The 254,282-nt window shown below is 39.9% G+C and overlaps 1 protein-coding gene, 2 long non-coding RNA genes, 1 other non-coding gene and 1 pseudogene across 13 annotated transcripts; 2 read left to right on the top strand and 3 right to left on the bottom strand.

Annotated features, from left to right (window-relative positions):
• Window positions 1–26,180: 26,180 nt before the first annotated feature.
• On the bottom strand, window positions 26,181–35,625 carry LOC111097591 (annotated as a pseudogene).
• A 4,357-nt stretch (window positions 35,626–39,982) lies between these two features.
• Window positions 39,983–203,529, bottom strand: LOC102152432. 5 transcript variants are annotated; one of them, XR_005365381.1, is made up of 16 exons: window positions 203,330–203,529; window positions 202,853–203,063; window positions 198,696–198,748; window positions 74,250–75,149; window positions 65,996–66,128; window positions 64,178–64,248; window positions 63,733–63,781; window positions 60,192–60,290; window positions 59,654–59,730; window positions 56,395–56,473; window positions 53,014–53,198; window positions 51,709–51,810; window positions 50,312–50,446; window positions 42,997–43,210; window positions 41,976–42,062; window positions 39,983–40,163 (listed from the first exon to the last, which is right to left on the bottom strand). It is a non-coding gene; the product is annotated as an uncharacterized LOC102152432 (long non-coding RNA). The 5 variants fall into 5 exon arrangements; XR_005365377.1 differs by lacking the exons at window positions 39,983–40,163; window positions 41,976–42,062; window positions 42,997–43,210; ... (8 more) ...; window positions 65,996–66,128; window positions 74,250–75,149 and adding exons at window positions 101,861–102,548; window positions 118,403–118,541; window positions 166,726–166,820; window positions 166,993–167,203 and having other exon boundaries at window positions 203,330–203,449; XR_005365379.1 differs by lacking the exons at window positions 39,983–40,163; window positions 41,976–42,062; window positions 42,997–43,210; ... (8 more) ...; window positions 65,996–66,128; window positions 74,250–75,149 and adding exons at window positions 101,861–102,548; window positions 118,403–118,541; window positions 166,785–166,820; window positions 166,993–167,203 and having other exon boundaries at window positions 203,330–203,449.
• On the top strand, window positions 59,984–203,071 carry LOC111097592. 4 transcript variants are annotated; one of them, XR_005365382.1, is made up of 4 exons: window positions 59,984–60,319; window positions 140,776–140,993; window positions 198,339–198,550; window positions 202,104–203,071. It is a non-coding gene; the product is annotated as an uncharacterized LOC111097592 (long non-coding RNA). The 4 variants fall into 4 exon arrangements; XR_005365383.1 differs by lacking the exon at window positions 140,776–140,993; XR_005365384.1 differs by lacking the exons at window positions 59,984–60,319; window positions 140,776–140,993 and adding an exon at window positions 78,446–78,858.
• Window positions 203,530–203,654: 125 nt separating the features above from the next.
• Window positions 203,655–232,828, top strand: MDM1 (Mdm1 nuclear protein). Of its 3 annotated transcripts, none has more exons than XM_038549964.1 (15): window positions 203,655–203,823; window positions 204,791–204,905; window positions 208,522–208,868; window positions 209,997–210,131; window positions 214,332–214,499; window positions 215,351–215,454; window positions 215,536–215,635; window positions 220,602–220,631; window positions 220,965–221,140; window positions 222,159–222,467; window positions 223,248–223,360; window positions 223,450–223,559; window positions 228,734–228,847; window positions 230,688–230,747; window positions 232,009–232,828. In XM_038549964.1, the coding sequence occupies exons 1-14, from the start codon at window positions 203,806–203,808 to the stop codon at window positions 230,703–230,705; spliced, it is 1,857 nt and encodes a 618-aa protein (XP_038405892.1). In that variant the 5' UTR covers window positions 203,655–203,805; the 3' UTR covers window positions 230,706–230,747; window positions 232,009–232,828. The 3 variants fall into 3 exon arrangements, with proteins under 3 accessions (XP_038405892.1, XP_038405890.1, XP_038405891.1); XM_038549962.1 differs by having other exon boundaries at window positions 203,656–203,823; window positions 228,734–228,989; XM_038549963.1 differs by lacking the exon at window positions 220,602–220,631 and having other exon boundaries at window positions 203,656–203,823; window positions 228,734–228,989.
• A 10,019-nt stretch (window positions 232,829–242,847) lies between these two features.
• LOC119873809 lies at window positions 242,848–242,954 on the bottom strand. The gene has a single exon (XR_005366310.1). It is a non-coding gene; the product is annotated as a U6 spliceosomal RNA (small nuclear RNA).
• Between the last annotated feature and the right edge of the window lie 11,328 nt (window positions 242,955–254,282).

Below are 254,282 nucleotides of genomic sequence, written 5' to 3'. Positions count from 1 at the left end.
AAGCCTGGGTTTCAATTCTGACTCATTACCTTATTAGCTGTGAGAATCTATGCTATTTCCACACCCTAAGTTTGCAGCTTCTTCACCTAAAAATTGGAATAAGAATAGTACATACCTTACACACTTGTGAGGATTAAATGCAACAATCTGTCTAAAATCCTTTGCCCATCGCCTTGTGCATAGCCAGTACTCAAGAAATGTTAGCCACCAGGAATTTATTATCATTTATTCACATCTGGACTCACTTTTAAAGGTTAAATTGGCAGATTCTCTGACGGGTTGTTAAGAATTTTCTCCAGATTTAGATATCTTAATTATGTGATTCGGGGGCTGATACTGATGGAAGGGATGAAGCTCCAATATGAAGTCTGATGGAAAGAACAATGGTATCGGAATAATTATAAAAGTGCCCCTTCATGTTTGGAGAGTGCAGTTTTCAGCCACTTTCTCTCAATGGCTTGAAAATAAGTAGCAAGGAAAATAATATTGATTTTGACTATTCTGAAATTTGAGCTAGTCTTTAAAATTGTTTGGTAACATCTGTGGCATAATCCAAGAGGTAGTCTCCAAGTTGCAACTCAACTACAGGAAAATTTTGTCTGGCCTAGATCATGTCTTTCTAGAAAGCTGGCACCGCGGGTGCATCTACTGACTCGCCTAATTACAAAATGATAATTGTGAAATGTCTCCATTCCATTTTACACTCAGAATTATGATCCTTTCATGAATTATTCTGAGTCTGTGTGGGTGTGTGGGTGTGTGAGAGAGAAACAATAGGAAGAGCCGTGGTGTTGCTGCTTTTGTAAAGGGTAAACCTGAATAATACGGGGGAGACAATGTGCCAGGCTTTTTATAAATCAATCCTCAACCTTCCAACATTGTCACTGTCATCAATTGTATTTTAAAGATGAGGAAACAGGCTCAGAACTTGCCTCTGTGTGTGTGTTTGTGTGTGCTCACGTGCGTGCAATGAGCTATAATTTGAATACAGGTTTTTTGACTCCAATATCCACACTCTTTATGTCAAACCACATGCCCCAAACCACAGCACCTCGCCACTTGTTACTGTCCCCAGGGCTAGTGTCACTTTTGGAGCTGCTGCAGCCTCTGAAGTCACACTCTGGAACTCCTGCTGCCACTGGTGGAATGTAGTGGTGGCGCTTTGCTCGCCAGCTTGCCCTCTGCTAAGAAGGACAAAGCTGCGGCCCAGGGAAAGCTGATGGAGGGGGCACAATAAAGCCCCCTATTGCCCAGAAATATTCCTTCTCCTCTTTCCTGACCTGAAGTGGCTTCTATTAAAGCCACCTGGTTTGGAAAACAAAAGGGCCCTTGTCTGCAGAAATCCCCTGTGACAGTAGCCATAGGCTACCTGGGAGTAGGAGGGAGCACTGAGTTTCCTTCAGCTCTCTCTCTCTCTCTCTCTCTCCCTTTCATTAGCACTCTTTGGCTTATCACATTAGTTAGTTGTCTCCTGGAAAGCCTGGAAAGACGACCACAACCTCAGTGAAGCCACATCTGGTAAGTGTCCCTGGGGCCCAGTGAGGATTGGTGAGGCCAGCAGGCATGGGCAGGGTTCTTGAGACCCACAGAGTGGTGGGGCAGACACGGCTGCCCATCCTGGTGACGGCTTGCTGGTTACAGGTAACAGGGACAACCCGAGCTATCTCATGCAGAAAGGGCACGCAGAGGAATGTGAGCTTATCTCAGGGCACCAGGGAACGGTACCACGCCAGGCCTCACCAAGGGAGGAGCCAAGGCAATCCTAGGACTGCGGGGGCAGTGGGTGGAGGTCCCCGCCTGTAGTCCCCCAGTGACTCGACGTGGCTCTCAGTTCCAGTATTTCTTAAGCCTCAAGTGAGAGTGACACTGGGATATGCTTGGCTTAAGTTATCCTTGGCAGCGGCTGAATCAGCAATGGCAGAGCACGGGGAGGGGAAGGATTGGTGCAGAGAGAAGTTCAGGCCGCAGAAACAGGAACCCTCCCTGTGGCAGGGACAAGGGTGGGCGGTGACACCAGGCCTGCCACATACTCCCACGGAGATTTTACATGGGGAGTCATTCTTTTTATTTTTCTTATTTTATTTTTTTAGGATTTTTAAATTTATTCATGAGAGACACACACAGAGAGAGGCAGAGACACAGGCAGAGGGAGAAGCAGGCTCCATGCAGGGAGCCCGATGAGGGACTCAATCCCAGGACCCCGAGGTCATGACCTGAGCCAAAGGCAGACGCTCAACCGCTGAGCCCCCCAGGTGCCCTTTGGGGAGTCATTCTATAGGGGAAGTTAGAGCACAGCAGTTGGGAGCTCAGACTTTGGGGCTAGATGGTCTGAGCTCCAATCCCAGCTCTGCCACTTTCTGGGCAATCTAAGTAAGTACTCTCTGGATCTGTTTGCTCCCCTCCAGAGCAGTGATAATAACAGTACTTGCCACATGAGACCATCGGGAATCAATGAGTTAATACCAGCAAAGGGCTTACAACAGTGCCTGGCACACAGTAAGCCCTTGATAAATTACTATTATTATCTGGCTTTTGAGGTATCATAATATTTATTGAGATTGTCAAACGGGTCCACCTTACTTTAAAAAATACCCAGTGGGGGCTCTTTTTAACATGTAATTTAATGAAATAAAGAGGAGCACCATCAGATGAACACTTTGTTATGAAATACTGATTTAGTTTAACTTAGGCGTAAACGCAGATGCAACGAATTAAAAAATATATGGATAGAAAAACATTAAGAGGTAAAACAAAACCCAAAAAGTATGGCTGCACTACCAAAAGCACAGTCCATAAAAGAAAAAAATTGATAAATTAGACTTCATCAAAATTTAAATAATTCGCTCTTCAAAAGATGTCATTAAGAGAATGAACGGATAAGTCACACACTAGGAAAAAATATTTGTAAGTCATATATCTGATGTAGGACTTGTGTCCAGAAAAAAAACCCCACTTACAACTCAATAATAATAATAAGACAAACTATCTAATTAAAAAATGGGCAGAAGGTTTGAAAGACATTTCACCAAGAAGCTATCTGAATGGCTTAGTAAACACAGGAGAAGATGCTCAACATCCTTGGTTTGGGAAGTGAAGATGAAAAATCACGATGGGGTTCCACTGTAACTCCACTAGAATGACTGATCTAAGACACTGACTTATCAAGGATGGGAGCTCTGGGGAAATTGGAGCGCCTGCGCACTGCTGGTGAGGATGTAAAATGGCACATCCACTTTGGCCAAATGTTTGGCAACATCTTAAAAACTAAAACATAACTGTAGCGTATGACCCAGTAACTCTTTTCCTAGGTATCTACCCAAGAGAAATAAATATGTTCATGGAAAGACTCGTATAAAAATGTTCATAGAACCATTATTTATCATAGCTAAAAATGGAAAAAATCCAATGCCCATTAAACAAAATGTGGTCTCATACGATGAAATACTAACCAGCAATAGACCCCCACCCCTTGATTATCGATATATGGATGACATTTGAGGCAAACCTCAAAACATCGTGCAAAGTGGAGGAAGACAGGCACAAAAGACTATATCTTGCATGATCCTGTTTACATGAAATTTCTGAAAATGGCAAATTGACAAAGACAGAGGAGCAGATAGTAATTACGTGGGCTAGGCGTGGGACTGGCCGTTGACTGCAAGCGGCAATGACAGAAATTTTGAGGGTGATAGAAACGTTCTAAAACCAGACTGTAGCAATGTTCATACAACTGTATGAACTTCTTGAAATCATTGGAATGTGTCCTTGTTAACAGATGAATTTTCTGGTATGTAAATTACACCTTAATAAAGCTGTTTCTGTCCTAAACTCAGTCAAGATGAAACTATAGCTAAAAATAATTAGGAAAGAAGAAATCTCTTAGTCCAGCACTATTTACTGAGCTCTTTTTGGTTCATAATGTTGTATGGCCAGGCCCATCCTAGCCCCACACCGGTCGACTGTAGAGTGGTGACTTTCTATCATCAGGGTTGATAGATCACAGATAGACAATGGGGTTTAAGCGCTCTGCACTGAGCCTTTAGGTAGGGAACCCTGACGCACTGTGTGGACACAGCCCTAGCTATTCCCGTTCCTACTCGCCTGGAGTGTGAGAGACCATTCTCCGAAGAAAATTCTCCAGTGGTGACTTCTACGGCTGTCTGCTATGACCCAGGAATTTCTTTTTTTTTTTTCTCTTCTATGTGTCATACTGCCCTAACCTTGACAGGAAGAAAACAACTTTCAGGTTGAGTGCTGCCTCAAAAAGGCTTCTGTTACTAAAAAAAAATTCATTTGCTTGATAGTTATTTCCTGTGTCAAACTATCAACTGTTTCCCTTGACTGCAGCCATCTGCAGCCATTTGCTTGTTTTACATCAACATGTTAACTTGAGGCACCTGGAGGGAACAGCATCTGTCCATCCATCCCTCCGTCCGTCCATCTATCCTTCCACACATCATCTACACATTCAACAATGATTTCTTGAGTACCAGTTAGGCAGCACACACTGCTAGATATTAGGGATGGGTAAAGGAGTAAGAAAGTCATAGTCTCTACCCTGTCAGAGCTTAGAGTCTTTCTTGGATGACAGTGAAAGACTAGCACTGAAGACACATTTTTCCACTTTCTAGGTTTTCTTGGGCTGGCCATAGCTCTGCCAGAGGCTGCCCTGGCGGCATCTCAGATCACCTGGGGTCTATGTGGTAGCTGTGATTGTGGAGGCAAGGAGCTCCTGGCTGCTGGTAATGGCTTTGATCCACTGGCAATGGTCCCTTTGGTAGGCTCCAGGGGAACAAGCTTTGAAGTAGCCTCCTCTTTTTTTTTAATACTAATTTTAAAAAAATATTTATTTATTCATGAGAGACACAGAGAGAGAGAGGCAGAGACACAGGCAGAGGGAGAAGCAGGCTCCATGCAGGGAGCCCGATGTGGGACTCGATCCTGGGACTCCAGAATCACGCCTTGGGCCGAAGGCAGTTGCTCAACCACTGAGCCACCCAGGTGTCCCTAATACTAATTTTTTTTAATACTAATTTTACTATAAAGTAATCTCTACACCCAACATGGGGCGCAAACCAAGGATCAAGAGTCACATCCTCTACCAGTTGAACCAGACAGGCACCCCTCAAGTAGCCCCCTCTTCAACGTAAGTGCATAAGTCTTAGGGGTGGCCATAGGAACTTCAGTGGTGGTGGTGGTAGCTGCATGTCTGCCATCGTCAGAGGTGACTCCAAGCCCCTCTGCAAATTAAATAGAAGTCAAGTGCAAGTAATGAGTGCTGTACTTTCTTAGAAGCACATCAGACCTGAAAGGTAGAGGTGAGGATTCATTTGTGTCTCAAGTATTTCCTATGTCTGTGAATACATGGTAAATCAAGGTTGCTTTTCAACTATCGGAGTATTTTCAATTCAGTGGTATGTGGAGCAAGGCAATAACATTAGATAACATTGTTTATAGAAAGGGACATTAAAAATAATGGGTCTTGGGCAGCCCTGGCGATTTAGCTCCGCCTTCAGCCCAGGGCGTGATCCTGGAGACCCGGGATCGAGTCCCGTGTCAGGCTCCCTGCATGGAGCCTGCTTCTCCCTCTGACTGTGTCTCTGCCTGTCTCTCTCTTTCTCTCTCTCTCTCATGAATAAATAAATAAATAAAATCTTAAAAAAAAATGGGTCCACTTGGGACTCCACAGAGAAAAAAAGACAGTAAGTAATCAGTCCATTTATAACTAGAACCTAGAGGTAGAGTTTCACACTTTACTTTTGAACAAAACAATAGGGAGCCTGGGTGGTTCAGAGGCTAAGTATCCGCCTTTGGCTCAGGGTCTGATCCTGAGGTCCTGGGATTGAGTCCTGCATCAGGCTCCCTGCTTCATGGGGAGCCTGCTTCTCCCTCTGCCTGTGTCTCTCCGTCTCTCATGAATAAATAGATAAAATCTTAAAAGAAACCAAAACAATAAAAAATATATACAAATGGAATAATACTTTCGATAATAAATGAGTTGAAAACTCGTAAGAACATTGTATTTGCTGGATGGTGTTTCTGGCTTAAACTGACCGTGCACACAATAAACTCTGAAGCTTCTTAAGTCAGATAATTTGCAGAATGCCCTAGAGTCTGATCTACTTAACTGTACCAGTCACATGTGTCAGCTGTGGTAATTCCTTTCCTCCTGCCTCTCTGGAGGTTCCTACCTTTGAAAGCACTTCCTGTGAGGCCAGGGATGACAAATACATGGCAGACATGCCAGGCCCACCTTCTCTCTATTAGAGCTGTCGTCACCACTGATCCCAGGAACGGCTTCGGCATCCCAGGCTCTACCACCAATAGGCTGCATTTAACACATGAGATGAAACGCACTCGCCATCCTTGGATTAGGGAATGAAAGCAAGGGCGTTAACTTCAACAAGCTGCAGCAAAATGAAAACATATTTCTTGGCAAGGGAGAGATTGCCTTGACCAAGAGTAAGAACTCTTTGTCTGAGATTCACACCCAGTCCTGAAGAATCAGGAGAGAGAATCTGAATAAGGGGAAGACAAGAAGGGGTAGTGACCAGGCCTGGCACCCAGAGAGGCAGATAGGGTCAGGGAGTACAGGGAAGAGTAGGAGATGAGAGAAAAACCAAAAGTGGCTTATTTCACAATTCCCTGGGGTTGGGATGCTCCAGCTTGGTCTTTTGCTTCTCACTATCCTGAAGAATTTGGTGGAGAATGACTCAGAATGCTGGCCGCTAGAAGTGAGTCACCTGCCACTTCCTGCATTACCTGGCCCTTTTTGGGAAGCCAGCCACCAAATACTGGTCGGAGCAGCCCAGCCCCATCCACACTGTGATGACTGACAACAACATGTTTTGAGGCAAATCTGAATAAACAGACTTGAACATCCCTGTGGTGATCACTCCAGTGAAAATGGAGATAAAGCTTTTAGTGACCTCAAAGGCTATGAGGTTTGTAGCTTTTTACAGTGAATGGCCTGAAGTCACGTGAGTATAGCCGGGCAAATCTGGGAACCTCCACTTCAAGTTCTCTGATACAATAACTTAGTGATGGGGATAATTTTATCGGTCCATTTAATAGAATGGTAAAGACTGCAAGGCCAACTCTGAGACTTTGGGCAAGTCTTGCTGTTTCTCCATTTCCTCATCTAAATAGTAGGGTAATTCCTTCTGTAAGAAGAAAAAATGATAGCAAAATATGTTGAGTTTATATTGTCTGTGAGGTATTGAGGTTGGTCCTGGGGAGTATGTAAGGATGGAATAAGCATAGACGGTGGTCTCAAGAAATTCAAGACTTAACAGAGGAGAATAAAGACAACTAGAACAATAACAACACAAGGCAAACAAGGAGATCAGTCTTAAGAGAAATGCAAGCATCGAAGTCTCAGAGAATATACCACCGACCACTTCTCAGCTGTCTGACTTATTCTGGATGGGAAGGTGATCAGTAAAGAATGGTATAGGTGTTTTCCATTTTTATTTTTGTTTTTGCTGGTGGAGAAATAAAAGGCCGATTCCATATGTTGTCTTCTCTTATGCATTATTCATGGAAGAAAAAAACAGTGAGCCATAAATAGTTCAAGATTAATATATATGAGGCTGTGGTTTATGTTTTAAGATTATAAAGAGCTCAACTGCAATATATTAACACTGGGGAAGATAAAACTTCCATAAAGGCCAGAGGCTTGGGAGCGAGTCATGGTGCAGAAGGAGGAACAGGACATGGGTCTAATGTCTTTACATCAAACTCCCAGGTCCTGAGAAGGCCGCTGCCACTGGGAAAGAAACTTGACCTTTTTTGCTACCTTAAAATACATTTACTCTTCTTTTGACTCCAAACTGGAAGAAGCACTGGAGAATTTTGTAGCATCAAGCTAAAAATAAACAAATCTATGGTCCTCCTCCTTCTTTCAGCAGGAGGATTCTAACCCAATTAACAAACTGATTTAAATGAAAATAAAATTGTGATCAGTTTGGTTGCTTTCTCCTCCTCCCCGCTGTTGAATCTCACTGTAATTAGCATTTCAATTTTTTCATATCTAGTGTCAGTCAAGGAAACAAACTTGAGGATGCGGGTTGTGTCATTTGCTAGAACTTTTATTCATTATTTTCTAGAACATGGAGGATGACCCATTAGCAAAACTGTTCTATCTACATCTCTTCTTATTCACCTTAAACATGAAGCAAACTACCATTTCTGAAATATGCATGTTTAGCCTCAACTCACCTTAAATGCATTGAAAACAGAGTCAAAGGGAAATGGGAAATCATGTTACTGATACTTCATTCAAGCTGCATTTTTAAATTAAGAGTTTCAAATGTACTATGTAGCCTAATTGTGGTTGTAGCATCATTTTTTTTTGTAGCATCATTTTTAATGCATTAAAAGAGTTTATATAATTTACTGTAAACCGTATAGGAACTTACCCAGCAGGGCTGAAACAAAGCCCAGAACTGGTGATTTCTCTCACTCTCTCTCTTTTTTAATTTAAATTCAGTTAGCCAACATATAGTAAATACTTAGTTTCCAATGCAGTAGAAGTGATGATTTCTAACCAGAAAGGGCATATGGCATCATGTCATGTTGCTTGTCTGTTGTCCCCATCCCAATGCCCACAGACTCTCTTCCCAATGATTACTTCTTCCTCAGTAATATATTTTATTTCTAATGAAACCACTTACTTCTTTTCTCATTTTCAAGACTAGATTGGTTCTCTCATCATCAGAGCTGCAGAATACATATCTGAATTTTTGTGTATATACTAAATGTGTTCTTATCTCCATAGGGTGTTTCATTTATTGTTATCTTTGAAGCACTTGTTGGATATTTTATTTATCTTTTTAATTTATTTTTGAAATATACTCCTATTGACTTGAATGTTTGTGGCTATATCCTTTTGCCTTGGCTTGAGGTTATCTTCCTTCCTTATTTCCTTCCTTCCTTCTTTCTTTTTTTCTTTGTGGGATTTGTATTATTTGATAAAAATCAAGTAACAAAAAATTAGAAATCTCCTAAGAGTCCCAAATCTCTAAATATTTTTCTCTAAAGTGTGACTAATCTTGATTCATATTGTGTTCAAGCTCAAGAGTCAAGTTCAGATGAAATTATTCAGTATTAAAAACAAAGGCAATAGCAGATGTCTGTTTACCAAATCTCAGAAGAATAAATTAATGGGTGAGATGCTCTTCCTCTCTTATTCTCTCTCAATCTCTTCCCCCCCCACACACACACAGGTGGCTCACTTGATAAATTGTTGGCAATTTTTGTGGTGAATACTCTAGGGCATGCTATTTAAAACAGACCTTATTTAAAGCTGCTTTGCCTGAAGTAGGTCACTCTATATTTTCCAACAGTCAGATACACTATTCTCTACAAAATCTAGGACTTTTAAGGCTAGAAATTAAATTCACTCCATCAAACTATGTGTTGACCAATTTCTTATTATAAATCTCTTTAAACATTTACAGGGGTGAAAGAAACATATCTTTACGGAGTTTCTCTCCTTTTCCAGGCACCTTACTTTGAGTCTAGGTCTTGAAGACAGACTTCTTAGATTGAAATCGGGGCCTTGTCATTCTCCACTTGCACAACTCAGGCAAATTCTTTAATCTTGCTTTCTCGGTTTTGTCATCTCTAAAATGAAGATGACAGGATGCAGTTCATATATAGTTGTGAGGATTAATTAGATAGTACAAAAAATATTTAGCATGGTGCCTGGTCCTTAATCAGTAATTCATTCTTACTTGTTGTAACTACCTTCACTTACATTAGCAACTTCAGTCCATACTGTTACTCTGGGAGGCAGGTATTACTGCATCTATTTAACAGATGAGTAAACTCATAACCAGGGAAGTTTAGTAATCAACTTCAAGTTACAGGGCCTTTCCTCAGCAGAGCTAGTATCTGAACTTCGTCTAGTTAGTTCCAAAGCCTATGCACCTCACTGCACCGATTTCTTTCTCTGCCTATAGATTATAAATCATTATAGGACATTTTCTGTACGATTTTTGACTTTTAATTCTTATTTTATGAGAAAGAAACAGATAAAAAAAACCAATTTATAGGGAAATGTAGCTGAAGAAGGAGGAGAAGTTAACAAGGGGAGGAGCGGGGAAGAGAAAAAATACATACACACAAATTCTTTTTTTTTTTTCTTTAGTTTTTTTTTTTTATTTATTTATGATAGTCACAGAGAGAGAGAGAGAGGCAGAGACATAGGCAGAGGGAGAAGCAGGCTCCATGCACCGGGAGCCTGATGTGGGATTCGATCTTGGGTCTCCAGGATCACGCCCTGAGCCAAAGGCAGGCGCCAAACCGCTGCGCCACCCAGGGATCCCTATACACACAAATTCTAAGGTGTATTTCAAATTCGGGACCAATTCAAACTAATCTCTTACCCAGTTTACATTATGCAAAATTATTTGGGAGGCATCATGATATGCCTTGGACAGCACAGACTGTGGAATCTTACAGAGCTCAGTTATGTGAATTTCAGCTCTACAGAGCTGAGAGGCTGAGCCTCAGGTTTCTTACCTATAAAATCAGGGCAATAGTATATACCTTACAGGTTTGTTATGAAGATGAAATGAGCCCCTGTGGGGGAAATGCCTGGGATAGTGCCTAGGACAGATATGATGCTCAGTGAATGGCCGGATATCATAAGTACTTTCTATGAAAAATATTTGAGGTTGTATAAGGTTCTAAAAAGTCTCTTTAATAATGTTAAAGGAAGTTCAATATTAGTATAATCACAACATTGTGGACTTTTTAGAGATGGATAGTAAATCAGAGAGCTTTCTAGCTCAATTACCTCACTTGATGTTTGAGGAAATTGAGACCCAAAGAGACTAAGGGAATTGCCCCAAATCACGCAGCTAATTATAGTCAGAGTTGGGACTAAAACCTGGCCTCTTAATTAATGGTTCTCCTAATATTTTTAAAGTTGTGAGTGAATGATCATACCACTTGAGCAATAAAGTATGAAGGATGAGTATCTGTGAACAGATTTTAAGATTCCCATCAAATAACACCTATAATGAACCTAGACATATATTTAATGACAGCCATAATTGTTGTGTTGCATGATAACAAGGCATAAATGGTAAGTAGTTCATTTTAATGTGTCATTGTAATTATTTTGTATAGCCAAGTGGAGAAAGGGAAAAATAAAATGATGAGCAAGGAATTGCTCTGAGGGTCTCTTTGAAGGCTCTTGACTCTGTTACTCAAGGGCCTTCATAGCTGTGTTTTTCTGATGGAAGGTAGGGGACTGAGAAGTAGTTTTGAAAGTAGGAGGGACAAGAGGTACCCTTGAATTCTTCTCTTGGGAGAAGGGACAAGGGCTTACCTCCTTCCCTACTGATGGAGGAATCAGCTTATTCTCCTTTTCTCTCTCTATCAGCCTCTTGCTTGGATCTGGACATTTCTGCTACCCCAGAACCCAATTCTGAGTAAATTGTGCCAGAGTCAACACCCAGAGCAGAGTGTTGGAATAGCTTTGCTTTTAGCAAAACTATGGCCTGTTTTCTGTTACCACTGTGTTCTGATTCCCAGCACTTCGTAGTCATTGCACTGATATGCTTGAGGGCCTCAATGAACACCTGGGTCATGGAGCACTCCACACTCCAGCCAAGTCTGACTGCATAATTACCCTGTGGTCATTGGAGCAAACCCAAGGTTTTCTAATTTCCTTCCTACTCCCAAGAGGAGCAGTAACACCTCTATCAAGACTTTCTATCAAGACTTGCTCAAAGATGTGCTTGAGGGGGTGCCTGGGTGGCTCAGTCAGTTGAGCCTCCACCTCTTGGTTTTGGCTGGGATTGTGCTCTTATGGGTCATGATCTCATGGGTCGTGGAACTGAGCCAAGCATCTGGCTCCCTGCTTGGTGGGGAGTCTGCTTGGGATTCTCTCCCTCAGCTCCTCCCCGCACATGTGCACGCTCTCTCTCTCTCTCTCTCTCTCTCTCTCTCAAATCAATCAATCTTAAAAAAAAAAAAAAAAAAGATGTGCTTGAGGAAAAGACTCTCAGCTACAAGGTATTTTCTCCACAGTGTTCACATAGTTCCTATCAGACATTCATCTAGAGGGGTCCCTGAAGTAGGATACCTTTCATTTACACTTGGAATTGATGAGTTTAATCAGATTGCTTCTCCAATACTTCAACTGAGGGAAGGGGAGGGAAGAGAGGAAAAATGTGTTACATTTTGAGTGGTGGAAGTTTTAGGGGATAAGAAACCTTTACTAGGGGCCCTTGAAGGGGGAATATTCATCAGCCAGGTAGCAGGGATGAAAGAGAAAATATGCCAAGACATTGGGGAGGTGCAAATGGAAAGAAGAAAATGAGGTTTAGAGACAAACTTCATGTGCACCAGGACCTCCTTTTCCCTCACTGCTGTCTCTCTTCCTGCTCTACCTCAAAAAACAAACAAACAAACAAACAAACAAATAAATAGCTGATATTTAAATCTGATCAATTCCCTGATGCACCTTTTTCCTGGGGCCTGGTGGGGTAGGTTAGGGAATTGCTTACTCAGGGATGATTTGTACAAATATCTTTGCAGAGACAGGCTCAGGACAACCTTTGGGCAATGGGTAAGTATCTCTCTCTCTTTCTTTTTTTAAAAAGATTTTAATTAATTAATTTATTTATAGTGAAAGTGGAGGAGAGGGGCAGAGGGAGAGGGAGAGAGAATCTCAAGCAGACTCCTCACTGAGCACAGAACCCTATGTGGCGCTCAATCCCATGACCCTGAGGTCATGACTTGAGCTGAAACCAAGAGTTGTACGCTTAATCAACTGTTCCACCCAGGTGCCCCTGGGTAAGTGTATTTCTTAAAAAGTGTAAGGAGGTATTCTCTGTCTGCATCTGGGTGCGGCTTGTTTGGCGCTGTCACCTGGTGACATTTCCCTTGCACCTTGCTCCTTGAGTCTAATTGGTGCTACTGCTCACTGATAGGTCTGCGGTCTTTATTCAGGTCATGCAGTTAGTGTGTGTATCTAAGTGGGGTGTGGGGAGGGCTGAGGCTGTCATTCAGTACAACTCTACACTCTGGGCCTTCTCTGAGCTGCATTCCTTGAGCCTGGTGACATCTGTGGCTTTCCCACAGCTACTGTTACTGTCCTGGTTACCTTGTCACCCAGGCTGACATTTTAACTGTTCTTGTTTTATTGCCCTTTTTCTCTGCTGTCAGCCCTAATATGCTCGCTCAGCTTTGTTGCTCTTGCTCAGCTGACCCTGGAGTTCGAAGAGAGATTTGCCCCTGGATGGTGATGGTTCTTCCTATCAACCTTGGCTAGTCTAGCAACACTTTTTGCATGGCGCTGTTGCCTGAACCCAAAGATAATGGCACTGAGTCTCTGGCCATCATCGTATGTAGCCACGGAATTGTTGGTTTGGAATCCATTTCTAGGATATGCTCATAGAAAGATGGCCCAGTTCTAATATTTTTTGAGACAAGGCAGAAAGGGGGCTCCTCAGTGCAACAGCATCTTGAGGAGGGGCTCCTCATCCTGGCATGAATTCCAGGATTACACCATACTATATACTGATCCAATATTGATATCCCAACCAATACCAGTTGTAACACTAATAGCAATACTCTATTAATTGAATGTCGATACTAATTCCAATATTATTAAATGCCAATACTAAAACTTTTACTTCTATTTCCGATACAAACTACCATCTGTTGAGTGTTAAGTATGTATCAGACCAAGAACCATGTAGGTAATACCACATTTAATCCTCACAAGAATTTTTTTTTGACAGTAAAATATATACTGCTTAACATATACTAGGCACTGTTCTAGGTGTTTTACAGTTATTTACTTACTTAATTCTTACTACTGCCCAGAGAGGTACAGTTATTTCTCCCATGGATGAGGAAATTGAAGATTAGAGAGGCTAAATAACTTGCCCAAGCTCAAATTCTAAAATATATGGCAGAGCAAAGATATAAAATATCTTTCTCTGACTCTAAATCGGGTAGTATATGATGCATTTGTGTGTTTAGAATTGCCAAGACGCATTTATAAATTTTCTGTATGCTCTCTGCATCTATTAAGAAATTTCTGATAAAAAATTGTCCCAACAGAAGCATCATTTTGTTAAAAGGTAATTTTACCCTCAAATTTTGCTCCACTTAAAAGTACCTTTTAAATGAGAGGCACCTGGGTGCGTCAGTTGGTTAAGCATCTCTTGATTTCAGGTCAGGTCATGATTTCAGGGTCATGAGATTAAATCCTGAGATGCCTTCCATGTGAGGCATGGAGCCCCCTTAAGATTCTCTGTCTCCCTCTCTCTCTGCCCCTCCACAGAGCTCATCAACACATATGCGTGCTCTCTCTCTCTCTCAAAAAGTATCATTTAAATTAGAAATAATTTCTCTTGATTTTCCTTAATTCCACTGAACTGATTTGAATATAGTTTTCAGAAATTACTTCAAGGCTGGGTTATAGTCCGTTTTTATGAACAGTGAGGCTGTCTTTTAAAATCTCCTATGGTTTTGAAAAAATTGCAAAACATATTGTTTGTGATGATCATGTCATCATATTTTACTTGTGTATGTCTCTTTAATAGTAGACAAAGACACCAGAACTATTTCTCTAAATTGTTCTTGTCAAGCACCACTTTATTGTAGAAATTTCTTTCACTAAATTGGATTTTGGGGAGAGCTTAGAGCTTAATGCTTATGGTGAATTTTTAGGGGAATTTGATTTTTATTATTTTTCTTAGTTTCATATTTGATTTTAGCGTTCAGAAGGCTGTCCCAAGTAAGGCCCCTGAGACTGAGGTCTTTTATCTGCAGATTGGCCAAAACATGATCTGTACATAATAAACGCATGGCCAATTTCCTAGGTCTCAATCCTCTAATAAGAGATCCTCAAGGGGCTAGCTGGTAGTTCATTTTTCCTGTAATCCATGCATTGGCCTATAACTGCAATCCGATGTCATTTGTCATTGGCAGTGGAATTAGCATTTTACAACACAGGCCTTTCTGGATGACAGTGACTAGAATCAGATATCCATGCATTATGGCTTTCACAAGGTTCTTGAACTGTGAAAGGTGCTAAAATCCAGGGCTGATCCTGTCAGGCATTAATCGTATCACAAAACAGACCTCTCATGTGGTCTCTAATGGAATGCAGAAATCACAAGGATTCTTTCATGATTTAAAGTAGGGTTCTTAACTTGGAATTCATAGACTCCAAAGGCATCTGTGCTTACAATTGAGGGGTCTATATACCTGATGGGAAAAAAATCCACAAACTTATTTTCACTAATCCCCAGCTGAAATGCACTATTTCCTTCCCTTATGAATGTAGGCCACAAATCCCAATAGTATCACCTATTGATGATACCTGTGATTCTGTCTTTCATAGAAATCACAGCTATTTTCCTTTTATATTTACATTATATTATATTTCCTTTTTATATTTGCTACTGACATCACAAAATACCATTTATTGTTTCTCCACTTTAAGGTCGTGATGATTAGACACTGTGATATCTTAAAATGTAATGCTTTAAAGAAGCACATATATTATGACACCAAATTCAAGAAATAGGTTAATTGTAAGGAGTGCATTTGTCACGGTGAGCACTGGGTGATTTATGGAATTGTTGATTCACTGTTTTGTACACTATATTATAACACTGTATGTTAACTATACCAGAATTAAAAACAATACCACAAATCCCAAAACCACACTGATAACTGTATTTCAATGTAATTGGCTTGCAATCTTATCAGTTTAATTTCAAATGCTTTCATTTAAAAACATTTCTGAAAGGGATCCACCAGTCGGTCAAATGGGTGCCTAGCATGACAGGTTAAGAATCCCTGAAAGGGGTTTCCTGGGTGGCACAGTCAGTTAAGCTCCAACTCTTGATTTCAGATCAGGTCATGATCTCAGGGTCGTGAGGTTGAGCCCTGTCAGGTTCCACACTCAGCATGGAGTATGCTTGAGATTCTCTCTCCCTCTCCCTCAGTCCCTCCTCCCACTTGTGCTTTCTCTCAAATAAATAAATCTTTTTTTTTTTTTTTTTTTTTTTTAAAGAACCCCTGTAAGGTTGGTATGAAGGTATGTGGAATGAGGGCATGCTGGTCAAAGGTAGCCTCTAAACCAAACTCTGTATGTGGTGTCTAGGGAATCTTATGAAAAAGGAAGAGAACCTCATTTGCTTTTCTAGCTTTCAGAAGGATGACTGATCCTCAATATAAGAGATCCGAGTCAGAAATCTTGAATATAAAGACCAGTCACCCTGTCGCTGGAGATGTAAGCAGCCCCAGGGGTCAAGCAAAGGGTGCTGCTACACATTATATCAGACATGAATCCAGGCAGACTGAGGTATTTCTATGGACTGTGCTAAGTAACTATCCACACAATTTCTACACAAGTTAACCTATGTTGCTAAGTACTCCTATACCCAGATTGAGGGGTGCATACTATGTAAAACACACTGATTCGACTTAAGCCTTCATTCTTAAAGATGCGTTCAGAAGACTCTAGCTTTTATTCTTCAAAATATAACATAGATCTAACAGTATATCCAGATGTTGACTCTGTAACTTGGGACAGCTATTATCTTGCGATAATCACTCCATTCTCAGATTGCTCATTGGTGAAAGCATTTATTTAAAAGAACATAACCTTAAAATAGAAATAATTTGGGAAAATTATGTGTATCAGTTAGGATTGCGATCTGCTGCATATAATTGGAAACCCCAAATCACAGTAGCTTAAACAAGATAGATATTTATCTTCTCTCATCTAAAATAAAGTCCAGAGGTAAGAAGTCCATGAGTAGCATATCCCCGTAAAGTCATTGACCCAAGGTCCATTTTTTTTTCTACTTCAACCTTAGCAAGTGACACCTAGTCTTACGATTCAGTATGGCTAATTGAGTTCTTACGTAGCAGGAAGTATTGGAGGAGAAAGATGTTGAGCTTGGGACACCTGAATTTGAGGTGCCTGAAGATACTGAAGGGAAGGTGCCAGGGCAATGTTTAGAAATGCCGGCTCAGGGGTGCCTGGGTGGCTCAGTCAGTTAAGCGTCTGCCTTCAGCTCAGGTCATGATCTCAGGGTTCTGGGATTGAGCCCCACATCGGACTTCTTGCTCAGCGAGAAGCCTAAATCTCCCTCTCCCTTTGCCCCTCTCCCCCTACTTGTGTTCTTGCTCTCTGCTCTCTCTCTCTCAAATAAATAAATAACAAATTTTGAAAGAAAATAAATAAATAAATGAATGAATGAATGAATAAATAAATAAATAAATAAATAAATAAATAAATAAATGCTGGTTCAGAGCTCAGAAGAATTGCCTGGTGGGAGGTCCCAGACCAGGAGTCAGCTATGTACAGAATGAAAGGCAAGGATATGCATGAGACGAGATGGCTCAGAGGAAATGAATACCATTAGAAGAGGACCAAGGAGAGGATCTTGGAGACATTAACAAAATTAAATGTTTTGTTTTTTAAATGCGGAAGGATAAAAGAGTCCTCCCAGCTGAGTTAGCTTCTTCTTAGCAACCTTCTCAATAAGCAAGCCATTTGACCCTTTTGCTTATATTTCATTGACCATAACTTAGTCACATGGCCCCAGCTAGGGAGCATGGGAAATGTAATCTCATAATTAAGTATACTGTTGCCTCCAACTAAACTGGGGTTCTATTTCTTATTTATTTGTTCATTTATTTATAGCACAGAGTGAGGGAGGGGCAGAGGCAGAGAGGGAGAGACAGACTCCCAAGCAGGCTCTACACTGAGCAGGGAGCCCAACACAGGGCTTGATCTCATGACCCTGAAATCATGACCTGAGCCAAAACCAAGAGTCTGATGTTTAACAGACTGCGCCACCGAGGCACCCTTGGGGTTCTATTTCTAAAGAAGAAAAGAGAATGGATATCAGGTGGCAGCTATGGTCCCTGCAATGGTCTATATACAGGGACTTAAGAATTACAGCCTTCAGAGAAGAACTCAAGAAAGAGCACTGAACCAGCAGACAGATGCCCTGGGTCCTAATCCTGCCTCTACGTTTTACCTACCATACCTTAAGCAAATTTCTTGGCTTCCTTGAAGCTTTACTTCTTTCATTGTTAATGAAGATGTGACCTTTTCTTTTCTTTCTGCTTTCCAAGTGTTGTTAACCTTCACTGAGGCAATATATGTGAAAGCACACCTACAACTATGAAAGCATCCCATAGGTACAAGGTATGTTGTGACTTCAGGGTGCCTGGCGGTTGTAATCAGAGAAGGGTCCTTGTAGCAGATCTCCCAGTAAGCCAATCACACCTAAAAACCCTAAGCCAAGAAACAATCCCATCTTGACTGCTTAGCTCCTGATAATTGCATTTTCTAAGTTTAGGTGGAAATTAAACTATTGTATCATCAGACCATTAAACAGTGCCAGCTACATGTACTGTAATTGTGATATGGGCAAAGAAGGTAATTTTCACTGATAGTATCATGTCTGATGAGTAATGTCTTAAATGGAAGTCTTGGTTGCTGTTGAGCATAGAATCAACTCTAGCTATTAGAGGCAGAATGGAATGATTGCAGGATTAAGATGGCTTACAGAATCATGGGGGACAGGGAGCTGAAGAAATAGGCTGAGCTTCCACAGACAACCCCAAAGCGCCCACAGAATTGTTCAGCTTCTCCTGCCATGACTGAAAAACCATCTGTTAAATCAGTTGTGCTTGAGGTCTGGGGTCCAGAGTTGCACTGCTGCAGCCTCAATCAGATCCAACCAGATCCACACCAAAATGGTGCTTCACTCTATTTCTTACCCCATTTAACTCCATTCCAAAAACAGTTCTCACATGATTGTACCTGATTGGTGGATCTTTGATCAACCCAGAACCCTAGCTTCAAAAGAGTCTAAGAATGGTAACTTTCTCCTATAAAACCTCTGCTAGAAGTGTATTGGAATATGTTATACGTGTCAATCGTCAATCCATGGTATTTGTCAGAATGAATTTTATGTGTACCTGTGAAATAGCAATGGTTATTTGAGGTCCTAAAACACTGGCTACAGGTCTAAGAAATGAAATGATTTCAATGTAATATAATATAATTTGGGTGGAAGGAATTCATTTAACTCAAGTGTGTATTCAATGAAAAGGCAGAAAGCATAGGCAACATTCATGTACATATCTCTCTAGCATGTTATTCTTGAGTTAAAACATTTGCACCAGCATTAAACCTACGTTAGACATGTGGATGTTTCATTAAGAATATTCTCTGCTCATAAATATAAATTTCTGTTTACTTCCATTGATTAGGATTGGAATAACTTACTCATTTTAACGTATTTACACATCATGATGAAACCACAATAATTAAAGTTCAAGATGTGCATAGAGATGATCTAATGAAATTTTATTGACTAAAAGAGTTCCCAATAATTATCTTTCTGCTTGAACAGCTTAGCTAATAAAACATAAGGCATTCAAAATAAGAATGGACTAGACTCATAGAAAAATGACCACAGTTTTTAATGAATCTAAAAATATTGGGGGGGGGGAAGGATTCATTAGACTGAGAAGATAGTTTTGTTATGGTAGGTCAGACTGGCTTCTGAGAAGGGCAGATTCTCAATTTGATAATGCAAAACATCTGCAACAAAACCATGACCTGTCACTGAATGGTAAATCGGAAAAGTAGACAAAGGTGGTCAATGGATGGAAGAATTTGACTGACCTCTCAAAAGACTGCTTAGGTTGGGCTTGGGAGAAGGTAGGAGAGCAGGCTAGAGGGCAACACAGCAGTGAGAATAGGCTTTTTTCTAAACCTGTTTTGTTTTTCCCTGAGAAAATAGTTTACAAACTTTTTGGTCTCGAAGTTCTTTTAAATTCTTAAAAATTGGGGCACGTGGGTGGTGCAGTCTGTTAAGCATCTGACTCTTGGTTTGGGGCTTGGGTCATGATCTCAGGGTCGTGAGATCCAGCCTGGTGTTGTAATCCTTGCTCAGCGCAGAATCTGCTTAGAGATTCTCTCTCCCCGCTCCTTCCTTTCCCTAGTTGCATACATGCTCTCTCAAATAAACACATTTAAAAAAAATTCTTAAAAAATATTGAGGCCTCCAAAGAGCTTTTGTTTATGTGGGTTATATCGGATCAATATTTATCGTACTCAAAACTAAAGCAGAGATTTAAAACTATTTAAAATAGCAATAATAACCCTATTATCTGTTAATACAATGGTTAGTTGTGATGTAAACCCCTATCAATGAACTTTTTGTACTCAGTTACATTAAAATCTATTGGTCTATCTTGTCCTTTGAATGAATCTTTTACATGTTTTGATTTTATAACATTATTCATCGGTCATTTGGAGAGTATTAGTTCACTTAAAGATGCAAATGTAACAAAATTGACACATTTTATCATACATATTTTAAAAATTACATTTGTTAATGTCACCATTGACATCATCAGAAAAGTCTTTAAGCATTGGGAAACTGTCAAACTGAATGCGATGAATATAAATTTTCCATAGCTCTAATTTTCGCTTTAACCTTGAATTCCATCACTGGCAGTGAATACTGTGAGGTATTTTCCTTGAAGTGACAGGTTCACTTTCATTTTTTTGAGAAAATGTCTTCTTACTACCCAGGTCCTAGTCATCATAAATTTTCTGCCAGTTGCTCTTTTATTGTTATTATTACTATTATTATTACTATTATTTTTAATGAGCTCTATACCCACTGTGGGGCTTGAACTCATGACCCTGAGATTAAGAGTCACATGCTCCACCAACTGAGCCAGCTAGGTACCCCTGTTAGTTGCTCGCTTATTTATTATTTATTTATTTATTTATTTATTTATTTATTTATTTATTTATTTATTTTTATTTTTATTTTTTTAGTTGCTCTTTTAAATAAAAATGGTGGCCCATGAAAAACGAAGTGGCTTGTTCAGGCCCAAAACTTAATTTTTCTAGTGACACTCATTATACTTTGGTGTACAAAAGCTCTTCACGTGTACTTCCCGATTTAACACACAAACTGTAATCAGGAGTCGAGACATCAGAAACGAATACTTTTTACTGCTTCAGGAAAGAGATTCTTAGGTGAAGCAGCATTAATTTTCTGATGTGAATGCATGTTGGTGGAGAAATATCCTGTGGTACGATTGCTGCCATGTGGTTGATTTGAGCTAAAGTGTCAGAAGTTTTGTTTAGTGTCATTGGAAATATCAAAAGAGCGAAAAAGACAAATAATGGCCTTAGTTTTGTCATGAAAATAAATTTGATTTCATGGATTCCCTGAAATACTTCTGTGGTGGTGTTTGAGTTGATGGTTTCTAGGTAGGTCCCATAAGGGATCTGTGGTGATTGTCATCACAGGGCCCTTTGGTTTTGTGCAGGGGAAGCCATGATCTTATGTTAGCCCAAATGCATGAGATAGTGAAAAAAAAATCTTATAGCCTGTAAATCATTAATATTAATCATGAGTTACCCCGGGAGCAGTGCTCCAAACAAAACTCATTAGCTTGGAAAAGTTCTGTTAGTGTTTCCAAGGTTCTTCCCTGGTCTTCTAATGGTACATACTCTTTCTGGGCCATCAGATCCGCACCCCTGGCTTTCCTTCTGTACACAGCTGACTCCTAGTTCTGTACCTCCCACCAGCCCGTTCCTCTGAGCTCTGAGTGAGCATTTCCAACCATTTCTCTGGCACCTTCCCTTAGGCACCTGCAGGTACTTCAAATCCAAAGTGTCCTGAAGTGAACCTCTTTCTTCTCAAATCTATTGCCCCTTTTCTAGCTCCTCTCTTAGGTGCCCAAGCCAGAAACTTAGAAGTAAATCCTAGACTCTTCTTTTTCCCAGTTCCATGACTGACTGATCCTTTGATCTTGTTGACTCTATTTTATGTCTTTTGAATTATTCTGCTAACCTGCAGCTCCATTGTGAGTCCCTGGATAATTGCTTTGGATGTCCTAACTAATCTCTCTACCCTACTACAATCCATCTCTTCTTACAGATACTATTTTCCCTCCTAAAGCCAAAAATGGCTGTGTCACTCTTCTGCTGAAAATCCTTCATTGGCACCTTCAGAAAGCAAGGGAAACTCAGCATGGCATTCAGGACGCTTTAGTACCGAATCTGGTCTCCTCTCAGCCTTATTTTCCAATCAAGCCCTCTGTGCTCCCAGTCACAACCTTTGGCTTACATACCTTCAAATACTATATACTCTTTCCTACCTTGGTAATTTTGCTTATGCAGTTCTGTCCTTTCTTTTGCCTGGCTGTATCACACTTTTTCAGTATCCAGCGGAAGTACTCAGCAGACACATGCTGACCATTCAATCTATGCCCTCCACAATATTCCCGCAACTCTGCAAACACATCTCTAGGATAGTGCTTGCTACACTATATAGTTATCATCGATCTTCTTTCCTGTCTTCTGGCACACATCTTTTAGTACAGAATTTGTCATGTAATGTTCATCTCTTCCCAGGGCCTTTCATGGTGTTGGGCACACAGAGAGATTGAAAAAACAAACAAATAAACAAACACTAACTTAATTAATTATATTGGGTAAAATAATTTTTAAAAAAAGGATAGAAATTTTTATGTCATATTTTCTTAGAGGGGAGTTATCTACATGATTCTGTATCAGTATAGTTAAAGAATTATGGCAAAATAATGCTAAATTTTATGGTAGTATAATTTCACAGTCTTTTTCTCTAGATCTGATTGGGTTTCAGTTGCTTTCATCTACCTACTTCCTTTGTAGAAGTAACATTGTGCAATGGATAATAAAGTGTTCTTGAGTTGGGATGGGGTCAGTAAGAAAATCACTTACCTTTGTACCAATTTCCTTTTTTTTTTTTTTTTTTTGTGGGGACATTACTTCCCTTCCTTCCTTTCTTTCTTTTCTTTCTTTCTTCCTTCCCTCCCTTCCTTCCCTTCCTTCTTTCCTTTCCTTTCCTTCCTTCCTTCCTTCCTTCCTTCCTTTTCTTCTTTCTTTCTTCTTTTTCTTATAGGAGTTCAATTTGCCAACATATAGCACAACACCCAGGGCTCATCCTGCCAAGTGCCCCCCCCCCCAATGTTCCCTTTTTTATGGGGATGCTTCAAAGTACTAGAGTGCAGTGATTTACAGCTGCTTCATGTAGGCTGGATATGGTAGGGCTTAGGTTGGGCAAATCTTACCATTAAGCTGAATCCTACAGAGAGAGGAGAATCTAAAAGTTGAATTCTTTTCTTTTGCATACCCAAGAAAGTCTGTTAAATGGCATTTTCCTGATGATTGAGGAACTCATGATTGCCATGAACCCAGCCTTGGGTTGATTTTCATTTAGATTTTCTTAATTGTGGCTAAACTGTAGATGTCAAGAGGCAGACTTAAGAATTCCACTGGAAATGGATTGATGTTGTGGTAATATTTAGGAGTAGGTGTATGTCCTGAAAGAGTATCATTAGAAAAATCTCCTAATCTTGTGTTTTCTACTGTGAATTCTTAGAAACACACAGAAATTATTTCTCGAATGTGAAAAGTCCTCAAAATTTCACAGCTCAATGGTTAGAATTTACTTTAGCAAGTTAGATTTATCTACTGTGGACTCCGATTCGAAATTAAAGGCCTCTCAATGTGAAGCAGAGAAGTTGGTCTTCACATACGATGTTTCTGACTTACCTCCAGGAGGGCCTTGGTTGTGTTGACTATGGAAATCTTTTGATATTTCAGAAAAGTTCTTATCAAAATCTTTTCTTTGTCCTATTCTCCTTCCTTCCTCTTCTTTAAAAAAATAAAAAAGTTGGGGATCCCTGGGTGGCTCAGCGGTTTAGCACCTGCCTTTGGCCCAGGGCGTGGTCCTGGAGTCCCAGGGATTGAGTCCCAGGGATCGAGTCCCACATCGGGCTCCTGGCATGGAGCCTGCTTCTCTCTCTGCCTCTCTCTCTCTATCTCTCTATGTCTATCATGAATAAATAAATAAAATCTTAAAAAAAAGTCTTGTTCTTGTTGTTCCTTCCTTTCTTTATACTTAGGATCACAAGATGACTGAAATATGTTTTGCCCACACCTTTTTTAATGGACTATGCTATCTTACTCAAAGCTGTATCTTTTCCATAGTAAATATTTAATTTTATTCCAGTATTTTTAAAGCAATGTTTCTCTCATTTTCAAGGATTAATAAAATTCACTCTTTAACGTTATGGCAACGCTACTTGTTTTTTTCTGTTTAGGTCTGGATGCAGTTATACATACATTCTTTTACTCCTCTTTTTTTAGAGAATCTCTAATGTATATTCACTTTATCACATGTGTTTCTTATGGGTAGGATCACTAAATGCAGAATGATGCTTCATCTGCCAGTACCTCTGTCAAATCATGTTTCAACACCATTTTTGGAATTTTACCAAAATATTTTTCGCCTTAATGCCTAAATATAGATTTTGATTTCCTAATTCATTTTGTTTTGTATGTTTATGAATCTCAATTTGTATAATATCTGTATATTGTGTGGTTTATATAGCTATTTGAAACAGTGTGATCATAGAGTGTGATTGAACAACGTGTCAAATAATGTCATGAGAGGGATATGCGTAGAACTAGAGTCTCCCTGCATTTCATTGTGTTATTGATTTAGCAGTAATCTCATTAACTGTGCTACTTTCCACAGTGACCACAAATGTTACTTCATATTGCTAAGCAAAGAAACTGTCCTTTGGAAATGAGTACAGATAATTTACAGAAAGAATACGGTCATTGTAAAGTATGTTTTAGCTAGAAGCTAAAGCAAATAAAAGCTACAAATGAACCAATGAAAGAGAAAAGCATTTGCAAAATAAGTCTTATGATGCACTTAGGGAAGAGCTGTATGACATTTCCTTTGCTGTTATAATGGTATATTATTTGGTTGGCCAGCTGGCCAGCCAGCCTCTAATGACTTCATATCCTGTTTTCTAATTACAGGACTACAAATTAATACATCTCCAGTGTTGGGCAATGACATTTCGAATCATTTAACTAACTCCTTCGCACAGGTTACCTTCCTTTATCAGCACTATAAAAAGGAGACTGATGCAGCATTTCTAGTCACTGGGAAGAGTGGCCTAATAAGCTGATGAGTCATGAACTCAATTCTTTCCTGTTGCCCAGCATTTCCAGCAAAGCTGAAAGGTTGAAAAAAATAAAGCATCCATTTTGTAAACAGACAAAGAAATATGGGGATAGGTTAACTGTGACACTATTAAAGCCAGGATGAGAAATCACTTGTTCACCATATTTTAAAATTAAGGAAACCACAATAATGAGGGTCAAATTTATGTAATCAGGTAGGTTCGTGATATGCATTAGCTGGCAAATATACTGAAAATCATCTGGAGCCACAAAAATAGGTAGAATTTTTTCCTCTTAGAAAATTTCCTCATCAGCCGTTTATTTTAAACCATTCTTCAGTAATATTTTAATAATTTAAGAAAGATGATGTTAGGTTATTAAACTAAATTTTTTTGTGGTGCTACTATTGTAACATTTGATGATTGAATAATATGAATATGCTTCTGCGCTCTGTCGCTGATAGGACTGGTGCAGTCAAGGCTTCCTCTTCTATTGGGCTTCAATCATTAGGTTGGGCAGTATGGGAGAAATAACTACATTATTTACTAAATTCTCCTTGATGGGATGATGCTTTCAAAGGAACTCAGACTTAAATTCCCTTTTTCTGAGATTTGAAGGATCAAAGAGGCAATCCAAAATCAAATCTACCCTTTCCTTCCTGGTTCTAGAAGAAAGCACATTGTCAAACATTTTCCCTCCTATGGAGTAAGGTCTTATTATGACTGGTAGCAGCCATATTCACAAATGACATTAAATTTGGCTCTTTGATGTGTTGTCTCCAACCATGGTAACATGTAGAGTCTCAGTGACATAATGCATCCTGCCACTTTAAATGTGCATCTTCTTACTGGATTATATCACCATGAATTAATATTTTGCAATAAATCCTGCTATTATCCTGTGAATATGACATTGTTTTGTGGAGGTCAGGGAGGGAAGAGTGTTAATAGCATTACTTTGCCAAATATTAACATTAATTTTTATAATCCCATTCAGGAAAAACTTTTCTTTCTTTTTTTTAATAATAAATTTATTTTTCATTGGTGTTCAATTTACCAACATACAGAATAACACCCAGTGCTCATCCCATCAAGTGCCCCCCTCAGTGCCCGTCACCCATTCACCCCCACCCCACGCCCTCCTCCCCCTCCATCACCCCTAGTTCGTTTCCCAGAGTTAGGAGTCTTTATGTTCTGTCTCCCTTTCTGATATTCAGGAAAAACTTTTCAATGACAAGAGGCTGAAAAAAGAAAGAAAGAAAGAAAAAAGTAAAATGGCTCTTTCTTGATCTCTGAGAGGCTTTGAGAATTAAAACAAAGAAAAGATTGATGACCTAAATGATTTTTTTTTCTAGAAATAACTGATTTTTAGAGGAGTAGAGTAAGATTCAAGGGAAGAGTCTTACACAGCAATTAGGGAGGAGAAGTTGGAACTAAAAACATATATAAAGGAAAGGAAAGAAGAGAAAGGCCTAAAGATATCAAAATATAAATATTAACTAGCCATGATTTCAAGAAGAGTTGTTTACCTTTTGATTATCCAAGTATTGACTAGGACACACCTATGTATTTTACTCTCCTTATTTAACTTGGGACGGCCCTCTTCCAGCAAAACACGACGACATTGAGTGCTTAGACCCCAGTGTTAGTATTCTCAAGGGTAACACCAGGGAAACTATTTTCCTTCCTGTAAATGGCTTCATCAAACAACCAAACTGTTAATTGTAAGTGGTTATAGTCACCCTACAGGTGATCCCAATGCATGATAAAAAGTGAATGTTTACGTTTGAATAGGGTGCAATATCTTTACCCAGAGAAACGCATTTTGGGAAAGTGGTATTCAGATTATCAAGGACAAAGGGAAGTTGCTCCATTATCCTAATTACAGCACAAAGTAACTCTACCTATGCATAAAAAGGATGTTACTTTGGATCCAAATGTTAAAATAAATCATTTAAAGCTGCAATGAATTGGATGGTAGGCAAGTAAGTGTGGCTATAGTTGCCTAGAACTAGGCTGGAGAGGCTTGGTTTCATCTTGTTGAAATAGGGGAAAAGATTGAAAGGAAATTTGCCACTTTTTTTTTTTTTTTTTTTTGCAAACATAGACAAGCTTTGTTCTTTTTTGCTCCTTTTGCATTTGACCTTGGATGATTACAAGAATGGCTACAAAGCCTCTAAAAATTAAAGCTCATTTTACTACAAAGGAATTTTTATGCAGTAGCTTTAATGTTGAACTGAAATTGAACTAGATTCCAGCCTGCATACTGGTTATTAACTTTCTTGGTGGTTAATATGTATGTGAATTAATGTTGTACCTCAATTTCTCTTCCAATTTTAGATTTTTTTCTGCCCAATTGTAGATATTTTCAATCTGAGGGTTATGGTATGGGAATAGAGACCACCAATAAAAACTATTGCAAAAAGTTTTCATAAAACTTCACTCTTTATGATAGGAAAATTAATATCATCGTGCATGTTATACTGACATAGCTGAAGCATGTTTTCTCTTTTGTGTTTTTACACAACAACCATTTGTTGACTGAAGTTGGATTATTTAGATTACATAGGCAACCCTAAGGGATTATGTGAATTATGTATTGGTGGAATCATCACTAAGGTGGTGAGTGTAGGCACTGTTTTCAGTCCTGGTGATGTGTCAACAGATATGCAGCTGAAAAATTTGTAAATGTACTGCCCTGTCAAGAACAAAATGTATAGGTAACAGCAATGGCTGCTTGCTCTTGGAAACCGATCCTCTCTTCCTCTTTTTGTGGGAAGATGTGGCTGGCACACTTAGTAGGCTTACGAATTGAATAATTGGCTATTAAAATGAAAGCATATTAAACAGAAAGGATTTTGTTCATCTTTATTTAAGAACATGAGTGACATTCAGCTCTGGGAAGATATGTTGCAGGAAGCAGAACAAATTGATCCCTTAAGTGATCAAGTATATGAGGATGTAGGAGGGTTTCACAGAGACCCTGCAAAGCCCAGTTTGGTAGTTATTTGATTGAATTTTTACCTATTTCTGGAAGGGTCTTCAGAATTAAAGAGCAGTTTGACCAGTAAGAGAATGAGAATACCAAGTGCTCAGTTCCCAGGGCCTTATGCTGCTATCGATGTGATAACATCCACGGCTTGTGATCACAGAAAGAGCCTGACTTTCCAGTCAGAGAGGTCTGGGTCTGCATCCCAGACCAGTCTCTTAACTAATGTTATTGCTTAACCAGTTTCTTCATCTGTAAAATAGGCACGGTGATGCTAGCTGGTAGTACACGTTACAATTCTGTGTGCAAAATGTCTGGTGCTCAGCAAGCTCTCAACCCTCAAGAAAAGTTATAATAGTTCTTTTACCTTCAATTTTATCTTTTCCATCACTTCAAGAGAAAATGCCCACAAATTCTGGCCTGGGGCAGTTGCCGTTTTCAGTAGAATTTTTCAGCTGTGTATACACGTAGTCCTAAGTTGAGTTTTTTAAAACCCCGATGACAAGGCCGCACAATGAAAGAAACTGTCATTTTACCTGGGATGTATCTGCTCATCTGTGGTGGGGCTCCTCGCCAGATCTTTTGGGCAAGATTTCTCCAAAGGTCCTGAAAGAAAGAATTCATTTAATATTTTTCACTTGATCACTTACCTTTTATTTATTTTAGGAGTAAGCAACGACTGGCATGGACATCTATTTATACAGTTTATTATTTTTTGAAAAACCAACCGATGGCTCCTGCTAGCTCTCTTCTGATGTGCCTTGGCCCAGCCTGCTGGGTGACAGCCCCGGCGGCCACTGCTGTCCCAGCCTTCCCTGGGCAGCGGCCCCCTGCCCTCTGCGGGCTCCCCGGGGTCAGGCCTCTCCTGCGCTCTCTGGGCTGTCCCCTCTGCTGTCCCCTCCGCTGTCTCCGCCGCTGGCCCACCCCAGCTGCTTCCCACTCAGTTCCTGGCTTCGTGGCTTGCAGAGGCCTGGGGAGTCCTTCCCAAGGGGGGCAGTGACCAGCATTCCTCCCGGACAAGTGGGAGCCTCCCTCCAGCCCCCTCCACACCTGGCTGCAGCAGGGGCTTCTGGAAGTGTCCTTGGCAGCGGGGGCTCAGAGCTCTGTACAAGGGCGGATCTCTGGCCTGGGCTGCGGGGAGTCCCCCCCACCCCGCCCCGACCGACCCTTCACTGGGGGGGGTTCCTCCCCCCTGGGCTGTGGGGAGGCCCCCCCTGACTGCACCCTTCACTCTGGGGTGGTGGAACTCCTCTCCCTGGGCTGCGGGGGGCTCCCCCCCACCCTTCACTCTGGGGGTGGGGTGGGACTCCTCGCCCCCCTGGGCTGCAGGGATACCCTGACTGCACCCTTCACTCTGGGGGTTGGGGTGGGACTCCTCTCCCCCCGGAATGCGGGGAGCCCCCCCCACTTCACCCTTCATTCTTGGGGTGGGGTGGGACTCCCCCATCCCCGGGCTGCGGGTAGCCCCCCCCCCCCGACTGCACCCTTCACTCTGGGGGGGTGGGACTCCTACCCCCTGGGCTGCGGGGAGCCCCCCCTGACTGCACCCTTCATTCTTGGGGTGGGAGTGGGACTCCCCTCCCTGGGCTGCGGGGAGTCCCCCCCGCCCCCGCCGACTGCACCCATCACTCGGGGAGCCCCAGCTGAACGCCCCCCACTGCTCCGATTTCCCCAAGTACCAGCACGAAGGCAGGCAGCAGGGCTTGGAACCCACTGGCCCAGGGCAAATGACGGAACAGCCCGGAGGGTCAGGCAGGAACTAGGCGCCAAGGGTAGTTTCAGGGTTGACAAGGCCCAGGCCTGGCTGGCCGCGCCCGGCGGACCTCGGGGCCTCTCTAGGTGTCCTGTGTCCTCCCCGCCTGCACACAGTGCCTGAGGTTCTAGTTCCTAGCCCCGCTTCCTCTTTCCAGTAAAAGCAGGGTGTGGTGCAGCATTTTCCAGAGTGTTCTGTGGAACAATAATCCCTTGAGATGCTCCTTGAGGAAAGGTTTCCATGGTTGAATAACATTGTGCAACGCCGTGCACTGTAGCTTGCTCGAGAAGATTCACCGACTGCTTTGGTGTTTTAGAGGCTCTCAGAATTTCTGCTTTACCCAGAGGCTCGGAAAGTTACTGGACTACAAAGTGCTTCTTTCAAGTCACACCTAATAACAACCAATAAAACCAGTGTTCAGTGGACATGCTGTTCCTTAATCCCTCCAAGACGCGCTCACCTCAGGATTCTTGTCCTTGCTGTTCCCTCTGCCTGCAATGCTGTGCCTGTGGATGCTCACCCAGCCCACCCCCCACCTTCTTCAGCTCTCTGCTGAAGGGATGTCTTTCGGGACTACCCTACCTAAAAGAGCCTCCTCTTTCACCCCCACTCACCTTTCTATGTATCCCCTATCCGGCTTCAGTGTTTTTTTCTGAGCACTGAGCACTTACAACTCTCCGACATTACAAGTCATTTATGTTATTATATAAGAATTTATTTCCAGTAAGTCCCTTGTAACTAAAATGGAAGCTCCACGTTGGCAGAGACTTTGCTTTGCTCTCTGATGTATTTCCAGTTCTGGAATGGCAGAGCTGGCACTCAACAGATAGATGTAGAGTGAACAAAACATTGGAAAAGAACAAGGGATCTCAAGGCAGAAGACCACCTGGCACCAATCCCTGACTCTACCTCTTTCTCTCTCCATTTTGAGAAAATCCCTTCATTGCTTAGACCCTTGATTTTTTTTTAATATATATAAAATGAAGAGCAATAATACCCATCCTGCCTCTGTTGTAGGAACATGAGGAGGAACAAATGAGGGCTTGGCTATGATGGTGCTTTGTGAACTGTTAGGGGCTGCTTACTCCCTTCAGGCTGCTATAACAAAAATACCACTGCCCGGATGGATGGCTTATGTAAGCAACAGAAAGTTATCTCTCATAGTTCCAGAGGCTGGGAAACCCAAGGTCAGGGTGCCGACAAATCCTGGGTGCGAGGAGAGCCTGCTTCCTGGCTCAAGATGGCTTTTTGCCATGTCCTCACATAGCAGAAGTACAGAGGGCCCTTTCTGAGGTCCCTGCTGTAAGGGCACTGATCCAGCCTCATGACCTAATCATCTCCCCAATTACCCACCTCCAAACACCATCACCTTGGCGGTAGGTTTCAGCATATGAGTTTTGGAGGGACACACATGTTGAGACCATAGCAGAGGCTGGGCGGACGCAGGTTGTTTTTAATCAAAGACCAAATGCAGAAAAGGAACGGGAAATAACCCCCATGGGTGGAGATCACATTCTCTGGGAGTGTGAGGGTAGGTCATGTTGGCCGAAGGGAGGGACGGAGTAGGAAAAACCCAGAAGAGGTAGTGTGATTTAGGGAGCAAAGATCCCTCGATATAGTCCACAGTCTCGGGGACCTGGGAGGCGTCCATAGGAAGGAGGAAGAAAGATGTATGAATAGAGGCCGGGGAGCATTGCCATGCATCTGATACTTAGCTTTTTAAACAAAGTTTATTTAAATCACATGAAAACTATGGGGTAAGCATTGTCTAGGTTTTATTTGTGAGGACACGGAGGCGGAGGGGGCAGTTTTAATGTTACACCCAAGGCTACAGAGGGAGTGAGAGTCCAGATCTCCGGGCTGCTCTGAGGCGGGGTGACCACGCAGTCTGTGCTCCTACAGAACCTAATAGGGTCTGTCCCTCCTCCTGCTGGGATGTGGCCCTGTAAAAGCAAGGGCATGGTTATCCAGGGAACACCTGTTGGTTGGCCTCTTCCTCGGCTCTGCGCAGGAAAAGAGTTTGAGCTGAGGAAGAGCTTGTGCTGAGACAGAGGGCCACCCACAGGGGTTGCTCTGGTAGGGGGGCGAGGGAAGGAAAGAGGAAGGCAGGAAGTTGTGAAGAGGTAGCACCAGTTGACTTTGTTGTTGGCGGAAATGTGTATCTGTGCCATAAAGGAAATTGTTGAGGCCGGTGAGCATGGAGACTACTGCTTGCCTTGTTTACTTGTGTTATTTTCTGTTGCTAGGGCTGATTTCTTCTCATATCTTGTTTCTCTTTATTTTTTTAAATCATATGTTGATATTACTGTGTGCATTAACTAGCTATCTGTGTGTCTCTGAGTTAAACCAAAAAATCATGAATGACTTCAGTAACAAATCTGGGAATCGAATCAATTGAAAGAGATCTAATTTTCTTCTCTGTGTTACCAGTGTTTACCTAATGGGGATTTTTTTTAATTCAGAATTTTAATTATGTACATAAATAGCAACATGAGAACCAGGAGTTCTACTGCCGGACATTATCTCTAGGTGAAAGGAATTCCGATTAGTCCACTGGTAGTATGGCATCACCCAAGATAACAAAGAAGCCTGGTATAGTTTTTCCTGAAGAAGAAAGCCAACTTACTACATTCAGCACTGACTTCTCTGTCATTTTTCTGTAGAAAATGCATGGAGTTTCCAACATTTATCTATAACTGATTAAAATGGGCAGAGTATGGAGCATTCTACTTATTTCCAGGTGAATTCTTCACATTTCCTGGCTTTTGAAAGTTCTCCTTCCACAAATCTTCCACGACTATGTATCCTCGTAAACCCCAGTCATATCATTTCTCCCCACGGACCTGGACAAATACAATGGCTTGTTGTGGATAATAAAGAGAGGCAGCTAGTCCCATGAACCCAGGTGGATACACCAGCTTCTTTATTTTTGACCCTCTGGCCAAAAGAAGTCTAACAATACCAGCAAAACCAGTACCACCAAGTCCTGGAAAAAATCCAGGAGGTTCATTTTGGAGATATTCATAGCTGTCTAATCCCATGGAACCAAGCTCTGAATCTTGGGCTTCGTTTGTGAGTATATTTCCTGACACCAACTTGTATTGGCGGAGATGTGAAATGCTTTCTTCAAGCTGGGTCCTTGGCTCCTCCACATATTTAGATTGACCCTCAGGAACCGAGTAGAGTGAAAGCTCATTAACCTTCACAGAAAGTTTTGTGAGGTGAGTCCCTTTTAGGTGATGCATAGACTTTAAGGGGGAGCAGACTCAGGCTGGCTGGCCCCACAGACCTCTGAATTACCTTGAACATGTTGCTGGTAGAGGTGGCTCCAGTGGGGGTCCCTAATGGGGATTTAAATCAACTTTGAGAAACCTTAATTTATTTGGGTATTAAATTCAATAAAGGCAGCCCACCAATCCAGCTGTTAGTCCTAATGTGTGAGAGTCACCTATGCTGAAGACACTGGGAACGTTGCCCTTAAAATAGGAGACCATGGTTAGAAATCAAATATCAACAATTCTAGAATATCGGATAGTTGAAGTCTCTAGGATAAAATAAGCACGTTTAATATGATTTCTATTTCATAGAGTCCATTTTCCTTATAAAAGTTGTCAGAATGAGAGTCTGGAGGGAAGCTTTGGCTCCATGTATAAAGTGATAAACCTAAGCGATGATCAGGGAAATTCAGTCCTAAAACCCTTTTGTTAAAATAAATCGACAAATGATATTTAGAGGTGAGAATGGAATGGGGACATGTTTTCCCTTTCATTTTTTCTTTGAATAATGCTTTCAGTTTTCTTAGTTCAAATGAAAGGACATTTTGTGTGTGTGTGTGTGTGTGTGTGTGTGTGTGTGTGTGTGTTAGAGAGAGAGATATGAGAGCATTGCAAGGTTTTCAACGTTTCCCTCCTTGCTCTCTCTGCTCATGTGCTCCTGACTCTGTCCCTACATGATGATCATGGGCACAGTATAGTGCATGACGTGGGGATGGAAATGCTGACAGCAGATGCAGCATTTGAATCTTGGCTTCACACTCTCTTCTGGCCTTGGCACATATATATATTTTTTACCCCTCTGTCTCTGTCTTCTCATCTGCAAACAAAGATAATAACAGTTTTTATATCTTAAGGTTGGGTTGAAATAAATTTCTAGGCCCGAGGTGGAGCCACTCCTGGCCAAGGTGTCACATCAGCAAAACCAAAATTAAGTTCACTTTTGTGTACCTGTAAGTGGTTCTGCTTGACCACAGCCAGCATATTCAGTCAGCTGGCCCCAAACTCTGGGCCAAGCCAACTCTGAGCCTTCTTACCCCAAACAAGGTTGACCATGCAGCCCCAGACAATCAGATATTTTCTACTTTTCTCTTTCTAGACCTTTGTGCTTAATCTTATAAAAGATTCTTGCCTTCTACCCCTTTTTGCAGGCCTTGGAAAAGAGACCATCTACTTCATGAAGTAATGGTTAAATTGTTTGTTTCACCTGCATTGTCCTCTTCAATCATTTTTCTAGACAGTTGCCATGAAGATTCCATGAGGTAATGCATGTGGAGCATCTGGCACATGGTAAATACTCAGCAAATATTTGTCAGGGTTATTTTTACAACTGATATCCTTTCCATTCTCTATGAGGATATGCCTTTCTTGAGGACAAGAATTATTTTACTTATGTTGTGATCCTCATGATACCTGTATACAGTAGGTGTTTAGTAACTGTCTATGTAAGGGAACAGAATCCGCATTTTAACAATACTCAGTGTGTTGCAACTGGTCTTCAGTCTTCTCGAAATTCACCTGTTATAGTCAGCATATTCTCCTTGCAGGTATTGTCAGGAGGCAGGTTGAGTGTTTGAATGCTCCGCTGCCCTAAAGATAAATTCACGGTGTATTTCTGATATTCTAGACATCTAAATGTCACCTTATATTTTAAACATGCACTAGTTAGGTTGGATCCTACTGTGCTGGGGTCTTCCCTGGGTGCCTGATTTTTATGGAGCTGGGAGGGGCCCTGGGAGCATGAAAACATGCACAGTTGTGGAAATCAGACATCTTAAGTTCTGAGCAGTGTGGCTGGGAAAATGGTCATTTCTGTTTCCTCTGGGTTGCATTCTTGCACTTGCTTTTCCATGAGGTGGTTAAACAGAGGTAGAAAGAGTCATTTCTATTATTATTAATACCTTTGATAGTCCTTTTGGGCATTTGCTAAGGAGAACTGTTTCAGAAATAGTATAATCAGTCACTATCCACGTGAGACAAACAAATCTGCGCAGAGATCATTTAGGTCCACAGATCAAACTACACGAACAGCATTTCATGGCAGAGAGATGGCAAGATTGGACTCTTATTAAGAAGCACTGTGAGGATAAAACATGATTAAAATGAGTCAGAAGAAATTACCAAGCAGGGGTCAAGAAAGGATAGAGGGGACTTGATCATAGAAATACAAGCCCAGCTGAATTAATTCTATGGGCGTTTGTTTATCATAATTGTGCATAAACGTTTGAGTAATAATCACACCTCCAAATTATGTGAAAATTATGTTCCTTTCAATTGCATAAAACAGTTTACATGCCTATTATCAACTTAGCCAAGGAGCATGTAATGATGTAAAAGCTAAGATCACAATGAAATGTTTCCATAAAAAAAAAAATGGGTCAGTTTTTCCTTAACTTATATGTACTTGTCAATTTCAAAGGAATCAAATTTCATTATATCATACAAATACAGTATCCTAAAGGCACTAACTCCTGCTGTTTCAGGAAGCTACCCTGTATTTAGAAATTTTCTGTGGCTTTCAGATAAATGTATTTCCTTTAGAAAAGCCATTCTCGGGACCCCTGGGTGGCGCAGCGGTTTAGCGCCTGCCTTTGGCCCAGGGCGCGATCCTGGAGACCCGGGATCGAATCCCACATCGGGCTCCCGGTGCATGGAGCCTGCTTCTCCCTCTGCCTATGTCTCTGCCTCTCTCTCTCTCTCTCTCTGTGACTATCATAAATAAATAAAAAAAAAAATAAAAAAAAAAAGCCATTCTCACAATCTAAGTAGATAGAGGCTGTTTCTAAGAAACTCAGGAATTCCTGATGTCATCTGTGTGTGGCAATCCCTCAATTAAGTGAGGAAGATCTGAAAACAGCAAAACCCTACGATTATACCAAGCAACTTAAAAGAAATGTGTCAAAAGCTCATTACGCGGGGTCACAGTTTGCAGCAAAATATGATCCTGTAGAAAGTGAAAAGGCCTGCTCTTTTATGTTCGTATGCATGTGTGTGATTGTCTTTGGAAGCAGCAGTGACAAACCTCACAGATCAACAGCCTCCCCTTTGAGCAAATGTGGAAAACCACTTGTTAGTTCCTCCCCTCTAAGCACCCCTCCCTGTGGCACCACTTTGTCTTTAAAATACTTTATATTTGGTATAAGTTAGGCTCAGCAAGCTCTCAAATACACGAAACCTCCTGAAGTTTCTTCCAACACTAAGTGGCCCCAATATGACAACAGGTGCATCAAGTGGCATGAGGCAGAGGAATGTTTATCCTATTAGCAGTTTGCACCAAAATTTCTCTCAGAAAGGGGGATGTACTTACTTTGAAAAATACCCTGATAAGAGAGGGGAGAGAAGAGAGCCCCAGAGGGCCTACGGTGTGGGCGGAATGTTCCTGAGACAAAGGGACCAATTTGGCAGGGACTTCCCAGCTCAGTGAAAGGAGAGACAAGGGGGCCTGAGACTTCCTCTCCTCCCTCCCGCGCAAATCTTAGCTGAAATGAAGGAACTGGTTTCCTATTTGGTGGAAAGTTGGTTTTTTGTCTTTTAAAAAAACTTGCGTCAGGGCTGGTCTTGTGTCCAGATCAACTGAGTAGGACAGAGTTACCTATGTGGACCCAAGCAGAGAAAAACTGAGAATTATAATTTAAGAATTTTAGAAAGATTGTGGGGAGGCCTCTCGGAGACACAGATCTAGATGGGTTTACTGAACTCTTTGAGGGGTTAAGAGGGGTAAGAGAGCCTTTTCTGGCATGTTGGTCAACCTGCGACTTTACGGGAAACCACTACTTTGCGATAGTGTCTTCATTGGTGGGAGCTACCATTTGTCTTAAGCTACCTCATAGACAGGTGCTTGGAAACATGATTCTATAAACACTTGGCATGACAGTTGATTCTGCAGTCTTTGAACTGGCTAGACCTCAAAATGATGTTAATTTAAGAGGCTGGCTGATGGAAAATAATGATTCTTTCATAAAATAACAAAGAGCTTTAAGATCCTAGTCTTACAACTTATAAACATCCAACACTACCAATTTTTCCAACATTGATTCAGAATCCTTGAGAATGAGGGATAAATTGGATACCAGAAAAATTGGATACCTAATATTCCTAAAGGATTCTTCATTAGTCAAGCTTGCTAAGGTTTAGGGGAAGATGGGTCAATATATTTGACCCTTTGTACATGATCATCATATCTGTGCTAGGATCAAAGCTTGAGCACCACTAGGTAAACCAAGAAACAAAAATATATTTGACAATGTTTCACAGTGTGTCTTAGAATTTTAGGGGTATAAAAATTAGTGAATCATAAAAGTGATTCAATGTCATCAGATACTTCCTCCAACTGAATGGTCTGATCCGGAGTTTCAGATTGCATCACCTCCTGAGAGACGCCTTTTCTGACTACTCGTTACAAAGTTTTCCCCTGAACATCAGGGGATTTTCTTCACAATGCTTATTATCATCTGAAACAATCCATTCTTCTTCTTTCTTCTTCTTCTTCTTTTAAATCTGTTTTTGGTCTGTCTGCCAACCATTGAAATATGAAGACCATGAAAGCAAGGAACTGATGTTCCTTGTTCATTGCTTCTCAAGCTCTAGGATGATGCCAAGCACCCAATCAGAGCTCAGTAAACATCTGTGGAATCATGTAATGAATTTCACTCGCCTTTAATCTACACAGTATCAAAATTCTCATAGGCCACTACAATTAAAGCATGGTTATCATTATAAAGGAAATATATAATGAAGGATTCTTTAGCTGGTGTTTTGATCTAATTCCTTTTTATTATCATACTAATCTTGGATCATGTAAATGATGATCATATTATACTCATCAGGATACTCTGCATGAAAGAAATGCAGAATTATAGGAACAATTTGGCAGTAACTTCCCAGTGCAGTTGGGAAGTGATGCACTAAAGGTGAATCTAAAGATTTAATTAAATGATAGTACAGTTCAGTTTTCATATGGAGGAATGTTTTGATGTTCAATTTTAGCTTTGGGTTAATAGCATTATAAGATTACATTCTTGGGTCATTAGAAAGGTGACTTTACTTTTTTGAAATATAAGAAAAAAATGCAGTGGTAGAAGCTAGATAGCAATTCCTATTTACAAGATTTAGCAAGATTAAGTATCACTTTTGATTTCAAATTTATTTGAAAATATAATTATGACGAGGGGATGTATAAATGTCTTCAAAATGAGAACAAATAAAAAATGTTTTTTATTTCCATGTTCTGGATAATTAAAAGAAGATATATTTCAGGATATAAACACACTGTTTTGAGAAAGTAGAAACTGTTTCTCCTTTATACCTTATTGCTTTGATTTTTTTTTTTTTTGAGGAGCTTCTTTTTGATGTGTTGTTGTAGGAGTCTTGTTTAATAATGTAATTAGACTTGTTAAACGCAAAATATTAATTTTATTCTTTGTATATTATTTTCTCCATCCTCATATGAGAACAATAACAGAAGCACTGCTGAATTAAGCTGAGTGCAGAAAAGAAAGTTCCAGAAGATTTTCCAAAATTTCCTTTCTAGAGTTGGTGTGTACATATTTACTGCTGGCAGAGTAAAGGTGTTTATGTATGCATAAACTGTTTTGGTTTTGTTTCCAAAATAGCATTTTGATTATCTATTTTTCCATGACAAATTATCAGAAAGTTTAGTGGCTTAAAACAATAATAAATATTTATCTTTCACAGTTTCTGTGAGGAATTAGGGACCAGCTAATGTTCTGCTGGGAAGTCTTTCATGAAGTTGCAGTCAAGATGTTGACCAGGGTTGTGGTGATCTGGAGGCTTGACTGGGGCTAGAGTCTGCTTCCAAGATGGCATGCTCACCTGTCTGGGATATATGTGCTGCTTGTTTACAGGAGACCTTGTTTCCTTATTATGTGTACTTCTCCATAGGGCTGCTCAAGTGTCTCCACAACATGATGGTTGACTTTTCCCAGAGCAAATGATTCAAGTAAGCAATGTGGAAGTTGTTCTTTATGATCTTACCTCAGAAGTCACACTGTCACCTCCATCATGTTGTACTGGTCACACAAAACAACACTTAGACAATGTGGGAAGCAACTATGTGAGGGCATAAATACCAGGAGATAAGAACCATTGGGGGATCATCTTCGATGCAACTATCACCATGAGAAATAGCAAGGTTATCTTAAAATCTACCACTGTTATGAATTTGCAATTGATTACCCACATTCACTAAAACCTATTTTGCAAATTATGGAGTGGTGACAGAAAAATGGAAATAGCATTTAACAAAAAGGGTTGATAAGCATATAAATAACATTTCCCCCTAAATATTATGAATAATGTATATTGTCACATTTAATAAAGCAAATAAGTAAATATTACTTAGTCTGTTTCATAAGACTATAAACATTTTGCTGAGAAATGAGATCAGATCATTGAAAAGAAAAAAATGGAGGGAGGGAGAGATTGGAAAACAAAATAATAGGATCCATAGAAAGGAAAAAGTAGTAGCACAAGAGAAGGGAAAGGAAAAGGGAAAATATGGATGAGAAAAGACAGAGATAATAACAGAAAATATAGGAAGCAAATATATGGAAATAAGTAGCAAAAGAAGTAGAGGAAAAAGAGATGATTTGCACAAAAGAGAGAAGAAAGAAAGGGAGAAAAGATCATGAGAGAGGGAGAGAGAGTTTATTTTATTTTAAAGATTTATTTTTTATTTTAGAGAGAGAGAGGCAAAAGGAGAGGGAGAGAGTCTTAAGCAGCATCCCCACTGAGTATGGAGCCTGACGCAGTGCTCAACCTCACATCTCTGAGACCATGACCTGAGCTGAAATCAAGAGTCTGACACTCAACCAACTGAGCCACCCAGGTGCCCCAAAGGAGTGAGAGTTTAAAAAGGAAAAAAACAAAGAAAAGTAGATACCAGCCTTCTCACTCCTTTCCTCTGCTGGTGTTTCGATTCTTCATCACCTCAGATCAGGGCCAGGGACTCGCAGCCTATGTTGGTTTTCTCCCCATGTTTCCCAGCTTCTCTAGAGTTTCCTCTAAAGCCCAGTTTTCAGAACCCTGGTTTTCAGCTTGTTGTCCAGACTGGGTTGGCCAAGTGTTTCTGGAGAGAAGAATGGAATGACCATTTTATTTAATATCCAACTTGTTCTTCTTAAGGACATACTACCTTGCTGGATAGTATTTTTCTAAAAGTATTGAAAAATTATGATTTATCTGAAAAAAAAAAAAAAACCTCAGACATAAGCAAATAATTTTCTGAGAGATTTTGGTTCTGTAAAAAGTTATTACCATACTTGTGCTTGGTTCCCTTTGTGTTTCTGCAGATTAATATAGTTCTTTTTTTTTTTCTTTTTGGGTTTTTTATTTAGGGTTTAGATTAGTTCAGTTTCCTGATTATATTCATGTTTCTGTGATTAAAGGAAAATTCTGGTTAAAAAAGTACTCAGATGGCTGGTTTCCTTAGCCAAGACTTTTTTAAAAAACAAGAACATTACATAATTTGTCTTTTCAATTATGTTTAACTTATAGATTTAAGGAAAATTTGGATAAGCAATTTTCATATATTGAAATATTAAATGAGCAAACTGATTTTTTTCATATATTCTCCATGTTCATAAAAAAAGATTATTTATTTGAGAGAGAGAGAGCAAGTGAGCAGGGGGCCTGCTGAGGGGAGAGGCCGAGTGAGAGAGAATCTTAAGCAGGCTTCCCCCTCAGCTGAGCCTGACTCGGGTCTCGATCCTAGGACCCTGAGATCATGACCTGAGCCAAAATCAAAAGTCAGACGCTCAACCAATAGAGCCACCCAGCATCTCTCCTGAATGTACTTTCTGATATACAAGTTAACTCATGAAAGTAAAGGCTTCTATGCTAATTCAAAGTGGGGTTCCTCTCCTCTTCCTTTTCCATTTGATTCATTTTTTGTTTGTTTGAGTCTGTTTTTGTAGGTGAATATAAGTAAGCTGAGGACAGTTAATTAACAAGCATTTATTGGATATCCATTACATACGTAATGAATAAAAATGTACATAACATTTAACAAATCATCTGGGGTGAAATAAGAGAGAAAAAAAGGTACAGTCATGGTTCCTGGGAGGCTTAGATGTAAATAGGTAGAAGCAAAGTGAATGAGAACAAACACGAGAGGATATATGAAGTGTGAAATTATTTAGAGCATATTAAACATATCACTAGTAGAAGAATATGGAGTGAATGATCAAAGCAGAACTGGGTCAGTCTTAGAAAACTGTCTTCAGTTGGAGAATGTTGAACCAAAATTTGACGTTGGATTTAGTCCAGCATTAATGGAGATGAATGAGATCGATTTCTTTGACATGGTGGGAAGTTTGAGGGCCACAGGTGGTTTGGTGAGTATAAGAGGATTGCCAGTAAAGGTAAACACATATCTCTAGTGACTTGGGAAATGATTTAAAGAAGTGAATCTGGAAAGATAAATTTAAATGCACAATCTGTGACCCAAATTTTTTTAAACGAATCCTTTCAAAATGTTACAGAAGGCTTGTTGTGTGAGAAGAACTGTATTTGTTCTGTATGAAAGTTTGAAATGATGATAATGGATAGCAGAGCTTAAATAAATGACAAGTAGCAAAAAAATATATATCTATTATCATATACCTAACATGAGTGCACAATATGAATATCTTATTTCTCTAAGCTGACAAGTAATAAAATAACATGGACACTTTTGGACTATCCGTATCTCTCAGATGTGCAGATGTACATACAGAAGGCTGTTGTGATGAAGTCTTGACTTGGAGTCTGTAGACTGGACTACAAATCTCAGCTCTAATTATTAATATGTCTATAACTTTGGATAAGTTGCTTAAATACATTCAAACTCAATGTCACAGGGTTCTGTGAGGGTCAAATAAGACAACGTATGTGAAATTACCTGGCATATGGTAGGCACTCAACGTGTTTTTATTTCTTCATTGTTTTGCCTAAGAAGCAATGGATCTTCATGGAGAAAGTGGTCAGGCTGGGATGGGAACATAAATAAATTCGGAATACTCTTTGATTCATATTTTAAGTAAAGGGTGAAGCATGTCTTTTTTATTCTCTTTAATGGAAGGATTCAGTAAGCCCCATACCTTTAAACATCACCCAGTTTTATGGAATGGGTCTGGGTGAAAATAGGCTTACTCATAGCCAATCACAAGGATTGGCCTGATACTGCACAGAGCAAACATTTACAAAAATAGCTTTTTTCCCTCCTCATAGAACTTAGTTTATTGTAGAAAGTTTGGAAAATCCACAATGTGAAGAGCATTGGTAATCTCACTAGCCACAGAAAACCATCTGGGTGAATTTTCTTCAATCTCTTTTATGCAACATAAACCTAAGTTGGAATTAACTGTACATATCTTTTGTAACCTAATGTTTTTCATCTTACACTGTTTAGAAAGCATATTCTTTTGCCATTATCCAGAAGAATTTTTTGAAAACACAGTTTTGAATAATTACATAGTATATCCTATAGTATGGCTCTACCAATAATTTATCTAATTATTTCCTTATTTTTAAGGCTGTTTAGAATATTTGGCATAATATCACTGCAATGATTATCAGTACACATAAATTTCTGATGATTTATTTGAAATAGATTTCAAGAAATGGGGGATCCCTGGGTGGCGAAGCGGTTTGGCGCCTGCCTTTGGCCTGGGGCGCGATCCTGGAGACCCGGGATCGAATCCCACATCGGGCTCCTTGCATGGAGCCTGCTTCTCCCTCTGCCTGTGTCTCTGCCTCTCTGTCTCTCTCTGTGTGACTATCATGAATAAATAAATAAAATCTTAAAAAAAAAGATTTCAAGAAATGGAATTATTATATCACAAAGTATAAACACCTTTAAGCCTCTTAACTCACATTGAGAATTATCCTATGGAAAGTTATCAATTTTATGCTCCTCTTACCAGTGTATGACACTCAGCATTTCCCAGAACCCTTGCAGCAAAGCATTTCTATGAAGGCTTCCTTCACAAGTGGTTGCCATGCCCATCTGTGCTGATTAATTTCTGGAAACCTTTGTTAATGTTTATTTATTAACAGCTACTGCCATTGTACCTGAGGCTTTTCATTTCTTCTTTATCTTCATTATAATTTACATGTTTCCCTTTAAAGTGTTTTCTGAAAAACAGCAAAGCAGTAAATGTGCTAATAAAACTAAAATTGAGATTTAATTTCTTAGATAAAATTGAGGCAGGCTGACAAACTCAGACTTGTGGGAAGACTGGATGGATGGTTGCCTGGCAAATACTTCATGAGTCATTGTTTTTAAAACCTCCAGAGTCAGGAAGAAAGGGCTGATTAGCTGGAATGAGTTATCATATTCCCATTTCATATATTTCTTTTTTTTTTAAAGATTTTATTTATTTATTTGAGACAGAGAGAAAGAGAGAGAGCAAGAGAGCGCATGTGCACAAGCATGAGCAGTGGGGCGGGGGGCGGGGCAGAGGGAGAGGGAGAAGCAGACTCCCTGTGGAACAGGGAGCCTGTTGAGACAGGGTTCCATCCCAGGACCTTGATATCATGACCTGTGCTGAAGGCAGATGCTTAACCAACTGAGCCAGCCAGGTGCCCTCCCATTTCATATATTTCTAGAAACAGTATATATAGTTTTGTGAATGTGTTAAATGGTCCCAAATTAATAAATGATGATAAAAGCAGAAGATGAGCTGCTGTAGGCAAATTTGGCCCCATGACCCAGTCATGAACTTCTCACAAGTAGGGTGAACGGTCCTTCTATAGCAGTCTCTTATGCATTTGTATTTATACGTGTACATGTCTGCTCCCCCACTGAGATGGAGAATGAGTGTTTTCATCTTATTTTACTGCTCAGACTAAAGAACAATACCTATAATAGAATCATGTAGATGAACAATTCCCTGATGACTGGCTAGAAAAGGAATTTTTGAACATAGTAGCAATAAAAGAAATCCTAAAGGAAATTATTGAAAGATTTGAATATATAAAAATTTAAAATGTCTCTATACTACCCGCCTTCCATAAATGTCGAAGCTCATAAATAAACTTAAATGTCAAAATAGGGGAAAATATTTTCCATAAATTTGACAGCAAGAGATTTAATGCCTATAATATATAAAGAACTCATAAAAATCAATAAGAAAAAATATTAAGAGCACAGTAGTTAAATGGATAAAGGACACAAATAAATATTTCATCAAAAATAAACAGATGAATAAATATTAAAAATGCCCAACTTCACTTTTTTTTTCAAAAAATTTTTATTGTGGTAAAGTACACTTAAAATTTACCACCTTAACCATTTTTAAGCGTATGGTTCAATAGCCAACTTCTTTTTTTTTTCCAACTTCTTTTTTAATTGAAGAAATGCAGAACAAAACAGTCAAATACCATTTTTGATAACTAGATGAAAAAATTGGTTTTCTACTTTAAAAAATGGTGATAAAGGGGCAGCCCGGGTGGCTCAGTCCTGGGATTGAGTCCCACGTCAGGCTCCCTGCATGGAGCCTGCTTCTCCCTCTGCCTGTGTCTCTGCCTCTCTCTCTCTCTCTCTCTCTCTGTCTCTTATGAATAAATAAATAAAATTTAAAAAAATGGTGATAAACCTGGAAAGGCAGAGTGAATAGGAATGTAATTTGGTACAACCTTTCTGGAAAGCATTTGGGAATATGCATCAAAAACTTTAAAGATGTTCCTACTCTATGGCATAAGAATCCCACTTTGAGAAATTTATTCTAAGAAAACAATGTGAAATGTGAGTAAAGGTTTATTTTAATTAATTAATTAATTTTATTTTATTTATCTATTTGTTTATTTTTTATTTTAAAATATTTTATTTATTCATGAAAGACACAGAGAGAGGCAGAGACATAGGCAGAGGGAAAAGCAGGCTTCCTGCAGGTAAGCCTGATGCTGGACTCAATCCTAGGACCCTGGGGTCATGACCTGAGCCAAAGGCAGACACTCAGGGGACCCAGTGAGTAAAGGTTTATAGTACACATTGTTATTTACCTTGATAAAATAGTAGAAAAATTTAAAAATTCAATAGTAAGAGTTAATCAAATAAATTTTGGATGGCCAGACAATAGATTATTAACACATCTTTTAAAATGCCAGTGAAGGGGATCCCTGGGTGGCTCAGCGGTTGGGCATCTGCCTCCAGCCCAGGGCGTGACCCTGGAGACCCAGGATCGAGACCCACGTCAGGCTCCCTGTATGGAGCCTGCTTCTCCCTCTGCCTGCATCTCTGCCTCTCTCTCTCTGTGACTCTCATGAATAAATAAATAAAAACATTAAAAATAAAATGCCAGTGAAAAATTTTTTAATGACATACCAAAACACTTATAATTTGAAGTGAAAAGTATAAAATAGTCATTTATACATACATGTATATCTGCATAGAAAAATTACTAGAAAGAAATATACCAGCCTATTAGCAAGAACTATTTCTGGATAGTGGAATCACATGTAACTTCTCCTTCATACCTCTAAGTGTTTTTGAGCTTTTTTACAACAAAAATGTACTGCAAATATTACTTGAAGTTAGCAATGGTTTTTATCTGACAGAAAGTTGGTTGTTAAAGAAAAGCAAGGAATAAGCAACATGTGGAAGGAGGTTCTTTTTAATATGGGAGACAGCTGTGTGCTGTGGAGAAGAGTGGAGAGGGACAGGTTAAAGATATGAGAAGAGGCTTCACTAGGGCTGAGGTCATGAGGCACAGCGTTGGGTGAGATCCAAGGAGGCACCTCCTCTACCAAGGCTTGAAGGACAATAAGGAAGTAGAGAGATTCTTGTCTAATGACTATAATTTTTCCTGAAAGAGAAGCAAGTAAGATTCTCTGCTGGGCATCTTTGGTGAAGCTTGAAAAAAGTGAACAGCTTTGAAATTGCCACTGAGCACAAAGGAAGGATCTCATGTGTTATTTGTTCTCAAATAACCTGTTCCTTATTCTTATCCTCTGATCAGTGACTGGCTGCAATGATTCAACACAGAAATCTGGAAATCATCCTCCGCATTCCTATTGATCAATAAAGTTCTCAGAGTCTAGCCTCCTAAATATCTTTCGAACCAATCTTCTCTCCATCTCCTCTCCATATTCTTGCCTGAATTGCAGCAATAGATTCTAAACTGGTCTCTCTAGGCTCCTCTGTATCCCCATATTACAAACACTCAATAGAGATTTTGTCATACTTCCATTTATAATTCTTCATGGCCTTCAATTGCCTTTAGGATAAAAATCTCAAGTCTGTAACAGGATATACAAGGCACTTCTTGACTTGGTTCTTATGCCTTTTCAACTTTATTTTTTTTCCTATCATTTATTTGTCTGTCCATCCGCCCACCTATCTGTCCATCTATTCCATCCTAGTCCATCCAACCTTCTACTCACAAGGGCCAAGAAGATGTTGAAAACTGTGTAGTCTAAGTGCTAGGGAAATAATCAAAGAAGTCTAGACATGGTGTCCGTGCAAGAGCAACTCATAGTCTAGGGAGGTAAATAGACATAAATACGTGTGATACGTGCTATAGTTATCAATGTGTTAAGGAGGCAGTGAATGCACAAAGGAATGAGTGTTAGGTCCCTGAGGCAGGGGTTGAGTAGGGAGATGGAATCAGAAAAAGTTTCATAGAAGATATGACCCTTGAACTGAATCTTGAAGGTAAGTAGATTTTTTTGTTCTTCTCCTTCTTCTTTTGTGAAGATGGAGAAAGGTGTTTCAGGTAGAGGCATTAATGTGAGTAAAGGCATGGAGGTGTGACACAGCTAGCCGTGCTTGTGGACCTGCATGTCGTTTGGTATACCCGTAGCACAGAGTGTAAGACTGTGTGTGTGCACACGTGCGTGGTGGGGCAGTGGAGGATGATGTTTAGTGAGAAAAGACTGGAAAAGGAGGCAGAGGTCAGATGGAGGAGTTCTAGGCTCTGTCCTGAAGGCAATGGGAAATAACTGACAGAGTTTCGATGGAAGAGAATGTAATTAGGTTTGGGATTTACAAAGATCTGGTTGGCTATAATGTGGAGAATGGATTGGAGGGATGCAAGATAAGGGAGGTTGTGAGGCCATTTTGAGGTTGTTATTTGGAAGAGAGATGATGAAGGCCTTAAGGCTGAACTAAGGAAGGAAAGCTTAGAAATGCTAAGGATGTATTGTGTTCTGTAGCAACACTTTTCCAAGTAGGGTTCCTGAACCGGTGACTGTCTGTGAACTGATGGTTACTAGTCTGCTATGAGATAAATACAGAAATCGACAGAAAGAATTTAGAAACTTTTGTGGCAAGTTAAAGGATTTAACAGTTACCTGTTAAATCTAATAATGAAAAACTTGGATTATATTTTGTAGATCTTTGCTTTTTATTTCATTTACCCAGTAATTAATTTTTACTGTATTTTATCCAAGTATTGGACCATATGGGCAAGCAATACAAAGTGGACCTCATTACAGTTGGTTGAGAGGCACTCCTCTGCAGGACTTAGTGATTGAGTGGATGTAGGAGTGGGTGGAAGAAGGAGTGCAAGATGGATCTCGGGTCTGACAACTGGGAGTGATAGTTACAGAAAGTTAAAGAAGTGGCTATTTGAGGGCACCTGGGTGGCTCAGTGGTTGAGCATCTGTCTCCCTTTGGCTCAGGTCGTGATCCTGGGGTCCTGGGATCGAGGCCCACATTGGGTTCCCTGCATGGAGCCTGTTTCTCCCTCTGCCTATGTCTCTGCCTCTCTCTCTGTTTCTCTCATGAATAAATAAATAAAATCTTAAAAAAAAAAAAAAAGAAGTGGCTATTTTTTTGGCAAGAGGGTAAATTCCCACTTCCCTATTATTTTGGGCTACAGTCATATTTTTAAAAATGCAGTTGGAGAAACGCATTATAATCTTTTATGCATCTAGGATTTGCATGCACCATTTTCTCTATCAATAATATTCCTTATTCCCTTTTTCACTTGGGTGCTTAATATAAAGACGAATGTTGCAAAAAATCGGGCTAAATGCCTTGCATTCCTTATTTCATTCAATCCTCAAAATAACTCTGTGAGGGAGGGATCTCATTCTGTAGATGAGAAAACTGAGGTTCAGAGAGGCTAAGTAACTTCCTCAAGGTCACCTTTCCACAAAGCACATGCACACATCTGCCTCTGTCACAGCACTTATGCCCTATGTGAAGCATTCTTTGTTGTTTCCCTTTCTTTCTATGAACTACTTGGGGGAGGAAGGATTTCTTACATCTCTGATTCCTCAATCCAGAGCACAGTGCCAAGTATTAAGTAGGAGCTTGGTAAATGTCATGTTGAATAAACGGAGGTGTGAGAAAACATGGTATATTATCGGGGAGATTCTTGAGGGGGGCAGAGAATAGGGGGTATGGGTTAAATCTAGACAGGTAAATTGGGATCACATCATGAAGACTGTTATATTTTGGGTTGGGTATACCTCCATTGGTATGACACTTTTCAGTGTTGTAACTCTGTACTGGAGACACTAACCAGTGACTTGCCAGTACAAGTTTAACAGTTACCTCCTTCTTCCAGGTCCCCACAGAAAGCCCTGATCTGTTGTGCTTTTCGATTTCCATGGTGTACATGCTCCTGTAATGGCCAATCTCAAGCCACCAATGTGACATTTACTGAACATGAAAGTGGGAAGAGATTCACTAAGTATCATGCCAGTTTAAAATATTTCCACCACACAGTTACAGCAGACATAAAGAACTTCAAAACCACAGCTAATAGTAAAACATGGTGAAGTAATTAGGAAGGGATGAGCTTTGAGTGTTTATTACCTTTGTGTTTAATATGTCTTTAGTTATATGTTTATATAATTTAATTTTTAATAATGGTTGTGTTTAACATCTGGCTTACAAAATTCCATACACACACACACACACACACACACACACATTTTATTTACTTATTCATGAAAGACACAGAGAGAGAAAGAGGCAGAGACACAGGCAGAGGGAGAAGCAGGCTCCCTGCAGGGAGCCCGACATGGGACTCGTGGGACTCTATCCTGGGTCTCTAGGATCAGCCCTGGGCTGAAGGTGGCGCTGAACTGCTGAGCCACCCGGGCTGCCCAAAATTCCTTGTATGTTAACAATTGGCTCTCTTGAGCTGATGTGAGCTGACACCACTGTCACTAATCTCTTTATCTATAAATTCATTCAAGCCCAGTTCGTGGGCCTAATCTTATTCCTAAGCAGGTCACTATAAGAAGTTCTGGGTCAGTAGCTTTTTGAGGTAGCTTTAACTCCCTTGTAATCTGCTCTAATCTTTGTGATCCAGTTCCTGAGTACTTAAGTTTTGACCTTGTTTTGCAATAACCAACATGTCCTACAGATACCACCATCCTTGTAGAGATTGCTATTTGTCCTGAGTACTAATTTCCCTCTAATGCCTTCTCGAGTCATGGTTGATCAGGTTGTAAAGGTTCTACACTGTACAATGTGGCACCATTTACACATGGACTGCTTGCTTGGTTCTTCTAATCTGCTTATCCTCATAGTTTTGGGTCTACTTTTGGACTCAAGATTGTATATTTCTTTGGCTTCAATAACTGACACCTGGCCCTATTCCATGATCTGATTACAGGGCTGTCTGGCTTCCTGACTTTGGCCTAGCCAACCACAGCTCAAATTCAAATGCTGATAAATAGCAACGTTAGAAAATGAGCTAATTTAAGCAAGTATTACTATATTTTTGTTATTAATATCTGTCAATACTTGCAAAAACTAGGGTTGCCTTACTTGCAGACAATTCCTGGAGATTCAAGACTTCTGGGAATTTTGAAGGGTGTTTAAGTTAAAATAACGGAGCAAATGAATTAAACAAATGGCAACTCTTCACTAGCTATCAGTTCAAGGAAGTTTCAGAGGAGATTGAGTGAACATCTGGGTCTTTTACAGATTGAGTTTCTCCTTGCTATATAGTCCATAGGAAGGACATATGGGATAAATCCAGGCTAAGCACTAGGTGTTTCTGAAATAAAAGACACTATACTTATGTGTAGTCTTATCCTTCTTTGCTATTTGAACCTAATAAAATCAAGGCTCTTCATTAAGAAGGGGGCTTGGTGTTTCTCTTAATGTTCAATAGGGATTAACACTGGTAACCTAATATTGATATAGAACTACTGTTAATAAATTTCAGTCTTGAATACCATTGAATGATATCTAGGGATCAACTTGAGAAAAACCACAAGGGGAAAAGCATATTAAAAACTTGAGTTGGCTCTCCCAATGGGAATAATAACCTTTAGGTGGTAGTTTAGGACTCATGCTGTGGGTCAGAGGTGAAGAATTGCCCCGGTGCCTCAGGCTTCATTGACGCTTTGCCCCTGTGTAGAGATGAGTAGGGCAGTTCTCAGTCCAGGAAAAAGTCTCTGAGCCTATCACCGAACAGAACGAATCCTTATTAATTCCAAGATTGATTTTTCCATGCTCCAGGAGATTAGTTGTGTTTAACAACCTAGTAAAAATCTGCCCTGGAATGGGAAGTTGGTTTTCTGAAGAATATTTTCATTCTCAGACTATATCTATAGAAAGAGAATTATCTTAAATCTCTTCTTGGAAAGGTAGGGTTAGAAAAAAATATTCTAAGAAATAAATGAACAACCTGAGTGAATCTGGAGAGCTTGGCATCTTATTTTTTCATCAAAGAAAGTGGTGCCAAGGAAGGCAGGCTTCATGGGCATGTGACCCATGCAGTTACAGAGTCCTGTGCTGAGAAAGTTTCCACACTTGGCTTAACACTGTTGCCATTTTGGATTTCTTAATTTTTGAACAAGGAGACCCACATTTTCATTTTTTATCACTGGGTCCTATAAATGATGTAGCTGGTCCTAACAACAGAAGAGGCGGAATTAGACTTTCAAAGAGGATTTTTTTCCTGCAAGAATAACCCAGGATAACACTGAAAACATGCTTTGTAAAAAAAAAGTTATAATTTGTATTTGTCCAGTTGGGCAAGAATAAACTGAGAGCGCCACCAATGGTGTTATAAACATCCAAGCGTGTATGACAACTAACATTTAGCTACCACACGCCAGGGTTGCACACATCACCTCATCCTTCATTCTCTATTTTGCAGTTGAGGATACAAGGCATAGAAAGGATAAGAAAATCATCAAAGGTCACACAGGTAAGTAAGTAAATAGCAGAGCTTAGATTTAAATCAAGGCAGTATGGCTCCAAATGTTTTTCATGTAATGTTTTTTCTTTTTACTAAATGGAGTAATGACATTGGTGCTAAAAGATGCTTTGCAGTATCTCTGGTTATGTTAGTTATTACTTTTTAAATTCAGAGAAAACTAATGAGCTAGGGCCCTTTAAAGGCCCAAGCCAATGTGCATTTGGAAGCTAATAGCGAATTGCACCACAGAACAAAATACATTCTTTCCTTTGGAACATCAACTACTGTCTATTTTATTAAGGGGAAAGTACTAAACACATCACAGTTTAGTGTCTCATAACTGGCGTTCAATTTTGACTCAAACATTTTTAACTACTAAGCTTATGTGCTAGAGGCAACATTTTCATCCTTAGAAATTTACCCTATACTTTATTCCTTCCAGGGAATTGAGGATTTGGCTTATACTTGCTGGATATGTTACATGATCCTATAAAGCATTTTCAAATTAAAGAGTCTTACCTCGACTTTATTTTTAAAAATCTTTGTAGGTAATCAGACCATATTGATTTGAGGATGGCTTCTAGGATCTGGTGGCTAATTTTCTGGTCCTTAGATTTGCATCTGTAATAAAGATAATAGAAAGAGACACCTCACACAGTTGCCACAAGACTAGCAAGCACCCAGCACTTGTTAGAACATAATTAACACTCTGTATATATGAATAACAGTTTCACTTATGAAAACTCATAAGTACTGTAGGTGGATCTCTGGGATATAATATCTTTAAGCTTAAGTTTCTTCAGCATATAATAATGCTAATAACCCATCTCATAGGGTATTATAAGGATTAGATAGGATAATGTGTAAGATCTGTTTAACACAGGGCCTGGCATATACTAAGTTCTTACTAAATAGTATCTTCTGTTATTCAGTTTGGATTTTCCCCCTGTAATGTAGGTCGAGGAAATTTCCCAGTGAAATTTGGGACTTGGTATATAAAACTATTTTATTTTTAATAATATTTTTCATCTTTTCCTTCTCCGTAGGTCATATTCTATTAGGAGAATGAGATAAATGTTGGTTTTTACTGTATAGTAATGCTTTTCTGTATTAATTATGCATCTTAAAAATAAACTTTGGAAAGATATGTTGGTCTTTTTCCAGTGATCCTTTTATAAAGGGCTATTAAAATAACACATAAAAGAAATAACGTTCATTCATTATTAATACCTCGTAGCAGTGATTACATCAGCTCAGTCTGGCCATCGATCGGCTCTCAGAGCCCTCAAGTCAACTGGAGCTCAAGGAGCAGAAAACAGAGGGAAGGCAAACAGTACATCCTCTGCTGGGTCCTCCAGAACTTATACCATCAGAGAGGCCCTCTTTCTCCTGTTCCTTCAGCTTTCCTCCTCCACTGGTCCCTTTCTCTCTGCTCACCAGTATGGTTGGGTCTTTCAAACAAGAACGAAAATAATTTTTCTCTCAAACTTGTTCTTCCCTTCCAGTACTTTTTCATCTTTCCCTTTTCTTTGAATGCTAAGCTTCTGATAAAAATGGTCTTTACTTCCTTAACATCTCTCACTTTTTACTCCCTCCGTTCACCCTAGCTTTCATCCCTAAGGACTTTCTGGCAATGGTTGTCTTGAAGGCATAAAGAACCTCCCAGTCATCAAGATGTTTGACCTTTTCTTAGTCTTCCTTCTTCTTGACCTGTCTGAAACATGTGCTGAAATTCTGACAATCTCGTAGAGTCTGGGACATTGTTCATACTTTTCTTGACATTTGTGTCTTGGTTTGTTCACAGAAAATGGCAATGATGCCCACCTTGCAGAATGTTGTGTGGATAAAATGAGATGTTATTGTTAACATGTGTAGCAATCAGTAAGATTCACTTGACAATCTCATTTATCCCCAAGACTCTAAGTCTTACATTCCATAGATGATTCCTGTATCTGTATTTTTGATCTTTCTCTAGATGTTCATTCTTCCTTTTTGACCTGTATTTTTACCTGTAATAATAAAATCATAGGTGGTTAGAGATGCAAGAGTTCTTGGAGAGACCACTGTCAATTTACATAGGAAGAAATGGTAGTGTACAGAGTAAACTGGTTTGGGCCACAGCCGCTGGGTCAGTAAGGATGGCTTTAGCTTCAAAAAAAAAAAAAAATCCCAATGAAATTGGTGTAAATGTGTAATCTTCCAAAGCTGTTCAAAGACAGCATCGGGGCCCATTTTCTCTCTCTCCTGGCTCTGCCATCCTACAGCATGTTGGTCTGTTTACAGGCCAGTTCCTGGTGGTTAGATGGTTGTAAGTGGTTCCTAGTGTCTCACTCATATCTGACAATGTCCACTGAAAGGACAGACCATCTCTTGTGGTATAGCTCTTCTTAAGAGTGAGAGTTTGCTACCCTGAAGCACACAGATGACTTTCCTTCATGCTTCATTGGTCAGACTTGTGACATGCCCTGGGGATACTTAGACCAATCAGAATTTACCCCCTGAGGCTGAGTCCAGCCTCCTCTGGAGCACATGGTCTACCAAGTTGGGTCAAACTAAATCTGGTTTCTTTGAGACTAAAAAGGAAGAAGGTGCAGTGGAAAATGAATGTTGGGCCAGCTCCCACAGTGTCTGTCACTGTCTCCCAGTGAGTCAGTGGCAGTGCCACAACTAGAACTCAGGTTTTCTGATCCCTACTCTCTTTCAATTCTTACTGCCTCTCAACATTGGAGCCAGACTCAACATGCCCACCATCTAACTGATCACCTTTCCATTCAGACTTGCCCCTTATCATATTTTCCTATGTATTGACCATTCTCTTCTGCAAGTGGTCTACCATTTTCTCTACTAGTTAGCCATCTTTGATTTCTTTCTCTCCCTTTTCTCCATAGTCCATTTTCTAAATCTTATTTAATCTCTCTATTAAAAGATCTCATACATTCACTGTTTTCTTTCCATTATTACTATTAGTTCTGGGTGACATCCTTATTATATATGACTTGGGCTATTAAAATAGTCTGGTAACTGATCTTCCTGACTCACCTTTCTTTCCAATTGTCATTTACTTCTCAAATCACTGTTATATTCATCTTTCTAAAATATTCTTCTTAGTTTTGAAAAAAATTTCTTTGGAGGGGTGCCCACTGAGACTAAGCTCTAATAGTTTTTTTTTTTAAGTTGTAATAGTTTTAAAAATTAGAATAAATTGTTATTTGAAAGTTGGCAGTAGCTTCTATTTTTTAGTGTTAGAATTTAAAAATTTCCTTGGGGCAGATATCCTTTTACCTGAGAACAATCTCTAGAATAGTCTCTTTTAAATATATGTAAGACCAACAGATACCATTGTTTAGAGAAAAGTGTGTAACAGAGCTTTTGTTTTACGTTGACCAAAAAAAAAAAAAAAAAAAAAAAAAAAGGATGGGTATATCTGCATAAGGTGCAAGGAGCCTTCTGAGAAGTAGTGGATAAAACTTTCCTTTTTGAGGTTTAATATTATTAGAAAAGTATCAGATGAATTAAAATGGACTCAACCTAGGTCATTTGGCAAAGACATCAACTGTCTTTGATGTTACTTTGAGGAGTAACTCATCATAATAGAAAGGAGAATCCAGAATCATGACCAAAGCCTTATGCAAAAGTTTAGAATGGATTTGGGGAGGTCTAGTTCTAGAATGGGCTAGTTAAGCTTAGTGTGGAAGCTTTAAAAAGATGCTGAATGCATATATAAGTGTAAATATATACATGCTGGAAGCCAAAGTCATGGAAGAGCAAACTTAAGTCTAGTACTGACGTGACTTGGGGTATCTACAGCTGGTCATTGCTGATGAGAGCCATCTTCTCTTGCGCTTGAGAATTCTTACAAAGTGCTAGCACCAATGAGTTAGTACCTCGTGTTCTTTGGGAGGACTGTAGGATTTTGGAGTCACAGTTTTTTTGCAATCAGGCACTAAAAAGATGAAAGCTATCTGGATTGGAAAAAAAGGAGTAAAACTCTCTTTATTCAGAGATGACATGATCATTTGCATAGAAAATCCTATGTAATCTATAAAAGAACTCCCAGAATTAATAAATGACCTAAGCTAGACTGTAGGATACTAGATCATATACGAAAATCCTTTGGATTTCAATATATAGTACTAGCAATGAATAATCAGACACTGAAACAAGAATGATTTGAAATAATAAAAAATATGAAATATTTGGGGATTTATTTGAAAAAAGATGTGAAAGATAGGTACATGGACAACTATATAACATTGCTGAGAGAAATGAAAGAAAACCAACATAGAGAGACATATTGTCTCTAAATTAATATATAGATTCAATGCAATCCCAATCAAAATCCCAGTGTGGTTTTTTTTGTTTTTTGTTTTTTTGTTTTGTTTTGTTTTGTAGAGACTAATAAGCTGATTCTAAAGTTTATATGGAAATGCAAAGGATTCAGAATAGTTTACATAATTTGAAATAAGAGAACAAATTTGGAGGACTTACACTTCCTGACTTCAAGGGTTTTATAATACTTTAGTAATTAAGACAATGTGGTATTGGCATCTAGGTAAACAAATAAATCAATGGAACAGAATAGAACCCAGAAATAGACCTAACGTACATGGTCAATTGATTTTTGACAAGGATATTTGGATAAAAATGATAACTTTTTCAACAAATGATGTTAAAACAATTAAATATATAATATGAAAAAAAACACCCAGTTTCTTCCCAAAACTCTTCAATTCATACCATATGAATTTTGCACCACATACAAAAAAATTAACTCACAATGGATCATAGACTGAAATGTAAAACTATAAAACAGGAAGAGAGCACAGAAAATCTTTGTGACTTTGAGTTAGGCAAAAATTTCTTAAAATGCAATGTCAAAAGCACAGTCCATTAAAAAATTTGACATATTAGTCTTCATCAAAATTAAGAACTTCTACTCTTAAAAAAAAAAGAACTTCTATTCTTTGAAGCCCTTTTCAAGAGTGGGGAAAATATTTGTAAGTCATAAACCTGATAAAGAGCTTATATGCAGAATGTATAAAGAACTCTGGAATCTCAAGAATAATAATAATAATTTAAAAATGGGCAAAAGATTTGACCAGACACTTCATCAAAAAAGCTATAAAAGTGGCAAATAAAAACATGAAAACTTATTAGTCATTGGGGAAATGCAAATGAAAACCATAATAAGATATCACTACATACCTATTCAACTGTCCAAAATTAAAAAGCAGCGACCATGCCAAACGTTCTGTTGTGGAACAACTGAAATTCTCATACAATACTGGTGGGAATGCAAAGTGATAAACCATTTTGGCAAATAGCCTGACAGTTATTTAAAAAGCACAACATAAACCTACTGTGTGACTCAGTCACTTCATGGCTAGATACTAACACAAGAGAAATGAAGGCATATGTCCATATGGAGACTTGTATATGGATACTGAAAATAGCTTTATTTGTAATAGCCCCAAACTAAAAGCAACATAAATGTCCATCAAAATGGTGAGTGAGTAAACAAATTATGGCATACCCATACAATGGAATATCACTAGTAAAAAGGAATCTTACTTTATAGCACTTATCACATTCGTCTTTATATTATAGATTGTAAGCACATTTCTTACCTCTCCTTTAAGATTGAAAGATTCTTGAAGTTAGTGACACATGCATTTATTATTTGTCCAGTAACCTAATGGCATCTTAGAGAATGTCTTATATAATGTACATATATGCACAATAAATATATTTAACCAAGGATTTTTAAAATACTGGCCTAAAGACTAAAAATATTTTATTATGTTTAAAAAATATGAAACTTTTCCTAATTGTGATGTATGTAATCTTTATTCACATAAGATTGGGGAATGTTTCCCTTATATTTAGGTTGTTTCATTTCTCAATCTATTGTAAATACCTTGTGTTTCTCATCTTTAAGATGTTTCTCTGGGCGCCTGGGTGGCTCAGAGGTTGAGTGTCTGCCTTTGGCTTAGGGTGTGATCCTGGAGTTCCGGGATGGAGTCCTGCATTGGGCTCCCTGCATGGAGCCTGCTTCTCCCTCTGCCTCTCACTCTCTCTGTACCTCTCATGAATAAATAAATAAAATCTTAAAAAAAAGATGTTTCTTATTACCTGAGTACCAGAAACTATTGTTGTAGCAGATTTGTAATTGTTTAAGGATCTCCCATATAATGTACAAGGTTGAACACAATGGTGTAAAGATGCAATGATTATGTTATAGAGAAAATAACAAACTTCTGTTTCTGGAACATTTTTTTTTTTCTATTTTTGACCCCAAGTTGAAATAATGAAACCCAAATCCTATCTAAGAAATAGGGCAGTGATAAAACCTAAGAATAATTTTGTTGCGGAGTTAAAGTGAACAAGAAAATGGGCTAAGAGGAAAGCTTTATTTCAGTTTCAAATATCTGAAAAATTGGGAAATTGGATAAAAGGAGTTCAGGAAATTGTACTGGATGAAAATGATGTTTTATATTTGTTCTAACGTAAAAGCATCTATTTCCCTCATACAGAGATGGAGACGTAATGGTCTCAAATTTAATGGAAGTGCTCATTGCCAGGGGTATTGTAGTTTCGAAATGGGTTTGTTTGAGGATTCTAGGTCTAATTTCATATCATTAAACTCTGAAATTACAGAAGGCTTTCCAAAGTAATCCTTGGGCCTCAAAATGGCCCCATGGTGCTCCACGAGCCTGTTGTGTACAAAGTCTGAAGGGCTTGTAATACAGCTCTCCTTTCTGTAACAACCAGCACTGTATCTCAGTTCTTGCCTTTCCCATAGCCTGTGTTCTTTGCGGCGCCCAGTGTCAGAGCTCAGATTGAGTACTCAAGTAGCAGCCACTACAGGTTCCTAAGGGTGACTACGTCAGGGTTTGGATGAGACCTGGGTTTGAATACTAATTCCACCACATATGAGCTCTGTGGCCCAGATCCAGTCCACTAGCTTCCTGAGCCAAAATCTCCCCATCTGCCAAAAGGGTACCATGAATGTCAAAACTTAGCATGGTGCTTGGCACAGAGAATACACACTCAACATGTGTGCAGTTAGTATTATTAGCAACCAGAAATAATCTTAATTTTACTTCAAGAAAATAGTCTTAGCCTTGTGCTGAGGATAATTTTTTTTCAAGATTTTATTTTAAAGTAATCTCTACCCCCAATGTGGAGTTTGAACCCACAACCCTGAGATCAAGCGTTGCATGCTCCACCAACTGAGCCAGCCAGGCATGCCTGGCTAAGGCTAATTTTAAAAAATGATATTGTGGATGTGGGGCATTTTTCTTAGAAACATTTCTAGAGGAAATCTGGTGGCTGTGTATCTAGTGCTAAAAGGCCTACCCAATCTTGTTCAAAAGATACACAATGTCCATGCCTTCAAATAGATATACAAATGGTGTTGTGGAACCCCAGATATTGTCCACTCAATTCACTGTGGGCAGGAAGAGGGTTTATTTTTAAGGGGAGGGAAGAAGACCATAAATGGTTAAAATATAAAGAATTCTCCTCTCTCTGTCTGCCACTTTCACCCTTCAGGTTTCTGTCCACCCCTATGGTTCCTAAAGTCCTCTTATCTCTGTTCACTTTCCCCACCTCTTTCTCTACTTTAGAAATGGTACATATTATGAAAGAGAAAATTCTTGACACCATCACCAGAAAGTCAGTGGTGGGGGTAATGCATTTTTAATCCCGAACACCTGGCCTCCTTTTATTTAGCTGCCAGAATGAGAGGGTTTTTTGATTATTCAAAAAAGTTCTCTTGCTGGTGCTCACAAATGACTAAAAAGGTTAATAAATTTCAGAATCTGCCTGGTAATCCAAGGAGATAGAACTTTGCAAACACAGACTTTTCTTTTTAGATTGAATCTGACATTATGAAAAGCTACCCCTCTCTTCCCACACTCAAAGTATTTATCCAGGCTTTAAACACTGAGTAGCAAAAGCGTGGCAAGGGAGCTAACATTAATTGTGGGTACACTTTGCAGAGGGACTCTTGCACACATTATCTCATGTAGTCTTTGTGACAGTCCCATGGGAAATGCATCACCGTTTCCATATTTCATAGGTGAGGGCCTGAGGGGGCTTCACCATGGATTTAGCCATTGTCTCCAGTTGATCCCCCATCCCAGTTGTGTAAAACTTTGATGCAAATGCCTCTTTGCCCACCGTGCAGTTCCAATTATGGCAAGGTATGGCTCCTGATTTCAACTACCCTGTATGCCCAGTCAATTCTTGGGATGTCAAGTGCAGGGTCCATCTTTCTAGGAAAGAGGGCTTTGAAATTGATATCCCCTCCCTCAGCAGTGTGGGCACAGCACCTGTCTCCCTTAGCGTCTTTCATCCGCTTTGCTTACATGGGCAGGAAGCAGTTCTGTAAGTCCCTGTATGTTGACTGGGGTGGTGAGGTAGCGTGTGTGGGATGATAGTGGGTGGTAACTCTAGTTACCTCTCAGAGATGCCTCTCACTACAGCCTGCAGAGCAGTGGCAGGAGTGCTTGGTGGTTTTGGTCTTCAGTTATGATTCTGAGAAAACAAGAACATCATTTATACAGATGATCAAATTTAGTCCTTACAACAAGTCTGTGGGGAAGGTTCAGTTATGATCCCAGGGTAGTGTAGTGATTACAAACAAATACGGGCGTGAGTTTGAGTCACTGCTCTTATACTGTCCACATTAAGTTCAAGCTACTTAGGTGTGATTTTCACCTTCCTGCGCCCCAGCCTCCTCTTTGTATGATTTACCTACTCAACACTATTGTGAGAAGCAAATGAGATAACCTCGTGGTAGTAAGTGCTCTCTCAGTGTTCACTGTTGCTATCTCCATTTTCCAGTTGAGCAGACTAACACTGGATGAGTTAGATAACTGCCCAAAGTCACTGAGCTAATAAGTGCTTTTGAAACCCATGCTCTTAGCCGTGACTCCATGGCAGTGCTTCTTAGCCTTTTACGCATCCTGGCATACATGGAAAATATTATTACTCACACAGCATTGGGGGGAATGAATGGGACAACTCTAGGCTTGAGGCGATGCGTCTGATGGGCTCTGGCCATCCCAAGCTCCTTCAGGCCAGCTGGTACTCTGCTGTACTGGAACAGATGCCGAAGATGGAGGTGAGTCTTCTTGGAGGAAATGCTGTTTTCAGTGTAGTTTGAACAGTTGGTAAAGTTTAGTAGTGAAGAGGGCAGTGCGGTGAGGTTGGGGGTGAGGGACTGCTTAATTTTCTCTTCTGGAAAATGGAGATCAAAATACTTTCTATTTTATAGGAATGAAGGAATGCATATGGAAAGGCTTTGTAAAATGTGATATCAATTCTAGCTGGTACTATTTCTAAGGAAAATGTACAAAATATTTGAAATAATGAGACTGATTTAGGTATTGTGGTTACAGAGATGGAGCATTTCTACCAAACATTCACTTCGGGAAAGGTACGGCTTTGACAGGACCTTCCTCCCTCCCTATGTTCGTCCCTCCTTCTCTCCCTTCGCCCTTCCTTCCTTCCTTTCTTTATTTACCTTTTACCAAATAAAAATGCACATTAGCTTCCTCCAAGGTTTGTTATGGGGCTTAACCTCCTCTTATCAAGTAACTAAAGCAAGTAAGAATAAGTTCAAGAATCCTATAATACCAAACTAAGTGATCTCTGAAGGACTAATTTGGCTTTATCTGAGGAAATGGCATCTCTATGACACAGTCTCAGGGTGTCTTTGGAGAGGACTAGTTCTGACAGGTAAGGCTGCCAGGCATAAGCTAGACCCAGAAACAAAGCTTTAATCATTACAGAGGAGAGAAATTTGGGTTGTCAGTCAGCTTGTCTCCTGCCCAGGGCCTGATGTCTGAGTCCTATGGAAAGAGGTATGGGAAGGTTGTGAGTAAAGCTTGAAAGGGCCACTGTACTGATAATGGTGTCCATCTCTGGGGCCCATGGATGTCTGCCTCAGTCCTGTCTCTCTGAGAGAGTAAGTCAAGAAAGGAAGAGAGACATTCTTTCCAATTGTTCCATGTAACACTAAAATCGCCTTGTCATCCTGACATCAGTTTCATGGCATCAGCTGTAGTAGGAGATGGTAATGCCTGTTGGACATGGTGAACAGTGAAAGGATGAAGGCAATAGGAAGAGAGTAGCAGGGGCCATGTGACTGGCTACTAGACTTATTTGTCAGCACACAGGAAATGTTCATATGCTGACACATGGAAGAACAATTAGAGGCAAAAAGTAGGAAAACATGGGTTACACATAGAACAAAAACAAGTCTGGGAGCATTTCTGCAAGCCTTCATTGCTATTTCAATCCTATTATTTTGTACCCTTGAGCTACTTATACTTTGAGATCCAAGATGAGATGTGTGGACTAATTCATCCCAAAATATTACCCATTTTAAGATGTATTTTTTAAAAGAGTGCATTTAAAATTTGTTCAACTTTGACATTTTCCTTTCTGAGTTTACTGTAAAATTCAAGTCAAGTAACTTGCACAAATGCATCAATATTTTAAAAGCTACCAATCTTAACACATTAAAAAGAAGGCTCACAATCTTCAATAATCTTTAATGTAACATGCATTCATTATATATGAGCCCTCAAAGGAAAAACTCACGTTGCTCAGAATCCTAAGTGCTACAGAATGGTGGCTTTGGGATAGTTAAATACCACACATTCGCTTTGTAAAACCACCATCAAATGACTTAGCTGATTAACCCTGAAAGTCATCATGATTCTTTTGTCTTTAATAATGAGGACCAAGCAAAAGAAGAGTATTTTCTCTGGTGTGGCATTCTTGTGTCATAGTTTTAACAAGATACCCTCCTTGAAATTTGACTCTGATGCTGTTCCTCAGGCCTTGGAGCAGGTGACTCATTCTTTGGGGCTGAACTCAAATGTCACCTCCACTGTGAACTAGTCACAAACACCTTGAAAAGAATTAATTGCTCCCATGGAACTTGGTACATGCCTCTGTTATGGCACCATTATCACACAGTGTCCTAGTTATGCTTCTGTTTGTTTACTCAAACTATGAGCTCCTTGGGCGTGGGGGTGGTTTTTGGCACAGGAGGCACTTAATAGATAATTGTAGAACTAAAGAGAGTAGCTATCATCATTGATACTATTTTCAAGATATAGCACTTGTATAAACAAACAAAGAAAAATGTTCAAGGGGCTTTTGCCATCCATATATAGAATGTAAAAAAAAAAGAATTTTAGGAAGCTGTCATCTTAAAATCTTAACTGGAGAGATTCAAGAAAGGTCAACAATATTCTGAGGTGAATGGCTGAGTTAATGAACGAAAGATTTTTCTGTTATCTGATGTGTGGTTGATTTACACCTATATTTAAAGCTAGAACCCAGGGGAAGGGAGGGTGTTGGGCTTGATATTTATTGAGTGACTTCTGTCTAGAGGGTTCCACAATTGGAGGTTTCTGATACGTGATTTCACTTTAGGTGCAACCACTCTATTCATCTGGTCTTATCAGCTCCTTTTATGAAATGGGGAAAACTGAGTTTTGGAGGTTCAGCCACGTGAACACAGTCTTTCCATTTGCTAAGTGGTTGAATCAGAATGTGAACCCAAATCTGAGGAGAATTCTTAGTATATGTCTAAATGTTTTTAAAAAGGGTAAGATTCAATAGTTATTAAAATAATTCAGGGCACCTGTTACCTTGTAACCTATACTTTTCTCTCTTAAATAAATATCTAAGGAAAAAGTTTGGGGGAGGGGCTTGAAGTGGGTAATAGCTGTGGTATGTAAGCAAGTGGACTCAAGAATCAGAAATCTGGGGGCACCTGGGTGACTCAGTGGTTGAGCATCTGCCTTCAGCTCAGGGTGTGATCCTGGGTCCTGGAATTGAGTCCTGCATTGGGCTCCCCGCAGGGAGCCTGCTTCTCCCTCTGCCCGTGTCTCTGCCTTTCTTTCTGTGTGTGTGTCTATCATGAATAAAATAAAATCTTTAAAAAAAGTCAGAAATCCGGGTAGAGAGCCTGCTCTGTCATTTTCCAGGGGTGTCACCTTGGGCCAGTCATTTACCTCCTTGAGCCTCAGTTTCTTCAACTGCAAAGTGTGGAAGTGGACGAAGGGGGATAATCATTGTATCTGACAGGAGGTTTTAAGAATAAGATGGGAGAACCCACTAAGCAGCTAGCCAAGTGCTTGGCACTTGGCACTAGTGCTCAATACGTTCTTAGCATTATTACCCAAATGATCTATGCTTATTGCCCAAAGTCAACAGATAGTTGCTCATCTCTCTATTTAATGTTTAATAGATTCAGTCTTAGAGTAAGTGGAAGAGAGGCCCACAGGTTGACCTTTCCCCTGTGACCTGCAGCCAAAGTGTGGGGTTTGGAATCATTTGGTAGGAGTTTGGTTCCTGGTTCTGCTTGATGATCTTGGTAAGACAGGTCACTTAGTTTCTCTGAACACAGTTTTCTTATCTGTAGCATGACAATCAAAACTCCATATATCTTACAGAACTCTTGCCAGGCTTACTTGACAAATGCTAAGATAAGGAGCACATGCAAGGGCACCTAACCTGGTCTACGAGCCAGGAGAGTCTTCTGGAAGGAAGTCCAAGTGGACACCTAAAAAAAAGGAAAGAGACTTGTAAACCGTGATACACATTCTGCCAATTATAATTATGTTATCATTTTAATAATGTCCGTATATACAGATCTTCCCCGACTTACAACAGGCTTACATCCCAATAAGCCCCTCATTAGTTGAAAATGTCTTAAGCCAAAAAGCACTTAATACATCTCACTACTGAACACCACAGCTTAATCTAGCCTTCCTTAAATGTGCTCAGAACACTTACATTAGCCTATGGTTGGACAAAGTCATCTCACGTGAAGGCTATTTTATAACCAAGTGTTGAATGTTTCATGTAATATATTAAATACCATACGGAAAAACAGAATGGTCATATGGATACAGAAGGGTTGCAGGTGTGCCAGTTGCTGATCCTCGTGATCACGTACCTGGTTGGGAGCTGCCACTCACTGCTACTGCCCACCACAGTCACGAGAGAGTGTTGCACCACATAACTTGCCTAGGAAAATATCAAAATTCAAATTTTAAAATACAGTTTCTGCTAAACGCATATTGCTTTCACACCATTACAAAGTCAAAAAAATCATAAGTTGAACAATCATAAGTTGGGGGAATGCCTGTATAACTGATATTTAAACTTATTTAAGACTACATTTTTCATTCTACTGGTTTCACTTTTTGACATAACCTTTGAATTTTATTAAGTTTTTCAGAGGAGGAATGCTGTGATTTTTTTCCCCAGCTGATTGCATATCTCCAAAATTTGGTCTGTCATTTTCCTAAAGGCACTTCTGATAGAACTTTATTATTTTGCAACGTCCTCAATCATCGGCTATGTAATGTGAAAACCAAAAGAAATATAGACTGTGTAGTTAATTTTTTCTGGCTTTCATCATGAATGGGATAAGTCCATGAACTGTGTTGTGTATGTGTGTATAAAAACGTGTATACATCTTGGATTTGATCCTGAGTTATTTCTTTGGTATAAATAAGACACTGAAAGGCATATTAACTTTTCCAGGTCACTAGGGTTTTCATTAGAATGCTGGACTATTAATAGTTACCTAGTTGTGGAGAGGAAATGATGTTCCATTCCTTCTCCTCCCTAGAGGGCTTAGCATACCAGAGAAAAACAGTGAATTGCAAGTGTCTGGTTCATAGTGTGCCGGTATTGTTTATAAGGTCAAATTTTGGATTAACCCTTTTCAAAAAAAAAAAAAAATCAACAAGGATGTCTTCGTGAACATTCTGTTTCTTAAGGAAAATTATCTTAGATGGAATTTACCTAGTGTACCGCATAAGAATTCTTAGCACAGAATATCCAGCACAGTGTAAAAATTTATTTCCCTCGAGTTGCTTAAATGTCATCGTGTTTGGTACAAATAAGGAAATACCTCCTTGTGCAAATAATCTTGCCAAAGCTTCTCTGCTATGGTCTCATTAATAATGGTGCCATCTACATTGAAAAGGATAATTGAGTTATTACCTGGTGAACACAAACAACAGAGCCAGCCACAGGATAATTTGGGAAACTTTATTTTGTTTTGTTATTCTGAAAAAAAAGATTATCTGTCCAAAGATTCTACAATATTACCTATACTGTTTCCAACTGATTTTGTCTGAACTCTTTTCTGTGAGACCCACTGAACAGGCCACAGTTGCGATGAAGTGGATTTGTTAGAATAATAAGATCTGTCATGTGGCTGATAGTATCAGGTTTTTACTAGATTGTAAGCTGCTTTAGGGCACAGCCTATATCATATTTATCTTTGGATCTCTCCTGTGTCTTGAATGTGGTAGGCATCATCTAGCTAGTTATTGAATTGATTTAAATTCATTTTACTATGAAAATCATTTCTGAGCCTCCCAAGAATCAGACAGTATTTGAAAAATGCTCTTTTCTTATTAACATCTGGTTTTGTTTCCCATTGGGACCTATGTATATATGGAATCATAGGTGTATATTTATGGAAATTATGGATTGTGATGAGGAAAGCAGCATCAAAAATTGGGTAACATTTGGCAAATATGGGTAAAATTAACAGCTGTTCAGAGCTGTTTAGTAACTTGCTCGAGCTCATACAGTAAGTGGCAGAGATGAGATTCAAACCTGAAACCGTCTTGACTAGTAAATTGGTCTTCTTCCCACGTATTGTACTTGACATAGAAGGCACCTACACATGGTGATTCTTAACAGTGTCAAAACATCTTTTTCTTTTGGAACAACCCTTGTCTGTAATTATTACCTGTAGAGTCTTTCTTTGAGCCTTACAGCTAGATTAAGGCTTTGTTTGTATAGAGCAATCAAATAGTCCAATCTCAGCGTCTAGTACTGGCAACATTTCCTGGGAAGTCAGTAACTGGACAAAAGTGAGTCACCTGGAATAAAAGAAAAAAAAATGTGAAGTGAGAGGGCGTTTAATGCTTTGTCTCTTTTTAATACAACAAATTAAACAATTTGAATTCTGAGTAGAAAGAAACAAGTGAAATGTTATTTCACTTTTCAAACCATGTTGAATTAATATCCTAGAATTTTTACCTTCAGATGGTAATGAACGAGCAGCATAGGAGAGCTGCAGGTGGAAGAGGTTGAGAAAGAGCCTGTGTTTCATCGACTGGTAAGGGAGCCAAGGTGATATTTTGACTGGAGAGGAGAATGGTGATATTAGAGAAGCATTACCTCGTTTGTAGTCAATCTCCTCTCCTAGGCACATAGGACAATGATAAAGTTAAAATGTTAAAACTGAAAACCAATTCATCTGACTTTTTTGTTCACATGCTGTGATGCTCGGCCACCGGGAAGCCAGATCTACCGAGATGGGCATCTAAACACCTAAATTTCCTTGTTGTGCCATGTGTTGGGTATAGTGGTGAACCAAAGCAGTGTGGTTCTTGCCATCACGGAATTTATAGGCTAATAGACATAAGAAGACATAATAATTTCGTATAACAGCATGTGAGGACTTTAAAGATATTGCAAAGAAAATTCAGCAACTCGAAGAGAGAAATTTTGCCTCCAAAAGGCCCATGGAACTAGCCCAAGGTTGGGAGTATTCAGGGGGCACTGTGGGAAGAGAAGACAATGGAAAGAAAAAACTAGGGCCCCAGTGCAGTTTTCAGCTAGGTAAAGGTAGCGACTTACATAGGAGACACACCACTCTCACTGGGGCTACTGGTGGTGTGAAATAGGAGAGAATGCCTGGGCATTAATGCTCTGGAAGGGGTACCACTGTGGTTTAACGCAAACTACCTTTTGTTCGCTACTGGTGACTTGAGGCAAGGGTCTATGAACTCGAGCAGCCAGTCACAATCACTTTCTGTGAAGAGGCTTTCATAATAATTAGAAATTATATTTTTCATTTATTTATGTAATTGAAGTAAAATGAACATGAAATTAACCATTACTATATCCACCATGTTGTGCAACTGTCATCTCTATTTAGTTCCATAACATTTTCATCACCCCAAAAGGGAACCCCATACCTATTAAGTAATTTTCCCTCATTCTCCCTCCTCCCTGTCTCTGACAACTACCAATCTTTGCTCTGTCCCTACTGTGAATTTACCTGTTCTAGTTACTTATTATAAGAGGAATCATATAATATATAATCTTCTGTGTTTGGCTTTTTTCATGTAGCATGTTTTTCATGTTGTCGTATATATCAGTATTTTATTTCCTTTTGTGGCTGAGTAATATTCTATTATATGTGTATACAACATTTTGTTTATAATTATCCATTAATAGATATTGGGCTGTTTCAACCTTTTAGATCTTGTAAATAGGGCTTCTATGAACCTGTGTTGTCATAGTCCATTTGAACTGCTAAATAAAATACCGATCGGGTGGCTTATAAATACAGAAATCTATTGCTTTCAGCTGTGGAGCCTGCAAATCTGGGATCAGGGTGTCAGCATGATTGGGTGAAGGCCCTTTTTTGGCTCTTAGACTTCTTGTATCCTCATATGGTGTAAGAGGCTAGGGAACTCTGTGGCTCTCTTTTATGACACTAATCCCATTCCTGAGGGCCCTACCCTCATAACTTAATCACTTTCTAAAGGCCCCACCTTCTAACATTATAACATTACGCCTTAGGATCCCAATATGTGATTTTGGGGAGACACAAACATTCAGACCACACCATGTGTGTAACCTGTGCTTGTTTGAACACCTGTTTTCAATACTGTTGAGTGTATATCTAGGAGTAGAATTAACTGGGTCATATGGTAATTCTGTTTAACTTTTTTGAGGAACTACCAAACTATTTTTTACACTGGCTAAACGATTTGACATACCCACCAGCAATGAAAACAGTTTCAATTTCTCCACATCTTTGCTAACATTTGTTATTTTTCTTTAAAAAAAACTACAGTCATCCTAATGGTTACAAAGTGGTACCTCATTGTGGTTTGATTTATATTTCCCTAATGATAAGCATCTTTTCCTATGCTTGTAGGCTATCTGCATATGTCCTTTGGAGAAATGTCTACTCAAGCCCTTTGCCCATGTTTTATAATAGCTGAGTAATATTCCATTGTATACATAAACCACATCTTCTTTATCCATTCATCTTTCGTTGGACACCGAGGCTCCTTCCACAGTTTGGCTATCGTGTTTGCCCATGTTTTAATTGGGTTGTTTTATTGTTGTTGAGTTAGCACACTAGTTTTTGAACCATGTAGTTCAGTTGTGTCATGATGCAAATCTAATCCTCACAGCAGTCTTAAAGGTGGGATGTAGGCAGGGAGAAGAGAAAGCAAAGAGCACAAGAGGGGTTGAACTTAGGTTGTGGCTGAAAGGGGATAACACACAGCTTTATCTTCCTCTATAACTTAGATGTCACAATTTATCTTCCTTGATAACTCAGAAGAGGAAGTGATAGCTTCGGCATGGCACTTTAATGGATACCATTTTCTGAATCTGTGACCTCAACTTTGCTCTCATGGCCATTGTGTAGCTTCACCATAAAGAGCTACCATTTTTTTAGTGCATGTCCTCCATATAACTGACTGGGTATTTTTTTTTTTTAATGTAAGTCTTTTCATGTCACATCCCTGCTGGTCTTTTAATGGCTTGTCATCCTACAAGATCTTCTGTCTTTCCTTTCAAGTTAGCATCTTTTGCTGTCCTCATTTGCACCCCACCAAATAGTCACGTCACACTACTCTTAATTTCTGGAATTGGCCAACCTCTTTCATAACCTCGTGCTCAAAACAGAGTTCCTGCTGCCTGGAATGCATTAAAGGACTCCCCTCCACCACAGGATTACATTGTGAACTTTTCCCTGTGTCATAAAAATACCCCAAACTTGGCAAATAATGTAGTCAGGGGAAAGAAAGAGAGGAAGCTGTCATTATTTACATACCTCATCTTACAGCCTGGAATATCCAAGAGAATCAACTGGAAAAACTAAGACCACTTAGTAGTCAGATAAAAGATTAAAAAAAAATCAATCTCCCAATCACCAACAGTAACCATGTAGAAAATACAAGGGAAAGAAGGCAATTATTCACAGTAGCATCAAAAACTATAACACACTGTTGGTGGGAATGGGAACTGGTGCAGCCATTTTGGAAAACAGTATGGAGATTTCTCAAAACGTTAAAAATAGAACTACCCAATGACCCAGCAATTGTACTACTAGGTATTTACCCAAAGGATGCAAAAATGCTGATTTGAAGGGGCACAAGTACACCAATTTTTATAGCAGCATTATCAATAATAGCCAAATTATGGAAAAAGCCCAAATGTCTGTTGACTGATATAAATGGATAATGAAGATGTGGTACACACACACACACACACACACACACACACACACACACAAACGGAATATTACTCAGCCATCAAAAAGAATGAAAATTTGTCATTTGCAACAATGTGGATGGAACTAGAGGGTATTATGCCAAATGAAATAAGTCAGTCAGAGAAAGATAAACACCATATGATCTCACTCATATGTGGAATTTAAGAAACAAAATGGATGAATATATGGGGGGGGGAGAGAGAGAGGGAAACAAATCATGAGAGACTCTTAATGATAGAGAACAAACAGGGTTGACAGAGGGAACAGAGAGATGGGCTAGATGAGTGATGGGCATTAGGGCACTTGTGATGAGCACTGGGTGTTGTATGTAAATGATGAACCACTGAACTCTACTCCTGAAACCAATATCGAATTGTATATCAATTAGCTGGAATTAAAAACAAACTATAGGGATGCCTGGGTGCGTCAGTGGTTGAGCATCTGCCTTTGGCTCAGGTTGTGATCCTGGAGTCCTGGGATTGAGTACCCCTCGGTATCCCTTCGGGGAGCCTGCTTCTCTCTCTGCCTGTGTCTCTGCCTCTCTCTCTGGGTCTCTCATGAATAAATAAATAAAACCTTAAAGAAAAAAAAACAACCAAAGTATAAAACACCTAGAGACAAACTTAATATGTGAATTCATACTCACAAAAAAAAGTTTCTGGACTGTTATTTAAGAATAGAAAAATAATGCCTGAATCTGCAAAAGTACAGTCCATGTTTCTACACAGTGTCATGTGGTGAGGAGCCTGAGGTCTGACCACTCGAGTCCAATTCTCTCCTGGGTCATCTCAGAACAGTTGCTTCATTCCTCTAAGGTATGACTGGTTTTCTTCTTCCTCTTCTTCCTTGCCTTCTTAATTTCGTGTCTTTCTTTTTGTGAGGGAGGTGCTGGGGGGCGGGATGTCGGAGGTATTCTTTCTTTCTTCGTGCTTTCTTATTTCTTTAGGTCTTTCTTCTTTCGTTCTTCTTTTTGTTGTATTTCTTTCTTTTCTTTCTTTCTTTTCTTTTTTCTTTCTTTCTTCTTTCTTTCTTTCTTTCTTTTTTTCTTTCCTTTTTTTCTTTCTTTCTTCTTTCAGATTTGTTTATTTGAGACAGAGAGCATGAGCAGGAGGGCAGGGCGTGAGAGGGAGAGTGAATCTTAAGTAGAGTCCATGCTGAGTGCAGAGCCCCAGGCAGTGCTGATCCTATGACCTGGAGATCACTACCAGAGGTGAAACCAAGAGTCAGATGCTCAGCTGATTGCACCACCCAGGTGCCCCTAAGGTGTGGCTTTTTTGTTTGTAAAAGGAGAGTAATAATATTTGTTAACTCCTGTGTCAAGGATGAGAGTTGTATATAATGATCTGACTAAATAAAATGATCTGTTTAGTACACTCAGCCCAGTGCCAGGCATATGGAAAATACTTAATAGATTACCTATCATACTAAAGATGCCAATTATCTTTAAAATAGTCTGTGCATTTAATGCAATTCCAATTGAGCATTTGTTTTGGTTGTGATTTGTAATTTTACTGAGCGCTTTACAGGGCATTGTTTTTTCATTTTCTGTTTTTGGAGTCATGTGTCTTCTAAGTTGTGGCTGTCTCCCAGCAGAAGTGTTTTGCTTTTGGTTTTGCCTTTGCTTTTGCTGCATATGGCCCCATATATATGTCTCTCTCTCAACCTCTCTTTTTTTCCTTTCTTCTTCTCCTTCTTCTTCTCCTTCTTCTCCTCCTCCTTCTCCTCTTCCTTCTCCTCCTCCTCCTCCTCCTCCTCCTCCTCCTCCTCCTCCTTCCTTCTTCTTCTTCTTCTTCTTCTTCTTCTTCCTCTTTTCTTCCTGCTTTCCTGCCTCAAGGTCACAAAGATACTCTTTGTGTTAAATCCTAGAGGCTTTATTGTTTTACCTTTCACACTTAGATCTATAGTTCACCTGGAAATAATGCCAATATCGTACTGTCTTAATGTTAAGTCTTGATATCTGGAATAAATCTTCCCAACTTGTTCTCCTTCAAGAGTGTTTTGGCTATTTCTGGCCTGTTTCTTTTCCATATAAATTTAGAATCAGCTTTTTAATTTCCACTTGAAAAAAAAAGCCACTGGGATTTTGAACTGGAATTTTTTTTTAATTTTTATTTATTTATGATAGTCACACAGAGAGAGAGAGAGAGAGAGGCAGAGACACAGGCAGAGGGAGAAGCAGGCTCCATGCACCGGGAGCCCGACGTGGGATTCGATCCCGGGTCTCCAGGATCGCGCCCTGGGCCAAAGGCAGGCGCCAAACCGCTGCGCCACCCAGGGATCCCTTGAACTGGAATTGTACAGAGTCTGTAGATCAATTTGAGGAAAACTGACATCATTTCAATATTGAGTTTCCCAGTCCTTGACCATGATACACTCCTTCGTTTATTTAGATCTTCTTTATATTCTTTCAGTAATGTTTTCTAGTTTTCCATGTGGAGGTTTTTATGGTAATTTCTTATCTCGGGGTTCCTATGAACCTACATATGGTACAGTTTCAACTTCACAAGGTGCTATTTTTTCTTCCAAAAGAGGTTCTGGGTTATGGCAGGCTTATTCATGACTCCTCTGGTTCTTAGACAATGTGTTTCTGATCCTTTTTTTGATGGCCATGTGACAGTCCCAGCTGCTCGCTCACGCCCTCCTGCACACTGAGGTCTCATCTCCTACTCCTGCCTGCATGGGAACCACAGGCCTGAGACACTTGGGCCTCTAACCAAGACAACCCCAATCTGGCTCTCCTTTCCCTCTATGTTGGTGGCACCTGTGGGTTTTCCTCTCCCTCTTTTGAGGTAGTTATGTATTTTAGATATTATTTTGATCAGAGTTGGTTAGGAATTTCTATTGTTTAGTGTGGGAGAGGGAGGCCTTGATTTTGGCTTAGAATCCCATGTTCCTGGAAATCAATGGCAATAATACTTGTAATTTTGAAAAAAGATCCGCTAATAGAAGAATAAATAAGAGAATGTTGTAGATCCAAATATAGAAAGTATGGAAAGATTGCTATGTCACAACACTAAATGAAAAATTTCAGAATAATATGCATAGTTTAATTTATGTAAGGACAATACAAAGCAACTTTCTCTTTAAAATACTTAAAGCAATAGATTTAGAAATCCCCACACAAAACTGTTCATAGCGGTTACTCTTAACCACTATGAGTTGGGGTGGAGGGTAGATGGTAAAAGGAAACTTTCAAGGAATTTTTCATATCATTTTTTTACCAGGAAATTTATTATTTGTTTACAAGCAATACAACTTACATTACTTTCACAATTTATCAGTCAAGCATGTTCCCCCTATCAGCTCAGACCCCAAGCCCTTGGCAGCCTTCAGAGCCTTGCTCTCTCCTCACCTGCTTGGCATCTGTGCTCCACCTGGCTGTATCTCGGTCCCTTGAGAATGCCATTCTTCTCTCCACCTGAGGGTCTTAGTATTTGCCATTCTGTCTATCATCTTCTTACCCCACCTCTCTGATTAGTTAACTAAAACTCATCCTTTAAGGCCTCTCAGTTTTTACAACATATCCTCAGGGTAGCCTTCCCTGAACTTCAGACCAGGTAATGTTCCCTGTTATATGCTCTTCTAATATCCGACATTTCTCTTTTGCAACACTTCACACAACACTAATTAAATAATTTTGAAAGTAGTTGTATCATGCTGGAGAACTCCAGTAGAACATAAGCTTTGTTCTGTCAGGGACTAAGGATCTCATTTGCTGATTAATTCCCAGAACCTAGTAGAGCAACTTGAACATAATAAACAGTCACGGAATCAACAAGAAAGTGAATGAGACTTTGAATTGTGTGTCACTCCTGATTCCCCTAAGTCTCTTGGTGGAAACTTAGGGATCTGAGGCTCCCATGTTGGGAAAAATTAATTCCTTTTCTGTTCCTGCTTAGGACTGCACAGATTTGTGCAACATAGGCCATGTGGCTCTGCAGTCCCTTATACTGTACTCAAGAGTGCGTGTTGAGAATACCATCCATTTTATGGATGTCTTATCTAGAATTCCCACTGCCTGTAAGTCTGCCCATGAAAAAAGGAGGAACCTAATAGACCTCTAGTGATTTCGGTAAGAAAGGTAATTATTTCCTGTGCTGAGTGTTGCCTGGGAGACAATCACTCTATCCCCAGGAACCATTTCCTTTATGCTTGTTTCCAGGCTCCCACTATCCAACATCTTCAACTTCAGATGCAAGCTGGTCTTTTGCTGTCTCACTGGAGTTTCACCATTGGACAATTTCCTGTCCATGGATCCTCATGAGATTATGCTGAAATTTCATTCCCAGTGTCATCAGGAGTGAAGCTAAATAAATTGAACTCTAGAGAATGTGCTTTAATGCATAAGAACACAGCTAAGTAATTGCTATACTGAACAAAGGAGGAAATTAGTCACTAGAAAACTCATGTTGTAGGATAACTCATTTCCAAGCAAAATCATAATGGGACTCACCTAAGCAGAATTAAACTTTTATGAAAAAAATTTTTAAAAGACCAATTCGGCCATCAGACTAAGAGAAACATTTCATTTCACTTAACTAAAAGGTCAGAACTTTTTGATGTCCCAGTTACATAGGCAGTGTGTTATGCACATGCTCGTCAGAACATAATGGATGACTTCAGTTATATAAAAGTTCAACCACGTTGAAACTCCTGCTGCATGATCCCTAGAGGAAAAACCCTTTTTGCTACTCACTTTGTAATCAGATGTTGCAGCTATCCACCCGATTCTTTTGAATGATTTCTAAAAAGGAGAGGCCATCGGTTCAGAGGAGCCATTTATTGCCAGTCAAAGGGCGATTAGCAAATGCACGTTACCCTGTAGGAAGCAGAGCCCTTCCATTCTCAGAGAAAAGAGATGATAATCGGACTTTACATATGTTTCCCTTTTTGAGATACAGACCACAGAGTTTGTTTATGACTATCTTTAGCATGAACAGGAAACTCGCAATGAAACTCAAAAGGAGGGGCATAGAGTTAAAATGTCATATAACTCATGAGAAATATGTTCTAAATGATCCAGTGGCTTGAAAAAGCCCATTTTAAAACATGAGAATGATGCAGCACAGTTATGTTTTCAGTAGCAGGGAGGGGAATTGCTGTGCCAACCATACTTTCTGGCCCTGTGACTGGCTGGCTGCTAGGTATTTGTCAGAAGAGCTGGGTGGGACCACGGCTGCAGGCTCTGGCTGTGGAAAAAGTGTTGCTCTGTGAGAAACTTACGAGTTTTGATAAAGGTCAAACCAGGAATGCTGATCTTTAGCAACACCCTAAACCTACCCTAACCTCAGCACTAACTTTAAGAGGGTACCGACACTCTCCACTACTCTTATTTCCTCTATGGGTAATTGCTGCTCCAGGGGGTATCCCCATTGGTCAGAATAGGCCAGGTAACTGCTGTTGCAACAAAAGATACCTAAAATCAACCAAAAGCATTAGTTTAGGGATGACTGCTGGATGGTGAGAGAATGTTTTCTGAGGCAGGAAGAATGTTGCTCTTTCCCTTTGAACTGGCGATGGACTACAGCTGAGATGGTGGCTGCCCCATTCACCTGGCTTCTAGGATGAGGAGATGAGCTGCATGGCCTCAGCTGACCTGCAATGCAAATAAACTTTTGGGGTTATAAGACACTAAGATTTAGCAGCAGAATCTGGCTTAGCCTGACTAATACCGTATCTACTACAGTTTTACAGATGAATAGACAAATGTTCATACAGGTTAAACAGAGGACTCTAGTCAAGGGTCAGGGAAACCACGCATGAGTTCTATGAAGATGTCAGGCTGGTTTTCATTTGTCTCTGAAAGAACCATGGGGGACATCTATTTTTCCACCAACTACTGAGTCTTCAGTCTGATGAGGTCATTCTGATCCCTTGTGCCCCTGGGAATAAGCATCGTCTTTTTCAAGGAGAGCAAAATCAACTTTTTTTTTTCTTTTTGGTTTAGGATCACAGGTAGGATAACCAACCATCCTACTTTGCCAGGACACTGGGACTATCAGTGACAAAACCAGGAAGTCCCAGGCTAACTGGAATGAGTTGGTCATCCTAATTACTGAGGTGATTATCTCCTGGGAATATTCAATAATTATGTAACATAAGCTCCCATTACACCTTACAATTCTTTTCATCGTAATATTACATTATGTTGTAAATGATTTAGATTGCTCAGTGTCTGTCTGCCCACAAAACCCTGAACCTGAGACCAAGGACTGTTTCTTGTCCATTTTATAGTCCCAATACCTTGTATGGTGCTTGCCACTTCGAAAGATCACAGTAAATATTTGTTGCATGGATGAATGGATGCTATTTCTCTGTTGTTTTCCATTACAAAAACTGGTGTGGTATGATTGGCTTTTTCTCCTTTGAGGATCAATTCTGCCTGGAAACTAATTTAACTATAAAGAAAGGTAGAAATCTTCCTTGACTGCAGATACAGGCTGGCATAAAGTTTTAAGTTTAACCCACAGTGTAAAATTACATAAACCTAGCACTGAGTTTCAGCATAAACCAATTCCTTATTAGACTGACTGAATAATTGAATCTCCTTGTTTGGCATTTGTTTAAAGACAGAAGGTCATGGGACAAATGGTGGGTATTTGAGGCTGTGGAAACATATGTTATAAATTTGGTTTAGCTGTTTCTGGTAACTGGGATTATTGTGACTGAAGACCCAGGCCTCCCAAGTCTGCCCTCCGCCCTTGGGAATGCACAACAACATGCCCTCCAAAACCAGAGGCAGGGAGAAAATGTCCATGGGCACGTCTCACGGATGGACTGCACTCATGCCCAGTTAAGGACAGCAAACTGTGCTCTGAGAAACTTGCTCTGGAGAATTAGGTCCAGGCCTCATCCAGCTGGATATTTTCATAACAGGCCTGTGAGGTGTTCTGAGAAAGCATTTGGTAGTTCTTAACTCCACTTACAAACTAAAATCCTCAGACATCTTTGTTTTCGTTAATCACCCATAGTGAGTCTCTCCTAAGTGACTAAGCTTTTCTGAGAAGTGCTTTAAATTCTATAAAGAGGCCCTGTGGAGTGGTGGGAGGATCACTGAACTTGTGTTAAAAAGACTTAGAACAAATTCTATCCTTGGTTTCCTCATCTATAAAATGGGTTTAATAATACCTACTTTTCTTATCTCCTAAGATAGCTTATGAGGTTAAAGCAGATTAAGTCAGTGAAAATAGTTTGACTAAAGTGCCGAACGAACATAAGATAATACGCATTTCCTACCTCTATCATTTACTGTTTCTTCTCATCCTATACAAAACCTACCTAAGCTTGCCTTCTGTTTTAGGACTTCTTTTCACTTATATGTTATAAGTGAATATGTTCCTTATCACAGGAAGAGAATAAGCATTTACTGTGTGTTTTATATGTTCATTGTCTTCATAATGGTACTTATAGCTTAAGTACCATTATTTTTAATTGTACATACAAACTTTAGTTCATAGTAGTTCATGTCTCAGGTCATGCAGCTAGATCTTAGGTTTAAACTCAAGTGTCAGGATCCCTGGGGGGATCAGCGGTTAAGCACCTGCCTTCAGCCCAGGGCCTGATCCTGGAGACCCGGGATCGAGTCCCGCATCGGGCTCCCGGCATGGAGCCTGCTTCTCCCTCTGCCTGTGTCTCTGCCCCACCCCCCTCTGTGTCTCATAAATAAAATCTTTGAAAAAAAAAGTAAACTCAAGTGTCCCTATCTCATCGTCCGTGTGATATTTCTACCACATCATACTACCTTCCAAGTATTAATGAGTTTCCTTCTTTTGTTTCTTTTGTATCTTCAATTTCATATACAAGTTCACCTTGGGCTTGATCACAACATTATGGTTCTTAAAAAAAAATTATTTATTTATCTTAGAGAGAGAATGTAAGAGTGAGAGTGTGGGTGTGTGTGTGGGGGGGTGGGGAGTCAGAGGGGGAGGGAGAAAGAAACTCAAGCAGACTCCACACTGAGTGTAGAGCTTGATATGGGGCTCAATCTCATGACCCTGAGATCATGTCCTGAGCCAAAATCAAGAGTCAGATGCTCAACCAACTGTGCTACCCAAGCACCCACAAGATTATGATTTTTAAAATTTTGATCATATTTCCTCATCTTTTATCACTCCAGACTGAAATGTCCTGCTTATTCTGGCAGTACTCTCTATTTCCTGGATCTCTGTACTTGCTTTTATTTGGACGTTTCTTGAGCTAGAACAACTAAAGTTGCATGTATTATTGCAGGTGCAGGCCCTCCGGGGTTGGGGACCCGGGCAAGATAATGTTTCCAGATGTATTGCCAATATTGACCACGATACCCAGGTTATCATTAGCCATTTGGGCTGAAGTAGGGCAATTCCAGTGGAACACCTCCCAGCTATAACCAGAAACCATGTGGCCAGCCATCAGGAAACATAATGTTTTGAGGTCTCTAAAGCTTTTTTCATTTATTTATTCAACAAGTACTTAAAAAGCATGAACCCCGTGCCAATCTCTGTTCTAGTTGCTGTGGGTAGGGTAGAGTATAAAACATCCCAAGTTCCTGTTTCTATAGAGTATATTAAGTAATGTGGAGAGACAGTTGACAGAAAAATGTATAATATGTTAGAGGTTTTTACAAAAGCTGTCTAACTGGCCTGCCTGTCTCCAGGAAGGCAGCAAGTACTATGTAGGAAAATAAAGCAGGGTGAGGGGAATAGGGAAAGACTGGGCAGGGGCTTGGCTTCTCTATGTAGGATGGTCAGGGACATCTGTGATAAGGTGAGATCTGAGCAGTAACTTGAAGTAAAGGTTATCTCTGAGAAGGACATTCCAGGCAGAGAGAATGGCAAGAGCAACTGTCATGGGGAAGCTACTTAGCATGTGTGAGGTGTGCCAGTATAGCTGGAACTACGTGAGAGTAGAGGGGACTGGGGAGATGAGGTAAGAGATAAGGTCAGAGCTTGAAGATTAAGGAAGGGCAGGTCATGCATGGTCATGTAAGTTATGGTGAAGGACTTTGTGTTTTACTCCGCGAGGTAGGAAGGTATGGGAATATTATGCACAAAGAACTGGCCTCATCAGACTTACCATTTTAAGAAACTCACTCTGACTGTGAGTCTGGTCTGCAGAGAATACACTGTGGGAAAGGAATGGCAGAGGCAAGGAGGCCAGTTAGACAGCTCGTGTAATAATCCAGGTGAGAGATGATAGTGGCTTGGATGGTGGCTCAGGGCACTGGTGGAGTTAAGGGCAAAATGTCATTTTGTCCTGGATCTAGACTGGATATGAGAGAAAGAGAAGAGTCACTGATGACTTCAAGGATTTCAGCTTGAGAAATTGTAAGTATTGGATGAATGGAGTCCTCTTTTATTGAGATGAAGAATACTCCGGGAAGCATGTTTTGTGTGTGTATGTGCATGTTTATGTGTGGTGGCAGAGAATTGGGAGTTCTATTTAGTGTATTTGAAGTTTGAGATACTTCCAAGTAAGGACTTCAAGTAGACAGCTGGATATGTGTTCACAGGAGAGGTTGGGGCTGGAGTTTAAGTTTGGGATCTTAAAAGCCCTGGGGCTAAATGAGCTCACCTAAGTAGATAGATAAATCGATAAGAAAGAGGTCAGAGCACTGAACCCTGGAGCACTTCAACATACCATTTAGAGCTGGAGAGACAGATGGAAGCAGTTAAGAGGAGCAGTCACTTAAACGCTGTTTTGGTGGCTGTGTGGCAGCAGCTACTGTAAATACTGGGTTCACCTATTAGAGATCTGCTCCCAAAGTGGGAGACCACCGGGATATTTATGACTGTATACATGGCCACTACACAGGATCACTGAGAAAAAGCACACAAAGAAGACTCCTGGCTTATCATTAAAAAACCTGCAGGAGATTGGCAGGATGGAAAATTAGGTTGAATTAATTTAGATTAGGAAAAATTGAGTAGAAAGCAAAGAAATCATATATTCCTGGTAACATAAACATAACTATGACAGAAACAAGAAACTCTTGATACTATGAGTATATAAATTATTCACATGTGCACTTGTAAATGCACAAGATTAAATGTATCAAACTGCATATTAACAAAATCGTCTATACAATACATGGTAAATAAAGTTTGGGTTTGGAAACTTTTTTTCTCCCCTCTCTGATTGCAATTGGTGTTTAGTTTTTAGGTCACCCCATAGAAAACTTTTTTAACCCATGATGTTTCTCAGAGGTAGATCTGTTTACTTTTCAACCATGTTAAAAGTTTTCAGTCACAATTCTGGATAGCAGCAACTACCTCATTTGATAGACAAAGCCATGTGTTCAAGAGGGGTGAGATAGTAATAGATTTTCAAAAAACATATTCTCCTTTTATTTCTCCCTGCACCTCCCCTGCCCCCAAATTTGGCCTATCCCTATCCCTAATTGGCCAGCCAGAGGTAGGGGAAAGGGAAGTAGAGCCAGAGAACAAAGAATTAAATTCTTGGTTAAATCTGAAAAGTCTTGATCTTTGTGTAAGAGAGATTTAAAAGAACAGTAGTAGAGATAAGGCTTCTCTTGACTGGGTCAAAGACTCAGAGCAGGAATTGGACAGGAGATGGGAGGCTGGGATAATGATGGGGTACTGAGAAGGGGTCCTTCCTTGCACCTCTACCCCATTATTTCCAAAGACATGAGTGGGGTAAAATGCAGTCAGCTTCTCCAAACCTCATATACTGAAGCCCTATCCTCTAAGTCCTAGAAGTAGCTCATTATTTCCTCTGGTTCAGTTTTAGGGGAGGGACTCTGGGACACGTCTGTCACCAATGAGACCACCAGGAATGTCCAGTTGGTGGACACAGTGGTGGTGGTGGGGCCTTGGTGAAGAAACACAGTGGCTTTGAGCCTTCTTCCCTGAGGGGCAGTGCCTTTAGGACAAATGCTCTTTTCTTCCCTTCCATGTGGCAGATTAGCAGGGTGGGCTGAGGCTGCCCCTGTTTTGGAAGGGCACCTGCCTTTGGCTAGTCTAGTGGCTCAGTTTGGCCTCTTTTTTGGATGTCTTCATCTTCATCCTTTCATACATTTTCTTGAGGAGCCTCCTTTGTGCCCACAAATGTAGTTTCATATGCTCCTTGTATTCCAACACTACCTCTACGATAGCACTGGCTTTACTGCACTATCTACTTGTCTATCTTACATACCAGGTTGGGAGCCTTTTGAAAACAAAGACCAGGTTGCAACTGTCTTTATAGTCTCTGATACCCAAGATGGACCCTGGGTCATGGTCAGCAAGCGATCAGATTGATTACATTATAAAGGAAAACACATTTATATACCCATTTCTATGGCCTGAGTGTTGCTGTGACTTGCAATAAGCACTTTCTGTTGGACAGATGTTAAACAACAATGACTGTAACCACTGACAGCATGTCTTCTCATCTTCATTCTATTCCCTGCCCTTCAGATAACAGATTGAGGCCTATTTTCTCCGGAAAGCTGCTGCTGCTGATCCATCCTACAATCTGCCAGTCTCCTTTTTCTTAAGACATTTCCTGTTATCGGTTTGTAGCCATAAATACACATTCCTAGATTTTATAGTCAGTCTTGTTTCTTGCCACATTGCTTTCTTAGAAATCACATCTTCCATAAAATGGAACATTTTCTCCTCTAGCGCTGATGTTGCAACTCAGGGCTGACCAAGGATTCAGTGTCACATAAGGTATAGTCATGATCGATCACATGTCAAAAAGACAAAGCTACAATCACAATCCTCTCAAATAATTTAGCATAGTAAACATCAAGCTTAAGGCCCATAAAGTAGTCATAAACACACATTGATGATACAAGGATACCTAGAATTATGTTAAATCAGAAAATTCAGCCCTATCCTATCACAAAGTTTTTCCTAAAATTAATATCCACATTTTTCAAATGAATATTTTCAACACATTAATGAAAAAGTTTGTTCCACTTTCACATTATAAATGGAATAGTGGAGGATTATTTTGACAGTGTAGACCTTTTTTTTTAATTAAATATTTTATTTATTTATTCATGAAATGACACAAACACACAGAGGCAAAGGGAGAAGCAGGCTCCATGCTGGGAGCCTGATGTGGGACTAGATCCCAGTTCTCCAGGATCACACCCTGGGCCAAAGGCAGGCACCAAACTGCTGAGCCACCGAGGGATCCCAGTGTAGACCTCTTGTAAAAGTCCAAGCAAGTTGAAAGTGTAACTTCATAAGGCTTCATAGGCTTCCATAACTTGGAAATGCCCTTCATAAGTTGTCTTCTCCAAAGCAGGGCTTCTACGTAATTCAGTTGATCCTGTATTTGCACCCAAATTACTAGGCTCAAGAAATGTTTCCTGTAGTTTATGACAATAGTGGTGTTTCTTTTCTCCTCTGAGAACCTGACCCAATCTCTCTAACCTTCCTCCTCTCCTTTCCTTTTTTCTTATTGAAAGCTAAAGGCAGAGTTGCTTGATAGAAGACCAAAGCAGAGCAAGAGAGACACAAAGTGGCCTTAAATCACTCAAACTCCACTTCCTTCTATAAATTATTCCTCTTTGATTTAATTTTTATTGTAAAAGCAATAAAACAACTGCTGATTGTGAGCAAACTTAAAAACAAAAAAAGGTTCAAAACACCTATGATGTGATTGCTAAGAGGTCTGGCTTACTTAAAATTCAACAAAACAATTCAGTCCACATTTATTGATGGCCCACTATGTGCCAGGCCTGATGTGTATGCTCAGGAGATGCTGAGACAAAGGTGATAGATTGGCCTTCTGGGAGCCTGGGGGAGGTATAGGTATTAAGAAAATAGCATTTAAGGGGTGCCAGGGTGGCTCAGTCAGTCAAGCAACCAACTCTTGGTTTGGTTCAGGTCATGATCTCAAGGTGGTGAGATCCAGCTCCACATCAGCTCCATCCTCAGTATAGAGTCTGCTTAAGTTTCTTTCTCCCTCTCCCTCTGCCCTGCCCCCTTTCCCCTGCCATTGTCAAATAAATAAATCTTGAGAGAGAAAACAACATTTAAGCCTAGTCTTGGGAACTTCCTATAGGGTAGTAGCAGACTAGGGTGATCCTCTGTGGGATATTTTGACCATGGAATTTGTGGGTTTTGTGATTGATATTGATTTACAATCATGTCTGGTAAGAGGAAGGACATTTAGAAACTATTTAATAAGAAGCTTCTGTGTTTTCTAATTTTTTTTTTTTTAAGAGAGAGAGGGTGGAGGGGCAGAGAGAGAGAATCTCAAGAATTTCCATGCTGGGCATGGAGCCCCATTCAGGGCTTGATGTCACCACCTTGAGATCAAGACCTGAGCCAAAATCAAGTCTGACACTTAACCGACTGAGCCAGCCAGGCGCCTCACTTCTCTGTTTTCTAGTGAGATTTGAGTATTAAAGTTTGCTTTGTGTTTAACCAAGAAAAATCTCATTATCTCATTGATAACAAATAGGATTATCACAATGTTTGGTAAAGGCTGATATTATAGGCAATGGGGAATCCAATTAAGGCAATACAAGGGTGAGACAATGATGTTGAGGAAATAATCTCTTTAGCCTTGAAATTGTGGAACATACCAAGTAATCATTCAAAGAGGAACCAAACTAGATGGCCTACCCTGGCTTTATATAGTTTAGCTATTATTGCTCTCAGAATTTTTATGAGTTTTTTTGGGGGGACAGCAAGTTCCAGACATCCATAAAAATAATACATGTCCATGTGCATGGTAGTGTCTGGGAGAAACAAGTAGCATCAGGGATAAGATTATTTCTAAATGATCTATCAAAAGCAAGCCATGCAAGTAAAGAATTAATGAATGCAATTAAGATGTTGACAATCAGACCTAATTTTGTGTGTCTGAAAAGTTGTTGCTGTGTGGGTCACTTATTCACCTTTTGACTTATAAATAATTCTCGAGTGGCTTTTGATCTTTCTGATTATGGATAAATGCCATCAGAAACAAGACCCCAGAGGCTTTCTTTTTCTCAGGGGTTACATAGTCTGTATTTGGAACCATGGCTCTGAGCTTGTTTTTTATATATTTTGCATAGAATGCAGTTCTAAAAATAGCATGTGACCTCAGTGGAAAATTAAGTGAAACCATGAATTGTCTCTGTAAGCATAATAATGCTCTAGAAGTAAAAATATGTGCAATGATCAAGAGGGGGACCTGAGAGCTACCACCCCTCAAGTCTCCATTGTCAAGCAAGAAGCCTTCAACAGGACCATTCAAGAGAAACACAGAAGTGCCATGGGGTTTGAGGGCAAAGGGATAGGCACTGGTCCTGGGCCTGACTGCACTGAAGGCAAGGGACTGGGGCTAGAGCCACTTGCCTACTGCCAGAACACAGAGAAACAGTCTTTATGAGGAATAAGCTGCACTTGCATTCACAATGACTGACAAAAGAGTGTGTAAGTTTCTTATCGACTGGACAGGGGAGTCATAGGAGCCTTTCCGGAATCCTGCTCAAGAAGATATGGAAGAGAGCAGTTACTCCAGAAGAAGTGTGACTCTGGGTGGTTGAAGGCAGAACAAGAGATCAGAAGCCAGAAGAGAGACATAGCCTGTATCAGTTGGCTCTTCAGAGGGCTCCATGGGGGTATCGTGAGATTGCACAAAAGAGCCCCCTTCTTGGGAACAGTCAGCTCTAAAACTCTTCAAGGCCACAGAACACTGCTGGTCTATCACAAGAGTACTGGATAGATAAGTCACCTCCTCCTGTTTACCCTTCTTTTTCTCCCTCCATCCCTGGGGGAGCCAGAGACAGTACTGGGAAGGCACAGAGAGAGGAGCACAAGGCCAAGAGACACAGGAGAAGCCCATCATACCCCTTCTTCCCCACTGATTGTTGCCCAGCCAGGGGAGCTGAGAAGCTTTAACTGTGAATGAGGTTCGGATTATTGAATTAAAATCAGACTATTCTTCTGACTAGCAGAGACGAAGGGACTGTGCACCAGAGTGTTCAAAAGAGTTTATAGAATCTGCCTAAGATTTCATCTACTTTCCATGTAGGGAAGACACAGGCCTCAGAACAGAGTCAGAGAACTGGCTGAGAGAAATAATAGAATCCTTTCTCTAACTCCAGTGTGGGGACCTACTTGTTCAATGTACCAGTTATGCTTGTTTATGGATTTGTTGCCCTCTTTTTAAAAAAAAATTATTATTTTTTTTATTGGAGTTCAATTTGCCAGCATATAGCATAACACCCAGTGCTCATCCTGTCAACTGCCTGCCTTAGTGCCTGTCACCAAGTCACCCCAAGATTTGTTGCCCTCTTTATACTGAGAGCTTCTTGGGGTTAGAGACCATATGCTATATTCATCTTTACAAATCTTGATGAGTCAGTATTGGACACATAGCAAATGTTTGTTGAATGAATAAATGAACAAATTAATTGATAAATGGGGGGTCATTTAGTGTAGTGATTCAGGGTCCAAACTTGGGCTTTGACATTTATTAGTTGTGAGTTCTTCAGCCAGTTACTTAATCTTACTATAACTTAACCAGTTCTATAACCTTTTACTTCCCTTGTAAAGTGTTTTATTTAATTCTTTTTTAGGGAAAGAAGGGTGGAAGGAGAAAGAATCTTTTTTTTTCTTTTTTTAAGATTTTATTTATTCATGAGAGACACACAGAGAGAGAGAGAGGCAGAGACACAGGCAGAGGGAAAAGCAGTCTCCATGCCGGGAGCCCGATGTGGGACTCCATCCTGAGACTCCAGGATCATGCCCTGGGCCAAAGGCAGGCACTAAACCGCTGAGCCACCTAGGGATCCCCCTGGAAGGAGAGAGAATCTTAAACAGGCTCCACACCCAGTGCACAGAGCCTGACCTGGGGCTCGATCTCATGATCCTGAGGTCATGCCTTAAGTTGAAATCAAGAGTCAGAAGCTTAACTAGGCAGCCCTTAAAGTATTTTATTAAAGTACAAAATAGTACTTAGCTCACAGGATATGAGGATTAGATGTGATATTATGCATATATAATGCTGAGCACAGTGGCTGGTATATAGTCAACGTTCAACAAATGAGAGCAACAATGACATCATTATTGTTGCTGTAGTTAGGGATGAAGTTGCATTAGTGTGCACAGACCACTCCTCCATGTCAGCTGGGCCTGGTGTCCTTGATTTTTTTGAAAAAAGATTTATTTATCTGAGAGAGAGAGAGAGAGAGAGAGAAAGAGCAGAAGGGGCAGAGGGAGAGGGAGAGAGAATCTCAAGCTGTCTGCTGAGTGCAGAGCCCCATGGATGCAGGGGTTGATCTCATGACCCTGAGATCAGACCTGAGCCAAAATCAAGAGTCTGACACTCAGCCGACTGCACCAACTAGGTACCTCAAGTGTCCTTGATTTTGATAGTATGTCCTTGACCCCAACTGGGCCTGCTAACTTTGATGCCTGAGTCTCCCTGTTTTACCTCCCTTTCTGCTAGGTTGGGGAGGGGCAGCAATGCTGCTCCATTGCATAGAGGAGTCCTAGCTGGTGGACTCAGTGCTTTTTTTTTTTTTTAATTGAAGTATAGTTGATATGCCATGTGCATTAGTTTCAGGTGTATGGCATAGTGATTCAACATGGACATTTAATTAAGCCTTTAGCTTGCAGCCTCCTCTAGAACTGAATCATCACTTTCAGAGGTATATGGAACTTTTTCTTCCGAAGTCTTTCTGGGATTCTGTAGCACACACCAGTTTACTTCTGAGCTTCTCCCAAAGCGGTTCTTGTTCCTTGGCTTTGCAAAGTCAGTTACCACGGACTGTCCAGTTCATCATGCTTTTGCTTCTTCTTTGTCCTTGAGTATTAATGCCTTAAATAAAATCCTTTTATCATCACATGGGCAGAAGGCAAGGGAGATTGAGAAAAATCTATAATAAATCTGAGTGCTCAATATACCAGGTATAATTTGAAGTAGGTGTAACTTTTATAATAAGAAAAAATAATTGTGATTGCAAAAAAGAATTGAGGGGCGGCAGGATGGCCAAGTTAGTTAAATGTCTGATCCTTGATTTCAGCTCAGGTCATGATCTCAGGTTTGTGACATCAAACCCCGCGTGGAGCTTCACACTCTGGGCATGGAGCTTGCTTAAGATTCTCTCTATCCCTCACCCTTTGGCCCTCACCCCGCCCCAGCTCGTGTGTTCAGGTGTGTGGATGTGTGTGTGAACTCTCTCTCTCTCTAAAAAAGAGTTGAGTTGGAAATATACACTGTATATGAGCATATTTTCTACATATAGTTAATACTACAAAGTAATTCATGCTATTTTGCAAAATAAACTACGTAGACAGTAAGTGCATTAGTATTTTGATAAAGTAGCAATTACTAGGGGTAAGGTTATCAAAGAAGGCTTCATGGCAGAGATGGCAATTTTCCTAGACTCTGAATAACGAGTAGAACTTGGATTTCTTAAGGGAGCAGGCCTCTATTTAGCTCGTTTCTTTATTATGTGCAAAGCAGGATATTATCTAGTATAGTAGCCATTGCTTTGGCTTCTCAATATGCTTTTTCCTTTTTAATTCCTTCATTTTGATAAGAGATGAATTCTCACTTGGAGAGAAGGAAACCGGCACAACAGAGGAAAGCAGAGCCTGGAGACACAGAACTGATGATAAGACTTGAGCTCCATCCAGCTCCATCTAAAGCCAGAACGCCCCTGGACTTCCAAGTTGCAAGAGCTGATAAATTCCCTCCCACTTTTTTTTTTTCCTTAGGTTGATTTTAATTGGGTTTTAGTCACTTTCATCAGAAAGAGTCCCAGCTAATAAGACAGAGTAATGAGACAGTATTTAACTCTGCATTTTAGAAGAACATCACAGTGGGTAGAGCTAGACCTCAATTTATAGTCTATTGAAATTACAACTTAAAGGTTGTTTCTCATTAAGCTTATTGGTGGTAGATAATTCTTATCCTTCGACTCAAGGCAGTGTGGGAACAGACTGGTGTCTGCATTTTCCCTTTGGAGCTTGTTATTTTTCTCATAACAGATGAATTATTTGTAAGCAAAAATTAAAGATAAAAATCAATTCCCATCATCTTAAAAAAAATATGGTGAACATGTCCCTAGAGTTATGAAAGCTGCAGAGCAATTCATCTATGGAGTGCTGCTGGAAAGCAGAGCCCACCAAGCCCCCGGAATTCAGGATTAAAGGAAATGATAGTTATATGTTTATTGATTAGAAGTTTTGGCTGCAGCAGCCAGGGCAAAGATAGCAAATCTCTGGGTGATCTGGCAACTTACTTCATAATAATTAACTAATAACAGCTAATTAACACGTGAGTACACACGATAAGTCTACTATTGTTATGTATTACCACAAACCTGAATAAGTACTGCTGTTGTCATCATTCTCATTTTTTAGATAAGAAAAGTTGAGGCACAAAAGTATTTAGGCCAGAATAGGCATCCAGGCATCTGATGCGAGTAGGACCCCTTAACCATTACACCACACTGCTACCTTATTAGTCACCCCACAGACACACTCATTGTTGTAGCAGCAAGTCTCAGGTCTCCACTGACAAAGCAAAGAGTTTGGGGCAAGAGACAAAATTACTCGGATAATCAGGAAGAGGGAAAAGATCAATTTCCGCTGAAATGCATTCTTTCATTTGCTTTAATTGTGGTGAATTTTTCTTGTGAGGCTTTAAATATTTTTCCATGAATGGTTATTAGCATTATTGATAAAGAATAAAGAGAAAGACAGATAATGATTTAATAATGCCTTCTTATTTGGAAGGCAATAATACTTGAAAACTGTGGTTCTCACCCTGGGTGCAATTTTGCCGCCCACAGGACATTTGGTAATGTCTGGAGACCTTTTTGGTTGTCGCAGCTGGGAGATGCTACTGGCTTTGAGTAGGAAGACATCAGGGATGCTGCTAACCATCCTACAATGCACAGGTCAGCCTCCACAACAAATTGTCTCCAAATGTCATTAGTACTCAGGTTGAGAAACTCTACCTAAAACAACAAGAATTTGTTGACTATGCTTTTAATGAGTCATGTAGACATCACTTTTCCAAGCTCAGAAAAATTTGAAGACAGGAGACAATATATTATCTTGGCAAGCACAGGACATAAAAATAAGTTTATGGAAATGACACAGTTTACACTGGACATATGAATAGAATGATAATCCAAAGTTTCTCATTAGAAAGAAAACTTATCTTTCTTTGTGGTTTAGAGAAGTCCTCTGTGGTTTAGAGGGAACAGTTTCAAAACTGCCAGCTTTTAATTATTGAAAAAAAAATTTCTTATGATAAGATAACTTAAATTCATCTGCAAATGGCCTTTGCTGACCTCCCATCATTCTTCGAGTATTTCTCAATGGCCAGGACTTTAGTAACTCCAGTCAGACATATTTGATTAAAAAAAATAAAATAAAAAAGAGCACCTAGGTGGCTTAGTTGGTTAAGCATCTGCCTTTGGCTCGGGTCATGATCCCGGGGTCTTGGGATTGAGCCCCGCATCTGGCTCCCTGCTCAGCAGGGATTCTGCTTCTCCCTCTCCCTCTGCCTGCAGCTCCCCCTGCTTATGCTTTCTCCCTCCCTCTCTCTCTGTCAAATAAATAAGACCTTTAAAAAAAAGAAATTTTTATCTAAGTGGAAAAATAACATAATTTAGACTTATTAGTATAAAGACCAAAATACACTATTATACTTAGAAATCAGGAGACTCAGTACTTTTTATGAGGATCTTAGTCTCCTTAATTTGAATATTTCAAAACTAATTATATTACGAAAATTGAATGCCACACACCAATTCACTTAGATTGTATTGATCGTGATGAGCTAATTACTTTAGATTTATGATCTGAATAATTTATTATTGTGCAACCCACCCCACATTAGTGGTTTTTGCAAAGTAGTACAGCAAAGCAATCTTTTGCCAACTTCTATTCATGTTTGAAGAAGAATTTCCTATACATATATCAAAATCTGTCACCACAGACCCCAGACATGTCAAGTTAAATAATGCACTGACAGAGATATAGAGAACATTTATAAAGGGAGGTTCCTTTCTAAATGGGAATGATTAAAGAAAGATGCATTGTTGCAGTTAAACAAAAGTCTTACCACTGTGACTCTGCCTTGAATGCTGTTCCCAGAAGGACCTCAAAGGTATTATTCACATAATCAACTACAGGCAGGACATATGCTTCTTTGGTTCTACTGGAGCCAAGTGGCTATTACAGTTGTAGGTGAGAACTAGGTGTAGTATTGAAAGAAGAGTGGGATGAAAAAGAGGGAGAAGTTTTCATTCATTCATTCATTCATCTACTCAATATGTATTTTTTCTTTCCACCTTTAGGAAGTATAATTGACAAAAAGTATATATATTTAAGGTGTATAAAGTGATGATTTGATATATGTATACTTTGTGAAATAATTCCCACAATTAAGCCTATTAACATATCCATCACTTCCCCATAATTATCATTTATTTCTTTTTTTCTTTTGTGGTGCATTCAATATATATTTATTGATCTTCTAATATGTGCCACACTCTGTGTTTGTGTTGGCAGCAGAAAGTGAGGAAGGGAGAATAGAAAAGAAAAGAGGACAGCTTGACAAGGGACCACCTGGCTTTTTCCTGGTCTCATAAAGTTTACAGGTTGTGTGTGCATGGGGGAATTATCTAATAAATAATTAGACAATTTATTATGCTGGCCATATATGAAACAACAACAGATATAAGGTATTATGAGAAAGAATGACTAGAAGAACTAATTTAACCTTTGGAGTCAGGAGAGGTAGCTGGTAGGTGTAGTCTTGCTCAGGGTAAAAAAAAAAACAAACAAACAAAACCAAAAAAAAAAAGAAAAAAGAAAAAGAAAGGCATGACTCATAGTTGATAAGCAGCACAATTCAGATATCAAATATTCCTTTTTTAAAAAAAGATATCGAATATTCCTAATTAAGTGTGAGTTTCTAGACCTTTAAAAGACATGGAATCCTGCATGTGGTGATTTTCACTATTAAGCTAATAAAGCAAACCAGAATCAACAGGATATTAAAAAAGTTCTAATTGGCCTTAGCTACCGAATGACTTTTGTGAAAAAGATGGTTTTAAGGAAGGGTGAGGCTGGTGAGTGGGTAAAGAAAATAGCAGGTCTAGGAGACAAGTTCAGAAGGCGTCAGGAGCAAGCAAGAGGTAAACAAATGGTGCGACAGGCTACGGAGCCAGTGAGGAAAACTGGCATCAGGTTCACAGGAAATGAAGCAGGCTCTAAGGCCGCAGGAAGTGGAGCCCTCGGTGAACCTCCAGCAGAGGAATCTGACCTGGACAGGAAGTGAAGGGCATCATCTGAGGGAGCAGGAGGGGAAGACCGTTTTTTTGTGTTGGTCATAATGAGGAAAATAAGTATCAGTTACATAAACTTTGCTAACGTTCTGTCCTGTTTGGGGGTTTAGGCAGTTTCAAGAGTCTCTAACAAAATAATCTGGCCTTCTGGGAGGTATTTGTGAGGGACAAGAACAAAGAGAAGAAAGACCGGAGAGCGGGGAATTGCTGTGGGGATGTCTTGCTTTGGCTCCCTTCTGGATAACACAAGATATCTGTCTTGGGTCCAGATCAGAAGGAAATAGGTCCCCTCCCATCTCCCTTCTCATGATGATGTGATCCATAGGTGACTCTTGGTTGAGGTAAATCTAATTTGTGTTATAATAAGACCAAAGTTTGAGGAGTGGGAAATAGTTAAGAAGTTGTTTGTTGGAGATTATACGGATAATTTATTCTGTTTCGACTGAAGGAGGAAAAGGATAAAAGAAGCCAAAACCTCCACCAACTCCCCTAGTGTAAATGGGGGAAGGAAACACACTGACAAGCTACCACTGAGAATATATGTAAATATGATTTTTTTTTACCAGTCGTAAACAATGTGGTATGAGTAAAGACGGGAAGAAACAAAAATAACCAGCATTAAGTTAAAAGGGATAATTAGAGGAGCCAAAATAAGAGGTGAATGTTGCAGAGAATCTAGCTAACTTTAGAGACTAGAGATTCCTTCAAACATTTCTTTTCAAGGGACTGTGGGATTTTACATATTTTAAGATGTAACAAAATCCTAAATGTAAAGGTCTTAAATACACACAAACATTTTTTGCTTTTTTCTCTGAAGGGAGGAGACACTAAGAGATGTGTTCTTGGCTGTCATTTGGAGAATAGCTTCTAGTACATTTTATTTTCTGTTAAAAGCTCTGGAGAACAGTTGGCAAATAGAAATTGGTCCACAGAAATAACATAGCTTCCTGGAACTTAGAGGGGGAAGGAAATGGGTGGTTTCTTTAATTACTATAGTATTTGTGGTGTGTGTGTGTGTGTGTGTGTGTGTGTGTGTGTGTGTATTATAACTAAAGATAGCTTTCTGGCTAATGTCCTCAGGAGGGAAGGTGAACCTGGAAATTAATGAATTCAAAAGTGTATACAGTTGTGTTGAATTTGATAAGTAAGACAATAACGCTCTTTGTTTTTAATATCCTGGCTAGATCAGAAGGAGTGGATTGAAATTGGTTCTTTGATATTTAATCAGTTTAAATTAAAGGACATTATTATTTACATATGGAGAGCTAATGACTTTAACGTAGGCAAGAAAGCTTATTTACAACAAAGATGCAATTGGGGGTGGCAAGAGGAGTGTCAATAGGGCCTTAATTAATTGATTTGCTAATTATTCTTTTCTGCTGGGTGTTACAGAACTTTTACTAATGAGCAGCTGTAACAAGAATGCTGCAACAAGTTATCTGGACTTACTAGTAGTAGCAATAGCTACTTGGACATTTTAAGATATTTTTAAATCCTTTTTAAATCCTCTTTTATGCTGAAATTATGGACTTTATAAACTTGAAGAACTAAATGTATTCTTATATGTACCCTTATTTATCAGCTATGTCCAGGTCTGAGCTTAAAAGGCGTTTAGTGAAGTCTGAAATAAATTAGGGGACAGATTTGTATTTAAGTAAAAATTTAAAATCTATCTCAAAGCACTGCCAAGTATTTAATTTTTCTAAAGATAATGATTGATAATAGATACATTTATGATCTATGGTATAGAAGTTCAACTTTTCTGTAGGCTTACTTTTTTTTTTTTTTTTTTTTTTTGCATTTCTTAGAAAGTCATGATACCAGAGAAATTCAGAAATCCCCAGGAGATACTGTGCAAATGCAAACTTATGTTTTCTTCCACATGTTCACTTCTCATAACTCCTTGACCCAAACCCTTCACTTCATCTAGTTTGTGAGCCCTATACACATTTTTTCCTAAGGCATGCTCACTCTTGACACCAAGTTTTGGCTTAGGCTGTGCCTCCTGCCTAGATGCTGTCTCTTATGCCTACACTGATTGGGAGTGGCGGTGAGGGGTAGGGGTGGCTAACATTTACTAAGCATGTATCATGCTGTAGGCACTCTATTGGCAATTTACACACATTGTTTAATAATGCCCCCATTTTACAGATGTAGGAACCAAGGCTTAGAGAATACCAGTGGCCTTGCCAGTAATAAGTGGTATAAAGTCAGAATATGAATCTAGGTCTTGTTGTTGTTGTTGTCATTTCTCGACTTAATCATAGAGTGCCTTGAATTGCTAAGGCCTGATTTCCCCAACCAGATGGTCAGCTGCTGGCAGGCAGGGACCTTATCTTTTAGACTGCACAGAGTAGATACTCAATAGTTATAGCCTTCTGTTGAATTGAAAAATAAAATGTAAAATGTCAAAGAATTTTATAAATAGATTAAACATTGGAAGAAAGAAAGAAGTCTCAGAAAACTAGTTTCTCAAAATCCCTACATGAATGCCACAAGACACTAGTTCTGTGTGAGCCAGGGCTACCTCCATGGGCATCTAGAAATGTGGGGGGCTTTTCTTAGGGTAACAGGATACTGTAGTTAGTGGGTGGAGGACAGGGATGTCAAACGTCCTACAGAACATGAGAAAGTTCCATAAAACTGCCAGTCCTCACATGCTAATCATGCTCCTGCTGAGCAGCAGCACCTGGCTTTGCAGCCCAGTGATGGAAAATGTGTGCCCAGAAGCTAGGTTGACTTCTGACCTAGCTTCACATCTTTCTAGCTGTGTAACTCCCATCATGTCAACTTTGTGCTTTCTACTCCTGACACACAGTTAGTGCCCAATAAAGTCAGTTATAATTCACTGCTTCCACAGAAGTAAGTGTCCCCAATGGCAAGAAATGATCTTTGAGGAGTCACAGAACTTACTAGACTACTAGTAACAATGTATGAATCAAGATGTATTCTAAAATGGTGCTTCTTGAACTTGACGTGCTTACAAGTCTCCTGGAAATTTTGTTAAAACACAGATTCTGATTCAGGGGTCTGGGGTGTGAATCTGCATATCTGACAGGCTCATGATGCTGGTACTGTTGTCTGTGGACCAGGAGTTGAGTGGTAAGATTTTCTAAAGTAACTTGGGGGAGTAGCTCACTTAAACAAACAATCAAGCATTTATTGCATATTTATTGATATCTTAAGTTATAGAGATGGAGGTAATATAGGTTGGATATAAAGAGTATAGGATTTGATTTCTTCACAGAAGGAACTTCCATCTGTTTTGCCACTTGAGGGAGAGAGAGAACATTTTCCATGGATAACCAATGGAAAACTATATTTCTCAAGAGAAAAAGGCAGAGAAATACTTTCTACCTGTGTTTCCTCATTAAAAAATGGCATTTGGAGTATCCAAATAATTAACAATTTTAGAGGAGATACTACTGTAACTAAACAAATGAAAGACTTGGCTGCTATTCTCAGATGCAGGATGGAAGCCTTGCATATCTCAGGACTAACGTGAGCTGCGTGTTTGAGTTTTTCTGTGTGTGTATGTGTGCAAGCTGGCAAGTGTCCGAGGTCTTTGCTAGGCAACTGCTTTCTTAAATATCGATAGAGAAGGGGGATCTAAGAACCTCCCTATAGCCCCCAAAGATTAAAACTCTGAGTTAAGGGGCAGAAGTTCCTAAGGCACCCTTGACTAGGAACTTTGCATATTTTAGGCAGTGGAAGTTATTTGAATATAGTCATTGAGAGAAGAGACTACTCATTATCCACTTAAAATACTTCCCGGCTGCAGCATGCTGTTGTACTGAAGCCAAAGCAATTGGCTTTGCATTTGGCCAGCTGATTTAGCAAGAAATTTTGCAAATTATGCAGTCCTTACAGATGGTGCTGCTGGGTTTGTTAGAATGTTTTAAAACACTGACATACTTGACCATGAACTGAATTTCCAGCCTCTTAGAGCTACTCCAGCCAATTCTAGACTCTTTCCACAGGCAGCTGGAGACCAGGAACAGACCTTTCCTGTAACCTTATGATAAATGATTTCCTTTAAAAACCACTCGTATAATAAAATAACTTGGTGGTAAGCTTGGCCAAGGGGAACTCCTGGAACTTTTCGGTATCCTTGCTTATCTCTGAATTGCTTGAGTAACATTTAAAAATGGTTCCTAATTGTCTTTCTGGTGCTCTGCCTGGAGGTCGAGGAGGAACATTTCTAGGAGGGATGATGTGTGCCCTGCCACTGTGAAGCAGAAATCCCCGAGAGACTGTGATGAGGGCCTATGCCTGAATGTGTAGAGAAAGAACAGCTGGAGGCTGTGGCTTTCTCCGGAAAGAGGTTTCTAAATTTGCCTCTAGAAGCTATTAGAAAGTTGAAGGTACTGTATCTCTTCGGAGACCCATTTCTTGCTCAGATCTTTGCAACAAGGACTTTGCCTGATCTTTGCCGTTAACTGCTTGCTTGTTTTCTTGGTTTCTATCTGAATCATCAGCTTTTATCAATCTTCCTCGATGCCCTTTTGGTTGTGCTTATTTTGGCTTTACGTAAGCAGCATCTCTGGATGCATGAATGAGGCAGATAAAATTCCCCAGGGTTACTGAACTGCCCTTCATTTATTTTTAGCACTGCAATGAATTTACCATAGCCCACAGCATAATTCAATCACTCTAAGCCAGAGAGCAAAATCTGAGGGTTTTTTGCTTTTTTTTTTACCTTTCCCAGAGGCACTTGGTATAGGCTAAGCTTAAAGGCACATAATTCAATCACTGATTATTCAAGATAAATCATACCTAAGCTTCTATATTTATCAGATTGGCACTGTCAACTAGATGTTCAGCTCTCATTCTTAATTTTGTGTTGGAAGCTGCACAAAGCCTATTGTGTCCTCTGTGTGTGGCTCAGGCAATGCAGAAATGGAAAAAAAAAAAAAAAAAGAAAAGAAAAAAGAAAGAAAGAAAGAAAGAAAGAAAGAAAGAAAGAAAGGGCAACAAAAAAGTAACTAGTACCCTCTAAGGAACTGATGACAGTCAATGAATATTGACTGTCAGTCTAGTGACCGTTCTTAAGAGAACTCTTGGCTTATAGCTTGAGCTGATCTTTGCAGCACTTCTATCCCTAGGAACCCTCCATTAAGGTGACAACAGTGTGTCTTATTTACCACCACAACTTCAGATAGGGCCTTAACCTTTTCTGAATAGATGAGCTAGAAGGAGGCATTCATTCGCTGATTGATTATTCATTCATTCAACAAACTTTCATTGATGAACACCTATATTCCAGCTTGGAACCCTGGAATGGGATTTCTCCAACTTTTGATAGAAATATATTCTTACTGCCCACCATTTTGGTGGTAAGAGCTCCTTTATACCTCCTCCACTTCTTGAAAACATGCTCCTCTAAGGTGATTAGCTCAATGCTCTCATTCAGGCTTACTCATTTGCTTTGCCTCTACAGGGTCAGCGCTACGTCTCCTAGCAAAGTGACCCCTCCCACATGTGCGTGGTGCTATTTCTGTCACTAATTTCCTTCATACAGGGCCAAACTGAAGGTTAGGGCAATAGTTGTCTTGTGATGTGACCTGTGATGGCTTTGTGATGTGTCCACTTGGCTAGGCTGAACTACATCCCCCAGAATTCCATTTCTAATATGTTCCTGGCTATGGTGAGATACAAGGAAGATTCTTTTTGTGAAAATTGGGGGGATCCCTGGGTGGTGCAGCGGTTTAGCGCTTGCCTTTGGCCCAGGGCGCGATCCTGGAGATCCGGGATCGAATCCCACGTCAGGCTCCCGGTGCATGGAGCCTGCTTCTCCCTCTGCCTATGTCTCTGCCTCTCTCTCTGTGTGACTATCATAAATAAATAAAATTTTAAAAAAATTAAAAAAAAATTCTAAGGCTGTTATATCATTTAAAAAAAAAAAAAAAGAAACTTGGAGGCTGATAGCTTGGCAGCAGCTATTTTGTAGTACACACATCCCCACTCCTAATTCAACCAAGCATCAATCTAGGTGCTGCTGTGAAGGGATTTTGCAGATGTAATTAAAGCCCCTACTCAGAAAAGAAAAAAAAAAAAGAAAATAAGAAAAAAAAAAAAAAAGCCCCTACTCAGTTGATTTTAAATTAACCAAAGGGATATTGTTCTGGATGATTTAATCAGTGGAAAGCCCCCCCCAAGTTTTATTGAGATATAATTGACATACAGCCCTGTATAAAGTTTAAGGTGCACACCATGATGGTTTGATTTACATTGTGAAATGATTACCACAGTGAGTTTAGTTAACATCCAACATCTCATATAGATACAGAAAATTAAAAAAAAATTTTTCTTGTGATGGGAACTCTTAGGATGTACTCTGTTAACAATTTTCAAATATACCATATAGCAGTATTAACCGAAGTCAACATGTTGTTCTTTGCATCCCCAGTACTATTTATCTTATACCTGGAAGTTTGTACCTTTGACCACCTTCATCCAAACCCCCTCACCCCCAAGGAAAGCTTTTAAAAAGAGGATTTAAACCCTTCAAGATGTCAGAGAGTCCACACATGAGGAAGAAGGAAAGTTGTAAAATCTTCTTCTACACTCTGGGGCAAAACTTAGTTGGTGTTGCTGATCTGCTGATTTGCCTTGTTGGTGTGAAGCAGCAGCTGGGCCTGAAATTGGTTTCCATTCCAGCTGGATCCTCATTTGATTTCACTGACTCTTGGGCCAAGTGTGTGTATTTGATTCCAGGACTGAAAGCTCTGGCTTCTGCAGGATAATCTCATCATCAGATTCATTCTTGTGAGGTCCCAACCTGCTTGTGATCTCTCTTTCCTGACTACCTGTCCTGTGGATGTTAGGCTTGCTTAGCCAACTCCTACAACTGTGTAAGGCAATTCTTTGTAATAACTAAATGGATAGATTAAAAAAAAATGGATAGATTAAAACTGGTTCTGCTTCTTTAGTTAAATTCTGACATGATATATGATAAGGAAGCAATTGTTTTCTTTAGATGTCATGAAGTTAGGCAGTTAGAAACATAAATGGCCACCAACATTCATTCATTTATTCATAACTATGCTAGGGTTGGCAATTTAGCAATAAACAAGGTAGATTTGGACCCTACCCTGGGAAAGCAGATATTGAGCAATATTTACAAGGATAATAAGGTTAGCACGGAGCTGTTAGAAGAGATAACTCAGAGATCTGACCCACTTTGACATGTCAGAGAAGGGAATAAGGCCATGGAGAGAGAGTAAGAGAGCATGACAACAAATGAAAGGCATCCAAGCAGTTCTTTAGAGATTTGTTCATGGTGGCAGGAGGGATGAGGCTGGAGCAGCAAGCCACAGAGGGACCTGCAAGCCAAGATAATGAAGTCTGACTTTCCCCGAGGGACAAACATTTCTATTTAAAAACCTTCATACTTTTTAAAAAAAGATTTTATTTATTTATTTGAGAGAGAAAGAAAGAGAGCATGAGCACAAGTCAGGGCAGGGCACAGAGGGAGAGGGAGAGGGAGAAGAGGACTCCCCACTAAGCAGGGAGCCTGATACTCTCCATCCCAAGACCCTGACTGAGATCATGGCCTGAGCCAAAGGCAGACTCTTAACCACTGAGCCACCCACGTGCCCCTAAAAATCTTCATACTTTTGGAACCCTGTATTTCTTTTTTATTTTATGATATCATACAAAACATAGGTTTCATTCTAAGCCTTTAAAGATTCCATGGTGTTAATGTGCTTGCTCCTGCCTCTGCTTTTATTTCTTTAAATTTTTTTTTCTACAGTCCTCTTGTATAATCCATGATGCTCTTTTTATGATGCTATTGTCACACTGGCTATTGTCATACTATTTTTAACCCATTCTCCTTCTTTATGCTTTGAATTCTCATAGCACACCTGTTACTGGAAAAAGAAAACAAAATCTGAACTCTTTTTTTAATAAATTAATTTTTTATTGGTGTTCAATTTACCAACATACAGAATAACACCCAGTGCTCATCCAGTCAAGTGCCCCCCTCAGTGCCCGTCACCCATTCATCCCCACCCCCTGCCCTCCTCTCCTTCCACCACCCCTAGTTCGTTTCCCAGAGTTAGGAGTCTTTATGTTCTGTCTCCCTTTCTGATATTTCCCACACATTTCTTCTCCCTTCCTTTATATTCCCTTTCACTATTATTTATATTCCCCAAATGAATGAGAACATACACTATTTGTCCTTCTCCGACTGACTTACTTCACTCAGCATAATACCCTCCAGTTCCATCCACGTTGAAGCAAATGGTGGGTATTTGTCGTTTCTAATAGCTGAGTAATATTCCATTGTATACATAAACCACATCTTCTTTATCCATCATCTTTCGATGGACACCGAGGCTCCTTCCACAGTTTGGCTATTGTGGACATTGCTGCTAGAAACATCGGGGTGCAGGTGTCCCGGCGTTTCATTGCATCTGAATCTTTGGGGTAAATCCCCAACAGTGCAATTGCTGGGTCGTAGGGCAGGTCTATTTTTAACTCTTTGAGGAACCTCCACACAGTTTTCCAGAGTGGCTGCACCAGTTCACATTCCCAAAATCTGAACTCTTAATACTAATTTACCTGACAATTCCCTTGTCTCCATGTTTTTCTGTTCTATCAAGACTCGCAGCCAAGGTTTGCAGTTCACCTGGCTTCATTATTTCTGGCTTGTGCCGACCTGGGGTAGAGGGAGCTCAGCCCTTCCTTGGGCTATTAACCCTTCCTGCCTGCTAAGCACCCTGATGCTCTGAGGATTTTCTTAATTAAGTAATTGAGCCACATACCATCCTTGAAAAGTGGGGCAGTAAATACCATCAGTTCCATGGCCTAGAGAGATAAGAAAGACTGCACTGAAGACGCTAGAGCTTATATGACAAAACCAATCACAAATTTGAGTAGGTTAAGCATGAGCTTAAACTTAATTTTTGTTATACTTTGCTCTTCTTCATTTTTCAAAATGCCCTCTTCAGGTCTCCCCTTTAGCTGCCTTTGGGGAAGCAACTAGGTAAAGAGGGGTGGAAAAAAAAAACCAGACTGATTTGGGTTGAAAATCCGGTTCCATCAGAGCCTATTCCTTTATCTGTAAAAGGAGAATAATATTCCCTACCTGTCAAATGACATGTATAAGGCCACTAGCTTAGTGCTAGGCACATAGATGGGGCTTGGTAAATTAGGGGTATTAAGTACTATGATCTTAAACAAGGTGATCTATCTAGTGGCAGAAGAAGAGGATTTAACTATATAAGCAGTTTACTGAACAGTTTTTTTTACCCTTTGTACACATGTTTATACAAGGAGTAAGAAGCATCATTTGCTTTAAGAGTAGCACCAGATCTCTCAAGGTCCAAGTCACTAGTCATGATAGATGGTCAGGCTCGTGGATTGTGAGGACACTTACAGAACTTGGCCAGACTTGTTTAAAAGTGAATTGGAGGGGGATCCCTGGGTGGCTCAGCGGTTTAGCACCTGCCTTCGGCCCAGGGTGTGATCCTGGGGTCCCGGGATCAAGTCCCGCATCGGGCTTCCTGCATGGAGCCTGCTTCTTCCTCTGCCTGTGTCTCTGCCTCTCTCTCTCTATGTCTCTCATGAATAAATAAATAAAATCTTAAAAAAAAAAGTGAATTGGAGTTGGGGCGCCTAGGTGGCACAATTAGTTAAGCCTCTGACTCTTGGTTTTGGCTCAGGTCATGATCTCAGGGTCCTGGGAATGAACCTAGCGTTGGGCTCCGTGCTCAGTGGGGAGTCTGCTTGAAATTCTCTCTCTCCCTCTGCCCCTCCCCCTGCTTGTGCATGCTCCTGTGCTCTAAGTAAATAAATCTTAAAAAAAAAAGTGAATTGGAGTTAACTAAATTTATTGTGGTAATTATTTCTCAACATATACATCTATCAAATCATTATGTTGTATATTTTTAATACAATATTATGTGCTAGTCATATTTTAATAAAACTGGAAAAAAAAAGGGAAACTATCCTCACTGAAAAAAAAGTGAATTGAGTGAAAAAGTTTTGGAAATGGATACTGGTGAGGGCTGTACAACACTGTGAGTGTAATTAATTCCACTGAATTGTACACACAAAAGTGACTAAAATGCTAATTTTATGTTATGTATATTTTACAACAACAAAAAAATTGACCCTTCCCCACACACCAAAAAAAAAAAAAAAAAGAAAAAAAAAAAAGTGAATTGGAGAGAGGCCTGCTGGCTGTGTCTGAATAACTCCTCCTCCCACTCCCAAATGTAGGCTAGCTCAGTAATAACGTGACCCACTTAAGAATGAACAAACCATATAGGGACTACTGTTGTGAAATGCTTCTAGAATATGAGTGAGGAGGGTCCATACCTAAACTTGTCATCTTATAGATGAGGGTTTAGGGAGCCTGAAAGTGTGACTTGCTAAAGACTACACACACAGCACCTCAATCCCCTGCGAGTTGACTGCTGCTATTGTGCTACGTCATGCTATCACAGGAGCCTCTAGAGCATTCAAGGCCTCTGGGTGCTCAAGTGGGGCCTTTTCCTTCTACCTTTCCTCCAGGTACCTGACCCTTGTCTCTGAGCATCCAGTGGTTCTGAGCTCCCAACCTGCAAAAGCCAGGACTAGGGCTGAGCAGTTGAGCAGGTATGGGCTATGAGTGATGTCTGATGGTTCCACAGCTTCTATCCTACTGTCTGAACTTCAGCACCAGCCCTTAGACAGGTCACTCTCTTTCTCCTGCTCGGGCCTGTGAGTATGCCATTCCTTCTGCCATGAATACTCTTCTCCACTTTGATAATTCCTATTTATCCTTCAGGTTTCAGGTGAAACATGACTTTATCCAGAAAGCTTTCCTGTCCTCCCAGTCTATGTTAGCTCAGACCGTTGTGTGATTTTTTGGCAACCTACACTTCTTTTAACTCTTACCTCACTTATAATTACTTGTACTCTGTTTGAACTCCATGCATGAGGGCAGGGTCTTGGTCTTTCCTGTCCACCATTGTTTTCCAAGAACTTAGCACTGGGATGGCACATTGTGTTCATTAAAGAAACAAAAACCCTAAAAAGAAATCAAACCTGTCTTCTCACAACAGGGAGAATGAAGTTAATGATATACCTTTACTGCATTAACAGGCAAGAGTGGTCAAGAGAAGTAGGGCAGACACTGCCTTTAATCTAGAGACTGATCTGGGCACTGGACCAGTATCAATATCCAGTTGCTATTCCAAGGGAATGTACAAATGAGCAGGGTGGAGGGACTGGGTTTGATCCCCTACACCAGCATTGCATGCATGTGAGAACAAACAGTAAATCAGCAGCAGAGGGGATATAGGTTTGACACAAGGGAATGCTTGCTGGTATGATATTAAGGGTTGTTAAAAATGGGTCGGATTATAGAGGAGTAAGCCTTCCCTTGAGGCTTCAGAAAACAGGCCAGAGTTCCATTTCAGCTGGTTATTTTAGGCCTACCACAGGCAGCCAGGTAGACTTGACATCCTCTTAGGGTCCAATTGTTCCATTCCTCTGACCCCCTAAGAAAGCTCTGCACACAGTTGTTGCTAATAAACATGCAAGCAAGCACATACACAAAAGGGAGTTGCTTCTAGCTTGTCCTGTGGCTGTAAATGTTGTTAGTTCCTTTTCTATTGAACATTCTGAATTCATCTTTTGTTTAGAAAATCACTTCAGTCTTTAAGCACAGCAAAGCTCATTCCATAAAGGACTGGTTCCATATTTCAAAGTGAGAACTGCAAGGCATACCAACGTAACTCTTGCATTGACACACACCTAAAAAAGGGTGGAGAATTCAAGTGAGACAAGAGAATTAAAAAAATAACCTACTACTCTAATTCCAAGCATACAAATAAAGCGATATGGACATTGTTGCGTGTCCTACGCAGGGCGGAGGGACACATCTTCTCTTTCTCTGGTTTTAAAGTGACGGAAGAGAATGGTCTTGAATATGCAAATGAATCTAATTTAATTAACTTTTATGACCACAGCTCCTTTGAGATAACCATGGGAGCCAATTAGATTCCATTAAAATTTAGTCATTTCCCTGAAGCTTCAATGAGACACCCTTGTCTTCCTGAAAGGAAAAAAAAAAAAAAAAAAACCCGAAAAAAACCGTGAAAAGATCTAATCAGAGACCACAGAAAAGAGAGTTGTCTGCAGCAGCTCTGCTGTCTGCTGTTGGGTCTGACCAGATGCAGCTTCCACAGTTCTTAGCTCCACTTCATCACCCCTTGCCTGGCGCGGCCAGCAGCGATGTGAAATCATTCCAGGTCAGTCATGGAACTGCTGACCCACAGTTTATTGTAAACTGAAGCTATGAAAGGTAAAGGGAATGATATTTCATACTTCGGGCCAAAACACAAGCCTCACGAGGGTAAAGAAGAATTGCCTTGACCTCAGGCCACGGATGAAGAGGAACTTATCCTATGTATTCCTTTGATGCTCAGTTGTGTAATATTGTCCTTTTTCTTCCACCTGATTACAAATGTAACACATATTTAATGTAAAAAAAAAAAAAGGAAAAAAAACAAAACGGTTAAAAGATGCTGCCCATATCTAACAAGAGTTTGGAAGACTCTCTTCTGCAATTTTGTTCCCTTTTTTCTCCCTTACTAAGCACATTTTAGAGAACTTCGTGTGTTTGAGGACAGGAGGGGATGGAGTGGGGAGGCTGTAACGAGCCTTTGGAGTGGGGGTATCATATTCCAGTTCCTTCCTTTTCTTTTTAGTTTATATCCCATACCACTTACCTCTCTCCTCTCTAACACTATGCAATTAGATAGCTGCCAATGGTTTTTGGATTCTGGCCCTTAACCATTCTCCATGGTTAGGAAAAAGTATGGTGATTCTATCAATTGTTTGAGCCTCCTTGAAAGTGTCTCAAGATGGGTTCAGCAAAATGGGCAATTGGGTTTCTGGAAGCTGTGTTGCCGACTAGTTCTAGAAACATTGAATGTCATGTAACTACAATGGTGCGATGAATTTTACCTCTTTACATAGGAGATATTTCTCCTTCACACAGGCAAGTTATATCTAAAACAAATACATGCTAAGAGTAGATCACAGTGCCCAGCATTACGTGATTACATAATTGTACACGCTGTTAACTGGAAGTAGAGTTAAAGTTGCTGTTGGAGGTTTTTTAATCAAGTAGATTTAAGAACTCACATTTTATGTTTTCTTTAATTAGATTTTTAAAATAATAAAGCACTTAAATTCTAACAAGTTACACAATTATAAAATAATTAGAAATAAAGATAATAATGTGGAAAACAGACACTTCTCCGGTTATAAGGGAAAGGAGAAATAAGAGCAAGAGAAATGAAAACCAACTCTTTTTTTTCCCACCAATGTTTCATCTGTTTTGTTTTCAAGACCTTTAGCTTTACTAGGTCTCAAAATTATTCCCTATGCCATGTCCTAGTTCAGAGTTGAATCATTTTGTTCTTGGACTATTATAACTAAAAGAGGTAGATCTATTGAGCACTTACTGTATGCCAGGCACTTCAGCTTATTTTAACCCTTATATTAATATTCTGAAGTTTATTGTACCAGATGGTGCAATCCCTAATATCCATTCTTCCCTCTTCTTGCTTGCTAAAAGAATCCTATTTTGCTTGAGGTGTCAGTGTATCCAACTGAATACTCACTTTCCCAGTCTCCATTACTGCTAAGGTGGCTCTGTGATCCAATTCAGGCCAATGAGATGTAAGCATAAGTCTGCTTGGGGCTTCTGGGAAGCTTTGCTCTTTCTTGATAAAATGGGACACACATAGTTAAAGCTCTCAGCCTACTCCCTACTTTTTTCTGCTTTAGGTGTAAATGTGATAGCTGGAGCTGCCTTTGGTATAAATGTGATGGAGCTGCAGTAGCCATCTTGGAAACATAATGCAATGAGCCAATATGCTAAGAAAGGAAAGACCCAGGTTTATTGTTCTTCCATCAGGTTCCTGGAGCACTTTATACCTATCTTTAGTGCAGCATTTATCACAGGAACCCACAAGCAGGGGTCATATACTACTCATTTAGAATGTGCACACCTATCTCAGTGTCTGGCACAAAGTAGGTGCTTAATAATTGCTTATTGAAATTTTATTTGGAATCTCACTTCCACTCTTTTTCTTTGATACAATATGCAGGAGATGAAATGAATAGTGAAATGTCCAGTAGACAATAAGAGGGAGGCAGTACAGAAACAGAAAAAAATCCACCAACTAGATAATTGGTTCTTGAATTACTGACCATTAACCTAAATAGTACTCACAGTAATTTCAAATTCCTCTCTTCCTCTCACTTCCAAGTGAACAGGAGCTATTTTTATTGAGAACGAGCTTTTATCCTGATAGTAAGAATGAGTACTATCACCATATTGTAGAGACTAAGAGTACTCGGGATATAGCTTTATAGTTCATAGCAAAGCAGTGAAAATCAGTCCCAGGCCTACGGTGGACATGTAGGAGGATTTATTCTTCACTAATACTTGTTTGTGTTGTCTGCAAACCTCCAGGGAAAAAGAGGAACTGATGGAGAGCAATACTCTCTATAAACTCTAGCAAATGAAATTAAACCACAAGATGTAATGAGATAGTCCTGGGGGACTGAGATGTATTTTTGTTGGTGGTGGGTAGACTATGGTAGGACACCATTAAATCCAATAAATTGTTATTAATTTTAATCCTGAAGGCTGAGATGGAGGGTAGATCAAATGATAATCTTGGGGTACCCTTTCCCTGGTAGGCTTTCATTTGGTCTCCGACCCAGAAAATTTGGATCCGGTCCTGGCTTGGTCCTTCTTGGCGATGTGATTTGAATTAGGTCATAACTTATCTCTGAACCATCTTCCTATTTAAGATGGGGCTACTAATAATACTTATTTCACAAGGTTGAATGAAATAAGCTATGTGAAAGGACCTTGTCAACTGGGGTAAAGTCTACCAATGGTAGTTGTGACTATTATTAGGCTGTTCTGCAGGCAGCAGTGATGGAGAGAGTGGGAGGGAGGAACAGAATGGAGAACCATACTTAAGCTGCTCTCAGGCCTGCTCCGACTGAAACCCCGGGTTTATACTATGACAGCAAAGCTAATAATAATGCCAAGTAAAGCAAAAGCACTTAAAAATTAGTCTGGGATAAGGTTTGGTTTGCCAGGGAGGGTTGGTCCTGACATCACACGCTTCAAACCTGTGGTTGGCAGTCCGTTTGTTGCTCTATTATTGCCTGCTTTGGAAAGGGCGAATCTAAATTGGAACTCTCTTTCCTCTGTTTAAGCTGTTTCTGCTGAGTTCCATAGAATTGATTATAGCTCTCACACCCTGCAACTGGCTGTCTCATTCTTGACTCACCTCCAGACTCATAAATATCCCTCAGAAAACAACGAGGTTTTAAAAGTTGCCTATCTCTTAACCTCGTGCCCTCATATGTCTCATGTAATGGCCATGCCAAAGCATCTTTCTTACCTTATTGGCCCTTACCCATACAAGAGTAAAAACTTTGATAGACTTCCATCACATCTCTCAAAAGAGAGGCAGACAAACATAGGAGGGTTTCTCTGCAGTTGTGTGACCTTGGGCGGTTTTTCAACTACAGAAAGAGGGATAATAATAACTAATGTGGAGCTATGATGAGCTCAAGCAATAACGTAAGGGAGATTACCTAGTACATGGCAAATACCCAATAAACATAATTTCCAATATTAATAATGATAGTAATAATAACAACAACATCTTTCAGAACAAGATGACATATAAAATGAGTCCTGGAAAAGTTAATTTATACTTAATAGTCAAGGGGCTATCCATCAATATTTTCCATGGGCTGATTTAGGAAAAAAGTCCCTGCCCTAGTAGAGACAAATGTCAACACATTAAAATCTAAATAAAAGGGACACCTGGATGGCTCAGCGGTAGAATGTCTGTCTTTGGCTCAGGGCATGATCCAGGAATCTTGGGATCGAGTCCCACACCCAGCTTTCTGCATGGAGACTGCTTCCCCTCCCTCTGCCTATGTCTCTGCCTCTCTCTCTCTCTCTCTCTCTCTCTCTGTGTCTCTCGTGAATAAATAAATAAAAATCTTTAAAAAAATCTAAATAACAATGCAATAGATGGAGGACATTTCACTACATTAAAAAACCATTAAACAAGATAATCCAAGATGGACTGAGGGTACCTACACTGTTTTTGTTTTTGTTTTTAGTTAAGTAGCTGCCTGGATATTATTCTATAATAAATTGAAAATGGCATTACTTGATTATATCATGACCCTGGAGTATGACAATCAGATTGCATCAGAAGCCACCAGCACCCTATGTGCCAGCTGGCTTTTAGACCAGGATACTTTAAACATAGAGTCAAGATCTCTTTAGGGCTGGCCAAATATATACAACTCCCACATCAGCCACTCACTCATCAGTGTTAGACCTTATTCTTGGAGTTTCATTTTTTAGTTAAAGACCTTGATCCTTATTAAAATGGTAATATTCTTCCTATCATCAATCACTGACACATTTGTATCAGTGAGTTTGGGTCCTGTTTGAAGATGAAGCTGTGCTGGTGGAGAAGGCTCTTAGGGAAGCTGGGAGGAAAGTGGCCACTGCAGGGAAGGAAAGAGGGATGCTGGGATGGGGTGTGGGGAGGGGGTGGGGAAGCCATCCTGACTGTCCTCTCTAGAGAAGTTGATTGGCCATCTTGTATTCTGAAGGCAGCTTTATCTTCTGTATCTCTTCTCCTGGCACTGTTCATACTTAACATAGATGGAACACACTGATTTTCCCCCTTATTCTTCTATTCGTTCTAAGAGCCAGAAAGAACAGGCATTAAACTTATTAGCAAGGAAAGAAGGCCTTATGAATGGTGAGAAACTGCACTTCCAGCTTATTTGTAAGCTTGCATTTTGATGTTGTAAATCGTCTCCAGGGCTTTTAAAATAATGAATAAAACAATAAAAAAGTAATAAAGAATTTTTAATAGCCTAAGGTGGATCATATAGTTCTTCTAGTGGGAAAATTATGATGTAGTATTAAACCACTCTTCTTCATGAAGATTTTTTTTTAAATGAAGCAGGAACTAACAAACACTGAATTGAGAAAGAAAGCTGTTGTTGAATAATATATGATATTGAGGTTGGCCGTTATGAATGGTTCAAAGACCTATAGATAAAGTAATATGAAGACTGATTAATTTTTAATCACAGTCCGAAATTATTTTGTGTATTTGTTTACTTGCTTACTATCAGTCTTCACACTAAAATGGAAACCCAGTGAAGGAAGACAAGCACCATTTCTAGTTTTTGCTATATCTCCTACCATCCATACATTAGCATGTATTCATGGAATGACAAATTTATAATGTAGCTTTATCCCCTGGTTCAAAATGACACTTTTTCTAAATTCACTTTATTATAAGTACTAAAATGAAGTATCTGAAGATTGTTTAAAAAACAAAATAAGGGGTGCCTGGGTGGCTGAGTCATTTAAATGTCTGTCTTTGGCTCAGGTCATAGATCATGGAGTCCTGGGACCAAGCTCCATGTCGGGCTTCCTGCTCAGTGGGTAGTCTGCTTCTCCTTCTCCCTCTGGCCCTCCTTCTGTTCATGCTCTTTCTCTTTCTCTCAAATAAATAAAATCTTTACAACAAAACAAAACTCAATCCTGACCTGAAGTCATATATGATAATCATAAAAAATATTCTTCAATAGATACAGATTAGTATGGCTCTATATTTTTAACATCTGTCTTTTTAAAATAAATTATTCAGCATTATTAGATTACTTATAAATGACATCAATCAATTAGCACTGCGGGGCTAAGTCTTGAAGAATTAGTTTTAGAGGCTAGATTGGTAAAGCGTTAACTCTTCATATTCCCCAGAAAGGATTAAAGCAATTTGGACTCTCACCAGGATCCCTCTCTTCTTCCCCTATTGAAAATTTAATTAATGTGCACATTATTTGGGCTACCTGTTCCAACTCTGCTGGACATAGGCAGAGGTGGGAGTTTCAACAGGGCACCTGGAACTAAAGCACCCTCACCCCTTACTATTAGAAGAGTGAAGTCTAGCAGGGCCTGTATTTAAAGGCAGTGAATCAAAGACTACCATGCTTACTACTAAAGACTGTTACATAGAAGTTCCTGTTGGGCATTTACGGATTGAAATGAATCTTTGTCAGTTTTGCTCTTCATGTGCTGGATGTATTTTATCTACATTTAGAGTATTAAGAATCACTGTTTGATCTGCTGTACAGTTGTCACACATTCATACTTTGGGTTTTCTGTACGCCTGTAAAAAATATGTTGTTTAAAGACATTAAAGGACAATGAGCATCCTGTATTGCCAAGACATTTGGTTCTACAGACACCTCTTAAAACTTAGGAAGACAAAAGATTTACTAAAAAAAAAAAAGCAATCTCCAGATTAGGGCGACCAGCTTCTCAAGGACTTTCCTGGTTTTTTTGTTTGTTTGTTTGATTGTTTTTTTTTTTTTTTTTTTTTTTACCAGAAAGGTTTTGAGATGTAATATCCTGCATCTCTAGTACCCTTTCAGTCTTGGGCAAATTGAGAAGGTTGATCACTTTATCCCTAACTGTGTTGTCGAGAGAACCTTATCAGGACTTCTTGAAACCAGAGCATGCAATTGATTTGGAGTCCAGTATTTCATTTTTTTGGAAAAAGATTTTTTTTTTTTTTTTTGGAAAAAGATTTTTTAATTTAGTTTAGAGAGAGAGAGAGCAAGAGCGGGCATTAGTGAGCATGAGTTGTGGGGGGAGGGACAGAGGGAAATCATCTCAAGCAGACTCCCCACTGAGCACAGAGCCCAATGCAGAGCTCAGTCTCATGATACTGATATCGACCCTGAGATCGTGACCTGAGCCGAAATCAAGAGTCAGACACTTAACCGACTGAGCCACCTACCCAGGTGCCCTCAGTATTGCATTTTAAAGGGTAATAAATCTCCACAATGGCAAAGAAACATAAGTCAATAGGCAGTGAAAGTATACATGTTTTAAGGAATTGCCTTATGCAAAATTCTTTGAAGTGCTACTTTGTGGAACCACTTTGGGATTTAGACATTGGTGCCTCACTCCTTTTTGGTCCCAGGAACACAAGGTCAAAATATCCAGAAGCATTTGAAGTAGTTTAGACATCTGTGAAGAATTTCACCAGGCCAAACCAGGCTACACATGGGTTCAAGATCGATTCCATGGATAATGATAGTATCCATATCAAAGGTAGCAGTGATGCCACTGATAGAATGAATCATTATTGCAGAACAATCTTATATGAGAACCAGCTTTTCCCTCTGTGCAAATGGGATTGATAAATGCATTGGAAAATGCTCCTTTCATTCTGCTGTGCTGGAGACATAAAGGCTGAGGGAGGAAAGTGCTAGTAGCCATGATTGTCAGGGATTAAAGACATTGTGTCTAGGGTTTGAGCATCCCACTCCTCTACTGTACATATTAATTCTTTGAACCTCTGAACTTGTCAATCTGCTTTCCTAATTCTTTTTTATTGATTGACACCTAACTGATTTCTGGAGAGTAGAGGCAGAATTGCATAGCAGAAAGAGCAAAGATTTAGAGTCCGATACATTAGATTTAAATCCTGGGTCAGCCCAGTACTAACTGTAAAATGTAGGCAAGTCTCCTGACTTCTGCTGAATCTTAGTTTATCATCTGCAAGATAGGTTTAATGATTTTTCTCGTGATTGTTATGAGGACTAAATGGAAAGGTATGTGTGAAAGTGCTTAGTTGGTACTGAAATTACAGTAAAAAGGACAAACAAATGACATACTGTGATGTATAGACTGGGCAACCTCATGTCAAAGGTGGTCTGAAAAGGCTGCTGGTTTGATAAATGTTAGGCATAAGGTAGAAAAAACACTTTAAATTAGGAGTCACAGAACACAGGATCTAGTCTGGCCTCCACTCTTAACTGCCCTTGGGCTTTGGTTTCCACTGAACTCAAGTGTGTAAGTTGTGTCAAATAATTCCTAGAATTCCTTAGGTTTCTAAAATTCCATGAATAGGTGAAGTCTGCAATATGTGAACCTGAGGTGTGTCTGTATTCTAGAGCAACTATTATGCTATGTATTATATTCTATTCACAGAAGACACCATCCCACATGTTTGCATTTTGCCACAGCTTGAAGAGTGGTCCTTGGCAGCCCTGTGTGTCATTCAGCATGACCTTATGCATTTTTTCCCCACTCTCCAGCCACAGCTGTTTGTACTAGGAGTGGAAATCTATTTCAGGGTGGGCCTGTTGGATTCTCTTGCTGGACATTTGGGATTAGAATACAGAAAATCTAATTAATAGTGATGCTGCACCTGCAAGGTCACCATGTAGGTACTTAGAGGCTGAGGGTGCCATTTTGTGGAAACCATTATAGATCATGTGAAAGCAAAGTGAAAGAAGGAAATCTGGGGTAGGTATGATGGAGAGAGAAAGGGAAGGGGAGAGGGAGGGAAAGATGGAGAAAGTAACTTCCTGGGTCATTCTCTGTTCTAGTCACCTGCAGGCCTTGTTGTTCTTTTGATATTTGAGTTCTGTGAGATTTCTCTGTATTCTTTTTTTACCTAAAGCAGATTTAAAAGGATTTTCTGTTTTTTATGTCCAATCATGCCCTAAGATGTATGGTAACACAGACTACAAAGTGGTAACTAGACTGGGAATCCCCTAATGGCAGGGATTGTGTCTTGTTTCCTTTTGAAGATTTTATTTATTTATTTGAGAGAGAGAGAGAGAGTATGTGAGCGAGCATGTGAGAGAGAACACAAGCAGGGAGGGGCAGAGGCAGAAGGAGAAGCAGACTCCCTCCTGAGCAGGGAGCCCAACATGGGGCTCGATCCCAGGACTCCAGGATTATGACCTGAGCCGAAGGCAGATGTTCAGCTAACCCAAGCCACTCAATACCCCAATAGATAAAATCTTTTAAAAAAATTCTAAAAAAATATCTATTGAGTTGAATGGCCCAGGATTGTGGCCACATACTGTGGAGATATAAAAAGAGATACAATCTGTAGTTGCTGTAAATAAGTAGCCTTGTAGTATAGTTGGGGACTACAAGAGGAAAACCCACAGTGATTTGTTATGGATTTCTTTCTTTCTTTCTTTCTTTCTTTCTTTCTTTCTTTCTTTCTTTCTTTCTTTCTTTCTTTTCTTTCTTTCTTCTTTCTTTCTTTCTTTCTTTCTTTCTTTCTTTCTTTCTTTCTTCTTTCTTTCTTTCTTCTTTCTTTCTTTCTTTCTTTCTTTCTTTCTTTCTTTCTTCTTTCTTTCTTTTCTTTTCTTTTTTTTATGGATTTCAACTATTTGGGAGAATGGAAGGTCAACAAGGTGTAATATAATTAGAGAAGTTTTGTGAAGAACAGGAGGGTAAGTTAATCCTTGAGAGCTGGGTGGGATTTGGCAAGGCAGAGATAGGTAGGGAGGAGGAGGAGAAAAGGCTAAGCAAAGGTATGGGGGCAGTAATGACATTTTGAGTACATGCACTTACAATTACATGATTTACATAAAGAAATTTGAGACAGAATGTCCAAGTATGAAGGCAACAGACAGTTATGGCTAAGAATGCGACTCTGAAGTTGGACTTTGTGGATCAAATCCCAGCTCCACAGCCCGCTCCTATATGTAACTAGCTTTGTGATGTCAGCCAATTTACTTAACCTCTCTGTGCCTCAGTTTCCTCATCTGTAAAATTGAGGGTAATAATAGTAACCATCTCATAAAGGTGTTGTGAGAATTAAAGGGGATGCAGCTTGTAGAGTTCTCAGCAAGCACTTCATCAACGTCAGCTGCTACTGTCTGTTGTTGCAATAGATACCTGGTGGTAAGATCCAATTAAAAGAACTACCCTATTAATATTGAATGACCAAATCAAATAGCAAATCTCTTAGCCATTTGGGAAGCCAGTTACTGTCTGAGTTGCTACTGAATTTGTGGAGTACGATAGGGAGTGGTTTATGGTAGGAAAGAACACTGGAGATGCAGAACCCAGATGTGGAGTACTGATAGGGAGTGGTTTATGGTAGGAAAGAACACTGGAGATGCAGAACCCAGATGTGGAGTACTGATAGGGAGTGGTTTATGGTAGGAAAGAACACTGGAGATGCAGAACCCAGTGTAAGGCCTTGAGTATGGGGTGGAGGAATTTGGACTTGGCTGGATAGTGACTTGGGCACAGTTGTTTTTCCTGAGCAGAGAAGTGAGGTGATGAAAGTGAGAGAAGCAGAGACAGGAATAGGAGGTCCAGTGAGGACCCATGAGGGGCTGTGGCAGTAATTCAGCTGTTGGACAAACAAGGCCAGGGATGGGGCTGGGCTGTGAGAAGGAAATGTGTCAGAAGTTGAGAGACTCTTCCAAGTAATGGCGTTTACTTCTCATCTGTTCTACCGCTGCCACTGTGGTCGAGGCCACCTCACCTCTTGTGTGGATTATTGAAACCTCCTCCAAACCTCTTTCTGCTTCTGGTCTGGCCTCCTGTGGTCTTACCTCAACACAATCACTCCTCGGCACACACTGTCCACTGTGTGGCCATCAACTCCCACTTTGCTCAGAGGACAGCCTGAACCCATCCCTGGGATCTACAAGGGATGTACTGCTGGCTTCCTGCTACCTCTGGCTTCATCCATTCTTGGTACTCCACATGCCCACCTGTTTCTCTGCTCCATAGAGCTGTCCACCTTGCCATTCCTCAAATACATCAGACCTGTTCCTGTCTCAGGAAACTTCCCTGTGCCTGTTCTTCCTCTAAACATCTGCAGAGCTAATTCCTTCATCTTCTTTAGGTCTCAGGACAAATGTCACCTTCCTTGGCCACCTTTCTGAAAATAGCAGCTCTTCTTCACCTTGGCACTCCCCAGCCTCCTTATCTTGCTTGGCTTTTCCTTCCCTTATCACCACCTGACATGATTTCTTTATTTGCTTTGCTGTCTAATTTCTCTACTGGGGTGTTAAGTTCTTTTGTTTTGAGGGCGGGTATTTTTATTGTCTTATTCAGGACTTAGAACAGTGCCTGGCATATAGCAGGTGCTAAATAAATGCATGTTGAATGAGTGTATAAATAAAAAGCAATCAGATTTGTTGTGCTAGGCACAGTATTGGGGGCCTCCTCAGAAGCTGCTTCATTTGCTTTTCGCAATGTCCTGTCAGAACATATTGTTCTCATTGTCTCACAAATGACAACATGAAGGCACAGAAATAGGATGTAATCAACGGCACAGAACTGGTAAGTGACAGAGTCAGGAGTTGTGTCCATTCCTCCCACCTTGGCTCTTGCCATTGTCTTGTGCATTGTTAAGATGAGATAAGGGAGGAGAAGTCAGGAAGTCCAAAGCTTCTAGTTTTGAACAATGGAAAAGCAGCAGAACACCAACAGAAATTGGAACGAAGTTGTGTTTAGTGAGGAGTGAAGATACATGGGATCAAGTAAATGTTCATAGGGAAATCTTCATATTAAGTAGAGTGACTGAAAATATATTGACTAAATCATAGATTGTCTGAAACCCTTCTGAGGCTGAAAGTAAGTAACTTCATAATTAAGTTGGAACAACAAGACATAAATTGGGACTGTCCCAGCAAAAGGGGACAAATGTTTACCCTGGACTTAGGGGACTGGAGAGTTGGTGAGGGGTCATGGCTAGAGATTTGGGTGTCTCCCTTCAAAAGGAATAAGGAGAAGCCATGAGGATGTGGGGTCTCATCATCAGGTCAAGGGAAGAAGAGGATGTCAAGGCCAACTTCAAGACCCTCCCAAAGACAACAGTTGGAGGAGAAAGAGGAGTCTGTGAAAGATAGAAAAGAACCAGAAGGGAAGAGAGGCACCGAGGTCAAGAGGAGCTGTGGACAGGAAGGAGGAGGAAGTGGGTGGAGGCTACATTTTGCAGGGCAACTTAAAAGTAGGTCAGCTGGAACTTGGCAACAAAAATGAGATTAGAGAATCACTTGCTTTTCGATTTTGTAACAATATCTTCATCTGTCTCAACAAAGTGCTAAAAGGCATTTAATCAAAGCAGATTAAAAGTAATTTTGATTTGAGGACTTTTTTTCTGCTATTGCCCTCATTATATTTTGAGATGCTATGGGATGCTTTGAAAGACTGGATCAGGAATGAGGGTTTGGTGTCCCAGCCTGGAGTTTTCTGGTGCCTCTGAATGGCCTGAGTCACTAAAAGTTCCTATATTTAGAGTGTCATTGACACAGATAAAACCTGGGCCCCAGTTGGAAGAATCAAAAGCCAAAGGGGATACTTCTGCGCTTTCTTTAGGGTCAGGAAGATTAAAAATTGAGTTTCTAGGCTCCTATAGGTAATATTGTCTTAAATCTGTTATTCTTGGTAAAGTAGAAATTTTGATGAACTCATTATCAGTTTAAGCAGATGTTTTCCTACCCCAGCTTGTTACATCGGTGAAGGAAGGGTGTGTGTGTGTGTGTGTACGCACACATAAGCAGGGGTTGAGGGTTGTGGAGATCAGCAAAATAAGCACAACCCTAGTTTAAAATGTATTGAAATGACAGCATTGGCAAAAACGCTGGTGAAGAATATCTTAACAATAATGTTGCTTAGTAACTGGTGGTCTGTCCTGTATTAGTTAGGAAGTGAGAGTTAGGTCACTAGTCTCAATATTTTTGTCTCTCCAGACGTGTCTGTCCACTGAGCTCTAGCCAAAGGGGTCTTTCCCAGGTAGAGAGTATGTGTGAATAGCTCATGGTTTGGAGTTCTCAGTTTATTAGACAGTAAAGGCACATGACCGGGGCCCTGGGAACAGAACCTAGCCTTTGCACTCTCTGAAAGGCAGCCTTAGCAGTTGTGTTGGGTAGCTGCATTAGGCAGAGGATACACAGCAGGCCTTCCTCATAGTTGCTTTTTATCATAGTGAAAGTTGTTACTGGGCTGAAATCACCCTGGCACACAACTCCTGGAAACCAAAAGGAATAACATCTCACAGGAATTCAAAAGGAAGAAAGTCGTTAACATTGAGCCAAAGCCTTCTGGCATGCGTCACAGAAATCAGATATAGAGGGCTCCCCTGAGGGGGGAAATTTAGGACTCCAGGCTCCCCCTGCCCAAGATGCTGATATCAGTACCTCAGCACTGGTTTTCACAGAAGCAGTCCGTCTGTAGCGGGTTTTCATGCCAGATCGGATGCATGTGTGTAGACAAGACAGACTGAGTGAAATGAGGGAGCAGAGGTTGTTTTGGCACGCCACTCCCCTCTGCCCTTCTCAACCCCTCCTTCAACCATGGAGTCCCCTTACAGAGCTCCTTGCAAGATTTTACATGCAAAACGATCATTTATTAGAGACATATGGTATGTCAACTGTGTTTAATATTCCTCTTTTTCCCTTTTATCACCTTCTTCTCTCCTACTCTCCTTGTTCCCATCTGTTCTATTTCAGTGGCTTTTCTTTCTCCTTCTCTTTTGCCATTCTTCTGTTCTCTTCCTGAGATATGAAACAGGGACAGAGAGAAGGAGAGAGGACAGGGAAGGAGGGTCACCTGTCCTCTGTAGATTTTAAATCTGAGACGTTTGTTGATCTAGGGGTTTCTTAGTATTGTTGGTGTTTGTTTTCATTTCATAAGGTTGTTATAAGGATTAAATGTGGAGTACAGTAAGGTCTCAATAAACACTACTATTTATTGAGTATAATACAAATACAGTACTGATAAGTACTTAAAAGTTTGCCCTTGAAATAAATATCTTTAGACTTAGGGCATTCCTTTTGGGTGGGGGTTTCTTCGTTTCTCTCAAGATGTTCCTTTTCTGAAATGCTTTCAGGGTGGTTATATGTATATGTGAACGCTTGTGCTCTTGTGCACATTCTCTCTCTGACACACACACACACACACACACACACACACACACACACCCCTGCAATCCACCCACACCCGCACACACCTACATCCGAATACATCCTTTTGAAGAAGGGGTACAACACAGAGAAATGCTAATGCTTCATCTTGGTCTAGTAAAAGGCTTTCAAAAACTTTTGACTGCTACAACTATTACTCACACATACATCTATATGTTAAAAAAAAACAATTTTCAATAAACACTACTTGTCTTAACTACTTGCACTACTGTTTTCTGCTCTACTCCATTCTCTTTCGTTAAAAAAATGTGGATTGTCGCTTACTAAATTAATTTAATGACCCATAATGGGTGCCACCCACAGTTAGGGAAATTGAGGTCTAGTAGATACCTGGGAGTTTGCTGGATCTCACCAGCTCTGTCCTTCCCCTGGGACTCCACCTCCACCCTGATTCTCCAGACTTGTCATATTCTCAGTTCTTCCAGTTACCTCTTGCTGTCTTCCCAGTAAAGAAATAGCAGATTAGAAATGCCTTTTTAAAAAAATCTTTTTTCCCCTTCCCTTCCTAAAGTTCCCTTTTCCCCCTCTCCCTCTGTCATCTCTCCCACCCTCTAGCAAGAAATGGTTATTCTTTTTTTTTTTTTTTTAAGATTTTATTTATTTATTCAGAGAGACACAGAGAGAGGCAGAGACACAGGCAGAGGGAGAAGCAGGCTCCTCGCAGGGAAGCCCGATGCGGGACTCAATCCCAGGACCGGGATTGTGCCCTGAGCCAAAGGCAGATGCTCAACCACTGAGCCACTCAGGTGTCCCAGAAATGGTTATTCTTAACTGCTGCTTATTGGATAATGATGATGATGAAAGTAATGACAATGCTAGCAAGTCAGAAAGATTGATAGCTAATATTTCACATCTGCTTTGTGCCAGACATCCATCTAAGTACTTTACAAATTTTAACTCATTTACTATTTGTAACCACCTCATATGGCAGATTACCCTATAATTACTTCAGAGAAAGGATTACTTGCTCTTTTCCTCCAACCTCTATTCAGAATCAGACTTTCATATTATAGAATCTTAAATACTTAATTAAATAGAAATGATGATAATATTATGGAACAAACGATTTGTTTTCATAAATCTTGATCTGGAAACAATAGCTAAAGAGGATGACCACAAAGCTAGAATCAGTAAACCTGAAGATTGGCATGTTGCTGTGCTTTGGCTGAAATTATTCTTGATATATTGCAAACTTGAGACAGAAACCATTATAAAAATTTAGTCCCATGGAAACATCCACCCAGAGAAAATTCCTATAGCATTTGTTATTTTAATGCTCTGTTCAGCAATTAATTTTTAAAAATTTAACAAGTAACAAATTTTCTCTGCTTACAAAAGTCCTATCATGTTTACAGTTACAATTCTGGAACATGCAGCCAAGTGTAAAAATGAAATTGAAAACGACCCTAAATCCCATCACCCAAAGACAACAGCTATTCACATTTTGGTGCAGTGCATGTTAGGCCTTCAGACATGTTCTGTTTGGCAAGAACATTGCTTTAAAATGTTTTTCATATAAAAATCTAGATTTCCAGCATCTCTTGAAAAACTAAAGCTCTGACCACACTGAGCCCACATTCTTGCAGGGCAACTGCTGAAGGTGCTGAGAAGCAGCTGCCCCTCCTAGTGGAGGAGAGCATACCTATTTCAGCTATCCCTGCCCCACACTCCCATTTTTCTTACCTTGGTCAATCTCATTTGTTATTCTTGTGCCCTGGAGAGGCATTTGAGTTTTCTTTTAGTTTAAAAACAATTCTTACCCAACATTTCAAGGCCAAAGCTGTACTTTTTATAGGTGATGGTGGTAGTAACAAAGGTGAAGGTAGGTAGGTGGTTGCCTCTTGCTGGAGAAGGTGGGAGAGCATCTTGTGGCTTCTCCTTTTTGTCTCCTGGTTATGTCTGAAATTCAAACAAATTCTACATCTACAGGATAAATTTCCTTTCATACCTCCCATATCTATTCTGCATCTTATTTATATACATTTGGCCATATTCTTATGAACTGATAAAACTGACTTTATTATGCTAAGAAAGTACCTCTTCTCTCTTTGCTTTTACACATCACTTAAAGGCAAAGAGAGCCTGCTAAGCCCAAAATCACTTAATCCCTTGGGTTCCCTTTGGGCCTAGGTTTTTCTTTGCATTTGACCCAAACACAATGACATTGTAAACATTTTCTCACATCATTAAAATTATTCAGGAAAATAAATTTAGTGGCTGAACAATGTTCTATTATATGGGTATATCACATTTTCCTGAACTTTTCTAATGGATAAGGGCTCAGTGAGAGCCAGGTCCAGTGGGAAAACATATCCTATATCCTTTATGGAGAAGAGAGGAGACAGGAGGCAGTGAGGACAGACTACCAATAAAGAGATTCTAGAATTGCTTACTTTAAGAGGCAGAAGTCTAAGATGAGCAGATAGTACAAAAACTAGAGTTCCCAAATCAACAGGTTAGATGATAAATGTCTGTCATAAATCTGCAAGGGGGAAGGAAGCAGATGACCAAGGAATGAGGAAGCCAGGAATGTAAAGTAAAACTACACTAATCACTGAACAGGGGTGCAGTCATAATTTGCATTTTTTTGGTTTTGTTTTGTTTTTCTTTTTAAATGATTCCCATTCCTGCTAGTTCAATTTCAGGGAGTTGATGCAGGGTATACAATAATTTATCCATTTTCCTAAAGTTGACATTTAGGTGTTCCCAATTTTCCACTTTTATAAATAACGTTGTGATGAAGATCTCAGTATATAGAACTGTGTATTTTGAGTCATCACTTTAAGATAGATTTGTAACAATGGAGTATTTATTCTAAGAATTTTGGGATAAGGGCACCTGGCTGGCTCAGTAAGTGGAGTGTGTGACTCTTGATTTGGGGGTTGTAGGTTTGAACCCCACATTGGGTATAGAAATTACTTAAAATCTTGAAAGAGAAAAGATTATTGGGATATATTGTTAAAATGTTTCCATAAAGGTTGCTCACATTTATACTCCAATCAACAGTGTTTCATATTTTCTGCTTTGGCTTTTCCAAATTAACTTGGTCTACTCACATAAATCTTTTAGTGAAGAGCTGCCACTGGCATCTATACTCCATATCTGGAATTTTTCTAGGCCATTGGCTTTCAAATTTTTTTGACCGTGACCCACAGTGAGAAGTAAATTTTACAAAGTAACTCAACACATACACAGGTATATGTGTGTATATATATACCTGAAACACATGTTTTACTGAACATTTGCCCTTCCTCTATGTGATATACTCTGGTAAATCCTTTCTCCTCTAATTTAATTTTTAAAATAAGCTCATCATGACCAATGGGTCATAGGTCATTACTCTCACTTTGAAAAATATCACTGTAGGACAATTTCTGTTGCGCAACTTGACTTCCTAGAACTTTAGCCTCTCTCTTTTCTCTACTCATTTAGGCCCCAGACTTCCATTCTTTAACAATCCCTTTAAATTAATGAGCTGTTGTGGATTTGCTCCCCTGGATTTGACCATTCTAAGGCATGACTTCGGACTGCACCCCCTGTCTTGGGCACCCAGCTCCTATTGTATCCCATCCAGCTCCCTTGGGACCTGTCCTGGGCTGGCATGATCTCTTCATGGTCTCCTCTCAACAGAGATGGGACATTTGAGAGGGAATAAGAGTTCTTGTCACACTGTACACAGCACTGTACGTCATCACTAAAAAAGAAAGATCTTGCCTAGACCTCTCTAGCCCCAGATATTTACATGTGGACACTCTCATTACCTTTAGTCTCTGTAAATGTCACCTCCCCAGAGATATCCTTCCTGACTATGGCATCTCAAATAGAATCCTGGCCATTCTCTGTCCCTTCACCTTGCTCTGGATTTTCTTTATAGCTTTTATTTTTTTAAAGATTATTTACTTATTTATTATGAAAGACACAGAGAGATAGGCAGAGACACGGGCAGAGGGATAAGCAGGCTCCCTCTGGGGAGCCCGATGTGGGACTTGATCCCAGGTCCACGGGATCACGACCTGAGCCAAAGGCAGATGCTCAACTGAGTCACCCAGGTGCCCCTCTTTTTAGCTTTTACTAAAGGTCTGGCTACATCTTGTTTGAAATCCTAGGATATATAAAAGCAAGGAGAGATTTAGAGGCCAAATCTAGTTTGACCCCCTAATTTTATAGGGAAGAAATGCAAGCTCAGAGAGGTAAGAAAATATTTCATACTTATTTGTGGCAAAGCTGAACTAGAAACCAGATCCTTGGATACTTGTCGGTTCTTTACTGGCTTATGATACTGTCCATGCTGTGGTCTTTATGATGAGATTATTGATAAGATAATTTTTGTCTTATAATAAGCTCTGGATGCCATTAAACTCAGTAGTAAATTGTAGTGTGAAAATGTTCCAATGTTTCTCACTAGAAGCATAAATTGCTTAGTCCAAAGGGCTTTATCCTCAACAAACAGAATTTTCAGCACCAAGTTCCTTACTCCTTGGTCATCTGCTCCCCTGACCTTCCTTTAAAAGGTTTTATTTTACACTGAAGAAAACTGAGGCATAGAAAGGTAAGTAACATAGATACCATCCCAATTGAACTAAACTACAGTATCAAAGAGAAAGTGTTAAGAACAGAGATCTGGAAGACTGAGGTTGGTAGCCAGAATAGACTTGAGTTTAAGGCACCAATAAGATACACGGTTTTTAAAATTTTTATTTATTTTTTAATTTTTAAATTAAAAAAATCTTTTATTTATTCATCCATGAGAGACACAGAGAAAAGGCAGAGACATGGGCAGAGGGAGAAGAAGGCTCCTCGGAGGGAGCCTGTTGCAGAACTCGATCCTAGAACTCTGGAATCATGCCCTGAGCTGAAGGCAGATGCTCAACCTCTGAGCCACCCAGGCATCCCAAGATACAGGGTTTAATGACAAATAGAATCAAAAGAAGGGGATAAGGCTTATGTCACAGGATTTTATGAAGGAGAGAGAGGGTCAACACAGTAGCACAAATAGGATACAATTGTTAGTTCTGGGAAGAATCTTCCAGACTAGAAGGTAAAGTTGGCTGGACACCCAGTCCTCTGGTGGCAATTTTGTGCCTGCAGCAGCTAAGTCTTTTGGGGGGTTTTAGAAGCTCTTCCATGTAGTACGTCTCTACCAAACACCTCCTACTTTCCCCAAATACAAAAATGTCAGTGATTGGTAGAAATTTTTATTTTTTACTATTTTACTTTTGTCAGTCCTGAATCTATTCACTATCTCTTGGCAATGACATATATTTTTCTTTTGGGGGAATGACTTCTCTCTCACTGGTAGCATTCTGGTGGGAGCTGTTAACCAAGATACCCTGAGCACCGCTGGTCAGTGGGAGGGAGTAAGACCTGAGTGAACCTAAATGAGTGTTCCTCCAGGAACCTGAGTTTTGATCAGTGTTCAAAGAGATTGGAAATAGTTGGGGCTCACTTATTTCAGTGGCAACACTTTGTCTAGACTTTTGTAATATTCTTGCTTTAGAGGCCATGAAGTAGCCTCGTTTTTTGTCCTCTGCTGGGCCTGGTCTCCAGCCTTACCTTTGATTTTGTGAACTTTCCATATTTGGAGTAAGTCTTCATTTGGCTGGGAGGGGCGGCGGTCGAGTAGGAGGAGGAGGAGGAGGGAGGAGGAGGAGGAGGAGGAGGCGGGGGGAGGCTGAGGAGGACGGGAGGATGAGGAGGAGGAGAGGAGGAGGGCGAGGAAGGAGGAGGCGGCAGTGATGGGAGGAGGGGGGGAGGATGCGGGCTTTCTGCTTCTTATTCGCTATGCTGCGAATCATTATTGCCCTTCTCGCCTCCTATCGATGATTCTTCTTCTTCTTCTTCTTCTTCTTCTTCTTCTTCTTTCTTCTCTCCTCCTCCTCCTTCTTTCTTCTTTCTTCTCCTTCTCCTTCTTCTTCTTCCTCTTCTTTGCTTAAGTTAGCCAGAGTAGATTTCTGACACTGACATCCAAGAACCTGAATTAGTGCAGTGGGCAATCTGACCAGAGAATTCTAACCACCTCTTATTTTTTATTTTATTTTTATTATTTTTAGAAGTTTTTATTTAAATTCCAGTTAGTTAACATACAGTGTAATATGAGTTCAGGTATACAGTTTAGTGATTCAACACCTACATATGACACCTAGTGCACATCACAAGTATACTGCTTAATCCCCACCACTGGGGATCCCTGGGTGGCTCAGCAGTTAAGCACCTGCCTTTGGCCCAGGGCTTGGTTCTGGAGTCTTGGGATTGAGTCCCACGTCAGGCTCCCTGCATGGAGCCTGCTTCTCCCTCCGCCTGTGTCTCTGCCCCACCCCTCTCTCTCTCTCTGTGTCTCTCATGAATAAATAAATAAAATCTTAAAAAAATCCCCACCACCTATTTAACCCATTCCCCCCCGCCACTTCCCCTCTGGTAACCATCAGTTTGTTCTCTGTAGTTGTGTCTGTTTCTTGGTTTGCCTTTCTCTTTTTTCCCCCCTGTGATCATTTGTTTTGTTTCTTAAATTCCACATATGAGTGAAATCATATGCTATTTGTCTTTTTCTGACTGACTTATTTTGCTTAGCATAATGCTCTTAGCATAATAGCTCCAGCCATGTCATTGCAAATGGCAAGATTTCATTCTTATTTATGGCTGAGTAATACCTGCAAGTCAATCAATGTGATATACCACATTAATAAAAGAAAGGGTAAAAAAAAAAAAGAAAAGAAAAGAAAAAAGAAAGGGTAGAAATCATATGATCCTTTCAATAGGTGCAGAAAAAGCATTTGACAAAGTACAACATCCATTCGTGATAATAAGCCCCAACAGAGTAGGGTTAGATGGAACGTACCTCAACATAATAAAGGTCATATACAAAAAAATCCCCACAGCTAATGTTATTCTCAATGGGGAAAACTGAGAGCTTTTCCTCTACGGTCAGGAACAACAGAGATGTCCTCTCTGACCACTGTTATTTAACATAGTACTGGAAGTCCTAGCCACAGCAATCTGACAACAAAAAGAAACAAAGGCATCCAAATCGGCAAGGAAGAAGTAAAACTTTCCGTATTTGCAGAAGACTCTATACTCTATATAGAAAACCTGAAAGACTCCACCAAAAAATTGCTAGAACTTATATATGGATTCAATAAAGTTGCAGGATACAAAATCAACATACAGAAATATGTTGCATTTCTATACACCAATCAAGCAGCAGAAACAGAAATCAAGGAATCAGTCTCATTTACAATTGCACCAAAAACCATAATAGGGTACCTAGGAATAAACCTAACCGCAGAGGAAGGGATCTGAAAACTATACAATACTGATGAAAGAAACTGGAGATGACATTCCATGCTCATGGATTAGAAGAAAAATATTGATAAAATATCTACACTACCCAAAGCAATGTACACATTTAATGCAATCCCTATCAAAATACCAACAACATTTTTCACAGAGCTAGAACAATCTTAATTTTATATGGAACCACAAAAGACCCTGAATAGCCAAACAAACCTTGAAACGGAAAAACCAACTGCCTCTTTCTACCAAAACTGTACTATGGGGCACATCAATAAACATTTGTTCATCTACAACCTGCCAGGTGATATGCAGGGGTTTTCATCTGTGTTATCTAATTTGACCCTTATAATAATAACACAAGATAGATAGAAATATTTTTTTTCCAATTTTAAAACTGTAGTAAAATACACACAATATCAAATTTACTATTGTAACCATTTCTTAAGTGTACAGTTCAGTGGTTTTTAAGTACACTCATATTTTGTAACCATCGCCACCATCTATTCCAAAATTGTAAAATTGTTTCTTCTTGCAAAACTGAAACTCTATACCCTTTAAACAATAACTCCTTAGTATCCTGTCCCCCAGCTCCCGGGAACCACCATTCTACCTTTTGTCTTTATTATATTGACTACTCTAAGTACCTCATATAAGTGGAATCATATGGTATTTGTCTTCTTCTGACTGGCTTATTTAGCATAATGTTCTCAAAGCTCATCCATATTGCAAATATGTGTCAGAATTTCCCTCCTTTCTAAGGCTGGATAATATTCCATTGCACATATATACCACATTTTGCTTATCCATTAATCCATCATAGGTACTTGGGTTGCTTCTATGTTTTAATTATTATAAATAATGCTGTTGTAACCATGTGTATACATACACCTCTTAGAGATCTGTTTTCGATTCTTTCTTTTTAAGATTATTTATTTCTTTATTCATGAGAGAGAGAGAGAGGCAGAGATATAGAGCGCAGGGAGCCTGATGTGGGACTCAATCCGAGGACCCTGGGATCACAACCTGAGCCAAAGGCAGATGCTCAACCACTGAGCCACCCAGGCATCCCTGTTTTCAATTCTTTTCAGTATATATTCAGAAATTGAGTAGCTGGGTCATATGGTAATTTTGAAATTTTTGAGGAATTGCTATACTGTTTTCCACAGTGTTTGAACCATTTTATATTCCCACCAACAGTGCAGAAGAGTTCCAGTTTTCAATGTCCTGATCAATACTTGTATTCTGGTTTTGTAATAGTAGCCATCCTAATGGATATGAAGTGGCAGTTGTTATTTAATTTTAGATGCAAATACTGAGGGTATGTAAATTGCACAAGGTCAGATATCTTGTAAATAGCAGAGTTGGGATTTGAATCCATGTCCAGTGGCATTTCAATATATCTATTTGTCCTTTTTCCTCAACTATACTACTTTTGCTAGAAAACCAAAGGTATTCAATAGAGCTAAATTTGTCCTTTTAAAAAATCTATCAGCAATTAGGAAGACTTAGGAGCCAAAAAATTATTCTTAGTCAATATCATAGAAAGCATGTACCTGAACTATAATAGATTCCTGAAAGATTTATGTTGTTATAGTGCTTCATGATCATAGAGACTAACAATTCAACTTTCTCATCTTATAGATAAGAAAACAGAAGCCAGCTTTCCGTGTTGTCAAGTGTTACTGAAATTACAACTTGCCAATAGTCAGGTTTAGCTTCAAATCAATTTAGTTTAGTCACAAGACAGGTGGGACTGTGTAAATTTATAGAGCTCAATTAAAATCATAGAGCGAAAAGGGACCTCCAGGTCTCTTATAATAATGTATCCAACTACCTCTATCACAGCCAGTTTAAACAGTATCAGCAGGATGTTTTTTACTTTATAGCCTACTAAGAAGGCAATTCAATCACTTTCATTGTGAAGCACTACAGCATTTTTTATACCTCTTTCTAGTAACATTTTTACATGTAAAACGTGGAGCACTTTATACATCTGTTTAAAAATCTAATATATTCTATTTAGAGGTGTTTAAAATTGTTATTTGAAAATTTGAGGGAATCTTAAAAGTAAACGGAAGTATTACTAGGCAACTGAAAGGGTTATAATAAGTAACCTCAAGTACTATTTTCACAATTAGAAATAACAGCCCTAGGTTTCAAAAGTCAATAACTAGGGTGGAAGATGGTTGTGTGAAGGGAATATTTTCTCCAACCTGAGAAAAGAACAGTTGTAAGAGGTCTGCACAATAGCAACATGTTAGACTCATTTTAGAAGTTTTCACAACTCAGGGCAGCCCGGATGGCTCAGCGATTTAGCGCCTGCTTTCCGCCTGGGGTGTGATCCTGGGGTCCCGGGGTCAAGTCCCATGTCGGGCTCCCTGCATGGAGCCTGCTTCTCCCTCTACCTGTGTCTCTCCCTCTCTCTGTGTCTCTCATGAATGAATGAATAAATAAATAAATAAAATATTAAAAAAAAGTTTCCACAACTCAGTTCAACATAGCAAATGTTTACTGGAACCCTCTTTTATTTATGAGCTACTGAACAATACAGAGACAGCCAGGTATAATTCCTGACTTCAAGGAATTTGCAAACTAGATAGAGAGATAACATAGGTATACAAATACCTCTAAAAGGTATCAAGTAAAAAGTGCTATGAGGTCCACAGAAATGCACTGTGTAGGTAGGGCAAGGCTCTACCTGGTTGGGGGAATCAGGGAAAGCTGGTGAGCTGTTTTGAAAGATGAGTATGATTTTGAGAGGCAGGGATAGGGGAAAGGTTATGTATCCAGGAAGTATGGTATAAATAGAAGCCTACAGAAGAGTAATTTCTCTATATAAACTTTCTGTTTCAAGTCTTACACATACATTAGGACCTGAACTCTCCTCTTTGGAATCTGCCCCCCTTCAGTTCTTATATGAAAGACTTGAAAGTTTTATATGAAAGACTTATATGCAAATATTTAAAATGGTTGTGTTTAAAGGATGAGATTATTGGTAAATTTATTCTCTTCCTTATGTTTTTATTTTTAATTTTTTTTCTTTTTCCTTATGTTTTTAAAGATTTATTTATTTATTTTAGAGAAAGAGAAATATGTAGGGAAAGCACGTGCATAAGTGGGGGTTGGGGCAGAGTTATCCCTCTGCCTTCCAGTGGGTTCTGTGGTGAGTGGAGAGCCCCACTCGGGACTTGATCTCATAACCACTGAGATCATGACCTGGGCTGGAACCAAGAGTCAGACACTCAACCAACTGAGCCAACCAGGCACCTCTCTCTTTCTTATAACTTTTTTCCTTTGGAAATGTGATTATATAACAGAAAAATTATTTTCTTAAAAAGATACTGTACACACCTCCCAAAGCCAGTTCAGATTTTTGTTTCACATAACTATTCCTGACTAGTTAATAAATGTTAATGTGAACTCTTGATTAAAGATATGTATAAATGTGTGTGTATCATATAGGAGTTCTGTCCACTGTAAAAGCTTAGAAGCAAGAATGCCTCAGTAGCAATGAGCACACCTAGTACACGATGTTGCACACATATCATTTTCCACTAAATCAAGCCAAGGCTCTTTGAAGAAGATCCGGGGCAGAGGAATATAACTTAACCTAGGTGAGCCTAGGACATCCCATAGTTTCAGAAAGAAAGGACATCCTCCAAGACTCCTATTGGGGAGTCAGCTTGAAGGAGCACCCAATGACTAAATTTGAGCCAATGTGGGTATGAAGAAGAAAAAGTGAAGAGAGAAGAGAAGGGAAAAAAGAGAGAGAGAGAAAGAAGAAGGAGGAAGACAAGGAGGAGGAGGATGAAGATGGGGAGGGCAAGGAGGACAAAGAGGACAAGGAGAGGACAAAATAAAAACGAGTATTAGCTGCCTTACTCTTTTGGTAGTGACTCTTGGACAGTTGGTATATAAAGGAAAGGAACTAAACATTTATCCCGTCTTTTCAGGAAGGACTGTAGTTTTTCCTTGGTTGAGGAGGGAAAGACTTCCTCCTTCCTGCAGAACACTAGATAATAAATGTTTTAGATTGAACTCTATGAAATTGTCGAAATTGTTGATAATCCAACTATTTTTAACCTGCAAAATTTCACCTGGTTCAACGAAATATGGAAAGAAAGAATAGAAAAATCAACGTTTTGCAACCTCCAGTGAAATGAAGAGTCAGACCAGAATCATCAATGGATGCTAAGACTATTACATGAAAAGTTGTAGGGGTAAAAGATCATTCCCCCATGCCAAAGAGTCTGCCCTTGGATTGGATTACTTGCTTATTTAAAAGTAAAAACATCCTTCTGCATCTCAGTGGGGAAAACTGGCTGTTAACACTTTAACCAAGTGGTATGCCTTAGCTTTACTAATGGTGAGATAAGTTAACACATTGTTTCTCCTGATGTGACACAATCTGAAATTCACTGCATGACCTATGAAGCATTCTAGGCAAAAAGGTTTAAGCTCTGTGTTGGTTATTTTCCATTTGCCTTTCCATTTGATGCCTTTCTTCCTTCTGCTCTCTGTCCCTGGAGATGCTGCTCTGCACAATGAATCAGCCAGTCTCCCTCCCATTTTAGCTTCTAATTAGATTTGGCCAATGGGAAGGTTCTGGGAGAAGTCTGAAGGAGGACAGAGAGAGATTTGGGGTATTTATTCCCTCCCATCTCACTCCCTCCATGGGTGCAATTTTAGTTGGCTCCTGTGGCAGGTCCCTCTTCCAAAGCTCCCCTCCCCTATTGCTGCTTTAGGCCTGGGGTGGTAGTCTCCACGCGCTTCACCCGCCCCTCCCGGGGCTGTTCCCTATGTCTGCCCACTCGGCTGTAAATAGTTCCTTCACTTAACTCCCTTCAGTTAAACCTTTTGAGTGTGGCCATCTGCTTCTGGGGAGGACTTTGATTCCCTGTATATCTAATCAGGCCTTTATTTTAAAAAGACAACAAGGCTAGAAAAACAAGTTAAACAACACCTTGAGATAACAATCAGACATATCCAGAATTTGGCACTGTTTACAAGGCAGTTGGTCTGGTGTCTTCAGAGGTCAACATCATTTTTTAAAAAAGAAGGAAAAACCTGCCAGATTAAAATAAGCAAAGGAGACCTAACTACTGAATGTAACGTATGAACTCGGTTTGCAAAAACCAGCTATCATATTTTAGGGGGAAAATTTTAATATTGACTAGATTTTAGATGCTATTAGAAAATTTTTGTCAATATTCTTATATGTGATAAAGGCATTGTGGTTTTCAGCCACATGTCCTTTTTAAAGAGGAGCACACAGAAGGAGTTAGGGTGAAGTGTTATAATGGCTGTGACTTCCTTTCAAATGTATGGCAAAATATTTAGATAGCTAGATAATATAGCAGAATATTAACCATGGTTACATCTAACTGATGGAGATTTGGTGTTCATTGTATCACTCTTTTAACTTTTCTTTATGTTTGAAAATTACATAATCAAATAGTGGAAAACATTAATAAGGAAAACAAAATTTCTAATCACTTGTTCAGAATGATTTCTCCTTTTTCCAAATGTCTGTAGCTTTTCTTTTCTTTTTTAAATTAATTAATTAATTATTTATTTATTTATTTATTTATTTATTTATTTATTCATTCATGAGAGACACAGAGAGAGGCAGAGACACAGGCAGAGGGAGAATCAGGCTCCATGCAGGAGCCCGATGTGGGACTCGATCCTGGGACCCTGGGATCACGCCCTGAGCCGAAGGCAGGTGCTAAACCGCTGAGCCACCCAGGCGTCCCTGTAGCTTTTCTATAGTGCTCCTTTGCTTCCTGTATAAGCCCCTGCAACCCAATTGTCAGCTCTTTGAAGTTAAGGATTGAACTCTGAGCATCTTTTTAAAGTCTACAGAGGCTTGTATAAAAGTTTAATATATTTAAGCCCAACTTGTTATGCAAAACATAGGCATATGTGGTCAGAAGTTTTTGATTTCTATTTTTATTAATGTAGAGGAAAAGGCACAAGAAGTTGGATGGGATGCAGAGAAGATCAATCCAGATACTTAAAATTAGCAGATAGCAGGCTTGATGAGGTCCTTTCCCAGGGGCAATGAAAGCCACAGGGAAGACAGACAGCATGGAATCTGATACTTCACAATGTCATCGAAAGTTTCGCAAACTTAGACAAACTTTTGGAAGGACTGAGTCCTCCCAAAAAAGAAAAAAAGATTTGGGTGAGTTCAAACTTATAGTCTACTCAAACCAGAGAGAAAACCAAGATTAGGTTAAGTCTGAATTGAGAAAAGTTAATTTTGAGTGAACTGCTTAACAAGATTTAACTCGGTTTAAATTGCATGTCAAAACTTAAAAATTAATGTAATTCTCTTCCTGGCTAGCATTTAATCTTTTTGAATATGAGTTTCTTTATAGAAAAAGCATTACTGAATGGAAACAGGACAATTCTTATTGATAGCGCTTGAACAAAGCCAGATTTTTGGAACCACATGGGTAAACTGTAGGCTTAGAACCTATGGAAAAATGATCCTTAGTGATGGCTGTTGTTTTTCTTTTTCTTCTTCTAGTGAGGTAGTTTTGCATGCATCTCAGGCTGTCATATACCACATGTCCTGTAAACCTGCTGGAACCTCCATGATGGGCCAAAGCAGAGAGATAAGCTCTCAATCAGCTAGATGGATAGATGGATGGTGTGTGTGTGTGTGTGTGTGTGTGACAAGTCTTGTTGAAGACCCTCCCAAAGGCTATCTTGCACCTTATTTCTAGCTAAGAGAATACTGATTTTTCAGGTATTGGTGCCCCAAAATGCTTCAGAGGAATTATCAAAATCCTATCCATTTGCTAATCTTTGGTTGAAACATGGGCATGTGACACAATTGGGCCAAGGAGGCAGGAGTTGGGGATCTTCTGTGAGGCTTCTAGAAATCTTTGTTCCTCAAAAAAGATGTATTTGAGAAATAGACCCTGTCTCTAGATATTACTGTGTAAGGATGTGATGGTATTAACCTGCTCTCCAGAAACAAAAAGCCCTGATTTGTAGTGTTTGCTTAGTTCTATTTCTGTGGTGTAAATTCTCTCATAATGGCTGCTTTCAGGCTACCAATAGCTCAACACATGGCTGGCAAATTTAGCAACTGGCTCTCAGGAGCCAACTCGAGCTTACTGCTAACTATATAGAGCTGCTCTATCCATCTTGTAAAAGGAGTAGGCAACATGGTAGGGATGGTTGAGCAGAAAGACAAGAAACTCTAGGTCCTTAGTGACACCTTGAGCCATGGAGTTAACCAAGCCTAGAATCTTCCCATCCATTGACTTCTTGTTACATAATAAATGTTCCTATTGTTTGAAGCATGTTAAATTGGTATTTGGGTATGGAGAATCTAGGGTTGATCCACCTGGTACAGATGTCCACGGGGTCCCATCTAGTGGAAGGCAGGGAACACAGCAGGGGCAAAATTGAGCAATGGATCATGGAAACACTAATTCAATTGTTGGTCAGGAAGAGGGGACCTTGGGGGAGGGCCATCAGGTTGAAACAGTACTCTGGCTGGTTGCTGGGAGGAACAGGATGGCTGAGGGCCAGCTGGGCTGTGAATGCCCTTGCCAAGCAGGCTGAAGTTCAGGGCAATGCTCCAGCAAGAGCAGGCACTGGAGTGCTAGTCAGGAAGCCAGGCAGAAGCCCAGGCCTGGAAAGGGCTGTCCTGTCAGGTTCTGCACAGCACAATGCTTTGGGTTGGGGAGAAAGGGGCAAGCATAGAGAGAGGCAGTAGTGCAATTCCACACTTTGAGCTACTTGCTCATCAGAGGGGTGGGGAAACATCCAGCAAGGCAGAATCAGACTCTGACCAGCTGAGGGTGAAGGTTGGGGTTTTTCAGTCACTGCCATGAGTCAGGCTGAGAAATGCAGGAGGAACCAGAATGTTCTCCAAAGCTGCCTCAGCACATTTTTTTGGTGATGTTAAAGAAATGCTGCTGACATTCCTTCCTAGACCTTGAAAAGGGGCATCCCCATTCCACATATATTGTCATGATCTCTAGCGTCCTTGACTTATGTTTGGACTTCTCCTTGTGCAGGGAGATTTGTTTGCCTGCCTGTGGCAGAAGCAATTTCATTCCTGTTGTGAAACACCCCTCACTTAAGTGCAGTGTCTCCTAGTATCCATGTGCTCCTTTCCTTTATTTCCTTTTCCCATCTGTCTAATGTATCCATGGACCCATTCTCCCTCAGCTCAATCCCATTCATCTGAGGACTTTTATAACTGACTTGTGTGGAGGAAGTAGGTTCAGAAAGAATGAAAGCTGATGTGTCAACAGCATTCTCTAGAGATGTTCAGAACATTACTTTCCTCTCTGATTTAGCTGGAAAGCCAATGGGCAGGAAACTTGGCTTCCTTTGCACTTTGTTACTGCTGGAAGTCATGGTTAGTCATTTTAATTTTATTCAGTAGGGTGAGTTGTCTGACAATGTCATTATCTGGGAGTAATTAAAGATGGGATCCAACAGGACAGAAAATCTTCAAAAGTAAAGTTCTGCCAAGTTCATCATCCTTTCCTACCTGTTTAGTAAAGCTTGGCTTGTTTAAGGAGCTCCTCCCAGCTAATTGAGATGCTTCAGAGAGTGAATAAAAGGAATGCTTTTCTGCAATGTAAAACCTATCAGGAGCAAAGTCAAAAGACCATTAAAAAAGGGGAAATATTTGTAACTCATTTAATAGAGAAGAGCTGATTCTATATAAAAAGGTCTCACGAACCAGTAAAAGACCAAGAGCCCAACAAAAAATACAAAAATAGAAAGTCCATAGAAAAGGGAATATAAATGTTTCTTTAAGATATTAAAAGATAGCTAGCTTCATAATAAGAAACAGAAGTTCAATTTATATCAACACTCATTTTTCATGTAACAGATTGGCAATGATAAAATAAACAACATGCTGTGTTGGTAACAGTATGAGGAAACGGGTGCTCTCATAGGTGACTAGTAGGAAAATAAGTTGGTACAATCTAATGAAGGGTTATTTGTAAATACCTCTCAAAATTACATATATATATTCTTTGATGAGTCAAAGCCAGTTCTAGGAATTTACCCTGCAGATGTATTCATGCATGTAGGTAATAAGTTCACAAGGTTATACATTGTAGCATTGCTTTAACATCAGAAGGTTGAAAATAATCCAGACATCTATCAATAAGGGATTATTTAAGTAAATTATAGCATATCAGTATAATGGAATATGATATAGCCATAAAAATGAAGATATTCTTTATGTACATACATTGAAAGATCTATATTTTGTTAAAAGACAAAAATTAAAGTGCAGCAAACTGAAAAAAAAAGAGGAGAGAAAGAATACTTACACTAGATATGTATGTATTTGCTTGTGTGTATGTCATGTATACATGTCCAGGAGGATATGTAAGAAATTGATAATATGTAGTATGTTGGTGGAGAGAATTTGGGTGCCTGGGGGATTGAGTGGGAGAGAGAATTTTTCACTTTTTACTTTGTACCCCCTTTTGTTGTTTTTGGAAATGTACTACCAATCCAAATTAATAAATAAAAACATTTTAAATAAGAATGTGCTCTGACACAGATTAAATCTGAAATGATCTACATTTACCCAACCTGTACTATAACCTCCAACTCTCCTCTCAGCCTCTTTCATTATTGAATATAGTGGCCATCCATCCACCATTTAATGTATTTCCTTTGTTCCTCTAAGTACCATACATTTTCCTCTCTCTGTTCTGACTTCAGTTTGTCTCCTGATTTCTCCTGTTGTTATCAGCTAACAACCTTTCTGGCTATCATTATCTTTTTCTGTGTGCCATATGTTTTGGAGGGGGGAATCTCCTCAATCCTTGCTTCAACACCTCCCCCTCTAGAGAACAGAAAATAAAGTTGTGGTTGGGAGTTACGGAGGAAGCTAGCTATCTTTGTGGGGAACCAGACCACTGACAGATCAGGGATTAGCAACCTATGCCATGTACATTGCTAAGGGTGGGTGATGTTATTATTTAAGAGATGGAATTGTAGAGAGGCATTACTATACGCATGGAAGAGAAAGAGAGTCTGCCCGATGGAGAATGAAGTAGTAAAAATGGAAAGTTTGGGTTCAGATTCTGACTCTGCCTCTTACTGGATATGTGACTTTAGGCAAGTTTTCTCAGCCTTAGTTTTCTCCTTTATAAAATGGGTCCTATAATGGTTAACATGGTTAATAGTGCTTTTAGTTCACCAAAATCCATTCTTGTTTTCTTTTGTAGGAATAGACATGTATTAGCTGAGCACATGACTACTAACATAATTTGTATAATTATACGAATATGACCTTACTGTTAAATATGGCCAGGGACTAATTCCCTGCCAGTGGAATGTGAGAAGTGTTGTGTGACACATTGGCTCTGGGACATGCTTTCCATGCTCTTTCCCTACAAGCTTGAATCCAGAGCACCCTAAGCTTGACCAGGGAGATGAGGACAAGAGTTATAGGAGTGACAGAGCAATGACATGGAAAGAACCTGGGTCTTTAAATGAACATGAGGAGCAGAGCTGCCTGCCTACCTGGAACACCTGCCCACTGTTATAAGAGAGATAAATGAACTTTGACTTCTTTAAGCCACTTATTATTGTTGGGTCTTTTTGTTATGACAGCCTAGCCTTACCCTAATCAATTTACACTAGTTTACACTCTATGTCACAAGTAGTAGAACATTCAACTCAAACTAGGTAAATAAGTAGATGGTATATATTTGACTCCCACACAGTAGAAAATTTAAGAAGTAGAGGAAACTTTAGGGTTGTTTGGTTCAGTATTCAATGACATCATCAAATAATTGATTTCTTCCTATTACTTTGCTCTGTCTTTTTTGGAGTCAACTTTACCCTATGGCTATGGAAATTCCAAGCTTCACCTTACCTCATCACACCTTCTAGGAGGAGGCAGAGAGAGAGAGAGAAAGAGTACACAAGTAAGAATCTTTTCAACATCCCCAGCAAACTTCTTACTGACCCAATTTTGCTCACATGTCTTCTATGAACTGAGACCAGAGAATGGGCTTCAACAGATCAGCTTAAGCCCAATCCACTTTTCCCACTTATAGCAGCAGGGCAGGGCAGCTTCTCTAGAACATAAGGATTATGTGGAGGAGGTGTGGGTACCTGAATAGAAATTGGAATGGTTATCAAGATAAGAAGGACTAGATGTTGAGGAAGTACCACCTTCTCCATCAAGGGATGTAAGGATTATTTTAAGGATTAAATTGAATGAGATAATATATATGAGGCCTTGTCAAATTGTGTAACACATCTGGCTCTGGAACATAAAATTCCTCCATGTTCTTTCCACTTCCTATAAGCTTGAACCCAGAATATTTATGCCTAGAACTTAGGAGATGGTCAATAATTGTGAATTACTCTTCTTTCCTAAATCTAGTTAGCTGTGCTGCAAAGTGGCAAGAGGCTAGAGAATACTCCCTTTTCAAGTATCTTAGGGCTGTGTATTTGGAGGACCAGTGAAACAGGACTGTGATGTGCTCAAAGAAACTGCCTCTCAGTTTCAAGTTATCTGTCACCATAGCAACTCTTGGTGGGAGTGACCCAATGCTGGCACCACCACCTCACACTCAGAGCAAATACCAGAAGGCTTGAAACCACCCTTTCAAAGGCTCCCTTCCACTGTTAGTCAGAGATGCTCAATGATCTGACAATTTATAAAGACATAGGTTCAAGATTCCAGAAGGGGCTGCCTGTGCAGCATCTTATGTTACTCATGCTGCTTGAGATAGGCTAAGGTTAAGAAATGTATTTGGGCCATTTTATTGGCTTTTTTGCCTCTGTTCACCTGTCAGAGGCTGTGTAATGAAAGGATTCTGGACTTGAGTTTGAGACTCCACTTTATCATCACCATGTGATCTTGTGAAAGTAATTCAATTGTTTATACCTTTCAGTGTTGTTGTAAGATTCGAAGAAATGATGTATTTGAGAGCACTTTGTAAACAGAAAAGAAAATTTAAATAAAAAGAGTTAGCAAACATAATAATGGAAGTACTTTTCTGGTGCATAAGTTTCTCCTTACTAAGGACCAACCTACCCGGGGCTTGAGAAACAAAATTGCTTAAGAGAGAACAGACCAAGTGGAATATTTTTCTTCATAATGACAGAGGATAGGCTAGGTTTAATTAACAATTAAGTATTGACTGCCTAGGTGTGTCTGTTATGGTATCTTACATGTTAACTAATTTAATGTTTTTAATAACCCTATGAGGTAAATATTATACTAGTTTTACAGATGAGGCAACTGAGTCTGAGAGTGATGAAGTGACAGGACCAATGTCACACTTTTAGGAAGTGGCAGGTCAGGATTTGAGAGTCAAGTCTATTTAACCACCAAGGCAAGTCAGGCTACCATCTGATTCAGGTAGAAAAGAAGTGACCACTCAGGCTGTTGTACTGTACCCAGGTGGGCCAACTTCTAAGACAAGGATATGCTCAGTAGGGGTTCATGATAACTTTTCCATTTGCCTATGTATCCAGTGAACCCACACTTTCTGAGCACCTCTCATGTAACAGGCACTGTGCTAGATATGGAAAAAAACAGTGAAGAAAACAGTTCCTGAAAGGTTCAAGAAACATCAGTGCAGCAGAGTAGCTTGTCAGATATCCCATTTATCCTCGGTTCAGTCCTGTTAGGGAAATTGCTTCTATTGCTTGGCCAATATTAAAGTTTTAAACATTACTGTTCTGTAGAAATGATCCACTTACGCTGCTTCCTGCTGGAGAATGCCATAAGTCCATAGTAACTGAAGATCATATAACCCAATGATTTTGTTTCAGAGGCAACTGCACAATGGTTTTGAAATGGTAATAATTGCCTATTGCTCTTGGGTTTATCTTATTGTCTGGCAATGCTTATGAAGGCAGCGGGGTTTTAAGAGGCCATTCAATAAGAGTGACAGAAGGCACTATTTTATTTTTCTCTGAATGACTCTCCATGTGAGAATCTAATTCAGAGCTCATAAAGGTCTGAAAGAACTTCTATGATAGCTCAAAGTCTGTAAAGCTGAAAGGAGATGGAGTTATAGAACAATGTAGAAAACTAAAGGTATGGCTCCTTAATAAGTATTGTTTGCTTTCAGAGATCCTGAATAAAATGGTTAAGCTGAGTAAGATCCACAATGAAAGTAGCCGCTGAGATGATGTTTTGCGTCTTAATTTAAAGGAGCATCTCCCTTTTTTGTAAGGCATTCTGCAAATAATCATCCCAGTCTGAAAAAAGTTCTACAATTTGATCTGTCCACAGCAGTCATTTGACGAAAGTTTCTTTTGAGAGAGAGAATCCTCTGTGCTAAGTACCTACTAAGGAGCATATGTGTTACATATTTTGCTCATTTTTAATGCTCACCACAACCTTGTGAGCTGTTTTTCACCACCTCGCAAAGCTCTTTCCCTTGCTCACTCATTGATTCATTCAACAAATATTTATTGAGTGCCTACTATGTGGCAGGCATGTTTTAGCTGTTGGGGATGTAGCAGTGAACAAAACCCGCAAATGTCCCTGACCCCATGGAGCTTTTATTTTAGTGGGTGGAAACAGAACTAAACAAACAAAACAACAAATATATTATATGCGAGGCTTTGGAGAACAGTGGTGTGGAGAAAGTAATGAGGGTAAAGAGGTGGCGAGGGTGGGAGGAACTTGTAGATTTATATGGGATGGTCATTGTATTAGTTACATTTGCTGAAAAACCAAATTACTCCAAATATTGTAGCTTAAAACAACAAACATTTATTATCTTATAGTTTCTGTAGGTCAGGAACCTGGGTATGGCTTAGCTAGTGTCTCTTCTTCAAGGACTCTTAGGAGGTTGCGTTCAGTTTGTGGCTGGAACAGTTGGCAAGATTCAGTTTGTTTCAGGCTGTTGTACTGAGGATCTCAGTATAGCCAGTCATCAGCAAGAAAGTTTCTTGCTGGCATGGCTGGAGGCCTCCCTCAGTTTCTGCCATGTGGGCCTCTCTATATGGTAGCTCACAATATGCCAGTTGGCCTCTCTCAGAGTATGTGTGCAAGAGAGTGAGAGACTGTGCTTAAGATGGAAGCCACAGTCTTTCTGTAACCTAATCTCAACCCATCACACTGCCTAATCCTATTCACTAGAAGCAAGTCATTAAATCAAGTGTTGGGGATTATATAAAGGTATAAATCAGCAGGTGGGGATCCCTGCGGACATCTTAGAAATTGCCTACCACAGTTAGGGAGCCCTCTCTAATGAGATGACATTTGAGCAGAAACCTAAGGAAGTAAGATAGCAGGTGTGAGGCTGTCCAGGAGAAAAGTGTTGTAGGCAGGGGAAACAGCTAGTGCACAGGTTGAGGGGAAGGGAGTACGGCAAAAGATGAGGCTAGAGAGAAAGCAATGGATGAAATCATGTCATTTTATGTGGGTCATTATGGGGAATTTGGACTCTCCTTTGAGATGGGAAGGCTTCTGAGTAGAGGAGTGACAAGACTTGATTTATGTTTTAAGAGGCTCACTCAGGTTGCTGTGTGGAGAACACATAAGGAGAGCAGGCATGAGTAAAAGCAATAGGACCAGTTAGAAGGCTATGGTACTAATCCAGCTGAGCCATGATCATGACTTAGACCAGGATGATAGGATTAGACATGGCATGAAGTGATTGGACTTTGGATGTATTTCCTAGTAGAGCTGACAGGGTTTGTTGATGGTTTAGCTGTGGATTGTGAAGAAAGTGAGGAATCAGTAGTGACTCCAAGGTTTTCGGACTTAGCAACTCGAAGAATAGTTGTCCTTTATTAAGCTGAAAAATACTGATGGAGCATCAAGTTGTAGGAGGAGAAGTATAAGGGGTTTTGTACATGTTAATGTATGCCGATCAGACATCTAAGTGAAGATGCTGAGTTGGCATCTGGATATCTAAGTCTGGAGCTCTGGAGAGTGGAGTGGACTACAAATACGAATTTGGGAATTCCAAGCATTAACAGGCTATGTGAAAACGGAGTGGATGAAAATACTGAAGAAATGAGCATAGACTAAGAAAGACAAGGCCTGTGGATTGAAATCCTGGGGCCACTCCAGGTTTAGAAATTAGGAAAATAAGGTCAGCAAATGAGAAAGAGTACATAGGAAGTGAGAAGGAGAACCAAGAGAGATTAGTGCCCTAGGAACAGGTGAAGTGTTTCAAGGCGGAAAGTGATCAACTAACTGTATTAAATCCAGTCAATCGGTCAAGCAAGATGAGCACTAAATGAATCACAGATTTGGGAACATGGAGGTCACTGGTGGGATGGGAGGATGTCAAGACAGAAGTGGAGAAGGTGGAAACTGAGACCCTTATGAGAAATTGATGTCTTCCAACAATTAGTTTAGAACCACTTTGCAACAACAAGCTCACCTGTGGGGCTTATTACAAATAGAGTGCCCCACTCCAAGATCTCAGGGGTTGATACCCTGTGATCTTTATATTTAGTAAGTTCCAAAAGTGTTTTGAGGCACATTAAAATTTGAGGGTCAGTGTCTTGCTCTATGTACTTTATTTTACGTCTCGTATGGTCACTATTAAAGATATTTTAAGTAAGTTCCGTTTGTGGAACATTTTGTGGATGATCACTTGTCCCGGAGGCATTCCTATATTTCCCTTAGCCTTTTTATTTCCTGGAGTTTTTATGAAAACCTGGACAAAGAAATTCTATAACCCCAAAGAATAGCAAGTAAACAAATCTCCCTTCTGTAATGGCTCCCAGGAACCTCATAAAATTTGAAATTCTCAAAATCAGCATGAAAGGCTCTAGTAAAGGAAAGACAAAATTCTTACAGATTCAGAAAGAATTCAATATTTTGTGGATCACCAAATTGCTTAATTTACTGAGTTTCTCCACAGAGAAAGATGGAGGAACTGTTCTAGTTAGGTCTATTTGGAGGACTAGGGACCCTTGGGCTGCCTTTATCGCTAGAGCAAAGGCTGCAATGTTGAGCGGCATCTGGATTGTTCTTTTTTGCCCTGAGACTTGGCCCTAGGACCAGATATGTTTCAGAAAGAATCATGCAATATAGGAGGAACAGAGGCAGTAGCAGTTTAAACTTAAGTTTTCCTGCTGTATGCTAAATAGAAGAAAGCACTCAAAGGATTTGATGTTGTGGCAGGAGGGAGTTCTAAATTGTTGATCCTTCTCTCCTCAATTGCCTTTTCTTTTCTTAGCTGTCACCTCCTAGGGTCTGCAGACTTGTGCCTATGTCCCCTCCCTTTGGAATTACCACCCTTCTCACAAGGATTTTCTCCCTTGGTTCTTTCTCATGCCTTGTAAGCCCCTTAGAAACTTGACACCAATAGAGATTCTCACTGCTTAGGTATTTTGGCTTCAGAACAGAATGGGATAAAGTAAAATCTAATCTTGTTAATGAAGGCTCCAATTCCAATCTTCCCTTTAGCGAGGGCTGCTACTGATTTCCTACCTAGTTTACTTAAGGAGCAAGAGAGCACTGACAACATTTTTCTTATTACAGCAACATGGCTAACAGAGGTATGTAGAAATTATATTCTAGTTCTGTGTGTAAATATATGGCCAAGACAATTTAAAATGTGGGAGTGACTAATGACAAGCATTATGAAAACAGTGCTTACGAGTCGTGGGTATGTGTTTAAATAAGTTCCCCAAAATGACTGAAATGGGTCAAACAATGGTATAATCAGACAAAAAGCACATAAATATAACAGAAATTCCAGCAGCACCTGTTAACCCAGCAGCTCCTGGACAAACATTAATGGTTGCCCATCAATCTAAAATCATATCTGTGTGAAAGAAGTGGTGGGAGATTAAGACTAGAGAGGATTGCTAGTGAGCTTGCAAATGTTCTGTGAAGACAGAAGGACAAGCACCAACAAAATCCCAAGACTAGAAGATGGATAAAAACTAGACTTTCCCAAGGATGTCTTCACAAGAAAAAAACAGCAGTTTCCTGAGCAGAACAACTAGCTACAGCATCTTCTACGGGAGGACTGGCAGCAGCAGCATCCAGGCAAGGAATGGCACCATCTGGAGTGATAGTCACATGGGAATACATGTGCATCATTCATCAGGGTGAGTACATATTTAGATGGGAATCCTGCATTATCTGTAACTTGTGTCAACTTTGTCACTTCAATTTTGGGGCAATTCTCTTCTCCCATACTACTTGTGGTTCTCCTGTTGGGAGGATCTCCAGGAAGAGTTGTGGTCTTTGAGACTGATCTTATTAGTGTGTGATTTTACAACTGATGGCATTAGTGGATAGTCTGCAATATTAACTGCCTTTTTCCTTCACATATATGTACCCATGTGCCTCTTTAAGTAAAAATGCAAATCTATGTAAAACAATTTGTAAGTTAATATCACTTGGGTGCTTAAAAAAAAACAAATGAGACTGGAGTAGTGGTTTGAAATCTAGGCTGATTTCTTTGCCTGGTAATCACTCAGTGTGTTTTTATTAAATGGGATTATTAGTTTCTTTTAATAATGTATGTGGTTAAAAAAAACATACAAAATTCTAACCTTCTCTTTCTTTGTGAGTGGATTTGTCAAATGTTTCCCAAACATTCCCAAATGTACTTTCTCTTGAAAGATGCAGCAGTGACTCTAAACAGACAGTAATTGTTGCATAATTAATGCATAGCAAGTGGACACAGCAATTTCAGTTTGGAATTTCTGCTCCTTAATCCTTAACTGCATTGCCCTGTCATACTCCCACTACAACTCCCATCATACCCAAGAACCTCCCTTGACACTTGTAAATAGCACAGTGGACACAATTTAATTTGCTTTGGAGGGCAGTTCTTAAATGAACTGCAAAGGGGAAACACAGGCACTCTGCTAAATATATATATGCGCACGTGTGCAAACATACACATTTGCTTTCCTCAAACCTCATTCTTAAAGTCTTTTATTACCTGTACAGTTCAATACACCTTCTTGAACATTCTGCATCCTTATCTAACACCTGCTTGTTAATCCCATTCAATTTTCACTTAGTCTTTAGCAAGTGAAAGCAACCAATTCAAATAATATAAAGGGGATTTTTCCTTCCTTCCTTCCTTCCTTCCTTCCTTCCTTCCTTCCTTCCTTCCTTCCTTCCTTCCTTCCTTCCTTCCCTCCCTCCCTCCCTTCATCCCTCCTTCCTTTCTTCCTTTCATTCCTTCCTTCCTGCCTCTGATCCTTTTAGTAACACTAATGACCTATCTAACATCTGCTTTCTAAGTTACTGGTTCCATTCCTATTGTTAACTTCTCTTGTGTATCAACCAAACTCCAGTTTCCTTTGTTTGGTACAGACAAAACCACAGTGTAGGGATGTGATAATATGGAATGAATATCTGAAAGCAATACTTTTTGCTTCCCAGGAAGTGTCTCTTCATGTGGGCTTGCTGACAGCAAAAGGGAGGCTCCACTAGGGCATTATCAGTCATCTTGCTCTTCTCAGGTGTGGCAGGCCTTCTTTTCTCGATAAGTTATATCCCTGACTAATTTAGGGTGACCTTAAGGTGACCTAAGGTTGTGTCAATTTTATTTCTTCTCCTTCTTCCTCCTCCTCCTCCTCCTCCTCCTTCTTCTTCTTCTTCTTTCTCCTCCTCTTCCTCCTCTCCCTCCTCCTCCTCCTCCTCCTCCTCCTCCTCCTCCTCCTCCTCCTCCTCCTCCTCCTCCTCCTCCTCCTTCTTCTTCTTCTTCTTCTTCTTCTTCTTCTTCTTCTTCTTCTTCTTCTTCTTCTTCTTCTTCTTCCTCTTCTTCCTCTTCCTCTTCTTCTTCTCCTCCTCCTCCTCCTTCTTTTCCTTCTCCTTCTTCTCTTAACAGCTATTTAAAATTTTAAGTTACAAATAAATGATACAGTTTTGCTCTACTTGTAACTAGCTGTAAAACCTTGGGCAACTCATACAACTCCTTGAATCCTCAGTTTTCTCAACTGTTAAGAAAACCAGATCCAATCAATTCTAATGTTGCTTCCAACACTGACGTTCTCTGAGTCAAGAGGCAAAATGGCTCAGGAGAAAGATCTGGACTGCCTGCTTCAGAGCTTGCCCTCACTCAGCAGTATAATAAGATAATTGACTGCTCAAAACACTTACCACTTATTGAGCACCTATATGTTTGCACTGTATCAGAAATTCATGTATACAGTGTTTCATTTACTTTCCATAGCAACTCTAGGAGGTAGACATTATTATTACTACTAAACCTGTTTTATGATGAAGGTGCTAGGTCTCAGGAAGTTTAAGGAGCCCTTTCAAGATCATAGAGTAATTGGCATAGCTGGAGTTAATTGGCCATCAAGCACGTTTGTAACCATTCTGCTACCCTATTTCCCAATTTACTTGCTGTTTGGAATTGCCTGCCAATGTCCAAAAGCCAGCTTATGGATTCCACCTTGGAATCAGAAGGTCTGGGATCCAGTCTTGGCTCTCTTGTTTTTTGGGTCTTCAGCCAAATTGTGTAAATTCTTTGAGCCTCAGTTTGGTCATCAGTAAATGAAGGAAATAATACCTACCTCAGCATCATAGTGGAAATGGAAAGATAATGATGCATGTCAGCAGTTGCCTGGCTCCCTATCTTGCTTCTCTGTAGAGTAACCATCACTTAACCACTGTCTGTAGGCTCAGCCCAGCCCAGGCTTCAGGACTAATCCTTCTTCCATGCAAAGACTGTAGAGATCTTTAGTTTAATGCAGAAGAGGATTCAACATCAACCATAGTTCCTGTTGGTCCTGATGAAGTGGCTGCAATAAGTGGGCCTCTACCTTAACTGCAGAGGGTAGAGTTGTTCAAATGGGCCCTGGGACCTACTGCCTATGTTTTAATCTTAGTTCTGCCCTTTCTGATGATCTTGGGCAAATGAGTTCATCTTTCTGTGGTTCAGTTTTCTCATTTGTAAAATGAGAGGAGTAATAATAGTTATTATAGAGGGTTGTTGTGAAGACTTAGTAAATTTATCAATAAAAGTACATATAGCAGTACCTGCCAAATAGTGTTTGTTATTATTATTACAGAACTTAGCTGATCTATACTTTATATTATTATGCATAAATGACATCAATTATATACTTATATTATTATTGTCACTAATTAGGCCCCTGCCTTCTCAGGTAAATTTTCCCATCTCTCTGGGGCTGCAGCCCTCATTGCAATAATGCACTGGGGCAGGATTCCAGTCACTGGGCCCCTTACATGAGGTGAGACCTTGCAATCTGCTCAAGGTATTCTTGATATTGACTGCCCTCCTACATCTATTGTGTTCCCCAAGATGGTGCTCTGGTGGTGTGTGTGGTTCCTTGGTGGTGCAGGCTACTTCCCTAGACCACCTGTTCCCTGGAACCCATGTTCTCTTCTCTGCTGCACCTTTCCCCAGTGCTTGTGTCTTGGGCTTCCTGACTAGCTCCTGTGTTTGTACAGTGTGTGTACCAAAGTTCTCACCTTCGATTGACACAATCTTATAAAATAACTTTGTAAAGCATCATGCACATAAAATGGGTATGAACCTCAGAACAGACTCAAATGGGCAAGAGTTATCACATTTTTCTACTATTTTTGGTTACAGCTTTGTTGATATATAATTCACAAACCATATACTTCACTCACCTAAAATATAAAATTAAGCATTTTTTCGTGTATTCAGAGTTGTACAACTATCACTATAATCAATTTTATTATTATTATTTTTTAGATTTTATTTATTCATGAGAGACAAAGAGAGGGAGAGAGAGAGAGAGAGAGAAAGAGCCAGAGACACAGGCCGAGGGAGAAGCAGGCTCCATGCAGTAAGCCTGATGTGGGACTTGATCCTGGGACTCCAGGATCATGCCCTGGGCTGAAGGCAGGCACTCGACCTCTGAGCCACCCAGGGGCCTTGTACAATTAATTTTAGAATATTTTAATTACTACCCTCTCCAAACCCTACTGTTTAGTAGTTACCTCTTCTTTACCTTAGCAACTACTGATCTACTTTTCATCTGTAGATTGCCTATTTTGGACATTTCCTATAAATGTAATCATACAAAATGTGGCCTTTTGTAACTGACTCTTTTCATTTAGCCTAATATTTTTAAGGTTCGTCCATATCATAGCATCTGTCAATACTTCGTTCTTTTTATTGCCAAATAATATTCATGATTCTCTATTTTTAACTCAATAGCTAACTATGACTCTCTCCTGGCATTCCAAAGGACTAGTGAGCAATTAAACTTATTCTCAGAGCTTCCTATTGGAGGCTATGCAAGGTTCCAAATTTTCAAGCAGAGTTGAGACATCTCAGATGCCCAGTAAGGCATCAACCACCTGGCCACATAGGTTACTGTTGAGATGCCATTGTCTCTCCCTCTGTAGTCCTTTTTTTTTTCTTTTAAAGATTTTATTTATTTATTCAGGAGAGAGAGAGAGAGCGCGCGCGCGCGCGAGAGAGAGAGAGAGAGAGAGAGAGAGACAGGGTGAGAGACATAGGCAGAGGGAGAAGCAGGCTCCATGCAGGGAGCCTGATGTGGGACTTGATTCCGGGTCTCCAGGAAGGCAGCACTAAACCGCTGAGACATCCGGGCTGCCCAACTTCTGTAGTCCTTTAAAGGGCTTCCTCACTGCCAACTTTGTGCCACCTTTGGAGTATGGGAGTTATTCCTGTGGTTGGGAGGTGTCTGGGCTAATGTTCTACATCTTGGTAAACTGATGGCTAATCTCTCTGAGGTCCTGCTGTGTGTCTTTGGTCAGTGACAAGGAGTAAGTTAGGACACAAGGAACCCCGGACCTTGGTTTTTCCTTGAGCAGGAGAGACTTTCATTTTAGACAGGGGATATTCCTCCTAGGATTCAACTGAATTCTCCTTAATGCCCTCAGGCTTTTGAAAACAAAACTCAGGAATTCCAACCTCAAATTTTCACTGAGGCAAGGAAGCACAAAGCCTGGTACTCATATGAAGGGGCGTTCAGAGGGGCAAACAGAAGGAGAAACACAAGTTAATCTAAAGAAGTTATCTTGTAAGCTAGAAAAAGAAGAACAAAGCCCCAAACCAGTAAGAGGAAGGAAGTAATAAAGATTAGAGCAGAAATAACTGACATAGACACTAAAAGACCAATAGGGTAGACCAAATATAACCAGGAGCTGGTTCTTTGAAAAGATTAACAAAATTGATAAACCTTTAGCCAGACTCATAAAAAAAAAAAAAAGAGAGAGAGGAGATTTAAATAAAATCAGGAATGAAAGAGGAGAGATCACAACCAATAACACAGAAATACAAAGGATTATAAGAATATTATGAAAAATTATATTTCAACAAATTGGACAACCTAGAAGAAATGGATAAATTCTCAGAAACATATAACCTCCTAAAATTGAAAGAGAAAAAAAGTAGAACATTTGAACAGACCAATTTCTAGTGATGAAACTGAATTTGTAATGAAAAAAAAAAAAAAAAAACTCCCAACAAACAAATGTCCAGGACCATATGGCTTCACAGGTGAATTTTACAAAACATTTAAAGAAGAGTTAATATTTATTCTTCTCAAACTATTCCAAAAAATAGAAGAGGAAGTAAAGATTCCAAATTCATCCTATGAGGCCAGTGCAACCCTAATACCCAAAGCAGATAAAGACACTACAAAATAAAGGAAACTTCAGGCCAATAGCTCTAATAAACATAGATGCAAAAATCCTCAACAAAATATTAGCAAACTGAATCCAACAACACATTAAAAAAATCATTCACCATGATCAAGTGGGATTTATTCCTGGGATACAAGGATGATTCAGTATTTGCAAGCCAATCAACATGATATATTACATCAATAAGAGAAAAGGTAAACACCATATGATCATTTCAATAGACACAGAAGAAACATTTGACAAAGTACAACATCCATTCATGATAAAAACTCTCAGCAAAGTAGGTTTAGAGGGAACATAGCACAACATAGTAAAGGCCATATATAAAAAACTCATAGCTAACATACTCAATGGTAAAAAAAACAGAGTTTTCCCCTTGAAAATCAGGAACAAGACAAGGTAGTCTACTCTTACCACTTTTATTCAACATAGTACTGGAAGTCCTAGCCATGGCAGTCTGATAAGAAAAAGAAAATGCATCCAAACTGGTAAAAGAAGCAAAACTTTCACTTTTTGCAGATGGCATGATACCATGTATAGAAAACCCTAAAGATTCTACCCCCAAAAAACCTATAACTGATAAATAAATTCAGTAAAGTTGCAGGATACAAAATCAATATATAGAAGTCTGTTGCATTTCTGTACACTAATAATAAAGTAGCAAAAACAGAAATTAAGAAAACCCCATTTATAATTGTACCAAAAATAAAAACATACCTAGAAATAAACCTAAGGTTAAAGACCTGTACTCTGAAAATCATAAAATGTTGATGAAAGAAACTGAAGATGACACGAACAAATGGAAAAATATTCCATGCTCATGGATTAGAAGAACAAATACTCTTAAAAAAATGCCCATACTACACAAAGCAATCTATAGATTTAATGCAATCTCTATCAAAATACCAACATCATTTTTTCACAGAACTCGAACAAATAATCCTAAAATTTGTCTGGAACCACAAAATACCCCAAATAACCAAAGCAATCTTGAAAAATAAGAACAAAACAGGAAGTACCATGATCCCAGGTTTCAAGGTATACTGCAAAGCTGTAGTAATCAAAACAGTATGCTACTGGCACAAAAGTAGACATGTACATCAACAGAACAGACTAGAAATTACTCCATAATTATATGTTCAATTAATTTTCAACAGAAGAGGCAAGTATATGCAATGGGGGAAAAACAGTCTCTTCAACAAATGGTGCTGGGAACACTGGACAGCTATATCCAAAAGAATGAAACTGGACCAGTTTCTTATACTATACACAAAAACAAACTCAAAATGGATTAAAGACCTGAAGCCATAAAATTCCTAGATGAAAACAAGCAGTAATCTCTTTGGCATTAGCCATAGAAACATTTTTCTAGGTATGTTTCCTTTGGCAAGGAAAAAGAAAGAAAATTAAACTATTGGGACTACACCCAAACAAAAAAGCTTTTGCTATACCCAAAAGCAAAAGCTTTTGCACAGTGAAGGAAACCATCAACAAAATAAAAAGACAACCATTGAGTGGGAGAAGATATTTACAAATTATATATCTGATAAGGGGTTAGTATCCAAAATACATAGAGAACTTATACAACTCAACACCAAAAAGTGAAATAATTCAATTAGAAAATGGGCAGAAGACATGAACAGATATATTTCTAAAGAAGACACACAGTTGGCCAATAGATACATGAAAAGATGCTCAACATCACTAATCATCAGGGAAATGAAAATCAAAACCACAATGAGATATTACCTCACAGCTGTCAGAATGGCTAAAATAAAAAACACAAGAAACTAGTATTTGCAAAAATGTGGAGAAAAAGGAACCCATGTGCACTGTTGGTGGGAATGCAAACTGGTGCAGCCACTGTGGAAAACAGTATGGAGGTTCCTCAAAAAATTAAAAAAGGAACTACCAGGGGCACCTGGGTGGCTCACTCAGTTAAGCATCTCCTTCAGCTCAGGTCATGATTCCAGGGTCAAGCCCCATATTGGGCTCCCTGCTCAGTGAGGAGTCTGCTTTTCCCTCTGCTCCTCCATCTACTTGTGCCTACTCTCTCTCTCTCTCCCTCTCTCAAATAAATAAATAAATAAAATCTTTAAAAAATAGAGTTACCATATGATCCAGTAATTCCACTACTGGGTATTTACCCAAAGAAACTGAAAACACTAATTAAAAAACATATATGCACATGCATGCTTATTGCAATAGTATTTACAGTAGTCAAGATATGGAAACAACCCTCAGGTACATCAATAGATAAATGGGTAAAGAAAAAGTGATATATATATATAATGGAATATTAGAAAAAAAGAAAAAAGTGATATATATATATAATGGAATATTAGAAAAAAGAATGGAATGGAATCTTGCCATTTGTAATAACAATGATTTAGAGGGTATAGTGCTAAGTGAAATAAGTCACAAAAAGACAAATACCATATGATTTCACTCATATGTGGAATTTAAGAAACAAAACAAAGGAAAAGAGACAAAAAAACCAGAGTCTTAACTATTTAGAACAAACTGGTGGTTACCAGACAGGAAGTAGGTCAGGGGATGGGTAAAATAGGTGAAGGGGAATAAGAGTACACTTACTGTGATGAACACTGAGTATAGCATTGTTGAATCATTATATTGTATACCTGAAGCTAATATAACACTATATATACTTTTTTTATAGGATTTATTTTTTTTAAGATTTTATTTATTTATTCCTGAAAGATACACACACACACACACACACACACACACACACACACACAGGCAGAGAGACAAGCAGGCTCCATGCAGGGAGCCCAACGTGGGACGCAATCCTGGGTCTCCAGAATCATGCCCTGGGCCAAAGGTGGCGCTAAACCACTGAGCCACCCGGGCTGCCCCATTATATATTAATTATAATGAAATTTAAAAAATAATTTTAAAAGTTATCTTGTGTCAGAGTTCATTTCTCATTGTTCACATCTCTGCACCTAGATACACCCCCACACATTGCAGCATTTTATCCCATGACGTCTTATCTTGTTCTCCAGTCCATTCATGGCTGGCTCTTTCCTATGTCACAAGCCCACCTGCCACTGCTCCCTCACAGCTTTTTAACTCTTATAAGCCATTGGTTACTTTAAGAACATGCTAGGTAGTAAGTAACCCAGGCTTTACTACTTGAATTTTTACTTTAACTATATAATGGAACTCTCTTTTGTGGTAGAATGAAAATGATCTCATCTGTGCTATTAGAAATGTATGATTTGAGTTTTTGTTAAATATTTTTACCATACATTTTTTTTCTCTTTTATGTAGTTCCTTAATGTATTTGTATTATGACTCTCTATTGTGCCAGGTTCTGGTCTTGGGATTCTTTTGCACTTTTAAAAATTATTGAAAATCCCAAAGAGCTTTTGTTTATTTGGGTTATATCTATTTACCACACTAGAAGGCAAAACTGAGACATTAAGAAAAATACTAGTTCATTTGAAGACAACAATAATAAACACATTATGTGTAACATAAAATCTTTAAAAATTTTTTAAAGATTTTAATATTTTATTTAGAGAAAGAGAGAGAGAGAGCGCTCATGTGGAAGGGGAGGGGTAAAAGGAGAGAGAGGGAGAGAATCCCAAGCCGATTCCACACCAAGCTCAGAGCTTGACTTGAGGCTCAATCCCACGACCCCAAGATCATGACAACCAATCTGAATCCAAGAGTCAGATGTTCAACTGACTGAGCCACTCAGGTGCCCCATAAATAACATCTTTTTATTAAAAATATTTATTTTTCTAAACAAAGAAAAGTAATGAGTATCATAGTATTCTTTGGCACTTTTTGCAAATCCTTTTAATGTCTGACTTAATAGAAGACAGCTGGATTTTTACATTGGCCTCTGCATTCAATGTGGTCTATGTTGTTTTTATTGATGTATATGAAGAAAATCTAGCATCACAGAGATACATAGTTGGAAAAGGGAGGAATATCTTAATACCATTTTTGGATAGCTGTAGATTCTACCCCAAAGATCAACAAGAGACAGTTTCTTAAAGGTTATTTGTCAACAGATATTACCAGATATGTTCTTTGAAGCGACAGGCTCACTGTTCATTTTCAAGAAAATGTCTGCCAATATCTAAATCTGAACAAATTGTTATTTAAGGTAAAAATGATGTTTCATGAAAAGAAAAAACAGTTAGTTCAGCTTGCAACTCAAACAATAACACTTCCTAGTTTGTTACACACGCTATTACAGTTGTGTACTCCTAGTTTATTACACAGAGTATTACAAAGACCTACACTGAAGTATTGAGAATTAATGAAACTAACAATTTTTAATGCTTCACCAAGGATTTTCTTAAGTAAAACTGGCTTGCTTTTCTTTCTTTCTTTTTTCTTTCTTCTTTCTCTTTCTTTCTTTCTTTCTTTCTTTCTTTCTTTCTTTCTTTCTTTCTTTCTTTCTTTCTTTCTTTCTTTTCTTTCCTCTTTCTTTTCTTTCTTTCTCTCTTTTCTTTCTTTTCTTTTCTTCTTTCTTTTTTTTTTTCTTTTCTTTTCTTTTTTCTTTCTTCCCTCCTCCATCCTCGCTCCCTTCCTTCCTTCCTTGTGAACTTGTGATAGTGAAGAATATGGTGACCATTAGATACAATTTGGTGCCACCATTATGGCTTGTACTAACACACTGGCAGTTTGGCCCACTGTTACTTTTGCACCCAGTGTAAAAATCCACATAGTGAATAAGGCAAGTCATTCTTTAACATTATTGTAAGAGCAGTTTTGATCTCACATATTCCCTGAAGGAGTTTCTAGGACTTTGTGGACTATTCTTAGAGAAAGGGAAAAGCAGAGGAAATGAAAGGACCCAAGGGAAGAGAGTGGTCCTCACTTTCTGAGTGCTCCTTTCTGCTGCCTAGGACCATGTGTTCTCTATGTCCCCTGATTTGTCCCACCACCCACCAGTTTTCCTCCCCGCCTTTTGTATTGCCCGTAATATGACAATGTCTTTGGGAGTTCCAGGAACGGGGCATTTTACTTGCTTTGTTACTGGCATCTGTAGTAGAGCTAGGAAGAGCAGTGGTATAAGCCTCTTCTCCCTTTCCTTCCAATTCAAAGAATTTCCTCATGAAAATACTGGTATATCCCAATAAAATCTCCAAATTGCTGAATAAACCATCTAGAAAGACAACTGACCAGAAATGTATGCCCTTTTCCTTGTGGTTTTGAAAACATCTGACCCTTAAAGAGGTGGTATTGATTACCTTGGACATTTTTCCTACAAATTTTATTTTCACTGGATTGTAACTGAAGAATTTAGAAAAAAAATCGCTGACTTTATATGCTGTCCATAGGAACGCTCTGTAGGTTAGCCTTTCCTTACTGCTACCACATGTAAATGGATCTGGAAGCTTTGAACTGTGAGTCTATTGGGCTCCCTTCCAAAGTCCTGAGGGCTTGTTTTATTTAAAAACATGACACTTGGCAACTTATATCAAGGGTCTAATTCTTCCTTATAGTACTATAACTAGGTTAAAGAGTATGTGGTAAGCAAAACTATTTACCTGTGATAGAGGGTAATTATCAGGATTATATCAGGCAAGTTCTGAGTCAAATATACTGAAGTTAGCTTTTATTTAAATCTAAAATTGTTTTGCTCTTGGAGATTTTAGACAAGAAAACCATTTGTTCTCAGGACCATAAACTTTGGCATATTTCTAAAAGTTCAAGACTGTGTTATTGTGGTTTTTTAAAAAAATTCACCCATTTATTAAAAACAAAATTTATCAAGAAGCTACTCTGTGCCAAAAATTGCTCTAGACATGGAGGTGGAGCAATGAATAAGACAGACATAATCCCTGCACTCATGAAGTTTATAGTCTAGATGAGAAGTTGAAAAATAATGAGTAAACAACTAAATAAGCAAGATAATTTTAGAGAATGACAAACATATGAAGGGAATAACATGGAGTGTTGGGATAATAAATCACAGAGGAGATAAGGTGGTCAGAGAAGGCTTCCCTAGGTGAGGTGACATTTTGAGATGAGACCTGAATAAGGAGAAAGAGTCAGTCAGGGGAAGAGCCAGGTGGAAGAGAACTTGAAGCAGAGGGAACAGCAATATAGAGGCCCTGAGGTAGGGATAAGTTTGGGGATGCATTAGGAAAATCCTGAGTTTTGGGGCACCTGGGTAGCTCAGTTGTTTAAGCGTCTGACTCTTGACTTTTGGCTCAGGTCATGATCTCAGGATTGTGAAATCAAGCCCCACATTGGGCTCCACACTCGGCAGGGAGCATGCTTGAGAATCTCTCCCTCTCGCCCTCTGCCCCCTACACCTGTTCTCTCTCTTTCTCAAATAAATAAATAAATCTTACCAAAGAGAAAACCCTGAGTTTTTTAATAGAAGTAAAATTTGATCTTATTACTAGCAAATTTTCTGTTAAAATTAGAATAATGCATTATTAAATCTTAAATTAACTTTGACATTTTGACTAGGACTACCAGGGAATTGTTTGTCAGATGATTCTGGTTTAGTTTGGGGCTGAATAATGTTTTTTTTTTTTTACTTAATCACTACATATAATTTCACTTGGAAGTCTCAAAACTAAGTTCTTTATCTGACCTAAAGCCTTTTCCTTTGTCTGCTTTGTATTTTTCTATCCTTTTGTTTTTTTTTTTTAACTTTTATTTATTTATGATAGTCACACACAGAGAGAGAGAGAGAGAGGCAGAGACATAGGCAGAGGGAGAAGCAGGCTCCATGCACTGGGAGCCCGACATGGGATTCGATCCCGGGCCTCCAGGATCGCGCCCGGGCCAAAGGCAGGCGCCAAACCACTACGCCACCCAGGGATCCCTCTATCCTTTTGAAGTAAGTGGCACTATTATTCTTTTAGCTCAAGCCAGTACTCCAGGTCATTCTGTACAGCTGTCTCCCTCACTCCACTCCATTGTAAAACTCATAGATTTTACCTCCTGAATATTTCTTGAATCTGTCCATTTCCTCCATCCTAAATCATCATCATCTCACTCATGTTCTCCAGTAGTGCTCTCTTAAAATGCATCTCTGTATCTAGAGTGATTTTACTAACAAGCTAAACTATATAGTTCATTCTCTAATTAAAACCTGGCAAGGATGCCTGGCTGGCTCAGTTGATTAAGTGTCTGACTCTTGATCTCAGCTCAGGTCTTGATGTCAGGGTTATGAGTTCTAGGCCCAGTGTGGAGCCTACTTAAAACAGTACCAACACCGACACCAACACCACCACCAACAAACCCTGGCAAAACCTCTCCCAGCAGTCTGTAAAAATGATATCCTACAATTAAATCAATTTTTAAAATATAGGGCTAACGAGATAAAGAGATTCCTTTATTGCAGGACTTCTCAGAGCCTTCCAAATGCTAATGTAAGGCATTATGAATCAATCATATGGGCCAAAAATGAGGATATTTTCAGACATAAGTTACAATGAAGCTATTGTTTTGAGAAACACCAAGAGCATCTCATGGAATACCTCAATGAATAATAGTACTTTATATAACTTGGTTTAGGGAATTTGGTTTACAGAAAGAAATATAGTCATGTTAACATGGTATATGAGACTTCCGATGACTTGGTCCTCACCTTCCTCATGAGCTTCATTTTCACCATTCCCTACCTTGAGCTTGATGTCTAATAATAGCAAACCATATCTAGTTCATACAACATGCTCCCTGTGATTTTGCTCAAGTTCTTCCCTCTGGAACATTTCTTCCTCTGGCTAAGTCACTCATCTTTGAACTCTCAACTCAGGGATCTTTCTTGAATTCCAAGTCGAGATAAGTGCCTCTCTTATGAGTTCCACTTATCACAGTTGGAATAATCTGTTTATGTGTCTTCTTCCTCCTAGTTTACTGGGGGTTAAAGACTCAGGGACCACACTATGATGATGAGGATAATGACGATGATGGTAATGACAGCTAACCTTACTGTATTCAGTAGGTGCCAGGCTCTGTATATGAGGTATTTAATATTCATAAAACTCCCACGAGATAAGTATTATTAGTATCCTCATTTTGCAGATAAAGAAGCTAGGGGCTTAGAGGCTGAGGAACTTGCCTGAGGTTATATAACCAGTGAATGATGAGAAGGGGTGTGAATTTAGACAGCCGGACTCCCAAGGCTGCACCTTTTGCAACTGTATCTATAACACCAGCATGGTTCCTGGTAGCAGACACTTGATAAATGCCTGGTAGTGGATACTTGATAAATGCTTGTTGATCTAACCTGTGTGCACTTGTGCACACGCATGTCCCCCCCCCCCGCCATAGAAACTACTAGCACCAAGGAAGTTGGACATATTATAGAAAAGTGTTAAATTCCATCTGTGACAGAACTGCCAGTGGAAAGGGAGTTATGGAAGGGACAGCCAGCGCATGTTCCAAATTACTCTCAGCTTGCTTGCCGTCTTAGACATATGTTCTGAGGGTGGCCAACCCCTGTTTTACATCTGTGTTAGTCTTTGCAGAATAAAGAGCAAATTAGCGTTTAATGGGGACTATTAATATTGTCACCTAATTGAATAATACCTAATAAATCTTTTCTTTTACAACCCAATGGGAATTTCTAGTTAGTGTGGAAAATATTTGATCTGAAAAATATTTTCATACACAAAGAATATATATGTACTTGTGAGAGATATTGAATATCTAATGAAATTTTGTTGACTATTAACTGAACACTTATCCTCCTAGAACTGTTGGCAGTGGCTTTTGAGAGGTAAAGAATAAGTTTTATGATAGTTTCTGCACTTGAGAATTTTGCTATATTGCTTGACAGTATCTAAGTATCTTATAGTCGGCCTCTAAATTGGCATTTCTTTAATAAGAAAAAGTTCAAATATATTATTTTGTTGTACTCTTTGAGGATCAAAAGCCATCATGATATGATTATAATTTGAAATGTGAGTAAGAAGCATGTGGGGTCATGATCTCTATAAGCCTATTCTTTACTACTTAATTAAATTGTGCAGATGATAGAAACATTGAAAGCAGATTATTAGCTTATAAATGATAAAAAGAGACTGGTAACTCCCATACATATGTTTTATGATTTTGTTTAACGAGTCTATTTCATGTAAGATCAAATTAGTTGCTTAGAACAAAGACCTGCATGACTTTCTCTCCCAAATTAAACTATAAATGGGAATGCTTACAAATGCCTGGACTTTTTTTTTTTTTTTTTGCTTAATATGTGCCATATCGCTTTGGAGAAATTATTTAATTATGTTAGAATTCTTTCATTGTAAAGGAAAAGTTTTCCTATTCCCCATTCCATTTCTTTTGAGCATTAAGCACTCATTTATCCCCTTATACTTTACTGCAAGTTGTAACCTGGGGTTTACTGGAATTCTTACTGAGGACACATACTTTCTTCACACTCAGGGCTCTCCCTCAAGCACATGTGTTTTCATGAATGTCTGTTAATTTCCCTGGGAAAGAGCTCCCTACACCATCAGTGTCAATAAATCTACTTGTTTCATTTTTCAGTCTTAGCTATTGTTGAGGTCATGTGCTAATGCCTGTATAAATGAAGGCTCCAGAAAATACTTGCTGCAGTGCTATTTCCTTAACTTGTTTGAGACCATATCATGATACAATAGTCTGGGGGGGGGGGGGGGCAGGGGGGCTCTGTGCTTACAGGGAGGAAAGAAAGGAGTTTTGATTTTTTTCTTTAGCTAAATGTTAGAAAACTTTAAAGCTTAAATTTGAATAATTGTTGCAGATGGGTTAAATAAAATCTATCAACTCAGCATTTTTTTTCCTGTTTCTATTCATCAGTGAATAACAGAAGCCTTTAAAAAAAAAAAAAAAAAGATGTTCTATAAAGTAAGATACAAAATTTGGGTTTGGGTTATAAGTTAGTAGTTCCTATGTACCCTGCCACAAATTATTTTTAGGCCCTGGGCCTCTGAACCCAAGGCAATCTTCTAGGCATCTTTAACATTTTATCACAAGTCAGTGATCTTCTCTCTTCTTTGTCCTCCTATCTTATTGGCAAGTTTCTGTGGTGACCCAATTCTGTTTCCTGTTTAAACTGTATAAATGATTTCATTTAATTCAATATCTAGCTTTTGATACTATCTGCAGATATATAGCTGAAAATGATTCCATTCATTAGCTGATGCATTTTCCCTCTGCTAACCATATTTGGGTCATTTCATTGTTAACTTTGGCTGAGGAAGGAGAAGAAACTCTTTGAAACTGTTCTTACATGTGACTTCATGGGTCTCATATGGGGGTTTATTAGGGCAGAAGTGTGGCTTGCCTGACCCAAAGCCCATTTCCAGGTCTCTCTACCCTTGCCTACCACTACAATGGAGAATGAAGAAGCTAAATATCACTGTTCTAATCTCCCCTGCAGCAAGGAGCGGCCTTCTGACAGAGTTCCGGCCAATGGAGCGTATGTGGAATTCTGAAATGGAGGGTTTGGGAAAGGATCTTTTATTTCCTAATAAAAGAGGCCAGAAGCTGCTGGTACTATAACCTTCCAATTTCTTTTGGTCTTGACCCATAGTTATGACGGCGAAATCCACAAGTCATCCAGCAATGACTTTGAGACAATAAACCAATGTAACTAAAAATTGTAGAGTAGAATTATGGAAGAAACCTTTGTTTTTATTATATCGTGGACGGGATCCCTGGGTGGCTCAGCGGTTTGGCCCCCTTGGACCAGGGCGTGATCCTGGGGTCCTGGGATCGAGTCCCGCATTGGGCTCCCTGCATGGAGCCTACTTCTCCCTCTGCCTATGTTTTTGCCTCTCTTTCTCTCTCTGTGTGTGTGTCTCTCATGAATAAATAAAATAAAATCTTTAATAAAATAAAATAAATATTATATCGTGGAGTCCCACATTATATAGAATTGCTTCCCTCTAGACATTGTATATGAAAAGCAAATCCCTACAGAGTAGTTTCAATAAATAGTTACAGATTCTTTGATACTTCTCCCATCAAAAGAAATGGCCTAATTCCCCTTCTTTCATATAGGCCAGCCTTAGCGAGTTGCTTCCAACAAAACAGAATGCAGTAGGAAAGATAGTATATGACTCCCCAGGCTAGGTCATAAAAGGTCATGCAGTTACTGCTTTGTTATTCTTTGTCTCACATGGGAGCCATGAGTTGATGTATCAGAAGTCAGTCTACACAAAAGCTGCCTTGCCAGAGAAACCATGTAGGAGACCACATAGAAACAGAGATGCTCGAGGACCCCCACTGTACCAGACTCCAGCTCTCTCACTCTTCCCATCAAGGATGAACAAACATGTGAGTGAACCAGCCTTCAGATGATTCCAGGCCCCAGTCTTCAAGCTGCTCTAGCTGATGCCAAGGAGAAGAGACAAGTTGCCCTCTACCAAGTCCTTCCCAAATTGCAGATTCAGGAGGAAAATGTTATTTTAAGCCACTACATTTGGGGATGGTTTATTTCTGCAGCAATAGAAACTGGAACACCCTATTTTTTATACTACTGTTATTTGGATGTTCTGTTACTTGCAGCCAAAAGGATCTCTATCTGAAACAAAAGATTGAAAGAAATTGCTAAAATGACCCTTTTAAGTTATTATAAACACTGATTATCCATTCTTTTCCTCTCTTAGCCTGGCTATGGTAATAAAATTAACTATAATATTGATGTCATGATTTTCCAGAAGTTGACTTAATTTAGTTACATAAAGATTTTATTTTTCAACAGGACTGAGCTAGTAGAAATGTGGAAAAGAAATTTTAATTAAAAAAAAAAGAAATTTTAATTCAGGACACCATATTGCTATTTTCCCACTCTTTTGACATTTTGGTAACAACAAACAATGTCATAGCTGCCTTACTAGCAGGGAAAGCTGGTTTGAGTCCCCAACTTCATCAAGTCTCCTCAGTGTTTGAGGCTGTTTTCTTAATGAAATGCTCCTAGCATTTGACAGCTTTGTTCCTTCATTGACATTTGAAGCTTTTTAAATAGATGAATATTTAATGTCGTATTTAATAGGCCAGATTCCTTGAAGCAAAATCCCATTAGTTGGTGCCTACTTTTTAGAGAGTAGATGGTCACTAATTACTGTTAGAATTTATTTAAAAGGTTTAATATATGGTTTTAATCATAAACTCGTTTATAAACCCAGTAATATAGAAACCAGAGGATTATTCTAGATTAATAGTCATATCCTTACATAGAAGCTGCACTATAAATTAATAATCTTTTATTCCCAGTAACATAATGCTATTTCTGTTGATGGAAATTCCTAATCAGCTTTGTAATATAGCTTGGGCTATTTTTTTAATCCCACTGCACTGAAATTTTAAACCTAAAAGAACAAAATGTAACTCCTGAAAGCTGGTTGCACAAAAGCCAATTTCATTTTTGTGTGTTTATTTACTCAATGTCCACATCCTTAAACTGTTGGCAAATTCACAGCTGGGTGGAGCAGCACATGTGTCATTGTGCTGATGCTCCAGGGCGGGATGGGTGTGGAGGGTGGGTTGGGGCGCAGAGGGGTCCTTGCATAGAGAAGTTACATAAGTGATATCATATGCGGAAGTAGCCTCTGGGGTTTAAAAATAACTGGACAGGGAGTGTCAGCCTTTCTTGGATCGGACTCCCTGATTTACTATCCTTAAGGGTCAGACCTATATTCCTGGGTGGGCTGAGGAGTCTGTTTAAATGCACTCAGTTCCTAATAGCAACCCTACATAATAGCTTAAAGAGCCTGGGAATGTTTTTTTGTCTCAAGGAAGCAAGGTGCTGCATGCAAAAGCTGAACTGACATCTCACTGAGAAGCCAAAACAGGACAGATGTTTCATGCAGTGCCTCAATGTGGTTGTTTCCAGCGTGGTTTCCTTAAATGGACAGGAAACAGAAAAAAACAGAAGACAATTGAACTTCCATAGCAGTTCCAAAGCAGATTAAAACAAGCACTAATTTCCCATCCCGTCCTTCTTCTCCTTACCTATCTTTTCTAGGGAACTAAATTGTTGATGTGTGAGACAATGCCTTGTATTCATGCTACCTGATATTTTTATTTTTGTAATTTGTGAAATATAAGTTGTCAAAGCATATCTACCTTGGTGTCAGAGATTCCTTGGGGGCTAATATCATAATTTAATTGGCACTGAGTCCCCATCTAGCACCTGAGAAAATACTCACCCAGTCTATTTCTATTATATTCTGAGGAGCACAAGCCACAGGGGCTGGGAATCCTCGGTTCAGCACAAGGCTCCCTAGCAAAAGTAGTCAAGGATTTTCTGGCACTGTCTTTTCTTAGAGTCCCTGTTGGCATGTATTAAGGTTATTATATCAGGATGTTTTACCAAAAGGGATAATAACCTACCCTGGGCTGATACTCAGCCAGTCCAAACCTCTGTAACATCAGGGCCTACGTCTACTCTGATTGGTCAAGGCCAGTCCTTGGCCTATCCCATGCATCCCTAGAGTCCAGTTGCCCTGGATTCCCCCTGAATTCTCTACCTCCTTTGCCTACCCTGTTCCCTCTTTCCTCCATCATTCAGGCCCATAATCATTCTTTGACATCCAGCTGAAGGTCACCTCCTGTGTGGAATCCTCTGGCCTTTCCTCATAGCAGAGAGGGAGTGCAGATCTCCCCCAGCACTCTGCATACAGCACTTATTCCATGCTGAAATTGCTTTGTATTTCCGTCTCCTCCACTAATGTGAGTTTACATTTCAGTCATCTTAGCAGATCCAACAATGCACATTGCCTGGCAGGAGACGTAGCAGCTCAGCCAATGTTTCCTGAATAAATGAACGGGCATGACCCTTGCAAATGTTTTCCAAGAAAGAAAGCAAGGAGGTCCCCTGAGGCACTCAAAGTTCTTATTATTTTGTTATGTACAGGTTCATGTTTTGCTTTTTAAATTTAAAAATAATAATGCCTCAGATTTATGGAGCACTTGCTAGCTGCATAATCGTGTTAAAATCCAACAGCCATCTGAGGTAGAGGTTATTATTGCATAGGTTTACAGTTGAATAAATGGAAACTGAGGGAGGTTAACAAGCGTATCCATATTCATATAACTGGTAAGTGGGAGTCTGTTAGGTTTGAAAGCCTGCTCTCAGCCACCAGGCCTTCCACACAGCCTTTCTACCAAACATAAATTATAGTAGGAATACTTTCCTATATCGTTAAACTATTTTAATGCCTTTATTATATAAAGAATAAATTTTGACACACAACTATAGAACCTTGCTGCTCAAAGTGTGTTGCACTGACCAGGAGCACTTGCATCACCTGGGAATTTGTTAGAAATGTAGGATCTCAGGAACCCCAGATCTACTGAATCAAAGTCTGCATTTTAACCAGATTCTTCATGATATGTATGTAAATTAGAGTTTGAGAAGCACCAGTTTAGATCAAGAGTCAACAAAGAAGAGTCATGGGCCAAACCTAGTCCAGTCCCTTTTTTTGTATGGCCCATGAGCTACGAATAGTTTTTACATTCTTAAATAGTTGAAAATTTTTTCAAAAGAAATTTGTGACATATGAACATTATATAAAATTCACATTTCAGTGTCCATAGAAAAAGTTTAATTGAGCCCCGGTGGCTCAGCGGTTTAGCGCTGCCTTCAGCCCGGGGTGGGATCCTGGAGGCCTGGGATGGAGTCCCATGTCGGGCTCCCTGCATGGAGCCTGCTTCTCCCTCTGCCTGTGCCTCTGCCTCTCTCTCTCTCTCTCTCTCTCTGTGTGTCTCTCGTGAATACATAAATAAAAAATCTTAAAAAAAAAAGAAAAAGTTTAATTGAAACACGTTCATTCGTTTACTTACCATCTGTGGTTGCTTTTGAACTACAGTGGCTGGCAGGCTTGAGTAGTTACAAAAGACTATGGCCTACAGAGATATTTACTATCTGGTCCTTTACAGAAAAAGTTTGATGATCTCTTCCCAGCTCTGCCCTCCACCCGCAGCTACCAGCATAAAATGGGTGTGGGGGAAAATGCAGGCGACATTTGGGAGGATTAAGGAAGAAAGAGAGATCTAGAGCTTAGTGGAGGCCAGGGTGCTCCAGGGACTGATGGAAGGGATTTGCCATGGGAAGTCCACAGGGAGAGGGAATGGGCTGAGCACGTGGTGTGGTAAGACAGGGGCAGTGAAGAAGAGGAAGCACAGAAGAAATCCTAAGAAACCCTAAACTTGGTGTGTATAGGGATGAGATTAACTAGTTCTTTGCACTTTTATCTTGAGACAGAATCAGCTACAGTCTTAAAGAGCTTGTTACTTATGCAGACTCCCAGCCTCACCCAGAGAACGCCTGATTCAGTGGGAATGTTTTAACAAGCATCCCAGATGATTCAAATGCTTTGAGAAATACTGCTTCAGTGAATGAAAGAACTCTGCAAGAAGTCAGCTTGAATAGATCATGCCTTTAAAAGTAATCACTTATATGGGTAAGAGGTTGCTTTCTGGATTTTGATGGTTGTGTAGGCCTTCGGGAAGGGGCAGTGGCATTAGAGAGGAACTGGTGGGCTCTGTCTGCTAATACCAATGAGCTGCTGGTGGGGGAATGCTGCAGGCATCTGGAAAACTCAAGGAAAGGCATTGCCTAGGAGAGGGCATCAAAGGAGTTGGGGACGGAGGCCAAGGGTTTTAGTCCAGAGGATACCACTGATGGCCACATAATGGCCAGAGAATAGAGATACCTGCCTCTCCGTAATGACATGAGGATCTCAAGTGATACTTGACAGGCTCATGATCACCATAGGCAGGTGGCAGATCTAATATGTATTTGTGTTTTTTTCTGACCTTTGTTAAATTTGGCTTGTACCCCCCCCCCCCCCAAAACACACACACACTTCTATGGTCTTTTATAATTGTCCATTCCAACTCAGGGCCTATCACATCAAGGCCAAAGAAAAATGGCCTTTATAAGTGGTCCCCTGGACACCTACTTGGCTCAGTAATTACTTAACCAAGTATGTGTTACAGGAGGGACTTTGCATGCTGCTGCTGGGGCTGCTGAGATGAAGTCTGGTGTCTGTCATCGATAGTTTAACTGCTAGCAAAGGAAATGGACATACAAATCCTTACCCAATGGGGTGAAGAGAGGCCAAAGTCTTGGAAAACTTTATACGAAAAAGAAAAAAGATTACAAAGAGTTTGGACCTCTGGGTGGGAACTCTAGGTGTGCTTCATGGAGGGAGTAGCATTTGAGTTGGCCTTTGAGATGGATGTTTCTGTTTCTGGATGTGGCCTTCAGGATTTCCAGCTTGTTTAGGGGGCAAGGGGATTGGGGTCTCTCTGTACAAATAACTAACTTCAATCAGTGGTCTTGGAACTGACAGGAGGTTCCTGACCTGACTTCTAGTGCTGAGTAGGGGCCAAAATCCACCATCTGAAAAACCCTAAACCTCTACAGGGCAAAGCTTGCTACCAAATACAATTTGGGGGATGCCTGGGTGACTTAGAGGTTGAGAGTCTGCCTTTGACTCAGGGTGTGATCCTGGGATCCGGGATCAAGTCCCACATCGGGTTCCTTGCAGGGAGCTTGCTTCTCCCTCTGCCTGTGTCTCTACCTCTCTCTCTCTCTCTCTCTCTCTCTCTCTCTGTCTGTCTCTCATGAATAAATAAATAAAACCTTTAAAAAATTAAAAAACAAAACAAAACCCAAAAAGCAAATACAATTTGGATTACAGCCCCAGAATTGAAATTTAGAAATAGTTCCTGGCAATATTGCTGTCTTCCCTCCCTCCCCTAAGATCTTCTGTCCTCCATAGCAGGGCTTCTAAACCAGACAGTCATGTATGACAAGTAGTGGGGGCTAGGATGGAGGGTGCGTTCTTCCTTTGGGCTGGGACAGTTGCATCCTGAAGCGCAGTGTCCTAAGTAGCATACTACTGACTCCAGACTACCTTTCCCTCTGTTAATTCCCCCTTTCTCAGTGGCACAGGCAGGATTTTTCTGCCCTAATACTCTCCTAAACCATGCTTAATCTGTTTGAATTTGGTCCATCTCACCTGCTAAATTAAGATATAGCCATGTTTGGGTCCATCTGGTGACCCCAGAGGGCCCCAGCTGAGGGATATTTGTGCTTGGGGCTTGGAGCTGAGAATTGTGTGGAGGAGGCACTGGGCTATTCCCCAGACGAGCCTGTGGACTAGGTTTGCATTCAGTGGAGAGGAGACTGCAAGCAGAAGCCAAAAAGGCTGTTTGTTTTTTACATGGAACTCTGACACAAAGGGCCACAAGCAACATTGTTATGGGGTCCAGGTGAGCAAATGCTACCTAGGGTGCACGCAAACATTGCTAATCACTTCCAGAGCTAGTGCTTACAGAATCTTGAACAATTATAATGCACTCAGTTTGGGTCTTTCCCTTAGGTTAGATAAAAGGAACTTTTTTCCTGATTTAAAAGAGTGTGCTACCTCAGTAGTTGCATTTTGGGGATCTCTGTAAGTTGCTTTCTGGGCATGGAAGCAGAATTCTCATGAAGGGCTGGGGTGAGATGCTACTCCAAATGATTGCTTTATGGCAAGCATCACTGATGAAGGTGGGATGCAAGAATATAAGAAGCTTGTTTTGAACACACATGAGATGACCTTGGATTGAGATGCCCATGAGATTGCCCTAAACACAAGCATGGGAGAACAGATTGCTGAGGTCCCTCCTGAAATGGTAGGAGAACACATGAATAAGATGTGAATTATTATTGTTATTGTAACCTCATTTGTACCCACTGGCCGGGGAGCCTTAGAGAAATTTGTTTTGTTTATAAATTTACGTGCATGTATATGAGATTGATACTGTTCCAGGAAAGAGTGTCACTCAACCCAGTTGCAAACACTGTAGCTATAGAGGCCTGTGAACAGGTGCCACACTTAGTACGAATATGGAACCTGCAATTATTTCTGTTTCCTAAGCCATTCTTGTCAATAAGTAGTAGTATGGCATAGGTACTTTCCCATCAAATGGGGTACATGGGTAAATTTTTGTTTGTAGACGATCTGCTTTTGTTTGTAGACAATCTGCTTGCCCCCTAGAACTGGAACTTTGTCATTTTGTTCATTTGTGTATCCCCAGTACCTAGAACAGTGCCTGGAGTTAGTAGGTGCTCAGTATTTGTGGATGAATGGATACATAACTTAACAAATGAAAACTTGGATTTTATGTTTGAGCTGGAAACCATCTGTCTCTTTTCTCAGATGCTGTTACTTCTGCCAAATATACCTGAGTCCCTTGCCTATCGTCAATTCCACTTTCTCAGGGTAGAAACTGTGGGTGGTTCCCAGGGTATTATGGGTCAGCATGTGGTTGTGGATTCTTACACAAACACAGAGGCCCCGGGCTTAGCAGATAGTCCCAAAAGCTCAGAAGGACTTTCAGGCATAATACTATAAAGTTCCTCTTCCTTAAAACATCTTACTTTTTTCCCATTATGAAAATAACACATGCTCATTAAGTGAAGATTGGAAACAGTAGAAAAATCTGAAGGTCAAAACATTATCCATAATCCTTTTACTCAAAGACAAATCCATCCTTCTCTTTCTCCTGGATTACTGAAATAGCCTTTTAAACTTGACCCCCTTCCTTCTAGCCTAGCCACCCTCCAATCTAGTTGCAGGGCCAGGGAGAGATATTCCCAAAACACAGATCTTAAAACAATTCAAAGGCTTCCCATTGCCCTCAGTATCCAAACCACTCGACAGGGTTGGCTCTGCTTATGTCTTCAGCTTCCTATTCCTCTGAGTCCCTATCATATGATGCTTGCGTCAAATGGAATTTCCTTCAATTCTTTGAATGAGCTGCACCCTCTCCTGCTGTCTCTGGTCTTTTTCACGAGCTGTTGACTCTGCTTAAAACTCTCCACCTTTCTTGGTTCTATGCTTTATCTCTTTGTTTCCGTGCCTGTGTTTATCTTTTTCTCCCTCTGATTTGGAATTTAGATACTACTTTCCTCCCTCAAACTCCATTCTTGACTGTCCTTCCCCATTGCCCTACCAAATCTGAGTTTCGAGGTCTTCCTGTTTGCTTAAAAACAAAAACAAAAACAAAAAAACACATAGATTTCTTCTACCATATAGCTCACTGAACAGTATTTTAGCTCGTTTGGAAGGTCTCTCTTTATCCTCAGTGCAGAGCTCACTTCCTATTTCATGTTACACAGCTCAATCAATATTTGTGGAGGTGAATTTAAATTGAATCATTGTTTACATTTAGAAACATTTCCTCTTAACCTTTGCTTTAATCATATGGTGTTTTCCATTCTACACAGATGTAAATTTTATGTTAGAGACCATATAGTATAAATGTAAATTTACATTCTACACAGATGTAAATTTTATGTGAGAGACCATATCGTATAAACATTTTATTATTGTGTTTTTTCCTAAACATTATAGGAAATATTTTCAATACTTACCCAGAAGACTTACCCAGTCTTCATAAACTTTATTTTTAATGACTGCATACTATTCCATCAAGTGAATATACTCTGGTTATTGTCTATTGTAGGACACTTAAGATTATTTTGCATGCTATAATTTGTTAATAATTAAAAAACCATCTTTGGATATTTTGGGGAATAAAACTTTTTCATATTTTGCATTATTTCCTTAAAACACCTAAAACAAAATTTTAAGATCTCTGGGCATTTGCATTTTTAATACATGTTGCCTAATTGCCTTTATAGTGTTATTTATCAATTTATATTACCACCATCAACATACATGAGTGCTCATTTCATTCATCCTCAATAAAGTAACTTCTCACCAATTAAAAACTTTCAAAGAACATGTACCTCCCAAAGATAGCAGCACTAAGGACACAGGACCGACATTTGTCCCTCTTATCACTCCCTTCCAAGGGTAGTGTCTCAGTTCCATTTTAAGAGTTGAAACTTTCTCAACTCTCACCTCACTTGGCTGAGCAATCACTCCGAACATCTGTTTCTTCTTCTTAGGAGAGTGAGGTAGTTCTAAGTTTCTTCTTTTTATTCTATGTCAAACCCTTTAGATGTGAACCCAGGCCAATCTCTACTCCCATTTCCCAGTCCCATTTCCCATCAACATGCACATGCACACACACTCACCAGTTAAAGTCCACTGTAGGGTAATATTCCACTGAGACCACCTTCCCACTCAGCTTGTCTTTTTCTAGTCTCTGATTTCTTGGCTCTTCTCCATAATTCCTACCTTTTGCCTGCTTTCCTTCCTCCCTCCATTTTTCAACATTTTTCTATTAAGCACCTACTAGGCATAGTACACGTGCTGGGATGAATGGAAAATAAGGCAGCAAATCCTCCCTCTCACCTTCATGGAGTTTACATTCTAGTGGGTGTTCACATTCTAGATTAAAAACAAAAACAAACCCATATTAAAAAGTTACACATTGTGATGGGCATTATAAAGGGAACAAAGGCCAAGAGAGAGAATAAAGGATTTTAAAATAGAATAATACTCCCCCCCCCATCTTCTCCCTTAACTCCTAACCATGCTTTGTTTTCTCTATAGCACTTACCACATCTGACAGAGTATGTATAATATTTCTTGGTTTGTTTGTTTATTGTCTGTGGCCACCAACTTGAATGTAAGCCCCAGGAGAGCAGGGGCTTTGCAGTTCACTGCTGCACCTGGCCCGCTGCTGGTTCTCAGTATCTGCTGGATGACTTCATTAGTGGAGGCTTTCTTGGGAGGTGTGCATGAAACTGGGGTTTGAGGATGAGAAAGAGCTGTTTGAGAAGAGAGGTGGTGTCAGAGTACAGGCACAGGAAACAGCTGGTGCCAAGGCTCTGGGGCAAGAAAAAGGATTGGAGAGCAGCCCAGAGTGGCTAAGTCAGCATGAGCAAGGCAGGCTGCAACACCAAATGATAAGGTTTGCCAGGGAGGTAGGACCCCTATCATGCCAGGCCTTATAGGCCCTGTTGTTTGGATTTCATTCTAAGGACAATGGGAAACCACTGAAAGCCTTGTCTTGGCATGATACCAGAATATGCTGCCCTGCTTTGGCAAAATATAACTACAATATTTGTGTGTGGGGTGGGTGGGGTAGGATGGGGTAATTCACATGGTGAACTCTTGTGCATGAATTTGTCCTCTGTGACCCATATTCTTCCTATTGGGTGTGGAGTATCAAATTCCTTTCAAGCCTATTGTTTTAGGATCCTATAATTATAAGGCAACAAATGTAACTATATTCCCCCCTGTTCCCTTATGTTTCTGTGTTTCACCAGGATAAGAAACTACACTCCTGAAGCAGGGTCCAGACCTACCATTTTTAGGATGATGGTAGATCTGACACAGATTTGGTGACTGGGGGGACCATCTTTTGTTTTTTGTGATTTTATTTCATTTTATTTATTTGAGAGAGAGAGAGAGAGAGAACAAGAAGAGGAGGGGCAGAGGGAGAAGCAGTCTCCCCGCTGACCAGGGAGCCCGATGGGGCTCAATCCCAGGACCCTGGGATCATGACCTGAGCTGAAGGCCAACGCTTAAGCCACTGAGCCACCCAGGTGCCCCTGTTTTTTTTTTGTTTTTGTTTTTGTTTTTTTGTTTGTTTGTTTTTTTAATGTGAGGAGTGGAGTCATAGCTTTTCCTTGAACTCTACCATTTTGTCCAGCCTGGTTCATTTTCTCAGACCTGTTTGGGATCTAGATAAGAGTCTTATGAGAATTCAGGCCCTGTAAGAGCAAGAGAGGCCCCTTTAACAAGGGAGAGCCCCAGAAAGCTGGGCCAATGGAAAGGCGTACTGCTTCCCAGCCAGTCATATCTGGTGGCTGTCTTTTGGGGATACCTCCCTCCTGGCTTCTAACTCCTGCAGTTTTGGTGCTTATCCTTTAGCAACTCATCACAGCTTTTGGCTCATTCCAACTGGCACCTCTTCCTGTCACTCTCTTCCTGCAAACAACCTCCTTCTTGCCCATGTACTTGTCAGTTGGGTCTCCTTCGCCTCATCCTTTCCACTAAGAAATGCCAGCCATTCTGATCCAGCCTGCAGGCCTCCTTCAGAGAAGCCACTTTGTTAGCTGTCCCTGAGCGACCTATTTCTCTTTGCCCAATCCTAGGAGCCATGGGATAGATGGAGCTGGAGCTGGAAGGTGTGTAAGTAGCACAGAGTAAAACAGTGTGACTGGACATTGGACAGCTGGCAGACTTAGGACACTAACATGGGGCACGTTAGGGATGCCATTTCCACTTTTCCTGGAGGGGAGAGAGAGATGGAGGGGTCCTTTTTGTTTTGTTTTTGATTGTGAGCAAATGGCCCTTCATAAATCCAATTATTGTAATTGAGTTAAATTTAAAACAGATCCAGTCTGGCACATAGTTAACAGAATACCTAACTGTTACTGGGAGTTGCATGGCACTTAGGCACACCCTGAAAGCAATTTACTGATTATTATTTTTTATTTAGTTAAACCACACTTTGTATTTCTCATCTCACTTGACTTCTCTAGTGTCTATAATTGGCATAGATGGTATTACCATGGTGGTACTATATTAGTATCATACCAGCACATCATACTTTATGGCAATTATTATCCCATAGAGGAAATTAGACAGAGTCCACACATGTGATTAACAAGTGGAAGGGGTCAAATACTATGTTTGATCCCAGTGTTCGTTCTGACTTTAGCCCACCGTCCTTTGAACAGTATCATTTGCATAATCACTTTTACCCAGCACACCTGAAAGTCAGGCTCTCATTTGCCAGCAGTAATGAGGGGCAGTGGCCATTCTTGCAGCAAAGTGAAATAGAGCCTTGGATTCTGGAAGCCCATAGTCTTAGGGTGGAAGGGTGGATGTGTGTGGAATAATCTTTGAAGGAGGTGGGGCTGACAGCACAACCTAAGTGCTCTATAGTTCCCTACCTCCACTTGACCCTGGCACCCAAAAAAGGCAGAACCAGTCTATACCAGAAGCATTCTTATTGTGCTATCAGGAAAAGGAAATTCCTTGGCTAAAGGATGGCCCCTGCCATTTGTATATTGCTCAGATATGCAGCAGTTCATTTTAAAACTAAAGAGGCATAAAGGTGCGTAAAGAATAGAGAGGGTCTAGCCTCTGGGTACCTGATTGTGGGGAATTGGGGAGAATGCTGAAGGAGGGTGGGGAGAGGTGGAGCAGTTAATGGGAGATATGTGTGGGAGAAGGGAGCGGAAGGGGAGATTGAAGAGAAGATGAATCCCATTTGCCAATGATACCACTGGCAGGACCATGTTACAAAAGATTAATCTTCTCGCTGGTCTTTTCTATTTTAGAGTGCCATGCCTATTCCTTTGGGAATAGGAGTTTTCTCCACTTATTTCCTACCATGGAACTTCCATTAATTGGCTTGCCAAGGGCAGGGGTCACACTACCTCTGATGGCAATCAGAAGTGCTTAGTGGCTGATGGAGTAAGCTGCTTACTTCAGACAGATGGAACAGCAGTGGGAATGTGTACTCTATTTCATGGCAGTCATGTGAATGCTTTATTTTTCTTGGTCACTGAACTCGCGTATGACTGTAGAGAAGGTGACAAGAAAGTGTGAAAAGATGCTAAAGCCATTTGAGTAATCTGTTCTTTGCAGGCTTTGGAGCCCTGAATAAAAAGCTACTTCAGAATAGGTCAAATGGAAGACTGGCCAGTCACGGTTGCTATGGTAACCAATAAACATGTTTGTCTTTCAGAGGCCCTGCCCCTGAAGAGGATGATGGCTATTGTTATGAAATTTGTGAACTTCATCTGTTTCACCACTATTTATTTTCAAAGTTGCTAATAGTAATGAATTACTCATTACCTACAAACAGGCCATCTTTGCTCAGGTTTGGTGCTAACCCTAGCCCCTATGTTCCTTTCTCCTGTGGTCAGGGTCTGGTATGCAGTTCTGACCTCTCTCATAGCCTGCAGAGGCTCATGGGAACCATGGAAAAGCACACAGGAGTGTGGCAACGACGTGACCAGAGCCTGCGGTGTGACTCTCGCTACTGTGACTCTCATTTCCATTAAAAGGGGGATAAAAATATCTTCCCCTGGGATCCCTGGGTGGCGCAGCAGTTTAGCGCCTGCCTTTGGCCCAGGGCACGATCCTGGAGACCCAGGATCGAATCCCACGTCGAGCTTCCTGCATGGAGCCTGCTTCTCCCTCTGCCTATGTCTCTGCCCCTCTCTCTCTCTCTCTGTGACTATCATGAATAAATAAATAAAATCTTTAAAAAAAAAAAAAAATCTTCCCTACCCACCAAATGGGGTTTTGCAAAGTTATATGACACTTTAGAAATAAAACTGATTTGAAAATGTTTAGTGCATTATACTCACTTAAGAAAGAGTAGAATTAAAAAAAAAAAGAGTAGAATTTAACTTCTCAATCTCCAGATAGGATGCTTATTACAGATGACTAATATGTTTCCCCTTAAGTATCAATCCTAAGTGAGTGATAGTCGCTGCCTCTGTGTTGAGAAGGATTCTGAGGTTATATCTAAACTCAGCTGGCAATGATAGCAATCATTTAGTGATGTCTGCCACACATTGGGGCAGGAGGAGAAGTGGCTTCACAAGTGCTGTGTATGTGCCACCTTAGTTCAGGATGTTCCTCCATTGCTCCTAGAGTTGCATTTGGAGGTGGAGTATTCACTACTGCTCTGTAGCTTGTTTGGTCCTGGTCTGCTAGAACTGATTCATGGGAGATGAATTCCTAACATTTCAGGCTGAAACCTATAATGATTTTTGTTTTTTCAAAAAAAAATTTGATTTCTTGCTAGGAAAGTGAAACATGTTTGTTGTTGGAAGTTTGACAAATAACAGAGAAACAGACAAAAAATAAGAACAGCTCATAATCTCATCATTCCTGGATAACTTTAACATTTTGGAATGGATTTCTTGCCTTTTGATTTGATTTACTTATTTTTAAAAAATGATCACTGACTGCTGTGTGGAGAATGGATTATAGGCACATAATATGAGTGCAGAGAGACCCATTGAAAGGCTGTTACAGAAGTCTAGGGAAAAGATGTTGGTGTCCTGGGCTGAGGGGTAAGTGGCGGAGATGGTGAAAGGTTGTTAGATTTGGCATATATTTTGAACATAGAAACAATGGGACTTGCTGATGGGTTGGATGTAAGGAAGGCAGGCATGAAAAGGATGCTGTCCAATCTCATTTCCAGTGAAATGATGATCCATTTACAGGGGTGGAAAATAACAAGGGAGAAGCAGATGTGTGTGTGTATGTAGGGGAAATGCAGTGGTGGAAATCAAGAGTTTAGTTTTGGATATGAGAAGTTTGAGTGAAAATTTTATATCCTAGTGAAGATTTCGATATCCAGTTGGGCCCAGGCAGTTGGATATATGGTGGGAGCCCTGGGGAGAGGATGGGACTAGGGATTCTAATCTGAGGATCATCTGATTGAGAGGATGGAAAAGAGACCTGTCTAGGAAGTTAAATAAGATGGACAGGAAATCTGAGACTGAGACCTGAGGCCCTCCAATATGTGTCCATTGGAAAGAGGAGGAGGAGGAGGAGGACACATGTAAGAAACTGAAGGAGTGGCAAGTGACTAGGAAGAAAATTAGAAGAGAGTACAGTGCTCAGTAGCCAAGGGCAGAGGGTAGCTCAAGAGAAAGGAGTGCTCCCTCTCTCATGCATATTTTTACATGGAATATGTACATTTTTACATAGAATATGTACATTTTAACATAAATATAGTGGCTTTTTCATTTATCATGAACACTTCCTCATGCCCTTAAAAAAAAACCTTCTACCTTCTAAAATATTAAAAGTACCTTCTACCTTCTAAAATATTAAAGTAGTACATGCCTATGGATGTAACCTGCCAAAGAACATTCTTGTACGTACATCTTGTGTTTCCTTAGATTACATTTCTGAAATGGAATTACTGGTAGATATGTACATTTTTAAGGCTTTTGGTACATGTTGTCAAATTACCTTTTGGAAAGGTTGTATCAAAGCTGTGCACTCTAGCAGCAGTCAAATGAAACCAAGTATTTGGCAACCACTGCTACCATGAAAAAATCTCTTGCTCTCTCTCCCTCAGCTCCCCCGACCCCACATATATATAAAATACTATCTTGGCTCCCCCGCCCCCCCCCATTTGCATGACTTGATTAATGGAGGTCAAGTATGTTTCAGCATCAGGCTTTTTGAGTGCAATCTGAGTGGTAACAGTGTTGATCCCTGTACCCAAACCTCCATAGTGTGAAACTATGAGTATAAATATCACCCAAGTCAGCCATTCAGGGCAAGAGGGCTGGGGGATGGGGGAGAGGAACAAAGCTGGTTCTGAGCCAGGTGGAGTAGATCTTGTCAGGAGGAGTGTGGAGTTCCTGTGGTTCCCACAACTTGCAACGCCTCCTCCCCTCCTGGCCTGACTTCCGCTGGGCCCAGCCTGGGAAAGGGCGTGGCCACTGAGGGGCAGAAGTAACTCTCCTAAGAGCAGCCTTGAAAAGCCAGATGGGAGAGGTTGTGGAAATCTCTGTTGCCAGTGAACAGCCCCAGTTGCTCAACTCAACAACAAGCGTGAGCCAGAGGGACACAGGCAAACTGCTGCACGGACGACGTCCTTTGCCGACTGTGTGGAGCCGAACACTGCAGTTGTGACAGGCCTTGGTCTCTGTGTGGAGACCTTAAGAATCCTCTGCCGAGCCTTTCTGGGCATCACTCCAGCTAAGGCGGGAAGACCCTGTGTGTTGTGAAACTGCGGCGGGGCCTGGCATCTTTCTGTTGGTCTGCAGCATTGCAAAGGACTGTTGCACCACGCTGTTATACTACAGATGTGGAAATGGTAGATACCGAGCTGATAGAAATCTCAAGAACATGTGGGACAAAAAGATAGGCAGAAAATGTGGATTGCAGCATTCTTGTATGTAATATTTCTCATTTCATAACAATGCCAATTAGAACAAGATATCTTAAAACAAAATGCAACTCAAAGGGGAAGAAAAGGCATCATCCTCATCCTTTGCTTTCTGGATGGCACCAAAACTTGTAGTATTTTCTATGGCAGTCAAGAAAGAATTTCTGGGAGAATTACAATCATGTAAATTACCACAGGCCCCAAATCCAAAGTAAATCGATGAAAATGGGAAATTTTCAACAGACATAAGACTGATATCCAGTCTTTTCAGATATTTTTCTTTTTAAATTATAAAATAATACATTTTTGTTATGAATCACTTGAATAATGGAGAAAAGTATAAAATAAAGCTAGTCTTCTCTTGCTCCCTCAAACCTTGTACTCATTCTCCAATGGTTTGGTATGTATTTCTCCAGAGCTTTGTTCATGCAATTACAAACATTTGCATAAGAGCATATAACGTGGCCTATGGATAGTATGTTTATCAAACTGCTAGCATATAGTCAGTACCGACTAGTACTGAAAAATATGTACCCAAACGTATCATTTCAACAACAAAAGAGTATACTATACAAATTCTACAACTGGTTTTAAATTTTATTTAAATGCAGTTTCTCTTTGCCTTTTGGCAGGTAGTTTAGTTTGATCCGTGCTTTATTAAGAAAATTTTTTGAGCAAAAGACTACCAAATTCATCCAACTATTATTTGTTGCCTACCAACTAAGTATCAGGCACTATTCAAGGTGCTGGGAGTAAATGAAATGATAAAAATCCTTGCCCTTGTGGAACGGACATCTTAGTGGAGGGTGGTAGACAATGAACAGGTATAAGACGTGGTATCAAAAAAAAAAAAAAAAAAAAAAAAGACATGGTATCCCAGATGTTGCTAGCAGGGAAGTAAGAGCTTTGCAAAAATAGGAAAACCCTCAATGAAAAAGTGACATTTGCATGGAGAGCTGGAGGGGGATGGGAGACTACCATGTGGATGTCTCAGGGAAGGGTATCCCAGGGAGAAGGAAGAGAAAGTACAAGAGCCCTGAGGAAGAAGATGCTTGGCTCGCTCAGAAACAGAACAAGTGTGGCTGGTGAGTGGTGAGAGGAGGGAAAAGAGAGAAAGTAGCTGGAAAGGACTGCGTGGGTCTTGAAGGACATGCGGAGGCCTTAGGCTTTGACTCTGAGGGGGGATGGGATGTCACTGGGGATTTTGAGCCAGAGGGCTTTCATGATGTGATGTAGTCTATAATATGATCCCTCCAGATGGTGTTGAGCGTAGAATCTGGGGGTGAGGGCCAAAATAGGGAGCCAGCTAGGAGGCTATTGTGACAATGCAGGACAGTGAGGATGAGCTTTGGGCCAGGGTGTTGGCAGTAGAGGTGGTGACACTGTGGACCCTAGATACATCTGTAACATAGAACAGGATTTGCTGATGGATCAGACGTGGGGTTAAGATAAACAGCGAAGTCAAGGATGACTTTATTAGGACAAAGCAATGCACAGAATGTACTAATGGGTCATTTTCTAATCATTTAGTACAAGAAATAAAAACAACATGAGAGTATAGATGACAAGGGAGACTGGAACATGGAGACTTGGAGTAGCATATGGACTTCCTTTCCTTTCCTTTTGTGCTATGCCCTATGTTTGTCTTATCCACACTAGCACTTTTTAATGTCTATGCTGAGAAATCCCCAATGGCAGAGAATAGTAAACTATTACGACCAGCTGTCTGGGCCAGCGCCCAAAGCTCATGGTGTCTCCCACTACAAGCTAGGCATTGCATTAATGTCTTGTATTAAAAAAAATAATTGGGATCCCTGGGTGGCTCAGCGGTTTGGCGCCTGCCTTTGGCCCAGGGCGCGATCCTGGAGTCCCGGGATCGAGTCCCATGTCGGGCTCCCAGCATGGAGCCTGCTTCTCCCTCCTCCTGTGTCTCTGCCTCTCTCTCAATCTCTGTGTCTATCATGAATAAATAAATAAATCTTTAAAAAAAATAAAAAAAAATTATGTCAACATTGGAATCTACTCCAAAATATCTGTATGTTTGTTTTAATATAGTCATTATTTATAACAAAGTAAAATTGCTGGTCTTGTATGGTCCATCTCCCTGACATACACCAAGAATCTCTAAGAAAACACACAAGGTTGTTTTTTTAAAAATATTTATTTAATTAATTAATTAATTTATTTATTTATTCATTCATTCATTCATGATAGATATAGAGAGAGAGAGAGAGAGAGGGGGGCAGAGACACAGGCAGAGGGAGAAGCAGGCTCCATGCCGGGAGCCCGACATGGGACTCGATCCCTGGACTCCAGGATTGCGCCCTGGGCCAAAGGCAGGCGCTAAACCGCTGAGCCACCCAGGGATCCCCCCCCCCTTTTTAAAGAGATTTATTTGTTTTAGAGAGAGAGCAGGAGCAGGAGGGGCAAAGAGAAAGAGAGAAAGAATCCCAAACAGACACTGTGCTGAGTGCAGAGCCCAATGCAGGGCTTGATCTCATGATCCTGAGATTATGACCTGAGCCGAAACCAAGAGTCGGTTGCTTAACCTACTGCATCACCCAGGTACCCCAACATATAAGGTTTTAAGACACTCCAGGCCCATGCCACTCCCAGTGTATTCCCAGGGCTTTAGCCTCCCAAGAAGAGCCCACTTATTTATAAACTGGCTGATTCCTGAAGCAGCTACATGCTCTCACAACCATGCTGTTTACCTGTGTTGAAGAGCAGGTGACAGGGTTGGGCTCTTAATGCTCTTCTCACCAGCTTGGGCTTTCCATCTCTACCCCACAGTACAGGCCTTTCTTACAAAATGGAAATACCCTTCCTTCCTCTTGCCTTACGACATTCTACCTATCTTTGGCTTTTTAACCCATTGAAAACTTTCCTCAGATTTCAACCCCTATTCATGGTATCTAATGTTATCACTTCAAGTGATAGGTCATTCCAATTAATTCCTGGGGCATTTATATCCTATGGGGAAGTATAGTATACGTGGGGAAGAACAAAGCTTTAGAGTCAGCACAGCAGAGCCTTAGAATCAAATTTACTGAAGTTTTAATGCAAGTGCTGCCACTTCTTATCTGTGTGATGTTAGGCAACTTTCTTCATCTCTAGGTCTATAAAATGGAGTTAAAAGCAGGGCTGGCAGGATGATTAAGTAAAAAGCATATATGAAGCACCTAGCACAGTATATAGACATTTGATAAATGTTAGTTCTCTTTCCTCCTCTTCACCTCTTGATTTGTCACTTTTAATATTCTATCCTTTATGATTCTACTTTTGGAATTGTTAGATAGTCTATCTCTTGAACTAGACAAGAAAATCTTATAGGTTAGAAACCACATTTTGTATTTCTTGACATGCCCCAAAGCATCTATCATGGTGCCTGGAACATAGGAGATGATTAATAAATGTTTGTGGATAGACTGATTGATGGATTTCTTGACAAGGTTAAAGCTGAAGGACATACTGCTCTCTGGAATCAAGCACAGAGCAATGAGCTTCCAAAAGGAAAATGAGCCTCAGCATTAATGGAGGAAGGTCATTGCTCAGTGCCTGTGGGAGACATGCTGCTGATGGATGAGGAGGATGCTGGGCCACTCCGCTATGTGGGTTGCAGACCCTGCTGGCCAGCTACAGAATGGTTACCCAGCCAGACAGTGAGATCCTGATAACCCTGCCACAACTAAATTCATTTAGCAAAGCATTTCAACAGGCTAGTCACTGGAGCACATAGATTGATAGATTGCATAGCTGTTATTGTGTGCTTACAAGGGAAATTAGGAGTAATTAATGGGCTGGGGATCAATAGCAATACTATATCACTATCCTATATCACAGTGGTGATTTAATTTTCTTTCTGAGTTAAGGGGGATACACAAAGATAATTAAAATAGATGGATCAGAATTATAAACTACTAAATTTCTTGGTTTATATAAAAGTTTTAAATTTTAGGGGCACCTGGGTGGCTCAGTTGGTTGGTTAAGCATCAGACTCTTGGTTTCAGCTCAGATCATGATCTCATGGGTCATGGGATTAATCCTTATGCCATGCTCTACACTCAGTGAGGAGTTTGCTTAAAGATTTTCTCCTTCTGCCCTTACCCCTGTTCATGCTTGCTCTCCCTCTAAAATCAATCAGTCAATCAATCAATCCTTTAAAAAAGTTTTAATTTTTAGTTTCTCTTTACGTTTTGAAAAGATAGTGCACGTGCATGGTAACTCAGTACAAAATGATATAAAATGGTTGCTTTCCATAATCACTATTGTCTTGGGTGTTGTTTTAGAGGTGATGTTGTGTGCGTGGGGTAGGGTGGGGATGTAGCTAGAAGTAGTATTTTTTTTTTTTAACTAAAAGTACTTTTAAGAATCCAAAAACTGGGGAAAGAATCCTAGAAGAGGGGTTCCCTGGGTGGCTCAGCGGTTTGGCGCCTGCCTTGGGCCCGCGGCGTGATCCTGGAGTCCCGGGATGGAGTCCCACATTGGGCTCCCTGCATGGAGCCTGCTTCTCCCTCTGCCTGTGTCTCTGCCTCTGTCTCTCATGAACAAATAAATAAAATCTTAAAAAAAAAAATCCAAAAACTTCTTGCTGGTCTAATTTCCTAAATCTCTGTTGGCTAGCACAGTGGCTAGTCCGTTCAGTCCAAAATTCCTGGTCAACAATTGTTTGTTGATTGATTAGGATCTATGTTAGTAGTTTTTAAAATGATCTGCATTAGCCTTGTATATCTTGTTGAATTAACAAAGGCATACAATATTTGACATGTCTAGAAAATAGAGCATCTTAATTAATTCGAATGTATTGGTATAGTAATTTAAAACCACTGATGCAGAAACTGCTGTTTAAATATTCTCCACTGACGGAGGAGCTCTTTGGAAATATGTACCACCTGAGTTTAAATAAGGATTGGCTAATAAGTAAAAAAGATTTAAAAATTTTTTCAGAAAACATATGCAAATCAGTGTGATTATTAAAAGCTGCTATTTCAGGAGGCAGTATACTTTTATTGTGGTTTCCACTACTTCTATTATGGCTATTGCCTCTACTGCCAATATGACCATTTATTTAGTAAACAGTATGTACCAGTACCATGGAAGTATTTTACACATATTATCTCATTTAATCACATATAAGCGTTATCAGGTAAGCAATATTATCATTTGCATTTTATAGATGAGGAAACTGAGGTACAGAATGATTTCATAACTTGCTTATATTCACAAAGCTAATGAAATAGTGGAATGGGTATGGGGGCCCACGCTGAAACCAGAACATATACTTTCAGTCAATACTTCAAAGTCATCTCATTTCAAAATAGAACATTCCTATTGATCATCTTTCCTTTTTGCCAGATTTAGTTCCACATGACTTTTGGTTCTATCATCAAGTGAAATCCATCTTCAAAAAGAATGATGTTTTGTTAGTACTGTGGCTTTTCAAAAGGTATGTGTCAGTTTCTAAAATCAATTCAAAAAAAGCAACTCCCCAAATGCTTTGTATCATCAAAATGAGTGATCAGCTTCCTAAGGTTCCCACTTTAAAGGGGTAGTACCCATTTGTGTGAATATCCATGGGAGTTTGCTTTAAAAAATCTGTCCTTATATTTATTGTCATATCTCACATAGTTAATTTACTTAAATAACAGGGAATTGGGGCAGTTTCCTATTAGTTATATGATCAGAAAATACTAAACTGCCTATATTTCTTCATATTTCATCACTAGGGCTTTATGATCCAGATAGTCCTAGGCAGATCTGCAAATTATGCAAAGTGTGTCTTGCCACATCCCTTTCTTTCAGCACTTCCCTCTAATTATTTCTCCACTCTCCTCTCCTCACTCAAAAATGCCAAGAGTTCAGAGAGCCTCAGCAGCCAGATGTAGAGTCCTGAAGTTCAAGGTTCCACCCTGTTCCCTCCTCTCTGAGTGCTCTTTTCATGTGCTTCAAAACGGTCCCTCTCTTTAGCCTCCTGAACAAAATCCTCTTCTTACAGGATATTCAACAGCATGTAACTTTTAGGAAAAAAGACAGCAAGGTGTAAATGACTGATAGCTCTAGCTAAATATGGAGGTCCTGGCAGTAGCACTGCTATTTAGTAAAAGAAGCTTATTAGGTCAAAAGGAGTATATTCATTTTGGGCTGAATACCATTCTTGTCCTTCTTCAACTATAATAGATCCCACATTAGGACCTTTCTTGTCCTCCTTCATCTAATGCTAATCTGACATCTGCAGCTGGACATTTTTCAGTGATGATTCCAGAGACCTATTTTTACTTTTGGAGTATTGTGAGGGCACTTATTTATTTTGGTTGGCTAAAGATGGGGTTATTGGTTACAGACCCTGATGGGGACCAGAGTGCGGGTGGGAGGGGAGTCTTCCAAGGAGACTTTCAGATGTGTCCATGAGAAATACATTGAATTTATTATTCTGGAGAGTAGTGTTATGGAGGTGATGATTGTGATGATTGTTTTTTTTTTTTTTTTTTTTTACCAGGAAGAAACTGAAAACCTTAAATGGTCTTCACCTTGTTGCTTCTAACAATGCTTTGGACTTAGAGGGTCTCTGGTTCAACTTTTCTGCCAGTTTCAAAGTGAAATAGTATTTGGGGCATGCCACCTAGTGGCAATAGCTTTTGGTTTATTGCTCATTTACCCTAGTAAACCTAAGGGTACCTAAGTACCCAAGACTCCTAGGCTTGAAAACCACATTAGAGGCCATCTGAGTCATCTTTTAGGTTTTATGAAGGCAGGCAAGGATATCACCCTTTCATGGACCTGAGAGAGAAAAGATAGGCAGTTTGAAACCACAGAGCTCAGAAGGCCACAGACTCCCAGTTCTCTGGTGGAACTGGTATGTGGTGGCTTCCCTCACTGGGACACAACCCTGGATCCCTACAGGCTTTTTGGTGGTCGCAGAAACAAATGCTTGGAAGAGGACAAGGCTCTTTCTGAGTCTTAGCCCTGACTTGACCCATGTCCTCTCTCTGACCTCTTTTCCTCCCTCGCCCTTCCCCCCCAAGCTCTTGGCTGCTTCCTTGTCTCTCAACGTTCCCTGCTGCTTTTACTGCTTTTCTTCCATGGTCATGCTTTATGTACCTAAGAATATAATACTTTTTAAAAGTTGCCATAGTTTCCTTTTTAAATTTTAGTTTTACTTTTTCTTCCTAAAGGGAAAAGGGTTCATGCTTAATTCAGGACACTTGGAAAACAGGGAAACCACCTACATACCATCTCAGAGATAATCATTGTTAACATTTTGGTAAAAATTCTTACAGTCTCTTTGTGTGTGTTTCTAAAAACAAAACCCAAAAATGATAGAAATACTTCTTTTCACCTAGTAATATATAACAAGCATTGTCTCATGTTAATAAATGTTCTTTTACTACATGATTTTAGCAACTATATTATAGGATATACCAAAATTGTTAAATTTGAGGAAAGTGAGAAGGTAGGGAATATTTTAAATTCATAGTAATATTCAGTTAATACTTTATTGAGCATCTATTGTGTGTTATGCTCTTGTCCAAGGCAATTTTCATATTCATAATCACATTTAACCTTCACAAGATCCCTATAACCCCCTATGAAGTATTGATGACATTTTGTAGAAGAGGAAAATGAAGGTCTGAGAAGTTAAGTAGCTTGCCCAAGATCACACAATTTGTAAGAGGGCACACAGCAAGAAAACTTTGGTCTCTAGATCCACAGTCTCTCAGCTGCTTCCTGAGGTCCTAACAGATACTGAGTGTGAACATAGTTTTTCTGAGCATTTCTCTTTCCCCTCATGATATTAATAGAGGTAACTGTCAAATGACTTTAGAGCCAAGGTAGAAAATGTAAAATAGGATATGAGAAAGTGACACGAGAGCCACCTAGGGAGAGACCCCTAGGTTTTCAAAGCTCCAGGAATAATAATTGTTAAGTACTCTATATACATTATTTAATTTTATTCTCATAACTCTGTGAAGTACATTCTATTATCTTATTTTAATGTTAGGGAAGTGGTTGGTCCAAGGTCACCCTGCTGATAGGTCGCAGAGGCACAATTAGAATGCAGTTTTGCAGTTTGTCCAACTCCAAAGCCTTCTCTGCTGCCATACGAACTCCTTCTTCATGTTAATTAGTTCTACTAAGAATTTTGGAGTTATATGGTCACAGGTCTCACCCCTGGTTTTAAAAGTGTGTTGAAGGGGATTATGTTTCAGATGAATGAAGGAGGAGAGAGAAGGAGACAGAAGACAAAAGTGAAACAAAGCCCAGAAAAAAATATTAAAAGCCTGAAAGAGTGCCAATTGCAATAAGGGGAAGATAGACAGACTAGCAATCTTCGATGCAAAAAGTTTGGAAAGCAATGCTGAGCTGTTGAAATAGTTGAAATTTCTGCTTTTTCTTGTTTTGTAAGCAAAGAAGAAACATATGAATAGTTGTTAGAAATGGTTTTTCCTCCATACAACAGTAGTACATTTTCCAAAAAATAATTAGCTCAAAATTCATTACTTGTAATGAAACCAGTGAAACAGTCTTTCACATAGATTATTTCTCAAGTGATGTATGGTGAAAGATTAACAGCAATACTACTTTTCAGGATTGTGTCCATTTGAACTGCTCCTGTTTTGGTTTCTTAATCTCCAAAATAACATGGATAATATTCTGTATGTCATAGGTGTAAAAATTAGTGAATAAATACAAGAGCTTGGGGAGTGATTTAAAAGTAATATGTTAGTATTATATCCTCATTGCTATTCTCTCATTGCTAAGTCATGATGCTCTGATGGTGATACCGTTAGGCATTGCCATGGAAACCAATGACATATGCCATCTTTTTCTCTGTGGCCTCTCTCCATCCTCCAGGCAGTTATAGAGGCTGCTACAAAAATAAGATTAACTCCCTCTGCTTACCATTTTCAAATTCTGTCACTGGTTTGCAAATGTCTTCTCTACCAAACTTTCCCTTGAATGCATCCCCAACCCTCTACCTCCACTCTTCTTCTCTTGTATTACGCCTTACTCTTTCTCATGGGTGTGATTCTGGGCCGCATATCTACCTTGTTCTTCCTTTCCTCCTTGTAAGTGAGGACAATCTTTGTTGATTCAACAAGTTGTTCCTTATCACTATTAATGTCTGCTTGGAGAAGCCAAACCCAACTTAAAGTTATCAGTTTTGTTACTACTGCCAATTACTGATGTTCCAATTTCTGTGTGGGTTTTGCTTCAACTTTTAAGAAGTCACCATAAATAGATAGCTCTAACTGTCTTAAAGAGTGAAATCAAGTAACACCAGTTACCCATCCATGGGGCATCAGACAGATATTATACCAGGCTGTCTCTATTAGTTAACATTTTATAAATGAGTTCAGTCAGACTTTTAAAAATCATATATTCTTTGTTCTTTTGAGAGCGATTTGGTGCATGAAGACAAGCTATTATTACAACACTTAATCTGGAGCAATGAAGCATATGCATTCCCTAGTGGGTATTGTAGCTTTTAGTTATCAGACTAATAGGATGAGACCTGACCCTACAGTAGCAGAAAACAGTATCTTACTTTGAAGAGAACATTCAGAACCAATGCTCTTGCAACTTTCTGCCAGCAGTCATTTTTTTCAGTGATGAACTGTACACCTTTTTCCCTCCCCTCCTTTTGAGTCACTTAAGATGAAAAATGGGAAAAGAAAGTAAGCGGATTTAATAGTTTTCCCATCCTCCAAATAACCCCCTTTAAACCATTCTCTTTTACTTCAGTTTCTTTTTCCCAGCAGGAGGCTAAGCTTCTAAGCTCTGACATCTTGCTCAGAGTAGCTGTGAGTACACAGAAGCACTACAACACTGTAGGAGCGGCTGGCTGTGCTGCTCTGACAGGGGAGAAGAACTGGGAGCTTGGCTGTGAAGTGGGTGCTCTTGAGGACACGTATCCCAGTCTTCAAAATCTCCGTACCTAGTCTGGCTCTAACTCCCGTGAAAGTGGGCCTGTATATCTCACAAAGTTCTCACCAGCCCCGACTTCGGAGGGTCAGTAGGGGCCATCCGGCAGTACCTGAGGCACCATCCTTTACTTGGGTTGCCATTCTGGGGCTCGAAGTGAGAGCCCTGAGTTGATGTTTGTCTCCAGCCTACTGGCCAATGCTCCTATGCACCTTTTCTCCCCTCTGCTAACAGATCTCACTTCTGGTTCTCATCCCAAATGCCAAGCTGAAGGCGGAACAAGTTGTTGCTTTGCTCTGTCATGCCCCAGCATTTGCAAGGGGCAGAGGACCAGATGCCAAGTAGGCTGAAGGCTCATTTAGTTCCTCTCTTTTTGCAGGCACAAAGGAACTAGAATGGATTGAATTTAACGTTAAACTAAGCCAGAGGACAGTGAGCCATTTGCTTGGTGGCCTCTATGGGAATCTGCCCTTTTAGAGCAGAGGACAGGGGAGGGAGAGTGGCCCTTGTTCTTGCAGCATTTCTTACATTTCCTTTCCATCTTTCTCATTGGAATGAACCCTGCAACAATCTGCGCCAGGCACTGTAATTAGGGTGGTATAAAGTATTATATTACAAGGTTTCTTGACTCCTTTCTTCCATTGCATATAGACAATAACACTGTTATTATGTTACTATTACCTTTTTACAGTGATGAAAGGGAACTTGCATAATTATTTCATAGCTCTGCTCCTGAGCTCAGGGCTTATTAGATATTGAGACCTCAATAATGTTTGTTATTAAACTAGAATTTGACCAGTTCCAAGGTGTTAGTCTCCTCATCATGAGAACTTTGGACTGAGATCAAGGCAAGTATTTTCCTTAAAAGTATGGAGAGACTGACACATCACTAGTCTCTAGCAGTTCTTTGGGGGCTACTTTTCTGTCTTTGATACCAAACAGGATTGTAGAGGACGAAAAAGTTTTTCTTGGCTCTCTCAGAGTCCCTGGCCGAGTCTGGAAATTAAACTGACAAAGACAGATTAACAGGAAAGAAGCACACAAATGTAATGAATGTAAGTTTTATGTGATACGGAAGCCTTCATAAGGAAAGGAAGACCTGAAGAAACAGATCTATGTATCTTTTCTCTTTGATGAAAAGTGGGCAGTTGTAGAGATATATGATAAGTTAAAGAGTATGAGGTAAGTATATTAAACTAGGGGAAACTAGCAAGGCCTGCTTATTAGGACTCTTCTGGGCACCCTACGTTTTTGGAGATAAGAATGCTCCTTTCCTCTGGGTAGAGGGAGGGCACTCTCACATTAAGGATTTTATGACCCACTTCAGGGGAAAAGAGTTGGGAGCAGGGGAGCTCAGAGTAACTGACCTTCCTGCTGTTGCCCTTTTTTCAAACTCCTCCAGGTTAAAATATTTAATATGCCAAGGTGCCATATTTTGGGGTAGCGTGTTCTGAACTCCATTAGGGTCTGTCTTCCTTCTTTTTGTTGCTACTTGAATATAAAGGAGCTAAAAAATCTCTTCCAATTACTCTGCAATATCAGGTTTAATTTAAGCACACCCTAACAGGTTGATAGGTATTAACTTGTAAAGAAGGCTGTGTGGTCTGATATGTTGGCTTCAATCAGGGAAGATGGTTTCTTTACTGCAGTGCTTCCTTCTACTTTTAATATGCTAATATGCGTATTGGAGAGGTCCTAAAGGAGTTCATAAGTATTTCATCAATTCTAAGCAGTACTTTCCTCCCATATTTTATCATCTCTGAAGCTAGTATACTTCTTGGACAGTGGCATCTTACAGGGGCTGTTGGGAGGCAGCAGTTGAGACCTGCTCAACTGAGGTCACTGCTGGGCACATGTGAACTTGGTCACAGATGTTCCTATTGTCATCATATTAATTGAGTTAGATATCTTCTTAGAATGTATATGATGTTTAATTGCTCTTCAAAATGTCTTCAGAAAGATCACACCATAATCTGGCACTGAAATGAGAAGTTACTGTATATGCCAAGAGGTATGGAAACACAGCAATGGGGTGTATGTACGATGTTAGAGTGGCAAAACTTCAGTACTGCAGGGTTTACCATTCCATATTTTCTTGCAAAGCAATAACCAAGTGCCTGATAGAACTTAAGATAGGAAGATACGCTGTAGTTGGTGTATTTTGTTACTGATATAGATGCAAAAGGATTACCTGCCACATGCCAAGAAAGCAATAAAATTGAAATCCGAACTGCCAAGTCCCAGGAGAGCCTTGTTTCCTGCTTTTCCTTTCTTACTGGTACCTAATTGATAAGCTTTATAGATTTCATGAAACATATTACTGTGAAGTATTTCCAATCTTATTTGACCACAGATTCTTGTTTCCCCAGGAACATCTCTTGGAACGAGTGTTCGGTGGAATATAATCAAAATAATATGTAGCACTTATGATCAGCTAGTTACTATTTAAATATTTCATCTCTATTAACCAAATGAATCCTCACTACCATCTCATGATGGAGGTACTATTATTGTCTCTAGGCCACCATTAGCTGTATAGTAGAGTCAAGATTCAAATCCAGGTGGCTACAGAGCATGCATTCTTGACCAGTAGGGCACCAAGTGTGGGAAACTACATTCTAGCCCCAGACTAGGAGGTTGAAGGGGTGCTGCAAATCCGACCCATGGTTAAAAAATGAATAAATATCATAATTCCCACTGATTCTTAAAATATTTAGCAGGAATACTTGCAAGGAAAAAAAATTTCCTGCTTTTTGTTTATATTATGAATGCATCATTACCTTTTGTATATGTCTAAATGATTTGTACTCCCTCCAGGTTATGAAGATTAGGAGAAAAAGTCACTTTCAGTGGAAGACCGAATCGCTGCAGGTTTAACCTGAATAAAATACCAGACACAAGTGGAATAAGTATCAGCCCCAATGTAGGCCATATCTGAATGCTCTGAAAGGACCCATCACTTCATAGGTTGCTGCTCCAGTGAAAGAGAAGCCGGTGCTTTTCCCCAGAGTTGTGTGTATGTGTAGTGGGGGAGAGGACTTACAAAAATTTGACCACTTTGTGCCACTTTCTCATCTTTTGACCAGCTACTATTTGTGAGATAAATTTCGGTGAACCAGATGGACTTGCTGATAGATGTAACAGTCTCTTAGCTCAGCCCCTAGGGAAGAGGCAGGTGATAGAATGATTCCGGCAATAAAATGAACCTGAGCACAAAAGGTGGCGTTATTGCTTGGCGTTGCAATGCTGTTCAGGTCCCATCAGCTCAAATTTCCCAGACAGGTGATTGTGAGGACGATACCGCCTACGCCAGCTCCTTAAGAGGATTTGAACTCTGTAATAGGCTTTTTCCACATGTGGGTTGCTTCCTGAGATTAGTTAGGCCTTCCTGAGATATGTGTGGCCTTATAAAAGCTGCAAGTGAATACAACAGCTAGTACCTTATGTTAATTTAAGAAAATTATACTCTTCAGGAGACAAAATACTGTTCAGTTGCTATTTATCTGTGCCAGTTGGGTAAGAAAGGGAGATGATTCATAGCCCGGTCCGGTGGGACCAGTGAAAGGCTTGATTACACCTTGGTTCCAGGCTGTCTTGTGGAGCAAGTGCCTTGGCATTCGTGGGTTCCAGAAAGACTGTAATGATTACTTGTAGTTTGAGATTTAACTTGGGTTCTTATGAGCAAGAACACACAGGTGTTTGATCAGCTATGGACAGGATCTTTTCTGTTCATCACCCAGGGGGGAATAAAAGATATGGATTCCACTTTAATATGTGAATTATAGCTCCAAAGAAATCAGATAGAGATGGCTATCTTATGGCAGCTGGCTAAATGGCAACTATCTAAATACAAAGGAGACATTACAATTCCCAGTGCTAAGAGAAAGTTAACAAAGGGAAAGTTCTAGTGCGTTGAAAGAAGTCATCCTTGTATTCAATAGCTGCTCCACACATATATTATGGTACAAACCAATTGGTAATGAAATTTTGACAGGGTTCATTACACTAAGTTTATAAATCAAGCTTCTGGGCTTAAGCAACAGAGACACTCTTTGTTCTGGGAGGCTGCAAACTAGAAGGTAATTGATAAGAAAGTGCTAGAAAGAGTCCAGCTGTTAGCTATTATCATGTTTCTTTTGAACATACTATTCAAGGCATGTATAGTTACAAAGAGAGTATATGAGGAGATTAAAAACCATGGTTACATTAACCGTACACCTATCTCTGGGGAACTGCCCTCACTTTTCTTTCAATGTATGCTTCCTGCAGCTTCTCTGCTTCATCTGGCAGGCTGCCTTTGGAATCTGTACTGCCTCAAGTCACTTTCAGCAGTGTCGGAGGATAGAAGTCATTAAGACAGAATAGATGCTAGGGGCACGACAGCTAATGATCCACTTGAATGCCAGTCAAGAATATGTGTGGCAGGTGAAACATCTCCTGGGTTGTGAGAGGGAAAGCATAAATATTTTGCTGGAGGTAGAATGATATATAGATAGCTACTGTTTCAAAGTGATATTAATTATCTTTAGTAAAATTAAATCTGAAGTCTTCCACCCATATGGAAATCATCTGAGCTTAGAAAAACATATTTGAATACCAATGAGGTGGTATAGAGTATTATATTACAAGGTTTCTTAATTTTCATTTTATTTTTCTAAACACCACTGTAAACAAAGATAACTATTTCAAGAACTTTTAAGCCAGGTTTGCAAAATCCTGTGCGGCAACCAGGGCAGAGCCTCTAAAGGGCCAGCCTCTCATTGGGCAGCGTTTTCTGAGGTAACAAGCCACACTTCTCCCTCCTTTTCTAACAAAAAGACAAGAGGTATAAATTCTTACTTATGCAACAGGAAAATGACTGATTTGTTTAAGTCTTCAAATCACCACGTTAGTCTTCACTGTGGTCAAGCTACAGTCTTTCCTTCACCCATGGGAGATACTGAGTGTGGATGGGACAGCCCAGCTCTGGGGGATTTGCTTTCTGTGTTAGACTGCAGTCTCCTGGGCCAGCCATGGAGGGATGGCTCCAGGCTCTTCTAAAGAGTGAACAGCTGGAGTTCAGGTAGGTGATGACAAGCTGCTATTTGTGGGGGAATACTTGATCGATTTTCAGTCACAAGTTAATTCATACAGCACTTCTTTATTTGTGCATATCCAAAACTGTCCCATGTGCCAGGTATAGAAGAGAAGCACATGACTTTCAGAGAAGACCATGTAACATGTGTCTCCTCCTAGGACACAGCAGTTGCCAATTTACATGGATGCTTATTTAATGTTAGGGGCTGATGGTTGTAGTTGGGTGGCCTGATTTATAATGGGAATGGGGGAAATGAGGGTGGGACTGGATGTTTTTTCCAGCCTCTTCTGTGATTCATTGAGAATCAGAGAAATAAAGAGATGACAAATTGTATCTTAAAAAAAAATACTATATTTATTCTTTCCCTCTTACAATACAGTTACTTTGTGTCAGTGAAGTAAGGGTGAGTCTTAGGATTTCTTTTTTTTGATTCTTCAATGGAGGTTCTACAATATTGTCTTCCTAGATTATATTTTGCATTCCTTCACTTATTTGCATGTGTGAAGATTACTCTGGGTCAGTAATCAATCATGGTCAAGGTACTTAAATTTCCTTCAGCTGTAAAATAGACATAATCGTTCTACTTTATAGAATTATTGTGAAGATTAAATGATTAATATATGTAAAAAGCCATAGATGAGTACTTGGCATATAGCACAGTGTATATTATTATTATTACTTTTATTATCATCATCATCATCATCATCATTATTTTTATATTCTCATCAAGGCTTCCGGGGTCTTTACCACTTACAGCTCTCCTAGGCTTGGGGTAGGGAAGGGATGAAGCAGGAACAATGAAGTTTAGGAAAGATTGTAACCTTTTAAAATATAATCTAATACATCCAAAAATGACATATATTTGGCACTTTATGGAAGAATATGCTACAATATGTAAATAGCATCAAATGTTGATTTCAGGCATGGGAGTAATCAAATGAATGAGATTTCATGCACCTCAGGGAGAAGGCTGAGATAGAGTTGGGCTAAAGAACAGGTAGGACTAGAAAGGTGAAGAAAAGTGAGGGGGGCATTCCAGATGAGAACAATGTGCATGAAAGGAGGGAGGCCAGAAAGCACATGAGATGGGCTTCAGGCAGTGGGGAGACAGAGCTGGTAAGCAGGTGAGTTTAAGGAAATAAGATTGCATAGAATGGAGCTGTATTATGGAAGTTCTAAAAAGTACTATGTACTTAGAGGATTCTTCATCTGTTAGAAAAGGAACAGCAACTCAAAGTTTCTGATTGAAGGAGAGAATAGATGGGGACTTAGAGAATATTTCCACGGTTTTGGGGTCAGAGGCTGAGTCCATGGAGACTAATGAGGAGGTTGCTGCTCTGCTTGTGTTAGTATGAGGAGATGGGAAATAGCTGGGGCATCGCAGAGAAAAAGATTGAAGTCGCATTTCAAGAAAAAAATTAGTAGGAAAGTTGGCAAGACCTATTTGTCAACTGACTGGATTAACAAAATTGAAGTAGTGGGTAAATCAAAGATTATTACAAATGTTAAATATGATAGAGATATCACAGAAAAACTTGAGAACCAATTAGAGATGGAGAGAGGCAAAGGAAGAATTGGGGTTCTATAAATTGAGTTTGCAGTGATCGTGTGATCTCCAATAATGATGGCTTTTATTATTTACATTTTATTATTACATTTATTATTTACAATGTGCCAGGGACTATATGTTTTATACATAAAGCTCACATAATCCTCATGGAAACTGAGTTAGGTACTATTATTATTGCCATTTTATAAAGGATGAGAGGCTAAATATAACTCCAAGTTTATATAGTTAAACTTAACCCCAAGCCATCGATTCCAGCACTTATGCTAGACCACTGCTTTGCTCTTAGGAAGTCAAACTCTGATACAAAGCAAAGACTGACATGAACAGCTGGGAGTCATCCACGTAGGGATGTTCATTGTAGTTATGGGAATGATGAGCTTTCTGAGGGAAAATCATGCAAATAGGAGAGCAGATGGCCAAAAATGAATCCTGGGGGAGGCCCCCATGAGACGTCAACCACAGGGAATGGTACAGAGCCCCAGCGCGGGTGCACAGATCAGAGAACAGGCTGTAGGCTTGGCCTCAAAAGGACTGGTTTAGGGTCAGGACTGGAGAGGGAAATCAGGGTTAAGAAGAGAAAGCTTCATCAGAGACCTGAGGGGGAAGTGACCAAGTTTAGTCAGGGAAATGAGGAAAATGAAAGAACAGGATGGTCAAATGGAGGGTTTGTATTTCTTTTCTTCTTTTTCCAAAATAAGAGGGACCTATGCCTCAGGAAGCTAAAGGAAAGAGGGAGAATGCAATGTGGAAAATGCAAGGAATGCATGTGCGGAAGGAAAGATCCTGTAGGAGTCATAAAAGAGGAGAACCAATAGCTTTTACTTCAGCTGTGAGGGGCGGACTATTGGATTGTCAGGTCTCAGGGTTGGAAATGGGCTTTAAAATCTGGTCACTTGTCTGGCCCTTGAGATAGATGCATTATATTGAGGAGGACAAACTTGAATACGCATTTTTCCCCTAAATTTATTTATTTAGGAAAGAATATGACATGTGACATCTCCACTTGTATGCCTTGTAGGCATCTCAAAATTATTAAATCCAGCACAACCCGTCATTTCACCCTTGCACTGGTACAACTTGCATTTAACAGTTTCCCCCTTCCATCCTTCTAATTGTTGAGGCTAAAAACTTGGGCTTCATCCTTAACTTTTCTGTTTCTCTCACATATGACATCCTATTAATTCATCAGCAAGTCTTGTGTAATGTCTTTGAGATTTATCAATAATCTGATAATTTCTCCCTGTCTCCACTCATACTACCCAACTCTAAGCCACTCCTAACGTTTGTCTGGACTAGTGTGTTGCCTCTGCTCCCAGCCTCACCTCCTTACGGTCTACCTTCCTCAAAGAAGCAAGGGTGGTTCTTTAACAATACAATTGTATCATGACACTCTGATGTCCAGAAACCTGCAATGGATTTTTGTCTATCTCAGAATAAAATCCAAAGTCCTTGCCATGGCCCACAAGGTCATCACCTACCATTCCTCTCTAAGCTTCCATTGCTCCAGCTATGCTGGCATTCTTGAAGGAACCACGGATGTTTTTGTGCCACAGCCTTTGCATATGCTTTTCCTTATGCTTTGATTTATTCATTCAACAAGTGTTTCTTGAGTGCCTACTGTCAGCCAGGCACTATTCTAGACAGTTGGGATACATTAGTGAACACGGCAGACAAAGAACCTTGCTTTTGCTGTGCTTCTATTTCCAGCAGGTCTATGTCTTTGCTCCCTCTGCTCAACTCTCATGTGATCAGAAAGGCCTTCCCTGACCATCTGGCCTAAAATAGCAATCCCTTCCCACCATCTAATTATCTCATATTCCTTTATTCTGGTTTATTTTTTCTTAATGACATCTATCACTATATGACATAAGTAATTATTTCTTTGTCTATTACCTGTTTCTCTGAGTAGGATGCAAGCTACTTGGCAGGGGCTTACATCCTTGTTTTAGTCTTTGCTGTAGTTTTAGAATAGGGCCTAGCACATGAAAGGTGTTTTCAGATATTTGCTGAATGATTAATACATATGATTGGTAAGTACTTTTATTTTAGAAACTCATCTTTTCAATTCTGGGAAGATTTTTTGAAAAAAAAATTTAATTTCTTTCTCTACATTTTTTTTTCATGTTTTCCCTTTTACAAACTCCTATTACGATGTCAGATTTTGGACCTCCTCAGTGACTGTTGATTTTTATTGTATTTTATTTCTTTTTATGGATTTTTTCTCTTTTTGCTCTAACTTCCAGGAGGTGGCTTCAACTTTATTTTCTAACTCTTACACGGCATTCTAAGATGCTGCTATAACATTTTTAGTTGCTAAGAATTCTCTCACGTTATTTCATTGTTCCTATTATATTGGTATAATCATTTTACTTACAAGCTGGACTGAATAGGGTCATTAGACATCAACTTCATTCTTCCCTCTCTCCCTCTGTTAGATCCCATTCCTGGGTACAGTCTTGGTACCCAAACTTTTTCAGTTACTCATAGAGAGGGGGGAAAAATCCCATGGTTACTTTTAGTCATAAGAACAGCCTCCAGTTGGTAGTTTTAAAAGTCCTCATGTAGTATAAAACTCGATCTGGTTCCTTTTTCCTTTCCGCCTGTCCCCACTACTCCCCTCAAAAACAAAAACAAAAACAAAAAACAAAAAACAAAACAAAAAAAACTGTGCCCAGTTGGAGAGAGACACATACTTGACTTCTCTACTTCTTCATTTTTACCTTGTCCATCTACCTTTCCCTGTTTTGTAGGTACTGCTTCTGACCTCTCCAGGGCCAGCCTCAGAAGGAGAAGGGATTAATGAAAAGGACTTTTTGTGGCTTGTGCAGCCTGTAATCTGATGATTTCCTCTGAGGTGGCAGGTGCACAATTGCTGGCTTTTCCCCTTGAGGGATGTTTACATGGAGGTGTGCCCACTGAGGACCTCTGACTGCAGCTTCCCTGGTATGGGTGGGGCTATATATCAATAGCCACCATGATCCCACCATTAGCACCTGGACTTGTGACAATCCACCTGTGGGTCACATTTCCCCTCCAGGCAATACTCTTGGGTAGGAGTGAACATGACCCCAGGTTGGCTCCCTCCCATCTGTTCAACTTGGCCCATAAGCAAATTCAGACATTTTTGTCCTACTGTGGGCAGAAGTGTAGTTTGTTTCTAATGTACTCACTTCTTGTTACTCTGCCATTAAACCAGCAATTCTAGTTGTCATCTTTCACCATTGTGAGTCCCCAGGCAGGAATTAGATAATAGCCTTTCTGTTTCGCAAAGTCCAAGGAACATTTGTCAAACTCTCCAAATATTCCCTGGAACTTCTTTCCACTCGGCTTGAGGTAATGGAAAGCATATTCTTTCCTTTCTCCCAGAAGGAGAGTTCAAGGTATCATTGTGTAGTCACAGCATGTAGAAAGGTTGGGAGAATTAAGGGGTATAGGCATTATTAATTTTTCTCCAGCCAGAGGATGAAATGAGACTTCCCGATGATGTAGCTCTGTAAGCTGCCAAACCCCTAATACCTCAGCAGAAATGTCCCAGCTCAGCCCCAATAAAGACTTGCATCCCTGACACATCACTTTAGTTCTGAAATCTGTATGTCTTAACCATAGTGTTCTAGAATAGTCGAAACATATGCCTCTGGTCTTCACAGAGACAGAAAATAGTATTAAATATTTTGACGGATAGTCAGTATTTATAGATTTTGAAGAGCCATTAAGTAAGAGTTGTTAAAAGTATGACCATGGGTATCAGACAGGCCTGGGTTTGAGCTTTAGCTCTGCCACCTATTAGCATGTGACCTCAGGCAAGTCGTTAAACATCTCAGAATTTTAACTGACAAAAAATGCTAACAGTAACACTTGTTTCCTAGATACTAGAGTTGTCTGTGTGCTGCATTGCCTGATGGTAACTTATATCACTCCTATCTAAGGCTGGGAACTACCAGGCATGGCTGGAACTTCCCAAAATCTCCTTTCCTTTGTGCTTCCAGGTTGGAGTTTGTGACCTGTACAAGACTTGGAAAGCAGAAGTGAAGGGAGACCATTGTTTCTGGGATAATAGTTACTTAGGCTCATCAGGGCTTCACCGGACATAGAGGCTCACAGCCCTCTCCATGAGCTCTCATGGAGCTCCACGCCCCATCAGCTGAGTCTCTCCATCCACACTCTGTGACTTCAGACTGAACACATCAGTGACTCTCCACTCCTCTGGCTGCCACCTTCTAGACCTTTCCTCCTCCAGCTCCTCTCATATCTATGTAAGCTGTCATTTCTATACGAAGCCCCTTATTTCTATACCATTTACAGTGGCTCTGTTTTCCTAATGAGCTCATTCTGATACAGCATATACAGTCCTAAGACATGTAATGAGCACTCAATAAATACTAGACATAACAAGAATAATAATTAGAAAAGGTATTATTCACAATAAATTGGAGACTAATTAGTTATGTAAAACTGTGTGAGTTCCACTGTTTAGGAAGAGCAAAGATGAGGAGTCATAGAAAATGGTTCAAAAGGAGACCATTTTAAACACCTAATGCCAGGAACTGCTCCCATTTCTACAATGTTTTCAAATTCATGAAGTGTTTGCACACATTTTCCTGCATTTGGCTGAGATGAAGCATGTATTGCAAATGGACCGTTGCTTTCCTAACAATAAAAGCCCATGATCAAGAGAACGTCACAATTCAAATAAGAATGCAGCTTATATTGTAAACAGAACACTTATTTGAAACATGATTTGTTCCACAGAGCATTCTTTCATCAGAAGGGAATGGAGTTGCCCTCTGGCTCATGTGCCCTCCAGTGTTATGGGGGGAGCCTTGGATCACAAGGCAGAAATAGCAAAGCCTAATGGCTGTCCATATATCGGAAAGTTTAGCTTTCCAATCAATCTACTGAACATACACTCTATGACATGTATACTTGTTATCTTGCTATATGACAATCAGGTATAACTGGCAGCAGCCAGTTTACAAATGACTGTAACTGGAATTAAATTTGGGGAGTCAATATTTTTTTCTTTTCCTGGTTCACTAGTATTGACAATTTTTTAAAATGTGAGCTTTATATACCTATAGGTAAAAAGGCAAGTCCTAGGCCACCTCCTCAGGTCCAGTTTATTTTTCTTTTGCTCCTTAGATAGGGGGTTTCTGTGTTCTCCAGCTCCAATTCCCACCCTTTGCCTGTGAAATTCATAAGCAGAATGTCCTGCTCGCTCCTGCACCTGGCTTTCCTAACCGTTTGCATGGCACCAGCACCACCAGAGTCTCTGGACGTACAAGGTTGTGGATGGGCTGACGTAGGAGCAAAGCCAACTGCAGCATGGTAGGGTGGAGGAGACAGCCCAGGGGAGGGAAAGGGCACTGCGGGAGTCAGGTCCAGCATCTTGCCTCTGGGAGTTCTGAACCAGAACTAAGGGTCCCAGTGCTGGCAGGTACCCTCCTTCACTCTTGAAGGTTTGGGGACTCACACTCTCATAGCTACGCTGAGACCAGCTCCTGATGGGAACAGAGATAATTCTGCCTTTGGCTTCAAATGCATGGGTTTTTGTTTACTTAGTAGGAACATACCTACGGTGACGCACTTGTCCCTGTCCCACTTGAGGGGAGGATAGTTGCTGCTGCTACTGCCTGTGACCTCTACTGTTACCTCCCCTGCAGGGAACCACCTTCCCCAAGGCCATGCTCTTCCTAAGGCCCAGCACAGGATAAGTCTGACAGGCCCTTGTAGTTCTGGACCCTCCGTGGGGTTAACTGAAGCTGTTGTCAGGCCTGCCTCAAAGTCTGACTTCTACCCAGTCCTGCTCCCTTCCCTCCCTTAGGGTGTTGATCCTAAGGACCCCTCACTAATAAACATTCAGCACACTCAACTTCATCTCGGGGTCTGCTTCCCACAGAGCCCGGCCTGCAACAAACTCTGTTTTCCACATCACCAATATTTGGCGACGTCTCCATTTTGCAGTTATCTCCTCTGCCATTCTCTCCGACCTCGTCAATTTATACCTGTTTCATTCGTTTATTGTCATTTTATGGCTTTTTAAGAGGCAATAGAGATAAATGCATATGTATAACTCACCACTGTATTGGTCAGAGTTAAACAGCAGAGAACATATTTTATTCAGTTATTTAAAGCAGAGAGGGTATTTTCAGGGTGTTCAGTGTTGAGATGGATGGGTTGTAATTAGCCCCACATTTTCCTTCCTCCTTTACAAAGACCAGGTCTTTGTAACTCCTCCCACCAACAGACTCAGTCTGTTTCCCTACCTCTTGAATCTGGGCTGGCCTTTTGGCCTGATTTGGCCAATGGAATGTGGTAGAAGTCATAGTGTGTAATTTCTAAACTTAATCCTCAAGAGACCTTGCACACTTTGCTCTCCTTCTTGGTACTTTCATCTCCCAAGAGAATAATCCAGGCTGGCCTATTGAAAGGTGAAGGAGCAGCGAGAGTTGTCCTAGCTGAGGTCATCTTGAGACCGGCCAGCTTCCAGCTTCCCCAACAGCTAAGCACAAATACCTGAACAAGCTCAGTGAGGTCAGCCAAGCTCAACCTAGACTAGTAACACTGGCCAGCTGACCCACAGATTCATGAGCAATAATGTGGTTATTATTTTAAGCCACTGCATTTGGAGGTGTTTGTTATACAGCATTATTGTGGTAATAGATGAGTGACACGAAGTGGCTTGGGAATCCTTGGGAAGGCAGAAGAAGTCAATTCTAGGACCACATCACAGAACAGACCCACTAACACCAGGAAGTTGTAGAACCAGGAGATTCCTTGCTAAGTTACTAAACCACTGCTGTAAGCTCTGGCTCCCAAACTCTGTTACTCCTGCAGTAATCAGGGAGCTGCTGATGGAGCTGCCCTCTCAGAACCATGCTACTGCTACTCCTGCCATGATTTACACCATCACAACAGGTGCCTGGGCTTTGCCTTTCTCCCATCTAACTCCGTTTATGCTAGTGCTTCTCATCAGCAAAAATGTAAGTTATGCCTGACTTTCAGCTGTGAAGGGTCTAGTGGCAAAGGGCCTTGCAGCTTTCTGATTTCTGCAGTACATGAGGAGGAGGTTGGAATGGATTCGCAGTGTCAGCCTCAGTATCTGCCACCGCTTTGATTAACTTAAACGAGCATGATTCCTAAAACTTATTCTGCAAGTTGTGCTCAGTGATATTGAAACCATTTCTTTAAACTCATATGTGTGATATTTTACAATTGGGTCTATCACTCTCTATAGGATCGAACAGTATTCAATCACCAGAAGTTGAGAAACTGAAGAATGAACAACATGGCACTGAAATTTGATGAACTCATTGTGCCAGCAAAACCCAAATGAATAAGTTTGTTTATTTATTTATAAAGATTCTATTTATTCATGAGAGACACAGAGAGAGGCAGAAACACAGACAGAGGGAGAAGCAGACCCCTTGCAGGGAGCTCGATATGGGACTCGATCCTGGGACCGGGATCACACCCTGAGCCAAAGGCAGACACTCAACTGCTGAGCCACCCGGGTGTCCCCAAATGAATAAGTTTTAAAGAGAACCAACAAGTATAAGTCGCTAAGGAGAGGATAACTGATTTATGTTTTGAAAAATTCTTAGTCCCCTATTGATATTTGATATAGCATTAGTAATAGAATAGCAATTTCAGAAGGAATAATAACAGACTTTGGTCTTGACCTGAAGTTCTTAAGGTGCTTACACACTATGTGATAAAAGAATATTTCAAAATTTATTTTGGTGTAGTGTAGAGATTTGGAAGGTTCTTAGGAAGACCGTGTCCTCTGATCTGACCTTAAGATACATCTGGTTTCAAGTGGCCAGAGAATTAATGCTTCCAAATCTACAGAGTTAGCAATTCTAGAAACACTGTGTTCCTGTGGATACTTTCACAAAGATGGTGATTTAAGACAATAATCACTGAAGAAAAGGGAAGGCAATTTTTTGATAACAGAATCATCAACAGTGAAGGTGTTAAAATGAAAAGAATTTTGTGCCTTCATATTTTGTTCCCTGTGTCTTGTTCAGCAGAGGCACAGCATGTTATTATGGTATGTGAGGCTTGCACTGGCTTATGCCTTACTAAGAATTACTTTATTCAGTTATGGCCTTGTATGGCCAGGAGTCCCTCAAGCTCACCAAAAAAAAAAAAAAAAAAAAAAAGAAAGAAAGAAAGAAAGAAAGAAAGAAAGAAAGAAAAAAGTACATGTTGTCAAGAGAACCTGGAGTCCCTCCAAAAGGTGCCCCATTGATTCAAAAGCCAGACACTTCTTTGTCAACAAAGGCATCCCATGGTGAAAAGTCTGGGGGATAAATTGCACTTGGCTCATTGGTGAGTCTTAATCACACACCCTGTTTATTTGATTCTTACTGACACTAATGTGAAGTTTCAGCAATTTTGCTTTTGAGACAGAATCCATTGATTTAATTTTGTCATTTTTCTTTTCAGTTGTGCAATCAGAAATTCATTCATGTGAGGAAAAAGCAGTTAAAACCTATGGAAAAAGGCCAAAGAAAGCGGCTGTCAGACTGATCGCTTTTTGGCAGAGGCTGAGATCAAGATTTACCAAGGAAAGCCCACGTAAATATGACCCAAGAGGAAGCGACAGAGCTCAAGAGCACTGCTAAGCCTGGAAACTGGAATTTCAGTTACCTTGCAAGGTATTTGAGAAGAAATTACATGTATGCAAACACAAGGCAAATGTATCACTGTGTTGATGGAACAGTAGGTTCTAAAACAGCTTTACTCTGATTTCTGGAGCAACAAGAGGAAAAAAAAAAAGACAACAGAGAGCAAGTAACTTACCTTTTTGGGACCCAGTCTTGGGCAAATGTTAGTTCTGGCCTGGATTCAGCTACCTAGGGCCGAACAAAAGAGAAAGTGAAAGGTCCTGTAGATCAGGTGTTTCCCAGGATGGAACTTAAAAGCGGCTGTCTTATCCTGTCTGCTCTTTAGTCCCCAGTCTTGGATCAGACCTTCTGGCACTGGATTTAAAAGCATCTTCAGAATACCCAAGTGCTCACATTTAGCCCCTTCCTTGAATCCTTCTTTCCATCATTTCCTGAGCTCTTTGTATATGTGTCAGTTCCCTGATTCGATTATAATCAGATTGGAAGGCAGGGGCTAGGTCCTACCCTTCTTGGTATCTTCTTTCCACAACCCTTTTGTCTGCAGGTGTTCTGCTTATATGTAACACATTTTTGTTTGTAACATAAAGATATGGTTAGAAGCACATACAGATTCAACACACAAACACAAATTTGAATACAGATTCCCCAATGTTTCAATTGCTGCCGAGGAAATGATGGGAGATTGTTGGATTTGTGAAGCGGGTGATTTCCTGTTTTTAATAGAATGAGTAGTGTATTTATATTTTGAGTGCAAAGGTTGGTTTTTTTTTTTTTAAGACTTTATTTATTTATTCATGAGAGACACAGAGAGAGGCAGAGGGAGACGCAGTCTCCTGGTGGGGAACCTGATTCAGGACTTGATCTCAGGACCCTGGGATCACAACCTGAGCCAAAGGCAGACGCTAAACCACTGAGCCCCCCAGGCGTCCCCAAAGGTTGTTTTTAAAGGATTTTGATATGTTTTTGTCTCTAAAAGAAGCAATAGTCTTATTGCAATATATGCAAATCAAAATGAATCTAGAAAGTGCCAGTGCAGTTATTTCATGAAGAGAAGAGCCATAACTACCAATTCCTTAAAGTTTTCACGTATTTCTAAGTTGAATGAAATGTTACCTTCATAGCTGCTGCTAATGGAGTTAGACTTGTGAGTGACGAAACAAATACCTGTGAATGATGCTATTACATACATCATTCTTTGTCTTTTATCCCGATGGTATACCATACACACTCGTCTATAACTTTTTTTTTTTTTAACTCTGTTAGCTCATAAAAACATGCTTCTTCCTTTTTAAGAGTGGGATGAGTGGAGGTTAATATGTTATAGTCTCTTACTTCCAATCTTACCTTCTAGGCTCTGCAGATCCTTTGGATCCTGCTAACTCCGTTAGGTCTGCTAAGAGAGGACACTAGAGACCAGAATACTTGCTTTTGCTTGCTGTTTGCTCTCAGCAGCATCTTAATGACCTTTTGCTCCATGGTAGTAGTTGGTTGGTCTCCAACTTTTCCTTCTCTCTCTTTCTTTCTTTCTTTCTTTCTTTCTTTCTTTCTTTCTTTCTTTCTTTCTTTCTTTCTTTCTTTCTTTCTTTCTTTCTTTCTTTTCTCTCTCTTTCTTTTTCTCTCTCTCTCCCTCCCTTCCTTTTTTTTCTGTCATTCCCAGACGCAGCCTCACTTTGTTCCCTAAGAAGCCCCAATACCAGCTAGGCTGTGACCCTTCTCAGAGGTCTCGCCAATTCCCTGAGGCTTCTAGGGAAAACCTCTGTGTTCCAGTAACATCAACATTTTGCTCTGCTCTTCTAACCTCAGAGGTATGAGCTGCTTTCTGGAATTACTATCTTGTTTTCTCCTTTTAGCTTGTTGAAGTTCTCCAATAACTCATTAACCAACAGTTTATATTAAGCTATCTTTTTTGAAATGCCTCTGGTAGTTTGTTTTCCCAGCCAGACCCTGATGGATATAATATTTGACACCTGAAGTGGGTCTGACCCAGCTGGATCTGCTGGGCTGGAAGTCCCAAGAAGCAGAGCAGCCTGCACTGTCAATTGGACCTGCTGCATAGCCTGTCCTTGTTCTGGGCGCTGGAGGAACCATAATATCTTTAATTAGGATGTACATTTAAATTATTTCCAAGTTTTGTTGCTTTAAACAATACAGTAAACAATCTTAAATGTTTTTCACAAGTGGGCAAGTATATTTATAAGATAAAGTTGTAAACGAATTATAAAAATAATTGCTGGGTCGAAAGGATTACCAAATTGTCTTTCATAGAGATGGTACCAATTTAATCTCATGCATATTAAAGAGAAATCTATTTGCATGAGAAATAGAGAAATCAACAAAAGGAAGAGGGAGCCAGGTATGACACCCCTGTCCTAGTAAGAGGGCCTTGGCTAGTGGAAGAGAGAAGCATATCTAGAATAGAATGTCATAGAATAACACAGAATGAAACCTATCATTTGAGGGTGACTTTCTGGCCCAGGCTCCATGGAATTCCCTTTGGAGAGAAGAAAGGCTAAAAAACAAATGGAAAAGCCCTCTAAGACACTGTGATACTCAATACAGGGTAACACAAAAATGCGAGAGAGGTGCCTTGTCACAGATCATAAGCAGGGTTGGGCAGTCCAAGGAGGCTTCATGCTATGCCCAGTGGAGACTTCAGGACTCGGCAAATGCGGCTGTGGTGACCAGCAGCAAGAGTGACACACACAGACAGATGTGTGGCTATTGGAATGAGATGCAGTGTTGCCCAGCATACCATACGTGGTGGCTGTAGGCACATGTGAGACACCTCCTAGGGATGCCCCAAAACACCCGGGTGGAACGCTGTAGGTTCTGGGGCTGTTCCTGCAGTAGCGGAGAGTGTAAAAGCTGATAAAACACAGGCTATAGACTCTCGTTTACTAAGGTTGTCCCTTTTTTTCATTTTTATGTCTTTCCCCCATTAATTTGAGTGGGCTTTCATTTAAAAATAGCAAAGTAGGGACGCCTGGGTGGCTGAGCGGTTGAGTATGTGCCTTGGGCTCAGGTGGTGATCCTGGAGTCCCAGGATCGAGTCCCACATTGGGTTCCTTGCAGGGAGCCTGCTTCTGCCTCTGCCTGTGTCTCTGCCTCTCTCTCTCTGTGTCTCATGAATAAATAAATAAAATCTTAAAAAAAAAAAGTAAAGTACTCCTCTTCCTTGAGTCCTTATAACACATCTCAGCAAACCCAGGTTATGACTCAGATATTTTTACCATCTGCTGTTCTTGTCATTCATTCCGTGCTCAGCAGAGCTCCACTGCAGTCATCATGGCCCTTGTTTAGCAGACAGGCTACATTCTGCATGCTTGCTTTTACTGATTTCACCTCAGTATTGTGTCATAACAAAGTTGTGCATACAACCAGGGCTGTGTTTTTCCTACTCTGTGAGATCCGGGCTGTTTCCCTGCAGAGGACCTTCGTTTTATGTTCCACGGTGTCCTGTTTGTGCCATTCTTAATTTACACGACAGAGATGCTGTCATCACCAATTAACATTTATCAAGGGCCCCCTGGATGCATGGCCACATAGGGGCTAATTTAATATTCTCTTTGTTTTCGGATATCAGGTGCCTTCTTCAAATGAATTTTTAAATATCTCCATGATGGTGAAGAAGAACAGAGACATCAATTAGGATCCAGGGAGACGAGTCTTTGCAGAAAAGGCTTAGAGCATTCCTGGATAGCTATGACTATTTGGAAGTTTAAAAGACGGTATACTTTTCTTCGGTCAACAAATGACAAAAGTAAAGGCACTTGTCCTCGCGGTTTTTGGAAGAAGCCTGGCAGCGTTCCATTCAGGCATCTGCCCTTTGATCATCCCATTTTCCTCTATGTCAGTCCTTCTCATCATCAAGGCGGCGTCTCAGTATTTCTTCTGGAGGCTTCTTCTGATCATCTCTGCCCTCAAGGACAACTCCGTCCTCCAACTCCTGATGATCCTAACCTATTTTTTTTTTTAAAGATTCTATTTATTTATTCATGAGACACACACACACACACACACACAGAGAGAGAGAGAGAGAGAGAGAGAGAGAGAGAGAGAGGCAGGTGGAGACACAAGCAGAAGGAGAAGCAGGCTCCGAGCAGATCCCGTGACCCCAGGGTCACGACCTGGGCCGCAGGCGGTGCTAACCGGCTGAGCCACCCGGGGTGCCCGGTGGTACTTTACAACTAAAACTTTAGTAGAATGACACGTTATACTATCATTGAATACAGAGGATGCTTCTCTGCAAGTGTCTTGGGCACCTGCCTGGACAATTCTGTCCTTCCCATCCTCAGCGTCCAGGCAAGTGCTCTGTCGATGGTAGAGAAGTACCTGCTGGCGACGGCAACAGTCCGTTCAAATCAGATGTATATTATTTTTTAAGATGAGTGAGAGGAGCGACAACGCGGACTCTTCGGGAACCGGGACCCGGGAGCCTCATTCATGGTCCCTGACGTGCAAGCTCGGCGCGCGGGTGGCGGGCGGCAGGCGGCGGGTGCGGGGCCGGGGGAGGCAAGAACGTCACCGGAAGTGAGCATTTTCTCTTGCAAGAGTCACAATAAATAAATAAATAAATAAATAAATAAATAAATAAATAAATTTTTTGGGGGGGGGCCTGCCTAAGCAATATTTCTTTGTTTGCCCGACCCTTTTGATGTGACAATACGTGGTGTAACATGCCTGTCAGCTGTAGGAACGGGTTCTCAGGAGAAGAGACCTGAACATTCTTTCATATCAGAAAAACAAACAAAAAAACCCCATCAAAACCTACATTCCGATTTCGTCACAGATGCGGAATTAAGAACACACCTTCACGTTTTACGACGTCACGAAGCCGGCCCAGCGAGGCGTGCGACACACGCAGCCTACCTGCAGGGGTGACCCTTAGTCACACAGGACGCGCCCAGCGCTCTCCTCAGGACGAAGCTCCCGCGGGGCCCCGCCCACCGCCCTTCCGGGAGCCTCATTGGCCAGCCTTCCGCCCGCCATTTCTGTTAGTCCCCCAATTTGCGGCGGGAGGCGGGCGTCTCCGTTCCGGGCATTGATTGGTCGGATCTTAATGACGTCAGGAAGGCCTCCGAGTCCCGATTGGCTCTTAGCTCTAGGGGTGGGCGGGGAAAGGCGGAGCGACGGGGCTCAAGGCGGCAGGAGCGAAGTGCGCCGGCGCGTAGTCGGGGACGCCGGGCCGAGGCTTTTGCTAGGGAACCCACTGTTGTCGCCCCGCCCCCTCGGGGCTTTCTGTCCCGTTAACTGTCGGAGTGGCGGGGGCTCCAGCACCGGGCGACATGCCGGTGCGCTTCAAGGTGAGGCCGTGGTCCCCGGGCCCGAAGGCTGCTGGGGGCGGGGGAGGGGAAGGGGGGGCTCCCGGGCCCCGCGGAGCCCGGCGGCCGCGGTCCTGCACGACGCCTGGCTCCCGGTCCGCGCACACACACCCCCGAGTTGCAGCGCGGAAGCGTTAGGCCGTGTTGAGAGAGACCGATTTTGCAGGGGTTTTGCAGGAACGCGAGGCGGTGCAGGTGCAAGGCGAGCACTTTGCAATGAGATCGAAGGTGGCTTCACCTGGGGACACCTGTGGCCCGTCTCAGGGCTTACGCTTGCCGCCCCCCCCCCCCCCCCGCCCCGTCCCTACCCTTTAAGACCTCAAACTGCCTGCGTCTTTAAAAGGGATAGAGACGTGGGACCTTGACAATGCGAAGATAGGGTGTAGGAAACTCACACTGTTCACCGTCGCGCCAGAGTTCCAGGTAGGTGGTCGCCGTCGGGGGGTCAGGCACCCGTCGCCCCAACAGCTGGCCACAGCTCTCCCGCAGATCTCCGTCCTATTCTATCTTGGGGGCCTCTATCCAGAATGATGGGAGGGGACTCTTGTCTGTCTTTGGTTGACTTTTACGAAATTTCAAAAGGCACGAGGCCCTTGTTGGTGATGGTGTGTCCTCACTGAGAACTTAATCAGCTAGGACAATTATTGTGATGAGGATTTGGATGGTCACCTGTTATCAGACAAGAGCTCAGGCTTTGGAATCAGCCACCCAGCAAAGAAAAAAAAAAAAAAAGAAAGAAAGGTGGCCACTCAGAGCCTCAGGTGGTTGTGAGGATTAAAGGATCAGAATAGGTGCAACCTGCTTAGCATGGGGCTGGATAAACAGCAGCTGGTGACGGGGAGCTCGAGACTGAACTCCTTGTCGTGGTTCCGAGGTCCTTTTTACCGATGCCTTCTTTAAAACAACAGCCATGAATTGCATCATGCTCAAAGTGTCTTTTGTATTACAGGGGCTGAGTGAATACCAGAGAAACTTTCTGTGGAAGAAGTCCTATTTGTCAGAGTCGTATAATCCCTCAGTGGGGAGGAGGTACCCATGGGCTGGACTTAGATCCGATCAATTAGGTAAGTCGAACACACTTAGCAGTCATCATGGCTTAAGTAACCTTGGGGTTACGTTTGCAGAATGATTAAAACTTGTGAAGCAAGGGGCGCCTGGGTGGCTCAGTGGTTGAGCGTCTGCCTTTGGCCCAGGGCGTGATCCCGGAGTTCTGAGATCGAGTCTGCATGGGGCTCCCTGCATGGAGCCTGCTTCTCCCTCTGCCTGTGTCTCTGCCTCTCTCTGTGTGTCTCATGAATAAATAAATAAAATATATATATTAAAAAAAAAACTTGTGAAGCATTAGTTGGCCTGGTTGGCTTACTTCTTTAACAAATATTCATTGAGGGCTTACTATGGGCCAGGACTATTCCCAGCTTCTAGGGAGAGAGCCTAGAACCAGACAAAGACCCAAACTATAGGGAAAAAACAGTAACCAGGTAACAATAAATAAAGCGGGGGATTTCAGGTTGCTACAGGCTAGCCTAGAGATAACTTGGGGGAGGGCAGGATTGGAGGGAATACATTTTAGCTCTAATGGTCCAGAAGGGCCTTTCTGAGAAGGTGATATTTGAGCCGACAGGTGAAGGCTGAGAGCAGACAAAGCTGGGGACGTGTCTTGAGGAAGGGAGACTTAGATTAAGTAACTTGCCCAGAGTTCAGAGCTAGTAAGTGGCAAAACCGTAATTTGAAATCAAGTCTGTCTTGTAGAAAGCCCCTGAATTCAAAAGCTGTACTTTTGTCATCCCATATATTTCCTTCTGGTATCCCAGGGAAGTCAGAGCCCTGGGCCAACCAAGGTTTCCCAGAGGATGGTAAAGGAGAAAGACTGGTTTTATTCTCCCTCACTAGACTTCAAGATTTCTCAGAGCAAGGGCTCAATCTTCCTGCCTAGTAGATGACACAGGGCCTTGACACACTCTAGTGCTTGTTGAGACTACTGTTTGAATGAATGAGTAAGCGTTTGACTCCACATTAGCTATGTGACGTTGGCAAACAGGGACTGTTTTACCGAGTGGGGTTTAGGAAGCCCATTGCACAGGATTGCTGGGAGAGATTAAATGAGATATTGCCTGTTAAGGGGCGGTGCGTATATGCAGATGAGTGCTTGGGGCCCCACATATGAGAGTGCGTGAAGTATGACATATATGTCCCCCAAATGTTAGGTATTTGAAGCCAAGAAAAAGACTTAATGGGAAATAAGCATGATTTTCCCAAGCTTGGGAAATTAGTAAAATGAGGAGAGTGTTTCCAGGATTAGGTTGGAGAACAAAGGGAAGAGTGGGCTAAGTGGGTGGCTCTGGGTTCCTCTGAAGCATCAGGATCCTTTGTCCAGAGCCCGACTTCAGACACGGGATGTCCCTGCTTTTTGGGCAAGGTGGTACTCAGAATCCACCAAATGACCCAAAAGTCTACAAATTTGAGGCTCTATTAGATTAATCCAAAGTAAATCCTAAAGTATAGATATTCCACTGATGGCCCGTTAGAACACTGGGGAATTGGTTAACCAGATCATTGTCCCCGTAACATTTTAACTTAGATAAGCTACATTTGAGGGTGTGTTGAAACAAGAGTGGGAGCAAAGCCACTTTGGAGTATGGTATATTATGAAGGCAGGAACAGTCCAGGGGAGGTGTATTAATGGAGAATGTGAGGTTAAGGGGAAGGGCAGAGTGAGAACTCCAGGGTGTTCAGAAAGGGAGGTGGGAGGCTAGTGAGGAATAACGCTGGTTTTACCAAGGACGAGCTGGACGTTCTGTTAACATAGTGTATTTTTCCCCCTTAGTGTATTTTTGCTGGTGCTGGGAGAAAAGGCCGGAGTGCTTGAGAATCTTCCCCTTTCATTGTGCTCTTCCACCAGAAGCCTCTCTGTGTGTTAAAGTCTAGGGCAATGGCCCTCAAACTTTTTTGCTTTCATATCCCTTAAAAGGGTTTGGAAAGTCTTTGCATCTTTTCACATTTTCAAGTTAATATTTAAGTTTTTTAATCATAAGTGTAACAAATAGTTTCAAAGGATATGCTTTCTGGCATATTGAATATTGTGCATCTGTTTCACATATGCTTTGTTAAAACTTTGGAGCTGCCAGTGTAGCTCATTGAATTTATGGTAAATGTTCATCATATAATTGGGAAAGTCAGTCCTCCTTGGCAAACTAATCAGGCAAATTAGAATTCCTTTCTGTGAGAAAAAAGTCTGTGTTTTTCAATTGCTGTAAACGTGTTAGCATGTGTTAACATCTAGTTGTTTCATGTGACAACCCTCTGACTCCCGAATTTTAATTCTAAGATAGGAAGGTGTGGACCTGGATAAAATAAAGCACTGTTCCTTTGTTATTTGTAATCTCAGCCTTCTTTGCTTGGCTGTCAGATATTCTCTCTCAGTAGTTACACATGAATTGTCCCTTTGTTTGTCCTTCCCACTTCGGATAATTTTTTTTTATCCCGTGGGGCTGGCTGAGAGGTATGTCTTCCTTTTGCAAAGTGGGAAAGGGAACAAAGACTACAGAAGGCAGGTGCAGCTCTCAGGCAGACCAGTGTTGGGAAATCATATAGAGTTAGGATCTGCAAAATGATTCCCTTAAGCGGCCCATTTCTGCTTATCCCCCAGAATGTCTCCATATGCCTCCAGACACATATGCACCCAGTATGAAGACCACTAGTCTAGGGAAGCGTTGTAAGGGTGGGGACCCTGGTTCAATGGCCAAAACTCAGTGACAGGCTAGAGAACTGGGGGTTCTATGTCATTGCCAGATTTTCAGTTCACCTTCCTTCTCCTCCTTTCTAGTCTTACTCCTTCTTCCCCATCCTACACAGGCTTCTATTTAAAGAATGGCCCCAAACTAGGACAGTATCTCAGTGGCTGTCATTCCACAGAGCTCCTCTTACTTGGGTAGAAGGTTCAGTTTTTTGGACATTTGCTTGCCAGACAGAAATATAGAGAAATAGTATCTTAGCTCCTGTTAAAAGGGTTCATTCTCTTTAATTCCCAGGAAATCAATGCAAACGTAGAACCAAGATCCAGCATAATGACATCTCATCCCTTCTCTTCTTGGTCTACTGTGCATAAGAGAAGCTTTGTGAAAAGTTCCAAATTTTGACAGTACCAATGCCCATTGTTCTGTTAAGTAGCACAGGAAAGTAATTAGAAACGGAGGCAACATGTCCTGCTTGGCTTGCCAGGCCCGTCACGTTGTGATTCTAGTGACTTGTGTCAGGATAACTTGAACATTGTGACCCCGATTAAAAAAAAAATTATGTCAAACTTTTAGTATTTTTAAAAAGCAAAATTAAAGATTTTTATGTTGATAAACTTTTTTTTATCCTGCCACTCAAAGGACCTTGTACCTCAACTGAATTTTCAATTCCATTTCTTCTCTCATAAGTATTATTATTATTATTTTTAAATGTTTTATTTATTTATTCATGAGAGATACAGAGAGGCAGAGGCACAGGGAGGAGAAGCAAGCTCCATGCAAGGAGCCCGACGTGGTACTCGATTCTGGCACTCCAGGATCACGCCCTGAGCCGAAGGCAGCCGCTCAACCAACTGAGCCCCCAGGCGTCCCTTACAAGTGTTATTAAAAGTTGTCTTTGTAACTTTATACTTTGGTAGCTGCAATTTTTATATGCTGTATTTTGTAGGAATCACAAGAGAGCCAAGTTTTATTTCAAAAAGAAGAGTCCCTTATCATGACCCACAGATTTCAAAATCTCTTGAGTGGAATGGAGCGATCCCAGAGAATGATATAGTTATATCCCCAAAACCTGAAGCCCCAGAAACAGAATTGCAAGAGGCAGAACAAAAAGAAGATGTTACCCAAGAAAGGGTTCCCAAAAGAACCAGATCTCAGTCTACAGACTCTAGAGCTGAAGGGGCTTCAGATAGTGTGGAAAATAATGCGGATATAATAGCAAACCATATACCAGTTAAAGAAAATGAGGACCCGGAACCTTCCACTAAGCTTCATTCAGAAAATGTAGATAACGGGGTAGGTATACTCACGGTATTTCTTTTCAAAACCATAGAATCCTTTGTAAATTTCATCATTTCAGTAATACTATATTTTGTGCTTAAAAATTTTCCATTGTTGTTTTCTTATCTAATGTCTTAGAGAATATATATAGGTAAGAGGCTGTTGACTTTAGTTATTGGGAGTTCTGTTTTTAGTAGTTGCCATTTTGTACTGGTTATACTAAGATATCTCTTCATTGGATGGACAGCTTGCCTCTGGATTTTATTCATCATATATCAGCACCACAGTCCTAAGGGAGAGATCAAATTGAGACAGGAGAAGGAGAGTAGCAGGCCATTACCTCTGGCGGGGGTGGTGAGCTGACTTCTACGTGGGCCCTTTTCAATTTCTTATTGTGTAAACAAACAGAATCGCAATTGATTAAACGCAAAAGGAAGGGCAGTTCTGGCTGAATCTCAAAGATCTTGGAGTTCTGCTCTCTTATGTCACACCTGGCCCGCGGAACGTCCCTGCGAGCACATAAGCATAGGCTGCAGGGACCTGTGCAGGCTGCTCACTGCCTCCCGCATCTTTCTCCAGTGGATTGCTTCTTCCCCATTTCTTGTCCGCCAGAACCGCGGAGAGGCATTCAGAAGTGTTGGTGAAGAATTTGTGGCTTGTTGCAAAAACCGGGGGGCACAGTAGAATCAAGGAAGGTGACGTGTAAGTGGTGAGCAGGGGAAGGGGTGTCTCAGAAGCAAGGTGTGGATAAGGCAAGGTGCTGCCGTTTCTTCGTAACAGATTTAGTTATGAATAACTGGTAGGAAGAGATTGAATGAAAGGTGCTATCTTTTCGTGGAACGCACAGAAATTAAGAAATAAAATTCCTTGTAAGGAATTTAATTTTTAATTTAATTTTTTAAATTCCTTGTAAGGAATTAAAGGAATTTTCAATAGTTTGACAATTTAAAAGGGAGATTACTTCTCAATTGAAAAAAGTTTGTGGTTACAACGATGTGCACGTAGTTAACAATACTGTATACTTAAAAATTTGTTAAGAGGGTGGATTTCATGTTACACGTTTTGTTTTTTTTACTATAGTGAAAGAAAAAGTTTGAATAGAAACTTCTAATGACTCTGGGTGGGATTTTTCTTCCCTAACAGTTGGATAGAGTTCTTCGGAAGAAAGCAGGATTGACTGTTGTTCCTTCACGTAATATCTTGAGGAATTCTGAGTATCAAAGGCAGTTTGTTTGGAAGACCCCTAAAGAAACTGCTCCAGTTTTTGCCGCCAATCAGGTAGGTTAATGGATGTAATACATTTTTAAGTATCCTCTTCTGATCTAGTGATGGAGATTTACATGGAACTAAGAGCTAAGAGAAATTAGGTACTTAAGTAGGCCTGGAGGTAGGTTCTAGGAAAGTGAAAATGAGATTTTTTGCTAAAATCATTCTATTCTGATTTATAGTAGTGATAAGTGATATTGTCCTAGGCCACTCATGATCATTGTTGCCAAATCCATGACATCCACTAAATATGAGACAGGGTAATGAAACTTGATTCCTGGTAAGTTTCTGCATGCTGTGGGATTTTTTTGCTTAATAAAAAAAATTATTAGATTGGTCTTATTCTAAAATATTGTGTTTGTTGACTAATATGTTGCATGTTTTCTGTCTTGCAAGAAAGGCATAACTGCTTTGTATATTTTAGTAAATACAAAATAAAAGCAATGCAAGATACATAATCTTTTTTTTGTATCAAATGAGCAGTAATTAGATTTGTCAGTTTAACTACATTTGTAAAATTTGAAAGCTATGATGAGAACTAAATGTGATACTAGATTTCATTATACCTTTACGCAGTTTTTGGTACTGGACTACCGTTAACTAATAAATGCTCTGTTGTTTTACTACTATCATCATCTAAACAGTTCTTAGGCTCTTAACTCTTACTTCTTAATCATACTTCTAGGCCCAGGTAAGGAAATACTTAATTTAGAATAGCTGCAGAGGCCCATGGCAGCTTAGACTTTTCTTTCTCTTGATTTTGGCATTTTTCTTTATAAACCGCCCCTGCTCCCATACACCCTTATGTTCATTTGCTCCTCTATCTCAACATTCACTTACAAACATTATATACCCCTGAGCACTGAGAGGGTAGATTCAACAAGACAGTAATATCAGTAATCTTATACTAAGATGATAATACCTGTGATCCTGTAAATTGTGGCAGCATTGGGCTTGCTTACTTGTTATTCAATTTTCTAAAAAACTGAAATTTATATAACATTTTAGAAACATAAAATAGCATGAGGTGATGTGTGTATCCTTTGTGAATCTAGTAAATAGGAGCAGTACTTCTTTTGCTGGCTCACAAGTGTTCTTGAATAGTAAGTGTACCTACAAAATTACTTACTATTTGAAAATTGTAATTGTTCAGTTTTTGTAGAGCATTTCTCCTTTATCAGCTAAAGCTGATTCAAATCAAAGCCCCACTGATGGCTTTTACATATTTCAGGAGAAACATTGTGCTTCAGAAATGCTCTTTTTATGGGGCCACAAGGATATTATGAAGTAAATCACTAGCAGTACCTTCACTTAGTAGCTTTACTGCTTTCATCAGTGAGGGTTTCAAATATTTTTTGGGGGGAAGCAAATGCTCTTTGTTGATTCAAAGCATATCAATTTTAGGGTCTGTAGTTTGAAGAACCATGTGATGGAAACTTTCAATGCTTGTTGATAGGGAACCTCTAAAGGAGCTATTTGGTCCTATTTTACCAAGCACCTGTTTTCTGAAAGGATGTCTTATATTAATATGTACAGGGGTCTGAACAACTTTTGGCAGAAAAGTTTTGAGGTTATACTCAGGAAAAAGATACTCTGCTTGGATTTGGTCTGAATGAAGATGCACTATTCAGCATTGTCAAGCAATAATATATCTCATTTGCCCTCCATGTCTTTTCCTTTTGCTTTCTTTGTAATCAGTGGTACAATAGAAACCATATTGTAAAATATTCAGGATAAATGAAAATGTTTAAAACTAAAAAGATAATAATTACCTATTTTTTCCCTTGCATTAAGCTAAGGATAAGCAAGCAAAGGACTAAAACTGAACAAATGAACATATCAGACATTCAAAATGTTGAGAATCTTTCTCTTTTTGGAGGAAGAAAAAAAGTTGATGTCAAGGAAGGAAAAAACCAGTAGAACTAACAGAATTGCTTGAAAAGTGAATGTCTTGTTCATATCCTTAAAATATGCCTATTTTACTTATCCCTTTACCATACTGCTGAGAGGGAGGGAAGGGGGGAGGGAAACTTTGAGGAGAAAAGATATGGTTCATTTTTTTTTTTTTTTGGTTTAAATGTTATTTTTTATTATAGTAACTATTATTCAAAACAACGAGTGTAGAAAATTGATTTTTGGGGTTTTTTTCCCCTGCTTTATTGAGGTATAATTGACAAATAAAAATGATACAGTGTACATGTAATGTTCTGATCTGTATGTACTTTGTGAAATACCATAATCAAGCTAATTAACACATTTATCGCAGTTGCCTTTGTGTGTATGTGTGTGGTAGGATTTACCCTCTTAGCACATTTCAAGTATATAATATGGTAGTATTAACTATGGTCACTATGTTGTACCTTAGATTTCCAGAATTCATTGTGCAAACTGGAGCTTTGTACCCTTTGACAAGTGTGTCTCCATTTCTCCCGCTCCCTAGTCCCTGGTAACCACTATTCTCTGCGTCTGTGAGTTGCACTTGTTTAGATTTCACATAAGTGAGATCTACTGTATTTGTCTTTCTGTGTCTAGCTTATTTTACTTAGCATATGTTCTCCAGGTTCATCTTTTTTTTTTCTTGCAAATGACAGGATTTCCTTCTTTTTTTAAGGCTGAATGATATTCCTCTAATTGTATGTATCATATTCTTTATCCATTCATCTGTTTGTGAGCACTTAGGTTGGTTCCATATCTTGACTGTTATGCATAATGCTGCAGTGAATGTGGGAATGCAGATATCTGTGAGATACTGATTTCATTTCCTTTGGGAACATGCCCAGAAGTGGAATTGTTGGATCATATGGTAGTTCTATTTTTAATTTTTTGAGGAACCTTCATATTGTTTTCCATAATGACTGTACTAATTTACATTCCTACCAACAATATACAAGGGTTCTCTTTTCTTCACGTCTTTGCTAACGCTTGTCATCTTTTGTATTTTTGATAATAACTATTTGAACAGGTGTGAGCTGATAACTCACTGTGGTTTTGATTTACATTTCCCTGATGATGAGTGATGTTGAGCACCATTTAATATACTTGTTGGCTATCTGTATGTCTTTTTTGGAAAAATGTCTATTCAATTCCTTGCCTATTTTTTAATCGGATTGTTTGCTTTTCTACTGCGTTGTAGTTCTTTATTATTTTGGTTATTAGCCCCTTATCAGATATATGATTTGCAAATATTTTCTCCCATTCCATAGTTTGCCTTTTCATTTTGTTGGTGCTTTCTTTTGCTATACAAAAGCTTTTTAGTTTGATATAGTCCTACTTGTTTATTTTTGCTTTTGTTGCCTTTGCTTTTGGGGTCAAATCCAAAAAATCATTGCCAACACCAATGTCAAGGAGCTTACTGCCTATGTTTTCTTCTAGTTATAGTTTTAGATCTTATATTTGCATCTCTGACCCATTTTGGTCTGATTGATAGGGTCTAGTTTCATTTTTCTGCATGTGACTGTCAAATTTTTTCAACGCCATTTATTGAAGCGGTTATACTTTCCCAATTTTTGTCTCTTTTGTTATAAATTAATTGACTATATATGCACAAGGTTATTTTTGGGCTTTCTATTCTGTTCCATTGTTATTTGTGTCTGTTTATGTCCCTTTGCCCATTTTTAAAAATTAAAAAAAATTTTTTTAAAAAAGATTTTATTCATTTCAGAGAGTGAGAGAAAGCCTGCACAGGAGGAAGGGCAGAGGGAGAGGGAGACAGAGAATCCTTGAGCAGACTGCCTGCTAAGTGCAGACTGTGATGTGGGGCTCAGTCTTAGGACCCTAAGATCAGGGCCTGAGCTGAAATCAGAAGTCAGACACTTAACTGGGTGAGCCACCCAGGCTCCCCTCCTTTGCCCATTTTTGAAATCAGATTGTTTTCTGGTTACTGAATTGAGTTCCTTATATATTTTGAATATTAACCTATCAGATATAGCATTTGTAGAAATTTTCTCCCATTCCATAGGTTGCCTCTTCACTCTGTTGATTGTTTTCCTTCCTATATGGCAGCTTTTTAGTTTGATGCAGTCCATTTTGTCTGTTTTTGCTTTTGTTGTCCTTTTGATGTATATGAAATGACATTATAAACAGTCATATAATTTTACTTTTTTTGGTATCCTATAATTCAATTTTATATGTGAAATTCTTAAAGCAATTGAAAAACTAAGTTTTGTATATTTAACCAACAAAGAACTAAACTACAGTAATTTTTGTTTTAAGGTTTTCCACAATAAAAGCAAATTTGTTCCACAATTCAAAGGTAACTCAGTCATCCATGAAACTGAATACAGAAGAAATTTCAAAGGTTTATCTCCAGTGAAAGAACCAAAATTAAGAAATGATTTGAAAGATAACGGAAACTTTGAAGCAGTATCTCCTGAAAAGAAGGTATTCATCAACTCTTAACTTTAAACAAAATAAAAAAAATTATTTTAGACTCTACACATTTTCTTTTACCAAATGCTACCCGAAATTTTTGGTTTTAGCTAGTTTATTCATTTGTTCATTAAGTGTCTCATGTTCATTAAGCACTTACTGGGAGCCAGGCACTGGGTAGGTACTGAGAATACAATAACCACGCTAAGCCCCATGCAGCTCTTGTGCTGGTGGGGAGACAAAGATTTAATTAAATAAATATAATACTGTGGCAAGTGCTTGGCAATACAGCAGGTAAGTCTACCATGTGTAATAGCAAATAATTGGCCTTACAGTAATGTGAGCTATAGGGGTGACAGTAGAGATAGAAACACATACTTTAAATAATGGAAATCAAACACAAATATGCATATATACGTGTATTTTTAAGTTTTTAATTAATTAATTAATTTTTAAGTAGGTTTCCACGCCCAACATGGAGCCTACTTAATTACTACAACACAATTAAATGTAAATTTGAATATCAAAGGCAAATGTAAAAGAATTGTTTAATAGGTAGTAACATCAAGTTTATTTATTTAGATGTTTGTTAATTAAAAGTTTTTTTTTTCCTAGCCAAGGATATAAAATTTCTTTGTTGTAAAATGAACCAAATCCTGAGCTATACTTCAAAAAACCAAAGTATACTAGTTTTAAAACTTGCTTGTCAATTCCTTGTGACTTCTAGGTTATCTTTAGTAGTTAAAACTTACTTCCATAAACAGAATTGTAATACAGTGTCCAGTTATACTTTTTAATATTTATGTTTTCACTTTAATGTATAACATTTTAAGCATAAAATGTTTAAATTATTTCCATTGTAGTGTGATAAAACAGATGATCCTTTAAGATTAGAAGCAGAGATGGAATCAAAAGAGTCAAGCCAGCCTAAAAAGAAGCTTACTCCTTGGAGACATCAAAGGCTTGGGTATGTATTTTAGAAGAAAAATATCATGGTATTTAGATGATTAACATGCTGAAATATTTATTCTTATTTCATTTTTGTTAGGAAGGTGAATTCTGAATATAGGGCAAAATTTTTGAGCCCAGCCCAGTATTTATATAAAGCCGGGGCTTGGACCCGTGTGAAGGAAAACATACCAGACCAGGTGAGTATATATAAGGTCAGTAAGCTCACATTTTCTTTGAGCCTGTATCCCAGTTTGATTTCACAGTGAGTTTCTTTTAGTAATAGGGACAATAGTTTAAAGATATGTGATACAGTAGTAACACTGAAAGTATCTGGAACTTAAAGTTATGTGTTAGGATATAGTTTATGAGCATGTTTATTTTTTTTATATCAAATAGTTCCTTTTTCAACTAGAGATTTTTATTATTAAAGTCTTTTAAGTTAAAAAGGTTTTTACAATCCAAGGTTTCATTGTGTTAATCCAATTGAGTTTATAGAATTATAGCATTGTAGTTTTCTTAATAATATCCAGACCTCCACTCTCTCAATTGAAGATTAATTTTCAAGATTAGTTTGTCTGACAGTGGAATCCACTGGCAGTGTGTAACTATTATAGTCTGTAAGCGTAAGGGAGGAGTGGCCTGTGTTGATAGAGGTTTGAGTTCTAGTGTTGGGATACCCTGACATGTGGGAGAAATTCTGAGGATCCGAAAGAAAGGTTTGAGGGAAAGGGTAATCTTTGGGAAGCTTCTTACAGTCAGAAACAGTGGAGGGTTTTTTTGGGTTGTTGTGTAACTATCATCTTTTAAACCACATCTTGATGGTTTCCCTGCCTTTTTCTGTGTGAATAAGCAAAAGTAAAACATCCCATCCCCCTTCATTGTGAAGAGAGAGAGAATTTGGATGGGGAATGAACCTTTTATTTAGCTCTGTACTTGAAGCCATAGCCAAAAGTTACATGTAATGAGCCTCTGGAGGAAGGCGTTCGTTCTTTGAGCTGCTGGCTCTTTGCCCTGGCAGCTCCCAGACCAATGTCCTGGTGAGATTCCTGTATTCCACATGTTGTTTCAGGAGGTTACCTGATTCCTTCCACTGTGGCTGCTCTTTACTTGAGCATAGCTCAGCAGCAGTATAGCAGAGTAAAGGGCCAATCTTGAAGCCGTCCCAAATATTGGTGGAGTCAAAATTCACATAGTCACCCTGGTGAAATAAAGTTAAAAAGAAGAGCATCGGGAGCAGGCCTGATGAAGCAAAGGAGTAGTGTCAGTGAAACTCCTGACTGGTTTACAGCCATGCCAGACCTTGGTGAGGAGCTCTGAGCAGTCTCAAAGGGAATGAGGAAAAGCTGGGGGCAGAGGCAGCAGGGTACAGAGCATGGCCATAGAGAGCTCGTGTGGCCAATTATTCGGTGTTAGCCACTGGCCTGTTAGATTTAGGGGCTTCCCTGGGTTGGGCTCACAAGAGGCTTCTTGTTTTGGAAAGATTATCTCTTAGTCTCTGAAACTTCATTAAATTAAGACAAGTTGGTATTTAGACCTCAGTTCTAAAAATTTAGTGGACTAGAGGATTATGCCTGGAGTCATGATAAAATGATAGTCCTTATCCTGCCCTGATGGAAGAAAACATTTGTGTTGTTGTTAATTTACGATCCATCTTGAGTTTTTTAGACTTAAAAAAAATTCATTGCTAATGGTGGTTGTTAACATTTAGTGCTATTGTTTGCCTTAACCTCTGCGGGCAAAATAATTCAAATAGTGAATTTGAGCTAGAAAAGAATAAGTTTTAGCTAAATTTTATACTGATGCTGATAGCTGTTTCACTTAACCAGGTCATAAATATTTAGGGTGGGCCATATTTTACTTAAATCTTAGATTTTATTTTTAACTTGAAGACATTTACTTTTGTGGCTGCTTATGAAGTATCTACATATAGGGAACTCCCTTATTTCCCACTCCTAACATTTCATGAAGGAATATTATTCACGCTCTTCAAATGCACTTGGACATCAGTGATTTTATTATAATTAGAATGTTAACTTTTTGAGTCCTGTTATAGTTTTCTAGTCCCTATATCATATTCATTTCCTCCTATGTTGTTTGAAATATTAAACTTTTTGAATCTATTTATTCATACTCTAGTGCCTGGGTATCTTATCCTAAGACCCAAGTACCTATTCATATAATATTAAGGTGGTTGATTTTATTTGTCCAGTGACTTATATTTGTTGTCTCCATTATATAACCACTGGCACTATTGCTTTTTAAAACGCTCACTTATAAGGTGGTTTTTATTTTTATTTATTTTTTTTAAAGGTTTTTAATAATAACTAGCATGTTGTGATTGTTCGGTCTCATCCTTAGAATAACTGCTGAACCTGTGTTAAATTTCTTTTTTCTTGATTGTTAGATAATTTTCTAATCCAAACGTTAGTTGAGATGCTTTTTTTTCTAATGTATCTTCCACAAATAGGACTTTAAGATAAAGTCCCACATTTGAGAGACATACTGTAATTTGACAGATATTGTAAGGATGGCTATGCATAAAGATGACTCATTTTGAGGGGGATAACTTTTGGGGAAAATTTTTATTTTTTAATCTTTTTTAATCTGAATTTTCTGTATATAAATGTTAAACAACTTAGTTGAATTCTTATTTTGGACAAAGAAATTCAGAAATGAAAACATTCTACTTACAGCATTTATATCCTATAATCTGATGGCATTACTTGGAAAGGATGTGTGTGTTGTTTTAATTGCGTTTGAGTTCATATCCTTTTTAGTGGCTCTGCTTATTGGTTCTTGAGACTGAATTCATACCAGTAGGGTTTTTTTTTTCTTTTTCTAGTAGAACAGCTCGCTTTAGGAAATACCAACTTTCTATTTTTTCATCCTAGTTTAGGATCTAGAAGTCTAAAATCATATATTTGTAAACCACTATAACATTAGCACTAAGATTATTAATAAATATTGATGATAAGTTTAAAACATTGAGTTTTGAATGTCAGTAACAAATAGAATTGAATAAAGCTTTATAGAATTTCCATAGTATCTGCTTTTTTTTTAAAAAAAATATTGTTAACAAGTAAAACTGGATCACTGTTCACATGGAGGGGATATTTATCCTTCCTCTCATTCATCAGACAATAGGTCTTCCCACCTGGATGAAATACAGCCTTCTCTGCTGTTCCTTCCCAGCTCACCTTACACAGTGTGGCTGCATTTGAACCATTCCTTCAATTATTATGGCATAGACTATACAGTATTATGATAATTTATCAAGGAGGAGAAAGTTGGCCTCCTCTATCAGACTGTGAGCACATTGAGTGCTGCAGGGACTTTCTTGCTTATCTTTGGCTACCAGCCATCCAGCTCAGGCCTAGCGCTGAGTCTACACTCAGGACAGGTTGTGTGCTGCATTTTCCTTCACATTGTGTGGTTTATAGATTAATGGGGGAGAATGACAAGAGCAATTAATTCCAGTGGAATGAAATAAGTACTAATGAGGATATGCATGAAGGCCTTTGAGACTGGAGGAGGAAGCTGTGCTAAAGCTTGAAGATTTTATCATGTAGGTGATAATGCAGCTGTGAAACATTTGAAACGTGAGAGGACTTAATAGAAGTAAGATCTGGATTATATCAAGGCACTTTTATAACAAGACCTCTGTGCGTTCAAAACACCCTGGTGAGAGGGTACCTGGCTGGCTCTGCTGGTAGGGCATGCAACTCTTGATCTTAGAGTCCTGAGTTCAAGCCCCACATTGGGCGTGGAGCCTACTTAACAGCAGAACACTCTGGTTAATGGACTCAAACTGTATATCTCAGTTCCATCTGTTAAATACAAAAACCATTACTGGTAATTTAAAGTTTAGGAGTTAACAGAAATGATAAATGAACATGGCTCAGTTTTTCTTGGCAGTGAAGACAATATTTTGCATTGGGCAGCCCCGGTGGTGCAGCGGTTTGGCGCCGCCTGCAGCCCAAGGCGTGATCCTGGAGACCCAGGATTGAGTCCCACGTCGGGCTACCTGCATGGAGCCTGCTTCTCCCTCTGCCTGTGTCTCTGCCTGTCTCTCTCTCTCTCTGAATGAATAAATAAATAAATCTTTAAAAAAATATTTTGCATTATCCTTAAGGAATGTTTCAGGTTTGGTTTGTTAGGCCAGTAGTACTCTGCTCGGATTATATGGTTTCTTAGCCACCATGACAGGTACTGTCCTTTGCTTTCGGTAGTTCCCTTGCAGATGTAACACTTTCATCCCTTTGCATTCAGGAGTGTTCCTTAAGGAACTGAGGATGTGTTTCCCCAGTTGCTTTTGCAATGCCAAGTTTATTTGCTTTTTGCCTATAAGTGAAAGAAAATGTTAGCAGACAGCATCTGCATATCTTTTTAATGTTATTAGTCCATCTTTATGATAGGAAAAATTGAGTTTTTAAAGAATAAATAAATAAATAAATAAATAAATAAAATAAATAAAATAAATAAAAGATGATGTGAAACAATTTTAAGCTGAAACTTAATTTTTTTGCGTTGTGGAATTGAATTTAGGGAAGCCAGCAGGTGGCAGTGTGACGTATAAAATTAAAGGGTTTCAGAGAGTATAAAAGGCTTCGTTCCAAATGAAAAAATGTTCTTTGCATGTTAAGGAATTCAAATTACCTTATAGTTCATCAGAACAGTTTTTTGAATTGTCACTTTGCTGAATATATTACAATTGTTATTTTGTGGGATATTCTTATATTTAATACATTTTTTTTTTTTTAAAGTTGAGATTTTGCTGATGCCTAGGGAATGTCGAACAATTGAGAGAGGGCAGTCTCATGATTCTCTCACTGGGGCCTTCGATAGTAGTAGCAGCTAGGACAGAAAGGATAGGGGTTTGTGGCATGTCACTACTCTTCCAAACGTGGGGAAGTGGGAATAATAATTAGGTTACCTGTTGTTGATAGCATTTCAGCCATGTGGGAATGTGGCTGGGTTTCCAGGTAGTAATAGGACATCTTGCTTAGTGGATTAAATATTACTAAAAATTATTTTTAAAATATTGATTGACAAGTTTGTTATATATTTAGAAGGAAGAATAATAAGGTATTTCATTGATTCCCATTAATGTTCTGCTATGACATTAACCTGTCATTAAGTTATGTTTCTATATTCCTCTCCTAGGCTTCTCTAAATGCCATGTGGTATGCGGAGGTTGGTCGCTTTTGAGTTTTTAAAAACTGTAATAATGCATAGATTACTTGTGTAATTTCAGTCAAAATAAGAAGTAGGTGTCAATATTTTTCTTAACTGCTGCAAGTTCTTCCTGCCCGCTGGCCTGAAATAAAATAACTGCATTGCGCTTTAGCTTGACTGTTTTAATTTCTGCTTAAAATGTGCGTAGTCTGATGAATGTCTGTGGCTCCTTTTGCCTTCCCTTCTCCTTGGTCTCTGGCTATATTTGTGCATTATTGTTGATAAGCAGCGTGGTGATATTTGCAATCGAGCATTCAAAGTAACACACAGTGTCTCAACTCTCCTGTGTAGGTTAAAGAACTCCGAGAGAAGGCGGAGTTTTACAGGAAACGAGTTCAAGGAACACATTTTTCTCGGGACCATCTGAATCAGCTTCTGTCTGATAACAATCGCTGTTGGGACGTCTCCTCCACAACAAGCTCAGAAGGAACTATTAGTAGTAACATTAGAGCTCTAGATCTTGCTGGGTGAGCTATGTTCTTTGTGGACGGCAAAAAAGTCTGTTGTAGCTTAAGTAGGTCATGGAATCACAGGAAAATGACATGACCACTCAAAATTTGTCTTCTAGTCGGATGAGATTATTCATTATTTTAGTTTATTTTCTGTGAGACGTAAAGCTTTGTGTAAATAATAATGTAAATCTGGAAGACTAGACTTTATAATGTTACTTTTTTAAAATAATGTCTCTTAAGGATAGAGAATAGGGATGATTATGCAGTAGATGGAAAGAACTTTAAAAAAGTAAGAAGAAAAGGCAGCAACAACAATTACAACTTAGAGAATATAAGCTAGTAGTACATCCTGTCACCATTCGTTAATGGATTTATGTGGCTAATATGACACTTAGGCCCTGATTCTATGGGAGAGTTCTCTGCTCTTTTGGGTTTTAAAGTGAACATTATTTAACTGTTTGTAAGAGAAATAGCACTTTGATTTGTAGCAAATTATATTTTGGTTCTAGTATTTATTAATATCATCATATAAGCCCAATTGACCTATAAGTTCTAATTATGACATCTGATTTTAAAAATTCACCACAAAATCCATTCCTTAGGAATGTCTGAAAAAGATTACCTAAAGTGTAAAATTTGAATCAGTTTGCTTGATCCTCAAGTACACTTGAGTTTGTGCATAAACCCTAATTGACAAGTGAACAAATTAGACTATGTGGAGTCCTAATGTATGTGTGTAAATGCCAGTCCGGGGACACCCATGCATGTTGTCAGCGGTGGTATGGGCATGCCTTGTGAGGGTAGGAATGAGAGAAGATGCAAATATTTTATTTTGGAGTATTTTAATAGAAAATCCAAATTGTAGTATTACTTTATTATACTGTCCTGTGAACTCTTAATTTGATTTCTTTCTTCAGTACCTGGGCAAGGTAATACTTGTGGGAAACATAGTAGTGAACATTGGAAGGGAATGATAGACTCATTAAAGTTAGTATAAGCTCAAACTCAAGTTTGAAACTTTTTTGTTATGTAGAGATCCTACAAGCCATAAGACTTTGCAGAAGTGTCCTCCTACAACACTGGAAGAAAAAAGGCCTGTTTTGGAAGAGCAGCCCCAGAAAAATACCACAGAGAAATTGGGCATGTCAGATGCTCCCACCTTACCTGTTAGAAGGCGCCTGGCGTGGGATGCAGAGAACACCAATGAGGGGATGCAGAAACAGCTGCGAGAGGAGGAGGGGGAGGAGGAGGAGAAAATGGAAAAGGACAAGCAGGTTCATTCGGGAGAGCTGGACAAGTTGGAAGTACATGAAAAATCTGAGGCAGACAAGATAAAAGAAGGGTGAGAGTTTTAAGTTAATCGGTATTAACATTATGCACATGGTTCATATTTTTTGTTTTGTCACTAAGTTCAGTGGCTTACACTCTTGGTTTTATGACTCAGAGAGAACAGATGTTACTTTAATGTCACAATGCAGGCATTTCTATCTGATGTATAATTTGGTTCACGCAGGTATTTGAGTCACCAGTAATTGGTAGTTGAACACTTGAACATTGAGCTACTTGGGCGGCAGTAGTTATAGAATCATTTTAATTTATGTTCCATCAGTTCTGACCTGCCAGTTTTGTAAATGTGTCTGGGACCATGGCTTTCTTTATGATTTAAGGAAAATAGCTGATACTCTTCAATATCAAATGTTTTACCAAAAAGAAAGATAATGTTTGATGATATTAAAATAAGTGATTTCTGCAAATAGCTAATTCCTGTTGATATGTTGATATGTATGTTAATTGCTCTGGGAGGTGGTTCTCTATCACTGATAATGGTGCTTTTGGCTCATAATCTAAATCCCTTATCATTCAGTCATGGGTTTTGCACCTAATAGGAACCTTAGGCCCTGATTTAATGGAGGAATTCTATGTTCTGTGTTGCTGACTTGCAGTGATCTTCCCCTCTTTTCTAGTATTCAGTCACTTTCAATTGCATGTGGATTTGTTATTTTTTTCAGAAACAAAATGGCCTTATCTTATAAATTACGTATTTTATTATTGCACAATAATGACAAAATATTTTAAATTCTATTTTCTGGAGAAAATGCTTCATAGTAGACTGTATTTATAGGTCAGATTCTTCTTCTGTATCTTCTGGAAAAGAAGGCAGGCTTCCTACTCCAAAGCTGAGAGAACTTGGTGGAATCCAAAGGACTCATCATGATCTCACCACTCCAGCTGTTGGTAAGGGGCAAACACTGCAGTTCTTATTTTACCTACTTTTTCTACATGAGAATTTGGTTTGAGACTTGTTGTCTTCTGTATTTTTCTAGGTGGTGCTGTTTTAGTATCTCCCTCTAAAGTGAGGCCTTCCGTCCCCGAACCGAGGAAAAGAATGTCTTCTCAGGATGTCATAGAATCTGCAAAGAATGATTTTAGGAAGGTAAGTACTTATATTTTGGTAGAAAAGTATCTTTTTAGGGCATGATTGTTTTAGTTGCATGGAATGAATGATAGATTCAGATTTTAGAAAATTCTGTGTATCATGTGGAGATGATGTTATTAACCTGTTTTTAGTAAGGCAAAGGCATTAAATTGTTTATTTCTGGCAGTGGCATTCTATTTCTGCTGATACACTTTTTTTTTTTAGGATTTTATTTATTTATTTAAAAGAGCACAAGCAGAGGGAGAGGGACAAGCAGACTCCCTGCTGAGCAGGGAGCCCGAGACGTGAGGCTTGATCCCAGGTCTCTGAGATTATGAACTGAGCTGAAAGCAGATAATTAACCGAGTCACCCAGGTTCCTCTCTGCTGATACACTTTTAAGTCTTATCAATACTAACTCAACAGGAAGAGAGAGAAGAAAAGTAATAGTTTTTATTGAGCATCTACTGTGTGGCAGTTGTATTCCAGCTGTGTTCCAGGCACTGTTTTAGGACTGGAGATATAGCAGTGAAAGAAGCAGGTAAAAATTCTGGCCCTTTTTGAGCTTCTGTTCTAGTGAAGAAGAGAGACCATAAACAGGATAAGTAGATACAATACATAGTGTTCTAGATAGTGATAAGTACTAAGAAAAATAAAGCAAGGGAAGTGAATAGGAAGTTCTTGCTGAGAGGGTTGCATTTGAGCAGAATCTGAAGTGGGCGAGAGATTCCACATGCATATGTAGGAAGGCATTCTGGGCAAAAGGAATAGAAAGTGCAAAGTCCTTGAGGCGATCAGTTATCTGATTCCTTGAGGACCAGGCAGAAAGTGAGTGTGGCTGGAGCAGAGAGCAAGAGAAGGGAGAGCAAGAAAAGGCAATGAGTTTGGAGGCATAGTGGGGAACTAAACTGTATAGGGCCTTATTGGGTGTAACAAAGACTTTGAATTTTATTTTGAATGAAATGAGAAGCCTTTGGAGGGGCGAGGAGTGATGTGATTTGACTCAGGTTTTCCCATGGTTACTCTGCCTGCTGTGTTGGGGAAAGACAGTAGGGTTGCAAGAGCAGGGGCATGAAACTAGATAGGAGTCCATTACAATATCCAGTGGTGGTGGTTTGGTTCATAGTGGTAGCAGTGGAGGTGATGCGATGAAGTCTGATTCTGGATATGCATTGAAGGTGTAGCTGCTGAGATTTGCCAATGGTTAAGATACAGAATGGGAGAAAGACAAGAATCAAGGACAACTCAAGATTTTTGGCCTGTACAGTAAGGATGGAGTTGCCATTGAACTGAGATGGGGAGGAGGGTATAAGGAAAAGGTTTGTAAGGGGAAACAGAGTTCTATTTTGAACACATTTGAGAAGCTTATTAAATGTACAAGTAGACATGTTGAGTAGGAGTTGCCTTTCTGAGTTTGGAGTATGGGAGGAGAGGTTGGGCTGCAGATACAGATTTGCATCTCTTTACCATATAGGTGGCACAGGTGTGTGAGGTCTTGAGACTAGGGGAGATCATCAGGGGAGTGGGGAGAGAGAGAGAAGAGTATGGATAGGCAGGTGTCAACCCCCGTTTTTTGATACAGGGTAGTTGAGGTGTGACCAACAAAGAGGCTAAGGAAGAATAGCCAGCGAGGTGGTGGGAAATAGGAGACTAGTACCTTGGAGGTGTCATGGAGGGCTGAGTGTCAGTGCTACTGATGGATCAGGAAGATATGAGAACTGATGATTGGATTTGGCAACAGAGATGTCATCAGTGACCTTGACAAAGGGCAGTTTTGGTGGTGGGGAGGGACAAAAGCCTAAGTGCAAGTGAGTTCAAGAGAAATGAGAGGAATCGGAGGCAGTCATCACAGACAATTTTTTTTTTAGACCTGAGATTTGTTTTCTAGCTCTTTTTTTTTGTTTTTTTTTGTTTTTTTAAGATTTTATTTATTTATTCATGAGAGACAGAGAGGCAGAGACACAGGCAGAGGGAGAAGCAGGCTCCATGCAGGGAGCCCGACGTGGGACTCGATCCCAGGTCTCTAGGATCAAGCCCTGGGCTAAAGGTAGCGCTAAACCGCTGAGCCCCCCGGGCTGCCCATAGACAATTCTTTTAAGAGTCTTTTCCATGGAGGGGAGTGGAGTAACAGATGGTAGTTGGGAGTAAGGTTAAGATGAAGGAGAGGAGATAACAGCACATTTATATGTTGACAAGAACAGCTTTTTAAAGATTTTTAAAAATATTATGATTTATTTGAGAGAGAGAGAGAAGTAGTGGGGAGGGGCAGAAAGTCAGAAGCAGACTTCCCTCTGAGCAGGGAGCCTGATGCAAGGCTCAATCCCAGGACCCTGAGATCATGACCTGAGCTGAAGGCAGACACTTAACCCACTGAGCCACCCAGGAGCCCCAACAAGAACAGTTTTAAAGGCAGAGAAAGATGATGCAGCCCCTTTGCACCTGTGCACTGAGTGCCAAGCACCCCTCAAGATGTTGCGTAGGATGTGGGAGAGGTACGAGTGGAATTGTTGATTTTAGGCACTCTGACAATTCCTTCCTTGTTACAGAGGACACAGAATATGTGAGCACTGCAGATAAAATAGGGAGATGTGATGATGGGGGCTTTGGGAAAGTGTCTGGATTGTTTCTTGGTAACACATGAAGAAAGACCCTTGCTGAGAAGAAGGCTGGGGAAGAAAAGGTTGGAGGTTTGAGTAAAGAGAAGAAGGCAGGGAATAGTCTTTTTCCGAGAGTGGGAGAGGGAGCAGGCCAGGGAAATGTGAGATAATGCAGGGCAGCCTGAAGGGCCCATTTAAGGCTAGTGGTCACAGATTTGATGTAAGACCAGTCAGGATGAGTTGTGTGTTTTCCTCCAGACATGTTTGGCTGCAGAGGTGCAGGGTAAGTAGAGAGATTTAATTGGGGTCCGTGTTTTGTTAAGGGAGTAAGAGGAAATGAGAAAGGGGGTCAGGGAGTTAAGATATAAGCAGGAAGTGATTATGAGGATTGGCCATGGAAGTTGAGTTGGTTAGGGCAGAAAAATAGGACTTGGGAAGGGAAGGCACAGTGCAGAGGTGACAGGATCATTGGAAGGTCTTGGCAGACTTAAGGACTTGTTGAAATTAGGGTAGCCGTGGCGATTAGTTTTAAAGGCAGGAGGTGGTGGTCAGGAATTAGAATTATGGAGAGGTGGTAGTTAGCAGTAATGGTAATCCCTGCCCTCATGGAGCTTACCGTTTCATTTTGAGAAATAGATAATTTTTTAAAAAGATAATTTCAGGTAGTAGCAAGTGCTGTAAATTAAAAAAAAAAAAAAGCTAAGACCTCACTCATGAGGGATGTGCCCAGGCAGAGATTAGGGGAGACTGTTTTCCAGTTTGAAAGAACAGTAAGTACAAATGTGCAGCAGTGGAAGTTTTAAAGAGTGAGAAGACCAGTGTGACTGGGGCCTGGAGAGGGAAGAGGTGGGGGTAGGAAATGAGCTTTGGAAGGGAGGTTGGGTAAGGAGTGATGATGTTGTTCTGAGGCACTTGGAAGCCCTGGGAGGGTTTAAAGCCACACAGCAAACATGATCTGGTCTTTCGTGATAAAAAAAAAAATGGGCTGTATGGGGGTGGGGCTAAGGCAGTGAGGCCAGTGAGAAGCCTTGGGCTCACACGCAGATCACCAAGGCCATTAAGTTAAACCTGGGAACGCTACGTGTTACAAAATATTCTAGAGATTTCATTCAGGCCTTTTTTTTTTTTTTTTTTTTTTTTTTTTTAGCAATAGTAAAGCCAATATGGCAGATCTCAAATTCTGTGTGTGTGTGTGTGTGTGTGTGTGTGTGTGTGTGTGTGTATAAAGAAAAAAAGAACAGTTCTCCTAAGTGATACCTATAATTAAAAAGGGAAGCAAGAGGAAGATGTGTGGTTTTATTTTAGATCTTGATTTAAAAAGAAAGTTTTGCTGGGTAAGATCCCAAGCCTTTTCTGCTTTGAATCAAGTAAGTTCTCCAATTGCAGAAAACGATACCTAAGTTCAGAAAGCAGTGTTTTGAATATTGCACTGATAAACCCAAAATCAATAAGAAGGGCCACATTGATAAGCAATAATTAGGAAAATTTGGAACTGTGTTTGATTTCACTGGTTTGTATTCTCACTAATAAGTAAATTATACAAGGACTTTTAGGAAAGTGATAAATGTATCACTGTGGACCAACTTAACAAAATATGTGATGTCCCCTCTACTCTTCGGGGGCAGCCACTATTGAATGTTTGAGTTCTTTGGGTTTACAGTGTGTTTATGTGTTGTGCTGGAGATAAGGTTTCACAATCTATTTTTTTCTCACTTGGCAATGCATTGTGAACATATTCACATATCATTAAATATCACTTACAACTAAATTTTAATAGTGACATGATATGTGACCTATAGTTATACCACCTGTTTATTATTGAAACCAGTTTTTTAAAACTAGATGCCCACTGTTATTTCTTAATTTTTCTATTTTGAAAAAATACTGTAAAGAAATCCTCCTTCAGCTACTTTTTTATTCCTAATATTACCTTTTTGTGTGTAAATATTCTCCCAAGTATTACTGTATGATGAAAGAACACAAAGTTTTTTAAGGCTTTTGCTGTTTCACCAGCTCCCTGGGAAGATTGTGCTCCCAACAGCCCTCTAGCAGAGTGCCAATTTTTTCCACATCCTCGTCAATGCTGGGTATTATAGCATGGCTTTTAAAAAAAATTAATCTTTTAATCTGGCAAGTGAAAAATTAGTTCTTTGGTGCTTTTATTTTGAAATTATTTGATTACTAATAGGGTAGGATATTTCTGCTCTTTGTCCTTTATGTCTATTTAAATTGCTTATATATATCCTTCATTTTAATTAGTTTATCTTTTACTACTTTTAAAGAAATATTTATGTAACAATAATTGTCAATATATAAATTGTGTATTTTCCTCAAATTTGTGATTTAAAATTTTTTTAATGTTTGTATATTTTTATACAGCTAAATATGTCTACCAATAGTGGTTGTAGGATTATAAAATCTTCCTCACATGGAGGTTATATAGATTTTCCCCATACTTTCTCCTAATGCTTTTACAATTATTATTATTATTATTATTATTTTTTTTTTTTTTACGAGTATATTCTTTTGAGTGTTTAAAGGTTTGGTTTTATATATATATGGACATATATACGTATCTTTTTTTCCTGTCACTTAGAAAGAAAGTCGCGCCATATCCCTCCTGACTTCTCCAGCTGCTGGTATAAAAACAATTGATCCCCTGCCTTTGAGGGAAGATTCTGAAGCCAATCATATCCCCAAACTTGCTGAGGTAACTCTTCCAGTTTCAAAAATTCCAGAATATCCAACAAATACTCCTGGGCAGTCTCCTTCTCCACCCTGTGCTCCATCCTACTGGCATCCCTCTCGTCGAATTCAGGGCTCTCTGAGAGATCCAGAATTTCAGCATAATGGTAATTATTTTGGTTTTAATTTTTTGTCTTTTAAAATGAAAGTTCTACTGATGGATGCAAAGGCTTAAGTACGTGCTATATGTTAATAAGTTAGGTTACCTAGTTTTTCAGTTAATATAGCAGATGTCTTTAAATGGGAAAAGTCTCCTCTCCTCTCTGGAGCACTCAGCTGTGCCATAACCCCAGTTCACAACCCCCTAGATGCCAGTCATGCCCCGTTCCCAGGTGCGATGTCTAAAAATGTCTTCAGATCTTGCTAAATGCTGCCTACATGGAGAATTCAAGGTCATAAGTTATTTTCCTGTCGTTTTGTTAAGCATTGGTCTACTCTTTTCTAGCTTCTACTTTTACTGTTGGAAGTCGTATGCTCTTCTCATTTTTGATCATTGTATGTGGCTTCTTCCCTTTGGGGATCTCCTCTTCACACTCAGCACTCTGAGCTTTTACAGCGGGTCTCTCCATTTTGCTAGTACTCAGTGGATTCTTTCAGGTGGGGAACTTGCTTCCTCAGCTTCCTCAAATTGTTGAGTCAGTAATTCCTTCCTCTCCATTTTTTGCTTCCTCCTCATCTGGCACTCCTTGTTATTCTGATGTTGGACATGATCTTATTTTCTCATCTTACCTTTCCTATTTTCCATTTCTGTCTTCTAAGGGTTATTCATTTTTATTTCCCACCCCTTCTGAGTTTTAAAAAAAAATTGTGCTATATTTTTTAATTTAAGAATTTTTTTTAACACTGATTACTCCTTTTATACAGCATCATGTTCTTCTTTTATGGATGTCATGTTCTATCTCTTTGAAGAGAGGAATGATATATGTAATTTCCCCTGTTTGTAATATGGTGCCTTGCCCTCTGTTGAACTTGAGTCCTTTAGTCACAGTAGCACTGATAACTTTTTGGAGATGAAACCTCCATTCCACTTTTGGGAGGAAGGGTAGTTAGCCAGCTGTGCAGATTTAAAGGATTTGGCAGACTGTTGTATTAAAGCAGTTTCCTGGCTCAGCCTTACTTTCACTCCAACTTTCAGGGGTACTTGATACTCCTAAACCTGAGCCAGGAAACGAGAACAAATTGGTTGCTTCTTGGTTTCCTACCTCTGCTGGTTTAGGATTCAGTGTAGGTATGACAATACGCACTCAGTTCTTTTCTGTTTGCTTTCCAGTTACCAAAATTTTGTTGCTGTCTCATTGTCTCATTTTCTCTGTCCTGTGGGTCTATGTCATTTTTGTAAATGTGTGTAGTCCATCTACCATCTTTAAACAGAAGTCCACAGCATTTCTTGAGGTACCTGGGGGGCACAGTCAGTTAAGTGTCTGACCCGGCCTCAGCTCAGGTCGGAATCTCAAGGTCTTGAGATTGAGCCCCACAGAGCCTACTTAAGACTCTCTCCCTCTTTCTCTGCCTCTCCACCCTTCTCCCCAATAAATAAATAAATCTTTAAAAACAGAAGCTTACTGCATTTCTTTAAAGTTAGAATAGATCAATATTGTCACTGTAAAGAATTCTAGAAATTTTGTTGTTTATTTACATATTTGCTTAGCACATTATAAATTAGTGAATGGCCTGTTGATAATTTCTATTAAAAATATAAAGTCACTAAAATTTTTGATAATCTACTTTCACTAATGTTTTCCTATAAATAAGATATACTGTTAAGTGGCTTTGAAGGATAATTTTTCTACCTTTTTTTTTTTAAGTGGGAAAAGCAAAGATGAACAATTTCCAGTTGCCTCAGCATGAAGTCTTTAATGATGAAGGTATTTCAGTAGTGAAGTAACATATGATCAAAGTATGAAGTTTTGTTATATGGTAGTTTATAGTGTGTTATGATCTTAACATTGGGTTAGCACTTTATAGTTTACAAAGCACCTCCACAGATACTAGTTCATTAGATCTGTGAAACCCTGAGAGGAGTGTGAAATTATCTCCATTTACAAATGAGTAAACTGGGACCTAAAATCAGTAAACTGGAACCTAAAATCTTCAATTTTTTTTTTTTAGGGCAAACTAATGATAAGAGATTATGCCTAGCATTTTACTTGAGGTCAATACTCTGTCTTTCCAACCTGGCTAGCTGGGGGCTCAGGAATTTGGTCTAGCATATCTATTATTTTTTTCAAGTGTTATCAATTTTCAATTCTCAAAAAAATATGATTAGGGAAAATGAACTTTTTTTCTTGTGTAGCAGTCATTCTGACAAATTCATTTGCTTCTAATAGTGGCAGGAGGAATTTTGAATTCCTGATGTGAACAATCAAAATTATTAATTCATCCTAAAATATATGAACTATCTGAATTTATAAATTTTGGATTTGAAAGTAAATTTGAATTAATACTTTATGTATTATAAGTTCATGTGTATTAAAGATTTTCTTTCCTCTTAGCAAACTTAGGACTTTTTTCAGAATTCAGTGAGCTAGAAATCAAGTTACTGTTTTTGAAATGCGGACATTTGGACACTAAATCCAATTGTGTTTTCTTCTTAATAGAAAAACATTGTTTGCAAATAAACATAATAGATTTGCTTGCTCAGAATGAGGAATTTCTGTAATAATTAAGGGTAGCATGTTAAAGTCAAACATTATTTCTACCTTAAGTGAGATTATTTTGGAAATGTAAGTTTTATGTTAAGGTAGAGCATTTTGTTTTTAAAATGCTTAAGCTTTTTGCTTAGAACAGCTGTACTTTTTAAAGTAGGACGAGACAGTATGATGATGAATTGTTTCCAAGTAATGCTGAAATCACAGGCCATGTGTTTATTAGGTAACGACATTGTGGGATTTCAGGCAGGAAACAGAATGCTCATGTAACATTAAAATGTTTGATTTCTAAATATGGTAATTATTATGAACTCACCTGAAAATGTCAATATCTTCTATTTTTATAATTTTAATATTTTTTTCTGACCAGTGAATATTGACATTACAAAACTTGATGCTTTTAATTTTCTGTTAATGTTATAAAACAGTATTTTTATTAGCAATATTTTCTGCACTGATTATTATTTTTTCATTGCAGATGAGGACAGATTATCTGAGATTTCTGCTCGTTCTGCAGCTTCTAGTCTCCGGGCTTTTCAAACTCTGGCACGAGCTCAGAAAAGGAAGGAGAATTTCTGGGGCAAAACATAATTAAACATATATGTAGTTGGGTTGCATAACAATCTAGGGAACCATTGGCATAATTTTTCTTTATTGCTTTACTATGTTGAAACTTTTTTAAGTGTTTGGATTTTTTCCCCAACATTTCCTACTTAAAAAGAATTGGTCGACTTTTCAATAGCCAATTCAGTTTACTTGGAAAATTTTAACACAGGCTCATAGAAATTCAACTTACAGAATTCTTTTAACACCCAACCCCAAAGTACAAAGACATAGATTTCTTCACATGTTGTAAGTTTTGTATCAAGCATAGCTGGTAGAATTATGAATTTTACCTATCCACAGAATATTCTGAAAAATGAACAAAAGTAAAATAAAAATTAAGATCCAGGTGTGAAATATATATTCCTTGAAGATTGGTTATGTGTATATGTCATAAGATGAATTTGTCATTCATGTGACATTTGCTGTAGTCTTTATTTTAGGACCTTCTGTATGTGGTTGCAGTGTTAAGACAATTGTACTTTAAACTGAACATATGAGCTGTATATATTTTTCTTATTTATGTAACAAAGTCTGCTGAGAGAATATGTATATTTTTGACCTTTGTGTGTATTCTATTTGTATAAGGACTTTGGCTTACATTTGAATAATGTCTCAATTTTGAAAAAATATTTGTATAATGGAGAGTTAAAACTTTGTAGACATTTTGAATAAAAATTGATCAAGTATTTCAATTCTGTTTGTTTGAAGTGTTTGGCTTGTCCTCCAGAAAGTCACTACATGGAATAATTATCTTTTAGAAACATTTTGCTCATAGTGGGATAACTAAATGTTCTACTTCTTTTGCAATGAAATTTAAGTCCATAATAATTTTGTATGAATATAAGAAAAATACAGTATTTCCAAGGTAGACTCATTTTCAAAAATTTAACACATACTTTTTGATTGTTCTTCACTTGTAGAACATGTTTTGTTTTCTTACTCTTCACTTTGTAAATCATAAACCTAATTTTTCTAAAAAATATAAATTTCATAAGTATTACATGTGATGTTTACGAGAATACACAGAGGGTACTGAAGATAAAATATACAAAATATTCATGACTGTTGGTTAGAAAATAAAAGTCTTTTAAAGTGCTCAATTTGATCAAAAGTGCTTTTGCAAATTGATTCACAGTAAGTTTAAGGTCTTATGAGGTCTTAAATAAGTGGGCATACAAATATTTGCTTACTCATATCTCACTTTAAAATAGTTGATAAAGTTATTAAGGCTCTAAAGGTGGAAATAAAAGTTAGAAATTAGTGTGTAATTAGAATTTAGAACACAAAATCATTTGGCTTCCATACACCTATGTACTGAGGCAAATTCTCTGTAAACTAAATTTGGAATTTATCTCTAGAAGCTTAGAGGTATCATTTTCTTCCTCCAAAGTTGGTTAGTTTAGTTGGTTAGGATAGAGTTTGCAATGACTGGCACTGATGTACAGTAAAGAAAGGAATTCTAGCTAGCTTCCGGGAATTGTGTGTAATAGTCTATGTTACCTAAGCTGCAGACTTTAAAATACGGGTACACCTGTTGGAATAAGTCACACCACACGAACTTGCTCTTGCTCTGTCGGGTGTTAGATAGATTCGGGTATGGGTATGGTTCTTACAAGGCTGAGATTATCCTCAGTCTCTGGGTGACAATTTAGCTTTGTAGTATCCTACTGACTGCCTCTTAAAAGCCCTACTCAGTGGCCCTGGCAAGAGAATAGTGTTGAGAGATTAGTACTTGTACTGAAAGCAGCTCAAAGGACATGCATTTGAGTAGAAGGTACACATCTGTGAAACCACTCTACAACCAAGATATGTTATTACAGTTCCATCATCCTAAGTTTCAGTTTTCTCTGCAGTTCAATCCTCCCCTCCACCCCCGATCCCAAGGCCAACACTAATCTGCAGTCAGTATAGTTTGCAAGAATTTTGTATAAACGGAACCATCTTTTATATTGCTTTCACTCAGCGTGTTTTTTGGAAGTCTTCTGTTTTGATGTATATGTTCCTTTTTAATCCATTCACCCACTGGTAGACTTGGATTGTTGACAGTTTGGGACTGTAATGAATAAAGTTGCTATTAATGTTTGCAAGTTTTTGTGTGGATATATGCTTTCATTTCTCTGGAAAATAGATAATTCAGTATTCATCTTTAATATAGCGTCTACTTTGAGTATACATGCAAGTCAATGTTTTAAACCGGTGGTTTGATCTTTTTGTCAAAATCGGTATCTCACAAGCTAGACCAGGGAGCAAAAAACAGAATCACAGTGGAGAGTTCTTCCAAACTGCACACATCTCTGCTTCTGTTCTTTCTCCCATCTTCACCACAGATGCTAAGATTCTCATGTGTCCCTGATTGAGAACCCAGATAAAAATGCACACATACGCATATATGGTAGGCTTTGCATGTTCGTTTCTGCTATCGATCTCATTGGGAGTTTGAACTCCATGGTAAGAACTCTTGAATGCTGATTTTGAGGGTTAAGGATAAAGAACATGATAAATATGCTTAGTACATGGTAGGAAATGTTACCATGAGATTTAAGTATAAACATCTTCATTTTACAGAGAGGAAAATGCTCTTAAACTAAATGACTGGACCCAAATCTCATAGCTGGTGAATTAAATCTATATCTTTTTACTCGAAATCTACCTGTGTTGCCCACACTAGAAAGTTTATACTAAAATTTTGAGTCCGTACTGTGATCACTTGTCTCTCTCTGGTGATTTGTTAGGGAGTTTCTTTTTTAACTTTTCTGTCTTAGAAGATAAGTGTCTATAGTTGGGAAAAGGGTCTGTATGTGGGCATTGAATTATTGTACAAATGGATTGTGAGTCAATGAAAAGTGAGTCAGTATTACAAACAAGCTTGCACTTAAATAGAGCATAGGCTACCCAGGATGCTGAAAGATGGGGATTATTTACCTTTGCTGTAGTTGTCAACACCCCCAAGATAGCTATCCTGACTTCTAGAAGTTTGCCACACGAGCAAATAAAGTGCAAAGTGATCCTAGAATCATTGACATTTAGTTTTGGAATATATTTCTGGTACTTTTACGTGAGGCAGTATTAGTCATGTTAGCGTGCGCAGGGCCAGTTTTGTCAAACTGCCGTCAACCCTCACTTTCCCAAGATGAGTCAGCTGTGCAAAGGCTACTCCAGACAGAAGAACCGTCTCTGTCGTTGGACTAGTTAGGGTTGTGCTCGGCCAGCCTGGTCATGTGAGAAGCCAGTCTGCCCCTCCAGCATAACTGTGGATTAAAAGAAGGCTGGGGGTATCTTCAGCTGTTCCAGTAGACTTCATGGTAATGCTAATGCTGAACTTGCACTCTGATTTGACCGTGCAGGTCTTTCTCCTTGGGTGAGTAGAGACATAGGAAGACTCAACCATTTTCTTCCTCTCAGGTTGAGAGCCAAGCTTCCTATAACCCTATTTCACATTTCATTCTTACCTCCCCTCCCCGAGTCTGCAAGGCCCAGGAAGGATAACAGCCTCGCGCAAGCAGAGGATGCCCCCGCCCCATAGCACTACCCCTGCTATATGCTGCATAAGAGAGTAGTCATCCCAAAGATGGCCTCCACTTTTCTTCTCTTCATTGCTCCATCCACTCGTCCCATCCACTACTATGCTCCAGACCCATATCAGAGTGTGTCCTTGGAAGAGGAAGAGATGAAATATGGGAGGGCACTGAGTTGCCTTCGGAAGAGCATGAAGCCAACAGGTAGAGTGATGTGTGTGGGGGGCCAGGTTATGACCACTTTGAATCACATAATTATAGTGGACAATCTAGATAATGTTGGGAGATTGTTCAGTTTTACTCTATTATTCTACACCCACTAGTATGTTGGAGCTGGCTTCTGGCCAATTGTTAAAAGTTCAGAAATGTTGTGAGCAGGTTGTCAAACCCTCAGTGGTTTGAAATTGGCCATGGTGGGAGTATTTGTACCATGGAAATCAGCCAGTGTTACAAATCAGGGCTTTCTCCCCACTTACCCACCAGAGACGGTCTCAAGTCCAGCACTGTGACCACTACACTGTGGTCATTGATTCTCTTCCTATATCATTTGCCTGATAGAAAACAATCCACTTCAGAAAGGAGAAGAGGCAACCCAAGGGAAGCTGCTTTAAACCATTCCCATCTAAGGAAGTTTATAAAGCCAAGTACCACGATTTCACTCATATGTGGAATTCAAGAAACAAAACAAATGAACAAACAGAAAAAAAAAAAAAAGAGAGAGATAAACCAACACCCCCCTCCCCCAACAACTCTTAAATACAGAGAACAAACCGGTGGTTGTAGTTGCCAGAGGGGAGGTGGCAGAGGGATGGGTGAAGGAGACAAAGGGGATTAAGAGTACGCTTATTGGGATGAGTACTGAGAAATGTATAGAATTGTTAAATCATTATATTGTATACCTGAAACTAATATGACACTGTATGTTAATTATACTTGAATTAAAAAAATAAAAATACTTTGACTTAGTTTCATTTCTTGGCTGAAGTCCACCTAGAAAATACAAATAAGCTACAAATCGGCGATGATAGATCGTAGAGGGAGACTATCCATGATCCATCCTTGGTACTACCTAGAAAGAGGGCCTGGGAGTCTGTGTGTATAACCTTCCAAGTGATTCTGATATTCAGGTATTTTAAGAGCTGGTGGCTTAGGAGTTATGGTAACCTATGGTCAAATTCCAACTCTCCCTTGAGCAAGCTGGTTAAACTTCTTCGACTGTGTTCCTCATCTGTAAGAATTAAGATTACATGGCTTAAGGTCTCTAAAGGTGTTTCATATCCTCTATTCAGAAGTTCAAGATGTTCTGTTGTCTTGATGGCAAATTTTCATTAAAATAATGAGGGTAGGGAGTGGTAAGCATGTTTTAGAGAAGCTAGGTTCAAATCTAGAATGCAGGAGGCAGTGTATCCTGAAATTGTGGCTTCTGGCATCAAAGCCCTATCTGTGATGACCTACATTCAGCTCACACAGAGCCAGTTTGGGGCAGGGGTGCTGAAATGATTTATCTATTTCCGTTATGTGGTAAAGCAAAAAAGACTGACTACAGTCTTGTGACTCAGCAACTCTAGAGGGTGGAATCAATTACCTGAGATGTGCAAACCGTATTAGTGTAACCATGAATTGGAGATGTTATCAGATATGAGTCAGGCAATGCAGAGGTAAAGGACCCACCATAATTACCGATGAAAGGAAAGATAGGCAAGGCTGGTCTCTAAATGAATATACCTGGCCAATATCAAAGATTTCCTATGTTTGCTACAAGTTATTTTTTATTTAGAGATTGATGATATGAAACTCAAGGTTTTGTAGTTTCAAGAAGAAAATATAAACTACCTAGATGCCACACATAATGGGAAAATGTAGGAGCTTTCCGCTTTTAAATTCAATTACCATCAGAGTTTGGGCATGTCACTCAGGAAGATTTTGCCCACAATGAGTACCTAAGCATTTGATGTTCCTGGTAAAAAATTAGTGAAGTCAAAACAATTAAGATTCTAGACAAATCAAAGAGAATGGAAAATAGATTTGTATAACACTAGCTCTTTGGCTCCATAGAGAGCCAATAACATTATAAAGTATGACTTGTAATTTTGGAAGATGAAACATCTAAAGTGCTTTCCAAATGAGCATAACCTGGCATTACCAACACCCAAGCCTGATCATTTAAGTTGATTACTACATAAAGCGTAGCTGCCAAGACTGTAAAAACATCATGGATCAATGATCTAAGAACCTGTCACTTTCTTTTGTCATTCAGAGTCAAAATGTGGGGACCAAGGAAAGACATTTCATTCAGATTTGTTTTTATAATTTGAGGAAATATAAAAATACAGAGTACTAGAGACTGATATTCAACATGTTCTTTAGTCACTATTTAAATAATAACATAATAAAAAATAAAATGTAGAAGCTGAATACTTTTGATTGGAGAAGCTTCTAGAAAAATATCTGATAACACTCCCTATTTTACAAATTCAAATTCAGTGAATATGTTCATTCATTCATTCAAATGGATGCAAAAATTACACAGATTAAATCACATTAATCTTAGTGTCTCTTTAGGTAATAATCCACTTAAACATGTCATAATTGCAATTTACAAAATCATCTACTAGACATTTGGCTATTTGGTTTTTGTTAATTCCATATAAGGAGAAAGATAACTTTCCACTCATGCTTTATGGATTTTTGAATTTTCAAATTTATGGACAACTAACTTCCACTTTCTTCTCTCTTAAGGGCAGCATAGGCAGCCAGCAAATCTTCCTTTTTCCTGTGACAGATTAAACTCTATCCTAATTGCTAATAGCAAAAAAAAAAAAAAAAAAAAAGAAAAGAAATCCATCTAAGTTATAGTAAACTATGGTATGTGCTGTTCGTGTGTGTGCAAGATATGTGTTTGAGTGTGCATTAATGATAACACCAACAAACTGCCATGTGTCACTGCCCATATTCACAAAGAGCAAAAAAAAAAAAAAAATATAACAAATCTTGTATGGTTTTCCCTCTGCCAAACCAATCTGCTTTAAAGAATATTTGCCCTGTTTTTGCCTTCTGATTTTTCATGGGTCCAACTCATTGATTCTAGAGAATGCATCTTTTCCTTGGCTTCTGCAAGGCATCTCATATCCAGACATGGCAACGATATATGGTTCAATGTGTTAGAGCATGTTAACATATTTTTTCTCTGGGTGAATGAATCAATCTCCACAAGTCTTCCTACAATAGATTGTCTTTCTTTTCTTTTTTTTTTTTAAGATTATTTATTTATTTGAGAGACAGCACAAGCAGGGTGAGGGGCAGAAGGAGAAGCAGACTCCCCACAGAGCAGGAAGCCCAATGTGGGGCTCAATCCCTGGACCCTGGGATCATGACCTGAGCCGAAGGCAGATGCTTAACAGACTGAGCCACCCAGGCATCCCTAGGTTTTCTTTAACAATCTTGAGACAACAAGGAAGCTGGAAAAAAAAAAAAAAACCCACCTGTCAATGTTCATTTTAAACAGAGCTTTCACTCTTGGGTCAGACAAAAGATGTTTGAATCTTGGTTCTACCTCTTGCTAGTTGTGTGATTGTGGGTCAGTTACCTAATTTCTCTGAGGTCTAGTTGATTAGTATGTTAAACACTTACCATAAACAGTGGTAATAATAATAATAGGGAGAATGATAAGTGGTCTCAAATGGTTCTTTGTGAAAATAAAACAATTTCATGCATGTGGAGTAGCTTAATGCTGGCACAGAGTTGGAGTTCAATAATTATGATTATTATTTTCTATCTTATTTCCTAAAATTGCTCTATTTTAAAGAAGATGGGGGACACTGGAGGAAGGAAAATAATTTTAGCTTAGTATTTTAAGAAATATTCGCTTGTGAGGCAGGAAGTTGGGGCAGTGGCCTAAGGGCCAGGAGGGCCAAGCCTAACAGGTACGCTCCCCTGCACTGGCAGCTTTGGCCTGGAACTCCAGCATGCTCCCCACTGATGGCAGTTTACCGCCCACCTGAATGGGACTTGAAAGAAAAGTTAGAAAAAAAGAGAAAAGAGCATGCTTTTCATATTGAACACTCAATGACAGCCATGCATCCACCCTGGAGATTGATCACAGAAGCATCCAGTAAAGGGCTGTGGAGCTTAGCACAGCTGGGAGCACTCTGGGAGCCTGCAGCTCTGCACTGAAGGTTGAAGAACCTCCCATAAGCCACCACATGAAGGATGCTGGGGGGAGAAGGGAAGTGAACATCAGCGGCATCAATGCCCTGGCTTGTCGTGGAAGTGACAGGAAAGGCCCCAGAAGATCACGTGCTGCGGCTGGGAATCAGCAGTGCTGCATTGAAGGCGGGGGTGGCGGGGACAGGGCGCCCACTGTGTCCACAGCAGCAGCAGCAGCAGCAGCAGCACTGTGTCCTTCGGTCCTGTCGTTCTGATTCCTCGCAGTCAAGTCCTCAAAGTCTAAGTACTGCCCCATGATGGCCTGCCTTGTAAAAATGTGCAAGTATTTCTCTAGGGTGTTCTCTGAGTGCACCAGGGTGGCCCTGACAAAGCACTGCAGCCTGGGTGGCTGGAAGAGCAGAAATTTCCTCTCGGACGTGGAGGCTGGAGGGCTGGGATTAAGGTAGTGGCACATCTGGTTTCCTCTGAGGCTTCTGTCCTTGGCTTGGGACTTTCTTCCCCGTGTCTTCGTGTGATCTTCCCTACGTGTCCCAACCACTTCTTGTAAGGCCGCCAGTCATACTGAATTAGGGCCCAACCAGAGGGTCTCATCTTACCTTAATTACCTCGTTGAAGACCCTTGCTCCAAATATGATCACTTTCTGACCTACTGAGCGGTTAAAACTTCATATGAATTTGGGGGCAGGAGGCAGACACCATTCAGCCTATAACAGGTACATATGAAAAATATGAAATTGTTGGGTTACAGAGTATGTGTATTTTAAATTTTAATAAATTGGCTGGATTGTCATCCTAAAAATGTGAATTTTCATTATAGACTATAATAAATGAAACTGTGTTTCTTGTACACCAGAGCTTGTGGCCTGAGCAACCGCTGAAACACATGCCACACCTTTGCCACCCAGAGAATAATCCTTGGCAGGCAGTGCTGGAGGGGGTTTGGGAGGTGAGAGGGAGTGAATGCTTTATAATGTAGGAAGCTATTACTTCTTTATAGTAAATATAGATCCATCCTACCCCCATCCCACAATTTGGCTTTTTTTTTTTTTTTTTTTTTTTTTTGCTAAACTGTTTTTCTCTCCCAGTGGAACACTAGAGCACATGTTGTTATTACCTATAAAAGGTGGTCACTGAATAGTGAAATACAAAGTCAAGCTTTAGGATTTTGTTTTCGTAAGATAAAAATTGGTTGAGTTTGGAGTCATGGGATCCCTGGGTGGCTTGGAGGTTTAGTGCCTGCCTTTGACCCAGGGTTTGATCCTGGAGTCCCGGGATCGAGTCCCACGTCGGGCTCCCTGCATGGAGCCTGCTTGTCCCTCTGCCTGTGTCTCTGCCGTTCTCTCTCTGTCTCTCATGAATAAATAAATAAAATCTTAAAAAAAAATTCGTTGAGTTTGGAGTCAAGCAAAGCCAGTGTTTCTGGCCAGCAGGAGACCCAAAGTGGCCAGACTAGGGCTGGAAATGGGAAAGAGATGGATTAGAAGTCGGTGGGCTGTGGGGGAGAGGTTCTTCCTCTCAGAGGGATGGAGCCCTGGGCTGATTGGATGAGTGAGGAGTACAGGCATTTCAGTTCAGGTGAGGCAATGGTGTGCTGAAGCTGCGGGAACCAATCCTGGCATCTAGTCCCAACTCCACCTTCAGTGTTCTCACACTGGGTGCTTGAAACTGGCCACGGTGAGACTCGTTACAACACAGAAATTGGTGACTGAGACAAATCAAGATGTTTCCCTTGGAGGTCAGCTTTATAGACATTTTCTGGTACATCACTGCTTTGGGAACTATTTGAGGATAAAGGTGACCTCTGCCTCACTTCCTGGGTAAAGTCTAGGGAGGTAGCAAATCTTTGGAAATCCATCCATGTCTAACCTACATCTGGCAAAAGGTACAAATGATTGTTGCTGAGTGACCTGTGGCTCATCTTAGCAGAAAGGTTGTAAGACAGTATCCCACAATTTTCCATGGCCACAGATGGGCATGGAAAACACTCAAATTTGTCCTGTACTTTTGTTTTGTTTTGGTTTTGTTTTACAGAGAAAGAGAGAGACAGAGAGCATCAGAGTGGGGGAAGGGCCAGAGGGAGGGGTGAAGTAGATTCCCTGATGAGCAGGGAGCCTAATGTGGGGCTCAATCTTGGACCCTCTGATCATGACCTGAGTCAAAGTCAGACACTCCAACATCTGAGCTGCCCAGGTACTTCAACACAGAGAATCTTAAGCAGGCTCCATACTCAGCAGGGAGCCTAACTTGGGGCTTGATCTCACAACCCTGAGATCACGACTTGAGCCAAAATCAAGAGTTGGACATTTAACTGACTGTGCCATCGAGGCACTGCTGTCCTGTACTTTTGAGAAGAGCTCAGAAATAATTGAAATGGAGCTGTAACTGTGGCTTTGATGATCAACAATCAGGCAGGAAGATGCACATCTCAGCATATGAGACATGAGAGCATGTCTCCATGTGACAGAGGAGAACTAGTTTCTTTCCTGCCCCCATTGGTGGACAAGAAGGTGGAGATGCCCCCCGATGTGATAGAGAAGCGAGAGGGATTCTTGATTGCAATTATCTGAACTCCATTCTACCACCCACCTGAATGACACTTGATAGAAAATTAAGTCTCATTATAGAGAAAAATAAATGAAATTGTTTTTTTGCCTACCTGACCTTGTAGCCTGGACTGTATACTCACCATGCAAACTCTTAAGAAAGTTGTCATTCCATCTGGGGTATTTCTGCATGAACTAGTTGAGAACCACTTCTCCAAGCTTTTTCATTATAAAAGTTGTAAACTTTTTTTTTTTTTTTTTTAAGATTTACTTATTTATTTGAGAGTGAGACAGAGAGAGCATGAGCAGAGGGAGGAGGTGCAGAAGGAGAGGGAGAAACCGATTCTCTACTGAGCAGGGAGCCTGACCTGGAGCTCTGTCCCAGGACCTCGGGATCATGACTTGAGCTGAAGGCAGACACTTAACCAACTGAGCCACCCAGGCGCCCCTAAAAATTTTATTTATTTATTATTATTTTTATTTTTTTAAAATATGGAATGCTTCACGAATTTGCATGTCATCCTTGCGCAGGGGCCATGCTAATCTTCTCTGTATCATTCCAATTTTAGTGTATGTGCTACTGAAGCGAACACCCCCTAAAAGTTTTAAACATTTGATAAGTAAAAGCAAGACAGCATCAACCAACTTGTGATACGTTTTGGAACAAGCATCTCATTGAGAGGCTCAGTGGCTAATCATAGAAGTCGTGTGGTTAGACTTTCTGGGTTCAGATCTTTGCTTTGACATGTTGATGTCGTCTCTCAGACAAGTTGCTGAATTTCTCTAAGCCTGTGTTTAGTCCCTCCTACAAGGATGAGATGAGTAGGTCCACTCAGGATTCTTACCTAGTGCTTTGCACACAGCGAACACTTAGTAAACTCTAGCTATGGTTAGGAGGGAAATAACAGTGATCGATGCTTTTTATGTGGCTTGTCCTTTGGCTACATGATTTAATTCATGTTTCTAAATCATCTTATGAACATTGTTTCCCTTCTGCCAGTATGAAAATTGAGGCTAAGTTAAATTGGAATCTAAACGCAGATCTTCTAACTCAACAAAACATGTACAATCAATCCTGTCCACTGGCATGGAGAAAGGACAAGGGGCACCTACAGCCTCCTCTCAAATCAGTGACAATTTGATAGGCAGACGGCAGAGTTAAATGGACGGCAGGAGATTCTGACTCTAAAATCATGAGAGGCTACACAAAACCTTTTCGACTTTTGAAACAGCAGTCAAAAATGAAAAGATTTTCATTAAAGAAGAAAAAAGTTTATTCTAAACAGGCAAAGATAGCAGTTCAGCCATTTTAGTTTAAGAAAGGTGTTATGGTGGACCTAGGTGTTTATTTTTATTTAAAACAAATACCTTAATAACTTATTCTACATTGCATACCATTTCGCTTTTACTAATTAATTAGAGCTTGATAAAATAATTATACTAGGTATTTAAGATTGTTATATTTTAGCCATGGTGAGGAAAGCCCAGCTGGTTGTCAAGGCTGAGGCACCACTGTTCATCCAGTGGCAGCTACATAAATGCCAAAAGGAAACACCCAGTCTAAGGAACTTGCCTTTAAAAGTACAATCCATAACATCATGTGGGAGATTGGGTTGCAATGGGGAAAGTGCTACTTGCTTCTCTGAGTCAGCCAGGTTTAAATAAAAACAACAACAACAAACAACAACAACAACAACAACAACAACAAAAACCCTCTAAATGATGGGATTGAACCCTAAGAAATTACCACGTCTGCAGGTTGCAAATCATCAAATATTAACAATTCACATGGTTCAAACTATCAATTAAATTACATCTTTGATTCCATGGGGCGTCTGCATGGCTCAGTCAGTTGAGCATATGACTTTTGATTTTGGCTCTGATCATGATCTCAGGGTCATGAAATCAAGCCCCATGTCAGACTCCCCCATTCAGCTCAGAGTCTGCTTGAGAATCTCTCTCTCCCTCTCCCTCTGCCCACCCCCCCATTTGTGCATGTGCTTTCTCTTTCTCTCTCAAATAAATACATATAATCTTTCAAAATAAATACATTAATTAAATCTTTGGTTCCTGTTTAACTTTTCCTTTTTTCCTAAGCAGGATTGGATAATAATCACACAATAGGAGGAGGCTTTATTATCTTAAGCACTTATACTCATTGAGCTCTTATGATGCTCCTGTTTTAGTCTAAATGTTTTATATGTATTAATTTATTTAGTACCACAATAACCATGTGGAATAAGAATTATCATTACTTCCATTTGAAAGATTTATCAAGTTGCATATGGCAGCTTTAAGCATTGTATAAACAAATGCTGTACTGAATTATCTCATTCCCATGACCACCAACCTCTTAGAGCTTGCAGTGTCACAGAAGGTAACAGATAAATGCTCCTGCATGGATGTGGCAGTGCAATGACTTCTCTGAGTAGTGGCTCAGCTCTTAGTCACTAAGGATGGCATTACTGAATCTCCTCACAGGGCATACGTATTTCTGTTGCCATGAAAATTGTAAGCAACAGCTCAAGCTAAGTTGCTCATATCTGTCAGAGTGGTTATTATTAAAAGACAAGAGATGACATGTGTGGGTGAGGAGGTGGAGAGAAGGGAACCCTTGTGCACTGTTTCTGGGAATGTAAATTGGTGCAACCACTATGGAAGGAAGTATGGAGTTTGCCCCCCAAAATTAAAATAGAACTACCATATAACCCAGCAATCCCACTTCTGGGCGTATATTTCAAGATGAAAACACTCTCACAAAGAGGTTCTGCAAACCCATGTTCACTGCAGCTTTGTTGACAAAAGCCAAGACCTGGAAATGACCTAAGTGTCCATCAACAGATGAATGGATAAAGAAAATATAGCATATGTATACAGTGGAATACAAGTGGGCCACAAAAAACAATGCAATCTAGTCATCTGCAACGACATGGATGGACCCGAGGGCATTAAGCTAAATGAAGTGTCAGATGGAGAAAAACAAACAACTGTGTATAATCTCAGTTTTGTATGGAATCTAAAAAGGCCAAACACATAGGAAGTAGAATGGTGGCCAGGGGCTGGCAGTGGGGGAGACGGGGAGATGTTAGGCAAAGGGTACAAACTTCCAGCTGTAAGATGAATAAGTTCTGGGAATTTAGTGACTATAGTTGTCAATACTGTATTATATATTTGAAAATTGCTAAGAGAGTAGATCTTAACTGTTATCACTACAAAAATTGCTAATTATGTGAGGAGATAGAGGTGCTGACTCACCTTATTGTCGAAGTATTTCGCAACATATATGTGTATCAAGTCATCACATGGTACACCTTAAATTTACATATGTTATAGTCAATAGTATCTTAGTGAAACTGGAGGGGAAAAGCCAAACTTCTCTTTGCACCCTGTATTGGAAAGATTTGCTGAAGCCAAATGATTTAACTGCTTTTAAGGATTTGCTGACTTCCATCAAAGATGTCCAAAGTTGAGGACATCTTTGAGATGTTGAGATTTTCAGAGTTGAGATTTTCTCCCACATGGGGTAAGTTGCTAGAAGTGGCTTCTTTCCTGCTGTAAAGGGGTAGCAGCCCTCTGTACCCAGAACATAAAGAGTGGGTTCATTTGGAAGAGTTGCCACACACACTCATACCTTTACACCCTTGGCCCCAGTAGGAGCTATACAAATGAGGGCCTTACTCTCTTAGATTTAAAGGAGTTGAAATGAAAAATAAAATGACGGAAGTAGTGAAAATATTTGGTGTCCCTCCTTCGAAACTGCACTAACTCTGCATGACACGTTGCCTAATGAGATACAGAAATGAAGTAACTTGGCCGTGTTCACATCCGGTATAACTGCTATACTTGGGGCTTAATGCAAACCCAACCGATTTTGGAGATCTCTGTCTTCAGCCCCATGGTATATTGATTTTCAGAAAATGTAACCAATAAACTGCTGGACTGAATCTACAAGCCGCATCCTTTGACCATGGAGTCCTGCTTTGTTCACCTTTCTGGTCTCCTCAAAATAGCCTCGAGTCTCTCTTTCAGGTGAGGGACTTCAGTGGCTGTTTCATCCTCCTCAGTTTCCATAATTTGCTATAATGGTTCATAGAACTCAGGGAAACACTTTGCTTATTATTATGGTTTATTACAAAGAATATAAATGAACATTCAGATAAAAGGGTACAATCTGGAGGAGTCCAGAGCACAGAAGCTTCTGTCCCCATGGAGTTTAGGGTATGTCGTTCTCCCAGCACATGGACACATTCACCGACCTGGAGGTTCTCTAAACTCCTGTGTTTAGAGTTTTTATGGAGGCTCTATTTCAGAGGCATGATCAAACAAGTGTTGGGTCATTGGTGATTTTCCCAATCTCCAACCTCTCTCCCCTCCCTGAAGGTCTGGGGGATGGGGTTGAAAGTTGCAATCCTCTAGTCCTCCCTTGGTCTGGTTTCTGGGTCCCCAGCACCCATCTTGGAGCTACCAGGAGTCAGTGCATTAGCATTCAAAAAGACACTCCTCACTCTGGAGAGTCCAAGGGGCTTAGAAGCTCTCCTGTCAGGAGTCAGGGACAAAAACAAAATAATATAAGAAAAGATGATCCTATCACCCTTATGACTCAGGAAATCACAAGGGTGTTATGAAATCTGTGCCAGGGACGAGGGACCAAATATATGTTTCTTATTATATCACAATATTACACCTGGTAATCTTCCTATGTTAAAAGGTGGGGATGATCTATTTTCTCTCTTTTTCTCATTAAGTGCCTTTTTATTCTTCACTGAAATATATTTGACGTGTAATGTGTATATTTAAGAGGTACAACATATTGATTTGATACAGCTCTATATTGTAATACAGTTGCCATGCTATCAATAATTAGCATCTCTCTCATCACATAATCATTTCTTCTTAGTAGTTGAAATAGTTAAGATCTAGTCCCTTAGCAAGTTGATGATTATAATCCAGGACTGCTGTCTATATTTTCACTCTACTGGGCATTAGATCTCTAGGACTTATTTACTACTCACTACTCCTTGCATTTGCATAGTATTCCATCATGTGGCTATCCTCTATCTAATTAGTCCCCACTAATGGGCATTTAGGGCATTAAGATAATCGCAGCAAATACTAAAATTTTTGAAATCTTGTAATTACAAACAACATTGCAATGGATAAACGTGTATAAATGACTTTTTTTTTTTCCCCACGTAGCTCTATGTGCAGGATAAATTCCCAGAAGAGGGACTGGTAGGCTTAAGGGTAAATGCATTTTTGATGCTTATTGTCAAATTGCCCTTTATAGGACTCTCTCACCAGCCTTATATAAAAGCCTCTTTCTCCACCGCCCTGCTGATAGAGTGCTTTATCACACTTGGATTTTTGCCAATCTGATAGGCGAGAAATGGTTTCCTAATGCAGTTCTGATTTACAGTTGTTTTTTTTTATGACTAAGGTTGAGATCTTTTCATATGTTTAAGGGCACTTATGTTTCCTTTCTGTGAAAAATACAGCGTGGGGAGATTATGTTGCCTGAGATATAAGTGACAAATATCTTTCCCAGTTTGTCCCTTATCTTTTGACTTCACTCTCGATGTATCGTTATTGTCATCATTACTATTGCTATCATTTTGCCATTTAGAGGGCTTTTGTTACAGGGTTTGAGGGCATCATTATTCTCTCTGATAACCTCTGGATTTGGAGCCACACTTAGTCTTTCTTACTCTGATACTACAAACGGATTCCCCTTTTTTTCTCATCATAGTTTTATAGTTTCTTCTGTTTTTCCACCCACGTTTAAAATTCTATTTGGTGGTATTCTGATGAATGTTATTTTATGCACCTAGCTTTGTGTTTTTTAATATGACTAACCAACTGCCCCAGCACATTTTAATAAATGGTCCATTTTTACTCGAGATGCTACCTTTGTCATATACCAAATCCCTGTAGGCATTTGGTCTTAATTCTGACTTCTTGTTCTTTTCCATTGGTCCATTTGTCTATTCGCCTAGTAGTACCACACTGCCTTTTTTTTTTTTTTTAAGATTTTATTTATTTATTCATGAGAGACACAGAGAGAGGTAGAGAGACACAGGCAGAGGGAGAAGCAGGCTCCTCATGGGGAGTCCAATGCGGGACTCGATCTCCGGGCTCCAGGATCATGCCCTGGGCCCAAGGCAGACGCTCAACTGCTGAGCCCCCCAGGTGCTCCAGTACTACACTGCTTTTATTATTAAGGCTTTATAGCACATTTTAATGATTTATAATATTTCCTTTAGGGAAATATTTCCTTTAGGGAAGAGAGGACGTCCTTCTCTTAGTGCCCTAAAGTGGAAGAAAGTTTTTCCTGCCAATTATATCGTGTGTATAAGTCTAGCCTCCTTACACATCCATAGAGACTAGTACCAGCGTGTCTCCATCACTAATCTCCCTGCAAGGGCAGCAGCAGGAGGCAGGTGCCTGGAGTGGATGACGAAGGATGCTGTTTCCTCCCCACTGTTTGTGGGGATGGGGGTAGAGGGGCATGAGGAGAGTGTGGGGTTGGGGGTGAGTGGGGAGTTGATTTGCTGCTCTACTTGGATGTTTGAAACAATTCCCGAAAAGGAACCTCCCTGGAGGAGCACCAAGAAGCCAACCCTGGATGCCCCAGGCCTACTGGCAAGGGATTTGTATGGAGCACCTCTGTCCCAGCAATGACCACAGGAGTCACTACCGAACGGTATCCAAGTTGAAAGTCTTATGCTGGATGCCTGTCTCTCTCGGAGCTTCAAACTTTTTGCTCAGACTTTTCAAAAGATCCTATTACTTTACAGCCTGGGAAAGAAAAGAGAGTGCCTCCCTGAACTTTGGCTAACAGGCCACCTAAAACACTCTCTCGTCCACCACGTCCTCAGAAAGCAGAATCACCTCTTGGGAGACTCTCCAGCATCATCCCCAGTCAGGATGCACGGACATCCAGCATTTCCCACTTCCAAACAACCCTATCCGGCGGTGTTTACTTAAGAGAAGGTGTCCGTGTACATAAAATAAATCTGTGCAGTTCCCTAAGGTGTGTGCGTTGTGAGGATCGCCTTTTTCTTTCTGCCACCACGATGATAGCTTATGAGGAGTCTGCTGCCGTGTTTTACTTTGCATGCACCACAGCATTGGCTCCTCCAGCGGCCTCCGGGAGGTTAGAGCTGCGGGCTTGGTAATTTGCAGGCCGTGCAGAAGCAGGAGTGCTGGAGCTGTTTGTGCGTGCATGTGTGAGTGTGAACCGAGCCAGATGTGGGAGTGGACAGGAAACCCTCTGTGCTCGATACTGCAAACCTCTGAGTCATTTTCCTTCTCAGTAGGTGCCCATGTTATTAATTCCTAGATTATCTGTGGTTTGTTTTTGACATACCTTGGCCCCCTTGCCATAGCGGGAATGCCTCCCTGTGTCTCCCACCACCTTCTCTTTCTCCCACTTTGGGTGGTAAGTCTAGCATCTCCCATGCTCCTCTAGTTCCCTCTGGGGTTTGGAGAAAACTCCAGGCGCTGTTCCAGGCGTGGCAGGCGTCCTGGCCCAACTTGCTTTCTGTGTTGCTCCAAGGTCCCCAAGCCCCCTACTTAGCCAACATTGTCCGGTGCCAACAGCAGCGATTCTCCTCCTGGGTGTTAAAAGTACTTCTTTTATTTTTCTCTTGACAAAAGGAATAGATTCCTTTGGATAAAACCCAAACACTGCAGAAATATGTCCGGTGAAGGCCCCTTGTAATCCCACCCTCCAGAGAAAACCATTTTAGCAGTTCTATACTCCCCATTTTTTATAAAGGGGGTCACTGGTGACGTCGTCCTGATTTTACAGAAGTGGAGTTTTACAAAATGCTATACACAAACCGTTTTGCAGTTTGCTTTCTTCAGCCTCTCCATATGCTAAGATCCTTGTAATAATGAGGCCAAATACTTTTGCTCCCTCTCATTTCCATTCTCCTATTTTTGGCTCCACGGTCTGCCAAAAAAAAAAAAAAAGGAAAAAAAAGAAAGGTACACTGAAACAAGATGAGACAGTCTTGGGTTTGGAGCTATAATTCTGCCCTTAGCCAGTGGGGGTAAGTCTTATGGGTAAATGGGTAAGTCTTTTGGCCTCTTTGGCCTCAGTTTTCTTCTTTGTAAAGTCAGGGGGTGGGCCACACGATCCCAAGGTACCCCCCAGCTCCAGCAGACAGGCCTACTGGGATGGGATCTGTATGGAGCTCCTCTGTCCCAGCAATGAGCACAGGAGGAGACGGCTCCCACCCTCGTGGAGCATCTGTTTCAACAGCAGGTGGATGAGGGTTCTCTCCTCTCATGAGCAGGACCAAGTTTTGTCTCCCTTCTCTCTGTGTCCCCCAATCATTCCCCAGCTCATAGCAACCAAATCCTTGCCTCACCTGGCCTGGTGTCAGGGCTCTAACTACCCTCCATTCACAGCGTCTAAGGGACTCAGTCTTCATGTTCCTTGAACACTGTGTGGAATGTGATGCTGTTACTTGTTTCCTTCTTTAACCACTGCAGCGCTGATTTCCTTCCAGAATGACTGTTTCTTCTTCTGGAAGTGTGGACAGTTGATTCTCATCTTTTGCAGATTCAGTATTTGCAAATTACATGACTCTAAACTTTTTTGTAGCCTCAAAAAATTCTTACAAATCGTATTGTAAGAATCTTTGACTTCTATCAGTCAGTAATAATTTCAAGTATTGTGCTTTGAAGACTTCATCTTTCTAGTCCTTTCCTCAGGGACACCATTGCAACAAGCTAGAGTCATTACAACTGAAAAACCTGAAGGTATTCTCAACTACAGTTTCCCTGATTCTTTGCCATCTTTTAACAGTTTGAGAGGTCGCCTCCCCCAGGGCTAGATCCATTAGGCACAAAAAGCCAAATCAATTCCAAAATATCACATATTTGTAACAAACACTTTCTCGTAAGGGAGGCATTTAGGATATGTCACATCTCAAATATTTTGCACAACTATAAAAGGGATTCATTTCACTGGGGAAAAAAATTTGTCAGTGGGTTGGTTGTAGCAAGTCATTTCCCAACGGTGAGACTACTTCACCTGTAGTGGAACCCTGGGGGTGGGCCCGTCTCCACAGTGAAGGGGAAGGGAGCTGGGTCATGGCAATTTGGGCCACACTCTGAGTCAGAAAGGACCTCAGAGGGATGGAGTTCAAATGCCACAGCTGATGCGAGAGCTGTTCTGCAGCATCCAGGTCTTGACGTGACCTGTTTAAAACTCTTTGATAGCTTCCTATGTTTCTAGGGCAAAGTCCAAACTCCTTGACGTGGTGACACGGCCTGGGAGGTCTTCCACAGCCTGACCTCTGCTGATCTCTTCAGTTTTTGTTTCATTTCTTCAGTCCTTTGTCAACCTGTTTGTCCTGTATTTATTGAGCGCTTACTGTGTTCCAGGCACTGATTCAAGAATTAAATAGTAAATAAAACAGAGAAACTTCCCTTAGAGATTATATCCCAGAGGTAGAAGACAGGTAGTCATCAAATAAATAAACTGTGTTATGTCGGGTGGTGACGAATGCCGTGGAGGAAAGATAGCGTGGAAGATGTAGTGATTTTAAATATTTCCACACCTCCTTTGATACGCCTCCCTCCAGGAGTTTGAGTCCAACTGCCTTTTCCCTCTGTGTAGGTTGGACTTCATGGCTCATTTCAAATGAATAGAGTAAGTCAGAAGTGATGGTGTGTGACCTTGGAGACTAGATCTTGAAATGTACTGTGACCCCCCTCCCCTGTCTTAGATCTCACACTCTGGGGGATGTTAGAGACCGTATCATGAGCAGTCCTCTGGAGAACCCTGTGTAAGGACACGAGGCCTCTGACAGCTGCCATGTAAGTGAGCCTTCTTAAAACTGGATCCTCTGGGCCCTGTCAAGCCTTCCTATGAATGCAGTCCCGGCCATGTTGACTACAACACCATGAGTGACCCAGAGCCAAACACTTAGAAATTATACTAGATAATAAATCTTTGTTGTTTTAAGCTGCTACATTTTGGGGGCAATTTGTTACATAGCAATTGGTGACCAATACAAAAAGAAAATAGCGAATAGATATATTAGGGAGTGTTGGCAACTGCCAAGGTGGCCTCACTGAGAGGGTTGTTGTAACAAACACCTGAAGGCCACAGCTCCGCTGCCGAGTAACTGGCACATAAGCCCTCTGAGGCTGTTTGCTCATCTGCAACATGCTCCTCTTGGAGGAGTATGGTGAGGATCATCAATGGGCTACGTAAACCACCCAGCAGGGCAAGTTCTACAGAAGCAATGCTAAATTCTAGTGATGGGAGTTTGTTCTCTTATAAGACAGTCCATTCCACCCATTATGGAACAGTTCCCTTTAGGAGAAAACTCTTGGTTTGAAACTGGTTTGAGGTCTGGGCATCCAAGGGAGGGCCTGTGTTTTTGGCTGACCCTCTGCTGGCCTAGAAGGCTGTCACTCCAAAGTGATGCTATTGTAGAGCATTCTGATTCCTTTTATAACCGTCTCTCAGAGCAGCATTGTGAACAGGCACTGATAACTTTTTAGCTTCATTTGGAACCCTAAAGGGCAAATTTCTATTTTCTAATAGAAACCAGAAAAAAAAGGAGATGGCAAGATTTCTAAACACAGAGGACGTGTGTCTTACTCTGACCTGAATCTCTGTTACACTTAATATCAATGCTTCCTGATTGCTTTTCCTTTGCATTTGTCTCACTAATTCAATTATAATGTGAGGAACTTTCCCTATGTTTCTTCCCTACTGAATAACGAGGACTAGTAGAGGACTGGGCACACAGTAGTCACTCAGCTTTTGTGAGAGACTGACTCTTGGGGACAAGTGGCTTTTGGTTAAGTCCTTTGGAAAGCTCCTTTGTGGATTGATTAGGACTTCAGGATGGAACTTCCGCCAGAATGCCAGTATTTTTTATTTATTTTGATGAAGGAAACTCTTGCCATTTTGACTATGGTTTTGCCAATTCACGAAACAAATGACCTAGCAACACAGTGTGACAAAGGTAGATATCTAGGAAAGTGGATTATCTCAAAAGATCAAGGTAGAGTTTTGGTTGTATCTGTGGGTACAAAAAAAATGAAAGAAGGAAGCATTTGTGGCTCTTGAGGTAAAGTGATGCTAGCTTCCAGTTCTTTCCCCCAATCCTCTTCATTTTGTAAGTCATTGTCGAGAATATTAAACCACCAGGGTAACATAGGGGAATCCCATTGGCAAACATGATCTGAGAACACGTCCTCAGAGAGGTTTCTAGGAAAAGTATTCTGGACGTCCTTGAGGGAGTTCATTAATGGCTACCCAGTAGTAAATATGCTGTAGGTCCCTGAAGTCAACTCGGTGTCAAATAACACATAGATTCAGGGATTCTGTGCAAAAGTATCAAAACACTCTACTTTTTCTCAACTACAGTGAATGCAATCAACCACAAACGTTTCCAAAGAGGTCACAGAAATTTTAATGTTAGGAAAGAGTCAGAGGGTCAGGAGTAGGTAAGGCCTAACCCAACATATATGAAAGAGGCACAGAAAGTTACAAAAAGACATCCAAATTTTTCCACTACAAGTCTGCCATTTTCCCCAAGTTTCCCATTAGTCATTCCTGAAGCTAAGATGTAGAATCCTGCAAAAATGCCTATCTGCATTTAGAATGTCTTATTTATATCTAGATATGTGTTAGTTGGTCATTATAGTCTCAGTTACCTGGTGTCACTTTGGGTAGTAGCAACAGCGGCTAGGTTAATTTTTTATAAGACTGAGAGCAGGATGGAGCTCCCGGAGTATGGGGGTGATTCCAGTGAGGTTGTGCCTCTATGGAGGAGACATTGGAGACTCTGAATTGCATGGAAGTCAACGTAAGTATGACCGGTGCTAGCAGAGCAAGAGGAGGAAAACAGAGCTAGTAAAGATGGGTGTGGTTGCCACTGTGGTTTTTC

Source organism: Canis lupus, chromosome 10 (assembly GCF_011100685.1).
Source record: "Canis lupus familiaris isolate Mischka breed German Shepherd chromosome 10, alternate assembly UU_Cfam_GSD_1.0, whole genome shotgun sequence".
Classification (NCBI taxonomy): domain Eukaryota; kingdom Metazoa; phylum Chordata; class Mammalia; order Carnivora; family Canidae; genus Canis; species Canis lupus.
Note: the sequence above shows the minus strand (reverse complement) of the source record. Positions and strands in the feature narration are given on the sequence as shown.

What these genes read in the sequence shown, in the direction of transcription:
- MDM1 (XM_038549962.1), top strand. An exon ending in CAGTTTTTGCCGCCAATCAG is followed by an intron (nt 210,132 to 214,331) that starts GTAGGTTAATGG and finishes TTTTGTTTTAAG; the next exon opens with GTTTTCCACAATAAAAGCAA. An exon ending in ATGCCATGTGGTATGCGGAG is followed by an intron (nt 220,632 to 220,964) that starts GTTGGTCGCTTT and finishes TCTCCTGTGTAG; the next exon opens with GTTAAAGAACTCCGAGAGAA.